This window comes from Lontra canadensis, unplaced genomic scaffold, assembly GCF_010015895.1.
Source record: "Lontra canadensis isolate GAN:19392208 unplaced genomic scaffold, GSC_riverotter_1.0 scaffold27, whole genome shotgun sequence".
Taxonomy (NCBI): Eukaryota; Metazoa; Chordata; class Mammalia; order Carnivora; family Mustelidae; genus Lontra; species Lontra canadensis.
The window spans coordinates 16,593,886-16,846,752 of NW_022631021.1; the positions used below are offsets into that span (position 1 = coordinate 16,593,886).

General features: G+C 36.9%; 1 protein-coding gene across 1 annotated transcript; it reads left to right on the forward strand.

Moving 5' to 3' along the window:
* Positions 1-20,911: 20,911 nt before the first annotated feature.
* HMGCLL1 (3-hydroxymethyl-3-methylglutaryl-CoA lyase like 1) lies at positions 20,912-218,950 on the forward strand. Its single transcript, XM_032864504.1, has 9 exons — positions 20,912-21,371; positions 74,564-74,644; positions 74,876-74,983; positions 107,097-107,192; positions 109,125-109,273; positions 123,009-123,072; positions 126,488-126,676; positions 213,857-213,982; positions 217,618-218,950. The coding sequence occupies exons 1-9, from the start codon at positions 21,264-21,266 to the stop codon at positions 217,717-217,719; spliced, it is 1,023 nt and encodes a 340-aa protein (XP_032720395.1). The 5' UTR covers positions 20,912-21,263; the 3' UTR covers positions 217,720-218,950.
* Positions 218,951-252,867: the final 33,917 nt, after the last annotated feature.

Genomic DNA, 252,867 nt, shown 5'->3' on the forward strand with positions numbered 1-252,867 from the left:
TCATCACTTCTGCTGTCTTAGCTGGGGAAAAGAAGATAGATAATAGAAACCACTGCAGGAATCAAAAAGATTCCATATGATAATCTCACAGCCATACCCAATGGGTCTGTTTTTTACAAGTGCAAACTCATAACCAACTAATCAGAGTTGGAATCCCTGACAGAGTTGCAAACTAACAATAAGTGACTTTGGTATCTGATGGAAAAAAGGTTAACTTCCTGTTTCCCTGCAAGAGAGAGCTGTATTTTAAGATATGAATACGAAGCTAGAGTTGTGATCCTCTGTAAGGTTTAGGAAAGCCTGAGTTCAAGAATTAGTGGACTTCCAGAAGCATATATGGTTTCAATGGACTTTCAGGTGTGTTACTTTGCGTCTTAGAAGGAAGTCTTCTGTTGACTGGCTGACTGCCACATTCACCAGAATGAGGCACTGGCTGATTGGCTGTTGTCTAGACCTGTCACTGATGAAGTTGCTGACTTTCAAATGCATGGGGCTATCATTCATTTCCTCACTTTCCAAAGTGAGACTGTTGGTGAGTGGCTGATTTGAGAGCACGTGAACAGATTTGAAGTTGTCGCTACTTAATGGTGGTTACTTTTCATGACTTAGAACTCTGGCCAAAACAGTCTTTTACTTTCTTTTCTATGAAAAGGAAAAAAATAAGTACTTTTAATTCTCAGCCCTCACTCTTCATTTCCCCTTGGTTAAAACTTCAGGAGAAACCATAAGGGATCATTCAGATCTTTATTAGTAAATGGAGGTATGGCTTCAACTAATCTTGGCATGTATTTTTTTAAGGACCAGTTACTGTGCCAGAAAAATAGGTCTGAAATATTTTTATAGTTTTTTGACAAAAGCCAAAAGACATTAAATGTATCCTGTCAAAGTTACTCCAAGACGCAGAGCAAAATCATTCAACACAGGACATCTTCAGTTCATATGGGACACTTGGCAACCATAATGACAGTAGATAACAGACCCTTCTCCTGCACAAGTGGGGTTTTGTTTTTGTTTTGGGGTGGTGTTTGTTTGTTTTCAGCCCTTAATTTGAACACTTCCAGTGATGGCCTTACATATCCTGGATATGTACAGTCTAGTTGACCACGTTCTTCTTGTGGGAAACCTAGCCTTCAGTACACTGAGCCTTTGTTTTCACCCACTGATCCAAATCCTAATCTTTGTAATCATGCAGAACCAGTCTAATCCTTCTTCCACAATGGATTTCCTCAAACATTTTCTTTTAGTCATCATGACCCTTTCTGAGTTTAGTCTTATTAAGGTGAAATACCCAGATACTAAGCTCCATTTCTTTGTCTTACAAGGTTAAGTCTGTAAAAAAAGAAAAAAAAATTTAGTTTAAAATGACTTATTTTTGTGAAGTTGTGCAGACCATAATGATTAATATTTCTATTTTCTGTACTTACAACCTGTCCCATTTATAATTTCAGCTAGCATCTCACCCGGAATTAATATTTTAAGCTCTTTATTTTGAAAATAATTACTTCATTTTACCATTACCATTGATAGCTCCTTTATGCCATTTCTCAAAGATAATGGCATAAGTGCAGGAAGTTTTTATTATTATTTTTAATTTTTTTTTAATTTCCATAGACTCCAGACATGTGATTTTCTGGACCATGAGACCTGAGCTCTTACAACTTCTTCCCTTTACAACTTCTTAATATATCTTGTATTTCAATTCCTTCTTAACAACTTCTGTATCCTTTTCAATGGCAGCTTTGAAAATCTGGGATTAATTCTTATATAAGTACTGTATTGTTATGGAAGAAACTATGTCTTCATAGATAAAAAGAGGCTGTAAGTAATGTTTAAACATTTATTTTAATATGTCTTTAGTATTCTTGTGTTGAAAGGGAAAGTCTTATAAAGGCATTATATTTTGAACTTCATAAAAGTATGTATAATTACATTTTTTTAGAATTTCTTTATTAAAGTATTATTAACTTTATTGACATGGTGTTTGTAATGAAAGCCAAAAGTAAAAATACTTATGTTAGGTTCCAAAGATCTTACCTTATTCATAACATCTAATTGCTGTAACCTGACCTTGAGATAAAACCCAAATGAAATGTGGAAAAACAAATGATACCAACATTTTGTTGCTGATCAAGAATCATTGCATTTCACACATAAAATTTTACTTTTTTTATACATGACATGTTATTTTAATATATTTTTCATTTAGCTGATAGTATATAATTTAAATATTTTCCATGTTGATAAGCCAACAACTGGCTTTAGTTACAAGCCAAGTGTATTTTAGTATTTGTCATTGATTTTCAATATCTATATAGTAAATAGAATTGTCACAGTGGTTTTAAATTTTAAATGCTTAACTTGGCAGACAGTAGTTTAAAAAATGATGATATAAACTTTATAGTGATATAAAGTTTATGAACTAATTGCTAATAACAGATTTGAAAGAAAAAATTAAGTATGTGTGTAATTTATTTTTTATTTTATTTTTTTTAAAGATTTTATTTATTTATTTGACAGACAGAGATGACAAGTAGGCAGAGAGGCAGACAGAGAGAGAGAGGAGGGGAAGCAGGCTCCCCACTGAGCAGAGAGCCCGATGCGGGGCTCGATCCCAAGACCCTGAGATCATGACCCGAGCAGAAGGCAGAGGCTTAACCCTCCGAGCCACCCAGGCGCCCCTGTGTGTAATTTAAATACATAATGAAATGTACCTGAGATTTTACAATGCAAATCTATGAAATTTCTAAACTTTCACTGTCTTTTTATTCATACTTTTGCTAGAGACATTTTGAGTTGTATCAAGTTTTCTGAACCCATGATTTTAAATAAAAACTGCACATAGGTTCTCAATATATATTCTAGTTACTGTTGCCATGTAACAAGCCACCTTGAACTTAGAGTTAGTTGTAAGCAACAACCATTTTATTACACTCACTGATTCTGTGGGTCAGGACTTAGGAAATGGCACAGAGGACAAATATTCCCTGTTCTACAATGTCTGGAGCCTTAGCTGGGAAGACTGAGCTATGGCTATAGCCTTGAGAAGCTGGAGCTGGGGAATTTACTTCCAAGATGGCTTCTTTTCTCACATTCTGGCAGCTGGGCTGGATCTGTTGACTGGATCACCTAAACATGACCTCTCCATTTGATATGGATTCCTTAGATATTGGTGGCTGGGTTCCGAAAGGATGTGTCCCAAGAGAGGCCTCCAAAGAGTAATTGATAGAAATGAGTGAGTGATAGAATAAGAGCTGCATGGCCTTTTCTGACCAAGTTTCAGAAGTCACAACAGTTCACTGCCATTGGGTTCTATCAGCTAAAAAAAAAAAAAAAAAAAAAAAAAGTCAAGTAAGGTTGGCTCTGAGTCAAGAGGACATAGACACCACCTCTCTGGGTAGAGTTATCAAAGAACTTATAGACAGATCTTAAAACCGCTGTTTTAAGCGTGCTCATTTTTTAAAGATTTTGAAATATCTAATGTTTGTCACAAAAAAATCCTAAATTGAACCCAGTGATCCCCACCTCCTGGGGTTTACATCTTTCTGTAATACTCTTTTTGTGAGTGTGGGCAGAATTTTGAACTTGCTTTTAACTGATAAAATAAGCTAATGGAATGTCATTCTTGCAATTATATTATATCACGTGAGGTACCATCTTAGCCAACTAGAGCTAGAGATTCTGTGTGTTCAGTGAAGGATGTAGCCATGGTGGAGAAATTCCCACATGGAAAGGAACTGTGGGTGGTCTCTGAAACATGAGAGCAGCCAGCAAAAAGCCAGGGCTTAACAATCATATAGCCTCAGAGAAATGGAGTCTACCAACAACTTAGATGAACTTGGGAGTGGATTCTTCCCCTGCTGAACCTTCTGTTGAGAATATAGTCCATCTACATTGATTGCATCCTTGTGAGGCCCTGAGGAGAGGATGCTGTTAAATTATGCCCAGATTCATATGGATCTGTGAGATAATAAATATGTATTGCTTTAAGTTGCTTAGTTTGTGGTAATTTGTTACACAGTGGCAAAACACCAATACAATCTTATTATAGGTTTTAATCATATAGAGTAACCATATGAATTTATTGTCCAAACTGAGACTCTTTTAAATTTAAAAAATGCATTAAGGTAATTAAAATTATGTAAATTCTGAAATATTTATTTATTCACAGTATATTGATGCACTTATAAAATGGCAATACTTTTAGTTTTCTTTAAAGAATATATACCTATATAAAAAGAAAATGGATTTTATTCTAGTAATTATCTGAACATTTTTAAAAAAGCACTTCATTTATCCATGAACTTAATCCATTTGTTAGTCATATCTTTGTCTAATAGCATGTCCCTGATATTTTCCAAAATGTGTGTGGGAATATGCTTTTTCAACGTGGACTTAACATCAAAATTTTCCATAATATTTCTTTGTTCTTTCCTAAGTTATATATTTTGTGTAATAAAATTGAAATTTTATTGCTGTACTGGACTCTTTCATCCAAATTTTGTTTTCTATAATTGTAATTTGCTTAAATTTTCAGAAGTTGGAGTCTTGGGCATTCTATTAATTGAACATATATATTAAAGGTTTCCAACCCTTTCCAAATAAAATGCCGTCAGTTTAGAGGAATCCTTTGCAAAAAATGTTCAGTACATATTAGAAACTGAAACTGATTTGCAAAGTTGTTCACAAAGTCTCTAATATTCTAAAATAAGACCAAAGATAATCAGCGAAGAAGGTATACTTTATCATTAAGCTATGGTATTTTTTTTTCAACATCAGTTCATCACAAAAAATTGTAGTTCAATGATATATTCCCTAATATGTGTAAATTTTGACATCTATATCTTCAATTTTGATTAGTAGAATATTTCCCCAGTTTGGCTACATTCATGAATTATTGTTGCATCATAGCCAATCCCAAGTACATTTTTTTCTTTATAGGATTTTTTGTTTGTTTCTTAAAGATTTTATTTTTTTTTTTATTTGACACAGAGAGAGAAATCACAAGTAGGCAGAGAGGCAGGCAGAGAGAGAGGGGGAAACAGGCTCCCTGATGAGCAGAGAGCCCAATGTGGGGCTCGATCCCAGGACCCTGAGATCATGACTTGAGCTGAAGGCAGAGGCTCAACCCACTGAGCCACCCAGGTGCCCCACACACTTTTTTTTAAGTAGGAATGGTGCTTTTATTATATTGGTATGTCACACCAAAGTTTTCATTTGTATTATCACAATCATAACAAAAATTATCTTCCATGTTAGACTTTCCACAGAACTTGCAATAGCATTCACAGTCAAGTCAGATCTTTACCTTGGTGGAATACATTTCAACATCTTTGCTTTGATTCCATGAATCAGATGGGAAACAAAACTTTTGTGGTAATTAGCTAAGCTGTTCTTCCATTGAAATTTCTGAACACTAATAAACAGGTATGACTTACAAGTTCTCTTTCTCATGGATGAATATATTAACAATCTTATCTTTACTATTCACATGTGCGCGCACACACACACACACACACACACACACACAAATATACAGAAACAAAAGACCCAGAGTCTTAGGAAGTAAATTGGAAGATTAACTTAGGGTAGTTACTTAACTAAATGAAAAGTCATGCTTTATAGATTAATATATGCCCCACCTCTACTTGTTTATGTGTTTAGAAGTTGTCTTTGGGTGCAGTCTTCTTAAAATCTTGATGCTTCTGTTGTAGATTTGTCTTTCGATTTTAATGTGATCAGTACAACTCCCAGGGTAGATGGTAAATAGTGAAATACATTTTGTTTTAATTATAAGCGCATCATCAACTTTCTTGAGAAATGGAAATTCAGAACCTATTACTCTAAACCCACACTGCTGTTTTCTCATGAGATTACTATCAAAGATCTTATTACAAAATAAAAAGTACAAGTGTAAGTAAAAATCCAATGAACACTTGCAGATTTATGTTGTATGATTTTTAATACTCTGTAATATCCAGAGCATTCACTATAATCTATACTCTAGCAGGACTGCTCAGCCCCTGTTCCCGCAGCCTCTGATTTTCAATATTTCCCTCTGGCCCAGAGGATTGGTATTCTGTCAGTCTCAGATATCTCACAAGACCAGGAAGGGGTCATGGAAAAACGAGCCAGCTGGGGAGACCAAGGGACCAGCAGGGGCTGATGGGGAGATTTCTCTTTTGACCAACACCACCCAAGATCACATAGAATTAGCTGTCCCTAGCTGCTTCTCACAAAGCACATTTTATTTGATCAGCTGGCACCCTGCATGCTGTCCTTGAAAAGGAGATAGTAGTTACATGTTGCATCTGGAAAAGATCAAATAAAGAAAGAGTCTTGATGCTGGTCCCCTTACAGATTTAACCACGTGTTAAAGTGAGAACTCCATTCTCAGAACAAATGTCTCACACTCTGAAAGATGAGATTATGGTTTAAGATGAGAAGCTGGAAGTTGATATAACCCATCCTGGCTTATTCTAATACAATTATTAAATAAAATTGTTTGTTAAAAATGAGAAATTCAGGAAATTCTAAATACTATATAGGTTGCCAGAACAAGTATAATCTGGGACCGACCCAAGCAAACTGGAAAAGCTGTCTCACTGACAGGTGATGTGAAAGACATAGAGGACCCAGATATTTGAACTAATGAGAGGGGGAAGAAAGGAAAGAAATTAACTGTCTATATAATAATTTAGAATCATTGAATGCAGAAGCATTTTTATAATTATGAATTCATTTCTTCATAAGATGAAATTCTTACCCTCTGCTGTCAAGAATTTTTTATAGATGGTACAGTTTTTAAGAGACAAAGTACATTTTCCCTACTTGTGTCAATGGAAGATAGGTGTTCTAATTTAATTACTCTACCAAAATGATAACTAATAAAATATGTTGATAATTCTCCCACTTTAGGAGGGTAGTATACATAAGCAATTCCATTACAGCTTTGGAGCCAAACTGTGTGGATTTAACTAAACCCACCAAACTAAATCATGTGACTTTAGTCAAGTTCTTTAATCTCTCTATGGTTCTAATTCTTTGCTTCCACAATGGGGATATTAAAGATACCTACATAAAGGGGTTGTTATTAAGATTAAATGAGTTAATATATAAAGAACTGTTAATATAGTGTGTGGCATATAGAAATCAGTCAATAAATACAAGTTAAGGAGGTTTGGAGCTGGTCCCAGGAATTCAGCTAGATAGTTATCAAACCATTCTGAATACCTACAAACTCAAGAGGAGATCGAAGAAAAGAATAGCAGGAATTCTATGAACAGAAATGCGACCATGTTCTAGAAGTGGTCATTCAGAGAAGTGAATCTGAGGTGATATTTGGGGAGATAGACTGCGGGAGGGGGAGCCTCCCTCAGCTGGCTACCAGCAAGTGATTTAGGAGAGGAGCACAAAATCAGAACATTAGAAGTCTGCTTCGCTGAAGGACTTTGCTCCTGTGGCCAAACGGCGGGTGGAACCCTCACTGGGACAGTGTGGTCTCAGGACCCTCAGGGTTACAGAAAGACCAGGGGTGCCTCAGTATGGCAGAGCTCCCACGTATCAAAGTGGGGAAGCTAGCTGCAAAGACAGGGCTCTCAACTTGGGGTTGCTATAAACTGTGATCCCCAGCACAATTGGGCTACTGCTCTTTGAGCAGGGACCCAACAAGCGACAGATATGGGGAGATTCCCCTTCCTCCCATGGAAAGAGTGACTTGGGAGCACACTGCAGGAATCTGCTGGATTTGGAAACTCTAAATGGGATCATGTGCCAGAGACAGGAATGTTCAGTCACAGGCCAGGTGAGCATGGAGTGTGGCCAGAGACCAAGGAGAGATGAGTAGTTGACTGCTTTTCTCTGAGGACTCACTGAGGAGTGGGGCCCCAAGCTCTCGATTCCTCCAGGCCCAGAGATTGGGAGGCCTCCATTTTCATTCTTGTCCTCTAAATCTGTACCAAAAGTTTCAGGGAACAGAAACTGCCAAGAGCAAACCAGAGCAGATTACCTAGCCTGGCCCCTGGCAAGTGGGGTGCAATTCCACCTGGGGCAAAGACATTTGAGAATGCCTGCAATGGACCCCACCCCCAGAAGCCAGCAAGAACACCCAGCCAGGACCATGTTTACTGATCAATGACAACTGCAAAATTTCAGCAGTAGGGGAATACAGCACATAGAATGCATGTTTTTTTCCCCATGATTCTTTAGAATTGCAAAGTTAATTTTTAAAATTTTCATTTTTTTTCTATTTTTTGAATTTTTCTTCTTTCCTTTTTTAACCAATATCTTATCAATTCCTTTTTAGCTTTTTTAAAATTTTCTTCTAACAGACCAAAATATACCATAAATCTAGTATATGGCTTTGTATTAGTCTCATACCACCTGATCATATTCTTTTTTTTCTTTCTTTCTTTTTTCAACCAACTTCTTATCTTATCAATTCCTTTTTTTAACATCCTTTTTATTTTTCATCTTTACAGTCATATACCATCCCTTCATCATATTTACCCTTATTTTTTTTTTACATATATGAGTTTTTCTTTCTTTAAAAGTGTGTCTCTGCTCTATTCACCAGCCTGATCATATATTTTCCCCCTTTCTTTTCCCCCTGGTTTTGCATCTCTTCTGATTTCTTCAGTGTATATTTTTCTGGGGCCATTGTTACCCTTTCAGCATTTTGTTCTCTTATGCATCTATCCTTCTCTGGACAAAATGGCAATATGGAAAAACTCACCTCAAAAAAAAAAAAATAATAACAAGAGGCGGTGCTGACTTCCAGGGACCTAATAATATGGACATTAGTAAAATGTCAGAACTAGAGTCAGAATGACGATTATAAAGATAAGGGCTAGGGTTAAAAAAAAAAATAGAAGATACTAGAGAATCCCTTTCTGGAGAAATGAAAGAACTGAAATCTAACCAAGTCGAAATCAAAAAGTCTATTAATGAGGTGCAATAAAAAATGGAGGCTATAACTGCTAGGATAAATGAGGCAGAAGAGACAATTAGTGATATGGAAGACAAAATGATGCTGAGTAAAGAAGCTGAGAAAAAGAGATAAACAACTACTAGATCACGGGAGAATCTGAGAGATAAATGATACTATTGATGAAACTATTAGAATAATTGGGATTCCAGAAGAAGAAGAGAGAGAGGAGCAGAAGGTATATTGGAGCAAATCGTAGTGGAGAACTTCCCTAATTTGGGGAAGGAAACAGGCATCAAAATCCAGAGGGACAGTGGACCCCCTTCAGAATCAGTAAATTAAGGTCAACACCCCATCATCTAATAGTAAAGCTTGCAAGTCTCAGAGACAAAGAGAAAATCCTGAAAGTAGCTCCAGACAAGAGGTGTGTAACCTACAATGGCAGAAACATTAGATTGGCAGCAGGTCCATCCACAGAGACCTGGAAGGTGAGAAATGACTGGCATGATATACTCAAAAAACAAAATGGGAAACATATGCAACCAAGAATACTGTATCCAGGAAGGCAGTCACTGAAAACAGAAGGAGAAATAAAAAGCTTCCAGGACAGAAAAAAAAACTAAAAGAAATTGTGAATACCAAATGAGCCCTACAGGAAATATGCACAGGGATCCTCTAAGCAGAGAGAACCTAAAAGTAACATAGAGCAGAAAGGAATAGAGACAATATACAGCAGCAGTCAACCTACAGACAATACAGTGGCACTAAATTCATATCTTTCAGTAGTTTCCCTGAATGTTAATGAGCTAAATGGCCCGATCAAAAGATAGAGAATATCAGATTGGATTAAAAAAAAACAAAAAACAAAAAACAAGACCCATTGATATGCTGTCTGCAAGAGACTCATTTTAGACCCAAAGACACCTCCAGATTTAAAGTGAGGTTGTAGAAAACAATTTACTATGCTAATGGTCATCAAAAGAAAGGTGGGGTGGCAATCCCTATATCACATAAATTAGATTTTAAACCAAAGACTGTAATAAGAGATGAGGAAGGACACTATATCATACTTAAGATGTCTATCCAAAAAGATCTAACAATTTTAAATATCTATGCCCCTAATGTGGGAGCAGCCAATTATATAAGCCAGTTAATAACAAACTCAAAGAAAAACATTAACAATAACACAATAATAGTAGGGGACTTTAACACCCACCTTCACTGAAATGGACAGATCATCTAAGCAAAAGATCAACAAGGAAATAAAGGCTTTAAATGATACACTGGATCAGATGACTTCATAGATATACTCAGAACATTTCATCCCAAAGCCATAGAATAAATGTTCTCCTCTAGTTCACATGGAACATTCTCTAGAATAGATCATATCCTGGGTCACAAATCAGGTCTCAACTGGTACCAAAAGATTGGGGTCATTCCCTGCATATTTTTATGACCACAATGCTTTGAAACAAGAACTCAATCACAAGAGGAAAGTTGGGAAGAACTCAAATACATGGAGGCTAAAGAGCATCCTACTAAAGAATGAATGGGTCAACCAGGAAATTAAAGAAGAATTTAAAAAAAAAATTATGGAAACAAATGAAAATGAAAACACAACTGTTCAAAATCCTCGGGATGCAGCAAAGGCAATCCTAAGCGTAAAGTATATAGCAATATGAGCCTTTTTCAAGAAACAAGAGAGGTCTCAAATACACAACCTAACCCTGCACCTAAAGGAGATGGAGAAAGAACAGCAAATAAAGCCTAAACCCAGCAGGAGAAGAGAAATAATAAAGAACAGAGCAGAAATCAATGAAATGGAAACCAAAATAACAGTAGAACAGATCAACAAAAGTTGGAGCTGGTTGTTTGAAAGAATTAATAAGATTGATAAACCCCCTGGGCCAGACTTATCAAATATAGAAGAAAAAGAACCCAAATTAATGAAATCATGAATGAAAGAAGAGAGATCACAACCAACACCAAAGAAATACAAACAATCATAAGAACATATTACAAGCAAGCATATGCCAGTAAATCAGACAATCTGGAAGAAATGGATGCATCCATAGAGACATAAAAACTGCAAAACTGAACCAGGAAGAAACAGAAAACCTGAACAGACCCATAACCAGTAAGGAATTGAAGCAGTAATAAAAAATCTCCCAACAAACAAGAGCCCAGTGGCAGATGGCTTCCCAGGGAAACTCTACCAAACATTTAAAAAAGAATTAATACCTGTTCTCCTGAAACTGTTCCAAAAAATTGAAATGGAAGGAAAACTTCCAAACTCATTTTATGAGGCTAGCATTACATTGATCCCAAAACCAGACAAAGACCCCAACAAAAAGGAGAATCACTGACCAATATTCCTGATGAACATGGATGCAAAAATCTCACCAAAATACTAGCCAATAGGATCCAACAGTACATTACAACAATCACTCACCACGACCAAGTGTGATTTATTCCTGGACTGCAAGGATGGTTCAACATCCACAAATCAATCAGTGTGATACAGTACATTAATAAAAGGAAGAACAAGAACCTTATGACAGTCTCAATAAATGCAGAAAAATCATATGACAAAATACAGCATCCTTTCTTGATCAAAACTCTTCACAGTGTAGGGATAGAGGGCATGTACCTCAATATCATAAAAGCCATCTATGAAAATCCCACAGCAAATATCATTCTCAATGGAGAAAAATTGAGAGCTTTTCCCCTAAGGTCAGGAACACCACAGGGCTGTCCACTATCACTACTCCTATTCAACATAGTACTAGAAGTCCTAGCCTCAGCAATAAAACAACAAAAAGAAATAAAAGGCATCCAAATTGGCAAAGAAGAAGTCAAACTCTCACTCGTTGCAGATGATATGATACTTTATGTGGAAAAAACAAAAGATTTCAGCCCAAAACTGCTAGAACTCATACAGAAAATCAGTAAAGTGTCAGGATATAAATTCAATGCACAGAAATCAGTTGCATTTCTATACACCAACAAGAAAGAAGAAAGAGAAATTAAGGAGTTGATTCCATTTACAATTGCACTCAAAACCATAAGATACCTAGGAATAAATCTAACCAAAGAAACAAAGAATCTGTACTCAGAAAACTATAGAATATTCATGAAAGAAATCGAGGAAGACAAAAAGAAATGGAAAAATTTTCCATGCTCATGAATTGGAAGAAATGTCTATGCTGCCTAGATCAATCTACACATTTAATGCAATCCCTATCAAAATACCATCAACACTTTTCAAAGAAATGAAACAAATAATCCTAAAATTTATATGGAACCAGAAAAGGCCCTGGATAGCCAGAGGAATGTTGGAAAAGAAAACCAAAACTTGTAGCATCACAATTCCAGTCTTCAAGCTCTATTACAAAGCTGTCATCATCTAGACATTATGGTACTGGCACAAAAACAGATACCTGGAACAGAATAGAGAGCCCAGAAATGAAGCCTCAAATCCATGATTAACTAATCTTCAACAAAGCATGAAAGAATGTCCAATGGAAAAAGGGCTGTCTCTTCAACAAGTGGTGTTGGGAAAATTGGACAGCCACATGCAGAAGAATGAAACTGGATCATTCCTTTATGCCACACACAAAAATAGACTCAAAATGAATGAAAGACCTCAATGTGAGACATGAATCCATCAAAATCCTTGAGAACACAGGCAGCAACCTCTTTGACCTCAGCTGCAGCAACTTTTCCTAGAAACATTGACAAAGGCTTGGGAAGCAAGGGCAAAATGAACTATTGGGACTTCATCAAGATGTAAAGTTTTTGCACAGCAAAGGAAACAGTCAACAAAACCAAAGACGACTGACAGAATGGGAGGAGATATTTGCAAATGACATATCAGATAAAGGGCTAGTATCCAAAAATATAAAGAACTTATCAAACTCAACACACAAAGAACAAATGATCCAATCAAGAAATGGGCAGGTGATATGAACAGGCATGTCTGCAAAGAGGACATCCATATGGCCAAGAGACAAATGAAAAAGTGCTCAACATCACTTGGCCTAAGGGAAATACAAATCAAAACGTCAATGAGCTACCACCTCACACCAGTCAGAATGGCTAAAATTAACAAGTCAGGAAATGACAGGTGCTGGTGAGGATGTGGAGAAAGGGGATCTCTCCTACACTGTTGGTGGGAATGCAAATTGGTGCAGCCACTCTGGATAACAGCATGCAGGTTCCTCAAAAAGTTAAAAATAGAGCTACCCTATGAATCAGCAATTGCACTACTGGGTATTCACCCTAAAGATAACAAATGCAGTAATCTGAAGGGGCATATGCACCTGAATGTTTATAGCAGCAATATAAAGCCAAACTATAGAAAGAACTGTGATGTCCATCGGCAGATGAATGGATAAAGGATGGTATAAATATACAATGGAATATTACACGGCTATCAAAAATTGAAATCTTGCCATTTTGCAATGACATGGATGGAACTAGAGGGTATTATGCTGAGCGAAATAAGTCAATCAGAAAGACAATTATCACATGATCTCACTGATATGAGGAATTTGAGAAGCAAGACTGAGGATCATAGGGGAAGGGAGGGAAAAATGAAACAAGATGAAACCAGAAAGGGAGACAAACTATAAGAGTCTCTTAATCTCAGGAAACAAACTGAAGGGTGCTGGAGAGGAGGTGGGTGGGAGGGATGGGGTGGCTGGGTGATGGACATTGGGGAGGGTATGTGCTATGTTGAACACTATGAACTGTGTAAGACTGATGAATCACAGATCTGTACCCCTGAAACAAATAATACATTATATGTTAATAAAAAAATTAAAAACATAAATAAATGCAAGTTAAGTATACTTAAGGTAAGATACTTAAGGTAAGATTGGTTCCTCCATATATTGTGGTAATCTCATAGACATCAGAATTAGAAGACTGAGCCCTACAGTAAACATTATAACCTCTATGAGCAAAGGTTTCCTTTTCTAGAAAGGGTTATGAGCAACAAAATGACTATGTGTGTATGAAGAATGTCTGTTTATATTTATTCTTGAAAACCATGACATGAAAAAGGTAAGGCAAAGGGTTTGAGAGACACAAATTTGAACCCACTTCTAATACTTCCTTTTAAAAAAAATTTTTTTTTCTTTTAAATTCGAGAGAGAGAGAGAGAGAGTGCATGAGAGGAGAGAGGTCAGCAGGAGAAGCAGACTCCCTGCCGAGCAGGGAGTCCTATGTGGGACTCGATCCCAGAACTCCAGGATCATGACCTGAGCAGAAGGCAGTCGCTTAATCAACTGAGTCACCCAGGTGCCCTCTCATGCTTCCTTTTGATTTTGGTGTAGTTGTTCAAGATCGCGAGCCTCAGTTTTTGCAGCAATTAAATGGAGATGAGAATTCATGCACATTGTTAAAATATCCAGTGGAGTGTGTTGTAGGTCTTGTCACTTAATAAAAACCACCTTTCCTCCCCTGCTCACGAGAGCAGGTATGACACACTTTAAAAATTCTAAATCTGTATACAAAAGCCTGACTTGCAAAATGAACACTTTAAAATTATTCTCTTTAACACCTCCAGTGGATGTATGTGTTTATGTTCATCTGTGGCAAAGCTGAAAAGGATCATTGTATCTATAATTTCCATCCTGAAGGAATCATGAACATAAAAATATCATTATATCCAGTTCTTTTATGAAGATTTCTATTTGAAGTTATTTCCATGTCGTGATAGTTCTTGGTAGTAATGTAGCCTGTTATCAATTATCTTCCTTCCCCCATCCTGCTGCCTTCACCATGATGGGCATGGTCTGTCCAATCCTCTCAATGTGCCCTTTTTCTTTGTGCCTACTCTTATGTTCCTAACTGAAAATGGAATGTGCTCTGCTTCAATTATCAACTTATATTATTATTTGGCACTTACCAACAGACTGTTTGTTATAGATATTTGAGTGGCATATTTCACTAGAAAATAGAAGTCTCTTTGTGTTAAAGACTGCTTGTTCATCATTACTCCCCACACATAGTATAGTGCCCTATACTTATGCAATTAAATACTTAATGCACACTTAATGAATATACAAATTATACTATAATTTTTTAAAAAACTAGATTCTATAACTGTGGCATTTAATGTCTTACACTCATCTAATTAAAATAATCTGCTACTATATGATATTATATATGTATACATTTTAATTTTTGTTTTCTTTGGATGTCACCACTAGAATGGGAGACCCTTAAAGCCAAGAGGATATGTCACATATATTTGTCCAAATTTGTTTTCCCACTAACTACTGAGCATCAAAAAGATCTCTTTAGTGAATTAAACTAATGTTCTATAGAAGTTGTTAAATTCAGGCTTTATAGATTCCCTCCAACTGGGGCAATATCACATATTCTTAACAGTGAACTGATTTGATTTGAAAAGAGGAGAAAAGATAGAAGGCAAAGATGTATTATTGAACACATACTCTGTGCAAAGCAAAATACCAAGTGCTTTGTATGTGTAATTGATATTGACTTGTTTTCTCATTCAATACTGCTTGATAACAGATTCAAAAAATGATACTGTTCATGGGTAAGAGTTAATATAGTTTACCTGTTAAGGTCACATTTACTATGAACCATCAAAATACATCAAGTGATTGATACAAACATTTTTCAAATAGAGTCTGAGTTTGTAGGTAATGGAGTGGAAAGATACTTTATATCTATTGGCAAAAATTATATGCACTGCAGCCATCTAATGAACTAATAACAGTCAACGAACAGTCACTGCCTGTACCTTTTATTTTACAGTATAGCTGCAAAGGCAATGCTTTTGGATCCTTCTGAATTAGTGAAAGAAGAAATAGATTCCTGCATCTGGAGAAATGTGGTTTGCAGCTTTATTCTGATTTCTGTATCTGGTGCCAGGTATTCATCACCTGGGTGGGGTGTTATTTTGGTAAGATAGATCTCATTACTTACTCTCAAAAAATGCTCTATTTCAAAACAATGCTATTGTTCATGGAACTTTGATTTTAGGGACGAAATGCCAAGAATGTTTTTAAACACACTGTTATCCTTCCCATCAGTTTAGATCAGCCAGACATAACATATGTGAGAAGTTATCTAAATTTTTCAGCAATAAAACTGAGATGATGAAAGCTTTGCTTCCCCTTAGGTATCATCCAATGTTGGTAACGAAGTTGTTTTCATTCTTTCTTTTTTATTGTTTAAGGCTGGAGCACATTAGCCTTGTGATACTTGCCAAAGTTCTACAGCATCATTGTTTGAGACTCACCATATGTGTCTTTGATCCCTGCCCAGTAGGTACCTTGGCTACATGCCAGTTTGGTACTTATTACTATTACTATTTTGATTTTTTCACTTGCTTCTGATTTTATTCATGCTGTCATCATACAAACCCTTAAACAACCATCTTTGGGACCAAAGGGACTCACAGAATAAGCTGTTTTAACTAGACCTTTCTCCCCCAAGAACTTAACCATTCAAGAGGATTGGTAGTGGTCAGTCTACCCCATTTTGGGTTGATTGGCCTCTGGAATACAAACCCATCCCCATTCTATTTTTGAGAGGATATATACTTTGTTTAGGATACAGCCAATGTATAGCTATGTAATTTATTGTTGTCATTTTATATGGAGAAGAGATAGGGAGAGGGATGGGAGTGTGTAAAGAGAGCATATGGCTTCTGTCTAATTTTCTTTTTTGCAGATGCGTCAAAATATAGGAACTCTACCATGAGTTTTGCAGGTTCTCCAAGTTAATGTTCTCAGTTCATTTCACCATCTCCTAGATTCTATTTTTGCATTCCTAGAGGTGAGAGGAATTCCAAGAACTGAAAAATATGTGCAAACAAAGTAATCATAAAGAAAATAAAATTCCAGTTAGAATTCTGATAAGTATGGAAGACTTAGCTGATGTGAGAGATGCTGGTCCCTCCCCTCAGACACTGATACCCAGGATAAACCTAGGGACTAAATATTGCCAAGAAGCCCACAAAAGGTACAGGTCTTTATAGCCAGAGGTTGGGACTTTTATTGCATAGGAATGGAATATCCAATGACCATCTGAGAAAGGGAGCTAACTGAGCCAAGATCATGATCCGTTGGGTCTCCAAAGTCAGTTCCATTTATATGAGATGGAAAAGGTTCACCTGAGCATGTGAGTGGGAAGTGAAATCCCTGTAAGAAAACTGAAGCCAAATTCCATTGTGTATGGTTTTAAGTTCTAGGTTCATAATGTTCTCATGGTACCCCAAGCTAAGATTTTAACAAAAAATAAATCCCAGAACTGTCACACCAAACTCATTGTAAATCCCCACCAAGCCAAAGTGAAGCCATTCTGTAGGGATGTATAAGTAACCCAGACAAGATTCCCATTGAGGCGGGGAGCCTTGGGATACCTGGGTGGCTCAGTCGGTTAAACCTCTGCCTTCCGCTCAGGTCATGATCCCAGGGTCCTGGGATTGAACCCCACATTGGGTTCCTTGCTCAGCAAGAAGCCTACCTCTCCTTCTCCCTCTGCCTCTGTCTGCTGCTCCCCGTTTGTGTGCTTTCTCTCTCTCTGTGTCAAATAAATAAATAAAATCTTTAAAAAAAAACCTTCACCAAGGACCAACTTATATTAGTAAATTACTAACAACATGAGGAAAGGCTTGTATATGAAACAAAACTTTGTTAAAAACAAAAATAGAAATTGACAGAAATAAAACCGTTGTGGAAGATTTCCACCAGTGGGTTGTTTTTGGAAGATTAATTAGATAATTTTTATATAAACATTCACATGATTGTATTCTAGCTATCTATCTCCCTTTCAAAAATAAGTAAAAGGCTATGCTTTAGAAGATTATTAAAAATGATTTTGATTATATGTACATGTAGGAATATTGCATAGCCATTAGCATAATAGTTTGAAAGAATTTAATTCAATGTTAAATGAAAAGGGCAGAATAAAAAGCAGAGACAGAAGAATGTTAATTTATTTTCTTTCTGAGAGAAAATATGTTAAAATATTTCTAGCATTAGAGCAATGGTTGAATTCACTGATATCTTCATGAATCTTTTTGTTTCCCAAAATGTGTATAATATGGAACAAGATTCAAATGATAGTACAGCACGGGAGAGCCCTGGAATTTTGAGAATTGCAAATACTTTGAGATTTCTGCAGTTAACAAGTTTGGAAATAGACAGAGGAGATAGGACTGGAAAAATAACTAAGAGCATTCTCAAGAAAACTTGAGCGTCATTTTAATGAACCTCTCAGCAAAATTACGAGAAATCTCTAAGAATTTTAAGCTTAGAAATAGTGATCATATATATATTTTCAAAAATTGCTCCAGCTATACAATGTGATTTTAGGAATGCAAAATAAAACAGAGAGCCAGAACCACCGTAGTAATAATAGCTAAAATCTATTGGGCACCTACTCTGTGCCAGAGACCATGTGTTCATAACTTTATATATTGTAGCTCATTTAATCTTTGCAATAGCTATGTCAGGTAGGAAACTTTATCATTGCCCTCCTATACATAAGGAAACAGAAGCTAAAGAACTTGCTGAAGGTCACTCAGTTTATAAGTGGTGGAACCATGCTCCCATCTCTGGTGATCTAAAACCATAGTGAGGGCTCTCTCCCTCACTGTGCTATGGTGGTGACTTTCAAAGAGAAATGTGGCAGAGAGAAGTCAACAGGAGAATACAAAGAGACAATGGATGGGTCCAAGATGTTAATTGACATCTCTTCTTGAGAGATTGGATTTTTGGTAGCAGCTTAATGAGGGAAGGGAGTGAAGAACAATTCAGGAAAGACAGATACATGTGAATGTTTTGAATGGAAAGTTATTTATATTCACTAGAGGAAACAGGAACTTAAATTGCTTTTAATTTGCAATGATTTTTTGGATCTTCTCGTATGTGAAAGACTGAAATGCAATGAAACAGAAATAGCTTAGTTCTGATGCACAATGATCATGATATACCACACACTTTGTGATTTTTAGAAAGTATTTCCTATACTTCTCTGAAGAGCTCAAGTTTCTTAACCTGCATATGGGGAGAAAGAGCTACATTGCCCGCCACAGGGATTTTCTGTATTTACTCTCATTTCATCTAGAGCTTTCTTGATTTGCACTAACAGGAGTACATATTGAAATTTCATCCTAATGATAAAAAGGAAGATGTACACTAATGTAACTGTAAAAGTTTATACATTTTCAGCATTCATAATTAACTTTAATATCAAAACGTACCTTCCAGCAAAAGCCCATCTATTTTCATGCTCTTTCATTTGTGAGAGTTAACATTCTTAAGATATTTGGTTCTTATTATTGTTAATGATTTTGGTAATTACAGGAATTAAAGGTTACATTTTTGATATTACAGCATTTTCCATATTAAAGGCATTAAGTCTATGTCAACAAATATTTTCCTATTTTAAAGGCTTTTCTGAAAAACAAAACAAAACAAAAACAAAAAACCAAAACCCCACTATATTACTTTGGTGAACTATTTGGGATATGGCATTTTCTGAAGACCTTCCTATTTAGAAAACTATTAAGCAGTAAAGTTTACTTCTAGGTGTTCTTCATAGCAAAGGAACATATAATTTTGGCTAATCTCAGAAGTCATATTCTCCAAAAGCTTAGACTTGACTATTAACTGTTAGAACTATTTCAAGTTATAAAGGACTGACTCCATTCTGAAAGTTACCTTGTTTACTGTTGCTCAAATTGGACCTTTTAAATTCTTTCAAAAACAATGTTTCCTATTATAGTATTACAACAGGGAGAGAAAAAAAAAGGTAATAGGCATTGGTGCAACCAGAGTGCATTCATTTGTGGAAGAAAAATAATTAACCATTGAGCTCTGCTAAAGACAACATAGAATAGATTTAGCTCTACGAATACACTCCTATAAAATTGTAACTTTCAGGAAAATAATAATTGGATTTTTTTTTTTTTTTTTTTTTTTTTTTTTTTGTACTTTAAGAGTTTTAAAGTCATCCAGTAATTGGGTAACTTCATTTTAGCAGTTCAGGGCATGTTCTCCAAGTTAACCTTCCTTGGTCAAAGCTGTGAGGTCTAAGATTCCCTTCTCCTCTTTGCCTTTTCCAGTGCTGTTCCACTAAGGAACTACATGGATCTACATAATACCTCTCTTATTCTTTGCGTTTTTCTGTCCTTGACTGCTTTATTTCTATTGCCTGTGGAAGGTGGAAGTCTCACCACTCTCCCAAGTAGTAATGATTGTTTCCTTATTCTGGGTATTAAATTCCCTCTAAGTGTGTTTATATTATGTTTTACAAGACAATCTTTGGATCCTTTCATCTGGTTGTGCAACATCAGCCAGCTTCGGATTTCTATTTGCTACAGCGACAGGTAGAGCTGACTGGTATGCCTGGCCATGCACGCTTGGCTGCACACGACTGTTCTTGACGAATGTCTGTTCAGTTGCAAGCTGCTGAAATCACTCTGTTTCAGAGTGGGTCCAGGTGATGATAAGTGTGCCCATGAAGGAGAGGTGGTAGGGAAATGGTCCTTTCCAGGACCAACGCCCTGCACACCAAAGATTACTCCTACTTTAATATCCTAAGGATTTATGTAGCATTTTTAGTCCCAATGAATTTAGCCTTTAGGGCTTTAACAATTTGGAGCCATGCATCTCTTAAGCAACTGGATTCCGGTTCAGTGCTTAACTTGTAGTACGAGCTTAAGGACAATTTACTGACTTAACCAAGTTACCTGTGACATCTCCCCCAATGTAATACTTTCTATATTTTCTCCTTTATTAGGTTGTGTTTTAACCTTGCAAACGAGCTCAAAATATTTTAAAATAGAGCTTATTGTCATCAAGCATAAACTCAAGTGAGTTCAACGCTGGGCAAATCTACATTAAGCATGAAAGTCTGCAGCTGGAAAGGAGCAAACTCACCGGCACAAAAACGCATGCGCCCTTTCTTTTATTTACACCCTTTCTCTTAAGAGCTCAATCAGGTGAGAAGTCGGAAAGTGGGGCGTGTGCAGAGAGCCCCGCAAGCTCAGCGCAGTAAGGAAAATGCGCCACACCTGAGCATCCTTGGGCTCAATTCCTTTTCTTCTCGGGTTACGGGTGCTGCGGGCCTTCGCCGCAGGTGCCTCCGGCACTCTTAGCCCCGGGCGCGGCCGGGAGTGCTGCCCGCTCCCCACCCTCCCGGCGCCGACGCAGTGAGCGGAGGAGCAGGGCTCGTGCTGGCCGCCTGTGGCCCGGAGGGGCGTGTTCTGGGCTGGCGCAGCTCGCTCGGCATCCTTCTCCTCCCGGCTCCTGGCGCCCTCCTATCGCCGTCTGCAGTCCCAGGCCCTGCCATGGGGAATGTGCCATCTGCGGTGAAGCACTGCCTCAGCTACCAGCAGCTTCTCCGGGAGCATCTCTGGATCGGGGATTCAGTGGCTGGGGCGCTCGACCCTGCGCAGGTACCACCTCGCGGTCCAGGGTGTCCCCACCCTTTTGTACACAGCCTGCTTTCTCCCTGTTATGTCACCACCGCACCCCAGGGCCCTCCCTGTTATGTCACCACCGCACCCCAGGGCCCTCCCTGCAGCAGTTCCGTCTTGTTTAGGCCTCACCTCTTAAAAGGTTCCCCATCCTGTGTTGTGAACATGCAGACCCGCCTCTATAGCTCAGACCCAGCAAAACCCCTACCTGTGGCCTTTTGCAGGATGCCTAACGGAAACTGTTTCTTTGTTTTTTCCCTTAGAGGGGCTGCATTGTAGAATATGCGTATCTGTAAGCATTCCTCCAGGGACAGTGCCTTTAATTTTCAGTTCCTTCCCTGTACTGTGTAACAAAGGGGACAATGTGTGGCAGAAAGAGGAATGAAGCCAGCATGTAAGGCTAGGAAAACATCATAGGGTGAAATTATCTAGCCTATCATTAATTATCCTTAATGTTTTTATGCTTCAACACACTTGAACAAGCTTGAAAAAACAGCACTTTCAAAGCCAAATTGATATCCCCGTGATTCCGGAATGCCCAGTTTAATAGGTAACTTAATTGTATCCACGTGTTTGCAGCTTACTGCACTCTCAAACAAATGGGAGGTAAATGGAAAAAGAAATGTGCTTTTCCTTTTAAAGAGCTCAAAATCTAAAATTCCACCAAGTAGTAACAGTGACGATTGTTATATGAATGTTAAAGCATGGAAAAAGGGAGGGGCAGTATAAGGGTTTCACTCTTTTTTTATTTTTTGCTGGATGCAGAAATGTTTATCCCTGATTCGTCTTGTGAATAATAATGGATTAATTATAGTATTTCAGTGGGTAAACATAATTTGACTATGTGGCTTTGAATCAACTCTTCCAATACTAGGTACCCATTTTTTCCTATAGTTTTACATTCTGCGTATTCTCAGTTTAGTGTATCAGTATGTGAAATTGTGATCTTCGTTCTACAAATAGTAATTTAGCATTTGTGGATTCTTTCAAAACCAATCAGAAGATACATTGCTCCTCATTACTTAAAAGATGGCCATGGTCATCTGGCTTGAAGCCTTTTGCTGAAAATGCATGAGAGGGAAAGTTATTCTGATCATATGATCCCATGTCTATTGAATTTTTCTACATTCTAATTTGATTTTTTGCTTTTATAGTAACTTTGCTTTTATAATTTTTTAACATTCTTATTCAGTCTGTTATAGAATCAGGAATGCTCTTTTTATTCCCTAACTCTGAGACTTTACATGATGTTTGTTGCTGTGTTAATACTGTATTTCTCTCCCTCATGTTCTGATTTCGTGGGCCTTGAGGGTAGTGATGGAAGCTAGGCTGCTACCTGAGGATATCTGCTTTGCCCTTTTAAGATGTGGAAGCAGGGTAATCAAAAGTGACTATGAGTGTGAGAAATAGCTCTACCTTCACGAAATAGTGACTTCTTCCCCTGACTTCTTTGCCTGGGAAATTCTTACTCATTTTTCAAACACAGTTTAAATGTCACTTTCTTTAATCAACTCTTCGCTCCACCCAGTTAATGCCGCATTTCTGTGCTTCCATGGCATTTTATGCATCATTCTTTGTCAGTACTGCTCATTGAATTATAGTTTTTTAATATGTTGTCTTATTTGACCTCCGCACCATTGACATCTGACACTTAACTCATTGCAACTGATCTTCCTTGGCATCTGTTTAATAACACCTGTAAGTGCTTTGAGCCAGGCGAGTCTCTGGTTCCTTGGTCTGGCACAAGTCAGACTCTGTGACCTGTTGCTGTCTGGTAAATGACCAGGTTCCTCATGACTTTGTATCCATACTCACGGTTTCAGTTACTATTTATATATTTGTGTCCTCCAGATTTATATTCCTGTCTCCCTCTTAGGCTATAGTCCTGATGTGCAGCTGCTCACTGGACATCATCACTTGGATAGTTCAAAAGCAGTTCAAACTCAACATTTCCAAAACTGGATTCACCTTCTCCTTCCTTCAACCCCAGACCTTCCTCAGTACTTGCTATTGTGAGAAAGCATCACAATCTGTTCAGTTCTATACGCTACCAGGCAAGAGCTCTTCATTTTCATTTCTCCACATCCGAAGTATCCCTAAGTCCTGCAAATTTAGCTCTTGAATTTCTCTGAAATCCATCTCTTTTTCCCAACTTTTGCTGCTACCACCAATTTTAAAATGGCATTCTCTCTCATGGTCTACTAGACAACTGCAGTCCTTCTGTAAACCCCTGTTCATGTAGCTGGTTGGGAGATGTTGTCTATTTCGAATGGAATCCTGCTTATCCCTCCTTTTACAGCCTGGTGTGCATTTCCATTACTTTTAGGAATGAACACCAAAACTTTCAATGTGTCTCTGAAGCTTTCTCTGTTATTTTCATTGCATTTCTTTGCATCATCATCTTAAGGTATTGTCTATAATGTGACTATATGCTTTTTAATCTGTAGCTATGAAGTTGTTAGTACATTTGTTAAAAACCTTAGGATGACTGGGGAAGAATTTTCAGAAAAGAAACAAGGTACCATTCCATTGTTTGTTGTTTTTTTAAATTTGTCTCAAAGGTTCTTTTTTCCCTCTTTTCCTCCTATTATGCTTTTCTCCCTTTTTTTTCCTTTTATAGCTTCTTTTGAGTGATATGCTTTTATTCATTTTCTCCCTACCATAACTTGTTAATTATATGCTGTTTTTACTCTACTCTTAGTTGCTATCTATAAGATGTCAACACATGACCTGGACTTCTTAAAATATTATGTAAATTGGTACTTTTGCAACTTATTAAACAGGCATATATAGTATTTTAGCTCCATTTCTGACTTCTGCTTTTTATATTGTTGTATATGTTAATTTTATATTTGTTATCTGTATGTATACAGTTGATATACATTTTATGTTAGAGTATTCTTCTTTCCTTTGGTCTTCATTCCTTTCTTCATCTCCATCTTTCCATCTGAAATTATTTTCCTTCAGCTAGAAATAGTTTTTTTTTCTATAGTCTTTAGTAAAAATCTGATTTTTTAAGTTTTGTTTGAAATTACATTTATTTTGATAATGATGTACATAAATGTAAGTTAACATTGGCCATAAATATATATGCCATATAAAGAATTAAAATGCATGACAACAGCACAAAATGTAGATTTCTCAATAGGTACAATGGAAGCCAGAGACAATGAAATGAACTATTCGTCTTATTTTTGCTTCTTTGATGATAGTCTTCTCACTGTCTTTGGTTTCCAACAGTAGGACTGTGATGTGTCTAGATTTAATTTTATTTGCATTTGCCAGTGGTTTGTAGCATTTTTTGGATCTAGGGCTCCATGCTTTATTGGCTTTCATCGATTTTAGAGAATTTTCAACCATTTCTCCTTAAGTATTACTTCTGTTTCCTTTTTAATCCATCCACTTGGGCTTATAATTTGAAAAATCTTCAAACTTTCCCTGTGCTCCATCTATTTCTTACATTCATTTTTGTATCTTTCATCCTTTTGCTCCATGTTCAGTCTGAAGATTTTCTTCTCACTAGTATTCCATTTCACTAATTCTCTTGAGTTGTAATTTGCTGCTAATCAAATTTATTGAGTTTAATTTTATATTTTTGAGTTAATGCATTTCTGTTATTTTTTAAACCACTTTTTTGTTCTTTGCCACAATTTTCCATCTTGCCATGAATTCTTGAGTATTTATCAGAGTTATTTTAAGTTCCATGTCTGATAACTCCAATAGTCAGATCTCTAGTGGGTCTGATTTGTATATCTTTTCTCCTCAAAGGCTTACTGATTTTTGGGGTGTGTGTTAGATATCTGAAATGAAAATTATAGACCTAATTTGAGATACCTCAAATTATCCTTCCCCAGAAAGGGTTCTTTTTTTCCTCTTATTTTCCTACTTCCCCTTGTTTGTCCTCCCCACCCCAACCCCACCTCAGGCAACCATCTGTTCTCTGTGTCTGAGTTTGCTTTTTTTAGATTCCACATATAAATGATACCTCACTATATTTGTCTCTCTCTGCCTGACTTATTTCATTAAGCATAATGCCCTTAATGTCTACCCATCTTGTCACAAATGAAAGGAATTTTTTTAAAGCTAAAAAATATGTCTGTGTGTCTATACTACATCTTACTTTTCATTCGTCTGTTGATGGACACTAAAGTTGGCTATTATAAATGACGGGGCAGTGAACATGGGGGTGCAGGTACCTTTTCAATATAGTGATTTCCTTTCTTCTGGATACTTAGAAGTGGAATTACTAGATCATATGGCAGTTCTAGTTTTAACTTTTGGAAGATCCTCAATACTGTTTTCCAAGGGGCTGCACCAATTTACATTCCCACCAATAGTACAGGAGGCATCTCCCCCCACCCCCCAAACATCCTTTGCAGCACTTACTTGAATTTTTTAAAGTGGCCATTCTAACAGTTCTGAGATGTGGAAAGGATTATTTTTAGCTTTTAGCAAATAGTAAATATAAGGATAGATTACCTTAAGCCAATCAGATGGTGAGCTGATTTGAGTCTGGACCTACTTTATTTGTGAGGCTTTGTCTTTCTCTCTTCACCCTTTTATTTTGTTGCTGTTCAGTGGTTCTAACTAAAAAGCCTAGCATGTTTACCTGGGTGTCTCCCGGTTGGGACCTAACATCAAAGTATTTTCTCCTCTGCCTTTAAGGCCTCTAAAAGCTCTGATGATCTTCTCAACTTCTCATACCAAATTGGCAAATGTTTCAAGAGGAAGTCATGGTCAATGTTGGTCTTACCACTTTGTCTTTCTTCTGCATGGTATATTGGCCACTTAAGTACTCACTACTTTGGCAATTTTCTAAGGCTATCTAACAAGTGTTTTCATTAATATTTTGTCCAGATTTTCTGGTTGTTCTTAGTTAGAAATTCACTCTGTTCAAGCTAGTTGAAATGCTAACAATATAAGAGGGAAAATATATTAAAAAAACCCCAATTATGCAATGTGATTGAAGTTGTAAAAATATATTAATTTACCATATTACAAAAATTTTGCGGTAGTTGTATTCCAGGTAATATACAAACTGTTTAGAGTAACTATTTACCTTCCCAACCTTATGAGATATAATTAACATGTAACATTGTGTAAGCTTAAGGTGTACAGCTTTGACACACTTATATAGGGCAGGATGATTACCTCCTTAGCATTAGCTAACACCTGAAACCCATCACAATTACGATTTCTTTTTTATGTTAAGAATATATAATATTTATGTCCCTAGCAACTTTCAAGTATATAATGCAGTATTATTAACATAATCACTATGCTATACATTAGATTTCCAGCAATTATCTTGCAACCAAAAGTTTGTATAGGGTAATAATTTAAAGCTCAAGATTGGATGCTTTAATGAGAAAGTAATACTTCATGGAAAAACAGGCTATTCTAATGGTTTTCACTATAAATAAAAATCATAAAAGAGAAAGAAGATATTTTAAAAATAAGAAACATTATGCTCCACTTCAGTATCTGCCCTTAGAGAGCAATGTACTATTTACTTCTTCACTGTGACATAGTTCAGTGAAATTTACTGAATGAATCAATAAATGATTAAATGGGTAGTCCCTTCATGATATTTTGTGTCTATTGATAAAAGTTTATTTCAGATCTTTTTTTTATGGACATGGAGTTGGTGGTAAACAAATTTTATTATTTCATAATCTTTTGCATTGCCTTATTTCATTACTGGTTGATTCTTTCTCTTTCTTTGTTGATTCCTAATCCTTGGGAGACATCTATATATTTTATCAGTTGATTTATAAAGTATTTTGTAGATTTGCTGATCCTCTCTTCTATATGTATATGTTTGTATCTTTGTGCATATGTATGACATGCTAACAACTGATTTTTATTTTTTGAAGAGAGAATCCTGTATTTGTTTTCTAAATTAACATTTTAATGTTTTTATCTGAATGTTTAGCTCCTGTAATTTTAGTTGTCTTACAAATAAAAAAGTACCTTAGGACAGTTCACATCCATTTTTCTGTGATTTTGTTTTAAATTGTGTCTCTAATAAGCCAAGCTGCTTATCTGATTGTCTCTATCCTTAATTAGGTGAATTTACCTTTAATTATGTGTGATTACATGTGACTCTTGATATGTTTATCCTATTTTCTGCTGTATCTATCAGCCTCACTCACCACTTTATATTTCTTATCTTTGAGGCTTTTTATACTTTTTTTTGGTGTCCTTATTTTAGATTTAAGTTAATACGCTTGTTTAGAACAAAAGATGTATTTCACAGAGTGAACTCATTCATCGTGAGGAAAAAGTCTGTTTCATTATTATTATTACACCATGGGTCCTCAGCTAGCATGTTACCAGGTATATTGCTGTTCTCAAGACTCTTTGTTAACCTAAGGTATCTCAGAGGTGGAAGTAGGTAGAAGTAGGGTTCTAATGACTTGTAGTACTAATGAAGACTATGATTTTATGCACAGGCACAACAAAGTTAGAAAGTTGAAAATATTCGTGGTCAGAATCTTAGTAAGTGAGCAGTCACAAGCAATAATAAGCCCTTTGTATGACTATATGAATTAATGGCTCAACTAAAGTAAAATCCAGTAAATTTCAGTGGAAATCTAATATTGGATAGAAGGTTCACCAGGACATTGAGTAAACTACAAAATAATGTCAAAACTGGGAGGTAAGAAAACTGGCAAACTAAGTTCTAATGGCTTTGGGATATAAAGGATACAAGTCCTCAAAAAGGGCTGAAGGACCGTCTGGCCAAATCACTTGGATCTCAAAGGAAGAGAAGTTTTTGTACAAATAAAGGGTTACAGTTTTCAGGAAGTAATAGTTGCAGATGCCATCCATACTTCTGGTCACTAAGCAAGTTCTAGAAAGCTAAGCAGTCTCTATATGCGAGGGTTACCGGGCAGATGCTTTCTGTAGGGGTGATCAGGTCTTCATTTAAGGTCAGAAGATGATGGAGATGTTCAGTAGAGGTTGTGAATGTGGTGCAGCTTGTTACTACAGAGCTGAGTTTCCAGATGGAAAATGAAAGAACTTGAGTCTTCACATAATGAGAAAGGCAGAGAATTACATGGGGTTCTATAGAGGAAATAGATGGTTGTTGGAAATAATAGAGAGGGAAATGACTAAAGACTATACAGGATTGTAAAATAAGGTGGGTTACCCTGTGTTTGATTCCCAATGATGTTGGGTTGGATGTGGTTCTCTTTGGGTTCTCCACATCAGCCAAGTCCTGGATTTAATTGCCTTTCAAGAGAGTCCTCCTCTTTTGAGCATGGAGACTCCAAATCTTGGAGTCCCCTTTAATTTGAGGTGACTCATACATACTTTTGAAAAAAGAAAAAGAAAAAAAAAAAAGAAAGCTTTTTGTCAAGTTCACATGGTGATTCCCAACTCATGAATGCTGAGACCAAGAGCAGAAAGCCTGATGTATGTGGCGTGGTCTCTGTACCGCTGGGAAGAATGCTCCCGTGCATACTTCATCACATGCATACTGCATCTAAGATGCAGCCTTTTTATTCCTTTTTCATATTTTACTTTGTAATCAATTAAGAGGCATTGTTTTGTATGAGTTTTCTATTCAGAGTACTTCTATAGTTCTAGAGCTACCACTGTGGAGGTATCAATAGGTGCTAGGTCCTGCCTAACTGCTTTATGTACAATACCTCATTTCATACTCCCCAACAATCCATTTTATAAACTGAATAATTGGGGTGCAGAAAAGTAAAATAATTTGTGCATGGTCCAACGCTAATGAATAGCAGAGCTCAGAAGGAAATCTGGCAGCTCTAGTTTGAGTTCCTAATGTTCACTACTAGATCGATGTTTTCTCGGCTTTTCTGGGTGATAAGAATCACCTGAGGTGTTTACTAAATGTACCAGAAATTCTGATTCAGTAGCTCTGAGATCGAGCCAAACTATCACTTTGTTCCTTTTTTGTTTTGTTTTAATTTTGAAAATCCTGTGCTGGGTGAGACAGCCACCCCTCTCTCTCCCTGTATCTGCTTTCAGAGGGTCTGCTGTCCTATCATGTTTTCCCTAATCTATCTTTCCAGAGCTCCTGGCCACTCTCCAGGAAAGACTCCAATGAGTTTCAACTTCCCTTCTGTCCTCTTTGAGGTTGAGACTAGAGTTCTGCCTGGAATAGAATTGCATTGGATACAAAAGGAAAAACAACTTGGTTTCCAATAAATTTCCTGTTCCTTTCAATCTCCAATACTTTCTGTCCTTGGATTTCTGTTGGCTCCTGTATTTCTTGCTTTCTCTTATTCCAGCTGGCTTTCACATCCTTCCCTCCCCCCACTCTTGGTGTTCTTGTTTTTTTCATTAGCTGCAAACTCCTCCAAGTCTTCTGGCTTTCTTTATGCTTATTCACTCTGTGCTGTAACTTTCCCTGACCCTTTCTTCTCTCCTTGTCTCTCGCTTTCCAAGTTTAGCTTTTATTTTTGTTTCTTTTTTATTTTTCCTCCTCACCTAAGGGGCTAGACCGTGCAGAACTATGACTTTATGGGTCCCTCTCATGGAACAGATCATGGTAAAAGAGCTAAAGCAGAATCATGTATTTGGGGAATATTGTTTTAACAGAAATTCTGATTTGAACTTGATTGTCCAACCTGCTTGCAACCCCACTAATAAAAGCAACATACAGAATCCGTGTTTCCTCCTGCCAGTCCCTCTATTATTAGTCTAAGTGGGAGATGCAAATTGGCTGTGGCACAGGTGAGCAGAATTTAACCTCTGGAAATAACTTTGGTCAAGACTACAGGTAGAAGATGACTGCAAAGAAAGGCCTTAAGCAGGACTTGCAGTCTTCATTTGTATGCTTCTCTGCCCCCGGCGTCCAGATTATCTTCCTGTGCCAGTGGATGCTTGATTTTGTTATCGTTGATGGATAGCTACATGGTGATGCTTTAATGAGACCATCTAGGACATTTCTGAATGTTGGTATATTTTCAGCCCTACAGACCCTAATCATAATTACTCAGCAGGCAGGAGTTGTCTTTAAATTACCAGAAATTTGCCATCTTCCCCTTTGGATGATCTTCCTTTTCTGAGTGATTAGAATTCATTCTGAAGTGAACACTGAGGTGCTGTCGCATTTCTTCTACATCTGACCTATTTGGGGCTGATTTTTATGTTCTTTTCTTCAGAAAGTAATACTGGTGGGCAGATCTTGTTCCCAAAACATGCATTCTGAAATCAGACTTTATATAAAGAGACTTTTATGTGAAGATAATTTAGAACATGGTTCAAATTTATAGATGTTTATGCTTTTAGACTTTCCTCATTTATATGAAAGTCTAGTAATAATGTAATGGAAAGCCAAGTAATGGAAAGGCTCGCTGAAAAATATAAAATGTAACCAAAACTGCTTTCTACATCAGTGATTAAGGAATCAGAGCTGTGCATTACAAACATGATTTTGATAAGAGGAGCTGATGTTTCCTTCCCTGGTTTAGAGAGAGGAAGGGCTGAGCTTTGGCTCTCTGATGTTGGCAAGGTGCTATGGACCCTACTGTGCAAGAAGGGGAGATAGAACCACTAGAACTTATGTCCCAACAGCACTACTCGGGCCACATTTTCATTTTTTATTGCTGTCTCCCAAAAGCTCATTTCTTCATCCTGCTTTTAGTCTGAATCCTGCTTTTCCCTGCATTCCTTGATTGTGACTCAGTTACAAATATAAGCCTGTAAATATGTTCTAATGCAGGGCAGGGGGGTGGTCAGTGAGGATGATAACAGGCTTTGTGTTGGAGGTATATGGGAGGTCAAATGGGATTTGGATAGATAGGAGGCATCCCTGGCCAGAGTAAGATGATTGAAGATTTTTGAGCAGAATTAATAGAATAAAATTCATTTAGCTAGGAATATTTCTGTGTCTGAGTATATACATATCAACCTACATCTGTATCCTCTATCTGGTCTATAATCTCTTACATGGAAAAAGAATTTAAAGGCCTCAATCTTAACAATTACCTTACTAATTGTCTTCATGTTTGATTTGAAAATGGATGCTTAGTTTTGCAAGTGGTGAATCTTATGCGTGTTTGGCTTATGTCCCTCACCTCCCCTATACAGGAATTGGGGTTAGGGCTTAGTGGGCCCATCTTCCCCTGGGAAATAGAGTTTCCCACCAAATATGTTTGAATAGATGGAAGTCTCCATATTAAATATACAGTATTTTTAGTGCTAGACTGAGAGCTTCTTAAGAGAAGAAACTATATTTTATTTATCTCTCTGTTATCCAGGAGACCTAAAGTTTCAGATCCTCTTTTTTTTTTTTTTTAAGATTTTATTTATTTATTTGACAGACGGAGATCAGAAGTAGGCAGAGAGGCAGGCAGAGAGAGAGGAGGAAGCAGGCTCTCTGCCCAGCAGAGAGCCCGATGCGGGGCACAATCCCAGGACCCTGAGATCATGACCTGAGTCGAAGGCAGAGGCTTTAACCTACTGAGCCACCCAGGTGCCCCAAGACTCAGATCTTTTTAAAAATGTTTCCAGAATGAAATCGTTTCTGCGTGTTAAATGCAACATACACCCACAGGACAAACTTCAGGTGCTTTCAGCCGAATTAATAGACTTTATGATTGACACAAGTAATATCAAAAATAGTACTTTTGTAAGCTAGAGTTAGTAGTTTTAGCTGTGCTGTATTATTTTTCACATTGGACGATAACATAGATTTTAAATCCATGTGCTAATTTTGTTTTGTTTTGTTTTTTCTTTCCTGGCTAAGAAGGTAGAATCTAGCTACTCATTCACTTTCCATATCTCTGTTTTTACAGAGTTAATTCACACGGTGTATAATATGCATCTTCTCAGGACTCTGTTTTATGGGAGAGGGGGAGTAGGAACACTGAGGGGTATAATGATACCCTCAGGGTGAAGCAGCTTCTCTATTGCAGTGTCTAAGCCACGGTCTCTGGTTTTGGATTCAGTGTTTGGGCTGAATATCCCACTGATAGTAAGCGCATCAAATGTCACCTTAAGCTCGTTAACTTTCCAAGTCACGCTTCCTTGGATTTGTGAAGTAGGGAAATGCAGATGTCAGGAAACTACGACTACATAAAAATGCCTTTAATACAAGTTTCACTCTATGAAATAAGCATTTCATAAAGCCTTCTTGGTGAAGTTTATTAACAAGCAACGGGGTCTAAGAAGCTTGGCAAACAAGGAGGCAGGAAACCCCAACGAGAACATGTCTGTCAGACATCTCCTTCTGGGGCTTCCTTCCAAATGTTTTTGGAGCTTGAAGGAAGTGGAGTGGCTTTCTGCCACTGCTTTCATACATCTGTAACCCACTGAGTGTATGGAGTCTGGCATTCACTTTTTAAATTCTTTCCTCAATCTGTATGTATTTCACTGTGAAATCGAAGCTGATCACATAGGTTAATGTTGAAGTCCAAATACGAATCTTATTTTACTTAGACACAATTTCTACTTTCTGAGAATTGTGATTTAAGGACTGTGAATTCTCAGATTTTTTAAAATGCTGAGGTACTGTTACAAATCTTGCATTTTATAGAACGCTGTGGACCTGGTCAAACCTAAAAAGCTGAGGGAAATTTGGAGTTCTCTTTGCCTAGGTTTTAGGGCTGTGTTTAAAAGACATTTGCAAGACCTGTGGAGAAACAGATGTAGTTATTCAGAGTTTCACTCATGAATGTCTGCTATCGCTTAGTCCCCATTCCCTTATGACATGATTTTAATATTGAATATAATTCTGCTAAATGTATGCTCTAGAAAATATTGAGAGAAAAACTTGAGCTCAAGGAGATGGAACGTAAACCTCTATAAGTACTCCTCTCTAGAGAGCTAGATCTCTTAAATATCTATTTGCTCTTAAAAGAATGCATACAGATATTGACCTTTTGGTGAGAAAGGAAGAGTGATAACTTGCTAAATAGAATGTCAATCATTTGTCTCAATCAAAAATTATTATTCAGGGGCAGCGGTATCATTTTAGCATACCTGCTCTAGATTTCCAACTGACTTACCAAATGGGACAAATGAAAGAATACAGGAGATATAAAATGCTACATAAACTGTTGATAGAGTATTATTAACAAGAGTTTGGGAAATCACACAGCATCAGTATTTTCTTTTTAAGATTTTATTTATTTAGTTGACAGAGAGCTCGAGAGAGAGCAAGAGCGAGTGCACAAGCAGGGGGAGTGGGAGAGAGAGAAGTAGTCCCTCATGTGGGGCTGGATCCCAAGGCCCTGAGATCATGACCTCAGCTTAATGCAGATATTTAAGGGACGGAGCCACCAATCGCCCCTCACACAGCATCAGTACTAGCAACCACTCTTTACCAGATAGGAAACTTATTCCACTGACTTTGCTAACGGCTGAACTCTTAGATTTGCATAAAGCAGATCCCGTTACCTCACTTTTAATAAGTGGAAAGGGAGGCTCAGAAAGTTAACAAAAAACTCCTCAGGCCACATAACTAGTAGAGGCACTGGCCTTGAACCTATAACCATTTCCAAAGCCAATACTTCTTATGCTACATCCTCTTAGTCTGTTGAGCAGTATGGTCTTCAATTGTAGGAAAATTGCTTTGTACTCATTTACCGTAACTTCATTTAACATAATTATGAAGGTTCTAGATTAATCTATCATGTTAAGGAGGGAGATTGCTGTCGGTTACAAATGATGTGAAATGATAGAGCTCACCGTCCTTCATTAGTTCATTTTGAGACCGAATATTTATTTTTCTAAAGATTTTGTTTCTTTGTTTGTTTGTTTATTTGTCAGAGAGAGCGCACAAGCAGGCAGAGTGGTAGGCAGAGACAGAGAGAGAAGCAGGCTTCCTGCCGAGCAAGGAGCCCAATGCGGGACTCGATCCCACGATCCTGGGATCATGACCTGAGCTGAAGGCAGAGGCTTAACTCACTGAGCCACCCGGTGTCCCAAGACTGAACACTTAAAATCCAAGGTAGATGAATCTGAAGGAATCCTTCTTATTTCAGAGATAAGTTATTTAGACTTTTTAAAATGATGCCATCATCCCTGAATCTTTCATTACCATCCCCTTTCGCTCTGTACGTGACAGCAGCACTTCTTTTACCCCTGTACTCCGGGAAATGGTTGTATAGGATATTTCTGAAAAATATGGCCTTTCATAGTTTTTTAGTAGGTAGCTTAAACTTGGGGCAAGTACAGATGACTTAAGGTCCTACCAAAAAGTCAGAATTTAGGTAAAATACATTGTATGCATACCAAATACTATGTGTGTAGACTTCACATATCAATTGAAAGTTCCTGGCTAAGTTCTGTTGGAAAAATCTATTCCCTTTAACCACTGCATCTTTATTCTGTTTTCTAAGAGGTCATCTAAAACCGTAGTGTGTAGAGTAGAACCACAACAAGGTACAGTAAATGGAACAAAAGAAAAAAAGAAAAAATCTCAGTCACATAAAATGTGCTGAAGTGCTATTGTGAGGTTAATAAAAATTTTTATTAATAAGACCTGGATTGTGTAAAAAAGCATAGAAAACAATTTTCTGCTTGATACTGAAGGTCAGAAAGTAAAGATGATGAAACAAATTGTATATAATTGATTATTGGATAAAAAAGATAATGGGTGAGAAAGAAAAAAGAAATCACATGATCACAAGGCAGTTGTTCTAGCCCTTTAATGTGTTCCTAAGAGACAAACCTCAAGAGATTTCCATTTGAGAAATGAGGAGCTCAGGAACCGGTCACATTATGACCAAACATTTAAGTTGAATTTACACCGTCAGGGTGCACTTATTATGGCTTTGGTGTCTTTCCATTTCTGCTCAGCATTTCTAAAAATGCCAAAATAGGGTACATTGAGGTGGCCTGTGGCTGTCATTCCTCCTTTCTCCTTGCCACTGGGGCTGACTTTGTTCTTTGGGAGCATTAGGTTCTAAGGCTGCAGGACCCACCTCTGAGGAAGCCACAAACCTCGTGAGTTTTGATGCCACTCTTCTTTTACTAATGGAGGCAAAAGCAAAAGGAGACCAGCAGCTTCTTTATAAACTGATGGGAAAGGAAAATAAAAATGATTCTTGTTATTAATTTTGTATGAACTCCTGTTTAACTGGTTCTGATGAAACCACAGGCAAAACTTGGTATCAGATTAGCTAATTACTCAAACTACATATAATAACTTTCTTTTGTTTTGTGATTCCCAATGTCACTGGAGACCTTATTTATTACCCAATAGGGATAAGAGAAGATGAATGCCAAGGGCTCTTTTAGGAAATTTGAAATGTTTAAAATATACTGAGGCAGGGTGCCTGGGTGGCTCAGGGGTTTAAGCCTCTGCCTTCAGCTCAGGTCATGATCTCAGGGTCCTGGGATCGAGCCCCACATTGGGCTCCCTGCTCAGTGGGGAGCCTGCTTCCCCCTCTCTCTCTGACTACTTGTGATCTCTCTCTGTCAAATAAATAAATAAAATCTTAAAAAAAAAAAAAAAGACCGAGGCATGCTAGACAATAGCTATATCCTTAATTCCTATGCAGGAAAACTATGTGTGAAAAATTAAATTTGTGCCTAATCATTTGTAAAATATACGATTCTCCTAGGTGATAAAGACCACAGGAGTTCCAAACCAGAAAAAAATGGAGCGTATTCTTACATAATTTTGTTACTTGTATTACTGTTGTGGCAGAATAAATTATATTTGGCCTGTAGGGCATATGTTTTCTTTTTCACATTTTGGCTTTCACATCCCTATCAGAACATACTAATACTTTCAGAGAACCCTAGCTGATAATTTGTTAGTTATAATTAAACATTTGAATACTTTCTGAGTGCCGATACATTTTAGTTGCTCTAATTTTCCTGAAGACAAATATTTATAGCTCAAGAGTTTGTTCCTGTGAACAGGTTTATCATCATCTGCAACCATGTGTACCTACTCGCTGAACATCACCCGATCCATGTCCAGATGTGTCTGTGAGTGTATGAATGTGCATCTCCATGTATGGTTTAGGTCTATGGATATATGGACGTTCATATTTCTTATTGGTGGGTAAATGATCATATAGCACATGTTTTTTGGAGTCGGAACACTCAGGGGAAAATGATGAGCTGGGCCAAGAGAGATTAAGAACTGGAACAATTGAGGGCATTGTGTATGGGGCTGATAGAAGAAAAACTCGGAGAGACCACTGAAAAGTGGGCATTCCGGAGAAGGCAGGAGAGGCCTCTGTTGGAACAGAAGCTTCCGCAGTGCCTCTCATTTATCCCACCCACAGCCTTGTAGTTGACTGCTTGGCTTTTTCTGCTGACATCTTTGAGTGTCCTTGAGAATTGAATATATTATCTCAAACTTTCCGATAACCACTATTAGTTATTACCACTGGTATTCTGTCACTTTGGACAGTAGGACTTCCGCTTGCCATACCAAATCTGTGTAAGTCAGCCATTGATGCTCCAACTTTTTCCCTCTACAAGGACTGAAAAGAAGTCTGAGAGGCCAGATGGCCTGGTGGTGGGGGCAGCAGATCTTGAGGTCTTTCCTGAACAAACACCTCCCATTCTCTCAAGCTAATCAGCGTTAACATAATGACTCTATGTTCCTGTCAGTGTGCTCTAATATACGTAGATGTTACCAATATTGGTATTTCAAATACCACTGAAAATTTAATGAGAGGTAGAAAAATGTTTAAATGACTTGCAGACTTTATAAAGAGAGTTTGTAGAATTGTTTGCGATTCTGGTGTTACGGTTTACAAATGCATCCATTAATTAGCATATGCTGAGAAGACTGATTTGGAATGGTCCAGATGAGGAAAGAGAAATAATTTTCACTTAGACATGAAATAATAATCTTTGAAAGGAAAGAGTTAGGAAGCTATAGAATTAAGATGGATATTAATATAAAGATTATGATTTTAATTTTTGTCATTTTTACATTATATTGGCAGAGGGATTTAACTGATTTTATAGTTGATGGTGGTGGGCTCTTAAGCATGATCATATAGATTTTCTTTTAAATTGGCTTAAGCTAGACCCATCGTTCTCAAATGATGTCCTTGCATCAATAACATCACCATTATCTGTCAGCTGGTTAGAAATGCAAAATCGTGGACCCAGCCTGACCTAATGAATAATGACTTCTGGAGATGGGCCCAAGAAACTGTTTTAATAAGCTCTACAGGGGATTCACATGCACATGAAAATTTGAGAAATACTGATCTAAAGGAGTTGCCCATGACTAAAGGCCATTATGATCTATACAGGAAACAGCTGGAATGAGGAGGCTTGAGGTTTGTCTCCGTCTTGTAGAGACCTTATTTCCAAAAAAGAATCTCCATTAACTGAGGTTGTAAAACAAATAAGATGGAAGTTTTAAAAAGGATTTTAGAGGAGTATGGTTTAATTCTATTCAAAGTTATTAGTATGCAAGTTCTAACCAATTATTTTTAAAAACATTGAATACCGTTCATTTAGAATAAGCAGTTTGTTGGAATACTTGTTTCCCAAATAAACTGAATAAATAATGCTGCTGAAATGAACTATTTATGTACAGAATAAAATTAAACCTTACTGAGCAACGTGATAAATTTCGATAGAGACTAGGTTTCCAAGTAGAAGCTTACTTGGCTTAGCTGGAAGGCATAAAGACTAATTAGTCATTTCATGTAACCTGTTTGTTAACAGTTCCTCTGAGGGGAAATTGAAAATAAGCCTTTATGGTTTATTTTTTAATGGAAATTGAAAAAAAGAACATTGATTTATTGCCTAAAATGGCTGATAAAGTTTGCATCCAACTTTAGCAGAACTGTGCACATTTTTTTTCCTTTGTTTTGATGTTTCAGTCTGCAGATGTTAGCTGTTTTTGTGAGGAAATAATGGTGTTAGCTATGAGTTTTCTTGGAAAGAAAGAGCTTAAAAGCTTTAGAGTGCTGGAATCAGAGTCTGCACAGCCAGATGAACATGGCTGGAATGTTAGGTGAAGCCCATGGGGAGTCATTCCACAGCAGCATCTGGAAGGAAACAATAAGTGACTGGAGGGTTTACTTTTCAGGCAAATGATTAAGAAGTGATTCAAGGAAGGTGTTAGGATGTGAGGGAGGGAAGGAAGCACTGAAGGTGTATATACAATATGGAACGGAGGGATTATAGAGGAGACTTAACAGAGTGAATCGTGGATCACAGCTGAACTTATTAAAAAAACCTGGAATTGGAATTTGGACAGAATAGCTTATAGGTATCACATGAAATAGAACATGAGATATGCATAATACAGAACATACTGGAACATATATATATACATATATATATGTATATATGTATATTTTGAATGGTAGAGGACAGTGATGATGTCTAGTTATTCAGAGCCACTGGAAGCCATTTCTTGGAATTGGAAAGACATCCCACATGATAACTTTATAGTCTTACTCTGATTATATTGGCACTACTTTAAAGTCCTAAGAAAGCTCTGGAGTTTGTAAATAGAAGTCCAAGGCTTTGATCAAATAAGTGATTGTGATTTAGCAATTTAATACCACCTTGTTCATAATACATAATGACAGTGTTACTTTAAATTGCTTTCCACAGAAATTTATTTTTACTCTTCTTATAAATGATCATATCTCCCTGCCTGTTTCTCTTGTTAGAGACTGTTTTCCACTCCAAAGGGTGAATGAGTGAATGAATGAATTGTTGAATATTTGGAATATATGGGCTGGTCTGTTAGTTAAGTGAAAAAAATATTTTCATACATAAATAATTTCATACCTAAAGGAGCCTCACAAAAAGAGAAGCTTAAAGATAGTCAAGCAACTGAGGCATATATGCCACCCCAAACCAAGGAGAGGGAGAAAGCATCCGGAGCTTCAAAGAAGAGAAAGACAATTGACAGGAAGATAGGAAGAACGAAAAGTTTGGTAAATGTTTGTCATGCCACACAGAGACAGTGGGACACAGAGAGGAATTTGGACAAACAGTCTCTGGGGTGCTTTGCCTACCTTACCACACTTGCCCTATAATTCTTAGAATTATTGTTCTCCCTGCTGTTAGCTCTCTTCCTGGACCAGGCTCTGAATCTAAATTATTAGAGACAGTTAATGGGGAGGTAAAAAGTCTTTCGGAGTCTTTGGGTCTTGACTGGCTTCAGCTCAAAATAATCAGTGTGTCAAAGTGACACATTTTGGGGAGACTCATCCTGAACCCCCTTCATCCCACCTATAAAACTTCACCAGGAAGTTTGACAGTCCAGAAACTGAGTTTTTAGATTATTCCATCTCACTGAACCTGTCTCTTTCGTCCTGAGAATAGGTATTTTCAGTTAAACAGTTGTCTCCTTTCAGGAGATGGTGATGCAGGTGGACTCCCAAAGTTAAGTTTATGGTACAATCAGGTTTTCAGTAAGGGACATTTCTATGGAAACAAAAGAAAAAAAATGGTTTGTGATTAAACAGACTAATTCTAGTTTCTGAGTTCTGAAGGCAGTCATTCGAGAAAATTTCTAGATGTCTGGGTTGAAGTGTCTTCAGTTGGAGTGAGGGCAGGCAGAGGAAATCTGATAGATAATCCTGCTTTCTAGTTTGAATGCCTCCAGTGATCTTTCCACATGGTCACTTGGCAACTGGCATGAAGATTGTTTAGACACGAACTGTTGTGATTTGTCCAAAGTTCATAGCAAATTGCCCAGCTCTAGCTTGCATGGCTTAGGGAAAAGGGCACTTTTTGTTCTTAGTGATTCCAGGTCAGGAAGATAGGAGAAGAGTGTCAGTTTGGAGAATTGTAGCCAGCTATTGGAAAGAAAGCTGGAAGAATTCAGGATCTAGTTCAATTTATAGGTAGAGAACAAAATCTGAAAGACCATCAACAGCGCTAGAATATCCACATGGATATCCACATGAATATCCATGTAGATATCTACTGATATCCATAGTGAATCTTGGAACACTGAAAAAATAAAATAAAAAATTAAAAAAAAAATTATGGCTTGAGCAATTCAATGTTTTTGTTGTTGTTGTTGTTGTTGTTGTTTATTTATTTGACAGAGATCACAGGTAGGCAGAGAGGCAGGCAGAGAGAGGGGAAGGCAAGCAAGCCTCCTGCTGAGCAGAGAGCCTGTTGTGGGGCTCGATCCCAGGACCCTGGGATCATGACCTGAGCGGAAGGCAGAGGCTTTAACCCACTGAGCCACCCAGGTACCCCAAACAATTCAATGTTTAATCTTTGCTCATATATATTTTTTAAATCTTTCCTCTCTACATTATCCCTCCAGAATTTGAAAACTCTCTGAGAGTATTCTTATTTTCATGGGACTATAGTTATTTGTCTAAGTTCAGTAAGAATCTCACCCTGTAGTAAGATAAAATTGGAAACGTTGATCATGTTACCAAGGCTTTGATGGGAATATCCTATTTGGAGAATAACATGCGTAGACTCAGGTATGATGAGACAGCTTTAAGGAGCTAAACTATAGAGCTAATAAAACCCCTTGGCGTGGGGGGGAAACAAGCCTGGAAACTTGCTTACAGGGTTCCTGGCAGCCTTACCAGATAAATAAGGTCACTTAATGGCAGGGATAGAAACTTCAGTATGTTTGGGAGACCTTAAGAAGATAAGAATTAACCTGAATCTATAGGTGTTGCTGGTGAAGTCTGATGGCAAAAATTCATTGGCCTGACTTCCTTGACTCAAGTGGCTTTTAAAAATTCAGTCTGAGATTTTTTTAATAAAAAGTTCCAGCAAAAGTAAGGGTGCCTAGGCAGCTCAATCAGTTGAGAGACCAACTCTTGATTTCAGCTCAGATCATGATTTCAGGGTCATGAGACCACCGCCCCCACATTCCCCCACCACCACCGCCGCCTTGAGAGTGGAGCCTGCTTAAGATTCTCTCTCCCTGTGCCTCCCCCTCATATTTTCTCTCTCTGTTTAAAAAAAACGAAAACAAAACACAAGTTCCAGCAAAGCAGATTTAAAAGGGCCTATATGATCCATCATTATTTTTGCTATAATTACATAATCAGGCCAAATTTATTAAAACTAGACTTAATCTGTGAACAAATTAGTCTGTTTAATAAATTAAAATAGGATGATTATAGAGAAAAATATTTTTTTGTTTTTTTTTTTTAAAGATTTTATTTATTTATTTGATAGAAATCACAAGTGGGCAGAGAGGCAGACAGAGACAGAGAGGGGGGGAAGCAGGCTCCCTGCTGAGCAGAGAGCCCGATGTGGGGCTCAATCCCAGAACCCTGGGATCATGACCTGAGCTGAAGGCAGAGGCTTTAACCCACTGAGCCACCTAGATACCCCAAGAAAATTATTATTTTTTAAATTATTATATCACATATAATGTATATTATTATTATTAATTTAAAGTATTTAAATTATTATACCTTTTTGGATATTTCATAAAGATATATTCTTCTAAATTGTTCCTCCTTAGGAGGAGAGGTTTTCCTGTATTTGGAAAGAATCAGCAGTATTTTTTAAAAATTTTTATTGATTTTTTTTAGTTTTCAGTGTTCCAGAAATCATTGTTTATGTACCACACCTGGTGCTGCATGCAATATGTGCGCTCCATAATACCCACCACCAGGATCACCCAATCCCCTAGCCCGCTTGCCTCCAAAACCCTCAGTTTGTTTCTCAGAGTCCACAGTCTTTCATGGTTTGTCTCCCCCTCTGATTTTAAAGATAAGGGCAGCTTCTTTAGTTCCTCAAAGAACGGGGCTGTACTTTGGATGATAAAGGACTGACCTATCCATCCACCTACACTGGAATGTTTTCCTTTTTCTCTGGACACATTTAGCTTAGAGAAGAAGGTCTCAAATAGCCTATTAGGCTATGCATATCAGCTTCCAATAGAATCAAGATTTCTAATCACAGAGTTATTGAATCCTTTCAAATATCTTGTCATGTTTCAGCTGGGACAAATAGTAAATATTTCTGGCAGTATTCAACAACTGTGGACCCAAGAGGTGTCCTCAAGGAAGGCACAAAGGATAACTTCACAAAATCTAGCATCACTCATAAAGATAACCAAAAGAAAGAACTGACAGCCTAGTCAACAGGGTCCAGGCAGATGGAAAGTCAAGCCAGATTCTTAGGACACAAAGTGAGACAAGCAAGAAAGCAATACTGGTCCCAGGGGCAGAGAGGATTAATAACCAATGAATCTGGATTTGGAAAGGAAGGGATGTCAAATTTTATTTTCCTCTCTTGACTGGGCCTTATAGACAGAGAGGCAAGAGAGCTGAATCTGGCAAGAATCTTTTTTTTTTTTAATTTTATTTTATTTTTTTATTTTATTTTTTATAAACATATAATATATTTTTTCCCCAGGGGTACAGGTCTGTGAATCGCCAGGTTTACACTCTTCACAGCACTCACCATAGCACAACCCTCCCTAATGTCCATAACCCCACCCCTCCTCTCCCTCCCCCCTCCCTCCAGCAACCCTCAGTTTATTTTGTGAGATTAAGAGTCACTTATGGTTTATCTCCCTCCCAATCCCATCTTGCTTCATTTACTCTTCTCCTACCTCCTTAACCCCCCATGTTGCATCTCCTCTCTCTCATATCAGGGAGATCATATGATAGTTGTCTTTCTCCGATTGCCTTATTTCGCTAAGCATGATACCCTCTAGTTCCATCCACGTGGTCGCAAATGGCAAGATTTCATTTCTTTTGATGGCTGCATAGTATTCCATTGTGTGTATATACCACATCTTCTTTATCCATTCGTCTGTTGATGGACATCTAGGTTCTTTCCATAGTTTGGCTATTGTAGACATTGCTGCTATAAACATTCGGGTGCACGTGCCCCTTCGCATCACTACGTTTGTGTCTTTAGGGTAAATACCCAGCAGTGCAATTGCTGGGTCATAGGGTAGTTCTATTTTCAACATTTTGAGGAACCTCCATGCTGTTTTCCAGAGTGGTTGCACCAGCTTGCATTCCCACCAACAGTGTAGGAGGGTTCCCCTCTCTCCGCATCCTCGCCAGCATCTGTCATTTCCGGACTTGTTAATTTTAGCCATTCTGACTGGTGTGAGGTGGTATCTCATTGTGGTTTTGATTTGTATTTCCCTGATGCCGAGTAATATGGAGCACTTTTTCATGTGTCTGTTGGCCAACTGGATGTCTTCTTTGCAGAAATGTCTGTTCATGTCCTCTGCCCATTTCTTGATTGGATTATTTGTTCTTTGGGTGTTGAGTTTGCTAAGTTCTTTATAGATTCTGGACACTAGCCCTTTATCTGATATGTCATTTGCAAATATCTTCTCCCATTCTCTCAGTTGTCTTTTGGTTTTGTTAACTGTTTCCTTTGCTGTGCAAAAGCTTTTGATCTTGATAAAATCCCAATAGTTCATTTTTGCCCTTGCTTCCCTTGCCTTTGGCGATGTTCCTAGGAAGATGTTGCTGCGGCTGAGGTCGAAGAGGTTGCTGCCTGTGTACTCCTCAAGGATTTTGATGGATTCCTTTCTCACATTGAGTTCCTTCATCCATTTTGAGTCTATTTTCGTGTGTGGTGTAAGGAAATGATCCAATTTCATTTTTCTGCATATGGCTATCCAATTTTCCCAACACCATTTATTGAAGAGGCTGTCTTTTTTCCATTGGACATTCTTTCCTGCTTTGTCGAAGATTAATTGACCATAGAGTTGAGGGTCTATTTCTGGGCTCTCTATTCTGTTCCATTGATCTGTGTGTCTGTTTTTGTGCCAGTACCATGCTGTCTTGATGATGACAGCTTTGTAATAGAGCTTGAAGTCTGGAATTGTGATGCCACCAACTTTGGCTTTCTTTTTCAATATTCCTTTGGCTATTCGCGGTCTTTTCTGGTTCCATATAAATTTTAGGATTATTTGTTCCATTTCTTTGAAAAAAATGGATGGTACTTTGATAGGAATTGCATTAAATGTGTAGATTGCTTTAGGTAGCATAGACATTTTCACAATATTTATTCTTCCAATCCAGGAGCATGGAACATTTTTCCATTTCTTTGTGTCTTCCTCAATTTCTTTCATGAGTACTTTATAGTTTTTCTGTGTATAGATTCTTAGTCTCTTTGGTTAGGTTTACTCCTAGGTATCTTATAGTTTTGGGTGCAATTGTAAATGGGATTGACTCCTTAATTTCTCTTTCTTCTGTCTTGTTGTTGGTGTAGAGAAATGCGACTGATTTCTGTGCATTGATTTTATATCCTGACACTTTACTGAATTCCTGTACAAGTTCTAGCAGTTTTGGAGTGGAGTCTTTTGGGTTTTCCACATATAGTATCATATCATCTGCGAAGAGTGATAGTTTGACTTCTTCTTTGCCGATTTGGATGCCTTTAATTTCTTTTTGCTGTCTGATTGCTGAGGCTAGGACTTCTAGTACTATGTTGAATAGCAGTGGTGATAACGGACATCCCTGCTGTGTTCCTGACCTTAGAGGAAAAGCTTTCAGTTTTTCTCCATTGAGAATGATATTTGCGATGGGTTTTTCATAGATGGCTTTGATAATATTGAGGTATGTGCCCTCTAACCCTACACTTTGAAGAATTTTGATCAGGAAGGGATGCTGTACTTTGTCAAATGCTTTTTCAGCATCTATTGAGAGTATAATATGGTTCCTGTTCTTTTATTAATGTGTTGTATCACATTGATTGATTTGCGGATGTTGAACCATCCTTGCAGCCCTGGAATAAATCCCACTTGGTCGTGGTGAATAATCCTTATAATGTACTGTTGAATCCTATTGGCTAGTATTTTGGTGAGAATTTTTGCATCTGTGTTCATCAAGGATATTGGTCTGTAGTTCTCTTTTTTGATGGGATCCTTGTCTGGTTTTGGGATCAAGGTGATGTTGGCCTCGTAAAATGACTTTGGAAGTTTTCCTTACATTTCTATTTTTTGGAACAGTTTCAGGAGACTAGGAATTAGTTCTTCCTTAAATGTTTGGTAGAATTCCCCCGGGAAGCCGTCTGGCCCTGGGCTTTTGTTTGTTTGGAGATTTTTGATGACAGTTTCAATCTCCTTACTGGTTATGGGTCTGTTCAGGCTTTCTATTTCTTCCTGGTTCAGTTGTGGTAGTTTATATGTTTCTAGGAATGCATCCATTTCTTCCAGATTGTCAAATTTTTTGGCGTAGAGTTGCTCTTAGTATGTTCTTATAATTGTCTGTATTTCTTTGGTGTTAGTTGTGATCTCTCCTCTTTCATTCATGATTTTATTTATTTGGGTCCTTTCTCTTTTCTTTTTGATAAGTCTGGCCAGGGGTTTATCAATCTTATTAATTCTTTCAAAGAACCAGCTCCTAGTTTCGTTGATTTGTTCTATTGTTTTTCTGGTTTCTATTTCATTGATTTCTGCTCTGATCTTTATGATTTCTCTTCTCCTGCTGGGTTTAGGGTTTCTTTCTTGTTCTTTCTCCAGCTCCTTTAGGTGTAGGGTTAGGTTGTGTACCTGAGACCTTTCTTGTTTCTTGAGAAAGGCTTGTACCGCTCTATATTTTCCTCTCAGGACTGCCTTTGTTGTGTCCCACAGATTTTGAACCGTTGTATTTTCATTATCATTTGTTTCCATGAATTTTTTCAATTCTTCTTTAATTTCCTGGTTGACCCATTCATTCTTTAGAAGGATGCTGTTTAGTCTCCATGTATTTGGGTTCTTTCCAAATTTTCTCTTGTGATTGAGTTCTAGCTTCAGAGCATTGTGGTCTGAAAATATGCAGGGAATGATCCCAATCTTTTGATACAGGTTGAGACCTGATTTAGGACCGAGGATGTGATCTATTCTGGAGAATGTTCCATGTGCACTAGAGAAGAATGTGTATTCTGTTGCTTTGGGATGAAATGTTCTGAATATATCTGTGATATCCATCTGGTCCAGTGTGTCATTTAAGGCCTTGATTTCCTTGTTGATCTTTTGCTTGGATGATCTGTCCATTTCAGTGAGGGGAGTGTTAACGTCCCCTACTATTATTGTATTATTGTGGATGTGTTTCTTTGATTTTGTTATTAATTGGTTTATATAGTTGGCTGCTCCCACGTTAGGGGCATAGATATTTACAATTGTTAGATCTTCTTGTTGGACAGATCCTTTGAGTATGATATAATGTCCTTCCTCATCTCTTATTATAGTCTTTGGCTTAAAATCTAATTGATCTGATATAAGGATTGCCACTCCTGCTTTCTTCTGATGTCCATTAGCATGGTAAATTCTTTTCCACCCCCTCACTTTAAATCTGGAGGTGTCTTCAGGTTTAAAATGAGTTTCTTGTAGGCAACATATAGATGGGTTTTGTTTTTTTATCCATTCTGATACCCTGTGTCTTTTGATTGGGGCATTTAGCCCATTAACATTCATGGTAACTATTGAGAGATAGGAATTTAATGCCATTGTATTGCCTGTAAGGTGACTGTTACTGTATATTGTTTCTGTTCCTTTCTGATCTACTACTTTTAGGCTCTCTCTTTGCTTAGAGGACCCCTTTCAATATTTCCTGTAGAGCTGGTTTGGTGTTTGCAAATTCTTTCAGTTTTTGTTTGTTCTGGAAGCTTTTAATCTCTTCTTCTATTTTCAATGATAGCCTAGCTGGATATAGTATTCTTGGCTGCATGTTTTTCTCGTTTAGTGCTCTGAATATATCATGCCAGCTCTTTCTGGCCTGCCAGGTCTCTGTGGATAAGTCTGCTGCCAATCTAATATTTTTTCATTGTATGTTACAGACTTCTTTTCCCGGGCTGCTTTTAGGATTTTCTCTTTGTCACTAAGACTTGTAAATTTGACTATTAGGTGACGGGGTGTGGACCTATTCTTATGGATTTTGAGGGGGGTTCTCTGAACCTCCTGGATTTTGATGCTTGTTCCCTTTGCCATATTGGGGAAATTCTCTCCAATAATTCTCGCCAATATACCTTCTGCTCCCCTCTCTCTTTCTTCTTCTTCTTCTGGAATCCCAATTATTCTAATGTTGTTTCGTCTTATGCTGTCACTTATCTCTCGAATTCTCCCCTCATGGTCCAGTAGCTGTTTGTCCCTCTTTTGCTCAGCTTCTTTATTCTCTGTCGTTTGGTCTTCTATATCACTAATTCTTTCTTCTGCCTCATTTATCCTAGCAGTGAGAGCCTCCATTTTTGATTGCACCTCATTAATAGCTTTTTTTTTTATTTCAGCTTGATTAGATTTTAGTTCTTTTATTTCTCCAGAAAAGGCTTTTATATCTCCTGAGAGGGTTTTTCTAATATCTTCCATGCCTTTTTCGAGCCCAGCTAGAACCTTGAGAATCGTCATTCTGAACTCTAGATCTGATATATTACCAATGTCTGTATTGATTAGGTCCCTAGCCTTTGGTCCTGCCTCTTGTTCTTTTTTTTTGTGGTGAATTTTTCCGCCTTGTCATTTTGTCCAGATAAGAGTATATGAAGGAACAAGTAAAATACTAAAGGGGTGGCAACAACCGCAGGAAAATATGCTTCAGCCAAATCAGAAGAGATCCCAAATTGTGAGGAGGGTGGAAGGGGATAAAAAGAGGTTCAGAAAGAAAAAAAAAAAAAAGAAAAAAGTAAAAAGAAACAAAAAAAGAAAACCAATAATGAAAAAATATAAAAAGGAAAAAAAATATATATATTAGATAAACTAGTTAAAAAACGTTAAAAAAGAAAAGGGTAAATGTTAAAAAAATTTAGCCGAAGAAGAGAAAAAAAATTGAAAAAAAAAATTAAATTAACTGCAAGGCTAAAGAATCATGGGGAGAAAGCCATGAGTTCCGTGCTTTGCTTTCTCCTCCTCTGGAATTCTGCTGCTCTCCTTGGTATTGAAACTGCACTCCTTGGTAGGTGAACTTGGTCCTGGCTGGGTTTCTTGCTGATCTTCTGGGGGAGGGGCCTGTTGTAGTGATTCTCAAGTGTCTTTGCCCCAGGCGGAGTTGCACCGCCCTTACAGGGGCCGGGCTGAGTAATCTGCTCGGGTTTGCTTTCTGGAGCTTTTGTTCCCTGAGCGCTTTCCGTAGAGCTCCGGAGGATGTGAATGAAGATGGAGGCCTCCCAGTCTCCAGCCTGGAGGAGCCAAGAGCCCGGGGCCCCACTCCTTAGTGCGCCCTCAGAGAACAGCGCCCAATTACTCCCGTCACCCTGGCCTCCGGCCGCGCTCTGAACTCCCTGAGCCTGCGACCGGTTCAAGGTAACCCTAGCTTAGAGCTCACTCCTCGGCTCCATCTCTGTAGCCGCCTTCCCCGTTCTAATACCTGTGAGCTCTGCGACACTCAGACACTCCCGATCCTTCTGTGACCCTGCGGGACCTGAGGCCACGCTGACCCCGCATGTGCTTCACCCAGGTTAAGCCTCTGGAGCGATGTCCCTCAGCAGAACAGACTTTTAAAAGTCCTGATTTTGTGCTCCGTTGCTCCGCCGCTTGCCGGGAGCCGGCCCCTCCCCCCGCGGTCTATCTTCCCGTTGCTTTGGATTCCCTTCTCCGCCAGTCCTACCTTTCAGAAAGTGGTTGATTTTCTGTTTCTAGAATTACTGTTCTTCTTCTCTTCGATCTCCCGTTGGATTTGTAGGTGTTTGCAATCTTTAGATAAGCTATCTAGCTGATCTCCCACAACCTGAAGTAGTCTCAGCCTGCTACTTCTCCACCATCTTGACTCCTCCCCCCCTTAATTTTATTTTTTATAAACATATAATATATTCTTATCCCCAGGGGTACAGGTCTGTGAATCGCCAGGTTTACACACTTCACAGCACTCACCATAGCACATACTCTCCCTAATGTCCATAACCCCACCGCCCCCCAATCCCCCTACCCCCATCAACCCTCAGTTTGTTTTGTGAGATTAAGAGTCACTTATGGTTTGTCTCCCTCCCAATCCCATCTTGTTTCATTTACTCTTCCTCTACCCCCTTAACCCCCCATGTTGCATCTCCTCTCCCTCATATCAGGGAGATCATATGATAATTGTCTTTCTCCAATGGACTTATTTCGCTAAGCATGATACCCTCTAGTTCCATCCACGTCGTCGCAAATGGCAAGATTTCATTTCTTTTGATGGCTGCATAGTATTCCATTGTGTATATATACCACATCTTCTTTATCCATTCGTCTGTTGATGGACATCTAGGTTCTTTCCATAGTTTGGCTATTGTAGACATTGCTGCTATAAACATTCGGGTGCACGTGCCCCTTCGCATCACTACGTTTGTGTCTTTAGGGTAAATACCCAGCAGTGCAATTGCTGGGTCATAGGGTAGTTCTATTTTCAACATTTTGAGGAACCTCCGTGCTGTTTTCCAGAGTGGTTGCACCAGCTTGCATTCCCATCAACAGTGGGAATTCCCACCACCCTTTCTCCGCATCCTCGCCAGCATCTGTCATTTGCTGACTGTTAATTTTAGCCACTCTGACTGGTGTCAGGTGATAACTCATGTGGTTTTGATTTGTGTTTCCCTGATGCCGAGTGATATGGAGCACTTTTTCATGTGTCTGTTGGCCATCTGGATGTCTTCTTTGCAGAAATGTCTGTTCATGTCCTCTGCCCATTTCTTGATTGGATTATTTGTTCTTTGGGTTTTGATTTTGCTAAGTTCTTTATAGATTCTGGACACTAGCCCTTTATCTGATATGTCATTTGCAAATACCTTCTCCCATTCTGTCAATTGTCTTTTGGTTTTGTTAACTGTTTCCTTTGCTGTGCAAAAGCTTTTGATCTTGATAAAATCCCAATAGTTCATTTTAGGCAAGAATCTTTGCTCTTAGCTGGCTTCTGCCAGTTTTCCTAAGGTCTCCTCTGAAGACTCTAGTATCTGTCAGAATTTCGCAAGATTTTGCATTAATTTTAATTTTAATTTCCCTTATTATTTAAGGGAATAATGTAGCAATTTTCCAGAAAATTCTCCAGAATCTTATCAAACCCAGGAGTTTAGGAAAGTCTGTATAAAACATTGAACAGCTCTCATTCCTGAGTGCACAATTCAACCTTAGACCAATTCACTGTTGACTAAAAAACTTTACTATTGCTTCCATTAGCCCCCTGAACATTGGCCTCAAGCTGATCTATTTCCTGATTATTTGCAGGAGGTTTGGGAATTGAATGAGGAGATGGGGTAGTTTTTAAGAAGGGGAGTTAACATTGGGCATAGAGCTTAGTTTTTGTTATAAGCCTAATTTCTGTTCTTCTATCCTATTAAGAGAATCCCTAATGCTGGCATTATAATCCTTGTAACTTCTTTTCAATTTGGTCTTTCCGTAGGTACCGATAAGACCGTTACTTAGGTTGTGCACTCTATTAACATTTGTTCTGTCAAATATAGCCAATTCAAAGGATTTATCATGGGGCCATTGATGAGTGGGATCTCATTTTCTTCACTTGATCTTAGCCAAAAGGCCAAGAAGCGATAGGATCTTATTTTCTTAATAGGGACTCAAACCATAAGCCTTTTTCTTCAGGAGCCATCCCAAAGGAGAGTATAAAAGGTGCAGCCCTCACAAAATCCAGAAAGTTCACTACCAAAGTTAAGCCTAAGAAAGCAAAAGACCCTCATTGTCATAGCTGGTAAGAATGGTGTAGTGCAAATGGAGTCTATTTTCTCATGAGAATGTGAGTTGCCTCCAGTCATAGAACTGCTAATCCGTGGCACTGGGCGGGTGCCTCTAGAGTAGGACTTTCCCAGCAGTAACAACACAATGAAGATGGAGATGACCACGATCTTGTATGGACGGGGATCCTTTAATGACAAAATCCCCTGAGGGCTGCCACAGTTGGACAAAGGGAATGCCCCTGCACCCTGGAACCTATCCAGCTCAAGTTGGACCAAGTCTAGTTTTTGTTATCAGATCCACATCCTGTTTGGCTCTGCTGGATTAACACTGATACATGTATCTTTTGGTTGGTGGAGACTAGAAAGAATATTCTCCGTGGTTTTAAAGCCAAGCTCTCCGGATATAGAACAAGATGACAGAAGCAAAATAACGACGATCTTTGGGGGAAGGAAATCAAGAGGAAAATAAGAATACTCAAACCAAATCTTTGCCAGAGTTACTACACCCAAGAAACTAGTTCACCCAGTATTTTTTTTTCCTGGTAATTCAACTGTAAAAAGGGAAAAGGACTCACTACTCTTGTTTCCACTGGACCCCACAGGCAGAGATCTGGGAGACTGACATGGCAAGAGTTCTTACCTTCTGCTGTTGCTTGTCCGAAGTCCTAGGATCTCTCAGCTGCAAAAGTCCCAGAGTGAATAGTATCCAGCTGTGGAAGGTCCCTTCATGGTCACTAATGGAAGCACCAAAAAATTTTCCTTCTCTTCCTAGGGTTTTTTGGGGGTATTGGTGGGGAGGTCTGGTATGTTTGTCAAATTGACCTAAGATAGATTAACAGGAGAAAAATTAATTTCAAAGACACAAGAGGCTCAAAGACAGGCAAGTAGGTTTATATGTCATCCTGAACCAAACAGAAGAGGGTAGGGGTCTGAAGTTTCAAAGGGAAGGAAGATAATTCACAGGAAGATGGGAAGAGCAGAAGGCTGGTAAACAAGTGTGTGTCCTGATCTGCGGAGACCGTGGGGCTTAGATACTTGAACAAACAGGTCCTGCCAAGCCGCCTCCGCTTACCATTCCTAGCTTTCCTCGTTATCGTTATGTCCGCTGATAGCTATCTTCTTGGGCCAGGCCCTCTGTATGAATTCTTAGAGGCAGTTAATGGGGAAGTAAAATGCTCCTTCTGAGTCTCTAACGACCTCGATTGTGTTCAGGTCAAAACAATCCACACACTTCATGTTTGTTGTTCTGAACCCCTTCTGATGGTAGGGAACGGTTTATTTTTTCACAAAATGCTCCTATTTATCATCAAAAACAAAATCCAGTTTTTCCTCTGAATAGAAGTTGTTTTTGTTTGTTTGTTCTTGATGCCAGATATTTGAACATTAGGAAAAGTCAGAGATTAGAGAGACTAGAAGCCAGCTTTAGGGAGGTTAATGCCCTGCTCTCTGACCAGTCCTCCCAGTGGTCATTTAAAGGTCCTTTAATTGTGTGGAGACTCTCAAGTCTCCGGCTTGACTACACACTCAAAATCTAGGAATTGAATTTTAGTATCCAATTATCTAATCACTGTAATGCACAGTTACACATTTTCTGTAGTTTCAAATAATCACAGGTGACTTCTTACTCCAATCTACTGTAGATGATTTGATCATTCAGGGACCTAGGCTCCTCCCCGTGGCCCTGCTTCACACTATGTTCTTCCATTTAGCTGGTATATGGGTAAAAAAAGATCATGGGAAAGACACCTGTATTTCTTCCCCACCTCACTCTGTCAGGAACACACTTAGGCTTCACTCTGTTGTCCAGAACTCACTTGAATAGTTATACCCAGGTGTGAGGGTGACAGTGGAGTGTGCACAGTAATCTCCACCATATGGACCTAAACTTTACTGTTAAATCTCTAGGCAGGCTCTTTTTTTTTTTTTTTCCCTTAGATTACAAGAGAAATATAATCTAACTGGGTACATTCAGGAACAAATGACTAGGCAAGTAGAGGGCTCTGTGTAGAGTATTTGGTCCCATAACAAAACTTTGTAATAGAAGGTCCTGTTTAATTCTATATAAATATCTCCCTGGCATCTCTTTCTCCTCCAGCACAATGGTGTTCCATTAGGCTAACCACTTCATCAAGTGGTGGTGAGAAGTCAGAACCTAAGAGGTGCCATTGCTAAAATGTGCGTTAGCATTGGTTCCAGCGCTAGAGGAGAGGTCTGGGAGTGTCTGCCTACCCAACATTTATTTTGGGCTACCTCAGGGTGAGGATGGCACTTTGATAACCAAGACCATAGTCCTGACAGATGATGGACATGGTCAGGAAAATTTCAGTGAGATTGGAAGTTTGGATAGTTCTGACGATGGTCGATCCATTGCAAGATAGAAAATTAAAATAAATGAATGAATGAATGAATGAATGAATGAATGTCAGGAAGCAGCTCTGGAAGAAGTAGTGCTGAAAGCAAGTCTCCTTTTTCACATTGCCCAGATCTGCCTTTAGAAACACAGGCACGAGTAAAGGTTCAGTTTCTAGGGAGGCCCATGTATTGGGATTCAAGGATTCTTGGAGCGATGGCTTTGCTAGTTTGTGGTTCTTCTTGGTCATCTAGTCACATGGAGAGAGTGAAAATTATAGGCAGGGTTAGAGCCAGGAATCCTATTGTCACTATGAAAACTCTGTGTTCTGGTAGGGCTAGAAGGGATGTATAGTGAAATTAAGTCTGTATTCATTCAAAATAAGTTTATGTAGGGAATTTAGGTACGATGATCCTATAACTTATGGTCCCAACTTGGGTACCTTGAGGGTAAAAGAGGGTAATATTAATTACCCCAAGGCAACAGGTGTAAACTAGGACCACTTAAAACAAAAAGGGATGTGTGGCTGCCTCCAAGTGTGCTAATGCAGTCATCTATCAGTAACCCTTCAAAGTTTTTAACAGCCATCATTTTCATAAAATTTTATTCTTGTACTCTATCTGCTATTTCCATTAACTCCTGCATTAAATAAAAATTGACAGAGACCCCATTCTTTGTAAGGTTGTCCTTTACACATTAAGTTATAAAACTGCCCATTAGTTCTCTATATCTGTACTCCAGCCTGATATTTCTAGTCCTCTACCCTCTCTCACCCTTGCTGTGCCTGCTACTTTAATTTCTATGCAGACCTTACCTAATTTTTTTGTCTCTTTAAATGGAGTCTGAAACAGAACTGGGTTCTCTGGGAAGGTTCCAGCTGAATTCTGGAAATGCAGGGGGGTTTTAGACTGACCCAGCAGGTTAAACCTTTATCTAAGTATCCTGTTGCTTCACTTGTTCAGCTTGAGAAGAGGAGGTGGTGGAATGAAGGAGACATAGTCTTAAGTACATGGAACACTTTTAAGTAAAGTGTGCATATCAGCTGTACTGTACTTAGGGAACATAATTTATTGATTTTTCCCCCTACTTCCCCATCTACAGAGAACATTTAAGCAGGGCTAGATTTCAGCTTATATGGAATGAACAAATACACACATGACGTGATTTAAGAAGGATCAGAAATTCAGCAGCCCCAGACCACCCCTTATCAGCCTGCTCATGTTTCTAACATTAGAGACACCTCTGGGGTTTGAGATTCAGCGTCTCCAAAATGAAATCGCCACCTGGAAAGGAAAGGGTAATAAAGCCAGTAGCAACCTCATCAGTTGGATTCAGAGCCCTAAGGAAGCAAAACATAAGTTTTAATTGGAATTAGGGCCAGGAGAGGTCAGTGTGTTAGAAACTGGAGACAGGTGAGAAGTCAGAGGGAGAAAGTCTAGAAATTAACCGAAGGCAGAGCTGGGGTTGCTGTGGGCAAGTGGCCTTAGGAAGAAGGAGGTGTGGCCAGGCCACCTAATGGAATTCTTTTGCTCCAGGCCTGCCTGGGGTTCGAAGCTCCAGGCAGGGAGACAGCAGTAGTGTTCGCAATGAAGGTGGAAAGGAGTTTAATGAAGAAGCAGATTTTGAATAAACTTAGCAATTTATTTTCCTCTTTATTTATTTATTTTTGTACCTCCCCTCTCAGACGTATTCTGACTTTTTCTGCATTTTACATTGTCAGACTTCAAGGGAAAATCAGGGTATATAAGTTTTTCGTCTGTCCTGCCTAGCCTGGGAGTCAGGAGATATTCTCTTAGGGTGAAAAGTTGTATCTTCATGATCTCATTTTGCCTCCTCTGCTCCTCAACTGTCCTAACCCAAGCCACTGTCCTCTCTCACCTGGGTTATTGCTGCAGACTTTTGTTGGTCTCTGAGTCTCCTGTTTTCATGCTGGCCTCTTTCAGTCTGTTCTTCATACAGTAGCCAGAGAGAGCCCAGTGAAATACACCTCAGATCCTGTCATCCCTCCGTTCCAAAGTGCTCCAGTGGCTTTCCATCTGCCTGGGAATAAGTCTTTACTTAGGTGCTCTCTATACTACCAACACCTTTTATTTTATTTTATTACTTTATTTTGCTTTTTGCTCACTCTTCTCCATTTGACAGTGGCCTTCTGGCTCCTCCAATTAACACACAAGATGCACTTCCCCTAGTCAACTTGGAGAACATGGCACTAGGTGTTAGAAGACCCTTTCCCAAGACCTCTGTGTAACTTGGTACCCAGTCCCATCACCTCCTTCTGTTCTTTTCTTGAAGTACACCTTCTTTTGTAAACTTGCAGCGTGTCTCTTGTCCCCCCAAGATCTTCCCTTTCCTTCATTTTTTTTGCTTTGTAACACTTAGAACATATGTAGTTTTATTTTTTGCTATAAAGTCTATGAAGAAAGGGTCTTTTGTCTGTCTTGTTCACTGCAATATGCCATGGCTTATCAAGTGAATGGAAGAAAGAAAGTCCAGCTTATTAGTAGTCACAGAATTCCATGGAGCCGTTGGTAATTGATGCTGATAGCAATGATCACAACTCTTCCTTTTTTAACATAGGAACTCCCCACCACCACCACCACCCCCACTGCCGCAAAGATTCTGTATTCCTCTATACTGGCAGGTGTTTGGGCCCTCAAGGTCAAGACTTTGGATATATTTTGGTCTATCCTAGCCAGTAATACCAGTAGAAAATTTCAACTCTACGCCACCCTGCCCGGGAGAATCTGTACAACAGAAACATGTATATTCCCTTAGCCTACAGTACATTCTATATTTTAGAAAAGCAGTGGTCCAGATGTTTGACCTAACTTTCTTTTGTTGAAGCTTCTTTACCACATGCAACTCCTGTTGGGTTTTTGAAAGCTTCCCTTGGACAATTCATGTGCACATAATGCTTCTGGTTGCCTTCAGTGTGTAAGGGAACACTATGTATAGTGAATCCTTGTTAGTTTTCTAAGCCATGATGAGTGTGAACATCCGTTATTATATGATTAACTTCTATAAATTCTGATTGAATAAATCCTATCCATTTATTCCGTAAGTGTTTACTGAGCATGTTCCATATGCCAGACTCTGTTCAGAGAGCCAGGATACAGCAATGAATTTAAACAAGTCCATACGCTCAGGGCTCTTAGTCTAATGGGAAGAGATAGACAAGAGATAATTAAATAGACATACTCACAACATTTTAGTGGGTGATGAGTACTAGAAGAATAATAAAGACTAAGGGTGCTACGATTTATGTTGCTTTGTTTTGATTTTTTTTTTTTTAATCATATTGGCTTTCCAAAGAACAAAGACAAGAAGAAAGTGAAGTAGTGATCCCCAGGGATACATGAGGGAAGAGCAGTCCAGTGGGGGAAGTGCAGGTGCACAGGTGTTCAAGGGGCTTTAGGGAATTCAGTGCCATTGGAGCAGGAGCCAAGGAGGAGTGGGAGAGGAACCCAGAAAACTAATAAGGTACAACATCTTGGAGGCCTCAACAGCCATGGTAAAAACTTTGGATTTTTCTTTAAGGGAAATGGGAAGTCATGGAGGTGGTTGAACCAGAGGGATGATGTGATTGGTTTGATGTTTTGAAAGTGTTAGTAAGGTTGCTGCCTGGAAGAGGGGGTGGCAAAAGAAGACGCAGAGAGGCAGCTTACAGTGCTCTTGCAGGAATCCGGGGCACAGGTGATTATTTCAAAGCTGGAACATGGTTCACTGGTTGAACTGACTGAGGGCGCATGAAGAAGAGAGGGTTCAAGGGTGAGTCTATGTGCATCCTTTAACTGTTCCCTTAATCTATTGGGATGACTGTAATAGAATACTATAGACTGGACGGCTTATAGACAACTAATTTATTTCTTAGTTCTTGACAATGGGAGGTCCAACATCAGGGTGCTGGCTGATCTGGTGTCGTGAGAATTCACTTCCTCGTTCAGAGCTGTCTTTCTGTCTTTTCTCTTTGTCCTCACATGGGGGATGTATAGTGGGAGCTCTCCAGAGTCTTTCTTATAAGGGTACTAATCCCTTTTATGAGGTCTCCACCTCATGACCTAATCATCTCCCAAATGCCTTACCTCCAAATATTATCACATTGGGGATTGGTTTTCAACATACGAATTTGTAGGGGACACATATGTTCAGTCTGTAGGAGCAGTTTAAAAGGAGAATATGCCACTTACAGAGATGTGGAAGCTTTTAGGAGGACAGGTTGTAGAGAGACAAAGAAGTCTAAGTGTTAGACATAACCACCTGTAGGGCCCTGCCGTGGACTCCATGCCTCAAGGGGCCATGTGCATTGCCATAACTTTTTCACAATGGTCTAAGCCCCCATTTTGAGGGTTTCAGTATATTTTATTGCCATATATTTTCAATGTCCCAAGTGATGAGATTTATGAAAATTGATGGATTTTGAGGTCAGGAAGCTTTGGTGTTCCATTTCCTATAGTGGTAATTAGAATAATCAGTATACTCCAAGAATGATGACAAAATGAGTAACTGGGTGACTTGGGCATTGGGAAGTCTTTCATGCTTAAGGGTGTGGGTCAGCTTAAACCTGACCCTGTGATGTCCTCTGTGTTCCCCAAAAAGAGCTACATTGTTCTTGTTTTCTTCATTTTTTTTTTTTTTTTTAAATTGGATCTTCCATACCTAAAACTATTCTTTAAGGTAGAGAGGTAGAAAGGAAGCTCCTTGGGGTGAAAGAAGAAATCTAGCTTGTGGAGAAGATAGAGGCCTTTTTATTTTATTTCTTTTCAGTGGCCTTTTTTGATACTCTTGCCTTGAGCATGTGAGGCCAATCAGAATTATTAATATATTTAATTTGCTTTTTAAATTCATTCCCCCCACCCCCAGGAGATCACTTTCAACAAGTAAATAACTGTGACTCCTGTGTTCACTTACAGCATTATTCAGCCAGGTTTTGAATCTGAGCTCTTATTTACCCTCTTAATGAAGTGAGTGCCCCTCTCTCGCCTCTCAAAGTTCAAACTGAGGTTGACATTGCCAAGTGGAACAGGATGGGTGGAGTTGATGGTGTCAGCACTGGAGGTGGATAAAATTGTTGGCAGGCTCCAGAATAGGATCATGTCTCCGAAGAGTTTGAGCTCTTTGCTGAAAGACCTTGAATAATTTCCATGTATTATTTTGACTATGACTAGAACTATATAAGGTAATCTGCTCTGCTATCGACAATGATTCCTTTCATTGTAAATTTTAAACAGACCGGTACGTTTTAAAGTGCTAATGAAATACTGTTAAGCTATGCTTCTTCTAAAATATTCGCATCTTCATGTTAACCTTAAGAAGGGCACCTGATAAACATCGTTCAAGTACCAACTCTTCACCAAGCTACATATTTTATATTCATATTCAGTCTTCACAATACACTTATAAGCGAAGGACCGCTTGGCTCAGAGGTGAGTCACATTCCCACTTGAAAAAGAGGATAATGAAGAACAGTAATCAAGTTATTTCCTCAAGTTTGTGCATCAAAGTGTGTGGTAGAGCCAGGTCTTCTGTCTCCAGAGTTTTTTACTACTGTACAGGATGGCCCTTGCACCATGGCATTTAAAAGACTTTCTAAGGGCGCCTGGGTGGCTCCGTCGTTAAGCGTCTGTCTGCCTTCTGCTCAGGTCATGATCCCAGGGTCCTGGGATAGAGCCATCGGGCTCCCTGCTCCACGGGAAGCCTGCTTCTCCCTCTCCCACTCCTTCTGCTTGTGTTCCCTCTCTCGCTTTGTCTCTGTCAAATAAATAAAACCTTAAAAAAAGCCTTTCTAAGATTTGCTTCAGTAGTTGTGTTAGAAAAAAAGCTACTACAATAATTTATTTTAGGAATGTTTTAACTAGGGTAACTCCATGAAAATGGATCTTCATATCCAAACACACTTTCTTTGACCAATTTCTAGCCTAGGGTTTTGTCTGTTAGCTACACAGATAGAATTGAGTGAATGAACAAAACATGGCTGCCTGGGCCTGTTTGTCTAATGGCCGTTCTGTGCACAGCACCACATGTGGCTTTGCTGCAACTCTTCACAGCTACTATGATCTCCATTTTATTTCAAGTGATTTTTCAAAGAGTTGTCAATGTTTTATTTTTAATCGAACTATTGTTGACACGTTACATTAGTTTCGGGTGTACAACCTTGCGCTTCAACAAGTCTGTACGTTATGCTAGGCTCAGCACAAGTGGGGATCCTATCGGTCACCCTACAACGCTATTTTAGTACCATTGACTATATTCCCTGTGCTGTACTTTTCCCTGTCACTTACTCATTCCATAACGGGAAGACTGTAACCTCCCATTTGCCTTCACCCATTTTGCCCATCCTCTCACCTCTTTCCCCTCTAGCAGCCATCAGTTTGTTCTCTGTATTTAGGGGTCTGTTTCTGCTTTTTGTTTGTTTTTTAGATTCCACAGGTAGTTGAAATCCCATGATCTTTATCTTTCTTTGTCTGAGTTATTTCACTTAGCATAATACCCTCTAGGTCCGTCTGTGTGGTTGTAAATGGTAAGATCTCATCCTATTTTATGGCTGAGCGATATTTCTGTGTGTGTAAAGAACATTTTCTTTATCCATTGTCCATCGAGGGACACTTACATTGCTTCCATATCTTGGCTCCTGTAAATATTGGTGCAGTAAACATGGAGATGATTACTTCTTTTTGAGTTTGTGTTTTCATTTTCTTCGGGTTAATACCCAATAGTGGAATTACGGGATCATTTGTTATTTCTAACGTTTTGAGGAACCTTCATACTGTTATCCGTGTTGGCTGTACCAATTTACATTTCCACCAGCAGTGTGTGAGGATTCCTTCTTCTCCACATCCTTGCCATCACATATTATTTCTCAACTTTTTTGTTTCTAGTCATTCTCATAGGTGTAAGGTGATATCTCCTTGTGGTTTTCATTTGTGCTCCCCTGATGTTAGTGACATTGAGTATAGTTTCATGTATCTGTTTGATATATATGTATGTATATATGTATATAGGATTTACTGGGAGAAAAAGAACGGGCTGGGGAAGAGGGGCTGTGGGAGAGGGAGAAACACACTTCCCTCTTAGCAGGGAGCCCGAGGCAGGACTCGATCCCAGGACCCTAGGATTGTGATCTGAGCCCAAGGCAGATGCTTAACTGACTAAGCAACCCAGGTGCCCCCATTTGTATGTGTTCTTTGGAAAAATGTCTTTTCAGGTCCTCTGTCCATTTTTAATTATTTTGGTGTTGAGGTGTATAAGTTCTATATTTATTTTGGATATTAACCCCTTTTGCTTTCCATTTCATAGAAGAGTAGATAAGATACATAATAATGTGACAAGTAATAGAAGGATACTTCACTAATAAGGAGTTAGGAGGCCAGAAGGGGCAGCACTCAGTTCTAGTACTGCTTGTCAGTTGCAGACCCAACAGGATGAAACTTACCTTGCAGATTGATACTAGTTTACTAGCCCACCAGGGGGAAGAAAGGTTTTCCTTTTCTCTGCCTCTCCTGAAACAGCCCTGCTAGTGAAGAGATTGTTATAGATCAACCAGGAAAAAGCCACTGTGCTCTGAACTCCCAGTTTTACAACAATGGACTTTTTGTTGATAACAGCCTCCCCAAATCACCATGTTCCTTTATAAAAGAGTGCTCCTCACCTTTGTTCTCCAGACTCGCGTATGGTTTTGTCATCGCTTGCTTGTCCCAAATTGCTTTTCTCTGCTATTCCTGAATAACCCACCCCTTTTTTCTCCCCTGGTAAAATAACTAGGAGTTTTATTTTATTTAAGGTTAACAGTGATGATAACACTTCCACTACCCTGAATATCACAAATAGGTTTTGGGTTTGTCTGTTAGGTTCAATCATTGGTAATAGGTAACTGTAACTAGTGTGTACGTAGATAGCGGATACTAAAGAAGATGGCTGTGCTGAGAAGACCTAGGAGCCCATACCTGAGCTCATTGTGAAAGACTGCCATGTTTTATTACTGTTTTCTGCCCTTGGTCTAAAATAGAGGAGTGGTGGTACGCTTGGCATTTGGGGCAATACATGCCCTAGAGACAAGGTTTCTATTGTGTTGATCGGACTGTTTGACACTTTGAATTCTATACTGAATATTCAGCATTTTTGTTTTGTTTAGATGCCTGAGTTTAAAAAAAAAAAAACACTTAAGTCCTGTGAATTACTTGCATAATTTTTAATATACTTTGAGTATCCTTTCATACTGTTAGAACTTTATTCATTGATAGAATGAATCAGTGTGATGTTCTGAAGAATGTCTCTGATATTTCAGATCCCTTGAAATATATTATGAGAGATGGTAAGAGAGTTAGTATAGCCATGGGAGAATTCTATGAATGTTTTTCCCAAACCAGAGGGATTGTTCGTGCTCTATCAGGTATCCAAAAGAGCACATTTGCCCCATCAATGGCCGCTTACATTTACCTGAGACAGTGTTGGATCACAGAGAGGAGATCAACTGTGGGTGAGGTGGCTTTCTTTAGTTGAGGGCAGTCCCTGAAATAAAGGCTAAATGAAATGTCATCAGCTGCAAGAACTCCGGCTTCTGGAAATGTCTCAGTCCTGAAAGGTGTATCTCAGCAGCACACCAAAACACGCATTAATAACAAGAAGCAGAATTTCCAAAGACATAGATTCTACCTAATTTCACTAGCAAGTGGTATTATCTCTATTAGTCTCTTTTTCTGCCGTCTTTAACACTCAACAGTTCATCACTCACAAATATAAAAAAACTGTTGACCTATCATGAGATAAGACACAATAAATTATTAATTAACTAGTGTGCTATTTTCAAAGAACTTTTGGTGTATGTCTAGAAACTTGCAGATTCTCAGGCATTTTGATTTTTGCCCATCAGAAAATACCTACTACCGAATAGAGTATTTTGATAAAGGGGCTTCATTAAGAGCTGAAGAATTTTATTTGAAGTTTGAATGGATTCTCTAGTATTACTGTGCTTAATAAGGAGTATTATAAAATTGAAGACTCAAGGCACATTTCTGATTTCATAATTTGCTGTAGTTATAAAACCAACAATGGCAAAACAAAAAGTCATGTAAAGCAATAATTGCTTTTGGTTCGTGATAATGGCAACCCAAATTTAAATAACTCTTGAGAACAGTGAGTTGTGGCTTCTTACCCAAATAATAAGCCAAGTTTCCCCAGCAAAAGCACTGCTATACCAGCTTGGGTGTATGAACTTGAAAACTGGGACAAAATTACATATTCTAATAGTTTTCTTAAACTTTGTGGCTGTAAGGACATGCTGTTTGTATAGTTAGCTTAACATACTTATTTGCATGTTCTATTACAAGATACTATTTTCAGAAGTTTATCATCCTAAAAAAGATTTCCATGATGAAACTTGGTGTATTACATGATATATAACATTTTTTCCCTGGAATTTGGAGTTTTTCTAAAACTGTGTGTGTGTGTGTGTGTGTGTGCGCGCGCGCGCGCGCGCGTGTGCATGTGCGTGCGTGTGCATGTGTATATTTTCAATTAGTCTACTTTTTTTTTGTAGGAGCCAAAAACAATCTTAGTGGTTAAAAAATATATATATATTAACAAAGTCACCAAGGAACAAGTAAGTTTCCATACTTAAAATATCTCAAGTCAAACTTTTCTCTTGGCTTTCTAATTAACACTTTTATTACTATCTTAAACTTTAATACCATGTTAATGATTATAATAATGGAAAAGCTATAGATGTTGGCTAATTTTTCATAAAGTTTATTGTTAAATTGCCATGAATGCAAGAATAAATCATTTTATGTCTTGAAACTAAATAATGTAAATAACAGTGATCATTTACAGAAGCAAGATCTCATGCTATATCAATGCATAGCAGTTTTTCTTTTTTGAATTCTATAATCTGTCCAGTAAAAGCATTAAGATAAATTTAGAATCCTTGCATTAAAAAGCACTATTCTTGATTTCTTTACTTTGTTTCTCCTTATAAGTTTCATTTTACTTTTGTTTCTATTGATTACCATCCATGTTTCATAAACTGTTCACTGTGTTAATATTCTGTATTTTCAGTCCTCATATAATATTTAATTTATAATATAGTTATGCATTTATATTAAAACAGTGAATGACTATTAAGTACATATCTATACATTTATTGCTTAAGACGCTTAAAGATTTATTTGAGAGAGAGAGAGAGAAAGAGCATGGGCATGGGGAGGAGCAGAGGGAGAAAGAGAGAAATTACAGAAGCGGACTCCACACTGAGTACAGAGCCTGACTCAGGGCTCAATCCCAGGACCCTGAGATCATGACCTGAGCTGAAACCAAGAGTAGGCCCCTTAACTGACTGAGCCACCTAGATGACCCACTCAAGACACTATCTTTAAAAAATTTTATTTAAATTCAATTAATTAACATATATTATGAGTTTCTGAGGTAGAGTTTAGTTATTCATCAGTTGCATCTAACACCCAGTGCTCATTTGTCCTTAATGCCCATTACCCAGTTACTCCATCTCCTCAACCGATCTCCCCTCTAACAACCCTCAATTTGTTTCCTAGAGTTAAGAGTCTCTTATGGTTTGTCTGTCTCTCTCTGATTTTGTCTTATTTTATTTTTCCCTCCCTTCCCCTATGATCCTCTGTGTTGTTTTTTAAATTTTCCATATCAGTGAGATCATATGATAATTGTCTTTCCCTGACTGACTTATTCATTTAGCATAATACCCTCTAGTTCCATCCACATCATTGCAAATGGTTAAGATTTCATCTTTTTTGATGGCAAATATTCCATTATATAGATATATATCTTCTTTATCTTCTTTATCCATTCATCTGTGGATAGACATCTGGGCTCTTTCCGTAGTTTGGCTATTGTGGACACTGGTGCTATAAACATTGTCCCTTTGAATTACTGCATTTGTTATCTTTAAGGTGAATATCCAGTAGTGTGGTTGCTGGGTTATAGGGTCAAGACATTTTTTTTTTTTTAAGATTTTATTTATTTATTTGACAGAGAGAGAGAGATCACAAGCAGACAGAGAGGCAGGAAGAGGGGGAGGTGGAAGCAGTCTCCCTGTTGTGCAGAGAGACCGATGTGGGGCTTGATCCCAGAACCCTGAGATCATGACCTGAGCCGAAGGCAGAGGCTTAACGCACTGAGCCACCCAGGGGCCCTGAGTCAAGACACTTTGAAAAGTGGAATTTATTCAACTGGGAAATGAACTTAAGTGACGCAGGTGTTAAAAAATTAATATTTATTTGAGGGTGCCTGGGTGGCTCAGTTGGTTAAGTGACTGCCTTTGGCTCAGGTCATGACCCGGGAGTCCTGGCATCAAGTTCTGCATCAGGCTCCCTGCTCAGCAGGAGTCGGCTTCTTCCTCTGCCTCTCCCCTGTCTCCCTCTCACATAAATAAATAAATCTTAAAAAAAAATTATTTCAAAAAGAGAGCACAAAGGGGAGTGGTATGGGAGAGGAGAGGGAGAAGCAGGCCTCCCACTGAGGAGAAGGCAGAAGCTTAACTGACTAAGCCACCCGGGCACCCCACCTCATTTTAAAAATTTTTAATAAATTTGATTCTTATAGTGTCCATTATTCTGTATTTCAATCAGCTGCATATGGCCGATAATCTTATATAATATTTTTCTGCTTTTTTTGGGTAATCACTCTTATTTAAGTATTCATAAAATTTATATATTCCCAGAAGGAATTCCTATTTAATTATGTTCCCTATCTACCCTGACACCCAGCACTAATTTTCCATTTAGTGCCTACAACAAATATTAGTACGCATACACACAGAAGAGTGTTAACATTTTTAGAGCTTGTTTTTAATCTCCGTTAAACATTGACTGTAGTTGGGAACAAGGTACTGCACATGTTCCATTTTTCCTTTTGGCTGTCAAAAATTATTAAACAGTGGATACCTTCTACCTTTTGATTTTGTAAATTAAGATATATTGTTCCTTAAGTTTGAGGTGACTTAATAGTACGTCACAGACTTATTTCTACCTTATTACAAGTAAATTCTTCTTAAACTGCTAGAGATTGCCTTTGAGTCAACAGTGGGACGTGGATATTCTTAAAGAAGGGTTTCAAATACCAGCTTTGTTGATTCAACCCTTCATACCGGAAAGGCACCGGAGAGAAAAATGTCTTTAGGTTGCTCCAGAGGACCAAGGTTTCTGTGGATATCTATTCAATCAATGATAATGCTTTATGTCTTTCCGACTGTGCTAGGTTAAAAGGGAAATATCTAAGAAACAACAAATAGGGGATTGTGGAGGGTTTAATGTTACCAGAAAATGTACCGTGTGCATATTTCAGATGAGATGAAAAAAGTAGATTCTCTTGGAAAAGTGGACATCAAATGCTCCCTTAAAAAGTTCAATTTAATTTCAAAAGAAAACCCTACAACTTCCTGATTCAGACTTCTCACCTGTGTAGTGGGAGCATTTGATTTGGCTGGTGTAGCAGTTCTCTATGGGAAGAATACCAGCTATGAAACAGGATATGTCAATATTATAGAAGACTTTATTTACACATAAAATTACTCTTCAGGAAGTGAAGTGAGTGGAACATATAAAATTATGTCAGGAAATTTCTACTGTGGTTGGTGGAGGTCTCTTAGCAGGGAGAAAAAGGCAATATTTGTAGAGTGAATAGTAAGGAATCCTTTTTCACCATCAAGAGGGTTGACTGTATATATAGAAGCCCCCCATGTGTATTTTGTGTATACATATAAAAAATAAATACATGCACACACCCCATTAAGATTTCAGAGAAATCTTCATCAAAATATGCCTTCCACTTAATTTTATGTAAGATTGAAAATGTGAATAAAGCAGCCCATTTATGTTCTGCATTGAAGAATGGTTCATTATTTAGTTTGTGGTATATTTAATCTCATCCTAAAGAAAACTAGAAAAGGAGCCAGGGAACTTAGTTGGGTAACCTTAGAAAGTCACTTAATCTCTCTTACAACTCTGCCTACCTCACAGGGTAGCTTCACAGATGAAATGTAGAAAGAAAAGTGCTTTGGAATAATACAGCAACATGTAAAGGCAAGATAGTATTGCTTTTGTTATTGTTCTATGAAAGTGAACCATTAGAAATTTGATGCCAGATGTGGGTATACATTCAGCCATATAACATTGCTTTTTGAAAGCCTTGTTCTGGATAATACAGCTTTTGTTTTTCACTGGCTTTCTCCGCTAGTCCATGTTCAACAGGATACACTGAGCTCAGTAACATAGAGCTTTTAATGCTATAAAAATAAATTCAGACTCTAGGCATGTTTAAAGACTATGTTGGTAACTTGTGCCGATTTTTTTTTTTTTTTGAACGCAACTCCTTGGAACATATAAGTTATTCATCAACTCTCATGTATTCGGTGTAAAAAAAAAAAAATTGCTGTACCCCCTCTGCGCCCACTTCCAGAAGGTAACCTGCAGATCCCTGTGCCACTGAAGTATAAGCTTGTTATGGGCAGTGGTGGTTTGTTTGGTTCATTTCCATGTATCCAGTAACTATAATAATGTTGGTGACATGTGAAGGATAAGTGAAGGGTCAGTCTTACTTGTGTACAGTTTAGATATAAGCTCATTTGTTTCACTCATTCATTCATTTAAAAAACAGCATTTAAGTGTTTTTATGTGTCCACTCTGATGACTCTGAAGTTTTTTGTCTTGTTTTTATTTATTTACTTATTTTTTTGTTTAAAGTAGACTATACCCAGCGTGGAGCCCATCATGGGGCTTGAACTCATGACTCTGAGATCAAGAGTCAGACACTGAATTGACCGAGCCACCCAGGCACCCCTGATGACCCTGAAGGTTTATAATAAAAAAAAAAAAAAAAAAAGGAAATGGGCAAAGTGGTAATTACAGACCTATTTTACAATAGTCTCTATAGGATCATAGAAATGAAATTACTGAATTCTCTTTCAGGAGGTCAGAAGAGTCTTGAGGACAAATTGAACCTTAGATAATGAATAGGAGGTTTTGTTGAGGACAATAACTAAGTATTAATTGAGGTCATAAGAATGTTGAGTTGCAATTCTCCCTGGATCTCCTGCATTTCTGTATGACATATTAGCAAGGCACTGATTAACTTTCTTTGGAAATATTTTTTCAAGGTGTTTGTCTAGCAAACAACCTTGGGAAATAGAGCAAAGGGCAGGCTTGCTTACTGCCCATTACGAAATACTGAGGTTCCCAAGCTCCTGTCATGCTTAGGGAACCAGTGCAAGGAAATGTTGATGCTCTGATGCTCTCCCTACTGCTATTAATGCAAATAATAAAGCCTTTGTCTCCGAGTCAAGAGTTGCCTATCTTCTGCTGGCACCCATAAACTGTGGTAGGGTTGCTTATGGGCTAGCACGTAGGGTACAATCTTAGTCCTTCACAGGTTGTGATACTTTGTTAATGAGGATAAGATGTAGAGGAAAACATGACTTCTTGAATGAGGACTTTGCCAGTGGATGAAAGGGATTTGAGGGAAGTCAATGGAAATTGGTAATAAACATATTGATCAGATTTTGTAGTCAATTGAGCAAAGTATGGTCTTCCATTTTGTTGTATGTTAATGATGAGAAATTAGGAAGACGGTGGCTGTCTAGTTTCCAGGAAGCAGGTTCAAGGGCTGATTGGTACCTTGGTTATGTTAACGTTCCTAGGGGCAGGGGAACGTCCTTGGCCACCTGGAAGTCAGTCTCATGTCCATCCATTGTAACAACTAGTAGTAAGACGAATACTTTGTGGGCTGGAGCTTCTCTTCCCTCTTTTCATCAAGAATTGCTAGGAGTATTGAAGGAATAAATTTGGCCAGCATTAGGAAAAGAAACCAGGTGAATCATAAGTACTTTTATTAGTTCAGTTGGGAGTTGATAGGGTGGGGTAAGTAATGCTTGTGTTGGAGGAACAGCAGTAATGGACCTTCGTATAGCTTGGCCTGTTCTGCACAAGGTCTCTGAGTCTGTAGGTCCTGCCTGCTATAGAGAAACTTTGGCCCTCTTGGGGACACTTGGCTAGGGTAGATAAGCTCCTATGAGGAGCCATAAATGAGTCAGCCATTGACTAGTATGGGGGACCCTACTGACCTAGATTATGTTAATAGTGCTGAAAGGCAACCTGTTGGAGAGTGAGAAGGGAGCCAAAGAATTCTAGATGAATTTTATAGTCAGCCTTACCACTTTGCAGAAGTCCCTTAGCCAATACATTGTGACTATATGAGGACTTAAGAGATGTTATCTTGATGATGGATTATATGCAAATCAAGCGTATGTCAGCCAGAGGGAACAAACCCTATTATCCTGCTGGACACCAACACAATTACAGATGCTGAGTCCAGGGTTTCCCCACGTTAAAAATCAATGGTATTCGTAATGATGATTTTGATGTGTAATGTAGGGCTTTGTGTGCTTTCCAAACATTGCAAGTTCATTTAATTGAGCTGGTAAGGAGCTACTGTGCTACCCAAAATTGAAAGTATATGTGCCTTACTGATTCCGAACTCATCACTCCCTCTGTGCCCCCAGATTACTCCCAGCATTCCTCCTTCATCTGCTTTAAGGAAAAATGATAATTAGAAATCGCCCATCTGAGTATGCTGGGGAACTTTGGGGAGAGGGAGGATTCAAATGTTTATGGCTGTCATATAAAGGATCAAAGTCACCATCCTGCTCAGTCCCATGAGGGTGGGGAGTCCTGTTTCAACTGATGGGGTTTGGGCAGTGTCCACAGTGGGGAAAGAAAACCAGAGTAACCTTTTGAGTGAGGCTGTTGAAGCCAATAAAGTGTACTGTTGTTGATTCCATATATGAACATTTGGTGAAAATTGATGTGTGATGTGATTATAATTTTCAGTCCCATATGTGCCAGAGGGGATCATCTCAGTTAAGAAGAGCTGTATGTCTCTATGACCGGTAATGATGCAAATTGGAACTTCTGATGAAGTCAGGTGCTTCCATCTGGAGGTGCTGGTTAGGATTTTAGATCCTTCACTGCCCTGGCACAGCTACCAGATACCTTTTGAATATCAGATATTACCTTGCTATTGGGCTCTTGTTGAAACTGGACACCTGAGCGATGGAGGCCTTGTGACTCCCTGGCCTATTTCCATTTGGGGAGATCAGCTTGGACTCAATGACTAACAAGGTAGGACAATCTCAGCAGGCCTCACTAATCAAATCGAGATGGCATATTCGAGCAAGTTGTCAGCCTGTCCCCTGCACAGTCTCAGCTTTACACAAAAAAGTGAGAGTTGCCCTCTTCTGCCCACCCCACTACCTGAAGCAGACACAGTTCCATGGTACCCTTCTATTCACAGTGCTTTTCCTGATGCCGTGGCTTGGTTTGGGGTGATGTGGCTAAGCCAAGACCTGATGATGTCCATAGGGCTACTGCAGTTGTAAAACCCCTGCTGTAGTTGCAAAGAACTAAAAATGGTAGTGGTTACTCCACCCATTCAGGAGAACTCAGGCCATTACCATTTTTCTGGTTTACTTTGGGGTTGTCATCAATGCCCTATCTAACTTTTCTGCCATTTGGACATCCACGGACTGACAATCAAAGATACATGTTTGGGTGCTATGAATTGTGCTAATTGAATCACCTGAGGCCCATATTCTGCTGAGGCCCCGGAATCAAGCTGCTGATCGAGTCTCCATCACTGGAGTGCCATCATTGCTATCTGGATCCACCCTAGTGGTGAGCATGGCAACATGCCCACCAGCAAAAGACGGGCACCAAGTAAACAGCTCTTAGTTTCTGGTGCAGAGGCCTCTATTGCATAGGATTTATTCAGCTGATTGGGTCTAGGACACTTCAGAGGAGGATGAGGGCAACACTGCCAGTTGCCTTCTACTGCTTGTAGTTCTGTTGAGAGTAGTCTTAATTAAATGTCTCATGAGATCAGTTGAACAAATTTGGCCCCAGCCTTTGTTTGTAATTGGAGGAGCCAACATAGTAGCCTTGTAATTGTGAAAATTTGCCATAAATCAAGACAGTGTAAAAATGAAGCATGGGTAGGATTGGGAAAAAATTCTCCAGGTGTGTCTTGAATTTCTATGTCTATAAGCAGAGTTTCAAGTGCCTTGGTTCCAAACAATCTTTTCAAGAATTTTTGTGTTGGGAACAGCTTTATATGATAGAGTGTCTCCTTCTGGAGCAGAGGCTAAGGGTGATCAAAATCTTAGAATATGGAGATACTGTCTTCCTCTAAAGCAACATGTAGGCATGCTCAGGGTCAAGTATAATAAACATGATGTTAATCTCTATAGTCATGGAGATAGGCTTACCACCCATTACCAGAGTTTCGAGTTCACTAGGCTTGGGATTCCTTTCCTGTAATGCAACTCATTGCTTGTGCAAGTGTTACCTTGTCTTTTTTGCTTCTCTCTGTGGGAACTGGGGCTTGGGGACCCAGCACAAACTATGATCCTCTAGCTACTGCTGTTGCTGTAATAAGCTTTGTTTCTCTCACCCAGGAGTCTTGTGCCTTCCACCTGCATCCTTGACAGGCTCACTAATTAGCTTTCAGGTGGGCTAAAATTTCAGACCCTTTCCCATTCTTCAGTTAGTAATTATAAAGATACACCTCTAATCTAAATGGTCTAAGAGAACATTTTTGTTCACATAAAACATAAAATAATTGCTTCTAATTGACACAGAATTCTTAATCAGTGATTCAGAGAGATAGGCTCTTTAATTTTTTGTTATGTTTTGTTTTGGTTTTGTCAGCTTCAAGTTTGCCATACTCGTTGGCATCAGGCTGACTGAAGGGGAGGGCACTTGAGGGGGCGTGCATGGGATGTTTTCATGGGCCAAGCCTAAAAGTAGTCTATATCTTTCACCTTTACATTCCATTGACTGGAATTTGTTCAGAAGTAATTCTGACATGGGAGAAATGCAGGCTAGTCCTTTGTCCATGAAGAAGACCAATGGGTTTGCTGAAAAGTCTTTCCCATAGACAGAAGGTATTTCCTACCAATGGAAAGTTCATGTGTACAGACATTAAAGTATGGAAGACATGACTTTGGCATGGCTAAAATCTGAGGATGCCTGAAGGGCAGATGGTAGAAGATGAGAGGCTTGTCGTGAATCATTTCACCTTAGTCTCTGAAGGTGACTGCTGGATGCTGAAAGATTCTAATGCTGGAAAAACAAGATTAGCAAGACTACTTAGGGAGGCTATAACAACAGACTGAGGGAAAAAAAATGATTTTAATGAAGCCAGTGAAAGAAGAGTTTCACTAATACAATCAACGGGTAATTATTGAGCATAGTCTTAGCATTAGGCATTGTGCTCGATGCTAGGAATATGCCAAACTCAAACCAGTAGTAAATGGACCTCTTAGGTATCAGTAGCTTGTGGTGGAGAAATATCTGAGGAGGGGCATGAGGTGGGGAAAGTCACGAGATCGGTTTTGAATCACTGACTTCTATGGGCTTGTATAGCATTTAGGTGAATTTTTTCAGTAGGCCCTGCTGATATATAGTTACCGCTCCTTAGAGAAATCCATACAGATATAGTAATGACTCGAAAAAGACCAGAGATCACCAAGGATGACTCGTTAACTCTTTGAGCTTACTGAAAACATGTGAACTTTCTTCTGATTTCTCAGATACGCTGCTAGAGGGAATACAATACTCATGCCTAGAAAGACAAAAGAATAGCGTGATATTCACGAAGAAATCTAAAATAATATCAACTGAGCACGTACACCGCTTTCGTTATGAGTGAGAGAGAGTGTGCGTGGTGGGGTGGGATGAAGGTCTTGGACCTTGGATTCCCCACGGGAAGATTTACGAGGGGATCAGTGCTGGAATAAAGACCACCAGAAGGAATGTAGCAAGCACAAAGCAGTTTATTAAAGCAGAGGCAGACTCTCAAGGTGGGAGAGTGGTCCGTTCCATGAGGTGGAGGCAGCCCCTAAGCTGTTTATGGATTGGATATTATTGGGTCTCTCTGGTCTGGGAGGAGCAGTAAAGTGCTTTGGGGTGTTCTCTGATGGAGGTTGCTTCCAGTCACATGGGGAATTCTTCCCACAGGTTAGGAGGGGGAATTTTGGATCCTAGGAAGTCTGTACTACACACTGTCATACCAGGCTTTCTCCATCCTGCAGGGCTGTACCCATAATGCAGATGCAGTATAATGACTATAGAAGTTTCCCTGGGGCAAAGGTGGAAGAGGAGAGGGCATGTTCCACAACCTCTTTGGTCTGTCAGCCTCAAGGGCTCAGAAACCACAAGGTCAGGATGTGGTGCTCCCCGGCTTTTAATGTGTAGCTTATTTGTCACCATCCCTGCCTCTAGTTCATGTCTCTATCATTCCCCTTCGGGGACCTGGGACTCTGCCTCATGGTGTTCCCTCCAGCGCTCATATCTAGCTTCTACCTAACACTTTGACTGAAATGGCTGTATTGGGTAGGGGATTCAGATTTTTTTTTTTTTCCCTTCCAGATTGTTCCTTCTGCTAGCTAGCTACAGCAATGTTACAGAAGAGGGCTTTGAGTTCTTTTATTGCATTCAGCAAATTGTAATACCCTAGAAAACACTGTGTTCCTTGTGGTGGTTAAAGCACTGCTGTTTAATAAAGATGTCCTCTGCAGCCGTGTATGCTCCAAGCTAATTGCTGTTACAAGTGCAGTTTCAGGAAACAATCCATGATAATGAAAAAACACGGTTTAAGATTGGCCAGTTTTTGTTTTTCGTTACTGCAATCCTAGGGCTAGAGGTGACAGCAAAGAAGAGTGAACTCTTACTTACTGCACCTTCCCCTGCCATCTATCCTTCAGTGCCTGCTTGCAGTTATGACCACTGTAAAGGAGACATGGTTTCTTGCTTGCCATCCCAAACTGAGCTTAAAGCTGAGCGGCCCCCATAACCCCATGCTTCCTCTCTCAACCCTACACCTGTCCAGCTGCATGGATTCCAGCCTGCTCAAAAGGTGTAGAGATGGGAGTTCTTTTTCTTTGTGGTTAATTTTTGCTTATCGGATTGCCCAATTTCATGGAAATGTGGAGCATTTGTAGCCGGGATCATCTAGGTACGTCTCTTGACTGAGATAACGCAGAATGTCAATAAAACAACATATTGGCTATGAGCCCTAAAAGTGCCAGGGAGCATTTTTTGGTGTCATAGAGACAGACTGGGTTCTGCCTCCAAACCAGCCACTTCACCAGTGTATGTCAATGATTGCCACAAGGAAAGAGTGGGAAAATACACATTGGTTAGTCCACACTCATGATTCCTATTGAAAGGCAAAATGAAAGCCACTGGGAAGTACAGGTCGTGCTGATTTTGATCGATTCTGTCAGTGATCCCTTGAAGAAATCAATGGTAGTTACACTTACTTAACATGGCTCAGAGAGACCAGGAGATGATTCCAATATTAACTGCAATATGATGTTTAGAAAGATTGTTTATATTTTTCCTGTTTTAAACTAATGTCTTTCTAAATATGACATGTGCATAATACTTGGTTTTGGGCCAGAGTTTCCAGAGTCCAGACCCTCTGCCATTCCAGATTTGACCACAAGGTAGAACAGAGCATTGCACTGGGCTTAGAGTTAGATGTTCCCAGTGGAATATTGAGGGTTTAGGTCCCAGTGGAGGGGCTCTGTCCTTCTGCAAGCTGTGTTCTGGTGCTGGTTGTGCCTTGTGACAAAGGAAATAAACAGCTGACCCATTTCTCCTGCCTCAGCATTCTGGGCACAGGACAGAAAACCAGGGCTGCATTCCTCATGGAGTGTGGCATCTTTATGACTGTGCTCAGTAGAAGTCTGTTAACACAACAGACTTCTATTTTAATTTCATTTCTGTTAAGATTCATTTATTTTCAAGAAAGAGAGCAAATGAGCACCAGTGGGAGGGGCAGAGGAAGAGAGATTCCCAAGCATATTTTGTGCTAAGCACAGAGCTGGACACAGGGCTTGATCTCCTGACCCTGAGATCACGACCTGAACTGAAACCAAGCCATAATGCTTAACTGACTGAGCAAACAAGACACCCCAAAAGATATAATTTTTAAATTAATTCTAAAAATGTTGACTTTATCATCACGTGTAGTTATTTAATAGTTTGCTCTTTAGATCCTGAGTATGTTACGTTTCCACAGTTATATTTTAAAAATTAATCTTTCCAGTTGTGACCATAATTAGACTGAATATCATTGAGCTAGAAGAAAAAAATGACTTCGTGTTGCCAATAATATAAACTTGATATTTGGGTTGTAGCATTGTGTCGGTTTCTTGCTATTTTACATTTCTGGAGTGAGAATTTTACTTAACAAAGTGTAATCGATTGACTTTTAAAAAAAGCAAATTTTATGTTTTCACAGTTAACCTGTTTTTCTTGCCTTGTATTTTGCATTTCAGGAAACATCCCAGTTATCTGGACTCCCTGAGTATGTTAAAATAGTGGAAGTTGGACCTAGGGATGGACTGCAGAATGAAAAGGTAGTTTGATATTAGTTTTAGACAGTTTATTTCAAATGCTAAGTTAAAATATTTATTAAGATTCTAAACACTTTCATGCGTTTCATAGATTACATGATTATGTTTGTTCTGAATTGCTATTAAATGTATGCATATTAAATGTAATTTGCTTTTGTTAGGAAGTTATTTTCTGTTATGCTTCCATAGACCTTATACAAAGTACTTACAAAATAATTTTTAATGCTCTTATAGGTTATAGTTCCTACAGATATAAAAATTGAATTTATCAACCAACTTTCCCAAACTGGCTTGTCTGTAATAGAAGTGACCAGCTTTGTGTCCTCCAGATGGGTACCACAGGTATGTAAATCCGTAATTCCCTGAGTCTTTAATTCAACTTTTCCAATATTTAGCAAATACTGTGATATAAATTGTGATATTAATCTGCTATAATGACTTATTTACTATGTTTTTACTCAATATTAGCTTATGCACTGAGACGTGATTAAAGAAAAACCCCTATCATGAAACATCTTCTAAAAAAGTATTTGGAACTCTATCCTAAGCCTACCTGACTATATGTTATAATAAATTAATGGGTAGACAAGGCACTTAAATAGCAATTTAGGAGCTTGCCATCCACTTACTATGTTACCGATCTTGTGAATCATCTGAACATTTTCAGGTGCTTCAGTTTTTTCGCCTGTTAGAATGGAGTATTGATGATGGCCTGATGATACTCTCCCCATATAATCTCATATTAATAAAAAATGTAGATGTGTACTCTTTCCTTTTTGTTTTGTGTTGTGTTGGAGAGAGAGCAGGGGAGGGGCTGAGGGAGAGAGAATTATAAGCAGGATCCGTGCTCAGCATGGGGCCAACCCAGGGCTTGATCTCAGTAACCTGAGACAAAATCAAGAGTCGTTTGCTTAGTCAACTGAGCTACCCAGGCACCCCTACACTTTGCTTTTTTTTTTTTTTTGCATTTAATATTTGCTAGAGAAATCTGTCTATTACAGATAAGGCAAAGGAGATTGTCTAGAATCTTCCCCGCCCTCCGCCCTTTTTTTTTAAAGGTCTGTTTATTTAGGAAGAGGGGCAGAGGCAGAGGGAAAGACATTCCCAAGCTGACTTCACTCTGAATGTGGAGCAAGACACAGGGCTTGATCTCAAGAACATGAGATCATGACCTGAGCCAAAACCAAGAGTCGTATGCTTAACCCACTGCACCATTCAGGCTCCCCTGGAATCTTAAAAGAGGATAGAGCCTTACCCAGAGTTGGCAGGCATGTGGCAGCAATCATGACTCCTGAGACTTGGCTCTGGACTTTGAAACGTGATCAGTTTCCTTCACTATCTAATACATGTTTTCATTCCTTAGATCCTTCTCTCTCTCCCTAGCACTTAACTTCACTGACTCCTTTCTCATCCCATTCTATGATTCTCCATAATTCTCTTTCATTTACTTTCCCAAGTTATCTTTTTCTGCATCATTTCATTATAAGTTTAAGGTTCCCCTAACATTCTGCCTTCAGCAATTTTCTCTGTGCTCTTTCTCTCTCTCTCTCTCTCTCTTTCTTTCTTTTTTTTTTTTTAAGATTTTTTTATTTGACAGAGAGATCACAAGTAGGCAGAGAGGCAGGTACAGAGTAGGGGAAGCAGACTCCCCGCCAAGCAGAGAGCCCGATGCGGGGCTCAATCCCAGGACCCTGAGATCATGACCTGAGCCGAAGGCACAGACTTAACCCACTGGCCCACCCAGGTGCTCCTTACTGTGCTCTCTTCTTTGCCTATCCTTCCAACATCAACAGTCACCTTAAAAGGATGACAGATCTGTACTTCTGGTCCTGCCTTCTCCGATAAGCTTCAACTAGATGTGTCACCAGTACCTCAGGTTCAGCTGGGTCAAAATCAAGCTCCTTTCTAACTACTGGGCTTTATGTAAATAGCTCATCCATTCTCTTTGAGCCCCGGACTTCAGTACTCAAAGGTCTCTTTTACATATCCAGTAAGTGACTGACACAACAATTATTTTTCCTCAGCGTAGCTTACCTATAATCTCTTCAGTCCCTTTGGTAACATTAGTAATCCACACCCTTATTAGCCAATTATTGTGGTAGTCACTTAAATGATATTCATAAGCATTATTTCACTTTTCCTTTTATATTTTGTCTATATTTTGCCTTTTGCTTCTAAAATCTTCCTGAAATAACAACCTTCTAAGTTCTTTCTTTATTTTTTTTTAAGATTTTATTTATTGAGAGAGCGCAAGAGAGAGTGGGCTAGTGGGAGGAGGGGTAGAGGGAGAGGGATAAGCGGACTCCCTGCTGAACACAGAGCCCAACGTGGGTCTCAGTCTCAGGACCTTGAGATCATGAACTGATCCAAAGCCAGACACTTAGCTGACTGAGCCACCCAGGCGCCCCCTCAGAGATTGCCTTTTCCCTATTAAAAAAGTCTGGGAACTAGTCTGTTATTCTAGGTTCTCTACACCTTAGCCCCTTCCTTCATTTCCAACCTTAACTTTATTTCCCTACTTCATTTTCCTGAGGATTCTGCCAAACCGAGTTGCTGCTTGTTCCCTGATTGCCTACCTCTGTATCTCTATAGCACCTTATCTATACTTGCCTGTGCATCTCTCAATTTCTGCATTGCTCTGCAATTACAATAGGATGATGTAAAAAGACTTAAAACAGTGAAGCCTTTTAACTGCAAGACCTGGGAAGTACCAGAAGCCACACTAGAATTGCCAGTAATACATCACTTTTCAGAGAGGCAGTTTTTCAAATATCAGGGTTACTTACACTTTTCCTGAAACAAAAATCTAACTTTTCTTTATCCCAGTTGTCACTGTTTATAATAGCATATTTTTTGGTAAATATATTTTTTTAAGATTTTATTTATTTGACAGAGAGAGATCACAAGTAGACAGAGAGGCAGGCGGGGGGGTGGGGAAGCAGGCTCCCCGCCAAGCAGAGAGCCCAATGCGGGGCTCGACCATGACCTGAGCCAAAGGCAGAGGCTTAACCTGCCACCCAGGAGCCCTTTTGGTAAATATTTTAAAAAATACCTGCTTCCTAGACTGTGAGAGTTATAGAGGAGCGACCAAGTCTGTCTTGTTCATCATTGCACCCCCTTGCTTAGTGCCTAGTAAGTAGGTGCTTAGTAAGTAATTGTGAAATAAATAACAAAGCCATCAGTCTGAAACAATAATAATGCATACTTTAAACTTTTCGGTATGGGCAACTGACTCTTACTGTTGTTCATGTATTTGATCCTGTGTAATGCAGGCCACAAATCTTTTCCTTAGGAAGGCACAGATAGCTTTATGAGACTAGATGTATTTCCTTGACATTGCCATTTCGCAAAATGGCTAGCCATTGTTATTTTATGAGCTTTCATTAATTTTAAGGGAATGCGAGACTCTTTTATCATGTTTAAATCTTCTGTTTGATTCAGTTAGTGCTCACTTCACAAATTAGATTATTGTTGGAGAGAAACTGGAAACTTGAGGGTAATGAAGAAAGAAGGAGAGGTCTTGGTCATGTTAATTGATGACCAATCACACTTGTATTTCAGATAATATATTTTACTAGGTTCTTTTCAAGATATTATTTCCCAATGGTTTTATAAAGCTGCCTACAAAATATTATTCTTTGCTAAAAGGATGCCCTTTGTCCTAGTCTATTATTACACAGCACTGGAAAATCTTTGATAGATTATTCCTGAAACTAATCTAGGACACATCCGGTGACATACAGAAAGATGAGGCCAGAGCCCTTCCTGGAGGGCCATACTTTTTGTTTAGCTATTTCAAAGATCAAATGGTCAGAGCAAAAGGGAAGGCAGTCCGTCTGTATGCAGTAATAGGAAAATGCTTTCTGGTCTCACATTAAATATATAGGTGATGGGACCGTAAAATAAGATGATTTATTCTGGGCTTGGTCTGGAGGTGAACTCAGGACTTAACCTATTGAGATTTAATGAACACTTCGTAGTCTCAGAGTCTTACTGAATAAATTATGGACTTTCCCTTGTAGCTCCTGGGGACAGCAGTGCTGTCTAGAGCGCGGGAGAGCTGAGGGTGGTTAGGGCCATGAGTGGCTCCCTGCATGTGGATGCCCAGAGTCCAGAGCACCTGGCTCCTGACCCTCGCTCCGCAGTGTTATTGGAGGGAATGCCTCACTAGCCGATGGACTGACTCACCAGACTCCACGCAAGTTAACTTCCTTCTTTGTGGTCAGACGCCTTTATCTTAAAGATTAAAGTGTGTTTAGCTTAAATATCGGATCAGGAAGGCCTCATCGGAACAATTGAAGAAACTTGTCCTTCAAATACAAAAGAGATGTTACATTTCACTTCTAATTTTCATGCGGTTACATGCATTCCAAACCAAAAATCAATCAGTCGATCAATCAGTCACAAATCCAGGGGCATCTGCGTGGCTCAGTCAGTGACAATCTGCCTTCGGCACAGGTCATGATCCCAGGGTCCTGGGATAGAACCCCATGTCAGGCTCCTTGCTAAGCAGGGAGCCTGCTCCCCACCCACCCCCAGCTTGTGTACACATTCACTCTCTCTCTCTCTGTCAAATGACTGAATAAAATCTTGGGAAAAAAATAAATCACAAATCTGTTAAAAAAAAACAAAAAAACAAAAATGGGGGTGGGGGAAGAGGCAGTGTGCTTAAATCAAAGATATGATCAGATTGATTCTTCCAAAGTTATGCCAGTCAATTACTACATAACATATCAAGGACTTTTCAAAGGGCAATATTGAGAATATCACATTTTTGCACTTTGATTTTTTCCATAGTTGTGTTTGGGTTTTAGATTTCAGTGAGCTTGCCTGAGCAGAGCAGTTTTTATTGTTGTGGGTGGAGGTCATCTCATCGTGTAATTCTGCTGATTTTGTTGTCTTTATGCTAACAAAAAAAGGCATTAAATTAGCAGAACTAATTCATAATGTTCATTTTTTTTTTTGAAATTTTATATCCTAATCGCTTGGTGTTGAAGAAAATGTCATGCCATCAGACTCCTTTAACTTAATATCTGAGATGGGACAGGACAATTTTAGTCCAACAGCTTATGTGTAATGGTCTGAAGTAATTATTACGTTTTCTAAAGACAACGAGTGTGCCTCTAAATGGGTCATCCATTAATTCTACACATTTTCTTCTATTTCTTTCCCCTAAACATAGGTCATGGGAATAGTCCTCTAGTTTATGTTTAGATTGCTGCTTGTTCACTTATTCTTTTTTTAGCATTTTAAAGCATTTTTACAGTTGCCTCCCACTGTTTTGTTTGGCAGCAGCTTTCCAAGGCAGCTAGAAGAAAAGTTCCACAGTAGCAGGGTGCCATATAAAACAGGATCCCACACCTATCATCTAAATGGCCAGAGATGATAAAATATCTGCCATTAAAACACCAAAAAAAAAAAAAACCCCAAAAAACAAAACATGTTCTTTACAACTTATCTGGAAAAAAGTTTTCCTAAGAGTGACATATAACATAAGAACATTTGAAATGAATCCAGATAGCCCCTCAGTTTCTATGGAATGAACAATAATAGCAGAAAGAAAACATGTTTATAAAAATAGGCTTACTGCAATTTTGGAATGTGGCTCTTAGTAGTAAGCTATTTAAATCCTTATAATAATTTCCAAAAGTGAACAAATCTTTTTACATTCATAGTATTTAGCAATTTGGTTTTAACTGTTTTCATTCACATGAGTGATTAAAGTGAGTATCACTTACTGAAAATAAGACTACAGGAGAGACTGGGTGGTTCAGTGGGTTAAGTGTCTGCCTTTGACTCAGGTCATGATCCCAGGGTCCTGGAATCAAGCCCCAAGTCGGGCTCCCTGCTCGGAGGGGAGTCTCTGCTTCTTTCTCTCCCTCAGCCCCTCCCCTTTCTCATGATCTCTCTCTCTTGCTGATTCTCTCTCGCAAATAAATAACATCTTAAAAAAAATAAAAGAAAACTACATACAATGTGTACAACATCTGTGCTTATATAGGTCATATGCAAAATCTCAGCAAATGCTCCCTCTTAAATTAATTTTGATTAGATTTGATAGATTTTCTCCGTAAAAGTAGAAATACCCTTAAAAACCATAACAATTACTGACGAATCAGTTGAACAATTAAAAAATATTGCCGAAGTACAGTGTGAGCAAAGGTAAACTTTTCCCTGCTCTCCTCTCAGTGTGTGACAGAATTCTTTATTAGTAATGAAAACAGTTACTAGATTGAAGTTTCAAATACAGATTTACATCGATGAGATGTGGGAGGCAATGGCTTCTGCTTTTGAGGATCCCCCTGCTTCTCTTTCTGGCTCTGCTCTTGCTGGAAGGATGCGTGTGTGGAGAAGAAGCAAGGAAGAGGGTAATTTAGCATAGCTGTTGAGTGTGTGTGTGTGTGTTCATGTGTGCATGAGAGAGAGCCAGCAAGCATGTGCACACACACAGAGCCCCCACATTATTTTGCTTATGAGGCACAGTTTACTGACAGGGTAATCATCATCTGGGAAGTGTTCCAGTGCAAGTCTCATTCGTTGTACCCCAGATGAGTTGGCCTCTGCCGTCTCCCCAAAGGGGATGCAGGAGAGATTTACCAAGACCACAGTTTCCATTTCATGACTACAGGGAGTCCTTTTACCCAACTTGTTCTGGGGGAGCAGCTGAAGGAGGAGTGGAATTTAACCCTGATTCTCTTCAAGGGGAGTTGCCTTAGTGCGCTTGATGCTCTGTTTAAGACAGTCTTTTCTGCTGCACACTAAGACTGACTTTCACTTAATTGCCATCCTACTGCATAGCTTTGGGCCTTCCACACACCATCTCTGTAACAGAGATGTGTCAGTGTAATTACCTCAGTCAGCATTAGGTACCTGACCGTCCGGATCACCAGACTAGTCATTGGTGAGCTCTCCATTTCGTTTTTCCTATCTCCCGAATTGGCAGTCCGGGTGCACACACCAGCAGTGCCTCCTTACAAACAGGCTTATATTATAAACGTCTGTTTGTTTTTGAGAGAGAGAGTGCACACACATGGCGGAGAGGGGGCTGCAGAGGGAGAGAGAATCCTAAGCAGTCTGTGTGCATAGCCCAGAGCCTTTCACAGGGCTTGATCCCAGGACCCTGAGACCCCAACCTTAGCTGAAATCAAGAGTCTCACACCTAACCTACTGGGCCACCCAGGTGCCCCAAAAGAAATTTAAGGGTCTTTTTAAAAAAATTTTTTTTTTATGTTTTAAGCAGTAGTTTCTAGCCTTTTTTTTTCCCCCCTCCAACTTATTGAGCACATTGGATAGGCTTTTTTTTTTTTCCTTCCAACTTATTTGAGCACATTGAATTTCTTACATGTCAAAAAATAATTGTTCAATATTTGCTCAATATTTGATCTCAGAGAAGAAATAGACAAAATTCTTTTAGTAAATGAGCTCTGATAGTTATTCAAAGTAGATGGGGATAAAATTGTGCTATGAAAGCTATATCCATATGGATAAATTACATTAGCTTGTCAAGAAAATAAAAAACTAGCATATGATATTTTCTACCTCATTTCCCCCACCCAGCATTTCATGGCCTAAAGCACGGCCTCTTCAGATTGCTTCAGTACTTCCAGTGTTGTTCCATGGATCGTGTAACACGTGGCAAATATTCCATATGTGTGTGCACATGTGTATTCACGTATATGCAATTGCTACATGTCCCTGAAAGCTAGTAAAATGAATGCTGGTCCTATTTGATTATCTGCATGACAAATAATCCCCAAATTCATTCTCCTGAGACAGTAACAGCTATTGTTTTTGCTCGTGGTTTCTATCAAGAATTTTGATGTGGCCCAGTTGGGCACCTCTGGCTAGAGGTTTTCCACAGATGGTGGTCAGAGCTGCAACAGCAGGCACTGGGAGGCTAGGGTAGCTGGGAGCTGGCTGGATACCTCTTTCTCCATGTGTTCTTAGAACCACTCTCCGTGGTCTCTCTGTATAGGCCAGTTTGGATATCCTTACATTATGGCAGCTAAAACATATAAAATGGTGGCTTAGTGTTGCAAAAGTGACTGCTCCAAGAGACAGGCAAAAATGATGTACTTTTTATAACCAAGTTTTACAAATTTCATAGTGTTACTTTCCCATAATCTATTAGCTGAGGCAACTACAAAGCCATCCAGTCTCAAAGGGAGGGGGTAGATGTCACCTTTTGTTTGGAAAGTGTCCTTCTAGAAGAGTGCATGGTATGGGAAATACCCCTGGAGCTGCTTTTATGATCTATGACACTTATGTTTTTAAAAAGGATATAGTAATCTGGTTCCACATTTTTTCTCACTGATAATTAAAGAATAAATATAGTTGATAGAAAAGTAGGATCTGCATTCTGAAATCCCTAAATTCCAAAAACATAAATATTTTAGCACTGTCAGGGCTGCTAATATTTACCTCACTCCTTCCCACTCCCTTTATAAAACTCTTGTGTATCCAGTGGAATTCGGGTTGGTAATTGAAAAAGAGGTTGTTGACTAGACAACAGAAGAGATGAAGGGGAGAAAGCTGTCTCCACAGCCCCCTCCAGATCTTTTTCTTCCTCACCTCTGATTAAGGCAGAAATGAGGTAGAAGCTGGAGAAAACGGGTCCTAGGCCTTTGTCTTCATAACCTCTTCTACCCCAAAGTGAAGCCAGCTTTTCCCTGTGTCCCAATTTCTAAACATGCTCCTGAGTGGAAGAGGAGGCCACAAGAGGGGAGAATCACCTCCTTCTGGAAGATGGGGTAGAAGAAAAAAGAAAAAGCCAGAAAACAAAAGAGAAAATTTAGAGATTGCAGTTTGACTCCATATCCCCAAATACGCACCGTGCTTCTGAAGATGGTGAGCACACAGAGCTATAGGAAATCACTATCCTCACTATAGAATATTCTTTCTGTATACCCAGAAGCTGTGCCTTTCATGACTAGACCTGATCAGTAGGTCCTAACTTCTGGTCAGACACCTTTTCAGATGGTCTCTTGGAACCTGGTTGGCATCTCTGACCTACACACATGATTCAGTTCAGTGTGCTGAATTATCTAGGCATTGCCTGCTTCCTTCTGAAAGAGTAAATTGTAGGAAGTCCTTTTTTTTTCTTTTCTTTTTTAATCTTTTTAATTTTTATTTATTTATTTTTTTAGAAAATATTTATTTATTTATTTGTTTGTTTGACAGAGATCACAGGTAGAGAGGCAGGCAGAGAGAGAGGAAGGGAAGCAGGCTCCCCGCTGAGCAGAGAGCCCGATGCGAGGCTCGATCCCAGGACTCTGGGACCATGACCTGAGCCGAAGGCAGAGGCTTTAACCCACTGAGCCACCCAGGCAGCCCTCTTTTCTTTTTTGTAAAGCAAATGTCAGTGTACTCTAGAAATGAAATGTAGCAAATAGATTTTTTATTACTCTTTGTGAGCAAACATCATGCATTATTTTAAGTTACTGTATTAAAATATTTCTCTAGATTTGCAGTCAAAGTTTTCTCCATTTAAGAGTAATCAGATATATTCTGAGTGCTATACTAGGCTCTCTACAGTATGGTGGTGAATTTGATTTCTATCCTATATAAGTTTTGTTTGTATAATAGTGGGTATTACTTACTATAGCCTTACAAATAATGATGATATAAATTCTTGCATTTCTCTGATCCAGGGTGGCTTTGCTTAATCATTTTCTATATTTTTAATCATTGACTAAACTGAATGAAATATTTTAAAGTATTTTTTTAAATACTGCACAACTACTTCATCAGTACTGTTCTCACATGAGGCAAGCAAATTGCCTAAAACATACTCACAAACTTTTATTATTATTTTTTAAAGATCACAAGTAGACAGAGAGGCAGACAGAGATGGGGGGGTGGAAGCAGGCTCCCTGCTGAGCAGAGAGCCCAATACGGGGCTCCATCCCAGGACTCTGGGATCATGACCTGAGCCAAAGGCAGAGGCTTTAACCCACTGAGCCACCCAGGAACCCCATATTCAAAAAGTTTAAAAACATCTTTTATCTCAGAAAAGAACATGGACCATAATAAAAAATAATAAATAAAAAGTAAAAAAAGAACATGGAAATATGAAAATGAGTGTTTTAGTTATAATAGTGAAATTTACTGTCTTTTTTTTTTTCTTTTTGAACAGGTTTAAGGTTCTACTTTGTAATAAAATTGGAAAAGATAGGAGTTACTAACATTATCCATATTACTCAGCATTCAATACCAACTTGTTATATAGCTAGCATGAGTTTCACTACTGTATCCAAAGCAAAACTTATATTTAAGAGCAATAATGTCAACAACTCTACTGGTTATACTTTCCTATTTTTTTTTTTTCATGCTAAAGGTGTAATTCAGTATTTTGGGATTTTTTTTCCTCATGAAGCCAAAAACTATAATTATACTCAGATTTATTATGCTCCATGTGTACTGTTTTTATGATTACTTAATTTGATCAATCATATTTTGACCAAGAAATTGCGGGGGGAGCTGTTTGTTCTTAGATTTATAAAAGGAACCATAACCAAATGTTAAAACTCTTTATCTCACCTTTTATTCACTTATATATAATTTACTATATTTATCATATTTTTCTACTATTTCCCATGAAATAAAGAAATAGTTGTTCAAAGCCAATTTCTGTATCTGATTAAACTGATCTTAAAGTCTGGTCTTTTAGGACTATCGATATGCATTGATGGTTGGAAGGTCTGCATATAATAAAATTGCATAAAAGCTGAATAGAAGTACATTTTGGCACAGAAAAGACTTGAGTCTAACTTTTTAATGCTCTTTTCAGCACTCCACTGGTTAGTTTGTTGGTAAACATTATCGATCTTATTTTAGTGTAAACTCATTCCATTGGTATGTCTCCTGACTAAACCACTTAAATGCAGTCCCTTGTAATAAGCAGAGTATGCCAAGGAATTGAAGTTCCTTTAAAAAAATTGATGATCTTGTATACTGAGCAGTGAAAGCAAAAATATTACACCAGTCATTTTAAAGTAGATTGATTTAAAATATATATTTTGTTAATAAGTTTATAAAGAATTGTGATTTATAATTAATTTTTAAAAAGTGAAGTTTGGGGGGTTTGGGGTCTAATTTTTAGGTGCACACATGTGAACATAGACACTCTGATCTAAAATGTCTGGTTAAATTTTTGGACCATTGTCTAAGAATAATAGGTAGTAAACAGATTTAGATAAATAAGCATTCTAAAGTTAACATTACATTCCAAAAATCACATTAAAGAATCGATAAGTTTCATACTTGAAAACTTTTTTGTTATACTTGAAACATTTTTACCCAGATTCACTTCTCTTGAATACTGAATTTATAAAATTAAAGTCTGATTTTAATTATAGTTTAGAAGAGTATCTGTGAATTTTAGATGTTTTCATTGTTAATATATAGAACATTCTTTGAAGAATGCTGTTCATTTTATAAAGGTCTTGGACAGCTTCTGGTTTGTAATTGCAAAGGTGCATTGGTTATAGTTGTTTTAAGTATTCATGTTCATGTTTGTCTTTTTAAACTGTGTAATTAAGGACTTTTTGAAATACCAACATGTGAAAGCTGGTTCGTGCCAATAACTTTAGAACACTAATACAACTTCCTCCCAACCTTCATGTCCTGCTGTGATGAGACACGCTAATAAATTGTAACATTACTCTCAGTTAAGGCTGATGAATTTTGTTATTGAATTCATCTTACAATATGTATTAAGAAATGCATTTCTTAGTAACCCCCAAACAGTTGTACTTTTCTTCAAGCCCTCAGGTTGCAGGTTTCCTGAGCTTTTAGTGATATTATTACATCTACTGTTTAGATACAGTAACATCTACTTTTTCTAACGGAATGGTAGAAAATCTGGAACCTGACTCTTACTCACTTACGATGTGATTGGGCAAAGTATTTTTTAAATCTCTCTATGGCTTAGATCCTTTTTATTTATTCATTCACCCATTCATTGCTTCTCTTGTATCTATCAAAAACTGTATCAGGTTCTTTGTTGAGCTCAAAATTGACTAATGTGTATTTAAATACTAGCAATAACCATAATATTGACACAAGGCAATTGTAAAATTAAAATGGATAATGGGAATGAAATCACTATGAACAATTAAAACTTAGAGGTTTTAAAATCAAATGAATATCTGTAAATTAGTTATAATAAAATAGAACCTGGTAACCAGGACACATTAAGCAGTTGGCCATCTGTCACTCTGTCCAATATTTTAAAGTCCTACGTTCTGTACTGTTGACAAAAAAAGAGACCTCCAGATCCATACAGCGGCCAAATCATTGTATTTGATTATACAACTTTCACAGTCATGGCATTGCTTTTCACAGTAGTGAGACCACTTTACTATAGCCCTTAACTGCCAGTGAGCTAGTCTCCCTCAAACAACCCAGGCCTACCCTCTTCTCAGTGTGACTCTCCACTGTGGATAGAGGTGGCTTATAGAAAGACCTGTAAGTAAAGAAGGGAAACTCCATTTAGTTAGTATAGAATGAGTACAATTAGATACAGTATTTTAAAAATGACTTCTTCCATGCATGGAGAATAACAATGTTGACAGTGTTATTATCAGACACAAAGGCATGATATATGAGAGGCAACACAGTTGACTGGAAAGAAAATTATGTACTGGGAGCTTTGAGACTTCTTGCCCCTACTTCAGAGTGATGTTGGGAACATGATTGTTTTGACACGGGAAGACCAGGAGGGTGGTCACGAAGGCATTGACCTGAACAAAGAATAACTAATGTGTATTTGTTATGTTTATCTTAGGAAACTGGGAACTGTTATTGAATAAAATGACTGGTTTCTCTGTCTGAAACTTTGGTCTTCCGGTCTATAACCCGCAAATCCATTGGGTAGATTAGGTTTATTTTGTAATTTAAAAATGAATATTTGTAGACATTAATGGATTATGATTAAAATGTCCTTTCTGCATTTGCATAAGAGTAGGGGTCCTATGTTACTTCATTTGGTCACTCTTGAAAAGCATGTGTGTTCCATCCAGTACTAGGAAGTACAGAAGTCCTTAGAATACAAAGGTAATGTTGAATAAAGAAGTTCAGGAAATTATACATCAGACCAAATTAGTTTTAACGCTTCTGAACTTAAGAAGTTTTTTAAGTGTGGTGTCAGACCATTTTAGTAGCGTAGCCAAAACAGGGTATTGGGTAAGGGGAGGGGGAAAAAAACTAGATGTTCAATTTTCCAGAGATTTCCTGTGTTTATTATTATAAGACTGTGATTTATTAAAACTGTCTTACTTCTTCAAGCAGACCAAAATTTCCTGTGTGCTACTGAGGCTAAGATATATGGGGTTTGTGCAAAGAGTCTGTGAATGAGACAGGGTTATAGTACCCAGGCTACAATGCTATTCATAGCTGGATAGAGCGTTTTCACCCGGAATTGTCAGGAAGAGCTCTAGTCTCATTTTTTCTCATTACTGAAATTACAAATGTATTACGTTTAAGAGGAGTTACTGCTCAAATTTAGTTTTGAGTTATAGTGTCTGAAACCACATTATTTACATTTTTATAGTAATCGATGGCATGTGTTGAAGAAATTGTACATTCTGTACCCATCTTTCCTGCTACTCTGTTGCCTATGGAAAGTAATACCATCAGTTACATCTCATCTAGCTAGTACAGATGGTAGGCAAATGCCTTCTGACATTGATTGCTTATGTTGAACTTATGTGAATGTTGTCCTAGGTGATGGTGGTGGAGTTGAGGCAAACAAAAACAAACAAAAAAAATCCTCCAAAAATACTTTTAAAAATGATTCAGCAGACTATATAACTAAGCAGGGGAAAAATGAGGGTTATAAGTCCCTGAGTTTAACTCTGTTTCCTGGCAGAATTTACAATGGTTTATTAAGCAGAGAATTTATAAACATACATAGACTCAGAGATATTGTGGATATACCAAGAATAAGACATTCCAGACTGATCTCATTACTTTCTTGGTAGTTTGTTTTTTTTTTTTTTTCCATGAAGTGGCAAGGAAAAGGAATATTATAGGACACCATGAATGTGTATTTCAAGAAGATCCTTAATTATCTTGTTGTTAAGAGCATAGTAAGACATTTCACCAAGGCTGATAATTTCCAAACTTTTATTTTTTAATCCATGGAATTTTTCTCACTCTAGTTAAAAAATTATTAGTATCTCAAAATGTGCTGTGAACAGGAAAAGTACCTTAAAATATTTGTACAGATCCCTCCCAAGGTCCTGGGAGGGGCCCTAGCAATGTACTTGCTTGGTCATATATTTCAGTGAAAGTTACAAAACTTAGATATTTTTGTGTTTTTCTTAAAAAAGCACAGAGATTTGGATGGCTATGTATTTCCCCCTTAGGGCCACCTTTGCCGTATCCCATAGGTTTTGGACTGATGTGTTTTCATTCTCATTGCTTTCCATGAATTGTTTATGTTCTTCTTTGATCTCCTGGTTGATCCAAACATTCTTGAGCAGAATGGTCTTTAGCTTCCAAGTGTTTGAATGTCTTCCAAACTTTTTCTTGTGATTGAGTTCCAGTTTCAAAGCACTGTGGTCTGAGAATATGCAGGAAATAATCTCAATCTTTTGGTATTGGTTGAGACCTGATTTGTGACCCAGTATGTGATCTATTCTGGAGAAAGTTCCATGTGCCCTTGAGAAGAATGAGTATTCTGTTGTTTTAGGGTGGAATGTTCTGTTTATATCTATGAGGTCCTTCTGGTCCAATGTGTCATTCACAGCAACAGCCTTTGTGATTGAATCTGTTGTGATTCTGTCTTGTTGATGGCTAGCATCTCCTGAGAAGTTTTGGGACTAGAGATTCCTGGGTCTTATAGCAGAACAGAATCAGAATCTGTACAGACGGGTCCAAAAAATCTGTACTTATTTAAAAAGTACCTCAGATAGTTCTGATGATGAGTTTGGGAGGCACTAGTGTAGATAATTAAACCATGCATCCCTACCCAAATTGTTTAGCTTGAGGGTAGGATCTTTCTAGGAGTTTTCCTTGATCTTTTGACACATGAAATCTTTAACAATGACTCAAAAGATATAGACAATAGATTATATAGGAATTATATTTATCAAAGAGGTATTAAAGAATGTGCTTTACAGTCAGGTAGACTTGGGTCCCATCCCAGCTCTCCCAGTCAGTAGCTGGGTAATCTTCCTCATCCTTAATATCTGTAGTTATCATCTACAAAAATTATTCCTTTCACTGGGTTATTAAAAACATTTAAATAGATAATGCAAATAAGGAATTCAACACACATAAACCTAACATACAGACTGGCATAAAGTGTTTTTTTTTTTTTTTATCCTTATCACTATCACTGCTAACAGTAAAATCTTAGAAGAATTAGTAGAGACAAAGAATCATGGTTCAAGATGGGTTGAATTCAAAAATAGAATAAATGACAAGGAAGAGAAATTTCAGTTCATTTAAAAAACGATTTATTAAATGCCTTTTATGCAAAGTCTTTAAGGAGCTAATAATTTAAGGAGAGAAACATATAAAACAATAAATCATACAAAATATAATGAGTAATGTTATACAGGCACATAGCTAGGGAGATAATAGAGACACATGGATCAAGTTGATTGTTGAGAATGTCTTAGGAATTTTTAAGCTAATTATTGGATGAAATGAATTCGATGAAAATAGAAATGATTTTCAGGCAGATGTAATAGTACATGCAAAGGATCATAGAGGCAAAGCAGTTTGACATAGTATTGCAAACATTTTGCTATGGCTAGAGGATATTTGAGAGCACTAGGTGAACTATCATCAAGAACTAGATGAACTATTAAGGAAAAATAGGATTCTGGAGGTCTCAAAACTTTCAAGGGCTTAGTTTCAAACTATTCTGAAATCTCAGCAGTGTGGAGAGGAGAATAGGGTTCTAGCCAAGGAATGAATAACTGTGATATAATGCTGTCCTCAGCTATTGTGGTCATGGGTATCTGATCTAAGGTGACACCAGTTTTCTGGAGTTGGGGTGGTATGACCTAACCACAGCACTCTGGACTGTGGTGATGCTAGTAGAAAGCAACAGAAATATCTTATTCCATTGGGTCTATGTGAGTTGAAGGAGAAACTTACTCTAAAATTTTGATTCTTCACTCCAGGATGGAGTTTCAGACTCCTCTAGACAGGTCATATAAATCAGCCAACGAACTTCTCCACCATGCACATTTACAGTTTATGCTCTCAGAAATTCTGATTCATTGGGGCTTCCATATAATACAGAAATAGGAATTTTATAAACCATCCCAGATAATTCTGACCCAGGCAGTCTTCAGATGTTGGTGTTTGAGAAGCACTTCTCAAAGTACACTGGACCTTGTAGTAAGTGCTACAGACCATGACCATATTCCTGCTGGTGGGAATGGGTTTTCTAGGAGATCTCCAGTCATGGTTCTCAATACGTCTATGTCTACACAGAGCATAGCTAACAAGAGGTAGGGTCTTAATTCTTTTAGTCGGATGTAATTAAAATAAAATTGAGGGTTCCACAAGATCATGGTTTGGCCATGACTTGTGTATATACATTCAGAATGTCAAAATAATTAAGTCCTTCCAGTCTTCACTTGTGCATTATATGGAAGATTAAAAGGGACCTAATTTGTATCCTATTATGGGAGTTTGAAAATTTACTTTCCTTACCTTTCCAAATGTCCTATGCCCCACATAGGTTTTAGAGTCTCTTCTTCTCTCAATGAGTCTTTTTCTTTATGCTTTTTAGGTTCTGTATATCTCTGTTTAGTCCCCTGATTGCATATCACAGTGGGTGCCTGGCTCGCACCAGCAAAGATAAAATGTATGGGTCAGGGTAAGGGAGGCATCCTGCTGACAATGACAAAGCTTTGTTTGAATGATGGTGGGGTCAAAGTTCTGACCCAATTTTTACTCTGTTTAGGATCTTTTTTCATTTCCATGAAACTTATCGATGTTAATCGTGCTACCCAAAGAACCTATCCTATTATAGTCTATTCTCTTGGTAACTTTATTCCTATCTGATGCTTCTTGTGGTCAAATTTTAACCTTGTTGCCTCTGTCAAGGTTGCTTATCACAAATATTTGAACTAGGGAATATGCAGTTTTCCATTGAACAAACAGGTATGTATGGCCCAATTGCCTTCCTGTTCAAGGATTGTTTTTGGTAAGGTGCAAAGTATAATCTGGAACTTGAGGTCATTCAGTTTTGAGATAGCTGACCAGCAGGTAGGTTTCATAACTCTAAATGAAGTAATTGTTGTGCTATTGCTAACTGGTAATATTTGGACTGTTCAGGGCCATCTTTCTCATTCTGAGATCTGGGAATCACTAGGGGACACAGGTTAACCACTTTGTAGGGAACTTTCAAATTTGAAGATGTCAATTAGAGGATGCTCATTAAGAAAAAAGAGTGTGTAATGTCAAATATAAAATTAGGTAGCAAAATTAACTATTAATTTTGAATGAGCAAAAAACCTCATGAAATTGTAAAGTTTTAAAAGTTATCAATTATCAAAGTTACCTCGAAATTTAGGAAAAGTATTTTAAAAATTAAGTGTCTGAGGTTACATCGTAATTTTTTTTTAATGGGAAGGAAACTTAATATGAGATCTACCCTCTTACATTTTTCAGGGTACCATACAGTATTGCTAAATACAGGCAGAATGTTGTACAACACATTCCAAAGTTAACCAGCTCTCATAGCTAAAACTCTACCCATTGAATAACAACTCCCCATTTCTCCTTCCCTCTCAGCCCCTCACAATCACTATTCTCTGCTTCTATGTGTTTGACTATATTATGGATACCTCATATAAGTGGAATTATGCAGTATTTATCATTCTACAATTGTTTCATTTAGCCTAATGTACTCAGGTTTCATCTGTGTTGTTGCATTTGGCACAATTTACTTTTTTGGTATTTTGTTGTCAGTTTATGCCACATTTTCTTATCCATTCACTCATCCATGGAGATTTAGACTATTTCTTCCTCTTGGATATTATGAATAATGATGCTCTGACTTGGGGATGTAAATACCTGTTTGAGAGTTTGATTTTTATTCTTTTTTTTTTTTTAAGATTTTATTTATTTATTTGACAGATCACAAGTAGGCAGAGAGGCAGACAGAGAGAGAGGAGGAAACAGGCTCCCTGCTGAGCAGAGAGCCTGATGCTGGGCTCCATCCCAGGACCCTGAGATTATGACCTGAGCCAAAGGCAGAGGCTTTAACCTACTGAGCCACCAAGGTGGTCCTTGATTTTAATTCTTATGGATAAATACCTAGAGTTAGGATTGCTAGAACATACAGTATTTCTATTTTTTATTTTTCGGCACTTTCACACATAGTGGCTGTGCCATTTTACATTTTCACCAGCAATGTACAAGAGTGCCATTTTCTTCACATCCTTCATTGCCAACACTTGTTATCTTCTATGTTTTTCATGCTAGCCATGCTAATAGGTATAAAGTAATTATCTTATTGTGGTTTTGTTTTTTGTTTCCTGATTAGTGATATTGAGCATGTTTTCATATGTCTTTTGGCCATTTGTATGTGTTCTTTGGAAATATGTCTATTCAAATTCTTTGTTCATTTTTAAATTGGGTTGTTATGTTTACTATAATGGTGGCAGCATGCCTTCTGTATTTTGGATGCTAACCTCTATCCTATATGTGGTTTGCAAATATTTTCTCTCAATGTGTTGCCTTTCCACTCTCCAGTTTTCTTTGCTGTGCAGAAGCTTTTTAGTTTTGTGTAGTCCCACTTGTCTGTTTTTGCTTTTGTTGTCTATCTTTTTGGTGTCCTATATGGTAAGTCATTGCCAAGATTAGTGCTATAAAACTAACTAACTTACTTTCTCTTTCTTTCTTTCTTTCTTTCTTTCTTTCTTTCTTTCTTTCTTTCTTTCTTTCTTTTTTCTTTCTTTTCCTTAAGAGTTTTATAAATCCAGGTCTTAAATTTTAGACCATTTTGAGTTCACTTTTTGGTATGGTTTAAGATCAGGATCCAATTTCATTCTTTTACATGTTCGTATTGAATTTTTCCAGCACTATTTATTGAAGAGATTGTCTTTTCCCCATTGTGTATTTCTGGCATCTTTGTCAAAGATCAGTTGAATGTATATGCATCAGTTTATTTCTGGGCTCTCTATTACATCACATTGGGTTATATGTCAGTCTTCCATGCTGTTTTAGTTACTGTAGCTTTGAAATATATTTTGAAATCAGGAAGTATAATATACCCAGCTTTATTCTTCTTTCTCAAGATTAATTTGGCTATTTGGGCTTCTTTCTGGCTTCGTGTAAATGTTAGGATTTTTTTTTAATTTCAGGAAAAAATGGAATTGAAATTTTGATAAGGATTTCATCTTTAATTTATAGATCACTTTGTGTAGTGTGGACATTTTCACACACTAAATATTGGAATCCATGAACATGGGATATTTTTCTGTTTGTTTTTAGCTTCTTTTATTTCTCTCATCAATGTTTAATAGTTTTCATGTAAAGTTCTTCCACCTCCTTGGTTAACTTAGTTCCTAAGTATTTTGTTCTTTTTGATATTATTGTAAATGAGATTGTCTTCTTAATTTCCTCTTTGGATGATTTCTTGTTAGTGTATGGAAATGCAACTGATTTTTTTTTTTAAACATTTTTTTAAATTTATTTTCAGCATAACAGTATTCATTGTTTTTGTACGACACCCAGTGCTCCATGCAGTCCGTGCCCTCTCTAATACCCATCACCTGGTTCCCCCAACCTCCCACCCCCCCACCTCTTCAAATCCTTCAGATTGTTTTTCAGAGTCCACAGTCTCTCATTGTTCACCTCCCCTTCCAATTTCCCCCCACTCCCTTCTCTTAACTCCCCATGTCCTCCATGTTATTTGTTATGTTCCACAAATAAGTGAAACCATATGATAATTGACTCTCTCTGCTTGACTTATTTCACTCGGCATAATCTCTTCCAGTCCCATCCATGTTGCTACAAAAGTTGGGTATTCATCCTTTCTGATAGAGGCATAACACTCCCTAGTGTATATGGACTACATCTTCCTCATCCATTCGTCCGTTGAAGGGCATCTTGGTTCTTTCCACAGTTTGGAGACCGTGGCCATTGCTGCTATAAACACTGGGGTACAGATGGCCTTTCTTTTCACTATATCTGTATCTTTGGGGTAAATACCCAGTAGTGCAATTGCAGTGTCATAGGGAAGTTCTATTTTTAATTTCTTAAGGAATCTCCACACTGTTCTCCAAAGAGGCTGCACCAACTTGCATTCCCACCAACAGTGTAAGAGGGTTCCCCTTTCTCCACATCCCCTCCAACACATGTTGTTTCCTGTCTTGCTAATTTTGGCCATTCTAAGTGGTATAAGGTGGTATCTCAATGTGGTTTTAATTTGAATCTCCCTGATGGCTAGTGATGATGAACATTTTTTCATGTGTCTGATAGCCATTTGTATGTCTTCATTGGAGAAGTGTCTGTTCATATCTTCTGCCCATTTTTTGATATGATTATCTGTTTTGTGTGTGTTGAGTTTGAGGAGTTCTTTATAGATCCTGGATATCAATCTTTTGTCTGTAGTGTCATTTGCAAATATCTTCTCCCATTCCGTGGGTTGCCTCTATGTTTTCTTGACTGTTTCCTTTGCTGTAGAGAAGCTTTTGATTTTGATGAAGTCCCAAAAGTTTATTTTGGCTTTTGTTTCCTTTGCCTTTGGAGACATATCTTGAAAGAAGTTGCTGTGGCCAAATCAATCAAGGAAGAGGTCAAACTCTCTTCGCAGATGACATGATTCTTTATATGGAAAACCCAAAAGACTCCACCCCCAAACTACTAGAACTCATACAGCAATTCAGTAACGTGGCAGGATACAAAGTCAATGTATAGAAATCAGTGGCTTTCTTATACACTAACAATAAAAATACAGAAAGGGAAATTAGAGAATCGATTCCATTTACTATAGCACCAAGAACCATAAGATACCTGGGAATAAACCTAACCAAAGAGGTAAAGGATCTGTACTCGAGGAACTACAGAACACTCATGAAAGAAATTGAAGAAGACACAAAAAGATGGAAGACCATTCCATGCTCTTGGATTGGAAGAATAAACATTGTTAAAATGTCTATACTGCCTAGAGCAATCTATACTTTTAATGCCATTCCAATCAAAATTCCACCGGTATTCTTCAAAGAGCTGGAGGAAATAATCCAAAAATTTGTATGGAACCAGAAGAGACCCCGAATCGCTAAGGAAATGTTGAAAAACAAAAATAAAACTGGGGGCATCACGTTACCTGATTTCAAGCTTTACTACAAAGCTGTGATCACCAAGACAGCATGGTACTGGCATAAAAACAGACACATAGACCAGTGGAACAGAGTAGAGAGCCCAGATATGGACCCTCAACTCTATGGTCAGTTAATCTTCGACAAAACAGGAAAAAATATACAGTAGATAAAAGACAGTCTCTTCAATAAATGGTGCTGGGAAAACTGGACAGCTATATGTAGAAGAATGAAACTCGACCATTCTCTTACACCGTACACAAAGATAAGCTCAAAATGGATAAAAGACCTCAACGTGAAACGGGAATCCATCAGAATCCTAGAGGAGAACATAGGCAGTAATCTCATCGATATCAGCCACAGCAACTTCTTTCAAGATATGTCTCCAAATGCAACTGGATTTTTAAACAATTTTTTATTTAAATTCAACTTAGTTGAGATATAGTATATTACTAGTTTCAAGGATAGAATTTAGCGATTCATCAGTTGCATGTAACACCCAGTACTCATGATGTCAAGTGCCCTCCTTAATGCCTATCACCTAATTATCCCATCCCTCAACCAACCTCACCCCCAGGAACCCTCAGTTTGTTTCCTATAGTTAAGAGTCTGTTATGGTTTGTCTCCCTCTCTATTTTTATCTTATTTTACTTTTCCTTCCCTTTCTCTACGTTCATTTGTTTTTGTTTTTGTTTTTTCTTAAATTCCACATAGAAGTGAAATCATATGGTAATTGTCTTTCTCTCCCTTATTTTGCTTAGCATAATTCCCTCTAGTTCTATCCACACTGTGGCAAATGGCAAGATCTCATTCTTTTTGATGGCTGAGTATTTTCTGTGTGTGCATGCGTGCATGCCTGTGTGTGTATACACGCACTGCATCTTTTTTATCCTTTCATCTATCAGTGGACATCTGGGTTGTTTCCATAGTTTGGCTATTGTGTACATCACTGCTAAAAACATTGGGGTGCACATGCCCCTTCAAATCACTATGTTTGTATCCTTTTGATAAATACCTAGTAGTGCAATTGCTGGGCCATAGGGTAGCTCTATTTTTAATTTCTTGAGGAACCTCCATATTGTTGTCCAGAGTGGTTGCACCAGTTTTCATTCCCACCAACAGTGTAAGAGGGTTTCCCTTTCTCTACATCCTCACCAACATCTACCATTTCCTGACCTCTTAATTTTAGCCATTCTGACTTATCTGAGATGGTATCTCATTGTGGTTTTGATTTGTATTTCCCTGATGCTGAGGGATGTTGAGCATTTCTTCATATGTCTTTTGGCCATTTGTATGTCTTCTTTTGGAGAAATGACTGGCCATGTCTTCTCCCTATTTCTTGACCCAATTATTTGTTTCTGTGGGTGTTGAGTTTGGTAATTTCTTTATAGATTTTTAGATAATAGCCCTTTATCTGTTAAGTCATTTGCAAATATTTTCTTCTATTCTGCAGGTTGCCTTTTATTTTTGTTAACTGTCTCCTTTGCTGTGCAAAAACCCTTTTAATCCTGATAAAGTCCCAGTAGTTCATTTTAGCTTTTGTTTTCCTTGCCTTTGGAGATGTATCTAGCAAGAAGTTGCTGTGGCTAAGGTCAAAGAAGTTGCTGCCTTTGTTCTCATCTAGGGTTTTGATGGATTCATGTCTCACATTTAGGTCTTTTATCCATTTTGAGTTTATTTTTGTGTATGGTATGAGAAAATGGTTCAGTTTCATTCTTCTGCATGTGGCTGTCTAATGTTCCCAACACCATTTGTTGAAGAGACTCTCATTTTTCCATTGGATATTCTTTCCTGCTTTGTTGAGGATTAATTGACTATAGAGTTGTGGGTCCATTTCTGGGTTGTCTGTTCTGTTTCATTGATCTGTGTATCTGTTTTTGTGCTATTGATTTTTATATGCTGATTTTGTATCCTGTAGATTTACTGAATTTATAAATTAATTCTAAGAGGTTTTTTGTTTTTGTTTATGTGGGATCTTAGCGTTTTCCACATTTGAGGTCATATTATCTGTGGAGAGGCTAGGTGGTTCAGTCAGTTAAGCATCTGACTTGATATTGGCTCAGGTCATGATCTCAGGCTCATGAGATCAAGCCCCATGTTGGTCTCTGTACTCAGCTCAGAGTCTGCTTGAGATTTTTTCTTTCTCTCTCTGTCCTTTCCCTTCTTGCTTGCATGCTCTTTCTCTCTTTCTCTCAAATATATAAAGAAATAAAATCTTAAAAAAAAAGTTCATGTCATCTGTGAACAGAGAAAATTTTACTTCTTCCTTTCCTTTGCATTTCCTTTTTTCTTCTTGCCTAATTGCTTTGGCTAGGACTTATAATTCTGTGTTGAATAGGAATGGGAAGAATGGGTATCCTCTTTTATTCTTGATCTTAGAGGAAAAGTTTTTCACTATTGAGTATAATGATAGCTGTGGGCTTACATATAGTACTTCTTATGTCAAAGTAATTTTATTCTATTTCTAAAGTTTTATTTGTTTGAGTTTCTATTATGAAACTGTTGAATTTTTTCAAATGCTTTGATGAAGCATTTTTTGGTCAAATTTTTACATATATTGAGATGATCATTTGGTTTTATCCTTGATTCTGTCATTATAGTGTATCACATTTATTTGAGCATGCTGAATCTTTCTTGCATCCCAGGGATAAATCCCACTTGGTCATGGTTTATGATCCTTTACACATCCTATTTGGTTTGGTAGTATTTTGTGGAGGATTGTTTCCTCTGTGTTCATTAGGAATATTACCCTGTAGTTTTCTTCTCTTGTAATGTCTTGTGTAGTTCTGGTATCAGGGTCTTATAAGACCAGCTTCTATTGCATGTTCTTATAAGAAGAAGTATTCCCTCCTCTTGGGTTTTTTTGGAAGAATTGGTAGAAGGATTGGCATTAAGATCTCTTTAAATGTTTGATAGAACTCATATAGTCTTGTGCTTTTCTTTGTTCAGTTTTACTGATTTGGTCTCATTGCTAGTTGTAGTCCCATTGTGATTGTCCATTGCTTCATGTTTTTCTATATTTTTTGACTGCATAATTTAGTTTGCCTCTTTCTCATAATAGCACTTCGTAATATTCTCTATGGAGAAACTAGAAAGATGATTGAGTCTTTTCTCTTGTGGTGTTTAGGCTTTTTTGTTTGTTTTTGGTAGGTTAGCAAAGTGTATTTCAGTTTAATAATACATTTTTGGTAATGTTTTTCTAAATTGTATCTAACACTTTGTGATGTGTAACCTTATAAATAAATACACTATTTCAGAAGAATTACCATAGTTTTGTGCCCTTCACAGGGAAGATTTTTGATATATATTCTATACTGTGATTTTTATAATAGATAAAAATATGAATGATGTAATTTTATATACTGCATATTGCATTTATTTAAGATAAGAAAGAACTTCCATTTAATTTGACATTGATGAAAACTGAATCCTCCATCTACAATTTTATACATAAAATGTTTAGCAGAATTTTTTATAGACTAGATTCTGATTCTATCCATTTTGAAACTTGTTTCTCCTCAAATATTTATGTACTTCTGGTGCCAGATATTGTAGGACATGGTGAATATGGAATTTTTGCTTAACTCTAGAACAAGGACTTTAATAGGAGGTGTAACTGCGTATTATAGGTTATATATTTTATGTAATTTAAATACATGAGAATATTTATGCCAATATTCCTTTTTTTAAGATTTATTTATTTATTTGACAGAGATCACAAGTAGGCAGAGAGACAGGAAGAGAGAGGGGAAGATGCAGGCTCCCTGTTGAGCAGAGAGCCAGATGCGGGGCTTGATCCCAGAACCCTGGAATCATGACCTGAGCTGAAGACAGAGGCTTTAACCCATTGAGCCACCCAAGTGCCCCTATGCCAATATTCTTGAAGAGTACGAGAATCACAAGCTCTCCCTAGTGGCAAAGTTTGTGCCTGAATTCATACATACAGAAATATAATTTATCAATGTAAAGGAACCCAATGGTGTTCCAGTCTTTATGTGTATGACTTGAAGACCACTACAAAAACCACTATATAGATTAAAGCAGCATTTTGTATAATTTCCCTTTTGTCTTCTCTTCTCATATTTGCTCACTGCTCCAGAGCAATAAAAGCATCTTGCCACCAAGACATCTAACACTCCATCCTATTTTCTTCCAACTTTATTGGCATTTTGATTATTTAGATTTTCTATCTTTTCCTTTTCTCCTAGCACTTTTCAGTTTCCCTCTTAACATACCATGAGAAGAAATCAGGTGCAGCAGTCTTGTTAGAATAAAAGAGAGGAAATAATTTGAGTTTTTTAGTAGGTGATTGGAGTGAAGGAAGGGACAATGGGTAATGCTCACCCATTGAGGATGCTTGACTTGGGCCTGTTGGCTGTACCAGGGCAGAGAGAAAAGGAGTAAAAATAGAGTTCCATATTTAGATTGTAAGTGCTAGTTGTAAGACTTGGTCAAGTAATATAATTTGGTAGATACTTTGCAGATAGCACCATAAAGAAGGAGTCTCTAAATATTTTTTCCTTCACATTAATTTTAGATTGTACTCTAAACACTTTTGTCATTTAATAATACAATGCTAAGTTGAATTCTTAATATTTCCACCCCATAACAGAATATAATTTCCTCACTTTCAGCAGAGCCACAGAGATGCATAATTTCCATGATGATACAAAACAACTAAACTCCTCTTATGTATTTTGCAGTCTTGTTAGTGATTAAACTCTTACTGAGTTAAAATAACAATATAGTGATTTTATATGTCATCAGTGTATGTGAGACTTCCATAAAATTTTTATAATGCAGCTCTGGAACTTAAAACCCTGTACTGTTATCTTTATAATTGAATTTGTTCTGGGAAAAGGAAAAATGTTAATCAGTGTTAAGTGAATAAGAGTCAGTTCTTCTAAAAAAAAAAAAAAAAAGTCTCAGTTTTTTCCTGCACTTTTATCTAGAATTAATTATAAATAATTATTTCACTTTATTGAAATCTCAGAAAACATATGTTCAGTTGGAACTGAACAAAATTTACTTAGTGAGTATTCTGTTATGTCAGTTGTTATTTGGAAGAGAGATCAAGAGTAATAGGTATTTTTACTTTCATTTGATTGGATTTGAAAATGGAAGAATTGTGTGATTTAAAAAAAAATCTGTAAAATCTTTCTCCCTCTAATTACCTGAGGAATCTTAATAAAAATTATGTTTTAAGTTTAGGCATATTAAACTCTTCCTTTTCAGTACATAAGAAGTTGAATTTATCATGGAAAGTAAATATATACATATATGCGAATAGTCTTGCTCTATGAATACTTTTGAATAGTTTCAAGTTCTCTGAATAGTTTTGCTTCATTAAATCCTTATGAGTAATTTGCTCTGTTAAAAAAAACAGACTTTCAGTTATTTACATTTAACCTAGACAAAGTGTGGCTTAAATATTTGTCTCATTATTCTAGTTTAGTTTACCAAGAAAAATGGTTTCGTATCTGTGCTACATAAAACTCCGGATCACATGATATTTATATTTTGTGGTTTGGTATGTACACATATACACACACATATCTTTCCCTGCTGGTCTGTGGATTCTGTGTGTATAAACTGTGTCTCCTTAATTTTTCTATGCCATGTTAAATATGTAGTAATTGCATAAAATACTGAAATGAATTTTAAAAATTAATTTTTAGGTCTTAGGACATAATGCAAATTTAATAATTTGTCTGCAAAATATAATTGAAATGTCTAATTTTTTTCTCTCATTTAGTTTATGAGAAACGCTTTGACATTGTTCATGACTTGTGCATTATCTTGAAATCCCAATGACCTCGGAAAATTTGGATGAGGACTGTATGTATTTAGGAGTGATTAGAGTATTCAGATAATGACAAAATATTAGTAAGATGTCTAAATATGTATAATGTGGAGTGTCTAAATTTACCTCATGACAGTAGCAAATAAAATCTCTAAACTATGTGACTACTATACTTTAATCTTTATGACCTTTTACATATCTTTAATACCCTTGCAAAGTGTTACACGAATATTATTTGAATCCATATATAAATGTGGACTCCTAAGAAACTGATTAACCAAGGTATAGCCAGTTTTGTTGGCCAGATAGACCCAGGTATTGCCATTTACAAACTGGTGAGATGATAGCAAAGTATGTTATCAACCAAATTATGGGGATTTTTGTGATCTTAAATGAAAAGTCACAGCAAAATCTTCAAAATATGTTAAACCAGATGTAGAAAGGTTTCATTAAAATGTCAAAATAGTGCTGTAAAGGAATAGTTCCATTATTGTTTGAATAATAGTTTAAAATTTAGACATTAAAATAACATCAAGATTGAAATATAGCATAAGCTTCCTAAGAGTTAAAAAAAAAAAAGTAAGGCAAGAATTTTATACCTTTCACTGAAACCTGTTTTATTTTATTCATTGTAATAAAATTATATTCTATCAGGATTTTCTAAAGCTCTTTACATAACTGTCTTTATTTACCAAATTGAGACTGAATGCTACTGCTTTTTAAATGACCTCTTTATACTGTGACTATTTTATTTTATTTTTTAAGATTTTATTTATTTATTGGATAGAAAGAGATCACAAGTAGGCAGAGCAGCAGGCAGAGATAAAAGGGGAAGCAGGTTCCTTGCTGAACGGAGAGCCAGATGCGAGGCTCGATCCCAGGACCCTGAGATCATGACCTGGCCGAAGGTAGAGGCTTTAACCCACTGAGCCAGCCAGGTGCCCCTATACTGTCACTATTTTTAAAAAGGAAAAAGTACTGATTTGTTGGAATCAAATTCATGTATTATAATTTTACTATGGTATCTTCAATAATTATCAAAGTTTAGTTTTCATGACGTGGGGATTTGGTTACTATCATCTCTATTCATTTTTCAGTTTTACTGACTGAAACACCTATTGAAATTTTTGTTAATTTACATGTGGAATGAAATAATAGCATATAGGTCAATATAACCTATATTTCTTAAAGATTAAAATGTGTTTTGTGCACTTTATGCTGTTTTTTGATGCACACTTTAACCAAATCTATATATTGGTTAGAGAAGTACTTTATTCATTTCTGTTATCATGGTTATATAAATGTTTCCAATAAATATTTAAACATGCTATGTTCAGTTAGGTGTAAGTATTAGTAATTCCAACTAACATTCCTGTCCAATAAGAGTGTTGTTTTAGATTTCATTACAGTGCCCTAAAACTAGTAGTAACTCTGCTTGAAATTAGGAGTGGTATTCTAATTTTTTTACTATAATTTGTGTGTACATGATTGCATGTATGTGTGTGTGTGTATGAGAAAGACAGGCAGAGAAAGGCAGACCTCACAATCTAGCATCCAGCAGAAAGGCTGAATTCATAGATACATAATGAAAGACTGTGTTGAAATATGCAGAAATGCTAAACAATTTTAAAAGGCTATAAACTAATGGGGGTTACATTTTTGAATAAAGTCCTCTGTGTTACAGGACTAGACAGTGTGTCCTATTAATTTTTCCTGGGAACTTCTATTCCTAGTACCATTCCTCTAGAACTTGTTACATGATGAATCCTCAAAACTGTCTGAGAATTGCCTCACTTGTCTCTAGACTGCCCTTTGTATCTCTCCCAGGCTGATCTTTCCAAAATACTGCATGTTTCCCAGTCTTCAGCTAATTCAGTGCCCACTCCCCATGGCTTTCTATTGCCTTCATGATAAATTCTGTATTTTTAGAATAATGTGAACCTAACTCAGGAACACATCATGAAGTATGGTCCCCTATCTTCATTTATAATCTATTCCCACATTATTTACCCATAATCTTCTCTAGCCAGGTAATGCTTTCCTACTATGGCACCTATCACTCTCTCTTTTCCAACCCTATTGATTTTTCTGTGTTTCAGCTTTTATGGCTGTGTAATGAATTACCTGGGAACTTAGTGGTGTAAATAAATATTTTTTATGTTCAAGAAATCAGAGGGTTGGAATTTGAACAGGGCACACAGAGGAGGATACCTTGTCTCTGGTCCACAGTGTCTGGGGCTTCATCTGGGTGACTTGAATGCTGGAGGCTAAAGTCATCTGAATGCTCTGTCAGTCACGAATTTAGGGGGTGATGCTGGCTCTTGCCTGGGGGCCTTACTTCCTTTGCATGTGGGTCTCTCCACATGGGCTGCTGCACATGGTGTCTCTGCAGAAGCTAATTTTTCTCACTGCATGTTAGTTGATTTCCCCATAGTGGCTCCCCGGCCACAGAGAAAGCCATGTGGAAGCTGTATCCTTTTCTATAACCTGGACTCTCAAGTCACATGTTATTATTTCTGCTATACTCTGTCACTTGGAACAATCACAAGTCTGCCTAGGTTTCACTGGCAGGTAAACACAGTTCACCTCTTGAAAGGGATTGTTGAGCTTCTAGAAGATTATGTGGGACTAAAAATATTGCTGGGACCAGTTTTTAAATTTTATTTATTTTTAAAGATTTATTTATTAGAGAGTGGGAAGGGGAGAAGGGCAGAGGAAGAGAGAATCTCAAGCAGGCTCAATGCTGAGCATGGAGTGTGACCCGGGGCTTAATCTCAAGACCCCAAGATCATGATCTGAGTGTAAATCAAGAGCTGGCCACTTAACCGACTGAGCCACCCAGGCAACCCTATCTTTTTAAATTTTAATAAGTCATAGTCATGTTCTACAGTTTGTATCCCATATGTCTTGTAACTTTCTTAGACTATTTTAGACCCTACCAAGACTTCCCCTTTCTGAACTCTAACCTGTGCTCTCGTTTATAACCAGTATATTCATTTGAATTGTTAGTGTTTTTCCATGTGCATATGTTTTCTCTCCCCAGCTATATTACAAATTATTTAGTGCAAGGATTTGACTTACTTGTATTTATATTTACCACAGGTCTAGTATAGGGTTTTGGACACTACAGGTGCTTAATAAACATCTGGCTTAAAGTCAAATAAGCTCACAATGAAACTAGAGACTCAGGTTCTATGCATTGTAGATGAACACAGTGATTGGTCTTTGCACAGAATGCAGATATCGGTGACAGATAGTGAATGTGATCCCTAAGAAGTAAGCAAGAATCATATTTTAAACAGAAGTAAATGTATTTGGATTGGATGAAAGCTTGGAGGTTTAAATGTTAGTAAGTTATGATGGCAGTCAACTTTTTTTGCCTCTTAAATATATAATTTTAATTTAAAAAATATTAAAAACTCATTAATCCATATTATATTCATTGAAAGTATTAAATGTAATTCCACTGGCATTTCACTGAAAGACTGATCAGCTAATAGCAGTAAATATTATAATACTTCATATTTTTAGAAGCATGTAGTTACATTAAAAAGCATTTGTACTTTGATTAATTTTTACTTCATTTTAAAATTAAAAATAATACTTCCTTATTGTATCAAGTCAAGATGTATAGAGAAAAAGCAAGTCTTTTCTCATCTATTCCCATATTGAAGGTACAGAATTTAGTTCGGTGCATGTTTTTACATCTTTCTCCCTGCTCATTTTGTATACTTTTCATTGTTTATATATTATTCCATTTATTTATTGTTCCTGTCATAATTTATTATTCCTAAGTATGTAAAGCTCATGATTATGTCAATGTTAATTTGTCTATGTGATGATTATGAGGTTTGATCATCAGTTATTTGCTGTAAGAGGCTAAATTAAAGACTTTGTGGCAAACTAGTAGAGTTGATATTTTAATTTTAAAGTTTTTTTTTTTTTTTTAAGATTTATTTATTTGACAGAGATCACAAGTAGGCAGAGAGGCAGGCAGAGAGAGAGGGGGAAACAGGCTCCGTGCTGGGCAGAGAGCCCAATGTGGGGCTTTATCCCAGGACTCTGAGAGCATGACCTGAGCTGAAGGCAGAGGCTTAACCCAGAGAAACACCCAGGTGCCCCTAAAGTTGATTTTTGAAGACTCAGAAAATATACAAAAATAAAGACTTGGAAGAATGCATTAAATTTTCTTACTATGTACTCCATTGTTTGCGTTTGTTTGCATTATGGGAACAAATAGTGATTTGATGATAATAATGCATAGAACACGATGACTATTACTAAAATATTTATGCTAGCCAAATAATATATTTATATCTGAGCTTTGTTAAATTATTCAGACAGATGTGTAATTTTTTGGTAAATAATAAATTTCATACATTGAAAGTTATTTAGACATAAAATTTTCATATGGAAGGCACATGCATGACATATTTCCTTTAAAACTCTCCCCAATGGGGGGCGCCTGGGTGGCTCAGTGGGTTAAGCTGCTGCTCTTCAGCTCGGGTCATGATCTCCGGGTCCTGGGATCGAGGCCCGCATTGGGCTCTCTGCTCAGCAGGGAGCCTGCTTCCTCCTCTCTCTCTTCCTGCCTCTCTGCCTGCTTGTGATCTCTCTCTGTCAAATAAATAAATAAAATCTTAAAAAACAAAAAAAAAAACAAAAAAAACTCTCCCCAATGGAAGGATGCCTGGGTGGCTCAGTCAGTAAAACATTGGGCCCTTGGTTTCCACCCAGGTCATGATCTCAGGGTCATGGGATAGAGCTACATGTTGGGCTCCATGCTCAGTGGGAAGGTAAGTCTGAGACACTCTCTCTTCCTCTCCCCACATCCCTCCCCCTGCTCTTGTGGGTGCTCTCTCTCTCCTCTTCCTCCTCCTCCTCCTCATAAATAAATACATACATACATACATACATACATAAAATCTTAAAAACAAAACCAAAATACCCTCTCCTTAATCTCAAGGATATTTTATTTGCAACTTGGACTGTGAAATGAAAGGAAGAGACTAAAAAAACCGCCAAATGAAAGTAGGATAGTTAAGAATTGCTGAATTCTTTGTATTCGGTCAGAATTCGGTCACTTCAGAATTCAGCTGAATTCTTTGTAATTCAGAATTACTTGTAATCCATCATTTAGCCAGGTCCTGTGATGTGAATACGGTAAACTCAGATCTAGTTTTTATGTACTTATGACTTTAGGAACTACTCATCTTTAGCTACGTTGGCATAGGTTATTATTTCCAGCATTAATTTATAGAATATAATTGCGTGTGTAATTATAACCTTCCTATGAAACTAAACACATGCTTGATAAAATATATGAAGTTGAATATATGTAACGACTGTATTTCAGATGGCTGATCACTCTGAAGTGATGAAAGGTATTCATCAATACCCAGGAGTTCGCTATCCTGTCCTTACTCCTAATCTTCAGGGTTTACGCCGTGCTGTAAGTGTGCTACTAATTATTTTAAAATCGAAAAGTTTGTTACTGTTTTAAAGTCTTACATAGTTAAAATGGTATCCTATGCAGCCTCCTTGTTACCACGTAGAAATGCTATCCTGATGTAGGCACACGAATACACTGCGATCTGTAACCTCTGGGTATTGTTGCACATGAATGGCCCTTCCACTTTAACCATTCAGGAATCAAAACACAAAAATACAGTAATCCATTTTGATATCATTCTCTTGAAAGTCTATTTTGGGCTTCCCTCTTAAATAAGGAATACAGAATTTAACTTAAGCATTTCTCAATATAATAATTATTAATATTTTTATAGTAGATCATTTTTGGCGACTTTTTTGGATCCGCTTTCCAATGCGGGTTTTTCCCTCCCTCTAGGTGAAGCTGATTTGCCAGCTGCCTCTAACAACCTTCCCTGTTCCTCTTTTGGTCGGTTTCTTCAGTCCTACGTGAATTACGAATTTATATGCAAAAAAAACACAAGAAGAACCAGGGCAATTTTAAGTAAAGGCTTGAGGTGTTACACTCTTAGGTTTTACTCTAAAAGTTTGGTAGCAGCTATTTCTGGTGTTAATGTTTTTCGCTTTTGTCTTTGGGACTGTGTTACATAAATTTGAGGTTGTGGGTCTCAGTTGATATGTCACCTGTTGTGTAACTTGTTAAAACCACTCTTTTTTGTTGTTGTGGTTTATTTTGATATATATTTTTTTAAACCATTGTAAAGAAAGCAAGAGGCATTTTAAGAAATTGCAAAAATTGCTGTCACAGGTCTTAACAGAGTAAGGCATGTCTCCACCTTGAAAAAGATACCGAGTCCACACACCCTCTCATAGTTTGGAGGGGCAGGTAAGCTAATGGAGTGAAACCAGTGGCTTGGGAGTCAGGCACACCTGTGCTCAAAGCAGCACTTCAGAACTTTTAGTAGCTTTAGTGATTTAGCCTCTGTGGGCCACAGTTTTGTCATCTGTAAAATGGGCAAAATGATACTTTGTTTATAAGATTATGTGTTAGAAAGAGGACGCACAAAGTACACAACAGTACTGGTACATAGTAAGTGTTCAAATAAATAGAATTTTAATTTTAGAACTTAAAAATTTATCTCAGGTAGAGGACTAGAAGCCAGTATTTTTTTTAAATGGAGAAAAAATGACCTATTTTCTTTCTTAATATATTAATAGAGCATGAGAAAGAGAGAAGATCTTGTACAATGCCAGAGATACATTAATAAAAAGTCTTTAAAAATCCAGCTGGGAAATGAGGAAACTTGGTATTTGAAAATAAGTCACTGGAGAAGCCTGGGATAAGGATAAAAGATGGCAAAGGGGAAAAACGTGGAGGATAATATTTTGAATTTAAAGACTGGCAAAAGGATTAAGACATTAAACACATAAAAGTATGGTTGTGACAGTCAAGGTATAAAACAACAGAAGCTAGGTTAAGAGACAGGAAGAAAATTTCGGGCAAAGTCTAAATGATGAATTGGAAAAACATTTTTCCCTTTGGTTATCGGAAGATAACAGAAAGCATTTACTATTCCCTAGTTTAATAATTGGTCTAAAAAGAATGTTTCCCATAGATATGAAAATGTTTTATTGGGGTGCTAGTATTTTCCATAATTACAGTTAAGATATTTCTGAAGCCTACACATAACTTAGGAAAGGTAAAATTGGAACGTCATCACTGTGTTTTCTGTGCCTCAGATTTATGTTACGGTTCAGAGAGTTCTTGTGTTATCATCAGATATTTTTAAATTTGGAAAGAGCATATGTGGCAGGATAAGCAGACTCTAATTTTAAATTCCAAGGCAAATGTTAAAGAACACAAGTATGCCTTTACTGAGTAGATAATATTTCTTCTACTGCTATCATTTACATTTCTGAAATTACTAGCTTTTGCCTTTAAATTCTTTTTCAGGTTGCTGCTGGAGCCACTGAGATATCAGTTTTTGGGGCTGCATCTGAATCCTTTAGCAAGAAGAATATCAACTGTTCTATTGAAGAAAGTATGCAGAAGTTTGAGGAGGTTGTTAAGTCTGCAAGGCACATGGATATTCCAGTGCGAGGGTATTTATGAAATCCCACAAATGCTATTTAAGTTAATATCTATCGTGCAAGCTCATTTATGAGCCATGAAGACATCATTTTACATAATATATGCAGGGTATCTTTTGTACCTTGTATGATTGGGGCCATCACTGTGTAGTGATACATCTTGTGCATGTCACTTAATTATTAGCGTCCAGCTTTGAAGTGTATAATGCAGCTGAGATCAGAGGCAAACTTGTTATTGCAAAGCTGACATTGCCTGCAAACCTGACATTGTTACTCATTTTATTAATTAATACCCAAATGCACCCATCTATTCATCTCAGCCTACTGTGGGTTGATAAATTTGTGTAAACTTATAGTAGCATTTGGGAAGGAATTACCTAATGTGGTTTCCACAGCTTTAACATTTTTTTAAGGAACCATGACTTTTTCTTCAAATATTATTTTATGCAGAGCTTCAATAGAGTATGTAAATCATGAAATTGAGCCTCTGAGCTGCCCTGAGAAATTCAGCCTGTCGTTTCCCCATTCAACCTCCCCCTCAACAGCCGACTTCCCTGTTGTCTCTCTGTAACCCGAAAGCAAAGGCAAATGGGGAAGAAGGAGAGAGAGACCTGTTTTGGTTCTTGCCTTTTTCCAGAACCAGCAGTTGCAGCACAGACTGCAAATAGGCTCAACCCCCAGGCCTATGCTCTGTGGAGTATATAATCAATTATTGGTTACTTAGGGAAGCATTTGTTTCTAAGACATTAGCTAATTTTCTCCTGTTTTTTATGAGTATTGAGATATGATAATCACCATAATAACAAATTAAAATGCAGAGCCTTCGTAAAAGAAGCCTGAGGGGCTGTTATTGGATTTAGATGCAGGTTTACCTCCTCTGGTTGAAATGAGCAAAATTCAGAGTGGCAAGGGAAGGTTCAGTGCTTAATGAAAAGGCAAGCGGACCTAATTTTGAGTGGCAGTACCAGAAGAGGGTTAGAAGTCACTCAAAGTCATTTGGCGAGCAAATAGGGTTAGAATACATCACAGGGAACGATCATGTTGGTTGGCTTACTTTTGTTACTTTCTTTTTCTTCTCTCCATAGTAATAGTTTCCAGCATGAGTTTTCAAAGATACGGATTTTTTTTTTTAAGAATTTATTTATTTATTTGACAGAGACCACAAGTAGGCAGAGAGGCAGGCAGAGAGAGGAGGAAGCAGGCTCCCCGCTGAGCAGAGAGCCCAACTCGGGGCTCGATCCCAGGACCCTGGGATCATGACCTGAGCTGAAGGCAGATGCTTTAACACACTGAGCCACCCATGCGCCCCTTAAATTGTTTTTGTTATTGAAATATATACATATCATGCATATACAAGAAAAATTTAAAAACCAAGATAATGTGTTTCCATAGACAGAAAATCAAGGATGTGTCCTTTTTAAGGCAAAAGTGAATAACCACAATCAAAAAGAAGAAACGTACTATCATTTTCTAAATTCAAACATACAGAAGTTGTTTGTCTCTCTTTCCTTTGAAAGAAAGGGAAAAAGAAGACACCATTCTATTTTAATGTGTGTTTCAATGTGGAGTGTATGTTTTACAGTGAAGTCGTTCTTACTGGAAAGTTGAAAACAATGCATAACCATAAAAGTAAAGTGTGTGCAGCTTGCACTTCAAACAGGAAGTTTGCTACTTTCAAATGGCAAGGTTTTTTTTTTTTAATGTTAAAAGATGGATGTAAACATAAATTGTATACTCTCTTTTATTATCTTAATTTTTCCTCTTCTGAGGTAGAATAGGTAATGTATTAAAGCTAATAGAAACCCTAAATTCTCTCGAATACTGATTGTTGAGCAATTAATAATAGTGTCCCATCAGCAAAGAGAGTTCTAACCATGCTACAACTTAAAAACTTTGCCAGGCTTTGATAAGAGGGGCACAGAGTGCAAGAGAGATACAAAATGACACACGGTCCAGTGCAGTCCGCAGAGTACATTGGAGACATGCTGGAGAGCTACACAATAGACTGGTGTCTGTTTGCCAATGCAGATTTTGTTCTGTGGGAGCACAACTCATAGATTTTCTGAAACACTATTCATTTTCAGAAAGACACCTTTCAGTATGTGAGTTTGCTATTTGTGCAGTTGAGAATTATTTTCTTCCTCCCCATAACTTTTATAGAGTTTAAATTAGATTTTATTTTTACTGGCAATCGAGATTCTAGATACTCATTATTAAGTCATAGGTCATTAGTAATCATTTAAGAAAGAGTCATGCTCAACCAGTTGAAACTGAAGTAGATGCTTCAGCATGTCTTATATGGCAACATGGCAACAGCTGCATCAACATGTACTTGATCACCATCCAGAAAATTCATGTCATCAGCTGTCAGATTTAAAGGCCATAAGGCAGCACACATTTTATAAATGCTCAGTAAAACCATTTAAATTTTTATGAAAATAGTTAACTTTCATATGGTCTAAATAGCAGCTTTTATTAAAGTTATGAGGGCTATTGTTGGATTTCCCATGTCCCCCCAAACACACACATATACACATGCATGTGTACACATATTTTATATATGCTTAGGACTTCACATAACATCTGGGATACATTGGGAAAACATACCATGCCAAATCATTGACATAAAATGCAAAGTCAGCTAACTGCCACTGAATGTACATTATATATGAATGGACAATGAAATATCTACATTTTAGACTTCATTTTTTGATGTGTTATTCATATGACATATGTTTAAAATATGTAGGTTATTTTTCTATTATCTAAATTTTTAAAAAGTAAAAAAGGCAAAGAAAAATAGAAATCTATGATAAATGTAATCATTTCAAGATCCTTTCAAAATTGAAATGCGTCAAGATATGAAGGTAGTATTCTAATATATCAGACATTTAGTTTTATTCCTTTTTGTCTGAGTATCAACTTAACCTTAAATGAAGTCATTAGAATCACATGCTCTCTCTCTTTGCGAGAATATTAATTTAAAAAAGGAAACTATCACTAAGGAGCCATTATTAATTTTACTATTAAAATGCTTATATATTATAAATTCACAAGGTCAGCAGTTGTACACAACAAAGAAAAGCTTTTTACATAATTACATTTTAGGCCACTCATTTAAAATCATTTAAAATGAGTTGACCCATGATTACTCAAAGCCTGAACCTACTGAAAGTTGAAAGAAGTATATTTGTAACAATTTCCTAGAAGTCAAACAAAATTATCCACCCATTTAAAAAAAAAAAAACTGTAAAATGCAAAAAACATTTTTTATTAACATATAATGTATTATTTATTTCAGGGGTATGGGTCTGTGATTCATCAGTCTTACACAATTCCCAGCACTCACCATAGCACATACCCTCCCCAATATCCATCACCCAGACACACCCCACCCCTCCCACCCAGCTCCACTCCAGCAACCTTCAGTTTGTTTCCTGAGATTAAGTCTCTTATGGTTTGTCTCCCTTTCTGGCTTCGTCTTGTTTCATTTTTCCCTCCCTTCCCCTATGATCCTCTGTCTTGTTTCTCAAATTCCTCATATTAGTGAGATCATATGATACTTATCTTTCTCTAATTGACGTACTTGACTTAGCATAATACCCTCTACTTCCATCCATGTTGTTGCAAATGGCAAAATTTTGGTTTTTTGATGGCTGGATAATATTCCATTGTATACATATAGCATATCTTCTTTATTCAGTCATCTGTTGATGGACATCTAGGTTCTTTCTGTAGTTTGGCTATTGTGCACATTGCTGCTGTAAACATTGGGGTGTACATGCCCCTTCGGATTACTACATTTGTTATCTTTAGAGTGAATACACAGTAGTGCAATTGCTGATAGGTAGGGTAGTTCTTTTTTCAACTTTTTGAGGAACCTCCATTCTGTTTTCCAGAGGGACTACACCAGTTTGCATTCCCACCAACAGTGTAGGAGGGTTCCCCTTTCTTCACATCCTCGCCAACACCTTTTGTTTCCTGACTTGTTGACTTCAGCTGTTCTGACTGGTGTGAGGTGGTATCTCACTGACGTTTTGATTTGTATTTCCCTGATGCTGAGTGATGTTGAGCAATTCTTCATGTGTCTGTTGGCCATTTGGATGTCTTCTTGCAGAAATGTCTGTTCATGTCTTCGGCCCATTTCTTGATTGGATTATTTGTTCTTTGGGTGTTGAGTTTGTCAAGTTCTTTATAGATTTTGGATACTAGCCCTTGATCTGATATGTCATTTGCAAATATCTTCTCCCATTCTGTCAGTTGTCTTTTGGTTTTGTTGACTGTTTCCTTTGCTGTGCAAAACCTCTTCATCTTGATGAAGTCCCAGTAGTTCATTTTTGCCCTCGTTTCCCTTGCTTTTAGTGATCTTTCTAGGAAGAAGTTGCTGCAGCTGAGGACAGAGGTTGATGCCTGTGTTCTCAATGATTTTGATGGACTCCTGTCTCACATTGAGGTCTTTCATTCATTTTGAGTCTATTTTTGTGGGTGGAATAAGGAAATGGTCAAGATTCATTCTTCTGCATGTGGCTGTCCAATTTTCCCAACGCCACTTGTTGAAGAGACTGTATTTTTTCCATTGGACATTTTTTCCTTGCTTTGTTGAAGATTAGTTGACCATGGAGTTGAGAGTCCATTTCTGGGCTCTCTATTCTGTTCCAGATATCTGTTTTTGTTCCAGTACCATACTGTCCTGATGATGACAACTTTGTAATAGAGCTTGAAGACTGGACTTGTGATGCCACCAGCTTCAGTTTTCTCTTCCAACATTCCTCTGGCCATTTGGGGTCTTTTCTGGTTCCATATAAATTTTAGGATTATTTGTTCCATTTCTTTGAAAAAAGTTGATGGTATTTTGATAGGATGGCATTAAATGTATAGATTGCTTTAGGTAGCATAGACATTTTCACAATAGTCTTCCAATTCATGAGCATGGAACATTGTTTCCATTTCTTTGTGTCTTCCTCAATTTCTTTCATGAATATTATATAGTTTTCTGAGTATAGGTTCTTTGCCTCTTTGGTCAGATTTATTCCTAGGTATCTTCTGGCTTTGGGTGCAATTGTAAATGGAATCAACTCCTTAATTTCTCTTCTGTCTTGTCAGTGTTTAGAAATGAAACCGATTTCTGTGCATTGATTTTATATCCTGACACGTACTGAATTCCTGTATGAGTTCTAGCAATTTTGGAGTGGAGTCTTTTGGGTTTTCTACATAAAGTATCATATTATCTGCAAAGAGTGAGAGTTTGACTTCTTCTTTGCCGAGTTGGATGCCTTTTATTTATTTGTTGTTGTTGCTGTTGTTTGATTGCTGAGGCTAGGACTTCTAGTACTATGTTGAACAGCAATGGTGATAGTGGACATCCCTGCAGTGTTCCTCACCTTAGGGGAAAAGCTCTCAGTTTTTCTCCATTGATAATGATAGTTGCTGTAGGTTTTTCCATAGATGGCTTTGATGATATTGAGGTATGTACCCTCCTACACTGTGAAGAGTTTTGATCAAGAAAGGATGCTGTACTTACTCTCAATAGATGCTGAAAAAGCATTTGAGAATCATATGGTTCTTGTTCTTTCTTTTATTAATGTATTGTATCACATTGATTGATTTGCAGATGTTGAACCAACCTTGCAGCCCTGGAATAAATCCCACTTGGTTGTGTTGAATAATCGTGTTAATGTACTTTTGGATCCTGTTGGCTAGTATTTTGGTGAAAATTTTTCATAAATGTTCATTTGAGATACTGGTCTATAATTCTCCTTTGTGGTGGGGTCTTTGTCTGGTTTTGGAATCAAGGTAATGCTAACTTCATAAAATGAGTTTGGAAGTTTTCCTTCCATTTCAATTTTTTGGAACCGTTTCAGGAGAATAGGTATTAATTCTTTAAAAGTTTGATAAAATTTACCTGGGAAGCCATCTGGCTCTGGGCTTTTGTTTTTTAGGAGATTTTAGATTACTGCTTCAATTTCCTTATTGGTTATGGGTCTATTCAGGTTTTCTGTTTCTTCCTGGTTCAGTTTTGGTAGTTTACACATCTCTAGGAATGTATCTATTTTTTCCAGATTGTCTAATTGCTGGCATATAGTTGCTCATAATATGTTCTTATAATTGTATCTATTTCTTTGGTGTAGGTTTACAACGCAAAAAATATTTAACTGTGAATTGTAAGTCCTGAAATTCCTAATTCCGCAGAAAAAAGGTACAAAACAATGAGAATAAGGAGTAAAAGATGAACTAGTCATTAAGCTAATATAGATAATTACATATAGCTTTTAGATACAGAAAAACAAAAAGCAGTTTTAGGATATGATTAGTGTTTTACTTTTTAAATTAATGTTTTTGTTTTCTTTGGGTAAATAGCCATTAGCAGAATGACTGGATGGTATGGAATTACTATTTTTAATTTTTTGAGGAATCTCCACTTTGTTTTCCACAGTGCCTGCCAGTTTACATTCCCACGAGCAATGCACAAGTTCCTATTTTTCCACCTCAGTGCTAACACTTGCTAATTTTTTTTTTTTTTTGGTCTTTTTGATAACTAGCTATTTTGAAAGGTGTGAGGTGGTATCTCCTTGTGGTATGATTTACATTTCCCTGATGACTGATAATGTTGAGAATCTTTCCATGTGTCCCTTGGCCATCTGTATGTCTTCTTTGGAAAAAAATGTATTCAGGTCCTTTGTCCACTTTTTAATTGGATTATAATTTTTTGATACTGATTTGCATAAGTTCTTTATATATTTTAGATATTAGCTCCTTATTGGTTATAGCATTTACAGGTATTCTTCCCCATTTGGTAGGTTGCATTTTCATTTTGTGGATGGTCTTCTTCACTGTGCAAAGGCTTTTTATGTTGGTATAGTCTGAATATTTTTTGTTTGTTTGTTTTTGTTTTCCTAGAGAGCATAATTTTTGCATCTTTGATCTACTATCACCCTCACCACTTACTTTCTCCTCAGCCAAGACCAATAAAAATCCAATCTGGCTTAAAGCTTCTGAGTAAGATTGTATTACATATATCAGTGACCAGTTTCCTTGATGAAACACCAATGATATTAGACAATTCTTGTGCTTAATTGTTTTTTGACTCATTGTCTAGCTCTGTATAATTTCTAACCCTTAGAATGGCAATCTTTCTGCCATGAAGTAAGGGCACAGCCCTCTCCCTGAAGGTGGTCAGTTTTCACTGGTTTTCCTTTTGAGAGATAATTTATAACACCCATTTATTCAAGAATTTGCAGGCTGCTTGTTTGTTAGCCAAACCATTTAGGTCATTTTGCCCATATTATATTTCTCACTCCTCCTCTCTCTGATACAACATGTCATTATGGATCTCTGTCCTGACCCTGAAGTTAATAGCAATATTATTGAGCATGACAGTGAGTGTCCTTATTGAAGTCTCAATTTTTTAAACACACAGTGACTGACAGCATTTGTCATGACTAATATAGCAGATACTTTCCATTGGATGATCTGCCCTAATGGAATTCACTTGAATATGTGGCACCATCTTCTAAATGGATAGTTTATTAGTCAGGTTTCTTTCCAACCTCTGCTAAACTGAGGGCTTTGTGTTGGCCTGGAAGAAAAATGAGAAGAGCAAGTCAAAGCATCATTTACCAAAACATGGTACATAAAATTCTAAAAATGAGACATCTGTTAAAGCTATTTTGTGTCATGCATATGGTTTGAGGGTTTATACTTAATTTTTTTAACCTAACATATTATTCTGGCACTGCTGTGAATCAGAATAACACATAGCTGACAATAGTTAATACATGTAAGCTGTGTTGGTACAGTCATGTCTAAACAGCCTTCATATAGAGTCTTTGAGGAAAGAATGTATTTTTTCATTTCTCATGAAATTAGTATTTGAGAGCCAAAAGAGCATCTTAGCAGAATTGCTCCTTGAGGCCAAGGGACAGCATTTATTTCTTATTATCATCTACAGTGTTAACGTTTGACAAACTATCACAACCCTCTTTTGGTTAGTTTATTAATAATGGAATGCTATTTTGAATTGTTTATTGATGGATGTATTCTGTATGACTGCATCAAAACAGCTCCTACATTTAAATGTCTTAATTATGTTTAATTGACATCACATGTCATCTCCTTGCTCTTGGCATTGCTTTTCTCTTCTGAGGATAGCAGTGGTTGATTGCTTCCATTCAAAGTCTTTGCACCATTTATTCCAAGCTTTTCCTCATCGTTTTGGCCAGAATGGTGAAAGGATGTAGGATAATTGTGGGAAGGTAGGCTTAGGTAAGGCCTCACTGTAGGTACATTTTCATGACTGAGTTAAACCAGGAAACATTGGTAAAGACTTGAATGCCTCCATTTCTCTCTTATCATGATTTTACCCAATACTGATAAATGGCCTTAACAAGCACAAATAAAAATAAAGCAACTCACATTTCTATCCACAGAGTTTATTGTAACACTATGCTTTTAATTTTAACACAATGAGCTTCAGTATGGTTGGAAAATCCTTTATTATTCTGTCATCCTATATAATATTTAAAATATTCTTCTAAGTCTGAACTCATAAATATATGCTATCTTTTCTGGCTACAGGATTTAGAACTTTAATAACTTGTAGGAGGTTATATATTTAGAGAAAAGATTAGGAATTGCTTAGAAAATTGTTCAAATGATGAAAATGGTACCTTAACACATTTGTGGATTAATTCATTCAAGAAATATTATATGTTTTATATAATGCACTGTCTGGTGATACTGTATGGAATATGAAAATGAAAAAGTAGCTGACTTTAGAAGAGTTTCAAGCAGACTAGAAAACAATATATAGAGAAATAATTATTATATTGTCAAAAAAAGGCAAATACATTAAGAGACATACAGACAAATCCTATTCAAGTTTTAAGTAATACTATATTAAATTTCTCTGGGGTAATTTGGAGAAATTTAATGCAGAAGGTGTCAGTAAAATGAAGTCATTAAAGATTAGGTAAATTTATGAAAGCATAATCAGAAATGATGGCCTTTTCAGGTGGGACAGGAAATCTACAAAGAGCAAAGATATAGTGAAGAGAAATCTCAAGAAATGTTTAGGTGACAAGAAAAAGTTTACTTTCACTGGAATGGGAGTTTTTGAAGTTGAGTAATTGCAGAGAAGTAGAAAGTTAAGTTGAAGTTTCATAAATTGTGGAACTTGAATACCAGGTTTATTTGGTAGACAATGGCAAGCCACTTAAAGATTTTCATAGAACTATGTAAACAGATCTATGCTGTGGTCATATTATTTTGTCAATAGACATTGGTGTACAAATGAGTGATGTGAGACCAGAGGCAAGGAAAGCACTTAGGAAATGTTTGCAGCTGTCCTGGAGAAGATATTCAGGGACTGTTCTGTATACTTGGGCTGGCACTGGCAGATGTCCTGTGCTACAGAGGTTGGAAAGGAAGAACCAGCCAACCCAGGTTATTGAATATGTTCTCAAAGATGACCTTTAAGTGATCTGGCAGTACAGTTTCTAAAAACGACTGTATCATTATTATTTTTTTTTAATGGAAAATGCAGGGGAAACAGGAATGAGCCCCATTTTGGATATACTGAGCTTAATATATTATGTGAATATGTCAGGAAATCAATTCATAATGTTCATGAGATTTGTTGTTCCTTGGGTTATCTATCTGTGTAATGATGAAAGACAATAACTGTGGGGGACTGAGTTGATGCTCTCTAGAGACTCTCTTTTTTGTTCCCATTACAAACAAATATAACCACTTTTAAAACATATAGCCAAACTCAGAAAAGTAAGTCCTCAGATTTCATTAAAGAAAGTGTGGTAAACATGCAGGTTGATGCCACTAGCACATGGGGTATCTATTTCAGATATAATCCCTAGTGGCCTGAAGATGGGATTTTAATGTCTATATGGGGAAAAGACAGATATTCTACTAAAACATTGATTTCAAAGTGATTATTCTTAGAGCTGGGAATCACCTTCTTATGAATGCAAAATCAGTAGAACTTGTGATGCATTCTGGAAACCCAAATTAAGAAATTCAGGTGGAAATTTGTCCAAGAACTAATAAAGTCCACAGGGCAAGGGCCAAAGGAAGTCAGATCTTGTTTATAGGGACATTTGAATAAGTAAAGACTCTCATGGAACTCCTACTGAAACTAAATCACCATGAAAAGACACAATAAAAATTATAAATCCCATGATGATACGAAGTATACCCTAAGGAAAAAAGGTAAACAAAATCAGGAAAACTTTAACAGAAAAGAAGGAAATAGAACAATTAGAATAGAAGATTATAAAAGGAAAGGAAAAGAAAAAGAACATAAAAGAACAGATCTTTATAAAAAAATGAAGCTTTTACAAACGTTAAAAATAAAAAGTAAAAGTTCTGACACTCTCATGGTAAAATGTAGAATATTAGATCTAATCAGAGAATCCTAAAGACAATAGAGAAAAAAATTACTATAAAATTGCTATAAAGGCATTACCTTTAGATAGCAAAATTTTCATCAGCAAAACAGAGACAGAGATAGTGAAATATGTTCAAATGGTAAAATAACTTAACCTAAAATTTTATACCTAGTCACACTATTATACATTAATGAAGGTGAAATAAAATAATTTGCTGACAAAATGGTCTGCAGAACTCAAACACTGGTGAAAAAAAAAAATACTAAAGGACATTAAGCCAGAAGTAAGAAACTGGATAAAAAAAGAAATGGAGAGGTTGTAGTTTGGAGCTTCATCAGAGTAGAAATGATTTGAGATAGGTCTCTGAGAAATTTAACCACCAGACAATTGAAAATAGATCAAAGGTTCCATGGCATATTGGTAGGGAGATTCTTGAGACAAGCTCTCAAAACTCTGTATTATCCCCATTTTTTTTTTAATACAAGGAAATCAGGCCATCCAGGGGAGGTAGTATTGCTAAAGGGTTAGTGGTTTCCAATTTTGACAAAATAATGGAGCTTTAGAGATGGTTTTGAAATACTAGTGCTTGAATTTCCTAAGTTTGTGATTTAATTGTTTTGGAGTGTATCCTAACCATCAAGGTTTTGTTTTTTAAGCTCCCCAGGTGATGGGTGCAGGCAAGTTCGTGAGCCCTTCTAATAGATTGCTAGAGAAGAGCAGAAATCTAGATGTCAACTCTAGCCACTAGTCATAGCAGATGATGTAGACTATTTTTTATCATGGTAGAGACTTTCTCATACTCATGAAAGTATTTCATTTATTACCATCAGCAAACTTTTAATGTAAAGGACCAGAAAGTAATATTTTAGGATTTTGTGGGTCAGATAGTCTATGTGCAACTACTTACCTCTGCTCTTACAGTGCAGAAATAGCCATGGAGAATAGGTAAATAGACCGGCATGGCATTGTTCCAATAAAATTTTACTTGCAGGGGCTTCTGGGTGGCTCAGTGGGTTAAAACCTCTGCCTTCGGCTCAGGCCATGATCCCAAGGTCCTGGGATTGAGCCCCACATAAGACTCTCTGCTCCGCGGGGAGCCTGCTTCCCCCTCGCTCTCTCTGCCTGCCTCTCTGCCTGTTTGTGATCTCTGTCAAATAAATAAAATCTTTAAAAAAATTTTACTTGTAAAAGACTAATGACCAGGATTTGTGCTGTGGGTCTTAGTTGTCAAGCTCTGCTTATATAATATTAAAATAAATTAATGGACATAGTCGAGAACCATCACATTTGTTTTGGAGAAAGTAGCCCCATGTGTGAATATGTTAAGGGAGTGTCCACTTGCAAGGATGGAAAAGAATATGTGAAGGTGAAATGCAGTGGAATATGAAGACCCAGGCAAACCTGGGAAGGAATCAGAGGGAAAACTTGAATGAATAAAAATGCATGTGGCCAACTTAAAGTTACAGCACAAAGGGGGTAGCTATGGCCAGATAAGTTGAGAACGCAGGGGAGGTTAGTTTGCTTCTATTGTTTTGTACTTGTTTTTTCTTTCTTTTTTCTTTTCATTTTTCTTTTATATTTAGAGGGATGGCATGTAAATGCATGGCTTGGATTTTCTACTTAATCACATTTAGATATTTTGGGTTTAGAATAAAAATGATTATACACACACATAGAAAATGCATATTTAAAGGGATGGGGTGGGGGATGGGTTAGCCCATTGATGGATATTAAGGAGGGCAAGTATTGCATGGAGCACTGGGTGTTAAACGCAAATAGTCATGGAACACTACATCAAAAACTAATGATGTACTGTATGGTGACTAACATAACATAAAAAAATATATATATAAAAAAAGAAAATACTTATCTGTAATCATTGTATCTGAATTGAAAATGTTTGTTCTTTTTCAACCTTAGCTACCTTTCCCAAGGGTTAGGTTTCTGTAACATTTTCTACTTGTCTTGATTAAATTTATACAGATTATTCAAATAAGATTAAATTACAGTAATTATTAGGACAGAAAAAGTGATTTCCTCTCCAACATAACTTTCAAATTTTAATTGAATTAACCACTGTATTCCTTCTCTGTCCTCATTAATGCTTACTGATTTAGTAAATTGTGTATTTGTTTGAATCACAAAACACAACTTTTATTCACATTTTAATACTTTTGAAATTAGATTATATCTTTGGAATTAATGGGTATGGATTGAATCATTGAATATATAGCTTTTTTACTCCAAAATCTGTTATGAAATTCATAGTGTTTCTTACAATGGACAGCATCTTAGAAGTGTGGAAATAACAGTCTTAGAGTTTGTCTTCTTTTTGCCTGCACCTTTCCTCTGGCAGCCACTTCCAGAGTTCTCAAAGAGTTAACATTTCTGGAAAACTACTCTGATCTTGTCACTACATTACCTAATAATTTTGAGTAATCTCAAAGTTCAGACTTCTTGGCATGGCATTCAAGGGCCTTATTATCAAAACTTGTTATATTCTGGCTCAGAAAATGGCATCTCCAGTCTCATTTCCTACCACCCCCTCTCACTCATGTGAATTGCTTCACCCCTGACAATCAAGCACATGATGCATTATTTTAATACAAGCATTGTAAAATCTCTGAGGAAAGTTTAATAAAATGGGATTGGTGTTGAGCTGAAAATAGCTAAAACAGGTTTTTCTAAAGCTTACTACTTTAAGATGGAAAAGTATCATTTCAGGAAAGTCTTGACTTTTTATATTAAATTGTTGAAGAAGCTTATAGAATATCTTTATTTGTAGTCTTTTAAATGTAGACTAGAAACTCTTCTGTTTGGAATGATTTAGGTATACCCACGGGAGATAAACAAGATGAACTTTGAGGTTGTGGCCAGGTTTAGGAGTTTTGGGGTGATTAATGACTGTATCTAAATGAGGCCAAAATATCCAGATGGGAGTAAAGAGAAATTCAGTTAGTCATCTACATGCTATCTCTCTCTGATTCCAAAGACCTGGATATTTAACAGTTGAATGTTTGTCCTTACTTAAATAAAACTATGTAATTCAGTGATATTTTCATTCATACATGAATGTTCATATATTGCTATAGTATAAATAACTCCACAAGATAAACACCTTTTATCTTATTCCCATCTGCCATCAAATAACACATATCAAATTGTGATTACTAGATGAAAATGGCAGTTAAATTGAAAATGTTCCAAAATTCTTTGTTGTAAGAATAATAACGAACTACTGTAAAATACATTTTGATGACTTTTAAGCTATTTCTTAATTTTTATAAAATGAAAATTAGGAAATGACTTATCCATCATCTATATATTTATATGGTTCTGTATTTTAGGTATGTGTCTTGTGCCCTGGGCTGTCCGTATGAAGGAGCCATCACACCACAAAAAGTGACAGAAGTAAGATACCCCTGGTTTTCTGGTTCTTGGTAAAATGATGTATATTATTTTAAAAAGTGGCCTGTTTTTCTTGCTGTGTGTTGATCTGCACAACAAAGTTTAAGGAGAACCATGGAATGGAAAACAAGTTTGATTACTTAACGAAGAGTTTGATTTTAACACTTAAGATGGACCTATTGGGGACAATTCTTCAAAGTTAAATAACATTTGAGTCTTATGATTTAGGTGCTCACAGGTGAAGGAATAAAAATACCTGTTTCATTTTTCCACGGGTAGAACTCAGTGGCCTTTCTACATTCCACCAGAATGTCAGGACAGTTTATGCACACACACATGACCTTCACTCTGGTTACTCGGGTACGCTCCCTTTCTTTTTATCCTGCATGCTTCAGCTCTTGGATCAGAGTATACACTGCTTTTGGGTACACTGCTTTGTTCCTTTGAGATCTGATAGCTCTTTCTGCTGAGATTCAAGTTGCCTTTATTAGAGAGCAATTTTGTAGAAATAGATTATAGTCATTAAAGACCTGCTTACTGAAGTTCATTTTCTACTTCCTGTTCCTACTTATTGATACCAAGGAATACAAAATACTGTCTTTGAGACTATATTAGGCTCTCAGAAACACACTTGTATATGAACTATTCTAATGTGTCCCTGTTGTTAAGGCTGTTATTTTCATATATTTTGTAATGTGGTACCAAAGTAGTGAAGATAACATTGTTAGAAAACCAGAATTTAGGCAGACAAACATTCAATTTGGCTAAAGCCATTCCTCCTTTGTGCTCTCATTTGAACTTTTGAAATGTACTGCAGATTTTTTTTTTCAATGAGTGCTGTCCCACAGTCTATTTTTTTTAAGCAAAACCTTTGCACACCATGGCAAGTACTATAAAATTTTTTTAAAAAGCTTCAATGTCATAGTCCTTCACCTGCATGGGACCCTTCCAAGACTTGGTTATTAATTTGCATTCACAATTACATATTCTTTTCTTAAAACTTCAAAAATGGTATAACTTCAGACTCCACAAGAACTAGGATCCAACTCTACCTGTACACCAAGACCCTTGCTTTTCTGCCTTTTGCCTGGTGGACTTCATGGATGGACCACACCCACATACTCTCCATGCCTGCACCAGAATGCCTGAGGAGTTGCTGAGAAGAATCATGTAACAGGCAGACTGGAAGCATTAGGCGTTGATGGCCAGCACTCATAAATGAGCCTTCTGTGCTTTTGTATTACATTTTGTGGTCACTCACTCTCTTACTCCCTGCAGTCACCATTACAAACTGTTCACTCTGTCCAAGCTTCTAGTTCTTCTCCTCATTTACTTCCTCCTCCCTATATACTTAACTGCTTAGAATCCTTCCTGTTGACTCTTGAACACGTTCTAGTCTCTTCTGCCTGGAAGCTTCCTTTCTTAATTAAGCATCCGCATGTAGTTATTGGCGACATATTTTTATCCTTCTACATCTAAACTTCTTCAAAGGGCTGTATACACTGCTGGTGTTTATTTCCTCAGGTGCCACCAGCTCTTCCTCATCCTCCAAGGTGACTTGACCGACCATTCACTTCACTGAAATCCCTCTTTGTAAGACCACTACTTAGCACTTGGGTTAAAAAAAAAAAAAATGCAAGATGATATTTAGTACTCATCTTGATATCTTGGCAGGATTAGGGACTACTTATCATTTGTCATTGAGGACACCCTTGTATTCCTTAAAGTCCCTTGATACCATACTTAGGGTTTTTCCCCAACTGTGATTAGGTTTCCTCTTTTGAAATGTCATTGTTCTTTACCTGGCCATTAAAAATTTCCAGCATTTAATAGGCAGTAGGGAAGAATGAGGATTATGCCTTTTTTTTTTTTTTTTTAAATTCAAGTTTCCATCCAATAGTAGTCTCCTGCTTGGACTAGGGAGCCCTTCTGAGTACCCTCTAACCTGGTTTTGATATTGTTGATAGTGCCTTTCTGAAAGTTTAATATTGCCCCTACTACTACTACCCTAGTAGTCTTTTGTAGCTTTCTGTTGCTCTTATCATAGAATCCTCAACCAAAATTCTCAGCTTGGCTGGTTTGCAAGGCTCTGCCTGGTTTGCCCTCAGCCTACCTCGCCAGATTCATGTAGCTTAGTTTTTGCTTTCTTGCCACACCTGCCCTTTGTGTTTTTTTTCCTATCTGGAATGCCCTTTGCATTTTCTATTTCAGCGGTCTGAAACATGTTTCGTATCATGAAACATTCTTGTTGTACCCTTCTTCTCACCCTCTTCAACAACTTAACACTTATTTTATCTTAAGCTCTCACTTAGGCCCAACCTACTTGATAGATGTGGGTCAATTTCTTTGCTACATTCTCTTGGAATCCTGTTTGTTTGCTCCAAAACACTTATTTTACTCATTTTTACACATTCTTGAGTGTAATTGATTAAGTTCAATCCTGAGTTGACTTCAGACTCCACAACAGCATGAACCATCTCAACATTTGTATGCTTATTATATCCCAGCACCTAGCCAAGTGCCTGTCATAAAATGGGCACTGAAGAAATACATAATAACGAGTTACAATATTTTGTACATATGCCAGATATTGTACAAAATGTTTTTATAGATCCTCATTTCATTTTCATAACCATGTCCTTATTAATATCATCATTAATATAATTTTTTAAAAATTAATAAGGCTTAGAAAATATGCTGATAAGAGTATTTGTTGTGTCTGTTTTACATAAGAGACACTAAGGCTTAAAGAGGTCAGTCTTCTACCAGTATCTCATGACTAGCATGCCTCACCCCTGAGATGTAAATCCAGGCTTGTCTGACTCCAGAATGCAAGTCTTTGTTAACACACCATGCTGCCTTTTTGCAAATTTGTATTGCCCTTTACAGTGACATTAGTTCACATAGCATAAAGGGAACTTGCAGTTTACCTTGCACACGTGCATCCATTTATGAGCCAGAAGAATTAAGTTAAAAATATTAAGTGATTCTACCAATCACAAAACTACTTACTGACAGAGCTGGAACTAGGATTGGTATCTCTTGACCTCTACTCTAAGGCCTTGAGAAATACTACTTCCAAAGTAAATTTGTAATGCTTCTGCTTTGATTAAAGTGTTGTGAAAGTAAGGTTCCTGTATTTGAAATTGTAGCTTATAATTTCATAACTATGTAGATAGTTATGATTCTAAGGCAAACTTGGAGGTTAGAAAAATAGAGTAATGTCTTTAAAACTTTTGTATAATGCTTTGGATTTAATAAATGGGAAAAGGACCAGAAAACTAAAATAAATGTTTCCCATGGATAGGTAACTGATCTCAGTTGTGACTTTTACTTCTGGATGATGTTTGCTAAGGAATAACAGGGCTTGAGTCTTCCCATTTCCATTGTTTTACTGGCTCCTCCCCTTTCCCAACAGGTATCTAAGAGATTGTATGGCATGGGCTGTTATGAGATCTCTCTGGGAGACACCATTGGAGTGGGAACTCCAGGAAGCATGAAGAGAATGTTGGAGAGCGTCATGAAAGAAATCCCACCTAGTGCTCTTGCTGTCCACTGCCATGACACATATGGACAAGCCTTAGCAAATATCCTCACAGCCCTTCAGGTATTTTGTGTTATTTGTGTGTACATGTAAAATGGGTGTCCTTACTTATAAACATTAAGAGCATAAGTGGGATAATATTTATAAATTGCTACGAATATAGTGATTAAACAGTGTCTGCCACATGACAAGCACTCAGGAAATATCTCTACACATTTCTTTTTTAGGGCAATGATGTCTCCTATTACTGTCAATTTGATTTGATAAAATTTGTTCTTTTTTACTGAAGGGTAATTGACATACAGTATCAGTTTTAGGTAAAACGTAGTAATTCAATAATCCTATAAATGTAATGATCACCACAGCAAGTGTAGTTACTCTCTGTCACCATACAAACTTACAATAATATTGACTATGTTCTACCTGCTTTTCGTGCTTATGACTTTGTTTTATAACTGGAAGTTTGTACTTCTTAATATCGTTCATCTATTTCACACATTCCCCCTACCCTCCTCCCTTCAGATAACCTAGAGTTTGTTCTCTGTATTTATGAGTCTATTTCTGCTTTTTCTTTGCTTGTTTCTTTGGGTTTTTAGATTCCACACACAAGAGAAATCATATAGTATTTGTATTTTCCTGTCTGGCTTGTTTGCTGACCTATATTATGATACATGAAGTATATATCTTTTCTATCTGGCTAATTTGCAACATTCGTGTTGGTATAAATGGCAAGATTTCATTCCTTTTCGTGGCTGAGTCATATTGCATTGGGAATGTAGGTACTACACCTTCTTTATCCTTTCCTCTATTCATGGACACATAAATTTCTTGCATGTCTTGGTTATTGTAAATAATGCTGCCATAAAACAGATAGGGATATATATCTCTTTAGATTCGTGTTTTTGTTTTCTTCAGGCAAATGTCCAGAAGTTGAAATACTGGGTGGTATGGCATTTCTATTCTTAATTTTTTGAGGAAATTCCATACCGTTCTCCACAGTGGCTGCATCAGTTTACATTTCCACCGACGGTGCACGAGGGTTGCTTTTTCTCCACATCCTCACTAGCACTCATTATTTCTCATCTCTTTGATACTAGCCATTCTGACAGGAGTGAGCCAGTATCTCATTGTGGTTGTGGTTTGTATTTCTCTGATGATTACTCATACTGAGTATCTTATCATGTGTCTGTTGGCCATCTGTATGTCTTCTTAAAAAAAAAAAAAATCTATTCAGATTCTCTTCCTATTTGTAATTAGATTTTTTTCCCTTTGGTGTTAAAATGTGTAAATTCTTAATATATTTGGGATGTTAATCCCCTTATCAAATGCATCAGTTGCAAATATCTCCTCCCACTCAGTAGGATGCTTTTTTGTTTCGTTGTTTCCATCACTGTGACAAAGCTTTTGACATTGGTGTAGTCCCAATAGTTTAATTTTGCTTTTGTTTGCTGTGCCTGAGGAGACAAGTATAGAGAAATATTGCTAAGGCCAGGGTCTAAGGGATTACTGCCTGTATTTTATATTAAAAGTTTTATGGTGTGTCAGGTCTCATATTCATGTTTTTTAATCCAATTTGAGTTTATTTGTGTATATGGTGTAAGATAGTGGTCCAGTTTCATTCTTTTGCATGTGCCTGTCCAGCTCTCCCACACCATTTATTAAACAGATGGTCTTTTCCCTATTGGAAAAAACTTCTCTTGTATATTTGATGTCCTCTGTCATAGATGAATTAATAAAATGATTGGTTTATTTTTGGACTCTCTGTCCTGTTCTTTTGATGTGTCTAATTTTTGTGCCAGAGCCATACTGGTTTAATTACTTAAGCTTTATAGTATACTTTGGAATCTGGGATTGTGATGCCTCCAGCTTTGTTCTTCTTTTCAAGATTGCTTGACTGTTTAGGGTGTTTTGTTGTTCCTTATACATTTTAGCATGGTTTGTTGTAGTTATGTGAAAAATGCTATTGGTATTTTGATAAGGATTGCATTGAATCTTTAGATTATTATAGGTTGTATGAACATTTTAATGATACTAATTCTTCTAATCCATAACCATGATATAGCTTTCCAATTCTTTTTGCCATCTTCAATTTCTTTAATTAGCATCTTACAGATTTCAAACTGCAGTGTCTTTTCCTGCTTGGTTAAATTTATTTCTAGGCATTTTGTTCTTGATGCAATTGTAAATGAGATTGTTTACTTCATTTTTCTTTCTTCCACTTTGTTATTATGGTATAGAAATGCAACAGAATTTTTTCTTTATTAATTTTCCATCTTGAAACATTACTTAATTCATTTTGTAACACTAACAACATTTTGGATGTAGTCTTTAGGGTCTTATATGTAGTATCATGTCATTTACAAATAGTGACAGTTTTACTTCTTCCATAATAATCTGGATTTTTTTTTTCTTGTCTGATTGCCAAAGCTAAGATTTTTAGTACTATGTTGAATAAAACTGGCAAGATTGGATATCCTTGTCTCACTCCTGATCTTAGCAGAAAAGTGTTCCAGTTTTTACCATTGCATATGATATTAGCTGTGGGTTTGTCATATTTGGCCTTCAATATATAGAGGAATATTACCTTTAAACCCACTTTTTTGAGAGTTTTTACTAAGTCATGGTGAATTTCATCAAGTGCTTTATTTGTATCTATTGAGATGATAATAAGATTTTTATGTTTCATTATGTTAATATGATATATCTTGTATATTGATTTTTGGATATTGAATCATCCTTGACTCCCTGGAATAAATCCCACTTGATTATGGTGAATGATCGTTAATGTATTATTGATTTGGTTTGATAATACTTTGTTGAGGATTTTGCATCTATGTTCATCAGAGACATTAGCCTATAATTTTCTTTTTTAATATTGTTTTTATCTTTTTGGTTTTTTTTTTTTTTGTATCAGGTTAATGATGGTTTTGTAGAATAAATTAGGGAGCTTTCCGTCCTCTTTAATTTTTTTGGGCTAGTTTAGGAAGGATATATATTAGCTCTTCTTTCTATGTATGGTAGAATTATCCTAGGAAGCCATCTGGTTCTAGACTTTTGTTTGTTGGGAATTTTTTGATTACTGATTCAATTTCATGGATAGTAATCAGTCTTTCAGATTTCCTATTTTCCTTGTTCAATATAGGAAGAGTATATATTTCTAGGAATTTATTCATTTCTTTTACAATGTCCAAATGAGAGTGCTTAATTTTTCATAGTAGTCTCATAATTCTTTGTATTTCTGTGGTGTTGGTTGTTATTTACCCTCTTTCATTTCTGATTTTATTTATTTGTGTCCCCTCTCTTCTCTTTTCTTGATGAGTCTGGCTGTCTATTTTGCCTACTTTTTCAAATACCCTAATCTTAATTTTGATTATCTTTTCAATTGTATTTTTAGTCTCTATTTCATTTATTTCACTCTGATTTTTATTACTTTCTTCTGCTAACTTTGGGCTTTGTTCTTTTTCTAGTTTCTTTAGGCATAATATTAGATCATGGTTTTTCTGAGATTTTTGTTGTTTCTTGAGATAGGCCCTTTCTCTCTAAATTTTTCTCTTAGAACTGCTTTTGGGGGTGCCTGGGTGGCTCAGTCATGAAACATCTGCCTTCAGCTCAGGTCATGATCCCAGGGTCCTGGGATGGAGACCCACATTGGACTCCCTGCTTGGCAGGAAGCCTGCTTCTCCTTCTCCCACTCCTCCTGCTTATGTTGCCTCTCTCGCTCTCTGTCAAATAAATAAATAAAATCTTAAAAAAAAATGCTTTTGCTATGTCCCAAAGATTTTGATACAATGTGTTTCTGTTTTCATTTGTCCCATGTAATTTTAGATTTGCTCTTTGATTTCTTTGGAGACCCACTGGCTGTTCACTAGCACGTTGTTTGGCATCCACTTGTTTGTTTGTTTCTTTTTCTTTCTGTAATTTATTTCCAGTTTCATTGTTTCATTTTTGGAAAAGATCCTCGCTGTGATGTCAGTCTTCTTAAATTTACTGAGACATGTTTTGTGTCCTAACATGTGATTTCTTCTGGAGAGTGTTCCATCCATTCTTGAAAGAATGTGTATTCTACCGTTTTGGGATTGAATTTCTGTATGTATCTGTTAAGTCCATTTGGCCTAACGTGTTGTTTAAAACCAGCATTTCCTTATTGATTTTCTGTCTGGATGATCCACCCATTGATGAAAATGGGGTGTTCAGTATCCCTACTATTATTGTATTACTGCCAATTCCTCCCTTTATGTCTGTTAATATTTGTTTTATATATTTAGTTGCACCTATGGTTGGGTGCATAGATATTTACGATTGTTATATCCTGTTCTTGGATTGATTCCTTTATCATGATGTAATGTCCTTTTTGTCTCCTGTTACAATCTTTGTTCTAAAGTCTATTTTGTGTTATATAATATTGCTATCCTAGTTTTTTTGTTTCCATTTGCATGGTAGGTCTTTTTTCTCCCTTCACTTTTAGTCCATACGTATCATTAGGTCTGAAGTTAGTCTTTCATAGACAGCTTACAGGTGGGGCTTGCTTTTTTTAAATCCATTCATTTATTCATTTTATTCATTTTTTTATTCATCCTATATCTTTTGATGGAACATTTAGGTTATTTACATTTAATTATTGATATGTTTATATCTATTGTCATTTTGTTAATTGTTCTCGGTTATTTTGTAGTTCTTTTTTGTTTCTTTCTTCTTCTCTTGCTCTCTTCCATTTTGATGAGTGGCCTTCCTCAGTGTTATGCTTGACAATCTTTGTCTTTAATTTTTGTAAATCTATTATAAGTCTTTGGATAGTGTTTACCATGAAGTTCATATATAATCTAAGTATACAGAAGTTAATATTAAGTGATGGTTGCTTACGTTAGAACACATGTAAAAGAACTACATGTGTAAAAGAACTCCCTCTCCATGTTTTATGTATATGATGTCTATTTTCTATGTTTTGATTTTGTGACTCCCTTAACTAATAATTTAAACAGAATTGATTTTGCTTCTTTTTGTCCTCATACTAGCTTTATCCTGGATTGATTGATTAACTACCTTTGTATGTTTACTTTTACTAGTACAGTTTTTTCCATTAATAATTTTCTAGTTATTATCTTTTCCATTTAAAGAAATCCCTGTAAAACTTTTTATAAGGCTGGTTTAATGGTGATGAACTTTAACTTTTGTTTGTATGGGAGGCTCATTCTCTCTCCTTCAGTTCTGAAATAACCTTGCCATGTAAAGTATTCTTAGTTGTAGTGTTTGTTTTTTTCTTTTTTTGTTTTGTTTTGTTTTTTTTCTTTTTTTCTTTTCTTCTTAGTACTCTGAGTATATCATGCCACTGTCTTCTGGCCTGAAAAGTTTGTGCTGAAAAATCAGCTTATGGAATTTCCCTTTTATGTAATTAGTTGCTTTTCTCTTAGTGCTTTTAAGATTTTAATTGTTGACACTTTAATTATTCTGTGTCTTAGTGTAGACCTTCTTGGGTTCATCCTAGTAGTGCCTCTTTGTTCTTCCTGGACCTGGCTGTCTTTTTCATTACCCAGCTTAGGAAAAGTTTCAGCTCTTATTTCTTCAGGTAATCATTTTGTACCTTTTTCTCTCACTTCTTCTGGGATCCCTGTATTGTGAATGTTAGTACACTGGATGTTGTTTCAGTTTCCCTAACCTACCTTTATTTTAAAAGAAATATTTTTGTTGTTCATCTTGGGTGTTTTCCATTACCCTTTTTTCCAGATTGCTGATCCATTCTTTTGCATCTGCTAATCTACTGTTGATAGTGGATTTTTCATTTGTTATTGTATTGCTCAGCTTTAACTGGTTCCTTTTTAAAAAAATTTTTGTTGAAGTTCTTACTGAGTTCATCCACTCTCCTCTCAAGTCCAGTGGGCTTCCTTTTATTAATAATTTTGAACTGTTAGGTAGATTACTTATCTCTGTTTCATTTAATTATTTTTTAAACATCATCTTGTTCTTTTGCTTGAAGCATATTCATTGACTCCTAATTCTGTTTGACTTTCTGTGTTTGTTTCTATGAATTAGGTGGAACAGCTACCTGTCCCAGTCTTGAAGGAGTGGCGTTGTACAGAAACATCTCTTTTGTAGATTGCATGTGCCTAGAGGCTTTGGCTATCTGGCCGGAGTTGGGGTAGAATTGCGTTGGGTGGTTTGTATAGGAAGTGCCCTGACAGCAGGGACACAGGCAGGAGATGTTCCAGGTTGCTTTGTGCCAAGGTTGCCTTGGCAAAATGGCTAGAGCTATAGTGGGTACATGCTGAGGATGTCATATTATATGCAATGCAGGAGCATCCTTGGTGGGACAGCTATGTCTGGGGTGGCATTGGCTGGGGAGCTTTATGGGGAGAACTATATTATGGGGATTGCTACAGCTAGTGTGGGCTAGGGTCTTGGGGCTCAGAGTCAGCAGGCTAGCTAGAGTGCCTAGACTCTGCTCTTAGCTCAGATAAGAGCTAAGTGTGGAGAGAGAATGGAGACAATGGTGTTCCCCATTACCTCCAATCCCAGAGAGAGAGTTCTAGCAGTTCCCCCACCATTTGATTGAATACTCTAGGGTTAGTAAATAGGCTTCCTTAACTTAAAGTCTAGGCATCCTTCAAACCACTGCTTTTTTGCTGTTCTGCAGGTCAGACAAATCTGTGCATAGCCGCAGTCCTGTCTTTCCTTGTGCATTTCATAGTATAGGGGTAGGATTTCCATTGCTACCATGTCTGCTTCTTTCCTGCCATTTGTCATATGGTCCCTCCATCCCTTGTTGTGCAGAAGCAGTTCATTCAGCCCTCAGTTCCTCTTCAGGAGGAATTGCTCCTTATATAGGTATAGACTCAGTGTGTCTGTGGGAGGAAACAAGCCCAGAGTCTTATGCCACCGGCTTGAGTCCCTCAGTCTCAAATTTATTCTTTTTAAAGTATTAATCCTTTTAGAGTCATGTCTCTTACATGCTTTCAGCCATATAATTTAGTAAAGTATAATGGCATTTTGAGGAGAACAAAATACAAAGATAGAGTGTTCTATTGTATTCATGTAACTAATGCTCTTGTTGATAATTTGGTGTTCTGTTATGAGAAGATATGGTGTAAAATAATCTGTATTTTGTTTAACATATTTTTCTTATATTCCAGGCATCAGAACCCCTGGTTTTTGTCAAGTATATGCTTTTAGATAATCAAAGTGAAGAGATCCGGAAAATTGGATGATTAAAAATTACTTACCAAATTCTAAAAACTTAACTATTTTCAATGTATTTATTTAAAACAATCCATATAAAAAGTATTTAAGGGTATATCTTAAAATTAGTGTTTGTTTGTTAAACTTGGCCAAAAATAAGTTCATGTGATGTATTCAGAACTTAAGATTTTGACAACTAAAATATGACTACGAGAACTTTTTTGTGAAGCTGAAAATCAGCATGTAAAGCTTTATGTCATAGACCTAAAGTGTGCAGTTGTTTGGCAGAAGTTAAAAAACAAAGCGAAGATCAAGCCCTAGAAAAGGCTTATTTTGACTTTGTAGTATATGTGCACAAACCCATATTTATCCTCTGGAAGCAGGTAAGGGATATTGTATTGAATTAGAATAGAAACTGATACCCCATGGACTTTTGGGCGTGGGAATTTTTACAATTTTCCCTTCCTAGGTATTCTAGTTTCTAAAACAATAGAGAACTAGGCATCACTTCAGGATTCTGTGTTCAGGCACAACTGTAACTTATTAAGTGTTCCTGACCAGCATGTTCCTGAAGACATCTGTCTCTCCTACCACCTCCACCCCTCTGATATGGATATTACTTTTTTCAATCTCTGTCTCTCCTCCTCTTACTTCTCCCCTGCCCTTCCCTTTCTCTTTCCTTTATATATCTTCTATATGATAACACTGAGTAGTAATTTACTTGTGTAGCATATTTACTATATAATGAATGGCAGCTTAGCTATTTGGGATTCAGGGCTATAGTGCAAAATCTGGGCACCCAAATTTCTGCCTCTTGAAAATGCCAAAATGCAAAATACTGCTGATTCCCTATTGTGATTTAATGTTTAACAAGGTATATTTGAGGAAGTAATGTTTAAAATCAGATGTAAAGTGAGGTGCCTCAGTGGCTCAGTTGTTAAGTGTCTGCCTTTGGCTCAGGTCATGATCCCAGGGTCCTGGGATCCAGCCCCCCACAGGGCTCCCTGCTCAGCAGGGAGCCTACTTCTCCTTCTCTCTCTGCCACTTCCCCTGCTAGTGCTGCCTTGCGCTCTCTCTCAAATGAATAAATAAAATCTTTGAAAAAAATCAAATGTAAAGCATGAAACTAACCCCTATAAGGGGTGTATCTGTGTGCCGGCATGTGCAAGTGTGCATGCCAGTGTGTGAAAAGAGTGCTTCAAACCGATGAAACACCCCTTGCTCAAAGGACTTGGGAGAGGGGAAGATTATGTCCTAGGAACTGAGAGAAGCAAATATATTCAGAGAGAAGCTAAGCTTTATGACATATGCTGAATTAGTTGAATTGCAGAGTGTCTATTTGGAAAGAAGTGAGGACCACAATCCTGAGGCATTTTCTCATCCTGCAACAGCCATATAAAGGGTTAGATAACAACTCTGGGCCCAAGCACACTATAGGGAACATGGATGGGAACCTGTATGAGATAGAGAGACTCCCTCCAAGATGCCACACTCTCAAAGGATGAACCTGCAAAAATTCCAGGGCAGAAGGCAAGAGTTTTCATTATGGCTTTGGCTTCAGGTATCAGGAATCTTATAACTCTTTTCTGAAAGAAAACATCTTCAACTTAAGATGAACTATTTGGCATATGTGTGTGTGTGTGTGTGTGTGTGTGTGTGTTGTATGTGTCAAGGGAGGGAAGGGGCCAAGAAGGTGGATATTCTTTAATTTATTTGAGAGAGAGTGTGAGACCTGGAGAGAGTGAGCCCAACTGGGCAGAGGGAGGGGGACACGCAGACTCCACACTGAGCAGGTGACTATAACTGTATTTTCTGTTCTTGTACTATGTGCACAAGCACCAGATAACTGCGGGAGGCCGGACAGCAGAGTGGAGGCTGGGGGCCAGGGAAAGCAAGACGGTGCTTCCAGCTGGTCTTACATTGCCTCACAGCTCAATTTGTAGTCACAGAACCAGCAGGGAAAGAGGGTAACGGTGGCTTGTCTAAGAAGCAGCATGATGTGGGGGAGGCGAGTTGAACAAGTGAGGAAATGGTCAAAAAGCAGAGACTTGCCAGGGAAGCTAAAAGTTGACGTAAAGTTCTTCTGTCTCTTTTGCCATCCATTTCTGTACAGTTGGATAAGTCAGTGAGGGCATAAGAAAGAACTATACACTGCTGCTCTCTTTGAAATGGAGTGTGGCTGAGACCATCTTTAATGTTGTGACTTGGATGTTCATGGACGGAGCTGGACGTGGCTCTGGACTGTCCACGTAAACACACGAGTGCTGGTCCCCAGCAGCACTGAGTAAGGCTGAGTTCTCCGGGGTCCTTTTCTTGTTCCCCCCATCCCCAATAACAATAGCCACAACAGCAAAATGACCAGCTTTACCTTTAATAGGGGAGAAAAAATATCTTGGAAAAAACTGCCAGTGTTTAAATAGAAGGGAATCAGAGAAAGTTTCGCTTCATTATGAACGGGGCTAACCTTGGCTTCAGGAAGCGGTGGCCATACTTCATTTTTTAAATGGAATCTTTGAAGTGGCTTCTAGTAAAATTGGTGGTGGATGTGGAGTGGATATCATTTGTTTTAATTTAGGGCTTGAGAAACGGTTTACAGAGCTCTACACTGGAAGTTAATATTAAGGCAAGGAGACATATAATAAGTGGAAACTTGGCCACAATGGTAGGAAACAAATGAGAGTTATAAATGGAACATCCCCCTCCATCTGGAAAGCATATCCTAATCGTGGAGTAGAGAGATCTTTCTGGGGTTCCCAGGTCTTATTCTACATTTTTATTACTTGAACATATGACTTCTTTGATTGTACATAATTGTATGGAAGTCAAAAATTCATAGTTATCAGCTATTTAATATAGAGAAATAATTCTGTGACTAGAGCTTTAAGTGTGGGATGTGTATAACCACTCAAAACTGAAAGAGCAAGAAAATGAGGTGACAAAACATACATTTTAGTAATGGAAGAAACATACATGAACCAACATACACGTCTTAATTTTTTATGTAAAAGTTGAGTTTCACCCTTCTTGTGGTCCCAAGTACCTGGGTAAAACACAAGTGAACAAATTATTTAATCTACTTAATACCAGACAATTGCACAATCTAATTTTTTTCTCATCCAAATGATTTGTCTTCATAACTGGGTAAAAACAGTACCACAAACAACAGTATGTGCTAATTGGTAGCATGGAGACAAGACATAATAGGCAATATTTAAGTTTCTCCCGAAGAAATACTTTGTCTTTTTTTCCCCTTAAATGTAATAGACTCTTAGTTAATGTGTCTTTCTTCCTAACATTTTCCACATGTTTATTCTCCTTTAGAAAAACCTAATTATTTTCCTAATGTTCATATCAAAGCATTCATTTTTATGTTGACTCTTAGTAAACCATATTTAAATGCTACCAAACAGCAAGATTTTTTAAGATTTTAATTATTTATTTGACAGGGGAGGGGCAGATAGAGGGAGAGGGAGAGGCAGGATCCCAGCTGAGCAAGGAGCCGAATGTGGGACTGGATTCCAGGATCGTAGGATCGTTACCTGAGCCGAAGGTAGATAGTGAACCAACTGAGCCACTCAAGTGCCCTGCAGATATTTTTTATGTGGTTTATTTTTGAGGTTCACAAGGAAGACTTTTCAAAATTCCAAACAGTGGCCATGGGAACTTGTTTTCATTTCTGCATCGATAGAGTGCATACAATGATGTCTCCCTCCTTAAATTCTGCAGAATTGAGATGAGAGGTAGAGTTTCTAGAATGATTCCCTTGATAACACTACATTTAATACTATTATCATAGTCATGGCAATTAAAACTACCAATAACAATAGTAATAATAACTTATCACTCAATTTATTTGTGAGTAGACCCGGAGACATAAAGAGTTGCATTAAAAATGTGTTGTGTAAATACATGCATTAGATGCACTTTTTAAATATGAATAAAGATCTAAATAGATATCAATGAGCAAGAAAGAAAATAAAATGGTTAAAATCAGATGCCCCTACAGAGGTTTTACTAAATGGTTTCATTAATCAATAAATATTTATTTTATCAGACGCTCTTGTAGATGTTAGATTCAGATGCTAAAGTCTCTGAACAGTACTTTTGTAAAGAAAATTGTTTTAGTCTAACTCCGTATTTTCAAAACGTTTTGATTATATTTTTTCTACACAATTAACTTTCTCCAATACAGTATTCTGTTGGGAGATATTTTCATGGAAGGTAGGATAATGTGTAAATTATTAAAATAAAAGGGGACAAGAAGTCCAGCAAAAGTTTAGCGTTGTCCAACTTTCAAATGTGTACAAGCAGGGCTCCTAAGCCACACTAGTCAGTTGGAAAAAGATGAACGAAGTACCCTCCTATTTTTTTCAAGTGTTTGGATTGCTTATATCAGTGATGAAAAATGGCTAAATATTTGAATAATGTTGCTTTCTTTTGCTCATCACCAATATCTTTTTATTAGTATAAACTTCTCTCTGGTTTTAGCAATAGGTGTCAATTAGCTTTTTTGTTTTCAGAGATAACAATTTTTATCTATTTCTACAAATCCACACTTATCTTTTTAATATTTTTATTTATTTGTCAGAGAGGATGAGAGAGAGCCCAAGCAGGGGGAGCAACAAGCAGAGCAGGTAGAGGGAGAAGCAGGCTCCTGGTGGGACTGTATCACTGGCCCCTGGGATCATGACTGGAGCCAAAGGCAGACGCTTAACCAACTGAGGCACCCAGATGTCCCTCCACAGGTATTTAAAAGAGGGGGAAAAACTGTTTCTGAGCTAGATGGCATTTTAAACTGGCATTTAAAAATATAAATAAGCTTATAGAAATATAAAGAAGCATATAAAATACATGAATTCTATTGTCATGTGCTAAAAATGAAAGTATTTAATCTTTATGCAATGGATTATGCTTAGATCATAAGCTTGAAGCTCACCACAAAAGAAAAATGTCCAAAAATGTTCTGTCTCTCCTACAGCAATGCATCCATGCTGATTAAATAGGCAAATGTTATAAAAATTATCAGATTTTTTTCTATTTAGAAAAGATTCTATGAGACTATAAAGAAAAACACTGAATTCATCAGCAGAATATTTTTTATTTTTAATCATGGCTTAACTTTGCAAAAAAAAAAAATCATTGTTTCTCCAACTATATCAGAACCTGTCCTTTACATCTGATTGACACTCTGGGATAAAGGGGTATATGCATAGAGAACACTATTTAAACCTTGTGATCTTTCCCACCAGTCACAGCTCTCAGGATTCAGGAAAATCCCTAACACATATTAGACCATCTTTCTTGGAACCCAGAGGCTGAGTGGGTTGGAGGGTGCAGTCCTGGAGAACAGGTGTGAACAGAAAAGTAGAATGAAGAATGATGCAGCTTGGAGTAGAAAGTGGAGAGTGGACCTACGTGATGTCTTTTCACTCCCCATGAGCCTGAATGTGGTCTGTTTGCTTCATTTTCTTGAAATTACTTAGTGTTCTCCCAGTGGGTACGCTTTTTTTTTTTTTTTTCCACTTGAGACTTGCAAACAATATTATGCTAAGGCACTGATTTTTCCATTGCCTACAAATTATGATACTGGGAAAGTTTCATATTTTTCTAGATTCCCATTTCCTCATATGCAAAACATCTGCCACCATAGAAGATAAAGAACATGTTCATATCTCTTTCATTAAATTTTCATCAATTCATAGTAGATATGGTTAATCAAAGTATCTTGTTTTCTCTTAGAAATTTTGATTTTGTTAGCATGACCATTTTATTCCAAAAATCAGATTAACGGATGTCTCTTTGTCTTTACCCCTGAGTACACCAAGTAAGACAGAAATCCTCAGCTGAAGTTGTAATTTCATTTTCTTTCCACATAATAATGCAAGTTTTGAATCAGGAAGGCAGACTCATCCTGGTAAATATTTTTATCGGTTTCTAAAAAATAGCCATTCTTAATTTAAAATGAATCCTTGTTGCTGTTATCACCTTCAGGGAAAAAAATAACATCTATTCATAAAGTTATTTTCTCCCCACTCTAGTCTTTCTTCTCCTTAGACTTAACTTCGGCTTTTATATTGTTGGTGGCTGTTTGGGCCAGGATATGATACGATTCTTCTCTTGGCATAAGAGATGGAAACTTCAAAACTCACTATCTTTTCAAGCACCTCTCTTATTCATTCTGTAAATGTCTCATCTTATTGTTTTAATCTTGTGTTCAGGATCTTGTTTTCAACCAAGCACTCATCACATCTTTCTCAACACATATGGTTTCAATTTGGAAATCTTGTTGTTTTGCCCTATTTGTATAAAAACACATTCAGGTTTTCATTTTCTAATTTTTTCCAAGCTTTTTTTTTTTCCCTCAATTTTTTTTTTTGTCTCTTGGGAAGTTCATATTTACAAGGAAACTGTATATACCACATATAATTTCGTCACTAAATGTAATGTGAACACTCATTTTCCTTTAGAATATTGGTGTGAAGTTGATCAGTTTGATATGTAAAGTAATATTCTCTTGATTTGTTTTTGGCTTATTGTAATGTAACCAGTTAGTGGTTAGATGCCCAACACTGTAAACAAAAACAAGAACAAACACAGAAAATTGGAACCACTTATAATTCTATTAAGCCAAAGTCAAGAATCCCTCAGCTTTATTGTTTGAACAACTTTCTTATAGGTTGCCAGATATTTCTAGCTCTGAGCTTGGACTAGGTGGGAGTAATATATGTTATCAATATGGTTGTTAGATCACACTGGCTCATTTTTATAAAACCACTTCTCACTGTAGCATACCAAACTTGGTTTTAGTGCTCTCAGTAAAAGTTAGATTCAGTAATAGTGGAGGTAGAGAAGCTTAATAAGTTCAGGTCAAATGTGAGATCTTGAATTAGAAGCTACAAAGTTTTTTCCCCATTATTGATAAATTTCTTTAATATAGAGCAGAACATAAAATGGAAATTATGCATATCAATTGTGAACCTTTAGAATTATTTTATAATTTATTCTAAAATGTTCACTTAACCAAAAATGTGTCTACCTTCCATGGGACTGTGTCTCTATTAGGTATGACAGAGGAAAAAAAAAAGATGAAATACCATCACTTTACTCAATAATATTTTCATCATTCAAAATAGTGAAATCATGTCAAATTTTTTAGCTAATATTATTTTCACCTAGGTGACAAATTTAGGTTCTACAGACTTATATTTTTAAAAATCTGTGTAAATAATAATAACTAAAAATCAGGTTGTAGATACACATTTCTAAAGACTTCTCAAGTAAAATATATTTTGTAATTGTCTTTCTGTGGTTTTACTGAGAGAAAACTGAAATCACTGTAAGTTTCAGCTATACCACATAATCACCCTTAATTAATTGTGAAATTATTGCCATGATCAGCTTAGTGAGCATCCATCATCTCATACAGATGCAATAAAAAGAAAATGCAAAACAGGAATACAAAAATTTTCCTTGATATGAGAACTCAGAATTTACTCTAACACCATCCCTGTGTGTCGTACAACAATGGCAACTATAGTCATCACATTGTATGTTACATCCCAAGTGTTTATGTATCTTATAACTGGAAACTGGTACCCTTTGACCACTTTACTCCCAATCCCCCTCCCTCTACCAGGGTTCTGTTAACCAAAAATAGGATCTTTTTTTCTTAGTTTGGTGGGAAGTTTTGTTCTTTAGGGTCCACATATAAGTGAGATCATACAGCAATTTTCTTTCTCTGTCTGATTTATTTCACTTAGCTCAGTGCTCTCAAGGTCCATCCATGTCAGCAGAATGGGCAGGATTTCCTCATTTTTTATGGCTGTATATATATATACCACAACTTCTTCTGAAGTTGTGGTGTATATATATATATATATATATATATATATACCATCTGACAGTGGACACCTTATTTTCCTGTCTTAGCTATTTTAAATAATGCTGCAGTGAACATAGGATGCACATAACTTTTCAATATAGGTTTCTTTTGGATCTATTCATAGAAGTGGAAATTTCTGGGCCATACAGTAGTTTTATTTTTTATTTTTTTGAGGATTATCCATTTTGTTTTTCATAGTGGCCATGCTTGTTTACAATTCCACCAATAGTACATAAGGGTTCCCTCTCCTCCTCCTCCTTGCAGCTTTTGTAATCTCTTTTTGATGATGGCCATTGTACAGGTGCAAGGTGATAACTCATTGTCATCCCTTCTTCATTTCTTTAGGACAACTTGGCTGGTATAGATTGATTGTCAGGTTTTTCCTTAAAAAAAAAAATGATTTGAGAGAGAGCATGAGTAGGAGGAGAAGAGGGAGAGAGAATCTGAAGCAGACCCCATGCTGAGCACAGAGCTAAATGTGGGGTTCAATTTCATGAGCATAAGATCATAACTTTTGCAGAACCAAGTCAGACACTTTAGAGACTGTACCACGCAGGAATCCAGACAGTTTTTGCTTCAGTATTTGAGTATATCCTTTCATTCTCTCCTGACCTGAAAAATTTCCATCAAGAAACCAATGATAGGAGCACCTGGGTAGCTCAGTGGGTTAAGGACTTTGACTTCGGGTCTAGTCATGGTCCCAGGGTCCCAGGATCAAGCCCCACATCCGGCTTTCTGCTCAGCGGGGAGTTGCTTCCTCTTCTCTCTGCCTGCTTCTCTTCCTACTTGTGATCTCTGTCTGTCAAATAAATAAATAAAATATTAAAAAAAAAAAGGCCAATGATAATCTTATGTGGGTTCCCTTGCAGGTACTTCTTTATTTTTTTCCTTGCTAATTTTAACACTCTTTTTTGTCTGACTTTTTAAAAATATAGTTGATACAAAATGTTCAGTTAGACGTAAAACACTACTATAACACTGTTGACTATATTCCCTATGCTGTACCTTTTGTCCCTGGGACTTATTCATTCCATAACTGGAACTCTATGTCCCATTCCCTTTCATTAATTTTGCCCATTGCCCTACCTCCCTCCCCTCTGGAAACCAACAGCTTACTATAGATTTATGAGTCTGTTTCTGATTTTCATTTGTTTGCTTGTTTTTTTTTTTATTTTTCATATGTAAGTGAAATAATATTATATATGACCTTTTTTGACTTACTACACTTAGCATGATATCCGCTAGGGGCATCCGTGTTGTTGCAAATGACAAGAGCTTCTTTTTTTTGTGGCTGAATAATATTCCTGTGTGTGTGTGTGTGTGTGTGTGTGTATGTATCACTTCTTTTTATCTCTTCATCTATTGATGAGCACTTTGGTTGCTTCCCTATCTTGCTATTATAGATAACAATGCAGTGATAATAGGGGTGTATATATGCTGGTAGATACCCAGTAGTGGAATTACTGAATCATATAGTATTACTATTTTCATCTTTCTGTGGAAACACCATACTGTTTTCCACAGTGACAGTTACATCCTCAACAACAGGGCACACTGTTCCTTTATCTTCACATCCTCACCAAACGCCTGTTACTTTTTGTCTTTTGGATTCTAGTCATTCTGATTGGTCTGAAATCGTATCTCATTGTGAGTTGGATTTGCATTTCCCTGATGATTGGTAATATTGAGCATCTTTTCATGTGACTGCTGGCTATGTTTATGTCTTCCTTAGAAAAATGTCTATTCAACTGCTCTGTCCATTTTTAATGAGATTATTATTATTACTTGGTTTTGAGTTGTATTTATCCTTTATTTTAGATATTTATGACTTACTAGTCATTTGTGGATGTTTTCATTTTCATTGTCATTTATGGATATTTTATCCTGTTCATTGGGTTGCCTTGTTATTTTTGTGATGGTTTCCTTTGCTGTGCAAAAGCTTTATAATTTGGTATAGTCAAAATAACTTATTTTGTCTTTTGTTTCTCTTGCTTGAGGAGGCATATCTAGGAAAATGTGACAAGGTCAATGTCAGAGAAATTACTGCCAATGTTTTCTTGAGGATTTTTATGTTTTCTTGAGGATTTTTATGGTTTTAGGTCTCACATTTAGGTATTTAATCCATTTTAGTTTATTTGGGGGCATGATAGGAGAAAGTGGTCTAGTTTCGTTTTTTGCTTGTGGATATCTAGTTTTCTCAGCACCACATATCAGGAAGACTATCCTTTCCTCATTGTACATTCTTGCCTCCTTTCTTAAGGATTAATTGATCATATAAGAGTTGGTTTATTTCAGGGCTCTCTTCAGATTTCCTGATGTGTATCTATTTTTGTGCCAGTACCATACTGTTTACTGTGACTTTGTGGTATATCTTGAAATCTGAGTTTGTGACATTCCAGGTTTTTTGATCTTCTTTTCAAAATTGCTTTGGCTATTTGGGATCATGTGTGGTTCTATACAAATTTGAGTACTACTCTAGTTCTGTGAAAAATGCCATTGGTATTTTGATAGGGATCGCATTGAATCTGTAGATAGCTTCCAGTAATGTGGACATTTAACACTATTAAATTCTTCCAGTTCATAAGCATGGAAAATTTTGACATTTGTTTGTGCAGTCTTCAATTTCTTTTATCAACTTTTATAGTTTTTAGAGTACAGGACTTTCACCTGCTTGGTTAAATGTATTCCTAGGTTTGGTTTTTTTTTTTTGTTTTTTTTTTTTTTTTGGTGGAATTGCAAATAGAATTGTCTTAATTTCTCTTTCTACTACTTCATTATTAATGTATAGAAACACAAAAACTTTGCATATTAATTTTGTATCCTGCAATTTTACTGAATTCATTTATTGTTTTTTGGTGGAGTGTTTAGGCTTTTCTGTGCATAATATCATGTCATTAGCAAATAGTAACAGTTGAACTTCCTGCCATTTGGATGTCTTTTTTACTTGTGTGATTGCTGTGGCTAGAATTCAGTACTATGTTGAGAAAAGTAGAGAGGGGATATCCCTATCTTTTTACTGATCTTAGAGCAAAACCTCTCATTTTTTAGCCATTGAGTATAATGCTACCTGTGGGTTTTTCATGTATGGCCTTTATTATGTTGAGGCATATGCCCACTCAATCCAGTTTGTTGATGGGTTTTATCATGACCTGATGTGAAATTTTGTCAAGGGCTTTTTTTCTGTATAAATTGAGATGATCATCTCATTGTTATCCTTCCTTTTGTTGTTTATCACATTGATTGATTTGCAAGTATTGAACCATCCTTGTATCCCTGGAATAAGTTCCATTTGATTGTGATGGATAATACTTTTACCATATTATTGAATACGACTTGATATTTTGTTGAGGATTTTGCATCTATGTTCATCAGTAATATTGGCCAGTCGGTTTCTATTTTTGTAGTCTTTATCTGTTTTTGGTGTCAGGGTAACTCTGGCTTTATAGAATATATTTGGAGGCTTTTGTTCCTATTTCTTTTGTTGGAATAGTTGGAGGAGAGCAAATATTAACTCTTCTTTAATGTTTGATAAAAATTCACCTGTGAATCTATCTGGTCCTGGACTTTAGCTTGTTTGGAGTTTTTTGAGTACTGATTAAATTTTGTTGCTACTAACTGGTCTGTTCAGATTTTTATTTCTTTCTGACTCAGTTTTGGAAGACTGCCTGTTTCTAGAAATGTATCTTTTTTTTTTTTTTTTTGGTTATCCAATGTATTGACATAATTTTTGGTAGTATTTTTTATAATCCTTTGTAATGCTGTGGTGTCAGTAGTTACTTCTTTTTTATATCTGATTTTATTCATTTGAATTCTGTCTTTTTTCTTGTTGGGTGTGGCTAAAGATAAAGCAATTTTGTTTGTCTTTTCAAAGAAGGAGTTCTTGGTTTCATCATTTTTTGTTTGTTTAATCTTTCATTTGTTTCTTCTCTGATCTTTATTATTTCCTTCCTTGTGCTAACCTTAGGCTTTTATGTTTCTCTTTTTCTAGGTCCTTTAGGCATAAATTTAGATAGTTTGTTTCAAATTTTTCTTGTTTCTTCATGTAGGCCTGTATTGCTATAAACTTCCTCCTTAAAACTGCTTTTGCTGCATTCCAAAGATTTGGGACCATTGTCTTTTCATTTGTTTCCATGTATTTTTTTCATTTTCTCTTTAATTTCTTCATATACCCATTGGATGTTTAGTAGCATGTTGTTTAGCCTTCATGTGTTTTTGTTTTTTCCAGTTTTTTTATTATTGATTTCTAGTTTCACACCATCATGATCAGAAAAGATGCATATGATTTAAATCTTAAATTTATTGAGGCTTGTTTTGTGGCCTGACATGTGATCTAAAGTGGAGAATGTTCCATGTGCACTTGAAAGAGTGTGTATTCTGCTGTTCTTGTATTGAATTTCTCTGTTAAGTCCATCTCTGCTAATGTGTCATTCAAAGACATCATTTTATTGATTGTCTGGATGATCTATCCATTGATAAAAGTGGGGGTATTAAAGTCCCCTACTATTACTATATTACTGTCAACTTCTCCCTTTATGTCCGTTAATATTTGCTTATATATTTAGGCGCTCCATTGTTGGGTGCATAGATATTTACCTTGGATTGACCCCTTCTGTTTCTCATTACAGTCCTTATTTTAAATTGTTTTGTATGATATGAATATTGCTACGTTGGCTTCTCCCCCCACTTCTATTTGCATGGAATGTCTCTTTTTATCCCTTAACTTTCAGTCTGTATGTGTGTGTGTATTTAGGTCTGAAGTGATTCTCTTCTTGGAAGCATATGGATAATCTTGTTTTTGGAAATCCATTCTGCCACCTTGTATCTTTTAATTGGAGCATTCACACTGTTTTCATGTAGAGTAAGTATTGTTAGGTATGTACTTATTGCCATTTTGTTAATTGTTTTATGGTTGTTTTTGTAGTTCTTTTCTGTTCTTCTGTTGATCTCTTTCCTTATGATTGATGACTTTCTGTAGTTTCTTTAGTGTTAGCCCTGACTTTCCCCTTATTTTTAACTGTATCTACTATAGGTTTTCGGTTTGTGGTTATCATGAAGTTCATACATTGCACCCTAAGTTTAAAACAGTGTCTATTAAATTGAAGGTCACTTAATTTTAAACATATTCTAAAAGAACAGTTTTTACTCCCCAATCCATGTTTTATGTATGTGTTGTCATATTTTGTGTCTATTTTTCATAATTTTCTTCTGATTATGGTCTTATTTTTTCCACTTAAAGAGGTCTCTGTCATTCCTGGAAGTCTGGTTTAGAAGTAATAAATTCGTTTAACTCTTGTTTGTCTGGGAACCATATCTCCCTTCAGTACTGAATGGTAGCCTTGCCAGGCAGATATTTTTGGTTGTAGGTTTTTTTTCCTTTCAACTCTTTGAATATATCATGCTACTCCCTCTGTCCTGCAAAGTTTCTATTGAAAAATCAGCTGATAACCTTATGGAGTTTCCTTTGTACTTTTTGCTTCTTTCTTGCTTTTAAAATTCTCTCTTTATCTTTAACCTTTGGCATTTTAATCATTATGTGTTTCATGTGGACCTCCTTGGATTAATCTTATTTGGAACTATCTGTACTTCCTGAACATGGATGTCTGTTTCCTCCCCCGGGTCAGGTATTACCTTTTCAAATAAGTTTTCTGTCCCTTTCTCCCTCTTATCTCCTTCTGAGATCCCTATAATGTGAGTGTTTGTTTGCTTGATATTAATGGAGATCAACCCTTAAGCTCTCTTCTTTTTTAAATTATATTTTTCTTCTTCTTTTTTTTTTTTTTAAGATTTTATTCATTAAGTGGAGAGAGAGAAAGAGAGCACACACCAGTTGGGGAGAGGGGCAGAGGGAAAGGGAGAACCAGGCTGGCTCCCCACTAAGAAGGGAGCACAATATGGGGCTCGATCCCAGGATCCTGAGATCATGATCTGAGCCAAAGCCTGATGTTCAACCCACTAAGCCACACAGGCGCCCCTAATTATTATTTATTCTGTTTAACATGAGTGCTGTCATCCAGCTCAACTGATCTTCTGTATCTACTAAACTTTTGTTTTCTTTTAGTGTATTTTTCATATTAGTTTTTATATTTTCAACTCTTATTGGTTCTTTTCTATATCTGATGCCCCTTTGTTGAAGTTCTCAGTTCTTCTGCTCTTCTCTCCCTTCTGCTGAGCCTCTTTATGTTATTTTAAAATCTTTATCAGATATATTGCTTATCTCCATTTTATTTAGTTCCTTTTCTCAGGTTTTGTCCTGTTCTTTCATTTGGAGATTTGTCTATTTCCCTATTTTGCTTGGCTTTCTGTGTTTCTGTGAATTAGAACAAGTTCTTGACCTAAACTTGAAGGAATGGTTTTATGTATGGTCACCCCCTGTGTAGACAGTTTGCCTGGTGTCACTAGCTGGCTAGAGCTGTATCTCTCATGAGTTCGGGCCCCCAAGGCACTCAGTGCGGGGGCTACCATTATGGGATGGCCACAGCTGAACTGGGCATGGTTTGGGGGCATTTCACCAGACTCTCTGTGGAGATGGAACCCTGACTAAATACCTGAAGCTAAAGCAGGTGTAAGCTTATGTATTCTTGTGCTCTCTGCAGCAAGGGCATCTTGGCAGGACTGCTGAAGGTCAAGCTGGGGTGTCCTAGATTTCTCAGTACAGGGGGTGACCTGGTGGAGACCTAAAATCAAGGTGGGCACCAGCTGGACTTCCCAGGGTACTCCATGCATGGGGCACCTTGGTTGTATGAGGAGATATGAACCTGCAGGTCTTGGAGCACTGTGCACCAAAGGTACTCTAGTAAGCTATCTGGAGCCAAGGTGATATGAGCCTGGAGTATGCCAGTGTGCTTTATGCCAGTATTCTCTTGGTGTGATAGGGAGCTACAGTGAGTGTTGACCAGTGTCCCGGTGTGTGTCATGCTAGAGTCAGCTCAGTGGGATGGCTATGTCTGGTGTGGGCTGGGGGCTCAGGGCTTATTGAGGCAGTAGGCTGGCTAGGGTGCCTAGACCATGTTCCCATCCACTCTGTCATTGTGGAGAGGAATCTTAAACCACTAGCCCCTTAAATCCAGAGAGTATTCTAGTGACTTGCTGCTATTTTGAAGGATTCTAGTGCTCCTCCCTTTATATTCTGTTTGCTCTTTTAAACCACAGCTTTTGCTTTTGCTTTTAAAGCTGCTGCTTCTTTCTTCTTTCTTCTTCCTTCTTCTTCTTTTTTTTCTTTTTTTTTTTTCCCCTGTGCCTCAGTATGTCCAGGGCTAGTGTGGGCTAGTGGCCCAGGACTCACTGAGGTGGCTGGTCAGTTATTGCTCCTGGAACCTTGCTTCCTTCTGTGCTATCAAGTTGTAGAGGGAACTTGAACCATGGAGCTGTCCAGCCTTTCAGACACAGAGAGGTTTGTAGGGTTCTAGGTCTGGTTCTTTTACATTATAGTTGCCCTTTGAAACCATGGCTTTTTTTCTGTGCTGTGGAACAGACAGATCTACTCACTCTCTCATTATCAGCTCTCCCCACTGTAGTTTGTGGTGTTGGGGTTCAGGGTTCCCTTCACTACATGTTTCCATCTCCCTTGCTGTTCTCTATGTGGTCTCTATCTTTTGTTGTGGAGAAGCTGTTCAGTCAGCACTCCCTTCTTCCTCAGGAGGAATTACATTTTAAATAGGTATAGATTTGCCATGTTCATGGAGGTGGTGAGTTCATGGTCTTCTTATCTTACCATCTTGGACTGGGATTCCCATCTTTGACTTTTGACAATTTAATATGTATCTCCGTGTAGCATTATTTGGGCTAAAAGTATTTGGATCTCATGGGCTTCTTTGACCAGGGTATGTACTTTTCTCCCCATGTTTGGGAAGTTTTCAACCAGTATTGTTTTAAATATACTTTTTGTCCTTTTGTATTATCTCCTGGAATTCCTATGAGAATATGGTTCTTCCCCCCCCCCCCCATTGTATCTCATAAGTTCTTCCAACTTTCTTTGTTCTTTCATTTTGCTTCTCTGGATAATTTCAAATGTCCTATCTAGGAGTTGTGGAATCTTCAGTCTGCAAGGTTGAGCCTGCTCTTAGAACTCACTTTGGAATGCATTTGTTGTATTTTTCAGCTTGAGTGTTTGTTTGTTGTTTGGTTTTGTTTGGTGGTTTCTATTTAACTTCTCATTTTGTTCATGTACCATTTTCCTAATTTTGTTTAGTTGTCTGTGTGTTCTTACAGTTCACTAAATTTCTTCTAGAGGACTATTCTGAATTATCAATTTGTAGATTTCCATTTCTTTACAGTTATTAAAGCTTTATTAGTTTCCTTTTCACAGTGTCCTATTTACCTGATTTTTTCATGGTCCTTGAGTCCTTATGCTATTATGTGCACATCAGAGTAAGCAATCTCTTCCCAGCTTTGCAGGTTTGCTTATAGGAGACAGTTCTTCACTATTCAGTTAAGTTTGAGTTTCTGGACATGTCTGCTGGTAACATCCTTGGGCAGGTGGGGCCTGCCACTAGGGTCTATTTTTGGAAAAAGCAACTATTTGAGCTCAGAGGTCAGGGTTGGGGGATGCCATTGATTGAAAACAGTTGGAAACTACTTATGTATGGTTCCATGTCCAAATGGGTTTGTAAGATGGCTCTATGGTTATGAGGATTCTTTGCTCAGGCTTACTAAATAGTTGTGATTGACTAGTATATTTACTGGTAACTGGGGGTATGGATTAGCTTCCCTGTTGTGACAGGGTTCTTTGTGATCTTAGATGACCTGTGTTCCTTGTTCCCTGGACCCAGCAGAGCCACTGGCTTTACTTTGTGGGTGATAAGCTCTGTCTGTTGTCAGCTCAAGCACTGATCAGTTACATAATATCCAGGTATTTTATCAGCCTTTCTGATCAGATAGGGTTAGGAGCTGTGCTCTATAGTGGGTAGGGCTATGACCGCTCTCCTGCCTGGGGAGAACAGGTAGGGTGATGTCAGGAGCTACACCCAGCAGTGGGTGAGGCTATGAATTAAGTCTTCATCTGGATGTAGCACGGGAACCCTCCATGCTTGGTACTGGCTTTGCTCTATAGAGAGATAGAGAAGTATCTATAGATAGGTAGATAGAGATATATATATGTAGATAAATATATATATATATATATATATATATGTATATATATGCAATTTGAACAGTGAAGAGCTCTAAGTAGTGGGGAGAATGCATACAAGATAGATTTGGGGGCTGCCTGGGTGGCTCAGTGGGTTAAGCCTCTGCCTTTAGCTCAGGTAATGATCTCAGGGTCCTGGGATAGAGTCCCATGTCGGGCTCTCTGCTAGGCAGGGAGCCTGCTTCCTCCTCTCTCTCTCTACTTGTGATCTCTGTCAAATAAATAAAATCCTTTAAAAAAAAAAAAAAGAGTAGATTTGGTTACTGTCAGACCTTGGAGAGTTTCCTGTATGAGCAGAGGGAATTTCCAGTTTCACAGGAAACCAAGGGTGGCAATGTATACACCAAACATGAAAGAGTTTTTTATTTTGTTATACTTTTACTGTCAATAGACAGCTATGTTTGCAAGTCAGACAAGTGATTAATGCCTTGTTTTATTGTGGAAGATGAACAGATGTGATTCTGGGCGATGCAGAGATGAAAAGACAAAGTTACAGAGACCAGAGACACAGACAGTAGGGCAAAACCTATTACAATAGTCCCTTCTGATAAATGATTAGAGGGAAACAGAATGAAGGACACATATGAAAAATGTTATTTCAATGCAGACTCAGTGGGACTAGGAATTGCCCATTTATTTATTTATAAGTGAGAGTTGTTCAGGAAATCAGAGTAATAAATCCTAGACTGCAAGTATAAAAAATAGGGGATTAGGATATTTAATCTTTCCAATATATTGTCAACTTTATGAGAAAAAATGAAGTGTTCTGTTAATGATAGTAATCTATATTTTATGAATTTATATTTGACATGACCACAGCAAAATAATTCCTCAGGGCTGCCTCAATCTTTAAGGCAAATAGAATTTTGGAATGCCTGTCCACCTAATAATTTAACAGTACAGTCAAAACTAAATTTTGCATTTCTTATTTTATTATTTAAAGCAGGTTTAAAGGGGCATATTATTTTCTTCCCAGTTTTATTGAGATACAATTCAATGTATGAGCTTCAAGTGTGAAGCATAAACATTTGACTACCTATTTTGTGAAATTATCACAGTAACAAGTTTCGATAACATCTAACACCTCATAACACGTGATAAGAAATGGAAAAAAATGTTAATCTTTTAACAGATTATTTTAAAGTTTTTGGGTATTTATTAGAGAGAGAGAGCACAAGCCACAGGAGAGGCAGAGGGAGAAGCAGACTACCTGCTGAGCAGGGTATCCAATGTGGGGCTTGATGCCAGGACCCTGGGATCATGACCTGAGCCAAAAACAGACAATTAAATGACTGAGCTGCCCAGGTACCCCTAACAATTTTCATATAAAACAGTTGGTAGTATAATTATCATGTTGTGTATTCTATCACTAGTACTTGTTTATAACTAGCAGTTGACATCTTTGACCACCTTGCTCTAGTTACTTCTCTATCCACTTCTGGTAACCAAAATTCTGATCTCTCTAGGGTTTTGTGTGTGTGTGTGTGTGTGTGTGTGTTTTAAATTTGGAGTGTAGATTTAAATGACATAATTCAGTATTTGCCTTTGTCTAACTTATTTTGCTTGGCATAATTTCTTCAAGGTCCATCTATGTTGTTACAAATGGCATGAATTTTTTGTTTTTTTATTGCTGAAGAGTATTCCATGGGTGTGTGTGTGTGTGTATACACACACATATGAAAACATCTTTAGCCATTCATCCACCAGTGGACACTTAGGTTGTTTTCATGTCTTGACTATAATAAATAATGCTTCATTGAACATGAGGTACAGATATCTATTTGAGTTATAGTGTTTCCATTTCCTTTGGATACATGCCCAGAAGTGAAATTGCTAGATAATATGGCAGTTCCCTTGTAGTTTTTGTTTATGAACCTCTGTACCTTTGTGGCTGTACCAGTTTATAATCCCACCAACAGTGTACAAGATTTCACCTTTTTCCTCATTTTTTACCAGGACTTTTTTTTCATGTCCTTTCAATTACAGCCATTTTAAGAGGCATGAGGTAATATTTCATTGTGGTTTTAATTTGTGTTTCCCTACTGATGAGTGATGTTAAAATCTTTTCATATGCTTCTTGGCCATTTACATAGTGTCTTTGGAAAAATGCCTACTCAGATCTTTTGCCCATCTTTTTTAAAGTAGGCTCCATGCCCAGTGTGGAGCCCAACATGAGCATGCCCTCACAACCCCAAAACCAAGGCCTGAGGGGATCAAGAGTCAGATGCCCAACTGACTGAGCCACCCAGGTGCCCCCTTTTGCCCATTTTTTAATTGGATTTTTATTTTGTGGCTATTGAGTTATATGAATTCTATACATAATTATGATATTAATCTCTTATCAGATAATGTTTTACAAATTTTTTTCTCATTCTGTAGATTGATTTTTCATTTTTTTTCCTATACAGAAGCTTTTTAGTTTGATGTAGTCCTAACTTCTTGTTTGTTTATGCTTTAGGTGTCATAACCAAATAATCATTGCCAGAGTCATGTCAAGGAGTTTTTACTGTTTTCTTCTGGAAGTTTCATAGTTTCTGATCTTACATTTTAGACAGTAACTCATTTCAAATTAATTTTTGTGAGTGGTATAAAAAAGGATCTAGTTACATTCTTTTATATGGAAATATTCAGTTTTATCCCCACCATTTATTGAAGATGATCTTTTCTCCATTGAGTATTCTTGAACAACTTATCAAATATTAAACATATTATTTAAGGTTATTTTCTGAGCTTTTGATTCTGTTGCATTGATCCTTTTTAATGCCAGTACCATACTGTTTTGATTACTATAGGTTTGTAGAATAATGTGAAGTCTGATGCCTTCCACTTTGTTTTTCTTTCCCAATTTTGAATCTATTGTGGTTTTATATATCTATATCTGTATCTATATATCTATATCTATCTATGTGGATTGTTTTTTCTCTACCTATGTAAAAAGTACAATCTTGATAGGGATTGCATCAAATTTCTAGATGGCTTTTGGTATTGTTGACATTTTAATAGTATTCTTCCAATCTATGAACACAAGATACTTTCCATTTATTTGTGGTTCCTTCAGTTTCTTTCATCAACATTTTCAGAGTAGAGAAATTTCTTGATTTCTTGGTTAAATTTATTTGATGGTATTAAACATGGGATCAATTTCTTTATTTCTTTTCCAGATAATTCATTGCTGTAACAGTTTTGTGGTTGAGTCTTTTAGGATGTTCAGTACAGAAAACCATGTCATCTGCAAGTAGAAACAATTTTACTTCTTTTTCTTCTTTTTTATTTTATTTAATTCTTATGGCTTTCATTTTGTTGCCTGATTTATCTTGTAAGGACTTCCAGTACTGTGTTGAATAGGAGTGAGGAAAGTGGACACCTTTGCCTTAGTCCTGATTTTAGAGGACAAGCTTTCAACCTTTCTCCTCTGAGTACAATTTTTTTTTTAATTATGAATGAATGTTCATTGGGTACTTTTCCTGCATCTACTGTGATGATGATTGGATTCCTTCCTTTCATTATAGTAATGTGATTTAAGTAATGTAGATATTCAACCATCTTTGTACCCCAGGGGCAATACCCACTTGACTGTAGTGAACGATCCTGTTAATGGGCTGCTCAATTCATTTTATTTTAGTATTTAGTATCTAGTATTTTATTTTGGCATCTATATTCATCATGAATACTGGTGTGTGGTTTTCTAGTAGTGTCCTTCTCTGGCTGTGGTATCAAGGTAATATTGGCCTTGTAAAATGATTGGAACTGTTCCCTAAAGGACTGGTATTAAATTTTTAAGTATTCATAAATATCACTATCAGAGACATCTCCTGGGCTTTCTTTTGTTGGGAGATTTTTTACTTCTTGCTTATTTAGTCTTGGTAGGTTATATGTTTCTAAAAATTCTTCCATTGCTTCTACTTTGCCCAGTTGGCATATAGTTGATCATAGTAACATTTAACCTTCTGTTTCTCTGGTATCAGTTGTAAGGATTTTTTAATTTTTTTTCTCCTTAGTTTAGATAAAGCTTCCTCAACTTTAACTTTTCAAAGAATCCTGAATTTCCTAACTTTGGGTTCAGTTTGTTTTCTTATTGTAGTTCCTTGGCTTTGCTTGAAACACATTTTCTCTCTCTTCACTCTCCGTGTATGTGTCTTTAAGGGCTAATGGGGGGTCTCATGTAGGTGGCATATTAATATGTCTTGTTTTAATAGATTCAGCTATTTTATGTCTTTATATAAAAATGGAAGAAATCATCCGCTCTAAAGTAATTACTAATAGGTAAAGATGGTGACATCTGCTTTTGAAGCTATTGTTATTGAATTCTTCAGTTCTGAGACTTTGTTTCTGTTTCTTTGTGGAACTTCTCATTGTTTTCCTAGTTATGATCACTTGTATACATGCCCTTATAGTTCACTAAACTTCTTGAAGTTTATTCTGAAGTCTTTGACAATACATAGATCTCTATTTCATTAGAGTTGTTGGAGCTTTATTAACTTCTTTTAGTGGTGTCTTTGCCTGATTTTTGCATTTTAATAAGAAGGCTGCTTTTCTAAACTTTGCAGACTTGCTTTGTCATAAATAGTATAGCACCCAGCAGTTCGGGTTCTTGAAGTGTCTGCTGGTAATGTCCTTGGCCATAGGGCTTAATGTTCATGTCAATTTTGCGGAGTCAGTTGTTCGGAGTTGTACCATTGGGTAAGTGCAGTTTGATTGGACCTTTGGCTTGGTTCCCTGCCCCAGTGAGGCTGAAGGATGATCTCACTGGTTTGGTAGGTTCTCTGGTCAGGTAACTGGATGGTTGTGACTGGGTACTGTTGTCAGCATTAGAGGGTGCTATAACTTATGTTTCCAGCCTCGGTGGAGCAACAGGACAACAACATGACTAGGTTGTGCAGCTTTCAAGCGCTCTCATCAGCCTTTCTGGTCAATTGGGGCCAGGCTGGGCTGCAGCAGGTTTGGCAGTTATTTAGCCCTGGTCTGGGCAAACCAGGCACAAGGATTGGTGACACTCTTTGAGGATTGGGATCACACAGGCATTCCATTGATCTCCCTGGTCCTAATGGACCATTGATTTAGTTCTGCAGTTAGCTAGTGGAGATCCTGCCTCTATGAACGTATTCTGCCAAGACTAGAGTGTTGACTGTTACAAGTCACTACACCTTTCTCTGTCACATGCAGGTTTTCCTCAATCAATACAGTGCAAGACCCCAGTAGGATGTCACCCAGCCAGATGCACCATGAGGCTTTTTTTTTTTTTCCCTCTTAAAGGGACCTCTTTTTCCTTGGGGAGACCTCTCAGCATGGTCCTGTACTTACCTAGGAGAGTGGCAGTGCAGTCTCCTTGTAGCTACTTTCTAATACCGTATGCCTTTGTCTCTTAGGTCTCATTCCCCTGTTCTAGGATTGTCTTAGGGGGTGTGTTGTCCATGAGTGGTAGTTGTTCTTATGGGGGAAAGCAAAGTCAGGAACAATGGATATTGCCTTCTAGGTGATGTCATTCCTCCTATAGGTTGGGTATTAACCCCCCAAAACATTGATTTTTAAATATTTGGAAGCTATAGCTAAGCACAGGGAAAAATTATGTATTTACAATTTCACCATGTAGAAGAAATTATTATACATGTAAGGGAAATTATTATATATGTAAGACTTATTTTAATAATTAATAGTATACACAGATAATTAATGTTTTTGATCATGTATTAAGCTAAAAAACCTGTACCTCATGATCCCTACTGCACCCCTACACATACTTAGAGGCAATTTGAGGGTTAAGAATTGGTTTTGGGTGAGAAGTAAATTTGGAAGTAATTAACTGTAGATAATATTTAAATCCAAGGGGATGCATAAGATAATAGAGAAGAAATGAGGACAAAAGTGGAACACCAAACTATTGTATCAGTAGATCAAAGCAGATATTGAAGAAACTGAGAAATAGTGTCTCATGGGGTAGAAGAAAATCAAGTTACTCTTGAGTTCTAAACTTTCAAGGAAAAAAGTATTTCAAAGAGAAAGAGGGAATCAACTGTCTTAAATGCCTGATAGATGAATACTACATATCGCTAACATTATCTTCCCTTAATGGCTTCTGGAATTGTGCTCAGAAGAACCTTTAAATTATATAACTTGCTGACCTGTCTTTTCTTTGGCTTCATTTCTTATACTCCAATATTTTATCCAGTTGTACCATATTTTTATTTATGGTAAAAGAATTTTTTATGTAGTTATCTATTATACAACTTCTTTCCTCACCAATAGACAATGTTAAGCTATGACAAATGCTAGATTTTTATACTTTTTTCTCTCCCACCTAAGGCAACTGTGGCTTACTTACCAAGGATAGATTAGTTGCCCAAAGGCACCTACTTGAAAGGTAATAGAATTAGGGTAACAAGTTAGGTTATCTTGTCTCTTCCTGTCAGTTTTGTCTATTTATTTCATGCAAGTGTCATAACTTTAATTACTGTGACTTTTTATTAGAGATTTAATCTAATATGGCATAACCCCTGTATTTAGTCTTTTTATCAAACCTTTATTTTTAAATATTTGTCTCATTTAACTAAATTTATCTAAAACCTCATCCTTCAAATATCCATTGAAGACATAAATTTAGAGAGGATTGACATAAGAATATTGTCTCTCCATTCAATAAATTGGTATATTTTACTTTTTTTCATGTTATCATTTATATAAAAATTAATAGGTTATTTCTGTAGATGGCTTACAAATTTAGATTTCTAACCCTGGATGAGAATTGTTTTAATATATGCTTATGTTTTTCTTCCTGATTTTCTGTTGCTTCCTTCTTATATTTTTTCAATCTTTTTCTCCATGAGGCTCATTTCCTCATTAATTTTTTGGGGAAAAACTTTCCTTACAGGATATGGAAAATGTTTACAACATCCATTTTCTGAGGTAAAAAGTTGAGGTTTGAAAAGGATGCTTTGAGAATTAGATTCCTTTTACTTTGATCTCATAATAACTATAGATAACTAAATAAAGGTCATATTTCTTAGTAAAATGTTTTCAATTCAGTAAACATTCTTAAAGGAAACATTTGTTTCAATAACCAAAACCCACTGTTTTCACTGAAAGTCTAAATTAAAAGAATACTGTTCCTATTCTGTAAGGAAAGAAAATCCTATTTATTTTTCTACATAGACATTTTGGAACACTTCCCCTTGAAAATACACAAGACTTTATGGGTACCAGACCTTCAAGCAAAATATATTAGCATTCACATCAGCTCTAAGAAGGCCAACAGTTATCCATAGTGTATCTATTAAAAATAAAGGGAGATATTGAAACTAAGCAAGATATTTTAATTAAAATATAGCTTTCTGAATTTGATCCTAGTTTATTTTTGACTCTTTTTTTTTAATATAAAGGCACAGAACTTAGCAAGAGTTAAGGATCACCAGAGTGTGTGAGATTATATTAATTCAAAATAATGTGATGTAGGAATGTTACTATGTTTGCCAATGTGGTTATGGTGTTTGGTTATTAAAAATCATGGTATTTACTGCAGGCTAAAGAAACAAATGGTATGTTCCCATCCGAAATCCCAGGTGAGTGTGTTCTTTTGTGGCATGGGTTGGAAGATGTGACTGTATTTCAAAAAAGTTAAAGTAAAAAAGTAGAAGTGACATGAGGGAAGAGGCTGACGAAGGGTACTCTCTCTTGGCCATTTGGCCTGAGAAGTAAATTGAAAAGACATTTGTAATGAAATAAGATTGAAGGGAACAATGATACATATAATATTAGATGAGCTGTTAATTATATTAACTACTTACCTTCTTAAAATTTTAAGTGCTTGAGAATCTTGCTAAGTTGCTTGTCAAAGTGACTTTATATTCTTGCCTGACAAAAATAGGCTGGACCAAAGTTACAGGTAGCCCCTGGAAAGGAGGTGCCCTAAAACATGCCCTAAAATCTGGTTTGCTTCTTGTATCTCACTTACTTGTTTTTATTCCTGCAAGAATTTGAGTTATAGTGGTTGGTGGGTTTAAGACATAAAAATACTGGGACCTCTTCCTAAGCCAGGATTCAATCAGAGTCTGTGGTCTTAGAAATTCTAGGTCAGATTAATTGGAATTATAGGTTAAAATGAATCCTGTTGAACTGCAGTCAGCTAAAGCAAATGAAAGTAGTAGATCTATACACATGTACGTTTATAATTATCTCTGCATATTGTTTTAACCTTCAGACTTTTCCTTTAGTTGAAAAAAATATTACCTTTAAATATTTCAAGTGAGTTTCTACATTGTATGGAGATCTTGTCCTAATACAAAACTGGGTGGGTGCGGGGAACCAGCATAGATATAAAGTGTAAGATTATAGGAGAATCACTTGTGGTTATATAAATGAAAAAATTAAGATGAGAGCGGCAGGGAATTTATAATTTTATATTCAATGAAAATTCAAAGGAGATTTATTAAGCCTTCGTACTTCAACACATATGCTGCACTCAAATGTAATATAAGGAAAAGTGTTCTAAGTGTTGTCAGAGGTTGTGATTAAGAACAATAGGGGTGGCAAATTGTTCTCAGCAGAATGTGGCTCCCATGCAGAATGTGGAAAGGCTGGTGAAGAGCTTTATAAAGCCTGAGCCTGGGGAGAATGGGACTTGATCTTTAATATGGAAGAATGTATGGGTGATTTTGAGAGTCCCTTCATTTTGGTTTACAGTCAAAGCCACATTCAATTCCTTGTTAGAAGATAAGGAAAAAATAAGACAAATTAAGACCTGAGAACATTTTAGATCCATTGTCTCCCATTTAATAAAAAAGATTATATAAGACATATTGGTGAAGAATAAATTTCTAGAGAAATATTTCTCCCTCAACGTGAAGTTATATATTTATCATGAAAAGAAATTGAAGTGAAATTCTCTTTCCCTCAGTATAGTTATATGTGAGAATAACCTGGAAAAGACTTGGTTTACAGGGTTGACATCACCAAGATGTTGACATAGTGCTACTTGTGAGAAAAAGTGAAGTCAGAAGTAACAACTATTTAGGGACAAGGCACTACTTAGAGAATTGTAGAACACAGGAGTAAGTCTGAAGTACCACCTTGCACCTGAGAGACCAACACAACATGAGAAGGGTAAGATGAACAGATACATGATAAGCACATTTCCCTTTTCCTGGGCTACACAGAACCATGTAATAAGTCTCCCCTCTGCCTCTCATTCCTCCAGGTGTCACATCCAGCCATTGCCTTTTCCACCACTGTGGGTGCATCTACTGATTTCACCTCACAGAGTTTTCAAGGGATGCTGCAGGGCTCAACCTCTGGGAATCTAATTGTTCTGAGGGGAAGGAAGAAGGGGCTCCCAAAAAACAGTACTTGAATCTTGACAGGATAAATTATATCCACACAGTCCAAGTACGAATCCACACTAGTAGTTTTGTTCATCTGCAGATCCAAGTTGGTGGTGGACTCTAACCAGAGAGCTTAGTGGGGTGGAAGTCTGCCTAGTTTGCTTGCCCTGAAGGCTGGTCTGTCCTTGCCTAGCCAGAAGAGCTGAGTCATAACCCCACCAACTCCTGATTGATTTATGACCCCTTCCAACTAGAAATCATATTCAGGAAATTTTGAGAACCTGGAGTGTGCCATCATAGACCACCTAGTGTGGAGTGTAGCCTAAGTGCCCTCTGACAGGAAGAATGAGAACACCTGAAAACTTGTAGTCAGGCAGGTGGACAGACCTCCTTGCACACACAGCAAAGCCAATGGCTCTATTCTTGCATACACATCTGCTTGTGTCAAGATCACAGACATTTCAAAAACACAAATGTAAGATACCAAAATTTGTGGGTCACAGCAAAGGCAGTTCATAATGGTAAATATCCCAATTTTACAATTCAAGCAACCAGAACAAATTAAGCCCTAATGAACAAAATAGGGAATGAAGAGACAAGTCCATAGATATTTTCTATTAAGAGCTGGTTCTTTGAAAGGTAAATGAATTGGCAGACCTTCAGAAAGGAAAGAGATGTCAACCACCAATAATGGGTTAGAGACAACTATGAACAATTATATACCAACAAACTGGACAGCCTGGAAGAAATAGATAAATTCCTAAAGACATATAACCAAGACTTAATCACAATGAATTATAAAATCTGAACAGACCTACTACTACTAAGGAAATTGAACCAATAATTAGAAACCTCTCAACAAACAACCTCTCAACAAACAAAAGTCGAAGAACAGACTGCTTTAATTAGAAACCTCTCAACAAACAACCTCTCAACAAACAAAAGTCCAAGAACAGACTGCTTTAAGTAAGAAGTCGTACTAGCCCTTCTCAAAATCTTCCCAAAACTATAAAAAGAGAATGCTTCCAAAATCATGAGGCTAGCAGTATTAAGCAGCCAAAATAAAAAACAAACAAACGAAAAAAACTACAGGCCATATCCCTGATAAATTTAGATGCAAAAATCCCCAACAAATATTAACCCACATTTAACAACACATTAAAAAGATCATATAGCTATTCAAGTGGAATTTATTCCAGAGCTGCAAGGATGGTTCAGCATTCATGAGTCCAGCCACATGATATACCATGTTAACAAAAAGAATGACAAAAGTCTTTATCAAAGGCCTTTAACAAAACTTAAAGTCCATTTATAATAATTCTCAACAAACCATGGGCAAAGGAAAGAGTACTCAACAAAGACCAGATATGACGAACATGCAGCTAGCATTATACTCACTGAAAAGCTGAAAACTTTTTCTCTAAAATCAGGAAAAAGACAAAGATGCTCACTCTTTCCACTTTCACTTAACATAGTACTGGATGTCCTAGCCAGTGTAGTAAGGCCAGAAGAAGAAAAGGGATCCAAAGTGGAATGTAAATTGTCACTGTTTGTGGATGACTTACCACATATTGAAAAGCCTAGAGACTCAACCAAAAAAACCTCTTAGAAATAATAAACAAGTTCAATGAAGTTGTAGTAAATTTATCCAAGGAAGTTAAAGGCTTATACACTGAAAACTATAAGATACTGATTAAAGAAATTGAAGAAGATACATATAATTGGAAAGATAGTCCATGTTAACGGATTGGAAAAATTAATATTGTTAAAATGTCCATATTACTCAAAGCAATCTACAGATTTACTGTAATCACTATTAAAGTTCCAACGGCATTTTTCATAAAACAGTTTTAAGATTTATATAGTACCACAACTGGTAAAATCACTAGATAAAAATATAGGGGTTCCTCAAAAAGTTAAAAACAGAACTAATTATAATCCACCAATCACACTATTATTTATTTTCTCCAAGAATGCAAAAACACTAATTTGAAGGGATCCATGCATCTCTATGTTTATAGCAACATTATCTACAATAGCCAAGATAAGGAAGAAGCCTAGTGTCCATCGATTGATGAACTGATAAAGGAGATATATATGTTGTGTGTATTTATACATACACACAGGAATACTATTCAGCCATAAAAAAGAATGAAATCCTACCATTTGCAATAACATGGATGGAACTAGAGAGTAGAATGCTAAGTGAAGTTAGAGAAAGAACAGTACCATATGATTTCACTCATATGTGTAATTTAAGAAACAAATGAGCAAAGGGGGAAGAGAGAGAGACAAACCAAAATACAGATTCTTAATTATAGACAACTGATGGCTACCAGAAGGGAAGTGAGTGGGGGAATGGTTTTAATAGGTGATGGGGGTTAGGGAGTGCACTTAAGTCTTGAATGATAAGCATTGAGTGATTATGGAACTGTAGAAACACTATTTTGTACACTTGAAACCAGTATAATACATGCAGTTAATTGTGATTAAAATAAAAACTTTAAAAAAGACCCCAAATAGTCCAAGTAATCTTGAAAGAACAAAGGCAGAGGAATAATAATACTCTGTTATTTCAGAATGTATTATAAACCTACAGTAATTAAAACAGTGGTATTGGCATAAAAATAGATGAATAGCTCAATGGAACAGAAGAACAGCCAGAAATAAACCTGCAAATACAAGGTCAATTAATTTTTGACAGAGGAGTCAAACATATGCAATAGGAAAGGATAAATGATAAATGGTGTTGGGAAAATTGCCACATGCCACAGAATGAAACTAAACTAGAATGACACCATAAAACTTCTAGAAGAAAACATGGTGGTAAAGTAATTTGGCACATCCATTATAGAAAATGGTAAGGAGGTACCTCAACAAAATTAAAATTAGAACTACCATTTGATCCAGCAATTTCATTTGAAGTGGAAGTTATTTGAATAAGATGAAGATACTAATTTAAAAAATGATACATGAAGCATCATATTTACTGAATCATTATTTATAACTGCCAAATATGGAAACAAGTGCCCACTGATTAATTAATAAAGATGTATATACAATAGAATATTATTTAGCCATAAAAAATGAAACTGTGCCATTTGCAGCAGGGGCGGATTTCAAGGGCATTTGTCAAGTGAAATAAGTCAGGTGGAGATAAATGCTGTATGATCTTTCTTATATCTAGAATGTAAAAAAAAAAAAACAAACCTCATAGATACAGAGAATATATTGGTGGTTGTTGGGGGTTCCTGAATTATTTTTTTTAATAGAATAATTTATAATAAAAAATATGACACCTTTTATCCATTTCAAAAATATTTTTAGAAAGAAAATTCAACAAAAAGCTTTAGCAGCCTTGAAGCCACTTCTTCCACTGTACCCAGGCTAGAAAATCAATTTTTGCCCCATTTATTGCTGACGGCAGTCTTCAGCCCTTCCAACCAGGGAACTATACCAGAGTGCATAGAGCACTGCAGGGCCCATCCAACAACTCTGCCTACAGTGACACTTAAGAAGAGAACACAGCTTGTTGCTTTCCTTAGCTGCAGAGAAAAACTGGTGGCCTCACTTGACCAGGAAATTCAGTGTACCTTTTTGTCTGATTAGAGCCCCCATACAACAACCCATATAGGCCCTGGGTCTTCTCTTGCTCTCCTGCCCATGCAGGGAAGCTAATTCATAGCCCCAGATAATACTGACTATACTACCCAGTCATGCACATCTAATAAGTTTGACTAGATAATTAAGACAACTGATGAATGAACCAATTTACAGCCTCATTTGGGTATGGAACCAAGCCAGCAGCCCTATCCAACTGTTTTCAGTCAGTGGCACACTCACCCCGAACTTCAAGCATGACCATTTGACTCACCCTAAAATAGATATAGTAGTAGATCCCATTTGGTCAAGGACATTACAGTTCAACATATTCAGAACCAAAACTGAACAAACTGTTGGAGAACTGTCTCTGACAGACAAAGAGAACTTGCAAAGATTGGAAGATGAGACCACTTAGATGCTCAAACAACAATATCACAAATCAAGGATCATGAAAATGGAGATAAATTTGACACAAAGGAAATTTAAAAAGCTATAACAGCTGATCCTAAAGAAATTAAGACCTATGAATTCTCAATTCAAAATAATCATTGTAAACTTTTGTGAACTATAAGAACACTAATTAGGAAAACAATGTATGAGCTAAATGAGAAGTTCAAAAAACTACCCCCACACACAAAAACCTAGAGCTAAGAAATAAAATAAATGAAAGGATATGTTCTTTAGATTCAAAAGCTGATTTGATCATACAGAAGAAAAAATAGGTGACCTGAAAGACAGGACATTTGAAATTATCCAGTCATCAGATGAGTAAAAGAAAAAAAAAAAAAAGAAAGCCTAGGGGCTAGGGGCTTATGAACACAATGAAAAGAACCAATATTTGCCTTAGGAATTCTGGGAGGTGAAGAGATAGATAAAAATGACAGAAAATATGTTTAAAACAATATAGACTAAAAGCTTCTCAAACCTTGGAAGGGAAACAGGCATCCAGAATCAAGAGGCCCAAAATACTCCAAATAGAGTGACCTGAATAAGGCTATACCAAGATATATTACAATTAACTTGTCAAAAATCAATTCTAAAACAACAAGAGAAAAGGGGAGGTTACATACAAGGGAAGCCTCATAATAAGACTGTCAATAGATTTCTCAATAAAAACTTTTCAGGCCAGAGGAGAATGAGATTTTATATTAAAAATATTGAAAAAAAAATCAACCAAGATTTCTATACATGGGAAAGCTTTCCTTCAGAGATTAAGGAGGGATAAAAGTTTACAAACAAAACAAAACAAAAAGTTGAGGGACTTCTAGTCATGCCTGCAAGAAAAGTTATAGAGGGGAAATAAAAAGGACGTTAATTAAGTCATAAAAATATCAGAGGGCTATTAAAGTTACTGGTAATAGAAATAGGTAGTCAAAGTTGGATTCTGTAGTATGGTAATGGTGGCATATAATTCACTTACAACTTGATTTAAATAATGCTTACAAATGTAGCTATGGTTATTTTTACTATAATAATAATTCACAATATAAAATATATAAAATTCTAATACCATTAAACTAAAAGTGTGCAGAGAGAAATGAAAGTGAAAAGTAGAGGAATTCCATTGCAATTAAGTTGTTGTTACTTTAAAATAGAGGGTTATAGTTTTAAGATATCTAACATAGCCTCATTACAACCACACAGAAAGACTAGTAGTAATAACATGTGATAAAGAAGTCAAAGTATACTGATACCACAAGATATCAAAACACAAAAAAGAGACCGTGGGCTAAGAAAAAGGAACAATAGATTCACAAAAAAAGCAGAAAACAATAAACCAAATGTTAATAATAAATCCTAAATGTATTAAATTTTTCAATCAAAAGACAGAGTGACTAAATGGAAAACAAAATGGAAAACATGATCCAACAATATGCTGCCAATAGGAGACTCCCTTTAGCCTTAAAAACAAACAGACTAAAAACAAAGTAATGGAAAAATCTCATTTCAGTGTTAACCACAAAAAAAGCAGAGGGAGATATATTAGATAAAATAAGCAGAGGGAGATATATTAGATAAAATAATCTTTAAAAATAGCAAAAAGGTACAATAAAGGCCACGTGTCAATCAAGAAGATGTGACTACTAAATATTTATGTGCCCTACATCAGAGCACCTAAATATATAAAGCATAAACTAAGGGAACTAAAAGAAAAATTACATAGAAACGCAATAATAGTTGGAGATTTTAATACCCCACTCACAACAATGAATATTGTATCCAGACAGAGAATCAATAAGGAAACAGCAGATTTGAACATTATCATCCAAATGGGCCTAGTAGACTTATATAGAATATATATCTGATAACAAGAGACTATAGACACATCTCTGACATATTTGGGGTTTTGTTCCAGGTCACCACAATAAAGTGATTATTGCAAAAATGATGATTGCATCTAATTTTGTTGGTTTCCCAGTGCAGTGCATATGAAAGTTATATGTGTACACTATTTATACAGTATATAGCCCAAGAAATGTTCAATAGCATGATGTCTAAAAAACGTATATACCTAAACTAAATATTTTGTTGCTAAAAAAATGCTAAGCATCATCTGAGCTTTCAGGGAGTCGTAATCTAATGACAGGTCACCATAACAAAGTACTAATGAAAAAGTTGAAATATGGAGAGAATTACCAAAATATAACACATACCAAGTGAGCAAATGCTGTTGAAAAAATGATGCTAGTATGTTATTTAACTCAGGGTTAACACAGACCTTCAATCTGTAAAAAAAAAATAGAGTACCTGTGAAGTAAATAAAGCTCAATAAAAGAAGGTATGCCTATATACATTTTTCTCAAGTTCACATCAAACATTAACTAGGAGTGTCCATATGTCAGGCCACCAAACAAGTCTCAGCAAATTCAGGAACACTGAAATCATGTCAACTATCTTCTCTGACCACATGGTATGGAACAGAAAATCTATAAAAAGAGCAAAACTGGAAATTTCAAGAATGCTTGTATATGAAGCAAATTTCCCTTAAGCAACCAATGGATAAAAGAAGAAATGAAAGGGTAAATAAAAAAGTACCTTGAGACAAAAATGGAAACACCACATACCAAAATGTATAGGATGCAACAAAGCAGTTCCAAGAGGATAGTTGATAACAATAAACACCTACATTAAGAAGCAAGAAAGATCCCAAGTAACCACCTAATGCTATCCCTTAAAAAGTAGAACAAATTGAGCTCAGGGTTAGCAGAAGCAGAGAAAAAAAACTGAGAATAAAGCAGATAGAAATAAAAAAGAGAACAGAAAAGCACGAGAAAAGTTTGACCAAACCAAGATATAAGTTCTTTGAAAATATAAACTTGACAAACTTTTATTTGGACTAACCAAAGAGAAAATAGAACACTTACCAACAAAATTATAAATGAGAAATGGGACATTACAACAGCTAACATAAAAATATAAAGGATCACAAGAGGCTACTCTTATCAACATATGCCCACAACCTGGACAACCTAGAAGGAATGGTGTAAAATTCTTAGAAACATAGAGCCTACAAGAATGAATGAGAAAGAAATTTAAAAATCTAATAAGAGACAGAGTTACTAGTAAAGAGATTGAATCAATAATCAAAAACTTTTCAACAGAGGAAAGCCCAGGACCAGATGGCTTCACTGACTGATGAATTTTGTCCAACACCTATATAATTTATACCACTCAATTTCTTTTTAAATAATAAGCAGGGAACATTTCTAAACTCATTTTATAAGGCCAGAATTTCCCAGATTTCAAACTCAGAAAAAGACACTGCTAAGGAAACTACAGATCAATATTTCTGATCAATATGGATATAAAAATTCTCAATAAAATACTAACAAATTGAATTCAGTGCATTTAAAAATCACATACCATAATCAACTGGGTATAATTCCTGGGATATAAGGACAGTTCAATAACCACAAATCAATCAACAGGGTACAGTAATAGAATAAAAAAGAATTGTATGGTCATCACAAGAGAAACTCGAAAAGCATTGGACAGAATTCAACATCCATTCATGATTAAAGGCGCTTAACAAATTAGGATATAAAAGACAAATTTCAATGTAATAAAGGTTGTATATGATATGTCCCCAGACAGCATACTCAACAGACAAAACTTGAAAGCTTTTCTTCTAAGACTGATGTGATTCCCACTTACCACTCCTATTCAACACAGTATTGGGAAGTCCTTTCCAGAGTAATTAGTTAAGAAAAATATATAATAATTACATATGAAAATTAGGAAGAAGTAAAACTGTCTCTATTTGTAGGTGATATGATTTTGTATGTTGAAAATCTCAAAGACTCTACAAAAAACAAATCCACTAAAGTTAGAGGATGCAAAATTAACATACAATTAAAAGTAGCATTTGATACACTAATAGCAAATTATCTGAAAAAGAGTAAGTGATAGACTATATGTTGGCTAATTGAACTTAAAAAAGAAGAGGAAGAAAAAAAAAAGACTGAAGACCTCATAATGCCAGATTTGAAAAAACTACAAAGCTGAGTAATCAAAACAGAATGCTGCTGGCACAATAATGGGCACATAGATCAGTGGAACAAAATAGCCCAGAAATAAACCCATACTTACATGATTAATCTACAGCAAAGATGTCAAGAATATACAATAAAGAAAAGACAGTCTCTAGTAAATTGTGATGAAGAAACCAAATACGTACAAAAAGAATGACAATGGAACACTTTCTCACACCATACAGAAAAATAAACTCAAAATGGATTAAAGACCTAAATGTGAGACCTAAAGCCATACAAGTCCTAGAAAAAAACAAAGGCAGTTATGTCTTTGACATCAGCCTTAGCGACATTTTTCTAGATATGTCTCCTAAGGCAAGGGAAACAAAACCAAAAATAAACTATTAGGACTACACCAATATAAAAACTTTTGCACAGTGAAGCAAACCATAAAAACTGATAAGGGAATCTACGAATGGGAGAAGACATTCCTAAATTATATTTGATAAAGGGATAATAGCTAAAATAAAAAAAACTTTTACATCTCAAAACCAAATAATAATAATCCCATTGAAAAGTGGGCAGAGGATCTGAATAGACCTTTTTCAAAGAAGACAAGCAGATGACCAGCAGACATTAGGGAAATAGGAATCTAAACCACAATGAGATACTACTTTATGCTTGTCAGAATAGCCATCTTCAAAAAGACAACAGATAACAAGTGCTGGTGAGGATGTGGAGAAAAGGGAACTCTTTTGCCCTGTTCCTAGGATTGTAAACTGGTATAGTCACTATAGAAAAGAGTACTCCCAAAAAATTAAAAATAGAACTACTTTATGATCCAGCACTTTCACTTCTGGGAATATATTCAAAGAAATGAAAACAGTGATCTGAAATATGCAAACTACTCATTCAGTGAGGTTTTATTTCTTTTTTCCATTTCTGATAATTTATTACATTCTATGAATTTTCATTTAACCTAACTTTTCAGATATGTTGGTATAACCTTTTCATCTGCAACCCCACATGCACAGCAGTAGTATTCACCACAGTCATGATATGGAAGCAACTTAAGTGTTCATTGACAGATGTGTGGACAAAGAAGTTTGTAATATATAATGTGAAATATTCAGCCACAAAAAAGTTCTTCCATTTTTTTTTTAAGATTTTATTTATTTATTTGACAGACGGATAACACAAGTAGGCAGAGAGGCAGGCAGAGAGAGACGGAGAAGCAGGCTCCCTGTTGAGCAGAGAGCCCAACGTGGGGCTCAATCCCAGAACCTTGGGATCATGACCTGAGCCGAAGGCAGAGGCCTTAACCCACTGAGCCACCCAGGCGCCCAAGTTCTTCAATTTTTAACAACATGATACACTTTGAGGACATTATGTTAAGTGAAATAAGGCAAACAAAGAGAAAGGGAATACTGTATAACCTCCCTTATATATGGAATCTAATAACAAAATACCTGCAGGAAAAAAAACAAGCTCATAAAAAAAGGATCACTTTTGTGGTTATCAGAAGTGAGGAAAGGAGAGAAGAGAAATTGGGGAACTATCTTCAGAATGAATAAGCTTCAAGTTAAAAAATTAAATAGGTACTGATGATGTGTATAGCATGAGGATTGATATATATATATATATATATATCAATCACAGCAGTATTAAGAGTAAAAAGTTAGCGTTCTTATCACAAGAAAAGTTTTATTCTTTTTTTGCTTTTCTTTTTTAATGTGTCTATATGAGATGATAGATGCTAATTAACCTTATTGTTGTAATCATTTCCAATATATGTAAGTCAAGCCATTGTGCTCTATACCTTAAACTTACACAGTTATGTATATTAATTATATCTCAATTTAACAAGATGTCATCTCAAATGCAAATTTTCATTCCACAAAAGACAAAGAGAATGACTGGCATTGCAATGGTGCCTCATGAGTGATTTGAGAGAAATCTAACCAAATATGTAAAATGTTTAAACATCTGTGTGATTACTAAACTAGATTCATTTATGTTTTTATATTTCCTTTGAATAATATTTTCATCTTCAAGAACTGTTTTGGTTATATGAAATATTTTGGTAATGACTCTCATTTTTTAAAATAAATACACATATTCTTTTTTTTAAGATTTTATTTGTTTATTTGACAGAGAGAGATCACAAGTAGGTAGAAAGGCAGGCAGAGAGAGAGGAGGAAGTAGGCTCTCCACGGAGCAGAGAGCCCGATGCGGGGCTTGATCCCAGGACCCTGGGATCATGACCTGAGCCGAAGGCAGAGGCTTTAACCCACTGAGCCACCCAGGCGCCCCATTACTCTCATTTTTAAAGCATATGTGTTCTTTTATAATCCATTCACCCAAAGATGTTACTACTCTGTAAATTTTTAAGACTTCACTCTCTCATGTCTCAGATAAATCCCCAAGTTAATTCATATGTACTAGTTTTTCATTTGTTCTTTCCTTTCTCTCCTGTTTTAAATTCATGTGGAAATGTTGCTATGTTTCTTCCTAAATTCTATAAATAGTTTATTATTTCTCTGTGAAACTTTGAATGGCTTCATGAGCTTCTTCGCATATCACTTCTGACATCATAGAAGAGATGAGAAGATGGAATGTACAATGTTACAGTAAACAAAACATAGTAAGAAAAGGTTATGCCAACATATTTGAAAAATTAGATGAAAAGAAAATTCATACAATGATATAAATTATCTGAAATGGAAAAAAGAAATAGATCTGCATTAAAATAGTAGTTCACATTTTTCCCACGAAGAAAACATCAGACTCAGCATCAGACTTAGATGCTTTTATGGGTAAGTTATGTTGAACACAAAGTAAGAAAGTAGTTTATGTATTACACATTTTCAGACAATATTGAAATACAGAACCTACCCCATTTCTTTTTACTACTTAAGATTTTATTTATTTGACAGAGAGGAAAAGAGAGAGAGCACAAGCAGGGGCAATGGGAAAAAAAGCAGCAGGCTCCCTGATGAGCAGAGAGCCAATATGGGGCTCAGTCCCAGGACCCTGGGATCATGCCCTGAGTCAAAGGCAGGCACATAAACAACTGAGCCCAACCCAGGTGCCCAAAGACAGCAAAATAATAATGCAAGGATAAACATATGAACCAAATGACAAAATAGAAAGCTTTTGAAAGAGAGACTCAAGTACAGTGACTTGATTTGTAATAAAAGCATCAATACAATTTACTGGGGAAAACGTGATCTTTTCAGTAAATGGTGCTTTTTCAATTAGGTATCCACATAGAGAAAAAAAAATCTTAACCCCTACCTCACACTGTACACACAATCAAGTACTGATGTCTTCTAAATCTAAGTGTGGAAGTAAATAACATGAGAGAAAATAATATGTATACACAGATTTATTACATAATAAAGAGATAAGATAGAAAAATATCAATAAGCAAACAACATTAAAATGAGAGTTTTCTGTCCATTAAAAAGACAAATTATAAAACCCTGGTATCAGCTCCACATGTAAAGAGCTTGAAATCATCATCCTCATCCTTAAAATAAGAAAAAAAAATTAACAAAATAAGTGACTTTTCTTGGACCCATTAGAGAACAGATTGCAAGGCAAGCTTCCATCCTGAAATCTGGAGGTAGACAAATCCCGAGATGCACAGCTGAGATTTCCTTACTGTTAGGTGCATTTAAATGATATTTTTTGACAAACTGCTGGAGGCTAAGCATGGATAAGCAGGAGGTGAGGAGCCAGTCTCAAAGGAGTCATCATAATTTCTTGAGTTTTACCTCAAGGAACCCCATCAAGTTCTAACATCTTCCTGTGGTTTAGACAAGGAGAGTGGAAGAATATTCACTGTGCAATATTATCAGAGATTCTACCTTCAAAGGACTATTCTCTGAGGAAAAAGACCTTACCAGAACCTTATCCCAGCTAGAGAAGGATACCCATCCCACTCCAGTCCCTGCCGAACTTCGTGTCTTACTAACAGGGTAGGAAAAAAAAAATGATACTGCTGGAGAAATATTTGTGAAGGTCACCTCCACATAGGCTCACTAAAAGTCTGAGAATCTTAAGATTATAAGATGCTTCCCTTCCCCTATACCTTATCATCACACCAACAAGTCCTCAGTATACTCACCCTGAATTAAAGCTGAAAAGGCTACAAGATATAAACTCTCTTTAAGGAGGAATACTTATGGAATCCCTTGACAAAATCAAGGAAACTAGAGAGATTTGAAGCCTCTGATTATTACAGTTACAACAAACATTCACAACAACCTAACTCCTTGCTAGACTAACAAAGCCTCGCACTTGTTTGGCTTATTTTCCTTAGTTTCTGTCATCAGATACAACATGTCTGGCTTTCAACAATAGCAACAAAAAATATCATAAGAGCAGCCAAAAGCCAGGAAGAAAACAGAAAACAAAGTCTAAAGATACAAAACACAGAACCAGACTCAGATATAATACAGATATTAGAACATTCAGACTAGGAATTTAAAGTGACTATAATTACAGTGTTAAGCGCTTTAAGGGCTAAAGTAGAAACATGAAAAAAAAAAAGTTGTGAATATAGCAGAGAGATGGAAACTCTAAGCAGGAATTAAAAGAAAATTCAAGGAGGGAAAAGGGAACAGAAATGAAAAATGGGATGGATTCATTCATAGCCAAGGAGAGAATCAGTGAGCTTAAAAATATGTCAAAAGAAGCCTCATAAAACTGAAATGCAAAGGGAAAAATAATGGGAAAAAATAAAAATTGATTATAAATCGACGGTGGGACAACTTTAAAAGGTGTAACATGTGTTATTAGAATACCAGAAGGAGAAGAAAAAGAGAACAGAAGAAATATCTGAAGTGATATCTGAGGATATTTCAAAATTAATGGCAGACACCAAACCAAAGATCCAAGAAACATGGAGAACAGCAAGCAGGATAAATATAAAAGTATCTATACCTAGTCATATCATATTCAAATTGCAGAAAACTAAAGAGAGAGAAAATCTTTTTAAAAAGCCAGAGGAAAATAAACATCTTACTTGTATAGAGACATAATAATTACCTTGGATTTCTCATTAGAAACCATGCCAGCAACAGGAAAATCAGGTGAAATATTTAAAATGCTGAAGGAAAAAACCCACAATTCTAGCATTCTGTATTCAAAAGAATTAATTCTTCAGAGGTGTTAGGGAAACAAATGCTTTTTCAAACAAAAACTGATGGATTTCATTGTCAATAAATTGCCCTACTAGAACTGTGAAAGATATTCTTCATAGATAAGATAAATTAGGTGTGTCTGAAAAATCAGATCTACATAAGAAAGGAAGAGCAGATACAATAAATGAAAGTAAAATACAGTTATTTTATTTGAAATTCTCTTAATACATCTAACAGACATCTGTTTGTTCCAAGTAATAATAGTTATGAAGTATAGAGTAATTTTAGCCTAAGGATAAGTGAAATGAATGACAGCAATGTTACAAGGGATGGGAGGGAGGAATGGGGAATACTCTGTTATAAGGTACCAGCACTACACATAAATGCTATTGGATTACTTGAAGGTGAATTTAGACTATTTAAAAATGTCTATGGGAAAACCTAGGGGAAATCACTAAAAGCTTTTTAAAGAATTATATGCAACTAATGAATTGTTGAACACTACATCAAAAACTAATGATGGCTATCATTATGTATGTTGGTTAATTGAACATAATATTTTTTATATACTCAAACCTATACTGATTAGACAAGGAGAGTGGAAGGAATTAAAAAATTAAAAAAGGAATTATAATTGATATACTAAGAGATACAATAGAGTCATATAAAATGTTCAGTTAAAACCAGAGAAGACTGAAAAAGATGGGAGAAATTAAAAAATTCAATGAATTAAACACATTTACAAACATGGTGTTTATTAATCTACCCGTAGTCTCAGTCATTTCAAATGTGTGTGTGTGTGTGTGTGTGTGTGTGTGTGTGTGTATTCTGTATATACATTTATACCTATAACATTAATGCACCAATGTGAAGACAGAGATTGTCAGAGTGGATAAAAAGTAAGACCTAACTATTTGTTGTCTACCAGGAATTCCCTTTAAACATGAATACTCATATATACATACCGTACTAAAACCAATTAAATGAGAGGTGGGGTAGCAATATTAATTTCAGACAAAGCAGACTTAACAACAAGGAAAATTACCAGGGATAAATAAGCTTATTAATAATGACAAAAGGATAAGAATCCAAGAAGAAATGACAGTTGCAGGTATAGATGCATCTAACAGCACAGCATCAAAATTTGAGGCAAAACTGATAGAAGTGAAACAAGGAATAGACAAGTTCCCTATTATAGTTGGAGACTTTGACATACCTGTTTCAGTAATTTATAGCTCAAGCAAACAGAAAATGAGTAAGGTAGAGTTGATCTAAACAGCATTATCAACTAATTTATTCTAATTGGCATTTGTAGGATATTTCACCCCAAAAGAGCAGGATACGTACTAATAAAATATGTTATTAATAGGAGTAACTAGCTATGGTAATTGGATAGTTAATATGGTAATTATAGGTACTATATTCACATTTTTCAGAAAATCTAAAGCTGCCCTAAAATATTTATTAAAACAAAAAGATGCATTATGAAAATGATTTTTTAAAAAAAGCCACAGTGTGGGGAAAGATATTTGTAATCATATATTTGACAAAGGAATAGTAATACTGATTACATATAGAAAATCCATGAAAAAAGAAATCCTGGCCTTGTATGGCTCAGTCAGTTAAGCATCTGCCTTCAGCTCAGATCATAGGGATCAAGCCACTCATCAGTTCCCTGCTCAGCAGGAGGTCTGCTTCTCCCCCTTCCTCTGTCCCTTCTCCCAACTCATGCTCTCTTGCTCTCTCTCAGATAAATAAATAAAATCTTAAAAAATAAAAAAGAAAAAATGAGTTGAAGAGACATTTTACAATAGAAACTTTACTAATGGTCATTAAGCTATGAAAAGGTACTCAATACTCAGAGAAACATAAATTAAAGCAACAATGAGATACCACTGGATAGCCACAAGACTTGCTAAAATTATAATGTCTGGTAGATACTGGCAAGATGACACTTGAACATTTGAACAGATGACACTCTTACACAGTGCTGGTGGGAGTTTAAGTTGCTACCACCACTTTTTAATGTATGCGTACTTTAAAACTCAGCAATGGCATTCCTAAATATATACCAACAGATGTGTATATGTATACTCATCAAAAAATATGTTCAAGAATTTTCACACTAATACTCTTTGTAATAGCCCAAATTGGAAGTGGCTCAAATGTACGTCAGCAATAGAAGTTATATAGATGGTATAGACATCTATCATTTATGAAAATTAACAAAACACTGCTACATACAACTGTTTGAATTTTAAGAAAACTTGATGAGCAAGAGGAGTTGGACGTAATAAAGTATTTATTATATGACATTTACAGAACATTCAAAAACATAAAACCCATCCACAGTGATAGATGTTGAGATGGCAATAGCATAAAGTGGGAGGGGGAGTGTCAGGGGCATGTCTTGGACTGGTAACATCCTAGTTCCTGATATGGGTGGGCTTATGAACTCTACAGTTTTTTGGTTGATCTGTACACTTATGATTTGTGCTCTTCTCTATATGTATGTTGTATTTAAAGTTTCCTTAAAAAAAACAAAAACAAAACAAAACCGCAAAAATGAAAGAAACAAGTAGGAAAATGGTCAAAGGACTCCATTAGGTTTTACACATAAAAGGGAACACAAATGCCATATAAACATAAAATATATATTCACATGTTATTAATCAGAAAAAAGCAAATGAAAATAAGCAATTCTATTTTATGCTTAGTATACTGCCAAATGTCTCAAAGTCAGACATATCCAGGGTTGGATATCCAGAATATCCAGTGCTGGTAATGATGTCTATTTACAGAAAATCTCACATATTGCTAATGAGAATATGTGGTGATACAACCACTTTTGAATAAGGTTGGCTCTTCATAGTAATTTTGAACATGTACATACCCTATGATACAGGAATTCATCCTGAGATAAAAACTTAGAGAATCTCATGTACATGTACAACAGGAGACACAGCAAAAGAGACTCTAGCAAACTGTTAATGATAAAAACTCATTCAGCCCCAATTTCCTTCTCAAATGAATTGGTAGAATAGGGTGTATTCACACAGTGAAATACGCTATAAAAATGAATATCTAGAGCTTTGTGCAATTACAAGATTCATCTCAGAAAACTAATAATGGGTGAAAAAAGCAAATTATTGAGGAGTAGCTAAAGCAATATTTCAATTATGTAAAGTTCAAAAATAGACAAAATTAGCAGTCACATTACCTTGTAACACTATAAAGAAAAACAGTGATTTGCAGAATTTTCTGTAGGAGAGGAGACATATAATCAAGGAGCATTTGCAGGGGGATTAAAAAATATTGGTGATGCTCTGTTTCTTAAACTGTGCAGTAAAAAGTATGTTCATTTTTTATGTTTTAAACTGTATGTCCACTTTATGCTTTTTACATTAACGATGACAAATTAAAAGCTAAAGAAAGAAAGAATGAAATATGTCAGCATAACCACATTTGGACTTTTGGCCTTGAAATCCTGAACCAAAGCTAGCAATGAAAATATAAAACATTATTGTGTTCACTCCTACAGTTATTTTACAAAGTGCCATCCACTATCTTTCAGCCTGTGGTCTTTTGAGAACACAGTGGAGGGAACTATAGGGTAAATCACCAGGACGATTTACACAACAAAAAATGTGGCTGGTAAAATATTCTCTACTGATGTTCCTGAAACCAGAGACCAGAAATTCACAGTGGAAATGAGACCCTTTACTTTTCTTGTGCCAACATAAGCAACAATTATAGCGTCCTGTGAGAAAAGTTATAAGAAATATTGCTTGGTTTCAGTGGTTCAACAAAGTCAGCAGATTTCTGTAATTGTGGCAGACTGGACCCAAAAACTTTACAGTCTTCAACAAGGAATGGCTCTTAGACATTAAATTGATTCCTGATAAAACAACCCCGGGGTCATGAGAAGGCTACTCTGCCAATTTCATTTCACTGTGGGACCCACTGACATCTGGTTCAGCTGCGGAAGCTGGAAAACGTCTTTAAAATTCTCTTGACAGTAAAAATGGACATGTGGAAAACATTCTAATCTGTTAATCTTTGGTGCTCCTGAGAAAGGGACATTTGGCTTTATACTTCATGATAATATATATGAAACCTCCAGATCTAGTTGTAAATAACTTAATGGCGTTTGAATAAAGAATAGAATTTTCATTTCCCAAATGTGCTAAAAGATGGACATACACCTGCATCGACCCCATGAAGTAAGAAGCCCCCTGCATTATTTGTTTATGCTTGGGTTTAGTAATTTGCCCCCTTTACTTGGGTTCCATTTGGCCAGTGACAATTGCAAACAGTAGCAAGGGTTTTTTCCTCCCCTTCTGTCTGTCCTTCCCTCTCTGCTAACTAGCTCTCAAGAGCTTCCCCTGCTCTTGCATTGTGTATTTCAAATAATCAAAGGAGTAAGACAATACAACTATTTTCGTCTGTATATTTCCATGTTCTCGGCAAGCTTTAGGGTCACTGCATAAATGTCTGGCTTCAAGATCAACGGACTGCAGAAGCTGCCTCTGTCTTGCAGTGTCTAGAAGGTATACAGAATCGTAGTAAAACATAACGAGGATTTGGACTTGTTATTCCTCACTTCAGTTTCCCTGTGGATTCTGCCCACTGATCCTTCCTTCGTGTAGCATATTCCCTTGCTTCAAATTGCTGTTGGACGGTTTTGGCTTTTATCATTTTAAGTCTTTTGAAAACATTTTTTCCCCAGTTTTGGTTGTTTTTTTTTTTTTTAAATTTCCATTAAGTTCCTCATTTCAGCATTAATATTTTCACCCTAGTTTCAAAATACTAACCTTCAAGTCCTGGAGTGAAACTCATAAAACGAATTAGAGAATAAAGGAAATGCACAATTAAATATAGGTCTGTAAATACATGCTATTCAAGAGGTTTGCTTTCTCTATCCTCAAACATCTTGTGTGGTCCCTAATCAATATAAATATGCAAGTACATAAATACATCATTTAAAAATAAAAATTAAAAATAAAGCACAGCTGTTACTTCTTCTAAGCCAACTCATTTTTTTCTGATTTTATCTACGGTATCTTAGCTCCTGAGTGGGAGAATACAGAACACTAGTGACCAGAAGGGCCTCTGGATTCTAAATGTTTAAGTTCTAATTGATGCTGCAGCTGAGGGAAAATTACTTAAGTTCCCCATTCCCCATGTTTCTAGACCTGTAAATTTGGGATATTAGTAGTACCTACTCATGAGCAGTTGTGAGGAATAAATGAGTATGAGTACATATTAATAATTGAAAGTGTTATCTTTTCTCCCTCCTCATTTTGCTCCATTTCTCACCTAACAGGCAGTCTAGCCTTCATACCAGAATCAGGAATATCATTCAGTCATTACACCTTTCCACTGGAAGGTTGGCTTCTTCTCTAAATCTGTGTCTGAGGTAGGTAGTTAACTGGGTGTGGCAACATTGCATTATAAAAGAAATTTTCTGTGTTCTTTAGGAATTCATCAAACATCTGTTGAGCACATTTTATAAGATACTGTAAGAGAAATTAAGAAAACAATTCCATTTACACATCACCAGAAAGAATAAAATACCTAAGAATAAACTTAACCAAGGAGGTGAAAAAAATCTCTATTATGAAAACTATAAAACGTTGACTAAAGAAATTGAAAATAACACAAATGGAAAGTTATTCTATGTTCATGGATTGGAAAAATTAATATCATTAAAATATCCTCACTGCCCAAAGCCCTCTACAGGCTTGATGCAGTCTCCATCAAAATACCAACAGAATTTTTCACAGAACTAGAGCAAATAATACGAGAATTTGTATGGAACTGCAGAAAAACCCAAATAGCCAAAACCTGAAAAGGAAGAACAAAGGTAGAGGTATCACAATGCCAGATTACAAGATTTACTATAAAACTACAGTAATCAAAATAGTATGGTACTGGCACAGAAATGGATGCATAGAACAGAGAACTCAGAAATAAACCCACACTTGATCAATTAATTTATAATAAAGGAGGCAAGAATATGCAATAGGGACAAGACAGTCTCTACAATAAATGGTGCTGGGAAAACTCGACAGCTCCATGCCAAGGAATGAAATGGGACCACTTTCTCATACCACACACAACTATAAATTCAAAATGGATTAGAGACCTACTTATAAGACATAAGTCATAAAAATCCTCAAAGAAAACTGACTGTAATCTCTTTGGCATCAACCTTAGCATCATTCTTCTAGATGTGTCTCCTCAGGTAAGGGAAACAAAAGCAAAAATAAAGTATTTGAACTATACCAAAATAAAAAGCTATAGCACAGTGAAGGAAACCATCAACAAAATAATACGGCTACCAACAGACACATGATAAAGTGCTCCACGTCACTCACTCAGGGAAATACAAATCAAACTACAATGAGATACCACCTCAAACCAGTCAGAATGGCTAAAATTAACAAGTCAGGAAATGACAGATGTTGGTGAGAATGCGGAGAAAGGGGAACCCTCCTATACTGTTGGTGGGAATGCAAGCTGTCATAGCCACTCTGGAAAACAGTATGGAGCTTCCTCAAAAAGTTGGAAATAGAGATGCCCTACAACCCAGCAATCACACTACTGTACCCAAAAGATACAAGTGTAGTGATCCAAAGGGGGCACATGCACCTGAATGTTTATAGCAACAATGTCCACAATAGCCAAACTATGGAAAGAACCTAGACGTCCATCAACAGATGAATGGATAAAGAAATTGTGGTATAGGGCGCCTGGGTGGCTCAGTGGGTTAAAGCCTCTGCCTTCGGCTCAGGTCATGATCTCAGGGTCCTGGGATCGAGGCCCGCATCGGGCTCTCTGCTCAGTGGGGAGCCTGCTTTCTCCTCTCTCTCTCTATGCCTGCCTCTCTGCATACTTGTGATCTCTCTCTCTCTGTTTCAAATAAATGAATAAAATCTTTAAAAAAAAAAAAGAAATTGTGGTATATATATATACACACACACACAATGGAATACTACACAGCCATCAAAAGAAATGAAATCTTGCCATTTGCAATGACGTGGATGGAACTAGAGGGTATTATGCTGAGCGAAATAAGTCAATCAGAGAAAGACAATTATCATGTGATCTCTCTGATATGAGGAATTTGAGAGGGGTTGTTGGGGAGTAGGGAAGGAAAAAATGAAACAAGATGAAACCAGAGAGGGAGACAAACCATAAGAGACTCTTAATCTCATGAAACAAACTAAGGGTTGCTGAGGGGTGGGGGTAGAGAGAGAGTGGTTGGGTTATGGACATTGGGAAAGGTATGTGCTATGGTGAGTGCTGTGAAATGTATAAGCCTGGTGATTCACAGACCTGTACCTCTGGGGCAAATAATATATTATATGTTAATAAAAAAATAAAAAGTGAATAATAATATGGCTATCTACTGAATGGGGGAAAATATTCACAAATGATATATTTGACAAGGAGTTAATATCCAATATACTTAGGAAATTTTACAACACCAAAAAAAAAAGTAATAATCTAATTAAAAATTAGCAAAGGACCTGAATAGAACTTTTCCAAAGACAACATACATATAGCCAATGGACACATGAAAAGATGCTCAATGTGACCAATTAAATGCACAGCAAAATGACAATAACCCATCGCCTTCTACCTGTCAGAATGGCTAAAATAAAGAAGACAAAAAATAGCAAGTATTGATGAGGCTGTAGAGTAAAAAGGACCCTCATTGTTGTTGATGAGAATTTAAGTTGTTGCAACCACTGTGGAAAACAGTATGGAGATTTCTCAAAAAAAAAAAAAAAAAATTAAAAATTTAAAAAAAAAGATCCAGTAATTCCACTACTGAATATTTACCCAGAGAAAACAAAAACACTGATTTAAAATGAAATATGTAGTCCTATGTTTATTATAGCATTATTTTCAATGGCTGAGATGTGGGATCAGTCCAAGCATCCATTAATAGATGAATGGGTAAAGAAGATAGACTATTACTCAGCCAACAAAAAGAATGAGCAACATGGATGGGGCTTATATGGTATAAAGCTAAGTAACATAAGTCAGAGAAACTAATACTGTAGGCAACCTAAAAAACTAACAAACCAAATAACAGTCTCTTAGATACAGAGAACTGGTATTTGCCAGAAAGGAGGTGAGTGGGGGTATGAGCAAAAGAGATAAAGGAGATTGGGATACAAACTTCCCGTTATAAAATAAATAAGTCATAGAGATGAAAAGTACAGTATATGGAATATAGTCGATAACGTTGTAATAATGTTATATGGTGGCGGAGGATGACTATACTCACTGTGATGAGCAATAACAGAACTGTTAATGAGGTTCTACCCCTCAAACTAATATGATTTTGTATGTTAATTATGTTATATATATAACATATAATATATATAATAGGTTAATTATACTTTAATATGTTAATATTAATATGTTAATATGTTAATTATACTTTAATATATTGTACTTTACTAGGTGGTAAAATTGGTTAACTTAATTGTGTATCTGTGAGAGGGTATTAGGTCATTTTCTAATAGTTCAAAATAATAATATTCAAAATAATTAATAACTGAATCCATTGTTACCTTATGAAGACAATAAGAACTCACATTCTTAAAGTCTTTAGTGACTCCCTGCCCTTTTCAGTCCTCCAAATAGATCTCAAATCCCTTGTTAGGCTGCCTTAGGCCTGCCACCATAGCCTTATCACCGGTCACCTCCTCTTCACTCAAATCTTCTGAACTGGAGGCCTTCAAACAGGCTGTTCTTTATGGAATATTTTTTCCACTATCTCTGGACAATCTCTATTGGTCTTTTAAGTCACACTTTACAAAGAGTTCCTTAACAGGTGTTTCTAGACTGTGCTCCTGTACCATATGTTAAACCCCCAGCTCTGTTGCTATTCACACAGTATTTCCACTGCTGATTTCTTTTTTTAAATTTCAGCTTGAGGTATAATTGACCAAAAATATACTTAAAGTGTACATCATGGTGCTCTGATACATATGTATACCTTATGAAAGGATTCCCCCCATACATCCACTACCTCACATAACATTTTTTAAAAAATTTTGTTGAGAACATAAATTCTACTGTCTTAGCACATTTTACTTACACAATTCAGTGTTACCAACTGTAGTCACCATGTTTTATGTTAGATCCTCAGAACTCACTCATAGCTAAAAGTTTGTGACCTTCATCTAACTTCTATTTCTCTTACCTGCCCCCACCTCTGGTAACCACTTTCCTTCTCTTTATCAGCGTTGGGGCTTTTAGTTTGTTTGGTGTGTGTGTGTGTGTGTGTGTGTGTGTGTGTGTGTGTGTGTTTTAAGATTCTACATATAAGTGATATGCAGTATTTGGCTTTCTCTGATTTGTTTCACTTAGCATAATGACCTCAAGGTCCATCCATATTATTGGGAATAAGAGGATTTCCTTCTTTCTCATGGCTGAAGAATATTTCATTGCATATATATGCCACATTTTCTTTATCCATTTATCAGTTCATGGACATTTAGATTATTTCCATATCTTACCTATTGTTGATAATGGTTGTTCACTATCATTAATCATCAGGAAAATACAAATCAAAACCATGATGAGATATAACCTCATACCTGTTAGAATGGCTACTGTCAAAAAGACAAGAGGTCATAAATACTGGTGAGGTTGTGGAACAAAGGGAACCCTGGCACTGTTGGTGAGAATGTAAATTGGTTTAGCCTCTGTGGAAAATAGTACCTCAAAAAAATTGATAACAGAACTACCATATGATCTGGTAATCCTACTTCTGGGTATAAATCCAAAGGAAATGAAAACAGTATTGAAGAAATATCTATACCTCCATTTGTTTGTTCGTTTGTTTGTTTTCAAGATTTTATTTGTCAGAGAGAGAGAGAGAGTGAGAGAATGCACACAAGCAGGGGAAGTGGCAGGCAGAACAGATAGAGGGAGAAACAGCCTCCTTGCTAAGCAAGGAACCCGACGTGGGACTCCATCCCAAGACCCTGGGATCATGACCTGAGTTGGATTCAATCCCAGGACCTTGGGATCATAACCTGAGCTGAAGGCAGATCTTAACCAACTAAGCCACCCAGGCATCCCCCCACCTCCATGTTTATTGCAGCACTATACACTGCTTACTTACATGTCAGTATCCCACTTACCAGTGACGAAAAAGACTGTGTATCATGGTTAGTCATAATTTTTAGCACAAAGACTAGCACATAATAATATGCTTAATGTTCAGTACCTATCTTAAGAGTAACTAAATTTTGCTAAGTATATACAGTTTCAATAGAAACAATTTATTTCTTACATCAGTGATAAGGAATTTTTTTTACTTGATTTCTACTGAAATTTCTACTGAATTACCTGATACTCCAGTACCTAAGGATATAAGAAGAACAGAACATGTGAACTTAATGGGGGAATACTTGGAAAGTCTGTGAAATGATTAAAAATTCAGAAGCTGACTTTGGTTCATTTGTTTAGGTCTGCTGATTTTCCTTAAGTGAACTCTGGTTGAATTATTTAATTCACTTTTAGTTGGTGTTAGATATAAGGTAGAGCAGGAATTAGGTAGTGTTCATTCAGATAGCATGGCAACTTAATACTAGATGTCTATACAAAAGAAATCTGAAATGACTCTTGCTTGATACATTTGAAAAAAAATTCACAAAGAGAAAATAAATTCTAAAAAAGATACTCTATATTGAATGTAGGCTGTATATTTGAACTATAGGCATGGAAATCCATAAAATAAAGGATTTCTTACATGTGTGTAAGAAATTCTTAAGATGAGATCTTCATTAGTTGAAGCCACAGTTTTACTCCAAAAATGTAGTTTTGTAAAAGAAGCAGTCTTTCAGATGAGGAAAAATTACTTCATATATAGGAAAACTTTCAGGTGGAAAAGACATAGAACAAGGAAGTTACAGTGTGAGGGAATCTACAAGAAGTTTTACGTTGTTGAAATACGAACTTCAAGACAATGGTACCATAAAGAAAATGGTGATGTAAATAAAATATGAGACAATGATTAAAAAAAAAAAAAGGTTGCACAACATATCCTGATGCCAAAACATGAAAGGCCTCACCGGCATGGGTAAGAATCTTGGATTTCACCCAGTAGGTGATGGAGAGCCACAAAGGATTTTAAGCAGGGAAATGATATTAGAACTTTAGGTTTGTATTTTAGAAAAATCTTTCTGGCAGATCTGTAGAGGAACAGATCAATATAAGGAACATAAGACAAGGCAGATCATGTTATAGTCTCTTTCAGTGAACAAAGCAGGAGTTATCGATGGCTTAGTGCATAGGGCATATCCTATACCAAGTAGGAGAAGAGGGCTGTTGGAAATTTATTTAGAAACTGATATTAGTAGACCTCATGATTGGCTGAAAATGGAAGGGAAGAAATGGGGAGAAAGAAAGGGGAGGGGGAGATGCATAGCTGATTCCCATGGTTTCTGCAGGAGTGACTGGAGACTCAATAATCAAACCACTGTCCTGTAGATACATTTAAACTGCTATTGCGGTCCTCCAGCGTGAACAGTGTGCCTGAAGTTTGGAAGAGGCAGTCGGTGGAAACAGAAGAGTTAAAGCACAAGAGCCATTTCAGGGTCCCTGGGTGGCTCGGTCCTTAAGTGTCTGCCTTTGGCTCGGGTCATGATCCCAAGGTCCTGGAATCCAGCCCCGCACTGGGTTCCCTGCTCAGCAGGGAGCTTGCTTCTCCTTCTCCCTCTGCCTGCTGCCCCGACTACTTGTATGCTCGATCTCTCTCTCTCTCTCTCTTAAAAAACACATGAACTCTTTAAACATGAAAGAAAGAAAGAAAGAAAGAAAGAAAGAAAGAAAGGAAGGAAGGAAGGAAGGAAGGAAGGAAGGAAGGAAGGAAGGAATCCAAGCGAGCAAGAACCAGAGCCATTTCAGGTTGTCAGAATTTCTCAAGAAGTGGAAATTCATCCTTTATTTCTATGGCACTTGTGATAAAGCTCTTGTTCTTGATTTTGTGTCTCATTCCCTTGAGCTACCACTATTCTCAACATTCATCCCTCATAAGCTTCCTACAAAACTGTTTCCCTCCTTCTTGGCTAGTGATATTGACTCTTGATAAGTCAAAATAGTCAATCAGGCATAATTTTGCTCAAATTTCTGCCCCACTAACCATTAAGGTTTATGGACTAGGGTTCTCGGACCCTTGATACTGAACCTCCGAAGGTCTACAAATAGATTCTGTACTCAAGAATCTTATAGTCTGGCATACTTTCATCCAGCTTTTATGTTCACCTTATTGTATCTTGGGAAAATTATTCACTTTGTTAAAAAGAAAACTACAGGCCCAAGATGGCATCACTTAGGTTAAGGCCACAAGTCAGTAAATCAAGATTTAATACCTAACTTAACTGCACTTTCAACCCCTGAGGAATGTAACCTTTAACCAGTCAACATGGGAATTTCCTGGTCAGCACTAGGAAATTTACTGATAGACCCCTTCTATTCTCCTTAGGAGGGTGACCTTGCTTCGAACAATGGATTCTTTGCTAATAATTTCATTTTTTCTACTCCCTCTTTACCTTAAAAAACTCTTTTCTGTAGCCCTTTGAACCTCCCCTCTACTTGCTAGATGGGATACTGCCTGATTCATTAATCTAGTTAAGTAAAGCCAGTTGGATCTTTAAAATTTACTTTGCTGAGTTTTTGTTATTTAACAACTTCCATTACTAATGGCAGTACACCATAGAGATTAAGTGCCGTGGTTCTGGAGCCAGACCAACTTTAAAACATGCATGGGCGGGGCGCCTGGGTGGCTCAGTGGGTTAAGCCGCTGCCTTCGGCTCAGGTCATGATCTCAGGATCCTGGGATCGAGCCCCGCATCGGGCTCTCTCCTCAGCAGGGAGCCTGCTTCCTCCTCTCTCTCTGTCTGCCTCTCTGCCTGCTTGTGATCTCTGTCAGATAAATAAATAAGATCTTTAAAAAAAAAATGCATGGGCATAAATGCAAATATAAAAAAAGAAAGTTTTAAGAACACAGATTTTAAACTGTTATAAAATGGAAAAACTGTTATAAAATTGTTACAAAATCAAAAAAATTAATACAACATGACCAGTTATTATGAACTGAATGTGTGTGCCCACCCTCCTCCCTCCCCCAGACAAGTCATATGCTGAAATCCTAAAACCCATGTTCTGTTTTTAGGTGACGGGAAACTTTTGGGGGGTAATTAGTTCATAAGAACCCTCATGAGTAGGACAACGTTCTTCTGAGAAGAAATTAGATGGTTTTTCTCTTGATCATGTAAGAATACAACATGAAGACAGCCGTATGCAAATCAGGAAAAGGGACCTCACCAGACAGCAGATCTGTTGGCACCTTGATGCTGGATTTCCATGTCCCCAGAATTGTGAGAAGCAAATGGCTGTTTTGTGAGCCACACAGTTTATAGTATTGTTATAATAGCCCAAACTGACTGCAACACCAAGATTTATACCAGGAATGAATGAAGATTGGTTCAATATCAGGAAATTTATGTAATCCTATTGTTAATAGAGGAGAAAAGAAAACCATCTCTTAAGGAATGCAGAAAATAGTTGATAAATACTTGTTCTTGATAAAACCTCTTTAAAGTAGGTGGGAACCTTCCTTAGCTCATGAGTATTATCTATCAAAACCAATGAATATTTTACTAAATGATTAATTATTTTAATTGAGCCTTTTTCTGAAAAAAAAAAAAAAAGGTACCTGTCAATGTGTTAGCACTGTAATAAATGTAATAACATAAGGAAAGGAAATAAAAGGTAATTAGAACTTAAAAATCAGGGTTACCTGTGTAGTTCAGTCAGATAAGTGTCTGCCTTCAGCTCAGGTCATGCTCGAAGTGTTCTGGGATTGAGCCCCACATCTGGCTTCCTGCTTAGCAATGAGTCCTGAGTCCGATTCTCCCTCTCCCCCTGCTCCTTCTTTCACTTATGTTTTATCTCGCTCTCTCTCTCTCTCATACATAAGTGAAATATCTTTAAAAACTTTAAAAATCATCTGTATTTTCAAATGGTTGGTTATAATAATATAATATATATTCTCTTGGATTTTCATGTAGATAGTCCTATTATTTGTAATAACTATTGTGTGGTAGTGGGGATGGGAATATATATAGTAGTAAGAGGATTCAGCAAAGTTTCAGGCTAAAAAATATCCAAAATAACAGTGCTCCTACACCAATCAAAATATAACATACTAAATAAAATATTCAAGTTAGCAACAAAAGAACTATAGAGTACTAGAAGAAACCAAATATGTATTAAAAACAAATATATACTAAACTTTTGATGTAAAAACCTATACATATTAAAAATGATACTCAAGGAATACAAAGGGGTGGGAAGATGGGGGAATTGGGTGATGGGCAGTAAGGAGGGCACATGATGACCACTGGGTGTTACATGCAACTGATGGATTATTGACCTCTGCATCTGAAACCAATGATGTACTATATGTTGGCTAAATGAATTTAAGTTTAAAAAAATACAAAGAAATGAGAACAAATAGCTAGATATATAATGTTCACAGAGGAGAGAATTCAGTATCTGAAAAATGGTAAATGTCCCAATATTGATTTCTAAAGTTTATATTCTTTGAAATGATCCTAACAGCTTTGCTCATGAAACTTAAAAACAAAATCTATGAATGTTATGTGTGATATACCCAAACAACCTCAAGCTCAATGGTGAAAAGTTGAAAGTTTTTCCTCTAAGATTAGGAAAAAGACAGGAGTGGCCTCCCCGCACCTCCTTACCAGTTCTATTCAACATAGTTCTAGAAGTCCTAGCCAGAGCATTCAGACAGGAAATAAAAGACATCAAAGAAAGAAGCAAAACTGTCTTTGTTTACAGATGATACTATCTTATATACAGAAAATCTCAATCTCCCCCAAAACACTACTAGAATTAATGAATGGATTCAGTAAAGTTGCATATGCAAAAAATCAACAGATAACAATTGGGTTTCTATACATTAACAACCAATCATCCAAAAAAATAAGGAAAACAATCCCATACAGAGTATCATCAAAAACATTAAAATACTTGGGAATAAATTTTACCCATGAGCTGGAAGATCTTGAAGACTTTGACCAAAGACCAAAGGAGTCTTGAGAAGCAAGAACAAAGCTGGAGGCATCATGCTCCTTGATTTCAAAATCGAATATACTGCTATACTACAAAGCTAAACAGAATGTTTCTGGCATAAAAATAGACATATAGACCAATGGAACAGTACTGAGAGCCCAGAAATAAGTTCTCGCATATGTGTTCAACTAATATTTGCAAGAGAGCCAAGAATCCTCAATGGGGAAAAGATAGTCTCTTTCATAAATGATGTTGGGAACTGGATAACCACATACAGAAGAATGAAACTGGACTCCTATCTTATACCTCTCACAAAAATTAACTTGAAATGGATGAAACTCTTAGACCTGAAACCCTAAAACCTCTAAGGAAAACATAGGGAAAATGCTCCTTTACCTGGGTCTTGGAAGCAATTTCCTAGATATGACATCAAAAGCACAAGCTACAAAAGCAAAAATAAACTACAAGAGGCTATGTGGGACTACATCAAACCAAAAGCCTTCTTCACATGAAAAGAAACAACCAGGAAAATAAAGAGGCAACCTCTGGAATAGGAAAAAATATTTGCAAGTCACAGATCTGATAAGGGATTGACACCTAAAATGTACAAAGAAATCCTGCAACTCAAGAGCAAAAAAAAAAAAAAAAAGGGCAAAAAGGGGTGCCTGGGTGGCTCAGTTGGTTAAGATATGCCTTTGGCTCAGGTCATGATCCCAGAGTCCTAGGATGGAGGCCCGGGTCAGGCTCCCTGCTCTGTAGGGAGCCTGCTTCTCCCTCTCCCTCTCCCCCCGCACCTGTGCTCTCTCTCTCTCTCACTCTATTTTAATAAAATCTTTTAAAACACGAACAAAAGAACTGAGCAAATATTTTTCCAAAGAAGACATACAGATGGTCAACAGATACATAGAAAGGTGCTCAACATCACTGATCATCAGGAAAATGCAAATTAAAACCACAAGATATTACCTCATACCCATTAGAATGGCTGTCATCAATGCCCAGCCAACTGGTCTGCCAGGTAGGCAAGAAACTACTCCATCTGGGCTACAGCAAGCCCCGTGGTCTCTGAGAGGCACTGCTGGATGCCTGTGTACAGCAGGGCAGGAGCTGCCACAGCAATGGCCGGTGGGCCCTCAACCCCAGCTTAGTGCCCAGCTTCCGGCTGACCCTCATGTCGGTGTCTGAACTATTGCCTCTGGCCTAGGAGCCAGGGCTATTCAGCTCTAGCATCACTCCTTTCATCTCTGGCTTCAGCCAGTCCCTGAGCCTGAGCATAGGCTTCTGAATCCTTAAGAAAAATCTGTCTAGTTCCTAACAACTGTTTTTTGAGAAATACTGAACTTGGACCTGGGGACCAACCTTACCCATATGGCAGAGACAACCGAATTTTAGGGGTGGACTTTGGCAGCCAGGAACTGAGGGATTGGTGCTTGTTAGAAAATGGACAACAGCCACCCAAGGGGAAGAAGATTGAGATAGAGGGAACGTTGTGTTTCCTAGGAAGCTCACTGGGGTGTGCAGGTGGCTTCCAGTTGGGGGCGCATGCTCCCTAGTGCTAGAGCATAAAGCACAGGCTTAGAGGACAGCCGGGCTTCTGGCTTGATGTATATGTAACAAGTGCCTTATTGTTACTAGCAGTTAAGACAGCAGTGGTGTGACAGAGCCAGGAGAGCAGCTGGGCTACACTGGCCCCTGCAAGGGGTGTGTGCTTCTGGTCATGGCCTCAGAAAGATGGGGAGGTCATAGAAGTGGTTTGTGTATCTCATGGTCTTAAGGGACCCAATGTGTTTCTTCTTTGTTTTTGTAGCGTTTGTGTTTTTTGTTTGTTTTTGTTCGGAGCTTCACTACTGACCTGTCCTAGGCAGCTATCTTACAGAGGCATGATCTAAGAGGAGGAAGAGGTGGATGTTGGGATTACTCAGGGATCTTGGACACCTGAAGGAAAAATACAGTGGAGGGCTGCCTTAGGCTTGTCCCCTGCTGTACCCAAGAGTTGAGCTGTGAGAGGATGGGGCTGATTGAGGTAAGGGCTAAAACCCTCCCCCAGACGAGTGCCATTAGGGTCTCCCACCCAGAACTGTTCACATGAATGTACTTGCTATTTGTGAATATACTTGGTATCCAGGTATTAAGACCTATGCAATATATTTTTTCTTTTCTAATAAAAAATATTTTAAAAAAGACCTATCTGTACCCCATGTTCATTGCAGCATTATTTACAACAGCCAAGATAGAGAAACAACCTAAGTGCCCTTTGGTGGATGAAGATGTGGTGTGGACACACATGTACATTCAGCCATGGGAAAGGAAATCTTGTCATTTATGACAGCAACTTAGATGCACTTTGTATATGGAGATAAATCAGAGAAAGACAAATTCTGTATGTTATCACTTATATGTGAAAGCTAAAAAAAAAAAAAAGCTGTAGTCAGAGAAGCATAGTAAATGGGACTGTCAGGGTAGAGGAAATGGAGACATATTGGTTAAATGGTACAGACCTTCAGTTATAAAACTAATAAGTTCCAAGGATCTAATATACAGCATGGTGGCTGTAGCCAACAGTACTGTATTATATACCTGAAAGTTGTTACCTGAGTATATCTTAAATATTCTCACCACGCACAAGAGATGGTAATTATATGACCAGATGCTGGTATTAGCTAATGCTATGGTGGTATTTTGCAATATATAAATGTATGAATTTGACATGCCGTATACCTTAAACTTACATAATGTTACATGTCAACGGTCTTTCAATAAAGCTAATAAGAAAGAGCAAAACAAACAGGCGTAGAAGGCAGAATAAACAAGAAAAGTTTTAAAATAAGAGAACCTGCCTTACCAAATTATAATCAGGAAAAGACTTCTTTATGACAAAGCAGCTTCCAAGACTGATTTCATGGGGCACTTAGGCCAGTTTACAATGCTTGGGAAAATGCTCAATACTTAGTTCTAAAAGGCTAGAAAGTAGGAAAGGGTGTTGGTTTTACCCATAGAAATCCACACAGAGGAAACATTATTTTATTGTTAGTCTTCACTAGGTTGTTAATGTGAGTGAGTTTGAGTCACAATTCAAACTGAATGTCAGACTTAGCTATTGCCGTATTATTTGTGTTTGGAGAACTTTGTTTTAGGTTATATCTATTAAAAATATCCTTTAGATGTCTATCTGGATGGGTATATAGAGACCTGGCAGTAGAGTCCTTTTGCTTTCTTAAACCCAAAAAACTTAAATCACTAAGTCACATTATCAGTGTTATGGCTGCAGAATAAGACTTTTATGTCTTCTTTTTTTAATTGGGTTTCTGCAACTAAGAGTCTAATATTTTTGTATATAATACCAATGAATCATCTTCATGAAAATCTAATGACATAGGTGTAATTTTTTCGTGGCTATCACATGCTAACAATTAACAATTTCTCTTGGAATTTAACTTTAATATTGGTCATAGTCATTGTTTCTAGAAACGTGTATCTTGACAGAAATCTTAATCCTAGATAATTGTACAAGAGTCTCATTACCAATATTTAAAGCAGATAAAAAAAAGGAATGAAATTCTAATCAAAATAAGGCATTTTAGTCTGAAAAACTTTATTTGGTTCCTGATTTCCACCTGTTTTGTATTCTCATTTTTTAAAAATGATCCTGTACCTATAGAGTATGGCCCTGGAGGTGAGACTCAAAACAATCAAAAGACTTTGGAATATTTTATACTGAAAGCATGTCCCATGTGTTCTCTCAGGAAAGCAGGAGTATGTGGAGTAGAAAAATGAACAGCTCAATCAAAAACAGAACAAAAGACAAAGCTCACTTTCTTTTAGTGATGGTTCCATCTGGAGAGGTGCCAAGGGATTACTATATTTAGGGAACAAAAGTAGATTTTTTTTATTTGAAATATTAGAAAATCTACAGTTCACCTAGGGTTTCAGACCAAAATTTTTCTGTTTCTATTGCTATATTTTGAGATATCAGTCTCTGAGTTTATTTTATCTTACAGGAACACTTTGAAAACTATGTTCTAACATTTTTTTCTGGAATTTTCTCTGTAAAAGTTCTAAAGCAAGGAAATTAAGGCACAGCAGTAAATAAATTATAAATTATAACATTTCTTTCACATTTGCTTTAAAAGAGTTGTAATTTTTTTTTTAAACATTGCAAAGTCCATTTTTTTTTCCACTTATCTTTCTCACTCTTCTCAGGTAAAGGCTGTATGGACTTAGCACCCCAATCCTAACATAATGTTTTTGTGAATATTGACACATACTGTTCCACATGGGAAGAGATTCTTTGTGCCTTCCATTTTCTTTCATAAACTGTGTTTTGTGATGGAGTCATTGCTTGGTGTATACGTTTTGCACTACTTCTGAGAAGCCTATTGACTGAAATATGAAGCCCCAATATGAGATCTGAGCATCTGAGCCATGCCTATAGCAAAGGAAGTTTGTATAATCGGTTTGGTCTTAGGTAGTATTCAAAATAATCCTTAGACCATTTTATAGGAGCTTATCCAAGTACAGCTAAAGATGACTGGCATTTTCAGTGATCACTTGCACCATCTACTTTAGAGTTTTTTTTTTTTTAAGATTTTATTTATTCACTTGACAGAGATCGCAGGTAGGCAGAGAGGCAGGCAGGAGGGGCGGGAAAGCAGGCTCCCCGCTAAGCAGAGAGCCCAATGCTGAGCCGAAGGCAGAGGCTTTAACCCACTGAGCCACCCAGGTGCCCCTCCTTCAGATTTTTTTAAAGAATTTTTAAGGTTCTATTGGCACAGTGTTATGGTTACATTTTGAAACATAAATCTCTAGATGAAATTAAAATCATATAGTTGTAAATCCAGATACAGAAGTTGAAGGTAGATATGTGTGGGAGAGAGGAGAGCTCTAGTAGTCATGGAGCCAGAGCAGGAGGGAGAGGAGAGGAGGAGAAAGCTATGTCGCAGTATAAGTGAGGAAGAGAAAAAGAAACCCAGAAATTTAAGAGGGGAGTATACATGGTTAGCACAGGAAGAATGGAAATAATTTGGGATATGGCTGCAACAGATAAAAGTGAAAATTTTGAGGACAACGTGACAAGGTCCCAAGACAGCAGATTGCCTCTTTTGAGAAAAGAAGTTAACTCATGTTTTAGAAAAAAAGCATAGAGAAGCATAACAGCCATTCTTATTCCATCTTTTTGAAAATTTCTAAGGTAAGTTTTCCTATAGTCTAATTTGTTGACTAATTTCAACAGAGGGTTCCATCAGTTATGCTCCAAAGGCCCCGTAATACATGCATATATTGCATATCTGATAGGAGCAATGTTTGTCTTGATTTGTTGTATTTGTCATTCATATGGATCACAATGAATCACACAAACCTTCTGCCCAATTAGTAAATAGCCATTTACATTCTTACTAATTTTGCTACTATTTAACCTCCCTCTCTCAAGTTATAAGTAGGATGATTTCCTTATTGATGTATTTTAGGGTAGTTTTGCCCAGCTCTGTGTTTTGCAGCAACCAGACTGGCATTGACTATCTTGAGTACTTCTTCAATTTATTTAAGTCCAGGGTCTGATCAAGTACATAAACATTTAAAATATAAAATATTGTTTTGTAGAATGTTGGTCTAATTTTATGGTGGTATTTTTTGAAGTTCTGATAAAATGATAGTTACCTTCTCTTATTCAAAGGATGGTTTTAGTTTTAAATGAAGTACCAAAATACATCGGTTTTCATTAAGTGAACTTACTAGTCAAAGTGACACAAAGGAAGAAATTGTATTCTTGTTCTTACCATGTGCCAAGTATTCTAACCAACAATGTACTTCAAAAGTAGCCAATCTTTGACTATTTGATTTTAGTCCGCTTCCCACCCTACATCCCCAACCTTTGATTACCAGATGTTGACACACTAGCTAGCTAAATCTTTTCAAAAGCAGTACTATTTGGTAGATACAGTATTATTTGGAGAATGACAGTATGGTTTGCACTTTTTTTTTTTGAAACTTTTAAAATACTGTACATGTGTCACTCACAGTTGGAGATTTTGGAAAGCCAAGGAATGTGTTCCACATGTTTCCTTTTTTGACTCTCCAAAAAACAATTTACTCTCAAAAAAAAAAAAATCTTTACTACCTTAAAGAATGTCTGGATGACTAAAAAATACAATGGCTCATTATTCTTTAAGATGTTTATACTGCTTGCCAACAAAGCACCACAGAATAATTTTACAAATTAGATTTGTGGGTTTTGTTTTTTTTTTCCCTTTCTTTCTCTCCATATTCAGGGCACAGAGTTAAATGATTTTGGTTCCAAGTTCCGTAGCAGCACCCTAAGGGCAAAAGTCTTAATAAAACACATTAAGTTGTTTCTCATGAAAAGATATTACATCTTATATTTTATGTCTCATAGAAATTTCCTACATAATGTTACTTGGTCAGATAAATGTTTAAATGTTGCTAGTGTTTTACTAATAAAAAAATGGTGACATTAAAACTTATCTTCATCTTAAATTTCAGAAATGTCTAGATTAAAAAATACTGACCCAACAATGTGCAGAAACATGGGCTACACTGCTTACTAGTAACAATGGAACATTTTTCCTCCTTTGGGTAAAAGTGATAAGTGGATTCAATACATTTCTTTTAGAAAAGTGTTTTGCCCATGGATCAGATCAATATATTCACTTTTGAATGTGTGTCTTTTTTGTGCTTATATGACTTATAAAACATTTGGAACTGTGAGTTAGGAAACGAATTGCATGTATATTGAGAAGCAGAGTGATTTATAGTACATTCAATATGCAATTCTCTTAATGTTAAATATACCGTTTTAACTGTTAGGTATCTTATCACTAGAATAATATATTAAAAGCACGAAATATGTTCGCCAACTCACCCAACACTTACTGACTGCCTGTCTACCATGCACAAACCTGTGTTATGAATGTCTGACATTCGGCAGGTAGGAGCACCCTGAATGACATTTTACTGAAACTTTATAGGGAGGTCATAAACATCCCTCATTTCCTTTATAGTTAGGGGAGTAACCGTGAACTCTGTCCTTCCTCTTTTTTTTTTTTTTTAAAGACTATTTGTCTGTACTCTACGAGTAGGACTTCAAAGGGGACTATTTCAACAACTCACTTTTCAAATATGGAAAGTGAGACCCAAAGAAGTAAGGTGACCTTTCCCAAGTCAAATACCAGTTACTGAAGAATTAAAAGCAAAACCAAAGTCCATGTCTATTGTGTTCCCCCAAAGCTTGTCTGGTGTGAAATGATGTTTATCAATATGTGGTTGGTGAAGGGGACAAAAACTTGAGTAAAATTAAACTTGAGTGCTTTCTCTGACTCTTAATTGTCATTTGTTTCTGATAAAGCGAAAGTGAGTTATTTGTGTACATAAATCATTCACCTTTGAATTAGATATCAACTTGACAGAGATATGTTTGGTTTTACATATATTGCAATAAGTAACTAGCACATTTTGCATAGATAACTGTACAATACTATACTTCATTTTGTATAAAGTTTTAGATTTCTCTTATCCTTTGTGAGATATGATGCCTGGAAGAGTTCCACCTCTGTAAAATTTCAAATACAACTCTACTTTAGAGAAGCATGCATGCATTTGTTAGATGGCTTACAAACTTTGATATAAATTCCTTCTGGACATGTGAGATGATGTGAGTAATTGATACAAGATTAGACACGGGCCTGAAGCACTGAGCCAGAACAGACATAATTCTATGAAGAAATGCAGCAGTACCTAAAGATGTCTTTTGGACATAGTTGTAAAGAAGATTCTAAGAGTTCTAAATTAAACATGAATTATGTGAGATGGCTGAAATATATACACACCCATACCCACCAAAAGCAACATATAGATATCTCCTTCTATACTTATATATAGCTATCTTAACCATAGTCAATAATGTAGCATTTTACTGAAAGTTAAAAAGTATTTATGTGTGTGTACATATCATAATCCTCTATTTAAAAACCCATCCTACTACGCATCTAGATTTATAATATTGCATCTAACCTTTGTTTTTGTCCCCCTACTGAGTTGTGCATAGAAACCACCTAATAAATCTGTTTTAATAAATAGTAAATGAATAATATTTCAGATACATCTACAAAATTTCTCTACATAGTGGGAGGAATGGAGCTAATGTTAATGTCAATAAACAGGAAACTGTTATTAACAAGTTTAGTCATTGGTGTTGTTTTTAGTTCTTTTTAAAGTATTCCTAGGTCCAAGTGCCACACTCTGTAAAATCATCCTACTCCACAAGGCCAGATTTAGACGTCATTTCCTCCATGCAACCTGCTCTGATTAACTGGGCCTGAAATAACTTCATTCCTCCTTGAAATCTTATAATATTTTCCTAATTGACCTGAGTTAATATTTCTCACAGTCTTCTTTCTATATATTCACATAAACATTATAGCTTTTCCACTAGATCATAAGTTTTTCTAACTAGGACTGTCCCTTGAATATACTGGTATCCAAAGACTTTTCAACATTGGTTGATTGATTCTTTATCTTTTATAAAGCTGAATATGTTCATAAGAGCTATCATTTCATACTAATCCAACAAAAGAGGAGGTCTTCCTGTGAAATCAGAACTTGTTCAACTAATAGACATTTATGAAATTCTTATTACATTGTCTAGTAAAAAACTAAATCTCCTGTAGTCAATTACAGAAGACTTTTGTTCAAGTAAACATGTTTTATTTGACAGGAAAGCATTAACATGACTTTGGTTAATTTGTTAATAGCCTCATGAGCTTTGGCCTGTAACCTATTCCCTAGTCTACTGTGGTTTCCTCATCTAAAACATTGTGGCCTATCAAACAGTAAAATGCTCCAAGATGTTTTTCATTCTGTTCCTGCCATCAAAAAAAATGCTGTTTGAGACTCCTATTTGCCACACTAATGATACTGACCTTATCAAAATATACTTTCCACAAGATCTGTCCCTGCCACACATCTGGTATTATTTTCTAACACGGTCTTCCTGTTCCCACCACTGCAGTCACTGTGGTCTCTTTGCTGCTCTCAAAACACCAAGTGTCATCCCTTTTCAAGGCATTTGTCCTTTGTTCATTTTGCCTTAACACAGTTATTTCACAGAAGTACTTAAGTTCACTTTCCTACTTCAGCTGGGTCCCAGCTCAAATACTCCTTTGTCAAGCAATGCTCCCTGGAGGAGTGGTGTAAATTGGCATCTTTTCCCTGTCACTTGTTTCCTGAATTATTCTTACCTTGTCGTTTAACCACCTTAAATGTTTTTCTCCTCCACTGGAAAGTTGGCTCCATAAGAGCACAGATTTTGTGCATGTTCTTTCCCACGACTTGAAACCTGGCACCAAGAGCATAGGAACTCAACAAATGTTTGTGTACTGGTGGGACCAATAGTTGCCACTATAGAGCATTACGTGATGTTTTAACTTTTCTAAAAACAGACAAAGCGAGTTGTGTGAGTGCTAAACACTAATCTTTTTATGGTACTGAAATTTAAATGGAATATACTGAGTGACTTCTACCAAAGGAATTTGGTGAACAGTCCTTGTTTGATTTGTGAAAATAACACCTTCCTTCTTCTAAGAAACTGCTCCCCACAAGTCGAACCATGTAGTTCTTATGAAGGCATACAAATTGTAGCACTTTGCCTTTGCACATGTGTGCGTGCACACACACTCACGCACATGCACACGCACACACACACACACACACACACAACATATACCCAACACTCCTCCTAAGTGTATGATATGGTAGACTCCTGGCTCTAGTGCAAGAAATCTTTGGCTTCAATATCCCATCCAGAGATGGACATGTGACTCAAGGTAACTCAACAAAGATCCCTTTCCCAATAGTTTCCTGGCTGGAGCTCATGAAAAAAGTACTCACTTTTCTTATTTAAAATCCTGTGACCTTTGGCAAAACAGACATGAAAAAATAAAGTCAACACAGAAAAGAAATGATGAAGGGTGGGGAGTGAAGACAGAGGAAAGGAGAGAAAAGAAGATGAGAAGGTGAAGAGAGAAGGAGGAAGAGAAGCAGGAAGAGAAGGGAAGAGACAGAATGAAAGAGAAAGCTTCCAGTCTTTTCCAAGATTAGCTCCAAACTCTTCCCATAATCCACTGAAGCGAGCCACTAGATTTCCTCTCTTTTTTTTCCCCCTTAGTTCAATCTAATTTTCCACAGGACAGAATCTGGTAAAATTAATGAATGATATCTCCAACAGAAGGTTTTAAGATACATGTTGGGGGAAAATCCTGTATCACGACTTATTTTTTAGTGTTTTTTAATGACTGTCAGTAAATACAAGAAAATTAAACTGGGATTAAACTGGGATTAGGGAAGCTATCTCTGCCAGAGTCTGAGCTGATGAGATCCTGGTATATGTCGTTCTGATAAACTAAATTGATGTAAGTCTAGAATTCAGATCCTTAGAAGAGGAAGGTCTCTATATTCCTAAAAAGGTCTTCCTTTAATATTTTCTCAATTTACCTTTGGTAGGCACTTGATAGAAGCAAATTCAGACTGAACTCCATGAAAGGGATGCTTGGGTCTTTCAGGGTCCAGCTGGAAAACAGGAGCTATGTAAGCAACTGAATCCAGGAAACTGCACAGGGGACTAGAGAACCATAAAACTAAACATTAGGCAGCAAAGCAACCCAGAAATTAGCAGTGTCTGGATTAGGGCAAGGAAACAAGGTGCCTAGGGCACACCATTTAGGGAGCACTCATTCTCAGGCGCTGATTGTACTTGCTCTACTCTGAATGTGAGTGCCTCCTTATAGCTTGCCTCTCAGTGCCCTCACTTTTAACTCCTGAGATGAGCAGGAGCAGGAAACCACCTGAAGACCACAAAGAAAGAAGACATTGTTACAGGAATCACCAGGAGGAAGTTGGAACTGTGGTGGGCCTGTCCATAGTCAACATTTAGAGCCACTGAGAAAACAGGCTCTGCTAGAAATAGCACCTGAAACAGAAAGGGTGAATATTCTGGTTTTCCCTCCAACAGAGCCTTCTGATGGCTGAACCAGTTGGAATCTATCTCATGTGGGAGTTGAGACTGCACAGGCAGTCCCCTATGTCAAAAAACAGAAAAGAGACAAGAATGACCTCTCACAGCAATCAAACACTTGACCATCACAGGGCTATGCACTTGGGAAATCAGAGATGCAGGTGACAGCTTTCTTGTAGTTGTGAAAGCTGAGGAGTCTTACTTTATTCTTGCATGAACAGGATATTTGGCCTTATCTATCAGCTCCCCCCACCCCGTGGTTAATATTGTTATTTTCCTACATATTTCATAGGTGAGTTTTCTTTTTCTCTGAATGTTATCTAGCCAAGTGAGGGAATAGTACTTGGACTCAGATATAAAAATTCTTATCTGCTTCTCTATTTTCACTTTTAACTAAGGGTGGCATTGAATTTTAGGTGCTTGGAAGTATTAAAGTTAAAACAAATTCTAAAATATGTTACATGTCATATGGAAGCTTTTGTAATTCTAGTGGTATTGGACAACCTTGCCGCAAATACCAAATATGCATGGGTTTGAAACTTTCAAGAGAATCTTCAATAATTTTTTTTCTTTAAGCTATGTTTTATAGGTCTTTTTCTTGGCTATTAGCCCTGGACTCTGCAGTTGTATGCCATCTAGAAGATTACAGCATGTGGCCTTCCCAAGAAGTTGCTGTGCTTTTACTTAGAATTTACCTGTTGTGTTCAGATGCCAAGGAATGGACCTACTACAGGAATGTGTAACCTCAAGGCACAATAGCAGCAGCACTTCATATTTTAATGTCGTCTATGTTTATAATTTTATGACAAAATTAGATGTTACTGAGTAAGCTAAGTGAAATGTGCATTTATAGACAGACTTAGGATTGGTTAAAATTCCTATGGGACATCAAAGCCAAGAGCTTCACTCACTGTAGAAGGGATACTTTCTACAACTTTTAGATTGTCTTTTAATAGTTTCAGTGGCAGATCATTATTTTGAGAGCTAATCACTTAAGTTTAGGCAGCACTGAATGGCTACAGAGTTATCTCTCATAATCAAGCAAAATCTACCTCTGTCAATTTTCCTCTGGAATCATGTGGAGTATGTCTACTTTCTTGACCACAATGACCTTGAACTCTGTAACTGCAACTATTATCTACCTCTGAGTCTTATCAAAGATAAATACCCACAATTGCCTCAACCATTGATTATATCATATTTTCCAAATATGTTAGTTTGCTCCAAGCCTGCTTCACCTCCTATATATGTAAATGTAATTATACTTACTTTTGTTTTCCTACCTTCTTTGATTTAACTGGCTTCAACTGGAGGAAAATCTGTTTTGATTTCATGTGTACTCAGCTTTCTCGTTTTTCAAGTTATACTTACTACTTAGAAAAATTAACACATTATCATAAATACCTTGTGAGATATTCTGACCTATTGTGTTTAGAGTAAGCAAGGTTTCTGGTGAGTCATTTATAAATCAGATTGGGGGTACCAAGGTGGCTCACTTGGTTAAGCAACCCACTCTTAATTTTGGCTTAGGCCATGATCTCAGGGTTGTGGGATCAAGTCCTGTGCTGGGTTCTACACCCATTGTTTAATATTCTCTTTCTCCCTTCCCCTCTCCCCTACCTCTCTTGAAGCAGAGAGACAGACAGAAAGACAGAAAGAAAGAAGAAAGAAGGAAAGAAAGGAAGAAAAAAAGGAAAGAAAAAAAGAAAGAAAGAAAAGGAGGGAGGAAGGAAGGAAGGAAGAAAGGGAAAGAGAAAGAAAGGAAGAAAGAAAGAAAAACCAAACTGAACTTGAACTATTTGAAATGAACAATAAGGACTGAGTGGTAATATTCATGTAGTGATGTAATATTGTGAAATGCTTAAAACTTTCTATGTAAATGACAATGTTCAGTTTAATGAACCCTCAGTTTAAATGCCCTAAATATTTCCTAATTAATGGCTGAATAATATGTTAATCAGCTTACCCATTTCCATTTAAAATTCTGTGTCTCAAGTTTCCCCTGCCCCTCTTTGCCTCTTGTTCTTATGCCCATGCTTAGTGTGAAGGAAGTTTGAGTATCCATCCACCATTAGCCAGGGGTTACCCAGTCTGATGGCCAGGTTTAAGTGTCATATTGTCTTTGAGACTGCCTTGGGTCCCACTTGCCAGGCTCCTTACTTTACCTTTGCTACCCTGGTATCTCAGCCAACTGGATGGGTGTTTTGAGTCTTGTACATTCTCCATCATGCACATTTGGAATCAGGACCAGTCCCCTGTATTCTAGGGCTCCCCTAAACCTATCTGGAATTTTTATCACCCATTCCCCCAACCACACCCCTGGTACTCAGCAGAGAGGAGGAGTCTTCAATTCAGGGACCTAGGAAGCATATTGTCGTATCTTTATGAATTATTTCACTACCCCATGGAGGCCAGTCCTTTGGGTTATAAGAATGCTTAACCATGAATTTGAACATTACCAAAGCTATGGATCACCCCAGATGTAAATGAGAAGAAGTAGGTATGCAATGCAAGATTAAGAATTAAAGCTAGTTTTGAATAAGCAGGGATGCTTTAAGAAACAACATGTTAAATATCCCATTTTTTTATATCTGTAATGGTTTCCAAGAAAGCAACTTCTACCTTCCACTAGAGTTGATCCTATATCCCATTCCAGTTAATGGATCATCTTAGTTATTAAGCTAGAAATCACTGTTTTTGTCAATGACACTTCTTTCTTCCATTATTATTCATTTAGACACAATTTTACCTCATAAATGTCAAATTTGTTTCTTAACAAAAATCTTTTCCCCCTTCTGCTTCACTTTAAATACTCATCACCAGTGACTTCACGCATTGCACTAATTTTCTAACAAGTACTTCTACTTACAGATTTCTCAACCTTCTATCCATCTTAATTATTGCTCCCCTGATAACAAAATTTGAGTAAAACAAATGCTGATGATGTCATGATAGTTCATGTACCATAAGTAACTCTTTATTTCTTAGGGAATAAAGTTCATCCCCCAGAGAAAAGCTTTAAGGGCCTATCATGATCTGGAGCTGTACTCCTCCCACCTCAACAGCCCCTATAATACAAGTCGCATTAAAATAGTTTCAGTCCATCCTTGGCCTGTTCATCATATGTGCCTTTTCTCAAGCTGTTCCCTCTCTGTAGAATATCTTTTCCCTTACCATCCCCCACTTGTCAACATCCTTCAAGGCCCAAAGCAGAGCCAAACTATTCATCAACCTTTTCACCCTGCCCCTCCCTCCTTGCTCTACTACAAAATATAGAAATGGTCTCACTGGTATTTCTGAATAGCTCTGTTTGTAATTTTCATAATAGCTACCACACTCTACTTTGCATTATCGTTCTCTGTATTTATGAATCTCTTCCCTGCCAGGTCATTAACTTAATGATGTGTTAGTTACTACTCTTTGTTTCCAAGTAACAGTAGCCAACTCAAGCTACCTTAAGCAAAAAGGAGACTTTGTTATGAGGATACAGGGATGTCCCATGGAAACCTCTTAGAGAAGTATACACACAAGTCAGGAGCAGAGATTTGGATTTTCCACCTGATCCTGCATCTCACCTTACATCACTTACCAAATATGTAACACCACGCATGGCCATACTAAATGTTCTGTGGGTCGGTTTTCTCATTTAGAAAATGAGGATGATAATAGTACCTACTTCCTGGTTTTATTGTGTGGTTTAAGGCACTTGGCATAGCTCTAATTAAATGTTACTTCAAAAACAAAGGGAGGAAATGAAGCTGGACCTCAGAAAGATTGAAAAGTCATCTGGAATTCAGGTGACATTTCTAATTCAGTGATGCTTCCTTTTCCCTCTTACTGCAGACTCAATTTCTCTACTTCCCATTGCTTGTGGAAAAAGTTGCTTGTCCATACCTCATATGCTGTACATCTCACTTTTTAGAAACGTGGATTCTGTCTTTGTTTCTGTACTAAATTCTGGCAGAGGAGACTGTGATTAGCCCAACTTAGGTCCATCAATTGCACTGAGGATTAATGAGAAATCACTGAACAAACAAACAAGTTCCAAGAACCCATCTCTATAAGAAGGCAGTACGAAGATAAGGAGGTTGAGGGAGAAAACAAAGGTACTGAACCACTGAACTGTTTTATTTATTTTAGTATCCTCCTTATGCAGTTCTGTATTTCCAGTTGAATTGTATCAAGTTCCTTTATTACCATGTATTGTTATACTTGCCTGCAGGCCTTGCTATTACATTCATTGTTCTTTTAGGTATGTTATTTGTTCAATTCTTTCAGAAATATTTGTGTAATAACTCATCATGTTCTGAGTGCTATGCCATATGTGGAGCCTATAATAGAGTGAGATAGAGGAACTCTCTTGCCCTCATATAGTTTGTATATATTACCTGCTATTTTGACTCCCCACCTCCTACCAAAATTTGGTCCTCCCACTAACCCAAGCCCTCCTTGGTTTGTAATAACACTATAACACCTAATTCTTATCAGGCATCACTGTGCTCTCATTCTGTAACTTTTTACTTAATATTTAGTTGCATATTTACACTATTGTGTAGACCTCCCACTAACATTAATTTGTTATTGAAGTTATTTACCTCCTACCAGTGAAATTCCAAAAACATGAAGGTCGACGTTCTAGATCCATCTATAGAATAATGGCTTCTGTGACTTGCGGTAGCCCCACTAGGAACTCGGGGGCTTAGTTCCCTTTAAATCAATTAATCAGTCATAAGGAAAATTGACTAAATTATCTAGTTGTAGAAATCTGGGACTTATAGATTCTTATTAAAATGTCATTTACATGTGTATAGGTACAATTTTTTTATTGTTTACATGGCGTTATTTATTGATCTGTTCCCATTCCTTCCTCCTCATTATTCATCTCCCTTTGTGCACACATCTAAGAGTGTGGTAAGTGGAAGGTAGGGCTGTTCCAAGAGAAGTTAGTGTCAGAGATCTAGAAATGATATAATTTCTGAACTTCCAGCAGATTAGCTTAATTACTGTGTTTCTGAGAGTATTGATCATTTATTGCCCTGAAGAGTTCATGGTCTGTGTTCCTTTAATATATCTCGATACCTCATCCATCCTCTTCTCTCAGCCTACTTCAAAGGATAGTTTTCACCATAATTTCTAGCTCAACCCATGTTTCTGCTCTAATCCCAAACCCATCCACATTCTCCAAGGTTTTTTTCTCTGTGAATTTTCTCTTCTCTGTATGGTATCATTCTTTACTTCCATTTACTTACCTCTATCCCTTAAAGTTTCCCAGTTACAGCTCTCAAATATCCTCCTTATGTCTCCATTCTTATACCCACAACTATGCCCTGGTCTTCTTCTTTATCACCATAGGTCCTCTGACCCTATACTTGACACATACTTGTTAGAGCCAGCATTTACTGAGTGTTACGTGCCAACCTATGTGATAAGCACTTCATGGAAGATTCCACTGAGTCTTCAACAAGCCCATGATTCAGTACTATTATATTCATCTTACAGTTGGTGGGACATAGAAGTAACATCAACATCACACAGTTGACAAGTGGCAGAACAGGTCCAAATACAAGTGTCCTAAAACTGATTTTTTAAGCATGAGGCTGTATGTCCTCCATTTGTTTTTCAATTAATTGACAGCTCTTCCTGTCTGATCTCTGTTGAAACCATCCAACTAAAAATTTGTCAATTTTATAAATACAGTAGATTTTTCTCAGCTACTTTCCTTAAGTAGGTAAAGTATTCATCACTGTGGTATAAGTATTTAGAGAAACCTTGGGGCACCTGGATGGCTCAGTTGGTTAAGTGTCTGACTCTTGATCTTGGCTCAGGTCATGATCTCAGGGTCATGAGATCTAGCCCCACATCGGACTCCATACCGAGCATGGAGCCAGCTTGAGATTTTCTCTTACCCTCCTCCTTCTCTCTCTCTCTCAATCTCTCGACAAAAAAAAAAAAAAAAAAAAAAAAGACAAAGTTTTCCTACTCTGGCTTGTGACATTATACCTCCTCAACTTGTCTCTTTCACTAACTCACCTTCTTTCTTCTACCTCCAAAAGGTGATTGTTAACTAAATACTAGAATTCGAATCTCTGATATTCTTATTCCTGTCAAGTTTCTTCAGAGAAAAAGTGGAATAGATCAAGATAATTTTTTAAATCTTAATTGCTCTAAAAGGTAACTGCCTAAAGCAAAAAGAAGAGCAACATTTCATGGGCATGTAAATGTATTATGGGTATATAAAAGTAAAGGTAGGGAAACTATAGCACAAAGAACAGTTGGATGGAATTGAGAATATATTATTGTAAAGTCTTTCCATATATGTGGAATGGATAGGTGAAGGTAGACCTATTTAAGTTTATATTGTAAACCATAAAGTAACTACTGAACAATGTAAAGAGGTAGAAATATTAAGTCAGTAGAAGAGAGAAAATGGAAGCATTAAAAAAAAATACTCAACAAAAGATAGAAAAGAGGACAAAAGAAAGAAAATAGCTGGAAAAGGTGGATTTTAATGTGCGTCATCAGTTGGTGTATTAGTTCTAATTGGCTGATAAAACTGCACTCCCCAAAATGAATAACAGCTCAAACACATGGATGTTTGCCCCTCACTAAACATGTTTTTGTCAGTGGGTATCTCTCCTCCAGGTAATTCATGGGCCCAGGCTCCTCCCATTTTTTGGCTCACCATTCCCTAAGGCCTCATTGTCATCTGCATTTGACTATTGACAAAATTTCTGAGAAGAAATAATTTAGAAATGGCTTGTATCTCTCTGCTTACTCATCATTGGCTAGCCTACAGTCATGTAACCACATGTAAGTTAAAGGGCAATTTGGTTATGCCACCTAGCTAAATCCCAGTAGAAAAGAAAACAACTTTTTTTTTTTTTGCTGAAGAGCCAACACTATCTGCCGTAGATCAACAGGTAAATCAGAAGGTTATTTTCAAACATTATTATGCATAAAAGTCATCTTGGAGTATGAAATAATGCAAGTTCTTTGACTTTATGAGAAAAAAAGATCAGTTTTGGGGATAGACAACAGAAATCTGTCTTTTTAAACTAGGACTGTAAGTAACTCTGATACTCAGGTGGTCCCATTTTGAGCAATATGGTGCAAAGCAAGATGGCACCACCGCGGACTGGACCAGGATATACCTACACCTTCGAGAACCAGTTCTTCCCTAGAAGAACCAGAGTTTCTGCCCACTCAGCTATGTTCTGGGGAGTAGCAGCTTCTGCAGAATTTAGAAAGTGTTAGAAATGTAGAAATGCAGAAGCTCAGGTCCCACCTCAGACATCATAAAGGCTTATTCTTTTGTTTGGGTTTCTTGTAGGTTTTACATATAAGTGAAATCATGTTTTTGTCTTTCTCTGTCCCATTTACTTCACTTCATGTAATACCCTCTAGTCAGACATTATAAGTGGAATCTTATGCTCAGTCATGTTTGAGGGGGATTGGGTTAATTATTTTGTGCCATTAGGTTGGAGGGAATAGGTTGTTACTGAAGAAGTGCAGTTTAGGAGCAAAAGCCTCTCAAGAACAGGCAGAAGTAGAGGATTCCTAGAGGAACCATCTCTAGAATTTGGACTGAAACCAGGAAATGAGAAAGGCCAGTATGGTTCTGGGGTATTGTTCTGGCAGAAGAAGGGGATGATGATGAAACAAGAGTACACATGACATGTGTGGTATGTTTTTATCAGGGAGGATTTAAAAAAAGTTCTTTGAAACACGAACAATGCCAAGCATGGTTGGCATCCTCTCTTATCTTCCAGTTTCTTAAGATTTTATTTATTTGACAGAGAGAGAGAGAGAAAGCACAAAGGGAGAGGGAGAAACTAGTTTCCTGCTGAGCAGGTACACTGATGTGGGGCTCCATCTCAGGACCCTGGGATCATGACCTGAGTTGAAGGCAGACATTTAACCAACTGAGCCATCTAGGAACCCCTGTCTTCCAGTTTCTTATTTTTCTATACAATTACAAATTCATTAAAAATATTTAATAATTTCGGGGCACCTGGGTGGCTCAGTGGGTTAAGCCGCTGCTTTCAGCTCAGGTCATGATCTCAGGGTCCTGGGATCGAGTCCCAGATAGGGCTCTCTGCTCCGCAGGGAGCCTGTTTCCTCCTCTCTCTCTGCTTGCCTCTCTGTCCACTGTGATCTCTCTGTGTCAAATAAATAAAATCTTTACAAAAAAAAATATTTAATAATTTCATAGTAGTCTATCTTTTTTTTAAATTTCTTTTCAGAGTAACAGTATTCATTGTTTTTGTACCACACCCAGTGCTCCATGGAATACGTGCCCTCCCTAATACCCACCACATCTTATATAATCTGTTAACTATTTCCCTATTATTGGACATTAACTTATGGCCCTTTTTCTCCAATTATAAATTATGCTACAAAGAATATCTGTCCTTGAACAATAATCTATAATTAAAGTTTCTGGCTATTTTCTTGGGATAGCTTCTTAGGAAAAAATCCTTTGGACAATCAGCATTTACTTTCTCAAAAGCCTCTTATAAGTACATTGTGTAGAGACTTTTCAGAAAGTTGAAAACAATATCTTAAGAAAATGAAGCCTTTTGATTGGTCAATATTCTCTTCCTAATTCATACCTTGCCTCCTGGTGTTCTTATATGGATTAAATGAAACAATGCACAGGAGGTGTTTAGTCATGTGCCTGGCAGACAGTCAGTGTTAATGAAATGTTAACAATTAACACTGGACAGTAGTGCCCAGCTATTTGCATTCTTCCTCTGTCTTACACTTTTTGAAGCAGGAGATGGTGCTTATCTTCCTAGAGCGTCAGTCTCCTCATCAGTAAAATGGGCATGGATTCCTACGCATTTCACCCTATTTCTGCATGGCTTTATCATATGTAAGGCCTAAAGCACAGGATCTGTGACAAAATAAACATTCAATAAATGTTCATTAATAGTCTATTATTTTCTCTTACTAAAATTGAGAATTCCTTTTTTAATCTGTTTCTGTTTCCTTACCCCCATGTCTATATACACAGTCCCATTATATACTAAATGATGCAAAGAATATAATCTATCTCATTATGTGTAATAAGGCAGAGAAGAATGAAACATGTAGGAAAACCTTCTCAAAGAGGAAGGAGTTTACATGACAGTGTCCCATTAGCTTAGTTATCCCCCAATAGCAGTATATATGCCTGTCATTATTTACATACAAATTTGGTATATACATCACTTAGTTTAAACCCTGGGCTTAATTCATGTATGCTAACTGTTCATTATCAGAGATTTACATACTATGTTACATTCCCAGTACCCATGAATGAAAATAGTGTTTATTTCTCAGGTGGTAGCCTAACTCAATATACAGTAACCATTTAGAGTGGTGGTTGAGAAGTAGCTCAAGGCAAGATCTGGGCTTATTGGCAAGAGTGCCCTGTTCCATTAGTGTTATCTGGCCTGATGACTGGAAGACCAGTTGCACCGTATGCTTGGATAATCGCAATCCTCTGTTGGAGGGTATACTGGCTTAGAAATGGCTGAGGAGACAACTACTAGAAAAAGGAGTGTATTTTTAATATTTATCCCATATGAACATTTGCCTTTTCTCCTGAGGAACTGAAATCCAAAAATGAGTACCTTACAACATCAGAAAGATCTCCTTTTAAATTAAATCTAACATAACATTTTTTAAAGAAAAAGTTGATCTTAGAGGGGAAAGAAAGTTTCAAAACTTAACATATCAAAATTTTATGTGTTCCTTAAGATTTTAATATCCACAATACCTAAAACTTGAGATTTCATTAAACATTTTGAAATCATGAAAATATGGGACATTATAAGCTTTGCAAAATGATTTGACTTGGCTTAAGGATTTCTCATTTTCTTTGGGAAAGAGGTTCTTACAGCACTAAGAAAAAGTCAAGTTGTACTTTTCGTTAGCATATCATCATAGTCCAGGCATCTAAGCACTATGCAAGATTAATTCTACACAGAGCTCACCTAAGATTGTAGCACAGAATGATAGGCTCATGGTTTATCTACAATTTACCATTTTCCAGAAAAAGTGGCTACTAGTATTTTATTCATTTTTCTCAGCCCCTAACTCCAAGCGTGTAAATAGAGAGCTCAAGAAGACAGAGCATACGTAACTAAACTCAACAAGTTTATCATTTCCTGGTCACTGGATTAGTAGCTTTAATCATGAGCTTGGAGGAAGGTGGGAGCCAAGGATACCGCAACACTTTGAGTTCTGAGTTTTAGTTTAGGGAGGACTACTAGTTCCCTTAGCTCTGAAGAAAATGGTTTCTAGTTTGATAACAATATGCTACTTCTCAGTGACAAAATATATAATTTTGATTTCTAATGCTAAACTCCCTGAGCTATAGGATTTTGTATGGATTCCAAGTCCCTGGTGCAAAGAATGCACTTCATAAACATGTTCACGTCAAAGGATGACTAATAAAAAATATATTAAACCACAGTTTTTGTTCTATACCATTAGTAAAAGTTTCCTCATTTGGAAAAGAAAATAGTTATTTGTATAATATAAAGCTATTTATTTACATGTTTGCCATTTGGAGCGGCTGGAACACAGTGGGGTCAAATGCTTGGCTTTAACTCTGATTTTGAAGCGACATTGCCACCTTGTGGTTTCTCGTCTAAAGATATATTTTCCTTCAAAACAAGCAAGTGCAAGTTTTTCAATCTATGGTGCAAAAAGCCTGCTCTTGTGCACATGCACGCACACACACACACACACCCCAGGAACACACACACACGTGCACACAGACCCATACCCCTGGGAATGTGAAAGCCTGAAAATAGTGGTTTGTGTTTGGAGACACAGAAAAAGGAGTATTTATCTACAAAACATTTTTTGATGAAGACAATTTCTTGTATAATAAAATCATCTAAGATCCTGTCTATTATCTTCAAATACATGATATTAGAGAACATAGTGACATGTACTATTAATATTATTTCAGTAAGTACAAAAATTGTCCATCTATTACCATCAAGAATCCAGGAAGGGAATAAATGGGTTTTTTTGTTTGTTTGTTTGCTTTTCCCTACTCCATCAAGAACTTGTTTACATCCTAGTATGCATCATTTCCAATGGAATAGGGAAGTAGAAGAAAACATACATTATAAAACCAAATTTTCATAGTTCCCAAGTTTCAAAGCAGCTTTTTTTTTTTAAGATTTATTTATTTGAAAAAGAAAGAGTGCACAAGGTCATGTGAGGGGAGTGGAAGGAGGACAGAGAGAGGGAGGGAAGGAGAGAGAAACTCTCAGATTCCCACTGAGCATGGAACCCCCTCTGGGTTCCATCCTACAACCCTGAGATCATCACCTAAGCCGAAACTGAGAGTCAGATGCCTGACTGAGCCACCCATGTGCTCCTAAAGCAGCTTGTTTAAAAATTAGATCATAGCTTAGTATATGGGTAGTATTATCCATTAAGATTTATTTCTAGGAATAGAATTGCACATTTAATAGAGGTCAGAATTTAGGAGATACTGCATAAAAAGTGCTTTTAAAGTAGTACGGCGGGTTTTTTTGGAGAATTTAAAAGGCATTAATATCTTAATGTTCTACTTCACAGGTAATGTATATAATAAACTCTTCAAATTTGCTTTAGAGCAACATAGTGCATAAAATTGATTCAGTTCACTTGGGAATAGAGCTTACTGATAGAAATTGCCCAGGTCTGTGGCCCTTCTGATTCTAGGAAAACAGGAAAGGCCCTTTTCCAGGTAACCTTTCACTCAGATCTTATTTAATGATTTTGTATGCAGATTAACTCTGCAGTCTCATACCCTAGGAAGATCACCTAGTTGCAAAATAAAGATGTTAATCAAGAAAATGAGTCTTGGATTCATTTATGTTCATTCTCCTTTCCATACTGTTATTCTACTACAGGTGAAAGTTTATAGAAACTTTTTATGCTTTATATATAATTAGCATTCACTGTGAAAGAATTGGAAAATAAAGACAATTAAAATAAATTAAAATAAATTAAAATAAAAATAAATAAATTAATTAATTGTGTGCTATAATCACAACACCCAGTGATCACCGCTATTAACTGTTTTGGTCTACCATTAAAAAAAAATTTTTTTTTTTAAACCTTGTAGGCCTTGATGTAGGTATCTTAAGTCTCAAAGGGAAATCTAAAAGAATGTTTCAAAAAGCACAGTCCCTTTGGTATGACAAAGAGACACAGAAACCAACTGAAAGAGCTGCTAAAAACCAAAGCTCCAACAACCTGATCCCCAAAATATATAACATAATATTGGATTCTAAACCAAACTGAAAAAAATACCTTGAGTCCCTACTGATAAAAAACAATGTTTGAATAAACAGAGGAGAACATACACATCCAAATGGGAGCATTCCAAGTGATCTCTGTAGATACTCACTACCTCTAAGTGTGAGCACACAGTCACTTTTCTCCAGAGAGTACAGTATGGAAAGAGGGGAGTGGAGGCTTCCTTACTTCAGAACCCTGACAAACACTACCTCAGCCAGGTGATCAAGGTGCTTATCAGTCATAAATCTTGTTGACAGCGTGTGCACCCTTGATATGACGTATTGAGAACAGCATTTCACCTCTGTGGCCTGCCTTGAAGTATTTCAGAATTCTAGTCTAGCCATTAGAAAAACATCAGACAAACCCAAACTAAAGGACAGACAAGAACATTAAGTTCAAAATGAGGAAATCAGAATCACGTATGGACTATACTAATACCATTCTGATACTGGTCCCTCAGCTGGGACAGGTTCACCATAATCATGCAAGATAATGTAACAATATGGGAAACTAGGTGCAGTGTATATGGGGATGCTCTGTTCTCCAACAATTTCCCTAAGATCTGAAGCTCTTCTAAAATAAAAAGTTAATCAAAAAGAAAAACAAGGGACACCTGGGTGGCTCAGAGGGTTAAACCTCTGCCTCCGGCTCAGGTCATGATCTCAGAGTCCTGGAATCGAGTCCCACATCAAGCTCTCTGCTCAGCAGGAAGACTGCTTCCCGCCACCACCCCTGGCCCCCGCCTCTCTGCCTGCTTGTGATCTCTCTCAATGTGTCAAATAATAAAATCTTTAAAAATATATATTAAAAAGAAAAACAAGTGTTTTTGTGTGATCCCCAGATTGGCAGTGAGCTCAGCATCTGCGATCTTGTGAAAAACTCAGATTCTCAAGACTGAGCGCAGGTCTTGGGAGACGGACTGTGGAGATGTAGCCACAATGTAGGGCTCCGATCCTGTGAGTGCAAACAGCTGACCTAACATGCTGCCTAAGATCTCTGCTTTCAGGGCTTCTCATTTTAGCAGAAGTCATGTTACTTTTTTTCTTTAATATCCGGGAGCGGAGTGACCAGATTATGCCTCTTGGTAGCTTCTGATCATCCAACTGTCACCCTTTAAGAGATGGGACATCCCTGCCTCTCTTCTCCAGTCTTCTTCAATCCTCAGATTTTCAGGGCTCCTTTCAGACCCCACTGTAATCATGTCCTCAAAGACATTCTAGCTATACCTCTGATATCCCCACATACATGACCTGTAACAATCTCCATGTTTCCAGAAGCCATAAATCCCAGTGTGAATTTTCTGGAGACAGAGGTGACCTTGGGCCAATTTTGTGATCCTGCTGTACTTGAGTTTCTTCATCTGTGATTTGGAGATGATAGAAGGAGATCTACCTCATCGGTCTTTTTGTGAAGATTATGAGTTACTACTCACAAGATGTTAGGAATAATCCCAGCCCTTAATGAGGACTCAGTAAATGTGAGATGGTGCTGGTAGAGGTCTTGCCTCCCAAATAGCTCTTTGCTTCTCCCAAAGCAGCGGGGTTAGGTATGCAAAATAATGGCTCAATAAAGAACAAGTGAATTGAAAGGGTGAATTAAGCCCTCAAAAATCCTATTTCAAACACAGCGACCCTACCACTACCACCAGTCTTCCAAGGCACCTTGACTTTGAGTTAGAGTGTTGGAAGTGTTTTGTGTTTACATAACAGTATTAGGGTCGAATTGGAGAATTGGTTGGAGAATCTATACAACCTGGGAATGAATTCGTCTTACTTCAAGCTTCACCCCCTACAGTTGTGTGGTTATCAATGAATAACACCACTTCAATTTTGGTCTAAGATTATTCTACTTCCTGACATCCCTTGAGTTTCTGTTACCTAAAAGACAAGATTAGGTAGAAAAGAAATCAGCACCCCAGGGACTTTTCTAGCAGCAGGTGAGTAAGCGAGTATGTTTGGATAACGGGTTTAGATTTTGCTTATTTGCTCTTTGGAACAGGTTAAATAGAAATTCAACAATTTACGTGCTGTGAATAGACAAGCCCTGAGTAAGCCCTGAGTGTTCTGGTTTGTTTTCCAGATGGGGATTAATGTGGTGGACTCAGCAGTATCCGGATTAGGTGGCTGCCCTTATGCAAAGGGTGCTTCTGGGAACGTAGCCACTGAGGATTTGATATATATGCTTAATGGCTTGGGGCTCAACACAGTAAGTCACTTAACATATTTTAATATTCATGTATGCCTTTCAGATACAAATGGGAATGTGTCTCAGATTTGGGAAACAATTTTGAGGTCAAAGTTTTACTACCTTTTTGCTGTTTGCTAAAATGCACAGTGGGAAAATACAGTAAAAATTCTTTAGGGGGCTTTATAAAGTAACTTATAGCTGTAGCTCCATCATCAATAATGCTACCATTTCACATTTTTATAGTGCTTCATGACCTCTGAAGTACTTTTTCATGTATCATCTGATTTGATTTCACAAACTAAGTGAGAGCCTGTGTCTCTGCCTTTAGGATTGTTGTTTTGGCGCTTTGGTTTGGGATGGATGTTTTCCTAGGAGGAAACAGAGATCTTGATTTTCTTGCAGTGACAACTAGGGTTTTTGGAAAAGAGCCCAGTGCATTATTGGAATGGTCAGAAAAGAAGAGAGCTTAACACTACTTAGCAAGGGAGACACTGGACAGCAAGAACTGTCTCTTAAATAAAAGTTCCTGGAAAGTCACATCCTCTATGGCATCCACATAACTTAGTACTTTGTTTTGCCACATGCTTGTTAACATTACTTATTAGTCTGTAAGGCAGATTTGGGGAGGAAGGGGGCAAAAATATAGAAGAAAAAAGTTCACAGATGATTAGAAGTTCAAAATATTTTCTGAGATGTCAAAGCATCCTCTGGTTACAACATGAAAGCTTCTCTCTCTCTTCACTATACTTACATGAAAGCTCCTGCAGTACCATTTACCTGTAGTTTCCATTTCCCCACCATTTTATTTCTCACTCCCGGCTCTTGCTTCCATCACCACTCAGATGGCCTTACTCCCCATACTCAGTTTCACCTGGAGACTGAGCTGCTCCCAACCACTGAAGTCTTCTCGTGTCTCCCTGCCTAACCCCCAGGCTCCTGCTGTTGGGTTCCTCACCTTATGACTTCCACGCCAACCTGTGTGCTTCTACCTCTGAACCTAACCTGAGGTGGTCTCAGGACCTTATTTCTGTGTTTAGCTTTCCCTGCCCCCAGCGAGCAATTATAGCTATGTGCGTTACCCAGAGATGCTCAATAACATTGACTGGGAGATGGGTGTCACTTGGGGTAAATATCAAAAACTACTGCCTGTCTTTCCTGGTTAGGAGTAACTATTATTTCATTTACAGTAGCTTAATCATTTCCAGTAGAATTGTATGGCCATGACAACAACTGAGGCAAATTAGATTCTAATCTTAGATTAGATGAGTGAATTGATCTCAGCTGATGCTTTGATGAATATTATGTATTGTGTCCTGTTCTAGAACTTGAGGACTGAAATGCACATAAACCATGGCTTCATTCCTAAGAATTCAAAATTTAAGGAGAGAATGGTTACATGGGGTAGGTTCTAAAATTCAATGAGCTACCCAGACTAGCAAGCCAAGATTCTCTGTAGAATCTAATGTTACTATGGCTACCATGCCAGGTCACTTACCAAGAGCCACTAATTTGACTTGCAAGATATTTTGGTTGTTTGTTCTTTAATACCCATGCTGTAGCTATGTTGGCACAATTCCCTAGTTCTTTCCTGGGTATTCAATTATCCACCCTGGTGTGTAGAACTTCTGACTTGCCTCTAAATTCATTTTCCATGTTCCCATCAGAGGATGTCATCCAAAATACAAATAAGAATATGCCTTGTTTCTGCTTGAGCTGTCATCATTGGATTCTTACTTCCTATAAGGCAAAGCTGTGTTCTTTCACCTAATATGGCCTATTCATGCCTTTTCAGGTCATCTCTGCCCAACATTCTACATACAGCATGGCATTTTTTTTTTTTTTTTAGATCTTTTGTACTGTTCTTCTGCCTGCAGTGCCCCCTCTGTCCCCTTTCTCAACAACTCATACTCCCCAAGCAAGACTCAGGTCAGAATTTACCCTTCCTCACACCCTTTCCAAACACACTCCTCTCTACTTTCTTTTCCTCATTGGGTTTACTGCCCCATCATCAACCCTCATAATCATCTGGGCATATCTCTATCAGTGACTTTAATTGTAATACAGGAACCACCCCCCCCAACAGGGGTCCATATCACCTGCTTGATGCTCAACAGTCTGAGGATAGAAATCTCATTTTACATGGGGTTTTTAAAAACCCAGAACATATCATAGTACATGAGACATATTTAAGCACCTGGAAAATGATTCAATAATAAATGTAATGTTATTATATAATATCTTTTAGGTAAAATGATAAAGGCAAAAGGGATTTTTTTTTTTTTTAACATAAAATGTCTGCAAATCCCAGTGCATACTTGTCAATGGAATTCTTAGAAAGCAAAGAACACTGGTGACTAATATCTTTCTAGAATCCTTTGCTGGGTATAATTCAACAATGGTAGGCACATGTAGCTAATTATTCATAAAACTTAAATAGGATTCCATTTAAGATGTCAACTAAGATGTGCTTAATATACTCTAACTATAGCTGTTCCCAGGACAGGACAATCTCAAACCAAAGCAAATGTTGAGACCTGAAGAACAACTTTATAGCAACAAGACAATGAGACTCCTAAGTATCATTTTACAAAATAATTTTCTTGACTACTCTCAAAATGAGAGAAATAAACTACAAAGGAAACATCGCTCTAAAAGTTTCTAGAGAGAATTGACTGTACTAGAACGATGCTCTCCTTATGATCACTGTTATGAAATGGTCCTGTATTTTTATTTGTCTCTTTTAAGAAAATGACAGACTTACATAAATATTAAGAACTACTTAATAGTAAGGAAGCCTGAGTCTGTTCAGTTTTAAGTCAACATTGTTTCTATTCCATGGTAAGGCAAGACACAGGAGTTTATGAAATGCTACCTGAGGGCAAATCTCTGGCTAATCCACCTAATGCTCTACCTCCCCTATAGTGACAGCTGAGGTGCAGAGTGGAGACCTTGATGGGGATCTTTTGTTACATGGGGCCTAGGAGATGAGGAGCATGCTCTGAACTTGGCCTTCATACCCAACTGCCTATCTGTCTTTCATGGATTTACCTAAGCTTTTGTTGATCCTGTTTATGCTTTCAAACAGTACAACTTCTCAGGCAAACAAGTTCCAGATGTGTACTAATACTACTCCATTTTATTTGACCTACAACTACTTCCCTCAATATCATACCAGTAGTGTTTCTGAATACCATTGAAATTATACATTTACTTTTCGTGTATTGCTCATAGGCTTATCAAGTTGTTTCTTTATATAGTAAAAAAGTTCTTTCTTAAGTCATTATCTATGAACTCCTCCAAACCCTACTAATTTTAATTGCTCGCCACTGGTATTTTGTAGATTGTTTCTAGTTCTGTTATTGTCCTTCCTAGAATTCAGATACCACCCCGAATTACATCGAGTTTTTTCAGGTATGGCCAGCCTATGATTTTATTTAAAAGTCAGATTCAAGATATGCTTTAAAATAAAACATAAAAATCTAAAATCTGCTGATTGTGTGATCCATGAAGAAGACAAATGTTACTCTGATATCAATGAGTAACATTTTATTTAATAATTTCAAATTGTTAATTAACTACTAATAAAATGGAAAGAAATCTGTTTTGTCTTCTTTCTCCCTAATCCACCTGGTATCCCTTCTTTCCCTTAACAGGGTGTGAATCTTTACAAAGTGATGGAAGCTGGGGACTTTATTTGCAAAGCTGTGAATAAAACCACAAACTCTAAAGTAGCACAAGCTTCCTTCAATGCTTGACTTGGATGAACCTGTGACTCAAGGCTGAGAAGATCCATTTCAGCTACAGATACTCATCTGAAAATCATTACTGTCAACTTGTTCTGAAATGTGAATAGACAAGAGTGGGAAAATATAATTTTAAAGAATATTACTGGATGGATTACAAAATCAGTGGAAAGCAATACCAATCATTGGTAAATTGCAAGCTGAGGCTATATAATACAATTTGTAGACCTGCTTTTGAACTTGGAGAAAAGTCTACTCTTTTGCTCTTATAGAAATAACTTTTTAATTTAGTAGATGTGAAAATTGACTTCAGATTTCCCTAAGTATCAAATACTGTGTTAATACTTAATCAAGCTGGCTTAGCACAGTATACATATTGTCAGTAGTTTATGAGCTCCTGCATAGTGTGCAAAGTGTGTGGCCTTGATATGCATTATGCCTCTGGATCTTAACTTTCCATTTGCCAAGTCAGTTAAATTATGGACCAAGCGCCAAATCTCCATCTGACCGTACATAATTTTTAGCAATAGAACTTTTATATTTCTAGTATGGTTAACATCTGTTAACTATTTCAATGACTTTATCTTGTTCCAAGAGGCTGTGGTCAATGGCAAGACTCCATATCCTGGAAACATTACGACCTCCCATGTTTGTTATGTGTATCCAGTTTACCATATTTTCTCTTTCATCAGTAAAAACCAGGAAGGTGTTACTCAACTATTGAAAAATATAAGGTCTGACTTTCATCTCAATGTCTCAGTTGCAGTGTTAAGAATAGATTGATATATATATTTTAATCCACTTTGGTAATTTTCAGATCACATCCAAATTGCCAAAGGAAAGGTCACTGTAACCCTAAGAAAATAAGGCAGTTTTTAATTGAAAAACAAAACAAAAAACAAAAACGAAAACAACTGTTTTCCATTGATTCAGGTCTACTTTGATTAAATCACATCATTTTTTTGGTTGACGTTATGGTTATTTTTAATGTTGAAATGACTGAAATTTTAGCTCTTGTAATAGACATCATTGTCAGAAATAACAAAAATTAATATGTCAAAGTTCAGAAGAGCAGGAAGACTACGTTAAGAAAAAAAACATTTCTTTAACCTATGCAAATCACAAAGGGACAGAATTATTAAATGTGGGTCTGAACCATCAGTTCTATTACTTATGTAGACTTCTCCAGTAATACTTAGTGATCTTATCTTTGAATAAATTTGAATATAACTTTAAATATGAAGGTGAGCATTGTGGACTATTAAATATTCACAACTATTGAAATAAAAAGTAAATTCAAGAAAATATGAGAAGTAATGATTATAACTCAGTTAACTTTAAAGACATTCGTAATAAGAATCACAAGGAATGCATCTTGGTAATTGACAAAAGCACACTAAATTCCCACAGAAGAGGCTAACTCATCAGGTTGTGATGGGTGTTGGAGCAGGAGCTTGTTATCCTGAGTACTGAGTAACTCATTGCATTTGGGTTAATGTTGCCGGGGGACAGTGCTGGGAGCAAACAAAATCATCATTCTTTATGGATCTACCTGTTATATCTCCCTGTGAGTCTCTCCACCAAGAACACAGCCCTGTGCACTGGGGACAGTAATGGGATACCTGCCCTAGAGTGCACAGCAGGATGCATACACCGTCTTCTGAGGAGATTGGATCTTTCTCTCTTACGGAACTGTGAGGTTCTTAGTTTTAAGCTACCTGCAAAAAGATCTGTTGTTGCAAACTGCTTATAGAAACAGCCAGGATTTGTTGTTTTGAAACACAAACCATGGACTCTCCAGAAGGCAGAGCAAGTGATCCAAAACCCCGGGTGCAGCTTAGCACACACTTAGCTCACAGCTCAGTCTACAGATTCATTTCCGAGAATACCTCAATGTTTCCTCTTCACACTCACCACAAGAAAGTTGATGTTTTAGTTATCGGTTATCCTTTCCCTACCCAAACCACCTAAACCTTTCTGCTAGACTGGAGTTTCATTTCTGGTTTAGGGGGTTGGGGGGGAAATCACTTAAGCACATAAAACCATCCGAAGTCCACAGGCGGAATCTCCCCAAAGCCACATTTCAACTAACCGGGTAAACCTTGTAATCACTGTAGGACCCACCCCAGTAACCCACACATAAACCCATACCAGAGTTAGCCTTGGGGAAAGGCTTAAGAATGGCAAAGCAATTATGACCTTTACTGAAATACTTAATAAAAAAAAAATCTTTTATGGCATCTGCCCTTAGGGAAAATATCCTGTGTTCTAGAATATGTGACATATTTAATCACAAGTTTATATTTGATGACCTATTATAGATGAAAACTAAAATGATGTCCTCTGAAAACTATAAATTTTCCAAGTTCCAGATTCATGAAATTCACCAAGCAAATAAATGGTAACGGACTAGGACCATTACCTAGTTCTGAGAAAATGTAGGATGCCCCTTTATGTTATTCTGATTACTCTAACATTTACTTCCTTTTTAGCTGCTCTTATATGGCTACTCACTTCTGTATATGTGCATCCCATACCTCCAAAATGATTGACTCTAGATATGAGAGTGACAGGTTAAACAACATTGAATAAGTGACACAAATATCCCTATCAGAATTGTCAAGAGGAGATAAAATGAAGGCCTGGGCAACAGCCAGAAATCTGAATGGAAGTAACAGGCCGGTGAGGAGTTGCTGTGAATACCAATAACCATTTGCAAATTGCTTTTGTGAGCTAGAAAATATAAATTTTGTACCATATGGGGTAGACTAAGAAGTTAAAAGAATAGTTTAGGAGACAGGGAAAAAAGAAGGAAGATTTTGGGCAAGGAGGGAAGCAGGGAGGAAAGGTTGAAGAACAGAGCGGGGAGGAGGAAATTTGGTGGGGGAAAAGGGCTGGAGAGAGGGGTGAGAAGCTGTTGTCGGCCTTGAGCAGCCCCAAAGTAAGGCACATTCTGCTATGGTGGAGTCCGTCTGTTAGGCTGCTATAAATTGCAAATAAAAAGCCTTGGGGTGCCTGGGTGGCTCAGTGGGTTAAGCCTCTGCCTTCGGCTCAGGTCATGATCTTGGGATCCTGGGATTGAGCCCCACATCAGGCTCTCTACTCAGTGGGCAGACTGCTTCCCCCCCTCTCTGCCTGTCTCTCTGCCTACTTGTGATCTCTGTCAAATGAATAAATAAAATCTTAAAAAAAAAAAAAAAAAGCCTTAAGCTGATAAGCTTTGGAAACAAAATTCTCTTCAATAGTTAAGAAATACTGCTTTTCCACCATCACTTTATTCAGAAGCTCAGTATGTTCCAAATGAGAAGTTTCTCTGCATTGTCCTCTTTGTCTCAGGGTTTTGGCCCATCATCAGGCCCCTGCTCCCCAGTGTCACAAGATGGTGGGTACACTTCCCAGCCTCACATTCCACACAGTGCTCAGCAGTTGTGGAAGCTTTTATTCTGATTTTTTTTTTTTAAATCAATGAAGAATATTTTCCCAGCATTAGAAACTTCTCATGTTTCAATGAGAAGAACATTACATGCCCTCCTTAAACTTTAACTTAAGACGGGAATAATACATTAAGATAGACCAACTAAGGTCATTGGTGACCTTCAACAAATCCATGAAGTGGTGGAGGAAAAAAACCCTGACAGGAGCACATTTTATGATGAAATGGTGGGGAATTGAGGCAATTGAGTTAACCCTAAGGAAAGACCATATTTAGCTTCTCACAGATAGGGACAAAAGATGGAAACAGGAGAAGTTTTAAAGTTGAGGGGTATGCATTTTAAGGGGAAAGTACATGATCCTGCTAATTTTTGAAATGAGAGGAAGTAAGGTCTTCATGCATCAGTTGGGGGTGGAGTGAGGGCTGGAAAACAATGGTAAAGCTTGAAATCCACCTAGAGCTCTGTTAGAATTTATTACTCCATCCAAGTTTTCCAGTGACTGATGTGCACTAAGTTCAGGAGTAAGTATCTGTCCTCATGCTAACCTTACCACTCCATTTGACATTTCACCTCCTCGAAGCACTTCTTGACCCCTAGGGACCACTCTGTGCACATCCCACCACTTCTCTGGTCCCATGTCCTCTACTTCTGATATTTTGGTCTCCTCCTTCTCTCCTTTGTGTTTAACTACATACCACAAATACAAATTTTCTGACATCCCCACCAGTCAAAATGCATTCCACAGCCAACAGAATTACCATTGCTTGGGACCTTTAGAGAAATAGTCTCTCAGGCTCCATCCCAGGACTCCTACTCTCTCTAAAGTTCAAGAAGCACGTGCCTGTTCGATACCTCCTCTTGGGTGTCTAATGGGCACCTGAAACTTTGTATATTCAAAATACCTGTACCTGTTACCCCTCATGTGTTGTACTATAACCCAAGGTCTTTGTTCCTCAAACAAACCAGATTCAAATCCACCTCAGGTCCTGTAAGTTGGTTATTCTCTCTGCCTGGAATGCTTTTCCTGGCTCCCAGCCTGGCTCCTTCTGATCGGTCATTCAGGTTCAGCATAGATCTCCCCTCTTTAGTAAGTCTTTGTGGACAACCCACTCTAAAGAAAGGTCTTAATGACTTCTCTCACATTAACTTGTTTAACTTCTATTACAGAATTTTTAAACCTTTGTATATTTAGTTGTTTATGGTCTTTGTTTCCCCAACAAATAGATGCTCCATGAGAACAAGGACTTTGCTACAACTTCTTTAATTTTACTTCCTTAGTGCTCAGAACATATTGCTCAGGCCTGGAACTGTAGCTGTCTAGTAAATGTTACAGAGAAGGAAAAATGATAGAAATGAGTTTAAATCAGACATTTGGGAATTTAAGGAAGGAAACCATTCTACCTGAACTGTCTTTTAAATATATTTCTTAATGTTTTTCCTGAGCCCTTAGTCATTCATTAGGATTTGTCTTATAATGGTTTGACAACAAAGCTTATTGAAAATCCTTAAAAATCTACGTTGAATGAACTCTAGAATGGAGTTAGAATGTTAGAGAAACTAATTTGTCAGAGAAATATTTTTAAAGCAGGAATTAAGCCATCCAGGTTGATACAAAAGTGATAATATTAAAAACCTTCTTGAGTTGGAAGAAAAGCATAGCTACTTTAAGAATTGCTTATAGTTCCTCTCTGTATCTCCCTCTGTGTATGTATATATCCCACTACGTGTCTGTATCTCTACATGCGTGTCTCTATCTCTCTCCATGTCTGTGTGTTGCTGTGTGTACCTCTCTGTGTCTCTCTGTATTTCTGTGTGTCTCTGTATCTATATGAATCTGTGTGTGTGTCTTTCTCTTGTATCTCTGTCTCTCCATGTCTCTTTCTCTGTACCTCTCTTTCTCTGTTTGTGTCTGTGTCTGTGTGTGTGTTATATATAACATGGATATAACCCTCTATTCTCCATGGCTGACACAAACTTACTGTCTGTGGTCTCCATTCAGGCTGCCCATTTGATCCATCGATGGAAGGAGGATGGGAATGGGGGTGTAGATAATCATACAGATGCCTGGACTTCACCTCCAAAGACTTGATTTAGTTGGTGTGGACTAGGATTTCAAGCACACCAGATGATTTGTTTGTATTTTTTTCTTTTCTCTCTCTCTCTTTTTAAAATGTATACAAGGCATGTGAAGCCAGAGTTGAAATCTCTACTCTAGGATAGTGGTTTTCAAAATGTGGTTCTAGGAGGCACCTGGGCACCTCAATTGGTTCAATACCTGACTGTTGTCTTGGCTCAGGTCATGATCTCAGGGTCCTGAAATTGAATCCTGCACTAGGCTCCATACTCAATGGGGAGTCTGCTTAAGGATTTTTCTCCCTCTGCCTCTGCCCCTCCCTCCACTTGCGGTCACACTTGCTTTCTCTAAAATGAAAAAAAAAAAAAAAATCTTAGAAATAACTAAAATAAAATGTGGTTCTAGGATGAGCAGCATCAGCAACAAAGCTTACATTTTTCTTAGAAGCTTTATTCAGAAAAATGTGAGTCATTTAAGAGTCAGCTCACAATCTCCGGATCATTAATGTGTTTGTACTCCTGATATGAGGGGAAGGAATAGAGTACCAATACATTAGCATGTGATTACAACGTAACAGAAATGCAAATTCTTGGGCCCCAAGCCAGACCTACTGAATCAGAAGCTGTGTTTTTACAGGCTCTCCAAGGCATTCTCAGGTACCCTAAAGTTTGAGAACACTGCTCTAGAGTGAATTTCTTTCCACAACGGTGATTTACTACCCTTTTAATTGAGGGGGAAAATGGGCCAGAGTCAGTTTATTACAAGTTCCTCATTCACACAGCAAAAGCATCCTCTCAAATTAACTCCTACAACCTAAACAACCATATCACTTCACATTTGTAATGTGATAAAGTCTTATAAAGTCTAAGCAGAATATGCAAAACCTATCAATGTCTCCTGTCACATTCCTCCCCTTTACAGTTTCCCAGCTCCATAAAATGCAAGTTCCATGTTAACAGGGTCATCATCAGAATTGTTCCAGGAGACTCGGATCTGAGATAAATTCCACCAGTTTTCTGTATACGATTCTTCAAGATTATTACAATTATAAAAGTAAAATAGAGTGAGTGCTAGGAAGTATTTGGGATAGTTATAAAGGAAGACTAGACATAATGCCTCAGTTGAGGGAAGAAGACATTGTCAACAAACTAGTTTGCCCAAGGAGAGAGAAGGTGTCATGGATTTACTATATATCCATCAGTGTTGAGTCTTGTGGCAGCATCTGGCTATTACTCAATGGCTATACAACCTTGGTCAGTTTACCTAGTAACTTTAAACTCCAAACCTCAGTTCCCTTCATCTGTAAAACTTGAAGAGTAGTCCTTATTTATAGAGCTCTTTGATTTCATGCAATACTTATAAGTGTTTGACAAAGTACTGGACACTTAGTAAGCGTTCAGTAAATGTTAACTATTATTATTTTTATTATCCCTTTCTATGGAAGTGCCTTACAGTGGAATTCCATTATGAGTTGTATAGCTCTCAGGCTCTTATAAAAGATCACCCTTCATCCTGTTCCATGTAAAGTGTGCATTGTCTTGAAGAGCTTTTCGTGATCCCAGAAGAGACCGCTCACCATCAAACCCCAGAACCATATAATCTTAAATTGATAAAGTCTTATGCTTTACTTATTATGTTACATCATTAAGTTATGCATTCTGAACTAATTGCTTTCTGCATTTCCTGCAACTATAATTTCAGTAAGAACTTATTATGAAATTTTTACAGAGTAAACCATTTTACTGAGTAAATCTGTTTGAAGAATATCACAGTAGGCTCAGTCTCCATGTCAGACATCACCTAAAGGCAAGAATTTCATGAAAATTAGCAATTTGTCCTATTCTTTTGGCAGTTGGACATGAGAGCAGGTAGATTTGATGTTCACTGCTACATGAGTTGCCAGTATTCATCTGGTGGGCTATCTAGCTAGGCAGGCCTTGGTTTCTTCTTGTTCTATAGAAAACTATTCTACATGCTTCTTTTATGAAGCTTTGTTGTTGAAGAGAGCTCTTCTCTGTTTCCATGGGAGTCAACGCTCTTCTGTCCTGAACCATAGTATCAAGCTTACATGGCATATGGAAAGGATTATACTCTTCTAAGAATTGAGAAGAAATGAGAAGAAATAGCTCAGAACTTCTGAGAACTCTCACCTGAACATGCCTTTCTCCAGCTAGTTCTTTAAGGCCCCTGTCATTGATAAAGTTGACCAACATATCACAAGTAGCCAGACCATTATCCTGAAGCATCTGAATTCTGAAAAGCTGCTTCCCAATCAGGGTTTCTCAGTGACCTCTGTATCTGTATGTGAATGAAAATGTATTGGGTTGTTTGGCAGACAATCAGAAAGCATTCTACAAGGCCAGCAACACTGTTAAGAAAACACTGTTTACTGTTCCTAGGAGCTTCATCTAGGTGCCACTGGATCATGTGGGAGTCAGCTGATAAAAATCAATATTCTGAATGTGTGTATACACCAAAGGAGAGGGGAAGAATTGAAATTGAAATACCAGAAAAATTTTTTGAGAATAGTTAATTTGAAAATAATTAGTTTGTTAGATTTTGTTGTGAGAAAACAATGTATGCCCTCCATAAAAACTTTCTATATTCTCATTTTAAAACTTTGGAAAGTGACTATTTTAGTTCATCTAAAAAATTTGTTCATCTAAAACACTAGTTCGTCTCAATAGTTTTCTTTTTGAAATGCATTTGTTAAAAACCTAAAAATCTTATTTATTCTGTTAAGTATACAAGAATAACTGATAAACATTAAGAAAGCAACATATTTTATTGAATCTCAATAAAACTTTTTCTAAAAATTGGAAGATGGGATTTAAAACCTAGGTCATGGTTTTATAAACATAGTCCCCAATTTACTTCTATTTAGGTTCATTTGACTTTATAGCTTTCTTCCCTTCCTCTAGCACTGGTGAGATATAACTGACAAACATTGTATAAGTTTAAGGTACACATATGTTGATTTAATATCCTTACATACTGTGAAGTGATTACTAGCACAATAGTTAGCTAACACAATCACCACATTATATAATTACCAATACTTTATAGTGGTGATAATATTTATCATTTGCTCTCTTAGCAATTGTCAAGTATATTATACAGTATTATTAACTATAATCATCATACTAGAATGGTGTTTAATGGGACTAGGGTTGAAGAAAATGGGCAAATTTTGGTCAAAGAGTACAATGTTCTAGTTATAAGATGACTAAGTTTTAGGGATATAACATCTGGCTCTTTTTTACAGAAGTCTGTACACTCAGATACCTATCACATCTACGTAAAGAAAAGCCTATCGATGGACCTGTCTTTAAGCAAAAAACAGTACATCTTGGGTTGGTCATCTCTTAAGGTCTTCATGCATGGTGAAGATCAGAGACATTCAGATTAGAATTATGAGCAATAAGAAGGGAGAATTATGTGATGACAACTGTTAGAAACGTGTGGAAGTAGACGTGTTTCTGTAAGGAGTTTACATAGGATGTGTTTCTGTAAGGGTTTACATAGGTAAAGGACAACACAGACACTGCCATGCTCTTAGTCTGCTTCTGCCTCCTGGTGGGTTATCACTCAAGTGAGAAGACACTATTCCCTGGACTCATTGGACTCTAACAGTATACCACTATCATTAAATATTTTGTATGTGCAGGAAAGGTTGCGCTGATACTGTTAACCAAGATAGTATCTACCATATTTCATTTTTACCTTTTATTAGTAGTTAACATAATACTAACCAATTCAACTATCTACATTATTAACGAAGTCTCTATCCAAATGATGTTCAGTTATTTCTAAAACTTGATGCAAGAAGTATTTTCAACTTTCTAGATAATTCAAAAGAATGTGATTATTTTTCTAGAACAATTTCATTGAACCATAAACAAACACAGTAACATCACTGGCAGGATGTCTGAATAGGTGCCTACAGTTTCAGGTCAGCAGTTCTGAAGGGGTGTCATTGATTTCTATCTTTGTTTGCTTAAAAAATATTTTTATATCTCACACCTTGTATATAGTACCACTTATCTATATGAATTAGAGATAGGCTGTTAAAGATGCAGGATTTTCCAAGTTGAGCGCAAATTTCCACTTTACATCACAACTATCTAAAGAATCAACATTTCTATAGGAAGTATTATTGCCATGGTCAGGAAATTATTCTCCAGTTTTATTTTTTTAGAAGATTTTTATTCATTAGAGAGAGAGAGGAGTCCTGAGACTCCTGAGAGAGCATGAGAGGGGAGAAGGTCAGAGAGAGAAGCAGACTCCCCATGAAGCTCGCACCCTGATGCAGGACTTGATCCTCAGACTCCAGGATCATGACCTGAGCTGAAGGCAGTCGCTTAACCAACTGAGCCACCCTATTCTCCAGTTTTAGGAACTCCTCACAACACACAAGGCCATTCCCAATATGGATTTCATCTATCATTCAGGTTTACCTTTGTTATCTTCTACTTCTTACTTTGTTATCTTCTACTTCCTACCCTCCACAGCCTCTGTTCAAACACCCTCAAAATCAAATACTACTCCTCAATGTTCTGCCTCTCCTCATGCTCATGTCTTGGCTTCTGATAACTTCTCCCTTGGGTAGGTACTATTCCTCCAGCATATTCCCATTGGAATTTGTTAATACTCAATCGCTGTTCAGTGTGATTATTTGCTATGTACCCATTTGACTGGACTGTGAACTTCTGAAATTCAGTCTGTATCATATGTACTTACATATCCCCAGTGACTCTCACAATATCTAACAAATTGTAGGATCTCACGAGTAGATGTTGCAAGAATAAATGAATTGACATACTTTTATCTTTTTTTTTCTTTTAGTCTTTTAGTTCATTAGTTAGCAGTCTCAGTTATTACTGAAATGTACAGGGCAAAATGTAAGCCCTGCCCTCAGTACACTGACACTGTGTTCTTTTGGGAAACTGACTTTATCTTCCTAATTTGAAAGAGCTCTCACTCTTGTCACCTCTTGGCATATTCTATTTCGCCTACTATTTAAAAATCTGTCAAGATGGAGAAGCTCAGCAGAATCTCAGTTCATATCCAAGATATATTTGATGTGTGAACCACTTTTTCTACAAATGCCTCACATAAAAATTAATATGGTATTAATGAAAATTATAGGTTGTCTTGTGGGTTAAACACACACACACACACAAACACACAAACACACACACAAATAAACACACACACAAATAAACACACACACAAATAAACACACACACAAATAAACACACACACAAATAAACACACACGGAACCCTAGGTAGCTCAATTAACCAGCTGACTCTTGATTTTGGCTAAGGTGATGATCTCAAGGCTGTGGGATCAAGTCCTTCATTGGCTTTGGGCTTGGTACGGACCTTGTTTGGGATTTTCTTTCTCCTTCTTCCTACCTGCCCCCTTCCCAAATGCATTATTGGTCTAAAGAAATAAGAAAAGAATAGAATACAGGAAGCAAAGGAATGTATTAGTGACCTGGAGGACGGAGTAATGGAAAACAATCATGCTGAACAGGGGAGAGAAATATTGTACATTGAGAACAGACTTAGAAAACTCAGTCATTCCACCAAGCTTAGTAATATTTGCATTATAGGGATCCGAGAAGGAGAAGATAAAAGGGGACAGAAAATGTCTTTGGGGAAATAATAGCTGAAAACATCGCAAATCTGGGGAGGGAAAAGAGATCCAGATTTAGGAAACACAGTGGTCCCCTAACAAGTTCAACCCAAGATGGTCCACACCAACACACATCGTAATTAAAATGGCAAAAAAAAAAAAAAAGTGATAAAGAATTTCAAAAGCCTGCAAGATAGAAGACACAAAGGAAATCCCATAAGGCTATCAGCTGATTTTTCAGCAGAAACTCTACAGTTCAGAAGAAAGTGGCATGATGTATTCAAAGTGCTTAAAATGAAAAATCTGTAGCCAGGAATACTTTGCACAGCAAAGCTATCATTAAGAATAGAAGAAGAGAAATTTCCCCAGAAAAACTAAAGTTAAAAGAATCTATAACCACTAAATCCGATCTATAAAAAATGATAAAGGAGACTCTGAGTGGAAAACAAAAATCATAAGTAAGAGAAACAGCAAGCACAAAATGAATGATGTAAAACTTATTACCAAATATCTTAAACACACAGGGGGGAGGAGCAAAGAATAAGTTCAAAATTAAGCTAAATATAAACTGAATGGGAACCACATATCAAAGAACTGTAAGAGATATGCAAAAAATAGAGTAAGGAACCTCAGTATATCACTAAAGAAACCAACAAACTATGAAAGAAAGAAAGAGAAGACAGAGCAGAGAAAAACTACAAAACCCACCTCAAAACAAGTAACAAAATATCAATAAATAACCATCTGTCAACAATGACTTTGAATGTAGACTTTGAATGTAAATGGAGTAAGTTCTCTCATCAAAACACAGGGTGATGAAGTAGATTAAAAAAGCTAGAACCATATATTTGCTGCCTACAAGAGACTGATTTCAGACCTAAAGACACCTGCAGATTCAAAGTGAAAGGATGGAGTAATATTTATCATGGAAATGGAGGTCAAAAGAAAGCTGGGGTAGCAATTCTCATATCAGACAAAACAGGCTTTAAAACAAAGATTATAACAAGAGACAAAGAAGGATACAACATAATAATAAAGGGGACAATCCACCAAGAAGATATAACAGTTGTAAATATATACGCACCCACAAGGGAAGACCCAGATACATAAAACACTTAGTAACAAACATAAAGAAATGAGTTGATAGTAATACAGTGATAGTAGGGGACTTTAACACAGATGAACAGACATCTCAACAGAAACAAGGAAACAGTGACTTTGAATGACACAATGAATCAGATGGATTTAACAGACATCTTCAGAACATTCCATCTTAAAGCAAAGAATACACATTCTTCTCAGGTGCACATTTTCCAGAATAGAAAACATTCTCCAGAAAAGAGAACATTCTTCAGAATAGAAAACGTATTAGGCCACAAAACAAGGCTCAACAAAGTCAGAGACTGAAGTCCTAACATGCATCTTTTCTGATCACATACTATGAAATTAGAAAACAAATAAGAGAAAAAGTCTGGGAAGACTTTGTGTCAATTTTAGGCCCACTATATACTTCTGTGCACTTGTAAGCTTTTATGCCAAACTTTATCTTCCTCAGTCATAATACCTCCATATTACTTCGTTGGTTCTGACTCACTACCTGGCCTCAAATTCTAGCATATGTAGGTAACGATGTACTATTGTGTGAATTTCCTTATTACTGGTCCTCTGTTCTTTGTTATAATGCCCAAGTGAAAGGGCATAGTATATACAGAAAAAGATAAAAGTTGCAGCTCTGAAAGTCTAGGGCTTTGTATACCTTATAAAACTTATATTCATTTTTTCATCATTTAATAAATATTTATTAAATAGGGAACAAAAAGACAAAAATAACAATGAAACTAGGAACCGGTTCTTTGAAAAGATGAACAATGGACACACCTTTAGTTAGACTCACCTGAAAAAACAAGGCTCAAGGAAATCAGAAACAAAGAGACATTACAACTGATACCAGAGCAATGCAAATCATTATTAGAGACTAGTACAAATAAATAAATAAATAAATACCAATAAATTGCAGGGCTCAGAAGATATGGTTAAATCCCTAGACATCCAACTTTATGAGACTGAATCATGAGTAAACAGGAAATCTGAATAGATTAATTATGGATAGGAAGATTGAGCAACAATTAAACGCTTCCCAACAAACAAAAGTCTAGGACCAGACAGTTTCACCAGTGAATTCTACCAAACTTAAAAAAAAAAAAAAAAAAAAATTATAATAATGCTTCCCAAACCCTTCCAAAAAAAAAAAAAAAAAAAATAGAAAAGGGGCAATTTCAAATTCATTTTGCAAGGTCAGCATTACCTTGATACCAAAACCAGAAAAGAACACCACAACAAATTACATACCAAAATTCCTAATGAACATAGATGCCAATATTCTTACTAAATATCAGTAAACCAAATTTAACAGTACATTAAAAGAAGCATACCATGATCAGGTATGATTTCAGGGATGCAAAGATGATGTTTCATCTGCAAGTCAATCAACATGATACATTAACAAAATGAAGGTTAAAAATCTTATGATCATCTCAATATGTGCAGGAAAAACACTTGACACAATTCCATATACATCTGCAATAAAAAACACTCTCAACAGAGTATTGAAGGAACATATTCCGACTTAATAATGGCCATATATTTTAAGCTCATAACTAACATCATACTCAAACAGTGAAAAAGCTGAAAGCTTTTCCTCTAAGATCACTAACAAGACAAGGATGCTCACTCTCATCTTTTATCCAACATAATATTAGGAGTCCTAGCAAGAGCAATTAGGCAAGGAAAAAAAAAACCATCTAAATTGGAAAGGAAGAAGTAAAATTATTACTATTACATATAACATGATATATATATATATATATATATATATATATTCTAAAGCTTCCACTAAAAACAAAAACAAAAACAAAAAACAAAAAAAACAAAAAATATTGGAGACAATAAGAAAAAAATACAGTAAAGTTGCAGGATATAAAATCTGTATACAAAAATCTTTGGCATTTCTCTACATTAATAACAAGGTATGAGAAAAAAAAAACAGAATAATTCCACTTAAAATTGCATCCAAAAATATTTGTTGTGTTGAGCACTGGGTGTTATATTTAAGTGATGAATAACTGGATTCTACTCCTGAAACTAATATTATGCTATATGTTAACTAAAATTTAAGTTAAACTAATACTTAGAAATAAATTTAACCAAGGAGGTAAAAGACATACAATGATGACTTAAGACACTGATGAGAAATTAAAGACAAATAAATGGGAAGATGTTTATGACCATGGATGGAAAGAACAATGTTAAAGTGCCCATACTACTCAAAATGATGTGCAGATTCAATGCAATTCCCATCAGTTCCAATGGCATTTTTTTATAGAACTACAGTAATTTATGATTTCTATGGAACCACAAAAGGCCCTATATAGTCAAAGCAATCTTGAAAGAACAAGGCTAGAAGTATCACAAGCCAAGATTGCTAGCTATACTACAAAGCTATAATAATCAAAACATATAATACTGGCACAGACACATCAATCAACATAACAGAATAGAAAGCCCCAAAATAAACCCATATTTATATGGTCAATTAATACACAGCAAACGAGGCCAGAATATATAGTAAAGGGAAACTGTCTGTTCAATAAACGGTGTTGGGGAAATCTGGGGCAGTTAACACATAAAAGAATGAAACTGGACTACTTTCGTATACCATAAAAAAAAAAAATCAAAATGTGTAAAACCCCAAATATAAGAACAGAAACCATAAAATTCCTAGGAAAAAAACCTAGGCAGTAAATTCTTTGACATTGGTCTGGGTGATGATTTTTTAGATTTTATTGCAAAAGCAAAGCAACAACAACTAAAAAACAAGTGGGACTAACTCAAAGTAGAAAGCTTCTGCACAGCTAAGAAAATCATCAACAAGATGAAAGAGCGACTTAATGAATTAGAAAATATTCCCAAATCATGGATCTGATAAGGATTAATATTCAAAATATATCAAGAATTCCTATAACTCAGTAGCAAAACCCATACAATCCAATTTCAAAATAGGGAAAGATCTGAATAGATATTTTCCCAAAGAAAACATACAAATGGCCAATAGGTGTGTGAAAAGATGCTCAACATTACTAAACATAAAGAAAGCATGAATCAAAACCACAAGGAGGTATCACCTGCCACTTATTAAAATGGTGATCATCAAAAAGACCAGCATTGGTGAGAATGTGGAGAAAAAGGAACCATTATGCATCACTGGTGGGAATGTAAATGGGTACAACCACTATGGTAAACAGTATGGAGATTCCTCAACAAATTAAAAAGAGAACGACCATATAATTATACAATTCTACTTTTGAGTATTTATCTGAAGGAAACAATAACTAGGGGTGCCTGGATGGCTCAATTGTTAAGTGTCTGCCTTAGGCCTCAGGGGTCCTGGAATGGAGCCCCTCATTAGGCTCCCGGTTCAGCGGGAACCCTTCTCCCTCCCACACTCCCCTTGCTTGTGTTCCCTCTTTTGCTGTCTTTCTGTCAAGTAAATAAATAAAATCTTAAAAAAACAAAGACAACAACAACAACAAACTATCATGAAAAGATACATGCACCCCCATGTTTATTACAACATTCTTTACAATAGCCCAGAAAGGGAAACAACCTAAGTGTCTATTGACACATGAGTGGATAAAGACAATGAGGTTGTGTGGATATGACATAGAAACATACTTGCACATATGTGCGTGCATATCTATATGGGGATGCATGTATGCAGGTGTATAGATGATGAAATATCATTCAGCCATAAAACAGAATGAAATCTTGCCATTTGTGACAAGGATGTCCCTTGAGGGCATTATGCTAAATGAACTAAGACAGAGAAAGACATCCATAGGATCTCATATGTGGAATCTTGAAAAAATTAAAAAACAAAGACTAGCTCTTAGATATAGAGAATACATTGGTGGTTGTCAGAAGCCGGGGTAGAGGGGGTAAGTAGGTGGGCAAAATAGGTGAAAGGGGTCAAAATGTACAAGTTTTTAGTTATAAAATAAGTCATAGAGATGCAGTACAGCATTACGACTACAGTTAATCCTGTATTGCGTATGTCAAAGTTGCTAACAGGGTAAGTCTTAAAAGTCCTCATCATGAGGAAAAGTATGTTGTAATTATGTATGGTGATAGATGCTAACTTGATTTATTTGATAATTCTATTATATAAAATATTGAATCATTATGTTATATACTTAGAATATGTTATAACTCAATTATACCTCAAAGACAAATGCATAGTATTCTTTCAGCACCTATTCTATAGTTAGGATTCTGACTGCCTGCTAGTGACAAGAATACAGAGATACATGGTTGCAGTTACTGTCGTAATGCTCTATGTAATAAAATGCCTGACTCCCTTTTGGTGTTTAACCACTGACAGCTTTTATATCTTCCCCACACTTCTCTACCCCTCCCCCTACCCTGCCACATTTCCTTTGGACATGCTCAAAGGAAAAGCCCAGTTGCTCCTTCTGTTGGTGCTGGTGAGGAAGTTCAAACCATGCAATCACCAGCAAGTAAGTTCAAACTGCAGAAATCTGGACGTTGGCTCTACATCCTAGCTCCTATAAAATCCAGGTCCAATCATCCCCTTCCTTTGCACAAGCCATTTTTATATCTGCTTGTCTATCTTCTCTGATCATCTCAAAAAGATTCACTATGTGAGGAATATATCTCTTCACAAGCATCACCAGTTTCACTATTTGAACCACTTTTGGGTAGAGGCCTGTCCTGTCTCTAAGTGATCACGACACTGTAATGCTCTATTTCTGCTTCACCAGGATGGAAGTATGTTATTTTTCAGCTTTTTGCTGGTTTCCTCTGGTCTCAATATAGCTCCTATAGTTCCAGTCTCCACATTCACATTCTAGGTCAGAAGTGAGGGCAACAGCAGTCTTGCTACACCGGTCTCTTTATCAGGAAAATTATAGTCTTCTCATTGTCATTAGCCAGAAATGTGTCATCACTATACTTAGTTGTTAAAGAGTCAGGGAACTCAAGCATTTCATTTGAGCATATTGCTACCCTAAAAAAAAAAATCATAATTCTATGTACAGATGTGAGACTGGATCCCGAGAAAGTAACTGTCAACCAGCCTAAATACAGGCCAGGTTGTATGATGTGCTAGAGATGTAACTGAGTAAAACCACCCGCAGTTCCTTAGAGAACTATCTAAGAGGGGGAAATAAAAATCATCATCAAGTGACAATTATACTTGTAATAAGTGCTATAAAGAAGAAAGATTTTCTTCTGTGTATAATAAAAGGTATAACCCACCTTGCCAAGTGGTTCCATCCATAGGACATGATTTGTGAGGTGAAGTCTAAAAAAATTAAGGTGCTGCATAAGAGAGAGAAAAGACCATTTCATATGAAAGGAACCTTAAGTGTCAAGATCCTTTGCATGGAAGAGGTACAAGGCATCTGGGAAACTCAAAGAAGTACAGGGAAAAATGGAGGAATATGGACACACAGACACAAGTTGGTTAAAAGAGCACTCAAATAATACACAAAGATTTTAGGTGGGCAGATGCTTGGGAATTGTTTGTAGCTTCAAAGTTCTTCTACAACCATGTGCTCAGTGTTTAAGACACAGCAATCACTTTGCACCTATGTATTTTTTCAGTAAAAGACTGAAATTTTAAAATGACTAAATTACTTAAGAATTAGTTTTGTCATGTAATGTCATTTCAAGAAATGGTTCTCAAACAACACCCAAATCCTTATGACTAAGCAGATATGAAAAAGCAATATAGATCTTTTGTCTTATTGACTGGCTATTAGGGAATATTAGGAATGAGAAGTAGATCTTTAAAAAAATAATTACCTTGAGATTCTTGTAACGAAGAAAAAAGGAATGAATGGTCAACTCCTTCTTGGTCATTAAGTTGATTTCCTAATGAAGGTGAGGCGCTGTAGTAATGATATCAAGAGAAAACAGTTTCTTTGAATCTGGATACTCAGATCTGAATTATACAACAAAAGAGTAGAATATGTTCCAGAAAACCAATGGGATATACCAGTAAACTAGAGATGCATAATGAAGACTAAATAGGGAAGAAACATGACTTAGTGTTCAATTTTGCCCTGGATTAAAACAACAATGATTAAAAAAAAAAAACAAAACACCTGAATGTGGAACAACCTGAAGGCTTGGAGAACAGTAAGGAAAAATAAATCCTCCTATAATTAAAATTTTACTTGACTCTGCAGAATGTTTAATAGTTTTAGCATTATACAGGGTGCAACCTAGGAGATCATTTGTGAATGGCTGGATCATTTTCAACAGAAAGTGAGTTCGTGTTGTAAGAGGAATGTCTATAAACCATAGTCTATGTAGCCTTAAAGTTCTAGGTCTTTTTTTCTAGAAATACCATTTAAGAAAATAATTGGGTCTTTAAACTTCTTTGTAACACTCAAAGCACTTAAAACATTGACCACAAATTGCTAACGTATAGGTATTTACTTGATGTCATTTTTGTCAGTTTGTAGGCCTTTCTCAGGAATATTGGCATTGTTCTGAACGATAACCTGTATTAGAGTTTTCAAATCTACAGTTCTTTGTAGAATCATGTTCATGTGAACCAATAGCAAGTACTTAGCATGGAATTAATAAGAGTTTTATTGATTCAAGGTGCTTTGCACCAGCTGTCAGACACAGACCAGACTCCTTAGCTATTCTTCACCCTGAATTCATAAAGAATAGCATCCCCATAGGACAATTTTAATTGGAAGCATATTTCCCCCCATAATGCAAACTCAGGGTCACAACAGGTAACCTGAAAGATTGTTCCACCATATGTTATCCCCAGAAAATATATTCCCCAAATATCATGATACACAAGGGGCAAAGATTACATAAGTCTTAAGATAAACTTCCCATCAAGAGTTTACCATAACCAAATGGTTGGGTTTCAAATGAAGGCAAAATGCAATTTAGATTCTGTTATACATTAGGAAAACGAAAATTATGTTATCCACCTGCTTGAGGGGCCTGTTACTTTTATGCTAAGCTTCACAGTGTGCTTCAAGATATTCAAGGATGAGAATATATGGTCATATATTCTAGAAACCAGAAAATGCAAGTCTTTTTATTATGATAGAGTTAAATACATAGACCTCTTTTAAAGTTCTTGAAAATGGTACTATCAGTAACAATTTTCAGTTCTCATGACAAATCAAAGTTTTAATTAACAAAAGATACTTTCCAACATTTATGTTTACTTATAACTACATTTGAAGTTTTTTTTCAGTATTCAAAAATTAAGTATTAAATGTAATTTTAACTTCATGAGGAAATTTGAAGCCTTCAAAAATAAGCTTAAATACCTAAGTTTTTAATTTTGATACATATATTTCTAAATCCCTGGTATATAATTGTCAAGGCATAGGTAATTATCAAGACTAACAAATATCTACCTTCAATGTAGTGTAAGTTAAATCATAGTACATCTTAGTTTGGGCTGCTATAACAAAGTACCACATAAGAAAATTTATTTCTCAGTTTGGGAGACTGAAAGTGAGACCAGAGTTCTGGGATGGTTAGGTTTTGATGAAAGCCCTCTTCCAGGTTGCAAATGCTGACTGCTTGTATTATTCTCACATGGGGAAAAGAAAGCTAGAGAACTCTCTGGGTCTCTCTGAGGAGAATACCAATCCCATTCATGAGGACTCCACCCTTGTAACATAAGTTACCTTCCCAAGGCCCACCTCCCAATACCATTAGATGGGGTGGCGGGGTAGAATCTTAACATATGAATTTCAGTAGAAACACAACAATTCAGTCCAAACTTAATACTGAAGTTGAAGAGAATGAATTTGCATGTTACTTTTCTGTCAAAATCAGGACTGTAGGTAAAGATTACAAATGGGATGTATTGTTAAAATGCTTTAATGTTGCCATGATTGATATTAATTACACAAATACCTTTGCAAATTAGTCACTGCAGTTGACTTTCAGCTCCAAGAGGTCAGATTTTTTTTTTTCTTTTTCTTCTTCTTCTTTTTTTTTAAACATCCAGGTTCACCACAAGCACAGGTATATAACTGTGTTTCAGGATTCCTTCTATATGTTGCCTTAGTATACACTCAGTGATGCCTTAAGAAGTTACACTGGAGTGTAACAGTGGGAAGCAAGAGCGATTTTGTATGTGAAGGAAAATGGCATCCAGAAAGCTAAAGCTGCCTATCCAACAACCCAAAATGGTTTTAAGTATTGTGGTCAGTGATTGCTTAGATTAAGAAGCCCATGGCTTACTGAAATTCTATTATTCATATACAAAATAAATGGTACCTTAGAAAATACAAAGGGGATATATAGATTTGACTGTAACATCTCTTTGGTTGTCATGTATACATGTAATTTATTATCACATACAAAATTTTTGTATTTCACAAATCTGGTTTGACCTGTTCAGCTAGTCTAGCTGACCCCTCCTTTATTGGTTTTCAACACCAATGGACAAGTGCCCCCAGGTTAATTAATTACCAGTGAGAGAAAATCATTGGCTCATTTGCAGCTACTTTGGCTTATGGGCTGTTGGTTCCTTAAACAAGGGTAGAGGAAAACTCACTACCATCAAATGGGATTTTCCTAATACCAGAGTGGTAATGTGGATCATTCAGCTTCTCATCAGCTTCTGCTTAAATATTCAAACCCCTCTTTATCCCAGAGAGCTTATGATAACATATGCAATACAATAAGCGTAAATAGAGACTGCATTTGGAGACAGAAAAAAAAAAAAAAAACAACTAAAAAAAACAGTTCTGATCCCATCTTAGCCCACTATCAATTTTGTAAACCTAAGCTAATTTCTTACTCTCCAAACTCATTATTGCTCATTGATAAGAAAAACTTCATGTATACCCAAGGACTCTGATGAGTATTAAATATGTCAGTCTTACACAGATAGAGTTCAGAATAATTATTTAAATGCTATCTCTTTTTGATGGACTTATCTTGTTATCCCCAAATATCTCCTGGGCTTCCCTGGAGCAACAATGTATTTCCCTACCTCACTGATTCAGAGAGCTTTATGATTTGCTTTGGCCAATGAAAAATGAGCAAAAAGGACATGTTTTATTCCCAGATTAAAGTTTTAAGACCCAAAATGTACTTTGTCATGATTTCTAATTTCCTTTTAGTAGTATTATAGGGAGAAGCAGCTTGATCAGCCTGGACCTCCCAGGGAAAGCAACAGGGCACAGTCAGAACTTAGCTGTAAATCAGCTTGTAGTGTGAGCAAGAAATAAACCTTTGTTATTGGGATCCACTGACATTTTGTGACAGCTCGTTCCTATAAAATAACTCAGCCTACTTTGATGCACTTATCACTAGTAATAGAAACAAGGTAAATAATGAAGACAAATGCAAATAGATAATGAAAATTATAAAAGTCTGTATAGCCAGGGATACTCTGTAGATGTCAGATGCAAATTAAACTCAACTTTCTTTTAGTTATTTCATAAAGGCAAACACTTAGATATTAGATTATTAGATATTAGATTCAGCGTCTATTATATAACAGTAAATGGGCTACTAAGGGCAATCAAACTGATAAGGGAGCAGAAGGCAAGCTGAGAACAAAGCATGAGCTGACACCCTGTAAACTACCCCTCCCACTACTGGGTGGGATATTTAGGACATCCTCCAGGAAACTCCCAACTGTCTTAAAGTTAATGCTTTGCTAGAGGGAAAAACCACCTTAACTTGACCATAGCAAGGCCTCCAGTATCCTGAGGGTTTTCTTTAGCATATGAAAGTCCTTTTAGACACCTTCCTTTGTTAACTTCCTTTGTTAACTTCTCCCAACTCCCAAGTATATAATCAGCCATTCCTCATAATGGCAGCGCCGCTCTTTCTGCCCCCAGGCCCTGTCCCTGTGCTTTAATAAAATCACCTTTTCCTCCAAGGAGGCCTCAAGAATTCTTTCTTGGCAGTCAGGACTCCAGACCTCACCGACATTCCAAAGCTGTTATCAAAAGTACTTCTAGATCAGAAATATTAACTATGTCCCACGGATCTTCACAAAAAATGTACATATATATTTATAAATATGTATTTGACTAGTCAATTAAATCCAGTGTGGGGAAGTTGTAGGATTTTCAGTCTTCTCTGACCTGTGGCAATCATTATAGTTACTTGAAAAACAGTGAGGCAACTACAACCACCAAAGTCCTAGTCTGAATCTAATCTGAATGAATCTACAAAAGTGCCGATTTACAGCTTTAAATTTGGGGTACCCTTTGCTCTAACAGGCACTCTTGTTTTCTACCTGGAGTAGCAGTACAATAGTATGAGAAATGGAAAGAGATGGCAGCAGAGTGTAGTGCCTCCCCCGCCTTTTCTCTCTTCTCACCTGTTCTCATCTACTCTTTTCTTCTTATTTCCCTTGTCCTTATTTCCGCTTTCCTCTATTAACTCTGGCTTTTAGTTGAGATGCTGCATGTAATAGGAAAATAATGGAAAATCTTAAGCCATCAAAAAATTTCCCATCATTTTCCTTGAATTGTGATTCTCTGCAGCTCCAAAACTAATGAAGCAACAGTATTCATTACTCCTAAATTTGGGTACAGTATTAGACCAAGGAAATCACTGTTTAGTTTGAACTCAAAATCTTAAAAGGACATGAAGAAACAATAGCATTGAAAGCCAGGCTTTGTTGAGAGTATTTTCTAAATTTTATTAATTTTCCTGTATATATCATGATCCAATTCTGGTAGATTTGAGTGGTAGGGCTGCGCTGAAAGTTATAGTATAAACAGTCTGGGGAATATGCTGAAAGAAAAGCAGGCATTTGATAGGAAACTTTCAATCCTGGAGAGATGAAGGGAAGAGAAAGGCAGAAGCAGGAGGTTCAACTTTGGCACTCTGTCCTAACCATTCTTAACCACTACTTCCCCTGACTCCCAATCACTGTCCCACCCCATCCATAGTGGAACACACCACTGGCTTGGTACCAGGGCAGAAATGACAAACTATGTTAACATCCACGTAAGTTTGTGGGAAATGCCAGTGTAAAAGATCTACTGCTTTTCTCTCAGCAAAGGCATGCATTAATTATATTGCCATATCCGCATGTCACTGGAACTCTAGCAGGAAGGAAGCCATGAGTGAAGGAGGGATTTGAAGTTAATTCCAACAAAACACTGCATAATACAACAATGTGCAGAGAGAGTAGGACCATTTTGACCCTCAGAAGAATGCAAGGAGGTTGAGACCCTTTCTAGGGACCCAAAATGGGCGCAACCTTCAAATAAGAAAGCTGCCTGTCCAAATGTGCTTCACATTAAGCGGTCAGATTAATAATGTTCCTATACCTTAATGCTTAGTCCCTATGTTTGGAGGAGTCATAACCAAAATCTGGTTATCTTTATCAATTTTCTGAATATTTATACACAAATAGAGGAATTATTTAACAGTTCCCTCTTCTTTCCTCCTAAATAATTCAAAGACTTGAACATATAAAATCTATTTTTGGATAGGATTGTAAATCAAGATTCTTTTCCCCCCAGCTTTATTAAGATGTGTCTAACATTGCTTGAGTTTAAGGCATACGATGTGATGACCTGATACACTTCCTTATTGAGACATCGTCTTTGTAGAATTATGCTTTGCTATGCATCATCTTGCATAATTACCATCTTTTAATACTGCAAACATTTAACTACTAGGAATTTTCAAGGGCATATAAAATGCAGTATTGTTCAGACTTTCAGAGAGAGAGAGGAAGATGATGGAGTAGGAAGATCCTGAGCTCATCTCCATGGAAACACTGAAGAAATAACTACATGTAATCTAACTCACTATAAAAATGTCTTAAGATTGGCAGAGCAGATTTTCAATAGCTAAAAGGTGTAAAGAAAAAGCCACAAAGCCACATCAAGGAGTATAGGGGAAGAGGTACAATAGGGAGCTAAAACTCTCCCACCTGTGGGTCACTGCCACACCAGAGTATCACAGGCATCGAGGCACTCCAAGATAATCAAGTCAATCCAGCCCTCAATCAGGCAATAGCAACTGTTTATCTTCACTGGGAAGACAAACCATCAACCTATGGCTTTGAAAAAAAAAAAAAAAAAAAAAAAAAATCAGTGGACTTAGCTCTAGGAAAGCCAGAAGGCTGCAGGAAACCAAGTTATTAAAGGGCAGTGTGATAAAAAAATAAAAAAATAAATTAAAAAAAAAAAAATAAAGGGCAGTGTGATAAATCATTTGGCCTGAGACCGGAGCAAGGAAGCAGCAGTTTAAAAAGTGTTCGAATTATCTATGAAGATTCATTGACAATTTTGAGATGTGTATCGAAGGGTCAGGGATCTCCAGGAACTTTCTCTGGGAATGGAGATGCTGTCAGGTACAATTTTTATTGCTCTCTTTTAGCCTACCTAACCTGACGCTTATGACAACCAGTTCTGACCACCATCTATGTTGGTAGTATTACTTGCCCAGCCCGGGTGTTCTTCTGAGGACCCACTCTGCCCAATTCACATGCCAGAAAGTGACCCTCTAAAGGAACTCCCACTCTGCCACACCCAGCAGGTTACCTCAGTTGAGGCCAGCGTGCCCTAGACCTACTACTGCCCATCCACACTTGGCAAACAGCAACCACTAGGACCAGTACCACCACCGCCCCCCATGACTATTTCTGTCCAGTGGAGGTGGGATAAGGAGCTAGCCCCACTAAACATCACACTCACAAAGGCTGCAGCCAGGCAAGCCCTTCTCAGCAATGCACTGAAGGCAGTCATGGCTGGTCTTTGCAGCCTTCTAAGCTGAGGGCCAAACCCTCCTACTAGACCACCCATAGTAGGCAGAGCCTCACCACAAGAGGGGGCATGCAGCCCCTAAAGGGTCTACCACTGGAGCACCTGGCTCTTGTGACCAAGGAGGATTGTATTACTGGGCCCCACATGATGCCTTCTACATGAAAGTATTACTTTCAAGACAAGGAGATGCAGCTGAACTACCTAATGCATAGTAATGAACATAGAAGCAAACAACATTAGGAGAAAGGAATATGATTCAACAAAAAACAGAATAAAACGCCAGGAAAAAATCTAACTGAAATGGAGATCAGCGATGCACTTGATAGAGTTTAAAGTAATAGTTCTAAAGATACTCACCAATCTTGAGAAAAGAGAATGAACTCAGTGAGAACTTCAACACAGAGATAGAAAATATGAAAACAAAAACAAAAACAAAAAACAAAGCTGAAGAATGCACTATCTGAAATGAAAGATATACTAGAGGGAGTGAACAACAGATTAGAAATTGAAGAATGGATTAATGATATGTAAGACAGGATAATAGAAAGCACCCAAGCTCAACAACAAAAAGAAAAAAAAAAAAAATGAGGACAGTTTCAGGGACCTCAGTGACAACAACATGCATGCAAATATTTGTATTATAGGAGTCCCAGAAAGAGGAGAAATACCAAAAGGGATAGAACACTTGTTTAAGAAATAGCTGAAAATTTCCCTACACTGGGAAAGAAAAAAACAGACATCAGGTACAGAAAACACACAGAGCTGAATAAGATGGACCCAATTAAGTTCACACACACACACACACACACACACACACAACCAAAGCAAAGCAGTTACATATGAGGAAACCCTATCAGGCTATCAGGTAGATTTTCAGCAGAAACTTTGCAGACCAGAAGAAAGTGACACAATGTTCAAAGTGCTAAAAAGGAAAAAAAGACAAAAACAAAACAAAAAAACAACCAGGAGTACTCTGCTTGGCAAGGTTATCCTTCAAAATATAAGGAGACAAAGAATTTCCCAAATGAAGGCTAAAGGAGTTTGTCATCACTAAATTGGTCTTTTAAGAAATATTAAGGACAACTTAAATGAAAAGGCCATAACTTGAAGTCAGAAAATGATGATAAGAAAAAATTTCACTGGTAAAAACCAGCATATAGTACAGGTAATAGATCATTTATAAATTGGGTATGAAGATTAAAAGACAAATAATAAAATCAATTATATCTACGAAAATTAGTTCGAGACAAAATAAGATGTAAGATATGACATCATATGCATAAAATGCAGAGAGCTTTTAGAATGTACTCTATTTTAAGTGACTAGAAACTTAATATAGACTGATATACATGGTATATTACATATGAAACTTTTGGTAACCACAAACCAAAAGCCTGTTATAGATCTATGAGAAGTAGAGACAGGAATCTAAGCATAACACTAAGGAAAGCCATCAAACCACAAGAGAGGAGAACAAGAGAAGGAGAAAGGACAGAGAACTACAAAAACAACCAGATAACAACGAAATGGCAGTAATCACATACTGATCAATAATTAAATGTAAATGGGCTATGTGCTCAAAAAAAACCTGACAGAATGGAACAAAATGGAATTAAACAAAACAAAACAAAAAGACCCATCTATATGCTGCCTACAAGAGAATCCCTTCAGACCTAAAGACAAATTTAGATGGAAACGGAAGGAATAGAAACAAAATATTCTATGGAACGTGGAAATGGTTGGGGGGGGGGGTCAGGTTAGTAATACCCGTTATCAGACAAAATGGACTTTAAAATGAAGACTGTAACAAAAGCCAAAGAAGAACATTATGTAATGATGAAAAGATCCATCCAAAAAAAAAAAAATGTGTAACAATTTTAAATATCTGTTTACCCAAATTAAGAGCACCTAAATATGTAAAGCAAAGATTGGCATAAAGGGCGATATTAAGTAATACAATATTAGGGGCTTTAACAGCGCATTTATAGCAATGGATAGATCATCCAGACAGAAATTAGAAGATTGTAGCAGCTTTGAATGACACATCAGATGATCTTAATAGATATATACAGAACAGTTCATCCAAAAACAAAATATATACTGTTCAAGTACACACGGAACATTCTCCAAGATAGACTACATGTTAAGTCACAAAACAAGTCTCAACAGAAAGATTAAAGTTATCATATCAGGCATCTTTTCTGACCACAATGACATGAAACTAGCAATCAATTATAAAAAGGAAACTGGGAAAAACCCTCAAACATGTGGAGGCAAAACAATAGGTTTCTAACCATGGGTCAATGAAAAAACCAAAGAGGAAATAAAAAAAATACCTGGATGCAAAGATGGAAACAACAGTTAAGAAATTTTTCTACAGGGCTGCCTGGGTGGCTCAGTGGGTAAAGCCTCTGCCTTCAGCTCAGGTCATGATCTCAGGGTCCTGGAATTGAGTCCTGCATCGGGCTCTTTGCTAGGCAGGGAGCCTGCTTCCTCCTCCCACCTCCCCCCACCCACTCTTCTTGCCCCTCTGCCTACTTGTGATCTCTGTCAAATAAATAAAATCTTAAAAAAAAAAAAAAAAAAGAAATCTTTCCACAGCAAAGGCAGTGCTAAGAGGGAGTTTATAATGATACAGGCCTACCTCAAGAAAGAAAAAAAAAAAAAAAATCTTAAACAACTTAACCTTATACCCAAAGGAGCTAGAAGAACACAAATAGCCCAAAGTCAGAAGGGAAGAAATAAAGATTAGCACAGAAAGAGATGAAAAAGAGACAAAACAATATTAGAAAAGATCAATGAAACTAACATCTGGTTCTTTGAAAATATGAAGAACACTGATAAACCTTTAGACTTAAAGAAAAGAGTACTCAAAATTAGGAAAGAAAAGAAATCACAACTGACACCAAAGAAAAAGAAAAATGATTCTAAAAAGCTACAGAAAAATTATATGCCAACAAATTGGACAACCTGAAGAAATCAAACCCCAGAAGCCTACAATCTTCCAAGACTGAATCAGAAAGAAAGTCAGAATAGATCTATTAGTAGTCACAAAATTGATCCAGTAATCACCAAACTCCCATAAAAATAAAAGTCCAGGACCAGGCAGCTTCACAAGTGAATTTTGCAGCATTTAAAAAAGTTAGTATATATCCTTCTCACACTATTCCAAAAAATCAAAGAGGAAAGAAAGTTTCTAAATTCATTTTATAAGATCAGGATTAACTGAATACCAAACCAAAACCAGATAAAGACACATACACACAAACACATAATCACAGGCCAATATCACTGATCAATATACATACAAGAATACTCAACAAAATATTAGCAAACCACATTCAACAATACATTAAGAGGATTATTCACCACAATCAAATGGGATTTATGCAGAGAATGCAAGACAGATCAACATCTGCAAATTAATCAACATGATATACCACATTAACAGAATGAGAGTGAAAAACCATATGATTATCTCAATAGATGCAGAAAAAGCATTTGACAAAGTTGGACATCTATTCATGATAAAAACTCTCAAAGTGAGTATAAGGAAGCATACCTCAACATAATAAAGGCAATATATGACAAACCCACAGCTATGGTATATACTCAATGGTGAAAAGTTGAAAATTTTCCCTTTAAGATCAGAAATAATACAAGGATGCCCACTCTTACCCATATTATTCAACATAGTCCTGCCTTAACAATTGAACACAGAAATTCACTGCATCCAAATTGGTAAATAAAATTGTCACTATTTGCAGATGACAATATATGTAGAAAACTCTAAGGACTACCAGAAGCTATTAAAACTAATAAATGAATTCAGGAAAATTACAGGATATAGCAGCCAATATACAAAAGTCTGTTGTGTTTCTAAACACTAATAAACTACTGGAAAGAGAAATTAAGAATACAATCCTATTTACTATCGCATGAAGAAGAATAAGATATCGAGGAATAAATTTAACCAAAAAAGGTGAAAGATCTGTCATCTGAAAACCCTAGGACACTGATGAAAGAACTGAAGATGAAATCAATAGAAAGATAGATCGTGATCATGGATGGGAAGAAAATTGTTAAAATGTCCATACTACCCACAACAATTTAGTGAGTCAACACAATCTCTATCAAAATACCAGTAGTATTTTTCCTATAACTAAAATTTGTATGGAACCATGAAAGACCCGGAAGAGTCAAAGGAATGTTTAGATCAATCCTGGAGATACCACAATTCTTGATTTCGGGCTATACTACAAATCTATGGTAATCAAAACAACACAAAATAGAAACAAAAGTAGTCACATAGTTCAGTGGAACAGAGTAGAGAACCTAGAAATTAACCCATGCTTTTAAGAGCAATTAAGCTCAAGAAAAGAGACTAGAATATACAATAGAGAAAAGTGAGTCTTTACAATAAATGATGTTGTGAAAACTGGACAGTTATAGGACAAATAATGAAAATGGTCCCCTTTCTTCCATCATCCACAAACAAACTCGAAATGGATTAAAGACCTAAATTTAAGAGATGAAACCACAGAAGTCCCAGAAGAAAACATTGGCAGTAATGTCTTGGACATCAGCCTTAGCAGTAATTTTCTGGATAGATCTTCCTAGGTAAGGGTAACAGAAGCAAAAATAAACAACTGGGAGTATATCAAACTATAAAGCTTTTAGATAGCAAAGGAAACCATCCACAAAACCTTAAGACAATCTATTGAGTGGGAGAATGTAATTGCAAATGATACATCCACTAAGAGGTTAATAGAAACACACACAAAAAAGGGCAGAAGAGCTAAAGAGACTTTTTTTTTTTTTTCCCAGAAAGAACACACAGATGGCCAACAGACACATGAAAAGATGAACATCTCTAATCCTCAGGCCAAAAAAATTCAAATCTACAAGGAGATCATCTCATACCAGTCAAAATGACTAGTATCAAAAAGACAAGAAATAACAAATGTTGGCGAACATGTGGAGCAATGATAACGCCCATGCACTATGAATGTAAATTGGTGCATCCACAGTGGAAAACCTTTTCTGAGGTTCCTCAGAAAATTAAAGATAGAGCTACTGTATGACCAAGTAATTCCACCTCTGTATATTTACCCAAAGAAAATGAAGACATTAAATATAAGTGTCCTTAGGTTTATTCCTACCTAAATTTATAGTAGCCCAGATATGGAAACCATAGATATATCTAGATGAATAAAGAAGATGTGGTATATATATATACACTGGAGTATTAATCATAAGAAAAAATGAAATATTGCCTTTTGTAAATACTTTGATGGATCTAGAGGGTATATGATAAGTGAAATAAGACAGAACAAGACAAATGCCATATGTTTTCACTTCTATATGTAATCTAAAAAAATAATTGGGCAAGAAACAGACTCATAAATACAGAGGAAAAAATTAGTGGCCCCTAACGGGGTGGGGTAAGAATACAGATGAAGGGGTTAAGAGGCACAAACTTTCAATTATAAAATAAGTCACAGAAATGAAAATTACAACATAAGGGATATAGTCAATAATACTGTACTTTATATGGTGGCAGAATGTAAATATGCTTTCTGTGGTGAACATTTTTAAAAATATTTTATTTATTAGAGACCATGTGGGTGCACACACAAGGGAGAGAGACAGAACCCAAGCATGAGGCAGGGAAGGGACAAAGGGAGAGGGAGAAGGAGAGGAGGAGCCTGACGTAGAGCTCAATCTTAGGACCCTGAGATAATGACCTAAGCTTAACTGACTGAGCAATGCAGAGGTTGCTCTCTGGTGAACATTTTACAATACATGATTGTTGAATCACTATGTTGTACATCTGAAATTACAGGTCAATTATATTTCAATTAAAAATACAGTATTGATGACAATAGTCACCATGCTGTACATTGTATCTCCACAACTCCACATAACTCCATAACTTACTCCACAACTCTTTCATCTTATAAAAGGAAGTTTTTTGTTTGTTTGCTTTTTTTTTTTTAATAATTTTTTAAGGTTTTATTTGTTTGACAGAGAGTGAGAGAAAGCCCAAGCTGGGGGACTAGCAGGGGGGAGGGAGAAGCAGGCTCCCCACTGAGCAAGGAGCCCGATATGGGGCTCGATCCCAGGACCCTGAGATCATGACCCGAGCCAAAGGCAGAGGCTTTAACCCACTGAGCCACCCAGGCGCCCCTGTTTGTTTGCTTTTTTAAAGAATTTCTTTATTCATCAGAGAGAGAGAAAAAGAGATAGAGGCAGGCAGAAGCAGAGGGAGAAGCAGGCTCCCCACTGAGCAGAAAGCCTGAGGCAGGACTAGATCAGAGGACTCTGGGATCATGACCTGACCTGAAGACAGATGCTTAATGGACCGAGGCACCCAGGTGCCCAGAAAAGGAAGTTTTTATTCTTTACCTCTCTCCATTTCCCCTTAGACTCCTCCGGTCTCTGGCAACCACCATTCTACTGTTTCTAGGAGTTCAGCTTTTTTAGATTCCGCATATAAGTAATATCATGCAGAGTTTGTCTTTCCTTATTTCACTTAACATCATGCCCTCAATTCCACCCATGATATTACAAATGGCGGGATTTCCTTCCTTCTCATGGCTGAATACTCTATTATGTGTGTATGTATGTATGGATGTGTATCTTCTTTATCCAATAATCCATAGATGGACACTTAGACTGTTTCCATAACTTGGCTGTTGTGCTGCAATGAACATGTGAGTGCAGATAGATCTTGGAGATCCTGATTTTATTTCCTTTGGATATATACCCAGAAGCAGGATTTCTGCATCACATGGTAGTTTGTTTTTAATTTGAGTCAACTCCATACTGTTTTCAATAGTGGCTACACCAGTCTTTATTCTCAAATGTTCCCTTTTCTCTACTTTCTTGTCAAGATTTCTCTTCTTATTTTTCCTAATGGTCATTCTAACAGATATGAGGGGATAGTCCATTGTAGTTTCAAATTGCATTTCCCTGATTTACAGTAATGCTGAACATCTTTTCATGTGTCTGTTGGCCATTTTTATAGAGATGAAAATAAAATAAAAAATAAAACATGGGAAAAATAGATTTTTTGTTATTGAGTTCCTTATACATTTTTAGTATTAACTCTTATCAGACATGACTTGCAAATGTTTTCTCCAATTTTATCTACTACTTTTTGTTTATGATTCATTTTGCTTTCAGAAGCTTCTTAATTTGATATACTTTGGTTGTTTGTTTTTAGGATACCAAGATTATTTCTTAGCAAAAGCCTTTATTATTAGTTAAAAATTTTACTCAATTTTCAGAATTGTCCATTTTTAAATGTCCTCTTTTTTTATTCTTTCAAAAAAATGCATTTATTTAGGTAGCAGGAACTGTAAACATATTGCTGATACACTGGTGAGTAAAGAAACTAGCCTCTGGCCTCAAGCAGCTGGAAGCCACAGAAAGGGAGAGATCTCATCAAATTACCACACAAATAGGTGATCACACATATAGCAATTCCTTCACAGGAGAGGTACACAGTATATCAAAGGGTCTGTCAAGCTAGTCCTAGAGGCCAGTGATAACTTCCCCAAGGAAACAATCATCTAAAATCTACATAGCATGGGATTTACCTTGGTGAGGAGGGGAGGGGGATGAAAGGCAGAGCTAATATGAATGTCTGGTGGTAAGAAAGAGCTTTTAGATTTTAAGGGATGAAAACAAAACAATCGTGGCTGGAACACAGAGTATAAATGAGTTGGAAGCTCCATAAGAGGTTGGGCCAGGGGAGGTAGGCAGGGGTCATCACACAGCTATTACTATTACTGCCAATCCCGAACAGTAATTGAGCTCCTGCTACCTCCCAACACTGTCCTATGTAATTTATGTGTATCAAATAATTCAATCTTGACAACTTTAAGAGGTACTTACGGTTCCTTAAATAATTAATAAGCCATGGAGGCATGGAGATTTTAAGTAACTTTCCTAAACTCATGGACTTAATCAGTATAGAATGAGGAGTTTCCATACCAGGGAGTCTTGCTGTGGGGACTATCCTTTCCATTACAAAGTTGTAGAAATTATTGTTTTAGGGCTGGGTTAAGAAATTAACCTGTAGTCTAAAAGCTATGAGAAGATTAGACCTTTTAAGTAATAGAGGGAGAGATAGGGGTAACATGGACAGATAGGAGAGTCAAGCATGTATAGGAGAAAAGGAAGGGTTACTACGTTAGCATCAACAAGAGATTGTGAAAGAGAGAAGTTTCTATTTTAAGTAAAACTTTAACATTTCTTATGTACAGAAGTACTTATCACCAGATCAGAAGAAAAAGTTTTCCCCTGTAGCTACATATTTTATTATTTTTTAAAGATTTTATTTATTTGACAGAGATCACAAGTAAGCAGAGAGTCAGGCAGAGACAGAGAGAGGGAAAGCAGGCTCCCCACTGAGCAGAGAGCCGGAAGTGGGCTTGATCCCAGAACCCTGAGATCATGACTGGAGCCAAAGGCAGAGGCTTTAACCCACTGAGCCATCCAGGCGCCCCTGTAGGTACATATTTTAGAAATGCTTAGTGAAGCAAGCATATAAATACCTTGTCTTTCAATTGCCTGTTTTCAAGTGAACAAATTCATTTTATCTAACCATAGGACAGCAGGGAATCAGATCACCATTTCTCTATTTTCTTGATTCCCTCTTAGTGCTAAAAATAATAAATAGGCGAGTAATTGCTCAACACACACAAGGTCACAGTTTTCAGGGGCTGGGACACTGCCTATTCCTCCTGTTGTTTGATAACTTTTCTCAACACTTGGAAAAAACATTTTATATCTAACAATCTCCCAAGCTAGGAGCAAGAATAATCACCTTGAGTTTTGCTGATGGTCACATTTCAAGTCTGCATGACATCACTACATACTCTTCATTCTCTTTGTGCTCGGTGATTTCCAGGAGAAACCCAGGACCATCTCACGTACTATGTAAGGCCCAGATGTCCAGGCCATCCATTTTGTGCTTGCTTGTTCCTTCAGTCTGCTTATTTCCTAGTAGAATCCCATCTTTCATTACTTCCTGGCCTTCCATATCCTTGCACTGGGCTTTAGGAATTCACAATTGGTCATCAACCAACTTATCTTGTATCCTTAACCTCTTCATGTTCCTTTCTCTTTGGTCTCATTCAATTCTATCTCATGGGGTGGCTATTAGAATCTTCACAGAAGAGTTGTGCTAATGCGCTGGACTATGTCACATCAGTTAAATCCAGGAGGAAGAGTCCTGCGCATTTATTAAGTCTAAAATTTCCCAGGTGAGGAGTATCCAGGGTTGAGAGCCACTAGGTCAATTGTTCTCAAAGTGTAACCTCCAGACCCGAAGCGGCAGCATCACCTGGGAACGTGTTAGGAATGCAAATTCTCAGATCACCCCCAAAAAACAGAGACTCAGAGAAGGGGCCCAGAAAGCTGTGTTTAACAAACCTTCCATGAGGAGGACTGAGTTTAGGAACCATAGCATAGGGCCAATGTGACTACTGATTGTGAACTCTATCCTTCCAATTTTAGGCAGTTTCCTGCCATAACTCACTTATTTCTGGACCCAGAGGTTGGGTTTTACATTCTTCTTCAATCCCTTTTTACTCCAAGAGGTTTCTCCCTGTTGCTGCTTCAAAACATCCCATATCTTCGAAGAGAATATCATCAAATTTAGTTATCCATTACGTGATTCTTTTAGGTACCATACTGATTTTTTTTTGGGGGGGGATCATTTACTATTCTCTTAATTCCCTCTCACTCATGAAAATTCTGCTGCCTGGCTTGCCAGTTTTGTTTTTGTTTGTTTTCCCCTCTACTGCTATTCCTTGGTGATATCAATATCCTTTCAGTCATCTGTTAACTACCAAACACCTGACCTTTATTCCTTACTAGTCTCATTTGTAATACCTTTTCCTCAATGTCCTCTTCAAATCAGTCTAGCACCCTCATGGTCCTATTAACTATAACTGTACAATTAATTCAGGTCCCATTTTTCTACCTCTCTTGTACCAGAATTCCCACCCAACAATCCCTGATCTCCACCGAGACCACAAAGCTTTTACCCCGTCTATGACCCATTTACCATCTTTCTAATCATTGCCAAAATGACTCAACTAGTTTTTAAATCAAACCCTCTCCCTCTTCTTCCTTCCATTGAACTTATCTTCAAAAATTCAACTATGTCAAAATTC

Bases quoted from the DNA above. Each gene is read 5' to 3' on its own strand.
- HMGCLL1 (XM_032864504.1), top strand. From the start codon at position 21,264: ATGGGGAATGTGCCATCTGCGGTGAAGCACTGCCTCAGCTACCAGCAG. The intron at 123,073-126,487 runs GTAAGATACCCC...CTTTCCCAACAG, and splicing joins CACCACAAAAAGTGACAGAA to GTATCTAAGAGATTGTATGG. The intron at 213,983-217,617 runs GTAAGTCACTTA...TTCCCTTAACAG, and splicing joins ATGGCTTGGGGCTCAACACA to GGTGTGAATCTTTACAAAGT.